Source organism: Cydia pomonella, chromosome 24, assembly GCF_033807575.1.
Source record: "Cydia pomonella isolate Wapato2018A chromosome 24, ilCydPomo1, whole genome shotgun sequence".
In the NCBI taxonomy this organism is placed as follows: domain Eukaryota; kingdom Metazoa; phylum Arthropoda; class Insecta; order Lepidoptera; family Tortricidae; genus Cydia; species Cydia pomonella.
In genome coordinates, this window is record NC_084726.1 from 11,160,050 (window position 1) to 11,364,683 (window position 204,634).

General features: G+C 37.1%; 10 protein-coding genes and 8 long non-coding RNA genes across 20 annotated transcripts; 11 read left to right on the top strand and 7 right to left on the bottom strand.

Moving 5' to 3' along the window:
• Positions 1–956: 956 nt before the first annotated feature.
• On the bottom strand, positions 957–10,637 carry LOC133530909 (uncharacterized). The gene is made up of 7 exons (XM_061868986.1): positions 10,546–10,637; positions 10,319–10,382; positions 7,848–7,880; positions 5,630–5,737; positions 4,328–4,645; positions 2,101–2,307; positions 957–1,232 (listed from the first exon to the last, which is right to left on the bottom strand). Exons 1-7 carry the CDS (start codon positions 10,576–10,578, stop codon positions 1,021–1,023), a joined length of 975 nt encoding a protein of 324 aa, XP_061724970.1. The 5' UTR covers positions 10,579–10,637; the 3' UTR covers positions 957–1,020.
• Positions 10,638–12,397: 1,760 nt separating this feature from the next.
• On the bottom strand, positions 12,398–20,818 carry LOC133531187 (uncharacterized). The gene is made up of 4 exons (XM_061869322.1): positions 20,773–20,818; positions 19,812–20,243; positions 17,853–18,050; positions 12,398–12,603 (listed from the first exon to the last, which is right to left on the bottom strand). The coding sequence occupies exons 1-4, from the start codon at positions 20,816–20,818 to the stop codon at positions 12,485–12,487; spliced, it is 795 nt and encodes a 264-aa protein (XP_061725306.1). The 3' UTR covers positions 12,398–12,484.
• A 5,409-nt stretch (positions 20,819–26,227) lies between these two features.
• On the top strand, positions 26,228–30,441 carry LOC133530915 (uncharacterized). The gene is made up of 3 exons (XM_061868993.1): positions 26,228–26,283; positions 27,409–27,510; positions 30,246–30,441. Exons 1-3 carry the CDS (start codon positions 26,230–26,232, stop codon positions 30,423–30,425), a joined length of 336 nt encoding a protein of 111 aa, XP_061724977.1. The 5' UTR covers positions 26,228–26,229; the 3' UTR covers positions 30,426–30,441.
• Positions 30,442–32,709: 2,268 nt separating this feature from the next.
• On the top strand, positions 32,710–38,178 carry LOC133530914 (uncharacterized). The gene is made up of 5 exons (XM_061868992.1): positions 32,710–32,850; positions 33,242–33,382; positions 35,099–35,179; positions 36,324–36,427; positions 38,099–38,178. Exons 1-4 carry the CDS (start codon positions 32,834–32,836, stop codon positions 36,421–36,423), a joined length of 339 nt encoding a protein of 112 aa, XP_061724976.1. The 5' UTR covers positions 32,710–32,833; the 3' UTR covers positions 36,424–36,427; positions 38,099–38,178.
• An 8,006-nt stretch (positions 38,179–46,184) lies between these two features.
• On the top strand, positions 46,185–50,702 carry LOC133530918 (uncharacterized). The gene is made up of 3 exons (XR_009801394.1): positions 46,185–46,234; positions 48,564–48,590; positions 50,648–50,702. It is a non-coding gene; the product is annotated as an uncharacterized LOC133530918 (long non-coding RNA).
• Positions 50,703–52,341: 1,639 nt separating this feature from the next.
• Positions 52,342–57,804, top strand: LOC133530920 (uncharacterized). Its single transcript, XR_009801396.1, has 3 exons — positions 52,342–52,374; positions 53,907–53,957; positions 56,399–57,804. It is a non-coding gene; the product is annotated as an uncharacterized LOC133530920 (long non-coding RNA).
• A 1,926-nt stretch (positions 57,805–59,730) lies between these two features.
• LOC133530917 (uncharacterized) lies at positions 59,731–67,594 on the top strand. Its single transcript, XR_009801393.1, has 7 exons — positions 59,731–59,821; positions 61,212–61,265; positions 62,399–62,431; positions 63,728–64,311; positions 65,605–65,652; positions 66,672–66,826; positions 67,373–67,594. It is a non-coding gene; the product is annotated as an uncharacterized LOC133530917 (long non-coding RNA).
• A 2,607-nt stretch (positions 67,595–70,201) lies between these two features.
• Positions 70,202–71,750, top strand: LOC133530910 (spherulin-2A-like). Its single transcript, XM_061868987.1, has 2 exons — positions 70,202–70,361; positions 70,807–71,750. Exon 2 carries the CDS (start codon positions 70,811–70,813, stop codon positions 71,705–71,707), a length of 897 nt encoding a protein of 298 aa, XP_061724971.1. The 5' UTR covers positions 70,202–70,361; positions 70,807–70,810; the 3' UTR covers positions 71,708–71,750.
• A 243-nt stretch (positions 71,751–71,993) lies between these two features.
• Positions 71,994–75,889, bottom strand: LOC133530926 (uncharacterized). The gene is made up of 6 exons (XR_009801401.1): positions 75,657–75,889; positions 74,291–74,365; positions 73,646–73,675; positions 73,517–73,549; positions 72,495–72,515; positions 71,994–72,061 (listed from the first exon to the last, which is right to left on the bottom strand). It is a non-coding gene; the product is annotated as an uncharacterized LOC133530926 (long non-coding RNA).
• Positions 75,890–78,590: 2,701 nt separating this feature from the next.
• Positions 78,591–84,368, bottom strand: LOC133530923 (uncharacterized). The gene is made up of 6 exons (XR_009801398.1): positions 83,870–84,368; positions 81,716–81,790; positions 80,954–80,983; positions 80,658–80,690; positions 79,157–79,178; positions 78,591–78,642 (listed from the first exon to the last, which is right to left on the bottom strand). It is a non-coding gene; the product is annotated as an uncharacterized LOC133530923 (long non-coding RNA).
• Positions 84,369–86,731: 2,363 nt separating this feature from the next.
• On the bottom strand, positions 86,732–94,035 carry LOC133530913 (uncharacterized). The gene is made up of 5 exons (XM_061868991.1): positions 93,754–94,035; positions 91,684–91,698; positions 90,591–90,665; positions 88,565–88,594; positions 86,732–86,931 (listed from the first exon to the last, which is right to left on the bottom strand). Exons 1-5 carry the CDS (start codon positions 93,841–93,843, stop codon positions 86,773–86,775), a joined length of 369 nt encoding a protein of 122 aa, XP_061724975.1. The 5' UTR covers positions 93,844–94,035; the 3' UTR covers positions 86,732–86,772.
• A 2,249-nt stretch (positions 94,036–96,284) lies between these two features.
• LOC133530929 (uncharacterized) lies at positions 96,285–97,353 on the top strand. The gene is made up of 3 exons (XR_009801406.1): positions 96,285–96,796; positions 97,107–97,133; positions 97,321–97,353. It is a non-coding gene; the product is annotated as an uncharacterized LOC133530929 (long non-coding RNA).
• Positions 97,354–99,851: 2,498 nt separating this feature from the next.
• On the top strand, positions 99,852–113,744 carry LOC133530928 (uncharacterized). 3 transcript variants are annotated; one of them, XR_009801405.1, is made up of 7 exons: positions 100,000–100,026; positions 100,838–102,429; positions 106,198–106,260; positions 106,906–106,923; positions 107,429–107,446; positions 107,902–107,925; positions 108,227–113,744. It is a non-coding gene; the product is annotated as an uncharacterized LOC133530928 (long non-coding RNA). The 3 variants fall into 3 exon arrangements; XR_009801404.1 differs by having other exon boundaries at positions 99,852–102,429; XR_009801403.1 differs by lacking the exons at positions 100,000–100,026; positions 100,838–102,429 and having other exon boundaries at positions 103,418–106,260.
• Positions 113,745–124,032: 10,288 nt separating this feature from the next.
• LOC133530911 (uncharacterized) lies at positions 124,033–185,225 on the top strand. The gene is made up of 21 exons (XM_061868988.1): positions 124,033–124,042; positions 125,239–125,256; positions 125,691–125,708; positions 126,494–126,526; positions 156,191–156,256; positions 157,045–157,068; positions 157,374–157,400; positions 159,088–159,114; positions 159,661–159,681; positions 160,891–160,923; positions 162,618–162,656; positions 164,990–165,019; positions 173,011–173,082; positions 173,602–173,637; positions 174,147–174,203; positions 174,954–174,989; positions 181,393–181,425; positions 183,022–183,042; positions 183,657–183,698; positions 184,033–184,124; positions 185,161–185,225. Exons 8-20 carry the CDS (start codon positions 159,109–159,111, stop codon positions 184,120–184,122), a joined length of 516 nt encoding a protein of 171 aa, XP_061724972.1. The 5' UTR covers positions 124,033–124,042; positions 125,239–125,256; positions 125,691–125,708; positions 126,494–126,526; positions 156,191–156,256; positions 157,045–157,068; positions 157,374–157,400; positions 159,088–159,108; the 3' UTR covers positions 184,123–184,124; positions 185,161–185,225.
• On the top strand, positions 131,546–133,404 carry LOC133530906 (uncharacterized). The gene has a single exon (XM_061868983.1). It carries the CDS (start codon positions 131,546–131,548, stop codon positions 133,115–133,117), a length of 1,572 nt encoding a protein of 523 aa, XP_061724967.1. The 3' UTR covers positions 133,118–133,404.
• LOC133530908 (uncharacterized) lies at positions 137,655–140,467 on the bottom strand. Its single transcript, XM_061868985.1, has one exon. It carries the CDS (start codon positions 140,465–140,467, stop codon positions 139,313–139,315), a length of 1,155 nt encoding a protein of 384 aa, XP_061724969.1. The 3' UTR covers positions 137,655–139,312.
• LOC133530912 (uncharacterized) lies at positions 167,203–168,739 on the bottom strand. Its single transcript, XM_061868989.1, has one exon. The coding sequence runs from the start codon at positions 168,139–168,141 to the stop codon at positions 167,761–167,763; it is 381 nt and encodes a 126-aa protein (XP_061724973.1). The 5' UTR covers positions 168,142–168,739; the 3' UTR covers positions 167,203–167,760.
• A 3,767-nt stretch (positions 185,226–188,992) lies between the features above and the next one.
• LOC133530934 (uncharacterized) lies at positions 188,993–197,797 on the top strand. The gene is made up of 2 exons (XR_009801411.1): positions 188,993–189,276; positions 196,865–197,797. It is a non-coding gene; the product is annotated as an uncharacterized LOC133530934 (long non-coding RNA).
• The last annotated feature ends 6,837 nt before the right edge of the window (positions 197,798–204,634 follow it).

A 204,634-nucleotide genomic window follows, 5' to 3' on the forward strand; every position in this document is an offset into this window, starting at 1 on the left:
ACATAAACATCTCTGTTATAATTTGGATCTGGAATTTGCTAAATTTCCAAATCTTTTTTGATCCAGCCACATTACTCTGTTCATGAAGGGTTTTTTAGTGCTTTAGACCCATCAAACTGTTCCATTCTTGTTTGTGTTTAAGCTAAGTATGGTCTTTGCTAACCGTTATAATGGTTCCCTGTAGAAGCCCCAAAAAAAATATTATAGGACATTATTACACAAATTGACCAAGTCCCACAGTAAGCTCAATAAGGCTTGTGTTGTGAGTACTTAGATAACGATATATGCGTATAATATATAAAAACTTAAGAGTCCATCAACGTGCTCACTAGCGCCACTGCTAAATAATTGTGATTATTTAAATTTAACGATAGTTATTTAAAAAAAGGGGGCCTCTGTATGTAGTATTTAAGTACCTTTTGAATACATCAGAATAGTTTTTACGTTGCTGGATTCGTCAATCTAGGCGTCCAAAGTTAAAACGGCCGTTTTTGTTTTGAGTTCATAGATCGACGAATCCAGCAACATAGAAACTAGTTTGATGTATTCAGAAGGTACTTAAATACAAAATACAGTACGTAGCGGCCCCCTTTTTTAAATATGTATCGTAAAATTAAAATAGTCACAATTATTTTCCAGTGGCGCTAGTGAGCACGTTGATGGGCTCTTAAATACATGGAAAACACCCATGACTCGGTAACAAATATTCGTGCCCATCACACAAATAAATGCCCTTACCAAAATGTGTCTGGTTTTTAATAAACAATTGCTCGTAGATCATTTTCATTGCCGATGAAGCCCTCGTGTCCATAACAGTTTCACTTTGATTTGCCCCTAAAATTCAGAGTTTGGTTACCATTGTATTCCAGTCCAAATCTCCCATTTTATTAGAAGAAAACCTCCTAACCGTATATTGTATACGTATAACTAGGGTAGTTAAAAATAAAACGACCGTAGACGGACACAAACCAATTTAATTGCAGATTGTGCGCACATATCTAGTCGATCGTATTTTATGCTTTAATGCTTTCCGTGGACACCATCAAACACTTCTTCTTCTTCCTCAATCATTGTTATCCCGTAACTTTCTATGATGTCACTAGGGACGGTAACGTCGTCGGTGTCCGCAGAGAAACAGTCCTTCGGGCAAGACATAACGCTCGGAAGGACGCAGGAGCAAGTACACTGTGAAGCTTGTACGGTTGTCCCTGGCTTACAGTCAGTCGCGTATTCTGTTAAGTAGAATAATATATTTATTAAGAGGCCGAAACATAAGTAGAGTCCAACGACACTAAATTTGCACGAGAAGTACGTCAAGATTCGGAAATGACTTTTACCAGGACATTCGGAACATCGTAAAAAGCGTAGCACATTTAAAAACAACGCAAGTTAGCATAACACGTACAAAAACAAAGTAAGTGACAAATCAAAGGGTTCTTGAAAAAGCGCAGCTGCCCACTCTTGCCGCTCGTCTCAAACAGAGACGCTTACGGTTGCTGGGGCATGTGCACCGGATGAAACCCTCTAGAATACCTCGACGTGTCTTGCTTGGTGCAGTTGCGTATGCTAAAAGGAACGTTGGAAGACCGATGCTGCGCTTTAAAGACTGTGTTAAGCAAAACATGTCAGCATTTGAAATCGACCACCGTGCCTGGGAAACCTTAGCTGAAGACTGTGATGCAAGCGTGTTGTGGAGAGGAGAAGGCTATGCGACCAAGCCTGGTTTATTACAGAAAGCAAACCGGGACTGGAACCTCAGGTGGCTTTCTCTGCCAAAAATGTGGGAGGTCGTGCCGCTCGCGCATCGGCCTCCACAGTTACCAAACCCGTTGTCTAAACAGCAATGCTTAAATCGGCTGCAATAGACGCAAAGGCCTGTGATGATGATGAAATTACGTACATTACTAGCGAAGCAAAATTAATAAAAACTTAAGCAAAGTAATGAGCGATTCAAATATCAAACCGCAATAAACTGTTGGGTAGGGATATAAATCAAGAGGTATATTTTTCTGAAGAATTTCTCAAAAATGTTATGACTAACTAGCGAAACTTTGTTTGACAGAATATTCTAAAAATTTCAAGTTAGAAATTGCAACTTACCGCGCAGGATCAGACTGACCGTGCTATCAGAGTTGTGCAACAATTTTTCATGATGTTCCCCAACATCTAAACCAGTGTCCGAGCACGAGATTCTGGAGCATAGTAAGATTCCTTCGCCGTTACACGTACATAACTGACAGGTTGGTTTGCCAATTTCATCCAACTTAAACGTAACTTGTTCGTTGCCTTCACAGCTTAGGGCCTGTTCTGAAAATGTCAAATAGAAATTAGGTAAAGATAAGATAAAAAGATAAAAAAAAAATATGTTTATTGCACAAGAAAGGACACAGAAAAAGTATACAGCGGTTGTTTTTAAGAGTTGGTGCATAACTAGATTGACAACAGAGTTTCCAGGAGTCCCCGCACTAGGCTAGGCCTGTATCGCGGGAGACCAGAAGTACATATAGGTATCTTAAGAATCCCCAGCATGTCGGTGCTCTATACAAACGTAGTTTTGTTTTAAATACCACGTCGGTGACACACAAGCACACTGTCCGCCTAATGGTAAGCAGTCACCGTAGCCTATGGACGCTTGCAACACCAGAGTTATAGTTACGCTTTCATTTTAAAACGACTTGCTAGATTGCTCTGAAACTTTGTACTTAAAATAGGATAAGGTATATCTAGTCCTGTAATTAGTTTATATAGCTTAAGGGTCGGTTGCACCAAACCGTCTGTCACCGTTAAAGCGTTCGCTAAATTTTATTGTATGGGATGTTTCATACCTCACTGCTGTCTGACGTTGATCAGGCCGCTAAATGTGGTTGGTGCAACTGGCCCTTAGATAGTTAAAAAAACCGGCCAAGTGCGAGTCGGACTCGCACAGGAAGGGTTCCGTACCATTATCTATAAAAACGGTCACCCATCCAAGTACTGACCCCGCCCGTCGTTGCTTAACTTCGGTGATTGGATGAGAACCTCGAGATTGGAAAGAAATATTTATTTTATTTTGTTTTTAGTATTTGTTGTTATAGCGGCAACAGAAATACATAATCTGTAGATATTTCTACTGGCTAACTATCAAAGTTCATGAGATACAGCCTGGTGACAGACGGACGGACGGACGGACTCCGGAGTCTCAGTAATAGGGTCCCGTTTGACCCTTTGGGTTCGGAACACTAAAAATACAGCGAATTTAAGATTTTCATACAAAACTTGTTTCGCTCTATTTCGTTTCTTTTATAAGATGGAGCAATATAAACTTATTTCAGTCCTAAACATACCTACCTCATGTCATTGTATGTGTAACGTTTCATTATAATCCAATACGTAGTTTCAAAATCAGAACGTAACTCCGTTTGTATGGGAAGGTGAAATTCAGCCGAGCTTGCCGGGGACTTAATTTATAAAAGTATATCGCATAACTATAATCGAATTGCCAAAAAGATTAACCACTACGGAACTTATGGGGGTTTTCAGAAAAAAATGTGCGCATTTTTCCTTAACCATCCTTAATTTTCCATACAAAATTTATTAGTCAGTTTTGTAATGGTCCATACAACACGAATGGTTTACTGCGTTACAAAACTGACAATTAAAAGTGGGACACTTTTTTTATTGCTTAAATCGATAGTGTTCGTAATTCTGAGAAGAAGTCATCCAAAATTTGGTGGCTTTAAAAAAAGTACAGGGTTCACATTTTTCTGAAAATGTTCTTATATGAAGGACAAAGAAAAGCAGAGGAAATGACGTCATGGGCAACTTACTTCGATTTATACTGCTATCTACGTTTTTCTAGTAATTATCTGGTGCTTATTTCTTGGATATTGTTCAAAAAGTATATTTAATATACAGTTAACATTCATATATAGTGTCAGACCAAGCTAACTCTGCGACATTTGCATGATAAACTGTGATAATATCTTTATTAAAGCCTAATTTCTATTAAAATATGTTTATGATGACACTTCTCTCTTAGTTCAGTTCAAGTTAGTGCAAAGTTAGTTTAGACGGACTCTAAAAGTTCTTTTTTACGACGTTAGCAAATAAATTAGAGTTTGCGTTAAAAGAACTATATAACTTTGCCTAAAATACATACAGTAAAAGTCTTATATATTATTAGCCCTATGAAATGCTAATAAGTGACATCACAATATAATCTTCTTCAATAATGTAAGTCAGTATATGTTTATGATAATATTCTTTTAGATATGATTAAATATCTTAAATTTCATAAAGTGAAATCTAACATTCCAATGGGCTATAGCTACTTTTAAAGTATAGTTACTTTTGCGTTTTTCATAATACGCATTGTTTCGTATTTTGTCATTTTCTATTGTGTCTTCTGGTTCCGTTGAAGGTTCTACTGTGGTTTCATACTCGGGTTCGGTAGGTCCCTCTGTGTTATAATACTCGGGTTCTGTAGGGGCCTCTGTGATATAATACTCGGGTTCTGTCACAGGTTCCCCTGTGTTATAATAATCGGGTTCTGTATCTGGTTCTTCTGTGTTATAATCAGCTGGTCCGTATGAAGTTTCGTCTGGATTATAATCTGGTTCTGTTCTATATTCCTCTGTGGTATAATAATCTGGTTCAGCTGTAAGATCTGTAATAATTTGTATTTGTGAATTTCTACCTTTATTTTAAAATTATTTTACAAAGATACAACAATATGAGTTGAACGTAAATTGTCTTAAATAATAAATATATATATACTTATATACTAACTTATTTAAATGTATTAAAACTACATAACAAAACACTAAGAATAAACTTACCTACCTATAAACAAAACCCAATCATAAAAAAAACACCCAGCAAGGCCATATCGTCAGGTGACAAGCAAAACTCACTAATTACCACCACAAGTCCATAGCCATAATGAACCATATTACTACTGCAATTAGATTTTATTCATTTTAGTTTAATTATTTTTTAGTTATTAGTGAGTTTCATTAAACATAATTTCTTAAGAAACCATAATTTTATATCCGCGACGCAGGCTTCGTCAGGTGAACATAAACTCATAATCAGGCTTCGTCACAAAACAATACAACGGTAAAATCTGCAACAGGCTTCGTCAACTTACTCTAAAAGTATACATAAAAAAAACGCTACAAATAAAAAGCACCTTCTAACTGCCTTCCAACAGGCAGTGTTCTCACCAGGCTGACCGCATTTCGCCGTTGAACTGCGATGCTAATTCTTTGGGCAAAATACTGACCAGCCCTTTGGTCATCCGTGGCATCCACCAAATGCGACGTTAAACCCTTATAAAAACGCCGGGCGCTGGGCCCCCATAACCCTAACGTTTCCACTCCAAAAGTTAACTTAGTGAAATTTGCTTGTCACCTGACGATATTAGAATTTATACCAAATGGCAATTTGTGTGTGGGAAAAGTGGGACATTTGCAATCACAAAGTAAGTAATGTTGTCATAAATGTCAAATTCCTATGAAAAAATTAGTGAGGGACTGCCCTCACTTTGTTCTGTTCAAGCCGATGAAAAGTTAGCATAGATTGACTGTAAGTTAGTTTGTTGATCAACTACGGGGAAGCAAAAGAGTAATTGTGGTTACAGAAATATTACCGTCTTGTGTGGAATAATCAGAATCGGCAGTATGGTCGTAATCTGGTTGCTCTGTGACAGCTTCATGAGGGCGACGTGTGGTGCTCCTCCGGAAGAATTCTTTAATCGCTGTTGAATTAATGTTGTAATTATCAGAAACGTCCACGAACTATGGTATATTAAGCTTAGTAATTTGGACCATTGGCAACGAGCCTGGTCGAAAAACCAACAGAACTGAGAGGTCATTACTATCACATTTTAACGTTAATAAACTATTCTATAAAGATCAGTTTGGATTTACACGGGGCAGGTCAACGACAGATGCAGGCACCACCTTAATCAAACACATATTTGAAGCATGGGAACAACAACTAGATGCAATAGGCGTGTTTTGCGATCTGTCGAAGGCCTTCGACTGTGTTGATCATGACACTCTTATTCGCAAGTTAAACCACTATGGCGTGAAGTGCAAGGCTCTTGATCTCATCTGGTCCTATCTTATAAACAGAATTCAGAAAGTAGACATAAATAAAACTAAGTCGTCGGGGTCTATTACTTCAATGGGCGTCCCCCAAGGATCTATTCTTGGCCCATTCTTGTTTCTCGTTTATATTAATGATTTGCCTTATATAGTTAATGAAAAGCATAAGTTGGTTCTCTTTGCTGATGACACATCTATTATATTTAAAGTAAAAAGGAAACAGAGTGATTTAAGTGAAATAAATGATGTATTGTCCTCTGTAGTTGATTGGTTTACTACTAATAATTTACTTCTCAATGCCAAGAAAACGAAATGTGTTAGATTTTCTTTACCTAATGTCCAGCACACGAGTGACGCACAGGTTGTTTTAAAAGACGAAATATTAGATTTTGAAGATGAAGCTGTTTTTCTAGGCTTATCCTTGGATTCAAAATTACAGTGGGGAACGCACATTTCTACACTGGCAAGTAGACTAAGTTCAGCAGCATACGCAGTTAAAAGGATCCGTCAACTTACAGATGTTGAGACAGCACGGCTGGTGTATTTTGGATATTTCCATAGCGTCATGTCTTACGGCATTTTATTATGGGGCAAAGCCGCTGACATTAATTCAATCTTTGTTTTACAGAAACGTGCTGTACGTAACATATATAATATAGGCACAAGAGTGTCTCTTAAAGAGAAATTTAAAGAAATCAATATTCTCACTGTTGCTTCCCAATATATTTACGAAAATATAATGTATGTAAGAAAAAATATTGAAATGTTTAAATTGAATAGTGACATACACAATTATAATACTAGAAATAAAAATAAATTGGTGATTCCAAGATTCCGTTTAAATAGAGTAAATAATATGTCGTTTATGGGGAACAGTGTGCGCTTTTATAATAAGTTACCATCTAACTTAACGAAATTGTCAATGAATAAATTCAAGTCAATTGTGAAACGACAGCTTTTACAAAAAGCTTATTATACTTTTAAGGAATTCTTAGAAGATAAGGATGCATTTATGTTAAAATAGAATATATATATAGTTATAAGATGACATGTGAAAGTGCTAGCTTAAGCCTATTTACAGAATAAACGTTTCGATTTTCGATTTTTTCGATTTCGGTCATAGGTATTTATATGTACTTCATTTGTTGCATGGGCACCAAGCGGAATTCCATTGCAGAACTGAGATATTGGTATTTCAATCAAAATGTCGTCACCCTTATTACCTAGACAATAGAGCCCAAATAAGTAAATGAATTGCTGCAGAGCAGAATTTCGCGCACCGCGCCGGCCGGATGAGTGGCGCGCAGCAAATAATATGACCGATCGAAGGAACCAGTGTATTTCGCACTTCTCGATGAAAACTTTATTATTTCAATTCAGCTGTGGAATTCAACTTGGTGTCCATAAAATGAAATATAGTAGTTAAAAATACTTATTAAATAAGATATCTCTCATCACTGTTGGTTTTTGGGCCATTTTGACGCATAGGCCTTTAAATGTGGAAAAAATTACTGTCTTGAGTGACAGCGGAGTCTTAGTAATAGGGTCCCGTTTTAATCTTTGGGCACGGAACCCTAAAAATTTTCAAAACTCTCTTGGTTCAAAACAAAAACCCACTGCATCTTAGTCATATTATTAAACCTACTATATTTAGGGACAATGTTCATACATTATGTAGGCAGACATTATTAGTGTATCTTCAAAGTAACCTATACATTAATTACTTAGTTAACAATAATATAAATAATCTGAATTTACGGTCATTGTCGTGTTTTGTATTATCCTCGAAATCTGAAATAAAAAGTAAAGAATTATTGACCACGCCGCGTAGCCAACTTGCTAATCGCTTACGCTCCGTAGCGATCGAAACGCAACTGTCACTGTCTCACTAATATGGAAGAGTGACAGAGACACAAAGCGTTTCGTTGTCGTAGTGATAGCGCTTGTCACCTTGGCTAGGTCGCTGTGTTTTTTTATAAATTTGAGCAATACTCGAAAAACAATCACAATAAAAAAAAAACAACGGGTTGCACTCCAGGAGTGCTGGCAGAAGTGAAACATGAATATTAACGTTGTGCGTTTGATATTTTGGAGAAATTGAGTAGCAGTTTTATAAAAAGAGATAATTTTCTATTATACCTACGTAAATAAATTTGAGTATTGGGACCGTGCGAAGTGCGTGGTGGGGGTAAGTAAAGCGATCCCAGCGCATAAGGTGGTAAAAATTTGAACTAACTGCGGATAGCGTCTTTAACATTTCGTACAATTATATGGCTCGAAATGAAACTTTGATTTACGATTACTCCTGAAATATTCATTTAAATTGTGTGGTGTAAGGGACCATTGTAATCTGTATGAAATGCTTAATATAACTAACGTATTTATTTTGATAATTGTTAATAATGTATCCATGTAAATAGCTTTGCAAATGCCACATATTACGTGATCTTTTTCTAGAAGTTAAGAATGGATGTAGTAAGTTATCCTTAAAAGATAGACATTTCACATCGTGGACTTTTTTGTAGACCTATGTATGAGAAACAACCCCACCATACATTGTGTTGTTATAGCTCAAACGGATTAGGCAGCGTTTTCGATTAAAGATCCTAGCCAGCGTGATTTTTTCCGACAACATCGTTATATTTCAAACAATTTACACAAAACCTTAACAAGTTATATACTTAAGCCTTCCTCAAGAATCACTCTATTGATAGATGAAAGTCGTATGAAAATCCGTTCAGTAGTTTTTAGTTTTGGAGTAGTTTTATAAGATGTAGTGAATTGACGTTTTCCCCTAGAATTGCGGACACTAGGTTGCGTGACAGTCGTGCACGCTCCCAATAGGAGATATTATGAAATGCGAATTTTAGTGTTAATATATAACATAGGTATACAGAGTTATTCATGAGACGTGAGCAGGACTACAGCCTACACAATCAGTAAAAGTTAATGAATCGTTCACCATCATATTAAGTAAAACAACCACGCTTCTTTTCTGTTATTTAACTTTTTGGTAAAGAAAATTTTGAGCATCTACAATCATGGATACCCAACAACACAAAGATACAGTACAACACAATTAACAAAGATTAAACCTCTTTAACCGTTATTACCGCTGATTATAAAGAAAATAAAATGTCACACTTGAATGAGATACGATTTTTTAAAAGTAACCAGGCTTCGATGACATTCAATTTGCACGTCACCATGATGTCACGACGACCGGTCTGGCCTAGTGGGTAGTGACCCTGCCTACGAAGCCGATGGTCCCGGGCTCAAATCCTGGTAAGGGCATTTATTCGTGTGATGAGCATGGATATTTGTTCCTGAGTCATGGGTGTTTTCTATGTATTTAAGTATTTATATATTATATATATCGTTGTCCAAGTACCCTCAACACAAGCCTTATTGAGCTTACTGTGGGACTTAGTCAAATTGTGTAATAATGTCCTATAATATTTATTTATTTATTTATTTATTCTTGACCGCATTTAGAGCCTAAAATGTCATACAAAGTTTTTTGAAATCGTTATCGTTTTTTTAAATAATTTTGAGTTTTTAATATTTAAGTTTTTATAACGAAACCGGGAAAAATTATGTGGTAGATATTTTTTCTTGGTTTCCTTCACTATGAAAAAATACACGTGAGATTTCTTTATATCGATATTTTCAGACGTGACCGTACTATACTTCCCTCAAGTGTCTAAGGTGGAACTTGCGAGTTCATTGTGATAATGACTCAAGTATTTTTATGTACAGTCATCAGCAAAACCATTTGCTTAGCACACCTACATACATGTTTGCATGTAGAAATGCTAAGCTAATAACTTTGCTAACTGTACATCTTTTACGCTGCGAGGTGTACTCACTAGTTGGCTATATTACAAAAAAACGGCCAAGTGCGAGTCGGACTCGCGCACGAAGGGTTCCGTACCATTATTTATAAAAACGGCAAAAAAAAAATGTTTTTTGTATGGGAGCCCCCTTAAATATTTATTTTATTTTGTTTTTATGTATTTGTTGTTATAGCGGCAACATAAATACATCATCTGAGAAGATTTTAACTGTCTAGCTATCACGGTTCATGAGATACAGCCTGGTGACAGACGGACGGCGGGACGGACAGCGAAGTCTCAGTAATAGGGTCCCGTTTGACCCTTTGGGTACGGAAACATATAAATAGTAATATGAAAAATTTACACACAGGAATAACCCGCGTTTTTACGAACCTTTCTTCCAAAACCAATCGTATTTGCCCGTTTTAAAAAAGGGCAAAGCGGCAATTAGTAATACCTGAAATAAAGTATATAATAATATTTGATATTCATCACTAGGTTTTCGGTGAAGGAAATTACCGTAAGTAAACCAGAAAAATTCAAAGGAGTATAAGAAGTCCCCAACTTTACTCGCATTGGGCAAGCGACCAGCGTGGGGATACCGCGTGCCCTCTACTTACATGGGAGAAAATTAAGATGATTACAGATTTCATCTTTACGGCTGGCCGTCAAAATGCGCACAATCCAGTTTATGACAACTCTGAAATCATTTGAGCGTATTAAATTGATTCCAATTCTATTATTTAGCCAGATAATTCGTTTTTAATGATGACGATACCTTAATGTCCATTTACGATTAATTTTAACAATCGTATACTTAAAGCTGGAACCCCACTGCATATGCACGGTCGAGCTACGCACGTGGGTACAAAAACGCTTCGTATCAAAGTGTAGCTCATGTTCTACATGTGACACATACACAGCAGCGCACGGGCACGCTTTGTACGAAATGACGTCCTGACACACGTTGGTGCGCGTGGCGTGCGAAGTCCCACTGCGACCCACGTTGTCCATGCTAAGGTTGAATTTGCCGTATTTTGGTGTGAGATCGGGGGAGATGAGAATCGTGCGTCCAATTTGACTTGGAAAAGAGCTCTAAGGGCCTACTTGCAGAATATACTATATGCAAGGTGTTCATTCTCACACGCTAGCACTTAAATGGTAGAACACACGGCCCGATTCGAAGAATGATTAAGACACATTTAAGATCTTGGAAAGATCGATAACTAAGCGAGATGTCAAAATTGACGTTTATTTCGATCCCGCTCCCGCTGTCCCAATAAGATCTATCTACGATATTTCTAACGTCAAAGTGATATTGGTTGCCCGAATCGAGCTGTTTCTGTCAGTTGTACGATATACAAACGATATCTAAATGAGAACTTATCTGTAGGGCTGAGATGGTCGGATCTTTATCATTTGTCACCGTGCCTGTCACGTTCTAACAAGTATGTAAGCGCGAAAGTGACGGACATAGTGACAAGTGATAAAAATGGAACCATGCTGCCACTGCAGAACTTATCGTTATCGTATGTCATTTTTCGAATCAGTGCTGTTTAAGAGGAATCTTCTTCCGCGGACGCTCCGGTTATGGAATGAGCTCTCTCTTTTCTCGAGGGCCTACAGCATGAGGGTCTTCATATTTAAAAGGAGTGAACAGGCTTTTAAAGGGTCGGCAACGCGCATGTAACAACCCTGTAGTTGCAGGTTTCCACAGGCTACGGTGTCTACTTACCCTAAGGCTAGCCGTATGCTTGTTTGCCACCGTCGTTGTATAAAAAATACACGTTAACACTATTCAATAAAACTCACTTTTGTGTAATTTGTGTAATAATGTCCTATAATATTTATTTATTTATTTTATAGGCTAGATGACAAGTTTCTATTAACCCTTTAACGGGCAAGACTGAAAAAAAACCTCAATTCAAACCTCATCGCCAATCTATAGTCCTAAAAAATTCTGTACAAGAAAAAAAAAAGATGACCTTTTTGAGACATATGATCTATAAAGGGTGTATCAGACGATCAGGTTCAATTTGAGAATCAAATGTCTGTAGTATGGGACTCATTGTATAAAAGCAAATGTCTGTATGAAAGCAATACAACGGTCAGAAATAATCGTTAATCTGATAATTGTACTCTAATTACAAAACGGCCCCTAACAAAACGGCAAGTGATCGTGACGTTGCAATGGCTTGAGAATCCGTCTTGAAATAAGGAAAATAAGAAAATTGCGTGTTTGGCGGTGAAATAATGCGTTTATGTCTATAGTTGCTATAAAATATGTTTTTATTGTATAATTCTTTTTTTTTTCATTTTTATCACTTAAAAATACTTAGATTTTGGAACTTAGCGGTCTTGTATTTTTTATTATTGCCATTCATTTTTATGAAGTATTTCGTACTTATCGTAGCTTTATTTGACTTTCATAAGCGCATTGTAATTATATGCCTACTTGAATAATGATCTATCTTTATCTTATCTTTATCTCTTTATTTAACTAGGTTTTTTCTATGGAATTCAACATGTGTCATCGTCCATGAGCGACCTGTTAACACACTAGCTGAGGGGTCGGCCGACCTGGCAGGCAACCGGGCAGGATAGGATATCCTGCTGGATGCACGTACAGTCGCAGGTGAGGCTGGCTTGAATCGTCTCTCCGCGGTCGCATCTGTATTCTGTAACAGACATTAACATATATTTTAATTAATATTTAACGACAGATTGTGATCAAGATCGAATTCGAGTCTACATCTTCAGCTTTGGCGATGCCATAATCTGTCTTTGATTGTTATTTTAAAAAAAAGTCAGGAAATAAATTGTTACGAGTACTTTACTGTTAAATAATGAGTGGATATATAGGTCATACTGAGCAACTTTTACTATTTGACCAACCCCAAAATCGCAAAAAAAATGACTGTTTTATACATTTTGACTGCCTGACCTTGACATTTTCTATGGGAGAGTAATTTTTTTTCGCGATTTCGGGTTTGGTCCCATAGTAAAAGTGGCTCAATATTACATATATATTCAGCCCGTTAATTATTGCAGGTGCCTAAATAAATACCCTGTATTGTACTTGATCCAACATCCATTTTCATTTATTTATTCTAAAAACTGATTAATGTAGTTTACGACAAATACTACCACGTACGAATACATAAACCATTTTATGTATTATCATTATTACTTGTAGGTAAAGAACACACAAGTATGTGCATGTGTGCGGGTTACTGAATACACAGTAACAATTAGTTGAGAGCATGTCCGCTTAGGGGCAGCACTAGTAGAGACATGCATGGGAAATTACCGAGAGCTACTTATTTATTACAGTAATAACATATACTAATCTATGGACTATTATGCTACTCGATTCCGGCAACAACCGTCCTTTTAATATTGCCTTAGACCGCACTCTTAGGGCGAGCATTAGGTATGTTCTTGGAGCAGTAGTTTATACTAGTGAAAATATTACGGATTTCGTAGAGAGAGATGGCAATGCCATCTACACAACTATAGAACAAATAAAACTATTTAGCAAAATTTAGTGTCAACGGCATTACATTGTAGATAGATAGATAGAATACTCTTTATTGGCACACCTCAGTAAAAATATACAAGAAAAATAAACAATTGATTAAATTTAGAGGCAGACAACAGCCGAGAGAGAGGCGGGTTAGAGGCAGGCAGGCAGGATTGTACTATGGAAGGTGGAGGTACATTGTACATACAGTGTACATTTACAGCGTGTATTTTTGATACGATCACATAATCAAGGGACAGTCAGTTTAGCCTGTAATTAACACACTTTCATAGGTTTTATAAAAAATGGACGACTTTTATTTAAATAAAATAATAATAATAATAATTTAGCCTATATACGTCCCACTGCTGGGCACAGGCCTCCTCTCATGCGCGAGAGGGCGAGGGGATTATTTAAATACTTAATTAAAAAAATAATTCAGCAAGCAATGTATCACTACTTTGTTTTAAATCAAAACGCTCATTAATGACACGACGTCACAACTGTCACAAGTGCTCATGATGTACTTTACCACAACGCATGACCCTCTGCTAATATCTCTAGTAATCAAAAAATAAGACACGTACTTCATTGTTACTCTTTGCTCTTATTGCTATTAGTGTCCAATTGTATGTTACTTTTCTTTGTCTCTTGTCAATTTTCTTTTTGTCTCTTGTTATTTTGACACTTGGAGAGACTTTACACCTCCAAATTTTATTAGTATTAGTACTCTGACATTATTTATTTAATCGTATGGCATGTTATACAGATACAGAGAAATCATAAGTCGACCTCCAAAGAATTAATCCACTTGATAGCTTCGTCGTTCAGTTTGATCAGGTCTTCCGGGGGGCCTCCAGTATATCGAGTAGATGGACATTCTTGGAAAATATGTCGGATACTCTGCTCCTCGGCACCACAGTGACAGGCGGGAGACTCCACCCACCCGCAACGATATTTATATAGGGCACAGCGACCGTGGCCGGTCCGCAATCTATTAAGGTTACACCATGTCCGCCTCGGCAGCTCGAACCCATCTATTTTCTTACCCGGAATAATCCCCGATCCAAACCTTCCATCCATTGCAGTACTCCAAAGTTGCATCCACTCCCGGTTAGCGTTGTAGTCTCCTTGTGAAAGAGTTGACGCAATACTGTAGGGAGGGTTCCTGGACTTCAGGCGACTATTTACAGGGTGCGTGAATTCACTGTGTATTGGTAGAATTGGGTTACCTCTAATTTTGCAAGTCTCTTTCATAAGCGCATCCTTTCTACGCAAATCAGGTGGCAGGATTCCACAAAGAACTGGGAGCCAGTGGCATGGGGTAGAACGCAGTGTGCCGGATATGAGTCGCATAGTTTTATTTAGCTCCGTATCGACTTTGTTGGTGTGAACGCTGCCCAGCCAGACTGGCGCGCAATACTCAGCTGAGGAATATACCAGCGATAAGGCAGATGTACGCAAAGTGTTAGCATTTGCTCCCCAGGATGTACCAGTTAATTTGTGAATGATGTTGTTGCGTGTTTGTAGTTTACGTCCCGTACAAGTGAGATGTTCTTTGAAGGTCAGAGAGCGGTCAAGGGTGACACCGAGGTATTTTGGAGTAGAATTGTGTCTCAGGGTCGAACCGTTGAGAGAAACTTTGAGCTCGCGGTTTGCCAATTTGTTGTGTAGGTGAAAACAGCATGTTTCGGTCTTACTTGTGCTAGGTGTGAGGCGCCATGCTTTGAAATACCTTGCTAGTGTAACCATGTCCTGCGTTAATGTCCGCTCTAGGTTGTTAAAGGTCTTATGCTGCGTGACTAGACAAATATCGTCGGCGTATATAAACGTACGAGCCAGGGTAGGAGGTAGGTCGTGGATGTACAGATTGAACAAGGTAGGGGCTAGTACAGAGCCCTGAGGCAACCCGTTGTTCAGTTTCTTCACGTTGCTGACCTTGGAACCCAGGTGAATGCGGAACCGTCGTTGAGAAAGCATGCTTGATATAAGTTGAACGATTTCTAAGTTGGGAACTGCCACTAAAAGTTTGTAAACCAGCCCCTCTCTCCATACTGTATCGTACGCTGCTGTTAGATCGATGAAAACTGCCCCAGATTTAAGTCCATTTTGGTATCCCGTCTCTATATGAGTGGTTAATGCTAGGACTTGATCTGTACAGTTGCGCCCGGACCTGAAACCCGCTTGCTCTACTGGAATAAAATTGTCTATAAGCGGCCCTATTCTTTTCAGCAGGACTCTTTCCAGAAGTTTATACACATTACTCAGTAGAGCTATGGGGCGATAGCTAGAGGGGTCATCGTCATTCTTTCCTGGTTTCAGTAATGCGATCACTTTGGATTCTGTGAATAACCTAGGCAGTTTGTTGGACTTTAGAATTTCGGAGAAAAATAAAGATAGCCACTTAATGGCATGTGAGCCAAGATTTATGAGGAATTCGTTGTAAATTTCATCGACCCCTGCTGCTTTTCCAGGCTGAAGACCTTTGATAGCTCGTTTGACTTCCTCCGCTGTGAAGGGCTTTGACAGGTCGGGGTCAGATTTATGTTCGGCCTTCAGCTGTTGCCACTTTTTCTTCACCTTTTTTGTCTCCAGCTTGTCTCCTTTTGCTCTGGACACAGAGACTAACCGGTTTGCTATCTGATCAGGGTGGATTGGAAGTACGGAACGCGACGATGACTGTTTACCAGAAAGCTTGTTTAACACCCTCCATGCTTTACGACTTGAACGCCTGAAGTCCATCGATTGGACAGTATTCCTCCATTTATTGGAGCGGTTTTCGTCCAAGGTGGCTAGAAGTTCAGTGCCGATCGAGCTATCACCCGTTTTTTGGTAGTCTTTATAGAGCTGTTCACTAAGTTCATTCCATCCAGGAACATACTCCTTTCTGAAACCCCTACACACGTGGGCCTTAGCAGAAGACAGAATCAATCCCACGAAACGTGTGTAGTTATGTGCTGTCGGAGGGATAAATCTGACACCTGCGTCCAATTTAGCTGCATAACTAGGCCAGTCTGCACGGTTGAAGTTCCAACGAGGGAGTGGCATTGATTTAGTGAGTGGAATCTTTAGCCCTACTTCCAGTATTATAGGCCTATGTTGGCTGTTGGGGAAGTCCCGAAGGACGAGCCTGTCTGTTGGAAGAGGTGTACCTGAGGAGTCCCTAGTAACAAAGGTCAAATCCGGGTTATAGTCTTTTTTCCAGCGAGCTGAATGGAAAGTGCCCCTGTCCTTGGCATTGAAAACTAAAAAGAGATTGCTTGATTCAGCCCATTGTGCCAGGTTCAGCCCATTTGTATCACTCATTGCGTATCGCCATGATGTGTGATGACTATTAAAGTCTCCAGTATAAATGCATGGGTGAGGGAAGGTCGGCATCCCATTACCGGCCCAGGTAGCAAGAGGGGGTTTGTAGATGTTAGCAATCCTGAGGTCCTCGAGCTGGATGACGATTATAAAGTTATTTTGCGAATCATTAGCGTATATGACGCTCAGCACTTTCAGGGCGGATCGAGCATAAGTGGCAATGCCATACTTACTGTGGTTCAGTGCTTTAATGAGCGTAAAACCTGGTATGAGTCCTCTGATTTGGATATCCTGATCGTCTTTTGTGTGAGTTTCTTGGAGGTTTATGATGTCAATCTTATGATCTACAGCCAGCTTAGACATATATTCACATTTGGCTTTACTTATACCTTCAATGTTTAACTGGCAGATTCGGACTAAAGGTCCGAGATCTCTGGTCTGGGGGTTCTTAAAATACTCATTCTCTGACTCTGACATTGGGGACCTTTTACATCTCCAGATTTAATGTGTTTTTAACCATAGAGACTATACATCTCTATTGTATTGTAGTAATAATTTATTTTAAGATTATTATAATGTAATGTTTACCCAGGTATTGGCTGTTGTATTTATAAATGTTGTTATGAATTTTTCATGTCACTATATGATGTTACTATAAATGTTGTATTGACTTGTAAAAGAGCCCTTGAGGCCTACTTGCAGAATAAATTTTTGAATTTTGAATATTTGTTTATGTCACATAGCATGTAAGTTGTGGTTGAATAAAGATTTTATCTATCTATCTATTTATCTATGTACGAAATACATTGCCTCTTGAAAAAAACACTAAACCTAAAAAAATCTTTCAGTATTGTTTTATAGCACTAAAACCTACGTCTATGTAGTTTAATTTTTAGGTTATATCTAAAATACACACATTAATATAATTATTTTATATTTTGATTTGTGTTTAGTGCAAGTCCATACATCCTTAGGCCCTCAGCAGACGGAGCGTAAGCATAAACGTCCCTAATCTTTCACTTCCTCAACAAAATATTGCAAAATGATACCTTGCAATATGATTTACTATTTACTAGTATAAAAAATAAACATACTCACCGCTAAAATGAATCGGAACGGCTAAAATATAATCGCTATAGGTAGCCGGGTCGAGCTCCTCGCCCAGGAACCCACGGTCCTTGCATTCAAACGGCGCGCACAGCATCATCGCCTTCTCGTAGATGCATGTGCACATCTCGCAGCCGAACTCATCTTCGATGCGCACGTATCTGGTATACACGCATTTTCTGACAAGCCCTGTGATAAGTTATGTTATTAGTTACATGAACCGCAGTCATGCAACAATATAATAATAATAATTCAGCCTATATACGTCCCACTGCTGGGCACAGGCCTCCTCTCATGTGCAAGAGGGCTCGGGCTATAGTCCCCACGCTAGCCCAATGCGGATTGGGGACTTCACATACACCTTTAAATTTCTTCGCAGATGTGTGCAGGTTTCCTCACGATGTTTTCCTTCACCGAAAAGCTAGTGGTAAATATCAAATGACATTTCGTACATAAGTTCCGAAAAACTCATTGGTACGAGTCAGGATTTGAACCCACGACCTCCGGATTGAAAGTCGGACGTCATATCCACTCGGCCACCACCGCTTCATGCAACAAGTTACTTTAAAAATATATTGATACACATTTTTATTGCTGATTATACTTTGTTTACTTTGTATGTCTATCACGTCATCGGGACCTTACTAGTGAGTCTAATATTAATAATAATTATAATGTGTTTGTGCTTTTCACCGCGGAGTATTTTGACTACCTTCCGACTGCATGGTCGATGGTGTAGGTTTTTTTATATAGATATTATTGCATTGTTACTGGATTACGCAAGTACGCCAAATTTCAGCTGAATCAGCGTTTTAAATCTAAGTAAGGTGGGTCAAAAAAGTAGCTGTACTTAATTTTTGTGTACTGAGAAATTTACTAATTTTCATTATTTATTTAAGTTTTATAGTAAAAAAAAGTATTATTTTGATGACTCGTAGTAAAAGTATTGTATACAATAGTGATATAATCAAGCTTTTCAATAAAATATTACTTTTAGGCGTATTTATCGTTTTGATTGATATTCGTAATTAAGATTCAATAGGTGTCATTCAACAATGATATTTCAGATATAAAAAAAATAAGACGACGCATTGTAAATTTTGGCGTCAGGTATCTTGATTTATCTCGGCAATTACAAAACTCATGAAAGTATTGGTCGGTGAAATGGTTATTCATGGCATCGACTTCATTTTTGTAGTTGCCGATACACGATTGGTAAACTTTTATAGCAGAGAAAGTTGTAGCAAAGCTGCCTCTTGTGAAACAAACATTTTCGTTTTATAGGCAAATGGGAACGGTTCAAGCCTCTATATTTTGTAGATTACTTTAAGCACACACTTCAATACTGTAGTTGTGATTTAAGATAAATTCTTGTTTTTTACTTTAAGCGGTAAAGCCCGTGTTGCCGCATACAACCTTGTATTATAAAATAAGCTAGCGCAAAACCATATTTTGGGAATCAAGCAAGCACCGCATTTATAGATTTTATTGTTTAACGATGCGTCACCTTAGCATGTAAATGTATGTATATTGAAGTTCGATTTTCAAAGATATTAACACGAAATTTATCTACCTAATTGTGATTAAAATTGCCGTTTTTCGAAAAAAATTCTCCCTCCATACAAAACAGTTTTAGTAAAAAACTATTCGCATTAGTTTAAAGTCTCTCACAATACTATAAATAAATTGTATTTGCATGAGTCGAGCTGGAGCAGCTAATGACTTTGGGACCAGCCCTCGTAGATATGCACTCATATGTTTCATCTAAGATATTGCACATTGCACATTATCATTGTTTATTGTATTATCATTATCAAGTATTTTGTTCATATAAAAAGATTAGACTTATGGCTTGAAGTCACAAGACAGTTAAACAGTTTAATTTTAATTTTATTCTCAGTATTCATCAATAATTAGCAATGTAGATTTATATTACTTGAGTCAATTTACCTTTACGCTTATTTCGTCGTAGCTCGCGCATTTTCGCTTCATCTACAACCTCATGCTTAGTTTCCTTTGGATTTCCCTTCTCGTCATCATGAGGAGTCACTGATTCAATTTCGTCATTGTTTTCATTTTCCTCTTCACCTTCCTCTTCATATTCTTCCTCGTTATCATTTTCATATTCTGAAGTGTTATTGCTTTCTACTGATGTGCTATTGTCAGTAACATTGTCTGTAGTCACTGCGGCATCAATTTCAGTTACATTAGGGTTATTTGTTACATTTTCTGGATTTGCAATGTATATTGTTTTATTTTTTTTGTCACCAATTTCAGTTAGATTAACGCTGTGAGTCATATTTTCTGGATTTCTGATGTGTATTGGTTTTTTATTGCTTTCGTCGGAAGCGTACATAGGTTCTTCTTCTTCTTCTGGAACACCTGGGAAGCGTTTGTATTAGAATACAGCGAATGTATTAAAATGTAGATAACATATAGAGACTGTTAGATCTGGTACTTTTTTAGTCTCAACCATCATTATTTCTACTAGTCAAGAAGTTAAAAATAACCGGCCAAGTGCGAGTCCGTTTTACTCGTGCACCGATGGTTCCGTACAAACTTTGAATTATCTTGTGTAACTATAAAGGTTTTTGATTAGAAGTACCTATGCTAAGTAAAGTTGTGTACAGCGCCATCTATCGGCAAATCTTCTAACTAATTTGGTGATGTAATGCACGTACGTTGATTTTTCGAGGATAATTATCTATCATATGAACCTATTCAAAACCTGTTCTTTAATTTGAAAAAATGCGTCTTTAATGTAATCACATTTAGAAAATTAACAACCTGCGTATTTACTCGCGGGTAGGTAAATATCGGGTATTTACCGGTAGTATTGTAAAACAAACTTTTTTTAAGAAACCTGTACATTTAAACATAATGTACGTATAATAAGTATACCATTACTTACTTCCAGCTAGTTTTCTTGGATAACCAAAAGCCGTGACTATAAGCATCACCTGCAACCGAATTATCTTTGTCAATATAAACGCCAGTTAAAAAATTAACGATTACTAAAAAATCCGTATGAATATATACTAAATAATAATTGGGTACTTGACACATGTTGAATATTGTATAGTTTGTTGTCCCAATTTCCTGATAGATGGCGCTGTTCCAGACGCATACTAGGTAATGCTAGTTTATCATAGAATCTTTGTAAGAAACCGTCACATTTCAAAATAATGATTGGTAACGTAGCAAGTAGCAACTTATTCAAACAACGTGGTCCTTCAAGCCGGACTACAAAATTTAGCTAAATGAATAGAAAAACAGCCATCCATTATAAGAAAAGTGGAATTAATAAGACAAATTAAGTTTAAAAAAAATACAAGGCTCCAGTCTCAAAAATAAATTCGATTCCTTACATTTTATTGAAAATAAATTGTATTATAACTATATATGTACATAAACGCAATATTCCAGGGTCAAAATAGCAAGTTTCTTTATATTCCATACATTTAGGACGGACTAATGTAATATGATGTCCCATTACAATATCATTTTGTTAGAGGCGTTTCAATCGTCGAGTGCGAGCATCAGACTTTAACTCTATTTTCTGACCTTTGTGTTGCTTAAATGCCATGAGTCCTATATAGACATTTGATCCTTAGGAAAATCAAGATCGATTGATATATTATTATTTACAAAAAAACTGTCAAGTAGCCAATTGGCCATTCCTTTCTATGCTTCTACGAAATAAATTAAAGGTATCGCCAGGAGACTTAAAGGGAATGATTTACACACACAGGTACACAGAGTACAAATCCAAAAACAGAATTGAACGAATGAAGGAGTGAATGTGACCTAAGCGCAAGTTATTAAGGTAAAAAAAATCATAAAGAAACTTTTTGCTCCATCTTGCAGTTGGCGGTTGAACCTTGCTATCGGTATAGGGAAAAAGAATATTAATTTCAAAAACTTCAAAAATAGGGTCTTTACATAACTTTGCTGCTGTGGATGTGACTTTAAAGGACCCCAGCAAGCTTGGTTCTCCATACAAACGTAGTTACGCTCTCAGTTTAAAACGACTAGCTAGCTTGTTCTGAAACTTTGGTCTTACATTAGAATCAGGTATGTCTAGTTGTATAATTAGTTTATGTAGCTTCAGATACCTCTTCTTCCTCGCGTTGTCCCGGCATTTAGCCACGGCTCATGGGAGCCTGGGGTCCGCTTGACAACTAATCCCAAGATTTGGCATAGGCACTAGTTTTTACGAAAGCGACTGCCATCTGACCTTCCAACCCAGAGGGTGAACTAGGCCTTTTTGGGATTAGTCCGGTTTCCTCACGATGTTTCCTCCACCAAAAAGCGACTGGTAAATATCAAATGATATTTCGTACATAAGTTCCGAAAAACTCATTGGTACGAACCGGGGTTTGAACCCGCGACCTCCGGATTGCGAGTCGCACGGTTTTACCGCTAGGCCACCAGCCCTTGCCTAGCGGTATGTAGCTGTGTGCCATGTAACTTCAGATACCATAGTTAAAAAATACAGCGAATTTAAGTTTTTCATACAAAACTTCACACTTTGGACAGAGAAGCATGGCGGTCTTTGGTATCGGAGGCCAAGATCCACTTCGGGTCGCTGCGCCACAGCAGTATGTAAGTATACAAAACTTGTTTTTGCTCTATTTTATTTGTTTTATAAACTGGTGCTATATAAACTAACTACATGACTAGATATACCTCATGTCATTGTAGGTGCAAAGTTTGGGAAGTGTATTGGAAGGTGAAATTCGGCCGAGCTTGAACTCTTAACTCTAGTCTCGATACCGATAGTACCGATACCTACTCCCCGGTTCGGTAGGGGCTCCCGCGGTTTTCATCGAATTTTGGGAAGTGTATGGGAAGGTGAAATTCGGCCGAGCTTGAACTCTTAACTCTAGTCTCAATACCGATAGTACCGATACCTACTCCCCGGTTCGGTAGGGGCTCCCGCAGTTTTCATCGAATTTTGGGAAGTGTATGGGAAGGTGAAATTCAGCCGAGCTTGAACTCTTAGCTTTAGTCTCGATACCGATAGTACCGATACCTACTCCCCGGTTCGGTAGGGGCTCCCGCGGTTTTCATCGAATTTTGGGAAGTGTATGGGAAGGTGAAATTCGGCCGAGCTTGAACTCTTAACTCTATTAGTCTCGATACCGATAGTACCGATATCTACTCCCCGGTTCGGTAGGGGCTCCCCGCGGTTTTCATCGAATTTTGACAAGTTTTGAGTCGTTAATACATTTGCACTGTAGAATATATATGTTTTTCAATCTTTTATCTTCATTCTGGTCTGCCGGATTTTGAAAGAAATAAAAACTTTTTTTAAACAATGTCTAATGAAACACTTTTTTCGTTACAGATTGCTGATCTACACATTTGGATTCGTCTTTGACGTCTCTAAAAACTGGTCAGAGATTTTAATTTTAAACTAATTAACACAAAAGTTATGGCCAGTAAACCAGATTTTTGGCCTATAATTGTTCAAGTTCAACTTTGAAGTAAATAAGCTATACTATATTGCTTACAGCCGTTGCTGTTAATATGATAAGCTAATATGAGAAGGTCATCGGCGTTCGGGACCCCCTTAAGCGATCGCAGCGCTTGCGGTGGAAATAATTAGCGCTAACAAAGGTAAGCGTCTTTAACATTTCGTGCAAATTATATGCACAAAATGGATTTTTTAATTCACGATAACTCCTATGATATTCAATTACATTGTATGGTGTGATGTACCATTATTATCTGTATAACTACCGACCAGAATATAACTAACGTATTTAATTTGATAACGATTAATACTGTATCCGTGTAAATAGCTCTGCAAATACCACATATTAAGTGATCTTTTTCTACATGTTAAAAATGGGTGTAGTAAATTTTCCTTAAAATATACACACACCATCGCGGACTTTTTTGTAGACCAATGAAAGAGAGACTACCCTACCATACATTGTATTGATATAGCTCAAACGGATTAGGCAGCGTTTTCCATCAAATCTCCTAGACAGCGTGATTTTTTCCGACATCGTTAGCAAACGTCCTCAAATTTCAACCAATTTACAAAAACCCTTACTAAATGATACACTTAAACTTTCCTCAAGAATCAATTTATCGATAAGTGAAAACCTTATGAAAATCTGTTCAGTAGTTTTTGAGTTTGTGGGACTATTTATAAGATGTAGTGATTTGACGTTTTCCGCTAGATTTGCGGATGCTAGGTGGCGTGACGGTCGTGCACGTAGCGAAAACCCTAGTGTGTATCGCCAGCTTAATGCCCAATCCCTATGCACTTGCTTTCATCCCTTTTGACAATTAATTAAGTATAAAGTAGACATGACAGTGACGAGGTTTTGGACAGTATCTACTTATACACTACTTCTATATTGCTTGATTGCTTGAAGATCGTGCTGTAAAGAGGCCATATTTGGGTCGACCGACTGAACGCCGTCCTGTGGGTCATCCCAAGTATCGGTGGGCGGATAGAGTGGAGTTAGATCTTCGTGAGCTCGGCGTCAGTGAAAACTGGCGTGAAGCGGCGCAGGACCGGGTAAAATGGCGTGCTCTTTTGTTGGCGGCCAAGAATCATATAGGGTCATTACGCCAAATAAGTATAGTAGTAGAACTGCTTGAACGAAAAACTTACGCAGAGTACAACAATATAATGGCAGGCTCTCATTTTCTCATTTGAAATGAGAAACAAATTCTTTGTGTTTTCATAGCAGGACGAATTGAGATGATGACTATGAGTGTCATAATTAACTTCAAAGATAAATTGGTTCAGGTACACAGTCTACACGTGGTGTAGGTTTTTATTTCTATAGGTATATACAAATCATTATTAATCCTCTACTTTAGGGTTCCGTAGCCAAAATGGCACTCGGAACGCTTATAGTTTGGCCTAGTGGGTAGTGGCCCTGCCTACGAAGCTAATGGTCCCGGGTTCAAATCAAAGGGCATGTATTTGTGTGATGAGCATGGATATTTGTTCTTGAGTCATGGGTGTTTTCTATGTATTTAAGTATTTATAAAAAAAAAATTATATATTATATATATCGTTGTCTAAGTACCCTCAACACAAGCCTTATTGACCTTACTGTGGGACTTAGTCAATTTGTGTAATAATGTCCTATAATATTTATTTATTTATTATTATTTATAGTTTATCTTGTCTGTCTGTCGGTATGGGTCAAAATTATTTTTAACGAAGAACTTTTCTGTAAACTCAATCTGTAATTTAGTTTATTCTCACGGTAAATGTAATCTACATCTAAAAAGAGTCGTGTTTTTTTTTAATTTATTGGTTAAAATACAGAAATACAAGCGTGACAAAGTAGTTTAAAACAAGACAACGAAAATAATTTCAACGCGTTAAAGTTATTTTATTCGGAAACCATAAGATACTCAGGGTATATGGGATGGGGGGATGGATATGTGGGACGTTATATGTAAACGTAATAAAGTACCTACAATTTAAATAAGTAAACAATCAATAAGCATGTGGAAGGATCCCTCGCCACGCCAGCCTCCACGACGTCATCCGAAGGTGGTCCTTGAGCCCGACGGTTTGGCCAGGGTCGATGGCAAGAGGCCTGACGGTTTGATGCTGGTGCCTTGGAGTATGGGTCGGCCACTTGTCTGGGACGCTACCTGCGTGGATACCCTGGCGCCGTCCCATATTCCAGGAACAAAAGTTGTCGCTGGAACGGCTGCATCCTCGGCCGAAAGCCTCAAACGTCGCAATTATGTCAGTTTAGGTAGTAGCTACATATTTGCGGCGTTTGGGGTAGAAACTCTGGAGCCGTGGGGGCCTAGCGCGCGTCGCCTCTATGAGGAGCTGTCAATTTTATCCTGGCTGCTGCTTGAGCTGGCTATTTTGCCAAGCGGATTAGCATTGCCATCCAGCGGGGCAATGCGGCCAGCCTTCTGGGCACCCTACCGAGTGACTTCGACTTAGGCCAATTTTTTTATTTATAAGTTCTTAATTTAAGTGTTTTATTATGTTTTACTTGTTTTTTGTTGTGCCAATAAAGCTTGGATATGTTCAAAATAAGGGTTGTTTTGAAGTTTTTGAACACGGTGGCAGACGCCGAGAGATGTATTTCGATTTATTTTGTAAGACTCATTACATGGCCATGTTAAATATTCAGTTCGAGTCTGGATTCTATACGTTCATTAAGCTGAAATTAAAGAAAATATAGGCGGTAGTTTCTTAAAAAAAAAACATGCCCTTTTATTTCTATGTAATTAAAATCAAATCTTGGTATTTGCTTGATTTATACTCTCATTCGTAAGCATCGCTTATCGCTATGCCTTAAATTGATTACTACACGCATTCTAGTATGTATAAGTCTCATGTTATAGTGTTTGGACTGCCATCATGTATAGATATACAGGATTACTGATGAGTTTGTTCGCTGTTAGTGTGTGTAAGGTAAACATTCTGTAGTCAATGTGGAAAACATCGGCATATGGAATAAATTGCCGGGAAAACCTACACAGAGCAAGAAGTAATCGTACACGAACGTCGCTCACACAGGCTAGAAAGACCTGATGGTCTTCCTGAAGGTGTGATCACCTTGTTCTCTAACGAGCTGGTGTAAGTGGAGTATGTGAACACGCAAGAGTTAAAAACGATGACGGAACTTATATACGGTCTTCCCATATAGACGGTCTTTTCCACATTGTCCATCCACAAAATTCTGGTTGCACTAGGTCGCAATCTAAATGCCACCTTAAAGACTACATTCTTATTTTGACTGCAGCATCATTGCAGTGTTGCAGTACATACAGCCTCGACACTCGGGCGATGTTGCTATCAGTTTAATTAATACATGCTGTCGCAAATGAAACGTTCATCCCCATCACTTGTTTTATGAAGATAATTTTTACGACCGGTCTGGCCTAGTGGGTATGACTCTGCCTAAGAAGCCGATATATGGTCCTGGGTTTGAATCCCGGTAACGAGATTATTTGTGTGATGAACCCAGATATTTGTACCTGAGTCATGGATGTTTTCTTTGTATTTAAGTATTGTATATCATATATATCGTTGTCTGAGTAGCCACAACACAAGCCTTCTTGAGCTTACTGCGGGACTTAGTCAATCTGTGTAAGAATGTCCTATAATATTAGTAATTATTATTATTTTATAAGCAGGCAGGCAGTTATGACAACTGATATGACCTGTATCCAGTAATCATAAAGATAGTTATCATGAACGAGTAGTAGATATAATATGCTTGTCTAATTCATTTTTAAACTGGTTTACATTTTGTGCTGAAACCACGTCTTTTGAGTATGTTCCAAGTGTTTGTTTTCTACTCGGTTGGTCAGAAAGTGTTTGTACTGTCACTGTGAGACCTATGCCTTTCTAGCTTTAAGAGATGACCTCTCAGACAGTTGTTGTTGCGTTTGAACATCTCTTGGAAATTGAAGTCATAGTGCCCTGATAGTATGTTGTAATATTATTTATTTATTAAATTTTTAATACGTACTTGTACAGCATTTTAACGAAAAAAAAACAGAGTTTTTAAATGTTTTGCTTGTTGCCTTCCAGATATACAGAGAGGTACCTACAAAAATTATTTCTCGGGACTATTATGATGATACTACTAAAGAAGTTTTGGCAAAACCGCTAGAAAACTTCGAGTCTGTTGAGGTACGGAAGTTAAGCATAAAGAATTTCGTACATTGAACCACCATTTTGTATCTCTATCGCTTGCGCATTAGTACATTACTATAGAGCCCGGGAAACGTAGGGTTGCAGGCCAAGTAGATATATACGGATAGAGATACGCGGCCGTCAACCCCGTTTCTCGCCGAGATATGTATAGTGCTTTTCTCAAACTTGCAATTAAAACAAAAAAAATGTAGTCAATTTGTTATGTGGCGACCTACTCGGCTCGCCACTCTACCAGCGGTGTACAACCTTACGCGCGTAAGTCCGCGCGCCTGCGCGATGCGCCACCGTCGTTGCTGAGCAACGAATATGCACAACAAATCACCGTACCAAGCTAACTTAAGCTAGTTGATGGTTGGATGCCAAGACGTTGTGTCACAATTTGACGTTAAAAACAAAGGAAGGTTGCTTTACAGTCCTAGGTGTGTAAGGCAGTATGAAATTCCTTTACATATCATCTTCACTTATCGCACCTGATATGTAGTATTTCGGACCTAATTTGAAGTAAGTCATGTCATCATTTCATAGCAAGTTTGAGAAAAGTTATATTACTGTCCGCTCAGTGTCATTCTCATTACCCGCTGGCATCACGGGCGGGACAGCAATACGGCTGTTTATTTAGTCACCTGCAATAATTTACGGGCTGAATATATAAGTCATACTGAGCAACTTTTACTATGGTACCAACCCTGAAATCGCTAAAAAAAAATTAGCTCTCCTATATAAAATGTCAAGTTCAGCCAAACAAAATGTATGAAACAGACAAATTTTTTTTCGCGATTTCGGGATTGGTCCAATAGTAAAAGTTGCTGAGTATGACCTATATATTCAGCCCGTCAATTATTTCAGGAGACTCAATAAACACGCTGTATAGGGACCGTGCGCGTTGGAGGGTCTGCCATCTTGTGGCCTGAATCAGAACCATAAACATGTACATTTACACGTCACGTGTTTTCTTGTGCATAATAGGTTCTGCCATCTTGTGGGCTACATCGGAACAATAAACATCACATTTACGCCTCGCGTCAAAAATCTGACGGCTCCTGTGCTGCCTCCTACAGTTCATGCACGCTCCCTATAACATCGCAAGTTTCATGTAATGTCATGTCATTTTAAAATGAGAGCGTACGTCAATTAAACTCCAAGATCGCAAACGAGGTAATGTAAACCCTAATTGAAAGTGTCTAGGTTACTTGAAAATTGCGGGTCACTTCTGAATGCGATTAGCTCAGGATCGGGGCAAGTGGCGTACTAGAAGAGAGGCCTATGTTCAGCAGTGGGCGATAAAAGGCTGATGATGAGGTTACATTGACAGCGCAGCGTTCGCCAGGATTTGCAATCGGGATCCAAAATGTATGAAATTATCCGGATCATGGAGCACGCTCGCACGGTTCGGTACGCTGTAGTCCTCTGGGGTGATAGCGTCGAGGCCGAGCAACTTTTTATTCATTAATGAGAGATGGACCCAAGAATGGAATGAGAACTTGCCTACCAACCTAGGGACAAACATCAACCCTACAGAAAAACCTACAGGTTTCTCACTACCCAGACGAAGTTGGTGCCAGTTAAATCGATTACGAACCGGTTGGGGTGGATGTCGAAAGTTCCTACACAGATGTGGCTCGAGAGAGTCGCCAGCATGCGATTCTGGAGCTGCGGTGCAGAGCATGGACCATATTATCCGCGAATGCCCACTGACCAAATACCAGGGCAACCCGGCAGTGGACTTGTTCACCCTAGACAACAATGTCACCCAATGGATCCAGCAATTGGGCGTACTGCTGTAATAAATATACCTACCTATATTTCATATGAATTAACGATTGTATTTTTTTGCCATACGAATAAATAAAATAAAACTTTTTATACTGCAGAAGAAGTGTATTCCAATTTTAGCGAATGTGCGTATACCAGACAGCTGCCGTCCGTACTTTGTCCGCTACAAACTATTAACACTGCCCTGCATATATATTGCAAGCTGCTCTTTTTGTTCGCGAAAACTCTCATTTATTTGAATCAAAACAGGATAAGGAAACAACTAGAGCACAGTACAGGAATAAATTGCAACGACCTCAAACCAAACTACAAATGTGTAGAAATAGTCCACATTGCAAATGTATCCTAATACTTAACTAATAAATTCCAGACGCGATTAAGCAAGTACTAAATTAGAAAAAATATTATTCGATAAATGCTATTATTCAGTTAATGACTTTTTTGATGATAATTTATAATTGCTATTTTATTTTTAATTTATTACTGTACTGACTATTTATTTATCAAATGCGTAATATTTGGAATTTAAATGACATGCAATTTCATATAATTGTAACATATTTAAATGTATTGATCATTTAAATTTTGTGGATTTGTATGTTCGGATGATGATCGTGATGAATAATTTTATTTTATAATGATTATTAGTATATTGTTGTCGTATGTCCTCACAGGGCGTCATGACTATACAATTAATAAATGAAATGAAATGAAATGAAAATGGATCCGAATCCACGAATCTTCCCATACAGTTCAGACGTTCCATACATTTCCCATACTTTCCATATATTTCGTACATACATTTCGTCGTGCAAAGGACTGCAAACCCTAGCCATCGTATATAACACTTATAGTCGTTCATGGCGCTGTGGGTAGGTACGACTAGTTACGCCGCTTTAAAATGCAAAAGTCCATTAACACATGATGTGTATTTACAGATGTCTTCAGAAAAATCATCTGAAAAATTAATTGATGCTTCATATTGGGATGATACTAATTCTGAAGAGGCTGATGAGTTAGTTCCAAGAGTGATGACTTTGCCATCCAAGAAGAGAATGTGTATTTTATCTCCGGGACGAGAGTATTGTGTGGAGCAGTTGCAACAAATAAATAATTAAACAAGAGTTTTTGGATTATACTGAGTTTTATTAGTATTTTTGGATTAAGGATAACTCACGCTACAACGTCCGGGCCCGGGCCGGGGCGTCCGATGTCGGATTTTTATGCGAATTTCACCTATTAAGACTGATTCTTGAGGAAGCTTTAAGTATATAATTTGTTAAGGTTTCGTGTAACCCGTGCAAAGCCAATACAGGGAAAAATCATCTCCATAAAATAAAATTATTGCAGTTTTTTTTCATCTGTACTGCCTCACATTGTACTCACATACATCACACTGCACACTTCGAGAGCAAGTGAATACTGGTTATTAACAATGTTAAACGGGCAAAATATTAGAAGAACCTAAATTGGCCGTAACTCAAATGCTATGCAAATTTATGATCGATGACTTTTGAGCTGGCCTACCGGCTACCTCCAGTGTTATAGTTTGTCCGTTTTTCTAAGATTAAGTACGCTATAGTAAATGTATGGTGAACTTGATCTTAAAAATCGGACAGGCCATACTGTGATGTGCCATTTATGGGACGCCCTGCAGAACAACGAAGTTATTTTTCTTTATTTGTAATGTAAACGCAATGAACAATTGAACATTTTGTGTCTAAGTTTGAGAGTGAGACTTTAAAACTACACTAGATGGCAACGTAGGATATTGCTAATAAACAATACCTAGATTATGAATAGGTGGCGATATCAAGCATGCGTCAAAAACTGTTCAGTAATTGCCTCTCGCTATTTTAATTAAAATTATCTCTCAGGTCATTCTTCAATTAAAGCAATATCACGCAGTTAATTTATTGATTGAGCAAGTTTGGACAGAATTAAAGGCCATAATTAAAGTCACTCCGAGTTCATGTTCGAGTTCCTAAGGTCGTCACCGATATAAATTTATGACAATGGACAGTCTGCTGGTAATGGTGCTGGCAGCTGTTATTGGTGTACAGGTAAGGATACTAAGATACATATTTCAAGTAAAATTACTCTCTCTCTCTCTCTCGCGTTTATTTCGGTTACGTCCTCGCTACTGTTTCTGAGCTCAAGGACAGTTTTTGAATTCATCTCCTCAAATTTGCTTGTAAAGAATCCCATGCGAGTAAAGACATGGTTTTCGGCATTTATGAGACCATTGTTACGTATGTCGTCCCTCGCAACGTTGAGATCATCTCCGTTCTGCCGCCGTGGGACTAGACGCGGACTGGCGTCACCCTTACGTCGTTACTTTACCACTTATTCGCATTAAACGCTACGCATCCAGCTTTATCATGCGAACGGCTAAGGAGTGGAATTCACTTCCTGCAAATCTATTCCCAGTTCACTATAACTTGAATCTTTTTAAATCGAGAGTGAATAGACATCTTTTAGGTAAGCATGTTCCATCCTAGACTGCATCGGCACTTTCCATCAGGCGAGATTGTGGTCAAATGCTTACCTATTCGTAATAAAAAAAATAGGATACACCAAATATCAAATATCAAACATTTATTCAGCAAATAGGCCACAGGGGCACTTTTACATGTCCATTTTTACAAACAATAAAAAAAAAAAACAATTAAAAATATGGAATCGATGAAATGATAAATACTTTATTAGAGATGTATACTGTCTCTAAATGTCAAATTATACAAAAAAACTATGATAAAAAAAAAAAAACCATAAAATACTAAAATTCTTTAGAGATGTATAAGTCTCTAAGTGTCAGAGATAAAATATAAAAAAAGATATTAAATTATCCTTAGAGATGTAGAGGGTCGCCAAGCTTATATAAATAATTAAAAGACAAAAAATTAAAACAGACAAGAACCGAATGAAGTGTCTCACCTATGAAAACGCTAAGATAAGAAAATAAGTTGGTTTTTATATTAAATAAGTAATAATGATTTATACATATTGAGTAGCAAACAGCAACTGCAGTTATTATAATCAATGAAATATTTTATAATAAGTATATTGGACAAAAATAATGATTGTTATTAAATCAATAATTGATGTAAACATTACGAGGAAAGTGAAAGTTTATAGATGGGTTTCTGAATTACAAATTCTCATTACAGTGTGCCGGTTTGTAAGTATTTATTTTTTTAGTTTGTAGGCCGGCAACGCACTTACAACCCCTCTGGTGTTGCAAGTGTCCATGGGCAGCGGTACCATCAGGTGATCCGTCTTCTCGTTTGCCTCCTCTATCATAAAAAAAAAGTTTTATAGTTAGACCTTTCTCAATAGTTCTATTGGCTTACTATTAATTTATATGCATTGCCTTAAAATGTACATTTCTTCGGTTCACAGCCATCAACAAGATAGCTTGACACGATCAGATTTTAATGCCCAGAGCAGGAGAATCTTGCAATATGGAAATAATTATATAGGCCACATACTCGGCGTCGGCCCCGTGTATGACGAGGACACAAACATGGAGTTGAAAAATTTGTAAGTTGACGACCGGTTTGGCCTAGTGGGTAGTGACTCTGCCTATGAAGCTGATGGTCCCGGGTTCAAATCCTGGTAAGGGCATTATTCGTGTGATGAGCATGAATATTTGTTCCTGCGTCATGGGTGTTTTCTATGTATTTAAGTATTTATAAATATTTATATATTATATATATCGTTGTCTAAGTACCCTCAACACAAGCTTTATTGAGGCTGAGATGACATTCACAATGCCCATACCTCTCTTGTGGACGTAGTTTAAGGACATACCCGGGTCCGGCTCCTTTATCATAAAAAAAAAGTTTTATAGTTAGACTTTTCTCAATAGTTCTATTGGCTTACTATTAATTTATATGCATTGCCTTAAAATGTACGTTTCTTCGGTTCACAGCCATCAACAAGATAGCTTGACACGATCAGATTTTAATGCCCAGAGCAGGAGAATCTTGCAATATGGAAATAATTATATAGGCCACATACTCGGCGTCGGCCCCGTGTATGACGAGGACACAAACATGGAGTTGAAAAATTTGTAAGTTGACGACCGGTTTGGCCTAGTGGGTAGTGACCCTGCCTATGAAGCTGATGGTCCCGGGTTCAAATCCTGGTAAGGGCATTATTCGTGTGATGAGCATGAATATTTGTTCCTGAGTCATGGGTGTTTTCTATGTATTTAAGTATTTATAAATATTTATATATTATATATATCGTTGTCTAAGTACCCTCAACACAAGCCTTATTGAGCTTATTGTGGGACTTAGTCAATTTGTGTAATAATGTCCTATAATATTTATTATTATTATTTATTTATTATTTATTATTTATTATTGTAAGTAATACTTTTAAACTCAATCATAAATTGCTGACTACACTGCATTGTAACGGCTATACGTACATTCTAATTATCATATCATATCATATCATATCATTTATCCCATTGAATCATGTTCATTTGTACATTTTGGTCTTAAAACTGCTATGAAACTCGGATATACTAAAACCCGTTTAAAATATTTTTTTTCGTAATTTACCCAACATAATACTTACAGTTAATTATTTTCTTATTAAATTTATTCAAAATGAATAAAATACTTAAGAAAATAATCAATATGAATCTTTTTTTCGTTTGAAAGAATACTTTTGATCTGGTGATGGAATCTTAGAGAAATCTAGGGAACTCTTTAAATATTGTAACTTTGAATTCGACTTGTTAAGATGAATAGTAAAATTGGTTCAGAGTTTTCAGAATAGGTAACATAAAATAGAAAATAGAAATAATTCCTTCAAATTTATTCCTTCATGTTGCCGCACAAGCAAATAATTAAAACGCAGATTACACTCCTCAAACGATACAACGTTTGTTCAAACCTTTTAAGAAGTTTGTTCAAACATTTTAGAACATTAAAAAGTGCTAAATAAACACAAGTGCTGCGATATACACGCATCAGCAACAAGAGCTGCTAGTGTATCAAATAAAATAATAAATAATAATTATTATTATTATAATGAAGTCGTCTCTTTTTCCTAAAAAATAAATAATAATATTCAATGTACACTGACATTAGTGTAATTTACGTTGCTTCTCACGCTTTAAACACTCGAAAGACCACCATACACAAAGAAATTATGCAAAGCAATTTGGCCCATATTGCCCCACATAGTAACCCACATATTGTTTTACGAGCCAAATTGTTAGTATCACATTTGTGTTCTCGTACGCAGATAATAGTTAAGTATTTGTTTTACAAGGGGGCAAAGTTGTTGTTTAACCGCTCGTGCTAATATTGAAACCCTCGCAACGCTCAAAATTCCACTTCTTGAACCACTCGCTACGCTCGTGGTTCAATTTTGGAATCTTTCGCTTGCTCGGGTATCAATATTAGCACGAGCGGTTAAACAAACTTTGCCTCTGAGTGAAACACAAAATTTTTCACCACACCAACACGAGGAAACTACTAACTATGAAATACCAAAAAATTCAAATGAAATCAAATCCAAATGAATGTAATAAAAATATAATCATTCAAAATCATTATTTAAAAGTCAATTCTACTAGCTAACATAAGGAAACAACTTAAAATTTGCACCTGATTACTTTGCCCCACATGTGGATAAAATGCAAATTTCTCATTCGTTTTTGAACAATCAAGAGGGCCTTTACCAGTTGGTGTGGTGAAAATATTATTTCATACATCTGCAGACCACGTATTGTTATTGAAGCTCCAGTTTGTTCGTTTATAATTTACAGACTTAAAAAAAGAGGAACTACCAGACGCCCTATCAAAACTACCCGCAAAACTACTACAACTACCACCAGCAAACGCCCCGAGTAAGTAATTGAACTTAATATAGACGTATATGTTGCGAATGCAACTTATTATTGAAAATGAAGACAGAGAAAATCCATTGAAATAATGTTCTTTTTTATTATTTTTTTCTTTTTATTTGGGACAAAAAACAGTAACACACAGATTTAAACACAGATACAAATTATAATAAAGTGTGAGACCAACAACATCGTCCACAGATTACTAGATTACCTACTGATAAATCTACAATATTTAGCGCTAGGTAACAATATAAATTAATAGTTTAAAAAACACTAGAAAAACACGCTTATTATGGTCAAAGTTCATTACAAGACTTTTCTAACAAATCAAAACACAGCTATGATACGATGTTCCATCATGAAGTTCCAGTTCATTTCTTCCGGCTCCATCATCAGATCAGTTCGACAGTACCATATTATTGTATTGTCATCAGAACTACATACAGCTGCCAATTTTCATGACACTACGATCCTTGGAAGATGGTTAAATTAGTTACCTTAGATTCCATTACATAGTTATATACAGGTCGACCTAATAAAAAGTGGCTGTGACATAATCGGACAGACAGACGGACATGACGAATCTATAAGGGTTCCGTTTTTTGCCATTTGGCTACGGAACCCTAAAAAGTGGCTGTGACATAATCGGACAGACAGACGGATATGACGAATCTATAAGGGTTCCGTTTTTTGCCATTTGGCTACGGAACCCTAAAAAGCTTGTTAATATTCCCAATACAGTAGCTAAACGCAGCCGTCGGGGTCCGCTAGTATTCGGATGCTCTTCAAATAACCAATAGGAGCGCTCCACATATTCTGTATCGCGGCCAATTAGAAGCACCTAAATTTAAACCACTTTTTGTACTGATCAAATATTGCAAGATCACTCTCTCATCATCTTCCATACTGTCAACAACCAACCACTTTCTACATTTAACCGTTTTGGCGACTAAACCCTTGTAACCAGTACATTGGAAAATTATAACACTTCACTAAGAATCCAACTTTTATTTGAGTCGTCGAGATCCTGACCTGCACGGCAGCTATACATATACGAACTAATTATATTTAATGCTCAATAGCTATAAACTCAATTTCGCGAATTTCATGTTACTATTTTATTCAAATTGTGAATGATTTACAGATTTCGAGTTTCGGTTGATGTTGACATAAATGTTTATCCAGAGTCTACAACTACTGAAAAAATCCAATCCGATTCCAATGAATATGGTTCGAGTAAATAAATTTGTAAGTATCTTCATGTTATTATAACGAAAAATATTTTTACAAATAAACTACCCTATGGACAGATGAATAGGACGTGTCGATTAGAGTATTTCTAACCCATGTACACAGTCTCATTTCAAAACACACAGTATTAACGGAGAAATTAATGATTTACGATTTTATACTTCGGAACAGCCTGTATGTAGATACACGGTAATCAAAGAGTCAGGTGACAGTCAAGATGTCATGTCACTAGTGTCTGTTTAATCTTATCGACTATGGAGTGTGGAATTAAGAGGAGTGTCATCTCTTATGGTAGAACTGTTGCGTGTCCAGCTGTCAGCCATAAATAATAGTTCTAAATCTCTCCAGAGTAGCGCTAGAGTAGCTAAGAACCTAGGCGCTATTGACTGAGTGAAGTGCGCTGTCTATGATTTGATTTTTTTGTTCAAGTATTCTAGGTATTGTAGGCACCTATTTCAGGTTTTTTGATGACACTTTTTGGTACATGGAGATTTATTTCCTTACCTCCACCTTCCGTATTACGCTCGTATCGACATTGTGAACGACTAACACAGTATGCTCCTATTTATTGATGATTTATTTGAAGAAATTTAACTTTGAATATATTTTTTTGTCAGTCAAATAATTTACCATATTAGAACATTCCCGAAAAGGAACTCTACTCGGGATCTCGGTCAATGTCCGAAGAGTAGAGACACGTTTTATATTACAGGACATTCTTACACTGATTGACTAAGTCTCACAGTAAGCTCAAGAATGCCTGTGTTGTGGGGACTCGGACAACGATGTATATAATATACAAATACATAAATACATGGAAAACATCCAAGACTCGGGAAGTAACGTGCTCAACACACAAAGAAATGCCCTTACCGGAATTCGAAGCCAGGACTATCGGCTTCATAATTCAAAACAACTTTGAAAACAGAGTTATAGTCGTTTGAATTGTAGCAGGCCCCGAACGGGTTATCCTTTGTCTATTGTTAAGTAAAACCGCACGTGCCACTACCTGCAAAAAAGGGTCGTACAATCTTATTGGCACCCAAGCGCGGGCTAGTCCAACGCTAGTCCAAATGGCAATTTCCATAGGAGTTGTAATTCAATAACCGGTCACTTTACCGAACATTTTTTTATGCAGCTAGTAGCACGTGAGGTTTAACTTATTAGACATAGATTTAGCCGTTCGGGACCAGCTACAAATCGAACGACTATAGGGACAGTGCGCGTTGGAGGGTCTGCCATCTTGTGGCCTGAATCGCAACCATAAACATGCACATATACACGTCACGTGTTTTCTTGTGCATAGTAGGTTCTGCCATCGTGTGTGCTACATCGGAACAAAAAACATCACATTTACGCCTCGCGCCAAAAATCTGACGGCTCCTGTGCTGCCTCCTACAGTTCATGCACGCTCCCTATACAATAGAACGTGCCAAGGTATAAACGTACAGTTGTGTCCTTCAGATCTGCCTGCTCCACCTTACTTAGCTACCTACTAATGTGATTCTCAAGGGTCGGCAACACTTAACTGGATCCCCCGATAATGCTTATGTCCATGGGCGACGGTAACCTCTTCCCATCAGGCGGCTCGTTTGCTGATTATCATTTACAAAAAATATACTTTGCATTGTAGGTATTATTGCTAGCCTATGCTCATTTATTTTTCAGTGACATATCGGTTGGGAAGCGAAGCAGAGGGCGTTCTCTACAAAGCGCCAACTGACATATCTATTAAACATGTTTCTGAATTTAAATACTGTTTTCCTTAAAATGTATTGAACAGAGTTAGCGCCTCAAATACTTAATAATCAAATACTCAATTGAGTTTTGTGCGATAATGGTTTGTTAATACTGGGCACACTGGGTGAATTCGGGGTCGTGACTCTAATCGGTAAAAGTAAATTTCCTAATGGGATTTAAAACAAAATCAGAATAAAATAAAATAATTAATCAAGTGCTCAAGGCTCGACCTAGTGTGAGGGCTATTGTTTCCTCCAAGAAGCGGTTGTACATACTTTAGTTAATTTTAATTTAATTACTAATGATTCATATCATGCCAATTTGGCATTTAATTTGGTAGGGGGGGGGGGGGGGTTCGGTTAGGTTAGGAATTCTATAGTAGTTGCATTTCTAGTTTTAGTTTATTTGGAAAATATGTAAATGTATTTGTAATGCTACCTGGTCAAATCTAAAAATAAAGATGAACGCAACTTAGTCAAAAATAGGTCCCATAGCTTTTATGTATATCGGCGACTTAAGAAATATGGGTCATAGTTTAGAATATGTTGTTTACCCCGTATATTTTTACACTGGACTTTATTGATGAGTTTATGGGCGTTGTTGTTGGGAGTCAAAGGCTGGTAGTGCTACTTGTAAAGTCCAGCTACCGCTTTACAAGAGCTGATAAAATCACCGTACACTGTCTTGTACTAACCGTACAATTTTAGTCGTGTTTAAAGCTCGTAATACCTTGATACTGGCAAAATAGTCCCACTGGACTGAAGCCATAATTTTAAAAGGATAATGATGATAAACTAACATAAAATAGTACTTTATGCGATTGCAACATAATAAAAGGCATTAAAATACGAGTGTGGGTTTATGAGACGAATGAAAGAAGTTTCATAAAAGGATCACACGAGTATTTTAATGCCTAATTATGTACAGTTACATAAATTGTTTAATTAATATAAGCTTCAACAAAACAAAGTATTTTATACCTACAATCTAATTAAAAGACAAACTACACATCAAATGGCGGTAATTCCAACTTGTTGTTTTTTTTATTCAGAGACTAACTAGTGTCGGGGGCTGACTGCCATATTGTTCAATATCAAGTAACACTTCATTTCGAATAAAATGTCACCTCGACAGATATTAGAATAGGGGGCAAATGAAATGTCTTTTTTTTTCTCAGAGATGTTCTAAATCTGAATAAAATTATGAAGTTACAGATACAGGTTTTTTAATATAGGCCGTTAGCTTATCGCTTCCTAAAATATTCTGAGTTTATAGAATATTTTAGGGGAGGTTATAATATGGATATAGATAAAAATAATTTAATTTGCATAATTGTACCAAAATGGTAATTAAAAAAAGTTCGTTAATTGTAATTCTTCACGTTGTACCCCATAATGAAAGAAATTTCATGAGCTTATTGCCAATTAATCCATGCTCATAATTAAAATTTAACCTCGAACATACGCATCAAAAAACGAATAAAACATACGCGTATAGAATTTGGCTGAAAAATAGGGTTAAATAGTAGCAACTTATTACTTTAGAAAATGCAACGTTTAAAGCATAGTTCACTTGTATCACCAACAGATATATCGGCACGGCTAAACCGCTCACAAATATCTGAACACGCCTTGACCATAAGTGAAGATGTTAAAATGCTTTAATTAGATATTTTCGAGCGCCTTGGCCACTCCGCTCCGCTATACAGCCACAACTCATAATTTATGATTTTTAAGATTATTGCAGATTCTGGTTTAGAATCGTTTGAATGACAACCTAAAGTGGCCGTATCTTTCCAAAAATCGTCTACTTCTTCCCTGCCATTATTATGACCACATCTACATTAATATTAATATTTGTATATATTTTCCAATCTTCAGGACCATGGGCCGGGCCTTTGGGAGGCGCGCGTTGGGCCGAAGTCGCAGAGGCGCACTTTACTATTGCCGATTTACGCGACAAAATATTTGTTTGCGAAATGCTCTTATTCGGTTGGCGGTTTTAGATTTCAAGAGCGAGTCGATTAGTTGAGTGTCGATTCGGTTAGTTTTCGTATTGCTGACATGGTAAAGTGCGCCGCTGCTGTACCACTGCACCGTCCGCGCGCCCCCCGCGCGTTCGGCTGCGTCCTATCTCCATCACGTCAGCGTGCATATGCTGACGTCGCCGGTTAATCTGTTGCAGCTAACCAGGTCAACGCGCCTGTTAAGGTGTGTGAATCATGGGCTCCCCTTTTGGAGAAACCTCCCGCACCGATGTGTAAGGAGGGATTCACGCTGGGTGGAAAGGAAGAGCAAGGTTGCCCCGTACTCTGTGTGACACTGCGGATCCGGTTAATTCTGGTCTGCGGATTGCGACACCGATTAAGGCGCTCTACGTATGTCGCCTGCATTACTTTGCCAGGTCCAACGAGGTGGTGGAGTACATCGTCCGGAAGACTGGCTACACGCTGAGGGTGCACTAGCTTCAGTCGCGTCACTATGTGCACCTCAGTTAATTTGTGGTGCGCGTGCAGCCGCTGCAGGATACTATCGCAAGCGCGGAGTTCTGGCCGAAGGGTGTTTCGGCGGTTCCAGGGCAACCTGCCGAATCCAACGCCGAGTCTGATGACGCAATGGAGCCACGCTATCACGTCATCTCTCAAATCCAATGTTTACTTGTATTTTGTTTTCATGTATGGTATTGTTTCTTTGTATTATATTTTATTTTGTAGTTTCGTGCCTTGGTTTTACTGTTTTAAATTTATATTTATTAATCCCTTAATATTTATCTAAGTATAAAAAATCAAGTTATATGCCTAAAATTCTTACATGGCTATATTAATTAATTTTCAAAACTAATAACATGCCTAAAATTGATTCCATGGCAATTATCAAATTTGGCATGATTATATATATACAGTCAGAATATGTTGCTGTGTTATTTGACCAAAATGTTGAGACGGCTGCTTATTTGCTTGGTTTTTGCCTGCGCTTTTGCCCAGGAGGGTAGAATTGTAAGTATTTTTACTTTCTAAGTACTTGTAGGGAACAAAAAGCGTAGTCACAAAAACTTAGCCGCGGCTCTATGAATGCCTCACGGTCCGGTCCGGTCCGGTCCGGGCTGGGGGGAATCTTCCGACATTTCAGTTTTCTATAGAATCACATGATCACCGATCACCTGTCATAGGAAACGAGGAGGAGCAAGGCTAATAACAAAGATACATTGATTGAGTAAGATGTGTAAAATCTATGACAATTTCGTGCTTCGAATTTGAAAGGTAAACGAGATGGCGCTGTATAGCTCCACATATTTTGCGGTAAATCTGATTGTCAAAAGTTGACGTTTGAGAATTCAGTGACAGAAAAACGAATGGCGCAGTACAGTGCCACTAAGGGGCAGGTTTTTTTCTTAGACTTTACCTCTCTATTACAATCAATTATATTTGCTGATTGCAATAATTTTTTTTTTTGTAGCCTATATTGTGTCCCACTGCTGGGCAAAGGCCTCCCCTGCTTTCCGCCACTCGTCACGGCTTTGTGCATGCTCCCGCCAGTCGCTACGAAATGAGTCCAGGTCGTCTCGCCATCTCGTTTTTGGCCTTCCTCTGCCTCGGGTGATCTGTGGTGCCCATTCGGTCGCTATTTTGGCCCATCTGTCCGGGTGCATCCTACAGATGTGCCCCGCCCAATCCCATTTGAGCTTGGCGGCCTTCACACCCACATCTGCGATACCTGTTTTTGGAGCGCAGCTCTGTGTTCCTTATCCGATCGATTCTACGGACTCCAAGTATGCTCCGCTCCATTGCTCGCTGGCAAATCTTGAGTCGGGACTTTTGAGCTTCTGTTAATGACCAAGTTTGGGCGCCGTAGGTTAAGATAGGCAGGATACACATGTCGAAAAGTTTGCGTTTTAGTGTTAGTGGAAGGTTGCCCTTCATTAACGCCTTCATGGACCAGAAGCTATACAAAATTAAAATAAAATATTTTTAAGGAGTGTCTTTTCAAACGGGCTTACCTATATTTCCATTTTATTAACTGTCAAAGCAGTTCTACCACTTAAACCAGAAAATTACGCATTTTTTTAATGAAGTTATAAAAAATCCCGGGTACGTCCTTAAACTACGTCCACAAGAGACGTATGGGCATTGTGAATGTCATCTCGCTTTGCGTGGTAGAGCACAGCACAGAGGATGTTATTCCAGATCAGAGCAGAGTCCAACTGGGGAAGTACCTCCACCTTACAGAAAACCGCAGCCAAATAAAATAACACTAGACCTTACTCATAGTGTTGTGTTCCTGCTGGTGAGTAAGGTTGCCAGAGCTCAACGAAGGCAGGGAGGGTTGTTAGGGTCGGCAACGCGCATGTAAATCCTCTGGAGTTGCAGGCGTACATAGGCTACGGAGACCATCAGGCGGGCCGTATTCTTGATTGCCACCGACGTAGTATAAAAAAAAGTCTCTTATTGCTCTCTAAAAAGTGGTCCAAATATCTAAGTTCCTGAATCTCTCAGAACAGCCGAAGGAACAAAGCAGGCCACCTCCTACATGGTAGTGTAACATGTAAAGAGAGATCCAGAAGCGGCTTGTACGGGCCCTCGTTTTTCCCATATTCTTATATGCTGCGGAGACCTGGACTATCCGAAAAACAGAGGAAAAGAAGATAGATGCCCTAGAAATGTGGTGCTGGAAGAAAATGCTGGGGATATTCTGGACCGATTTTCGGACTAATGTCCCCAGACTTAAAGAACTCCGTATCAAGCAGCACCTTTCGACTCTCGTAAGGATCCGCATACTGAGTTTTTTTGGTCACGTCTCGAGGCGAAACAACGACTCCATAGAGCGTCTAGTGATGCAGGGTAGAGCAAACGGAAAAAGGCGTAAAAGACCACCTATGCGATGGACTGTCCAAATCAAATCTGCCATGAAGGGACCCCTGACCCAGAATGACCCCCAACCGCGGAAAATGGTGAGAAATCGTACAGAAAGCAACATCTGCGCCTGATGTCAGCAGTTGACCACGACGCTCTGCAAAGAGTACAACGACAAAGAAGAAAAAAGTAGCAGAACATTAACCCACAGACAACCCGAAATATTAGGATCCGAACTTAGATATCTGAAGTTCAAATATCTAAGTTCGGATCAAAAGCACTAATGTCTTATATTACGAAATAGATACCGTAAATTTATGTTTCGTTCGAATTTCCGGTAAAAGTTTAAGGTGAAAAAAGTATTTAAAAGTGCCCCTGTGGTCTGTTTCCAAAAAAAAAGCCATTTTGAAAATACACTCCTGATGTTTAGTAGTAGTATATCTCGGATTCGCCTCGGCCGCCAATCACACGTGATCCTACCTGTCTACCTAGGGCCTACCGAGAATGACGTTCAACATGTTGTCTCTCTGTCGCACTTGTCGTACGTAAGAAATCAGAAATCAGAAATCATAGCATTTATTCGTGATAAACTATGACATACAAAAGTATTACAACATAACAAAAGGAAGAAACATAGAATAAATAAATAGTTTACCACGAAATGGTCCCGCCTCAGCATTAATGCTAACCCAAAAGTCAGCGCTGATCTTCCGGCGAGACCATTTGTGGGTCACGAACGCAGCTGTACGACACGGCATAAACATAAAACTGAACGCGGCTTTGCGGCGGCGAAAGGGCGGCGATCAACGCCATCTAGTCTGACGGCGAGACGTCATGATGAGAAAAGAGGCCATGTCGTACGCGTGCTGATAGATACAGATAACAACGATAACAAGACCATTTATTACTTACTTTTTTAGTCTATTACTTACTAGCATCAGTGCAAAACATGATCGAAAATAAACGTGTTTACATGGCAAGAAATTAAACAGACATTCAATTCAATCTTACAATATTAAAACTAAGGATACCACCTAGGTGATTAAGGTTTTATAACTACCATAACAATGTGTTAACTTCGCCAAAGTGAGAGTGTTTACCCATGAATGATAATAAAAAATAATCAAAATAAAGTAAAGTAAAGCTTGGCTCTTCGGTTACAAGTTGTGTACTTTAAGAAGATAAAATAACATAAATAACGTAAGTGTGACCACACGTTCAGGAATTATTAAATGAAACATTCATCTGGTTTATTTTATTTTTCCAGGGTCGAGACGTGTGCCACCGTATAGAAGAAGTATGAAATTTTCATATCTCAACTGAAATTAAGATACATTTTATTTGTACTGCATTAGGATAAGCCCTTCAAAACTACCAAATTAAGCATTAAAACTCCGACCAAAAATTAAAACCCAATAAAATTAATATGCCCCCTAATCTGGCGCTGATAGAGAATGCCTTAAGGCATGTAGTCTGCCATTTCTACAATTTTATATCGTACAATCAAGTTTAAATAAATATACAAGAAATATATATCGGCCCAAATAGTATATCCCCTCGTATGGCAAGACGCCTCGAAATGGACATCGGACGCTTTGCAACAACCGCGCTTGCCGCGGCCACCATTTTTAGGGTTCCGTAGCCAAATGGCAAAAAACGGAACCCTTATAGATTCGTCATGTCCGTCTGTCTGTCCGATTATGTCACCGCCACTTTTTAATATTGAAAACTTGCCGCCTCGTGGCTGCGCGCCGCACAGCCACAAATATACAGCACAAATATTTAAAATATTGCTTTGCCGCCCGAGGGGATATTACATTAGAGCATTAACTTTATGTATGCTCTAAGGATATTACTTATTAGATACCTCAGTAAAGTAATAAATAGGTATCTCAGATCAGTTCTTATCTGAGGCTTTATTATTAACTGGCTGAGATGTGTGTACAAATTTTCCGTTCGACGGATCTGGAAAGCGATAACTTCGGTTAATGCATCGGTCCGAAAGTTTACGCTTTCCGGCCGCAGGGCAGAAATAAATATTTGTCCCGATTTTGCATAAACTTTTTCTGTCCTATGTGCAGGATGACAATTGTTTAAAGCACACAATTATATTCAACGATTGTTTTAGTTTTTTGTACGAGTACAATCATATCCACTGTTTTGAGTTGTAATATAATTTACAGGAAATTAAGATTTGACTATTATCCAATTTTTTTTTTAGATGGCCGTGAGTATTTCGTTAAGCATATAAATAGTTTTAAATCAATATAACCGTTGACCCAAGAACCCCATACAATCAAACAGTTCCTAACGTCGGGGTCACCAATGTGGTAAACTTGCAATAGGATCTTGAATGTCAATAAATACACTGTAAATATGAACACAGATTTATTACAGACAGTACAGACACAGACATTTAGTACAGACGTACATCGCTCGGTGCGGGCAAAGCAATACTGACTGCACCTCACTTCATGTGTACACTACAATTCTAAAGGGTTGCCGTATCATATGAACCAATCGAATATCTTGACAAAAGTCCGGATTTCGCCCTAAAAATATCATTATTTCCTAGATTGCCTCGTTTAAAAAAATACGCCCTTTGAATACCTTATTTCCGAACCTTAAGCGTGCCACTAGCCCTTCAACTCGTCACAATACGTTGTACTCGTACCTATGAATGAATGAATTAATTAATTAAAATCTTTACTTCAGGCAACTAGTGGCCCATAGATAAATACATTTCCTGCTCCCTAAAGGTTATCTAGAATAGATTGCTTTTTAGCGATAAGACCGCCTGTTACCTCGTTCTATTTTCTTTTAACATCTTAGAATTTTTCATCGAGCATGCTCGTGTCACCGCCGGTACGAAGTCACACGAAGTTTTGTCTTATTTATCAGACTAAACGAGCTGGATATTGTACGAGTATGTCTTATATAATTATCAGACTACGGCGGTTAAAAGGTTAAAATTTATTTGTAGTTTTACATGTATGTTATATTGTTGGTGCAATAAAAAATATTTACTTACTTACTCTTCATATATTCATATTCCTTATTCATAAAATTACAAATTTTACATGTCAAAAGGTAATACAACATATAGTTAGATCGATGTCAGCAGTTAATAAGTGAAAGAGCCATAGATAGAATGTATAGTTGTATATCTATTTAATATGTTTTAGAAACACCCACCACAAATGCCGGGAAAAACTGTAAGTTTATTAAAGTACTAGCTATAGGTAGTTGTGGCTTCATTCGCGTGTGTCTTTTCTGAGTTCATTTTCATCCCTTCTTTATGGATTTTTAAAAATAATAATGTTAATTTTGAAGGCTTTTTCATAAACATTATATATTAGGTCAACAAGTCTCGATTTTGCCCGTATGTTGTAGTATTTTATGTTGCTTAACCTTCCACTTAGCCTTAAGGGACTTAACTGACAGACTGACTAACGTAAATCCCTAGTAGCTAAGGTTAAATAGTATTATCTACATTTTTAGGCATAATTCTCTAGTTTTTAATTAATTAACTGGTGGCTCAAGATACAGGCTATGCCTAATGTGGGGACGCCTGTTCAAACGGTTTATTATAAAAGTATCGCTGTATGCACGTAACCTCAACTTAGTGTACATTTCCCTACTGTTGAACCCATTTTTGTGTGTGCAATAATACATTATTTTTTCATTTTTTTTTCATATGAGCGATAAGTACTACGATTAGGGTTGCCATCCGTCCGGGTTTCCCCGGATTTGTCCTAGTTTAGAGAGCGTCCGGGGAGCGACCGGGGAGCGACCGGGGAGGACTTCATTTGTAGTCCGGGTTTAAAAATTTAAAGCACACACGCACAACCTGTTTAAAAAAACCGGTTGACATGTCCGGGTTCTGGACTCTAAAATCCGGGGTATTCACGCGTCTTGTCCTGGTTTACAAATTTTAGAGATGGCAACCCTAACTACGATCGAACTATAGAAGATGTAGTGCATAATTGTTTTTCATCGTATTTTCTAGGAAACTTTCGTATTTATCATGCTTTAGTCAACCTCACTTTTTGTACCGAGACTGACTGAATTAGCAAGACATGTATCAAGATCTGTATTGACGTCTTCGTAAAAATACGATGGAAAATAATTATGCACTACATCTGAACGAAGGCCCAGTTTCTTGTGTGGTTAAATTACCTTTGCATCATGTAAAAAAATACGTTGGATGTCGTTTAAAAGCACAAAAGGACCCGGACCCGGGTATGTCCTTAAACTACGTCCAAAAGAGAGGTATGGGCAATGTGAATGTCATCTCGCCTTGTGTGGTAGGGCACAGCACAGCAGATGTCATTCCAGATCTAGAGCAGAGCCCAACTGGGGAAGTACCTCCACCTTACAGAAAACCGCAGCCAAATAACACTTGACCCTACTCATAGTGTTGTGTTCCTGCCGGTGAGTAAGGTTGCCAGAGCTCAACGAGGGGGGTGGGGTTAGGGTCGGCAACGCGCATGTAACTCCTCTGGAGTTGCAGGTGTACATAGGCTACGGAGACTGCTTACCACCAGGCAGGCCGTATGCTTGTTTGCCACCGACGTAGTATAAAAAAAAAAAGGGAAGTGGGAGGTCGCGACGCATCGCAGCTCGTTTCGACGAGTCGCATCGAAGGTCGAGACACTCGAGACGCATTGATCGAACAGTTTCTAGCAAAACCATTACTACATGAAAACCTTCCTCCTGAGGCTGCGATGAGCAGAGACAAAAGGAAACGTAGGGGAATCGCATTAATTGTAAACCATCGATGCGCTCCTCGCTGACTTAGTGAGAAGACAGCCTAACCTTTTCTACACGGCCTCGTCAGTTAACTGTCAAAATACCAGTAGCAGTTTTTAATCCCCGAGACAAAAAAGTGGAAGTTCATATGGGGGGTTGTCGTTGAGATTCAAGATGGCGAAGACGTCTCGAGAATATTTTTTTGTGTTTTGCTCATTTATGTTGTTCAAAGTGTAGTATTGATAGCTTATTATGCAGTGAACTATCGTGGAAGTGTGCAGTTAATGAAAAACTAATCTTGAAACGCGTTTAACCATAATTTCATCAACACCCGGCAATCCATCGTGGCTTTTAGTAAAGTCCAGCTATCTCTTTACTAAAAGCAACTACCGAACAACGTCATGCTCTGCGAGCACACTTAAAACTTACAACGAAACTTGACATTGGCAAAATCATCATAGATTTGATGGAAGCCATATTTTAAAAGAAGAAGTTCATATGGCCGATGGCCAACATTTTGTTCTCTAGGGGGCTCTCTGCCCTCCCTTGGCGACGCTCATGCATACTGCTATACACGTATACACTCCGTGAAGATTCACGGGTGAGTGTGACTGGCCTTAAGTAGGTACGAGTATTAAGGCCTATTTATATACTGATTAGTGTTTTTGTGAGTTCATACTTGCAAAACTTGTTTATAGGTAGCCTCAATGTGAAGGCCAGCCACGTTTACCCGTTGCCATACTTCGCTATATTGATTTTAATATATTAAGTATCCTCATATCGGCTTCGCAGGAAGAAGAAGTCAAAGACACAGCAGAAGTATGTATTGAATTCAAATTTTGACGTATATCCTATAGAAAAGATGTAATTAGATATTTTTTACAGTTTCCTTAGCCTAGTGATCTTTAGTCCGGTTTGACATCGTGAAGAATTTATTTTGCAATTTATATTTGATGATTTTGTATCGGTATCGAAATTTGCATATAAATGGTTGATTGTCGTAATATAACTTCATATTAGCTTAAAATAATTTATATTTTAAGCTATTATTATGGAATAAATATATCTAAATCTAAACCAAGTCCGTAGTGAGTAGTGACCCTGCTTACGAAGCTCGAGGTCCCAGTTTCGAATACCGGCAAGGGCTATTCGAAACTGGGACCTCCTGGGCTATTCGGATATTTTGTTCTTTATTTATGTTATTTTAGGGTTCCGTACCCAAAGGGTAAAACAGGACCCTATTACTAAAACTCCGCTATCTCCCCGTCTGTCCGTCTGTCACCAGGCTGTATATCTCGTGAACCGTCATAGCTAGACAATTGAAATTTTAACAAATGATATATTTCTGTTGCCGCTATAACAACAAACACTTAAAAGTATGGAGCCCTCGGTGGGCGAGTACGACTCGCACTTTTTTAAATGTATTTATCAATTATTAACAAACGGGACTTAAGAGGCTGTCAACACCCAATGTCCTTGAAATTGATGTTACTTAAACAGTTTTTTAAGAAAGACTATTTGTTTTAGTCAAGTAAGAAAAATATATGTACATATCAATTATATTTCAAAGACCGTGGTCGTACTCGATACACGATTGAACGAAATCGGCTCGATAGAAAATAATTGCAGATTGGTCTTAAAATCAGTCGGCAACGCGCATGTAACTCCTCTGAAGTTTCACGCGTATATAGGCTACGGAGACTGCTTACCATCAGGCGGGCCGTATGCTTGTTTGCCACCAACGTAGTATTAAAAAAAAAAGTGTCATCAAAAACCTTTAAATAGGTGGCGCTACAATACCTAGAGTACTTGAACAAAAAAATCAAATCATAGACAGCACAATTCACTCCGTCAATAACGCCTAGGTTCTTAGCTACTCTAGCGCTACTCTGGAGAGATTTGGAACTATTATTTATAGCTGACAGCTGGACACTTTTGCAAGAGTTCTACCATAAGAGATGCCACTCCTCTTAATTCCACACTCCATAGTTCAAGTCAATAAACAAGATCAAGTGCGGGTAGTTCGTAAAACTCACGCGGCTAGAAGATGTCGATGTCAACTTTAGCCAGTCTTCTCCGAGACCACGGGGACAACGCCGTCCTCGAAACGTCGGAGGTAAATTTAAAACTTAATACGCGATTAAGTCCCGTTTGTGTTAGTTTATAATGTGTAAAAATCGTAAAAGTTTAAATCAGTGTATTTATCAATTTGTAAGAGTTACACAAACCGGCCACCTAAAAGCCGCACCCAATACAATCGAAGAGATGCTCTCATTAGAAAACTCTTCTCTTCTTCCTCGCATTGTCCCGGCATTTTTGCCACGGCCCATGGGAGCCTGGGGTCCGCTTGACAACTAATCCCAAGATTTGGCGTAGGCACTAGTTTTTACGAAAGCGACTGCCATCTGACCTTCTAACCCAGAGGGTAAACTAGGCCTTGTTGGGATTAGTCCGGTTTCCTCCAACGATGTTTTCCTTCACCGAAAAGCGACTGGTAAATATCAAATGATATTTCGTACATAAGTTCCGAAAAACTCATTGGTACGAGCCGGGGTTTGAACCCGCGACCTCCGGATTGCTCTCATTAGAAAACTACATTTCTAAATTAGAAGTTTCGTATGTAAAACTTACGCTCGCTGATTTTTGACAAAAAAAAGTGGCGGTGACATAATCGGACAGACAGACGGACATGACGAATCTATAAGGGTTCCGTTTTTTGCCATTTGGCTACGGAACCCTAAAAACATACCAATCCAGTAGAGTAGGATGTATTTAATGTTCTTTATACTGACTTAGATAGATTCCTATGTGTAGTAGATATAAATAGATTAACATATAACAAGTTAACTGTACTTATATAAATACTGTTTTTTTAGAAAGCCGCTGATCTCATGCATACGAAAGAGGTACCTTCTTAAAAATATTTTTCTGTCTATTGTGTTTGCTTTGGCCGTTTTTTTATTATTTTCTGAGTAGAAAATGGCTGGGATGGAGCAAGTGGCGGTTAGAATGTTTAGTAATGTATAAAATTATTTCATTTAACATTTAAAAAAACTGATTTCAGCTAGATGTAAGTGATTAAAAATGTAGTAATTAAACTTATTAATCAATAGGGATGTTGATTGTCAACTGTAGACACTATAGTTAGGCTCGGATGCAGTGTGCCATGCGCCTTATAGGTAAGATAAATGAGTAAGCTTATTATTAAACAAACAGAGATAATAAAAAAAAACAAATGGAGAAATAAATAAACTTATTTCTCTATGGTCGCCGTCATACAATCAAAGCTACGCTGTCCTTTTAGAACGACATTCTCTAATATTATTAAAATATCTGTATTGAATAAAAACTCAAAGTGGAGGTCAATAGAAATGGCAAATAATGTCAGCAAATATGACCACCAGCTTACCATCAGGCGGGCCGTATGCTTGTTTGCCACCGATGTGGTATAATGACATATTTTGTTACCATTTGACGTATAACCTAAAAGTTTTATGATAGTTGTTTTAATTTAAAATATTAATAATGAATACATATTTTAACTAGTAATTTATATAAATAAATAAAAAATAAAAAAGTGCAAGATTACGAAGAAATTAAGGTACATTTGTTTGTTTACATTTTTCTCAATTTCTATTGAAGTTAGTAGATATACTAGTAGTGCTTGCAGTAAGCATAAAAAGGTCAAATATGGCGTCGTCTGAACAAAAGATTTTCTTTGGCAGGATTAATGTTTTGATATAGATATCAAGATAAAGTTCCTAAAAATTTACATGAATAATCTTGGTGGTTCTTAAATTCTAAGGTTCTAAGGACCAATCCTGCCAAAGTATTTTTTCTTCACGACACGCCGTATTAAATGAGCTGCACCGACGACTATACGTTTTGATACAATGCGACTACGCTGGTTTGGTTTTTTAATCATCACTATTATTAAACTAGATAATTCATTTGTATTCGAATATTTTAAGTTATATTTTTATAAATATATAATTGACATGTTTCTTTTTATTTAGGTGGTAAGTAGACATTAAGTAAATAAAAAAGCTTTAAATTCATTTCTTATACAAAAAATCTGTCCTAGATAATATACAAAAGAGTTTGGTATTATTTTAGTTAAATATATAAAAGTAATTTGTATTTTCGTACTTTAATTTGAACTGAGTTCAAAACATCAACTGTCATAATGCAGGCCCACTTGCACCATTCCACAATCCGGGGTTAACCGGTTAAACTTGGAATAACCATGGTAACCATGGTTATTCCAAGTTAAACATGGTGTTACCAGTACAATTTAACAATGAGTTAACCGGTTAAACCTGGAGTTACCATGGTTACCAGTACATTTTAACACTGGGTTAACGGTTTAACCGCTTATCCCCGGTTTAGTGGAATGGTGCAAGTGGCGCTTAAACGAATTATACAGGGTATTTATTTAGTCACCTGCAACAATTTACGGGCTGAATATATAGGTCATACTGAGCAAAAGAGTAAATTATTGCAGGTGACTAAATAAACATCCTGTGTTATGCAACTACTGTACAATACTAATATGATTGTACTATTGTTACATTAGATTATAGACAATATCGTGGCAGATCATGTAAGTAGGAATAACTTTATCATATTTTTGCAACAACATAAATAACTTCCATGCTGCGTACAATAGTACTTAATACTTACAATACTACTTACTTATAATAAAAAGGCGTAACGAAAATTGTGGTGATCCATTTAAGGACATTCTGTATCGTGTTCTGAATAGGTTTTTTTTTTTTTGACTCGTAAATATTTTTTGCCTTTGTATGGAGGGTTAGCCGATTTAGAATCTTATACCATCCAATCTTAGTGACTAACAGTCTGACTAATAATAATAGTCCACAACTTCAATCAATAATGAAGTAACCTGAACCTGTCTGGCCTTATTATTATTAAAGTAAATTTACTGCCATCTTTCGACACATGATTATAACTTTTAGATAGATAGATAAAAACTTTATTCGTTTTCACAACACACATGGTAGTAGGTATAGACAGAAAGAAGACATGCAGCTTATAATTAAAATTAAGAGGGATGAATAGCTTTGCGATCCTAACGAAATAACGATACTTTTTCTATGAAATTCCATTTTGGGAGAAAAAGGGTTCTACTAAATAAATTTTAACAAATCACTTTGATATTAATGTCGATCAAGGTTTACAGGTTTCGCTTTATCGAAAAAAAAATTTGAAAAATATTTTATAATGGAAATACGTTTTCTTTTTTTGAGCGAACGATCACAAGGTATATTTCTTTCTTAAAAACTAGTTTACATTTCTTGAAACAAAAGAAAATAATGCAAATACAGAACCATGTGTCGTGGCAGAGAATAGACACTGGCTCAGCATGATGATGCGGCAAGCCACATCGCTGATATTCTACCAGGGCCTTACAGAAACAAAAAGACTGTACAACGCTCAGTTCTTATGAATCTAACTTGATAATGCCCATGTTGTGTGTGTACTGACGTTTGCATCGTTTCGAGCGATGGCGCCATAACCGTTGCCCTATGCTCTGTTAATTGGCACCATTTTTTGATATTTAACAAATTTAACTCATATCAGTGAAAGAATAAGGATCAAAGTCAAATGGCGTTCTAAAATTTATAATAATCTGTCGAAAGGTGGCATAAATAAATTTACTGTGGCTACAATTTTTTTTAACAATCCAACTATTTTTCAAATTCTCTTTGTTATTATTTATGGATGGTGGAATGGTGGAATAGACTCCATTGTTTTTAAGTTTTGTATGAAAAATATGCATTTTCTTGTGCGTTACCCTTTTTTACATAGGAATATATTGATGTGCTTAATAGGTGAAATTATAGTTAATTTTTTTATTGATCTTAAAAAAATATTTCACTTAATGAGATACAATAAATGAATTATGAATGATTACATACAGGCACTAATTTATTCTATATTAATTTGTTAGTGCAGTGTGCCCGTGAGCGACAATTTACAATTTAACAATTACAATTTTAATTTTATTACACTAAGGTTTAAAAGTTTTCATATCGTAAATCAAAATATGTTTCCTAAAAGTTAATTCTCTTAAAAGTGTTCAAACCGAAGATTGTATATTTTACTTTTCAGGGAGGGCAAGTTCAAATTATTATAAAATTATCTGGTTCTGCGCAAAATGGAGTAAGTGTGTTATTTATATTATATTTATTTGATATGACACTAAACATAATTTTAAAGCTGTATTGTGGTACCTTTTCTATATAAGGACCAGAAATATGTAGGCTTTACCGATCTAGAGACGTAGGATGTTAAGGTCAACATTTACAAGTCATAGCATAGCCTCGCTAATCCGGGTCCACGCTAATTCAGTAATCGCTTTAATCCGGACGGTCTCGGTCTCAAGAAAACCTTGATAGTCGCCAAATTTAGAAATTTATTTACAGACTAGAGTGCCTTTGAAATAAAGAGCGAAAATATAAAGCAAAAGTTAGGGCCACTTGCCCCAATCACTACGGGGTTAACCGGTTAAACCTGAAGTTTCTTATTTTTATTTTATTTAAATAAAATATAATGAAACAAACGGTCATACAAAAAATATTATTACACTTTCTTCTCTTAATCTAGACTTATAGTTTCCATGTTTGTTAAACATATCTTTATATAGAAGTACGAAAAGTGCCTATCTTCGTTTAGGTTCAGCTAAATAGTAAGAGGTTACACAGAATTTGAGAAATCAGATTTACAAAACACTCAGTGAAAAGCACAATGTAAAACACGTTCTACGTTTATAACAATTTTTGAATAAGTATGAAATATTGACAAACATGACATAATAATACTCATTATATACGCGTTAAGATTTATATGCTACTAGTCTAGAATATTGTTTTCAATGAAATGGTACAATTAAATATGTCTACATTTTTTACAATGTTATTATCATTATAGAAGGCACATGCTAGTTTAATAAACATATTTTTAGAATAGTTAGTTCTACTACATGGAATGGAGAATAAATGTTTGTATCTGGTGCGACATCGGCGCTCTTTATTACCTGGAACTCTTATACATATCTTTTAACAAGCTAGGGGCATCAATATAACCATTTATTATTTTAAATAATAAAACAGAATCAACGCAGTCTCTCCGACACTCTAGCGACTGCATTTTATGACGGTTTAAGGATTCCACATAATCTTTGTATTCAATACCACTAAGTTACCATATATATATACCAGTACAATTTGACACTGGGTTAAGAGGTTAACCAGTTAACCCCGGGTTAGTGACATGGTGCAAGTGGCCCTTAATTAATAGAAGTTTTTACTGCTGTTGATTTATATTCTTAGTTCCATCTAAATACATACTTAAATCATTCATTTATTTGGTACCTAACTATGGTAGATTGTTAACCAAGGGATGAAAGGCACTCATTTCTGTCTAGGTAGTTTGGCGCTGGAACGCAGTGAGAGCGCCAATAATCCGAGGTTGAAATAATGATTTTCGTCCGAGTTAAACACTTTACTTCTCATTTCGAATACTTACGAGGAAAGTAAAATATATGTGGTTTTTGAAAAACATGACTAAGTATAACTTTTTACTGTACTTTTAAATAACCATTTAGGTGAAATTATCGTTATTTAAAGAAAAAAACAAAAAAAAAACGTATTTGAAAAGTAAAATGCTCTAGTGCAGAAACGTATTTTTTACTGCTCATTTTTTAGAACAACAATGACCCTCTTTCGGTGCATGGGAAAATAAAAGATATTTTTATAACATTAAAAAATATGATATTCCGGAATCCCTTATAAACTATCAAGAGTTTTTCTGTCCAGATTAGCGAGGTTCCGTATTAGGTGTCGTGTCGCAACGCTTGCGACGTCTCTGTGCCGGGAACATGGCCCGATTCGAAGAATGAGATACGATAACGATAAGTTCTGGTTTAGATTAGTTCTCATTTAGATATCGTTTGTATGTCGTATAATTGACAGAAGCAGCTCGATTCGGGTATCCAATTTCACTTTGACGTTAGAAATATCGTAGATAGATCTTATTGGGATCACAGCGGAATCAAAATAAACGTCAATTTTGACATGTCGTTTAGTTATCGATCTTTTAAAGATCTTTCCAAGATCTTAAACGTGTCTTAATCATTCTTCGAATCGAGCCGACAGATGGGAATAGGCGCTTCATATACATCATTCCCACCCGTCCCCGCCTCTGTATGGCGGCGGTTACGTGGAGACGAATGAGAATAAAATAAGTTACCTACGTCAAAGAAACCCCGGTTCTTAACCTTAACTAATTTCAAAATTTCATACTTTTATAAGTGTGAATGTGCGTCCATGTTCGCTAGTACCATAGACAAAACTGCAAGTTCATATTAAACATAAAAAAGATCATTCTCAAAATCTGCTATCTAATAACCACGACCCATATAAAATGTATGAAAAAGGCGCAACCGCAGACCTATTCTTAGAGAATGACCCACAAAATAAAATGTAGTATGATATAATATAATGTGTTTATATCACTGTTTGGTTTCTGAATAAATAAAAAAAAAAAGCGATGGGTCTTCTTTAGTGCATGTATCTGAATAGTTTTTAATTCTTTTTCTACAGCCAACTACACTTGACGGACCAACAAGGGTATTATTTTGTTATTAATCTTATTATTATTTGCATTTGTATACATTGGAAGGCCGATAATTGCTCAAATAATTCTGCCAAAACATTAACTAATGATTTCTCATCATCATCTTCTTCCTCGCGTTGTCCCGGCATTTTGCCACGGCTCATGGGAGCCTGGGGTCCGCTTGGCAACTGATCCCGATAATTGGCGTAGGCACTAGTTTTTACGAAAGCCACTGCCATCTGACCTTTCAACCCAGAGGGTAAACTAGGCCTTATTGGGATTAGCCCGGTTTTCTTACAATGTTTTCCTTCACCGAAAAGCGACTGGTGATTATTAAGCTTAGAATAAATTTAAAAGTGGAAAAATTACTGCCTCTACGAACAATCCAGAGGCCATGATTTCGAGTCACACCCAAGGCAGTAATTTAGCCACTTAAAATTATCATAATTTTAGCCTCCAGTCGGCCTCTCTACAATCCAGAAGTGTTCCGCGATTTTTCGAATGTCATCCAGCCAACGAGCCAACGGACGCCAGGCGCTTCTTTCATCCGAAAGCGGCCACCAATCTGTCAACATTTTGGTCCACCGGCCATCACTCTGTCTGGCTACATGTTCCGCCCAATTCCATTTCATTGTGGTTTCTACTACAAAAAAATATAGCACTCATGGAGCCCGATTTTCGATAAATTCACGAACTGCCTGATCTTACCATCGGCCGGGCCGCTGGCATACATACTATCATAGTCTTCAAGTTCAAAAGTCCAGTTTTATACCTATAAAATTGTCATTCCCCGCAGAAATGCGGTACGACCATTCTGTTGCAATTACAATTTAAATAAATTAAAAAAAAAATCTTAATAACATAATAATTATAAATTTAGATGGAAATGGAGAAGTCGTGCGAAATTGCCTTTTCATACAAATGTAGTCCTCATTTTCCTCTCTGGATATTCACATTATTGAAAGTATTTTGACACAATTTGTTGTAACTATCAACCACAGCTATGCAACTACGTTTGTTTTTTAAGGTTCCGTAGTCAACTAGGAACCCTTATAGTTTCGCCATGTCCGTCTGTCTGTCTGTCCGAGGCTTTACGCCGTGGTCGTTAGAAAAAGCTGCTAGAAAGCTGAAATTTGACATGGATATATAAATCAATAAAGCCGACAAAGTCGTACAATAAAATATAAAAATTTAATTATTTAGGGTACCTCCCCTACACTTTAAGGGGGGGGGGGATTTTTCTTTTGCTTCAACCCTACGGTGTCTTTCAAAACCAATAGGGGTCTTCAACAAACATTTTTTGATAAAGTGAATATATTCGGTGATAAACGCTCCGAAAGAAAAAACTGTCCTCCTCCTCCGTCTAACTTTTAAACCATGGGTCAAAAAAATATGAAAAAAACCGTGGAAGTATAGGTAGCTTAAGAAAGACATTAAATGAAAACTATAGCGGACATGATCAGTTTCGCTGAGTTATCGCAAAAAGTTTCCCCCTCATAGTAAAAAGACGTACTTACATTCACAGTTCATCCCTTGGTTTACTATACTTTAAGCTCCAGTTTAGCTTATTTTTCAAACCTTTTAATTATTATAAGAGTTAGGAGTATTTAAAAAATTGTATACAATCGAAAAAAGTCAAACGTAGGGGCATAGCTATGGTTAATATACATCAGATTATTTCCATGATATCAAATCCAGAGAGGAAAATGGGGACTACGGTTGCATGGAGCAGCGGCCGTCCCCTTTCCTTTTAAACCTTTCCCGGCTAAGGTGTTTTGCCTAATCCGGTAAATGAATGTCAGATGCTTTAATGCCTTATTTATAACTTATTTTCAGCTGGTATGTAACAGTATACATATTTATACATATTATTTATTAAGAATAGCAAGAATCATAATTTATACCGTTACATTCTGTTCTTACTGTTTGAATCTTTATGCCTAGGCTAGGTCGATAATTGTTCAAATTATTCTTCTAAAAAGGTCAACTAAAGTAAATCCTACTGTAAACATAATATATGTTATTGTAATTACATTAAGGGTCCCCAGCAAGCCGGGTTCTCCATACAAACGTAGTTGTAATGTGCAAAGTTTCATTACAATCTAGCTAGCCGTTTTAAAATGAGAACGAAACTCCGTTTGTATTGGGATAGCGAAATTAGACCGAGCTTGCCAACTCAGCCCGCATAGCCAACATGTCAATCGTTAACGCTCATTGTCGCACTAATATGGCAGAATGATAGAGAGAGATGACTACGCCACGCTACGGAGCGATAAAGATTGGCATGTTGGCTACGCGGGCAGGTGTAACGACCTCTGTACATACGTTGTCAATTTTTTGCTGATCACCTACTTTGCTTACATGACAAATATATTTATATCCATCGTTGCTTACTTCAATTCTATGTTTTTCTGTAACACATTTCAGAGTGCTAAAAAGGTTGATATTGATTTTCTAATATTTTAATAAAATTTATTATTACAAAGAAAAGGCTATACAAAATTGCCTAGAATACAAGCATTGCATTACGATACAAGTGCGAAAAATAGGAAATTCGAAACGAGTGGCGATAAATTAAAACACGACCGAAGGGAGTGTTTTAAATCGACACGAGTTGCGAATTACCTATTCGCACATGTATCGTACAACGTTTTACAGTACATATGGCCCTTTAAATGTTCGACACAGTAACATAATATGCTACTTCTCGCACTAGTGCTATAAAGTAGCCCCATATGTACTGTAATAATATTTTTTTATTCGTAATGCTAGCATCTGCATACGACTTACTTTGTGTAGTTATTATTATAAGCGCCACTTGCACCATCCCACTAACACGGGTTAACCGGTTAAACCTGGAGTTACCAAGGTTACCAAAACAATTTGACACTGGGTTAAAGGTTTAACCGCTTAACCCCGGGTTAGTGGGATGGTGCAAGTGGTGCTTAATGGTCAACTACCTGTAAAAACTTGAAAATAAAGTTTTCTTATAGCTCTATTACTTTTCAAAAAGGAAAATAGTGTGTATCTTTAATACAACCGCAAAATGAAACGAGATGTAGGTTTTAGTAGAGTATGGAACGATTTCAGAAGACATTTTTAATGAAATATAAGCTTTAATTAAAAAAGCGTAGTCAATTTTTTTTCCGAGTAACGATATAATTTATATATCGATTTTTGTAAAAAAAAATAGTTTCTTACAGGTGCCATATTATAGCTTACCCTCCTCCAATTGAGGGGGGGGGGGGGGATTTAAATCTTCTCGTGCATTGGTGCACGGTTAGAGTCGGCGTAGTTTTATTTGACATTCATAAGCGCATTGTAATATGCCCAGTTACATTGAAAATAAACTATCTTTATCTTATCTTTATGAACACGTATGATTTTAGCTCACTCAAGTTGCCACCAAGGTACGTATTTTTAGTATAGAAATTTTCCTTATATTTAGGCATCTTTCAATCAAGATTCTGCTTGGATTCTTGATATTTGCGGTAGCAATACGGTCGGCAGTAATATCGCGCTGCAATACTGCTTCAGTAATGCTGGTATAGTCAGAACCTGAACGGTACCTTTAAATGAAAGTTTTAAAACACTTTTACCAGTCATTGCATTTTCAAAATTTTTGCGTATTGACAGATAAAAGTGTGACGTTATTTTTTGTTCTACGTCTCTTGCCTGCGAGCAACACCGGCAAGGGAGTCGGCATTCGCACTATTTCCCCTCTGCTGAAGCACATGCTCAACTGAGCATAGCGCGGTGCGTGTTCTGAGTCGTCCGTACACAAAAAGAGATCGAGGTGTGCAATATTTGTCTTTGACGTGTGTCATTTTCTATGTATTTGTGTCGTCATTACAGATTGGATTTTGTACGTAGTGAGTGAAGTGCGACTTCCCCAAAAAATGGCAGAACTATTTGTATGGCAAGATATCGTTTGGGCTCCCCTTCCGACATGTCGGAAGCCAGTGTTGCTGGAAGTCTCTTGCGATCCGTCTTACGTATTAAATTTTGAATAAAATAAATAAATAATAATAAATATTATAGGACATTGTTACACAAATTGACTAAGTCCCACAGTAAGCACAATAAGGCTTGTGTTGAGGGTACTTAGACAACGATATATATATAATATAAATATTTATAAATACTTAAATACATAGAAAACACCCATGACTCAGGAACAAATATCCATGCTCATCACACGAATAAATGCCCTTACCAGGATTTGAACCCGGGACCATCGGCATCGTAGGCAGGGTCACTACCCACTAGACCAGACCGGTCATCAAAACCTAACTTCTTAAAATAACCTAACTTCCACAAGGATGGTCCACAACATCAACACTTAATTAAGTACCAGTATTTCTTATTTATAGTATTTTCTGAGTGTTTTCGCTATATACAAAGCCATGTTTTGAATAGAAATCTTTGATTATTTAAATAAGATGAAAGAAGCGAACAACACATAATAATTATGTATAATGGACATAATGGTATAACATAACATAGGTATTACCCATGAATGGTCCCGACTCAGCATCAAGTTAGCCTGTCTGGGCTAGTAAGGCTACGTTTTGAAGATGCGTTGCAAGGGATGTGTTAATTAAGAAACACTTTTTTTCGTGCAGTGATTCTATTGATACTTAAAAACATTCTCGCAGATCTCTGGTCAATACGCAGCCTTACGCTGGTCTTTCTTGGGGCCAAGTAATTCTAATAATAGGCCACCTAAACCGAGATATTCGAGTTTTAGACAAGTTGGATGGTTTATGGTACCTAATTGACTTACTTTTTCATTTTCAGGGCACTGGGAAGAAGTTAAGCACATTTATCTATAAAAAGCTGTCCGAAAAATTGGTAAGTTATTAAACAAAGGAAAACATTATTAGTAACACATAATATTAGTGACTAATGACATTTAAAAAGAAAGTATATACCTACAGCTTAAATTTTACAAAGCTTGGAGTCTGTGGGAACTTTTGTTTTATACAATTTAATTTTTTTTTGTTTTTAGAACCTATGTTTTTTATAACATTCTAAATCTTGATGTCCTTATAAAGGATACATATGTTAAGTATTGGAACGGGTAGCACAGTCAAACGCAAGGCATCCATTTACGAACTAATATATTTACAAGAATAAAGGTGGAGCCACCGTTTGCATGCACTTACAACTACTCTTTTACATACAAATTGCATCAAATTTCAAACTATTATAGAATAAAAAAAGGTTCCATAATCAATTAGTAATATTGAGGTTATAATTAGTACGTATACTGTCTGATGTGACAGGTGACATACTTATCTTACTTAAATTAGCCTAGCCAGACAGTAACTTTAATACCTACGGCTCGTGTTGTGACTACTAGACTACGATATATTTAAATGATAAATAATAAGTAAATAAATAAATAGTACCGGATATTACTAAACTTCACAAATTGACTGACTCCCACAATAAGCTCAATAAATTAATGCCCTTACCAGGATTTGAACCTGGGACCATCGGCTTCATAGGCAGAGTACCCACTAAGCCAGACCGGTCGTCTAGGAACACATTTGTTCCTTAGTCATAACTAAGGAACAAATATTTGTGATGAACTGATGATCACACATAATTAAATGCCCATACCCCGTTTTACAACTGTGACAATAATTGACAAGTGAAACGTGACAAATATTGTCACCTGTCAATGACATGCCTGACCTGGAAATATGCAGAAAAATGTGTAAGGTGTCAGTTGTCATCGTGGTGAAACAGGCGCTAGAACTTGAACCGGGAGCACCTGCTTCGTAGGCAGAGTCACTACCAATTGGGCTAGCAGGCCGTTATTTATAGTCTAGCAAACACAATTTGTCAGTAAGAACAAAGAAAACTATTCATCCCTTTCTTTTGGGTGTTAGTACCAGTCTTCTCTCTGTATATGTTTGAAATGAGACAGTCCTGGACCAAACTTTTACTAACCACTGTACCACTATTATACCTTACAGGAGGGGGAAGATGTAGATCATGAAGCATTACAGGTATATTTCTACAACAAAACATTTTAATATCATTTGCAAACGCATCTGCTTAGTGAAAATCAGTTTAGTATGATGGGTTAGCACATTGTTACTGATGAATTCTCAATATAACTTGAGACTCCGGTGCCATTAAGTTATAACATTCTTACGGAAGATGTCGCTATACACCTTCCTAAGTGCCACTTGAATCATTCTACTAACCCAGGGTTAACCGGTTAAAACGCTAACCTAGTGTTAACGGAAGAACAGCGCTGGCTTTGCCAGCTACATGCTGAGTTGTGACCCTTTTATGGCATTTTGCGTATGTTATACACTGTATTGTATTTTTTTTTATACTACGTCGGTGGCTAACAAGCATACGGCCCGCCTGATGGTAAGCAGTCTCCGTAGCCTATGTACGCCTGCAACTCCAGGGGAGTTAAATGCGCGTTGCCGACCCTAAACCCGCCCCCCCTCGTTGAGCTCTGGCAACCTTACTCACCGGCAGGAACACAACACTATGAGTAGGGTCTAGTGTTATTTGGCTGCTGTTTTCTGTAAGGTGGAGGTACTTCTCCAGTTGGGCTCTGCTCTAGATCTGGAATGACATCCACTGGCTGTGCCCTACCACACAAAGCGAGATGACATTCACAATGCCCATACCTCTCTTTTGGACGCAGTTTAAGGACGTACCCACGTATAAATAAATGTATTTTCTTTTTTTCTTTTCTTTCAATTTGTACTGGTAACCATAATATTGTCTCCCTCAACCTTCATTCGGGATAGTGGCGACCCGATCAACGACGCCACCGTAAGTAAAGACTTTAAGCGAGCATGCCACCGTGTAAAATGAGCCCTTACTCATCAAAAACCGATATGGCCATAATAACAATGTTTTTATATCATGATTAGGTACAACTATAATCAAAATATTTGTATGTATAATAGTAAACATATGTGTAGTAGCCACATGTGAAGCAGTTAAATATTTCCTGAATATAAAACTTTTTGAAAATATTTTTACTTTCCTGCCAAACCAATGTAAGTGGCGTATAGCACAAACGTACCTAAAGGTTGTCTGGAAGAGATCGCTCTGCAGCGATAAGGCCGCCTGTTGTTTACCTCTATCTTCATGTTTTTTATGTGTTTCCATGTACATTATTTTCAGAGGTTGTGCAATAAAGAGGATTTGTATTGTATTGTATTGTAACGTATTCTCACCCAACGAAATAGTGAACGTTATTTTTAAATAGACGCCTACTCAATTATGTATATTTATTTTTATGTACCTACTCATAAAAATGACTATTTTTACAGCTGGTTTGTAAATTTAATTTATATCATGAAAATAATTCTCTAAAAAAAAGAAAAAAGAATGTAAATAAAAAAAAAACAAGATTTTATCTTTAAATAAGTACCTACCATATATACGATATACATAATGGATATATTCTGAAATATTACGATGCTGGCGATATTTCCTCGTTGTATCGCATCACTGATAGTTGTGCGAGGAAGCCGCCAGCTTTTTGGTCACCAGTTACGTCAACCAGACGTTTCGCAATTTCTTATACCTAGGTAGGTACGTTTCGGGTTATTAAAATAATATAGGTATATTATTTTACAGCACATATGGTGCTACTTTAACGCACTAGTGCAATAATCAGCACATTACGAAACTATGTCGAAAGTTTATAGGGCCATATGTACTGTAAAACATTGTACGATACATGTGCGAATAGGTAATTCGCAACTCGTGTCGATTTAATTCAATTTATTACTACTCGTTTCGAATTTACTATTTTTCGCACTTGTATCGTAATGTACTGTTTTTGTGATCAGGAATTAATTTAAGTTTTATCTAATTTATTATATTGTAGGTGGCATTAGTAACGGCGAATGTAAGTAATAATTTAAATTTAATTTTAAAAAGTGATAACTAAACATAGTCACAAATAACCTAGTTAAACAACTCGTCGCCCTTCCATATGGCCGATTTAGACGGCACGCGAACTCGCATGCAATTTTAGTTACATTGCGGACTATTGAGGTTACAACCAATTTGGGCGACCGATCAAATACCGCAATGTAATGACTCTCGCATGCGAGTTGTGGGCGAGTCCGACTCGTTATTGTCTGGCCTTTTTTTAATTGTTACTCTTATATTGAGCTCTTACTACTCTTGTAGAAGAGTTTTTAATCATCATCATCATTATCTCAGCCATAAGGCGTCCACTGCTGAACATAGGCCTCCCCTTTGGACCACCACATGTATCGGGTGGAAGCGAAGTTTTTAATCATTTGTATGTAATTAGTTTTTCGCTCTTAACTCTTATTTTAATTAAAAAATCGGTAAAAGTCAAACAAAGAGGTTGGGGAATATATAATTAATTGTGTAAAGAATATTTTCCATAATGTCAATATATAGCAAGGTAAATGGGAACCACGTTTTGAATGAGAACCGGCCGTCGACTGTCCTCTAGGCACAGTCTGAAGGGTGCCACTGATTAGCAGTTCGCCAGACGATATCGATCAGTTATTCGCAAAAGCTGACAATCGCGAATAACTGACAAGCCGGTATCGTCCGGCGAACTGGTAATCAGTGAGCCCCTTTAGGAGTCGCATACGCATTCGCATAACGCATCTTGCCTCAGTAAGAATTTTGTACGCATTGCTATTAATATTTAATTATTTTAATATAGGTATATATTGTTATATTTATATGTTTATTTAAATTGTAAATGTACTGTATGTACTGTCTGCTTAATGTATGTGTAATTTTCCTATTCCTCTAATTCATTCGTGCACTACCTGTTCTAAAAACTTACTGTTCTTTATATCCTGCTACCCTAAGGTTGTCTGGAAGAGATCGCTTACAGCGATAAGACCGCCTGTTGCTACCTTTCTTTACATTGTAAATCTGGTTTTAAATTTGTTTTCTTTGTGGTGCAATAAAGAATATTTACTTACTTACTTACTTATTACGGATGATTTATGTTAGAACGGCCCAGGTCCGGGCTGAGGCGTTCGACACTTCATTTTGTATTAGAAAGCATGACGTGATCACCGATCATCCATCATAGAAAAAGAAGTGTTGGACGCCTCGGCCCAGACCCAAACCGTTCTAGTGTGTCTTTTACTGTGGCCTCATAATACATTGGTTGATTTAAATAGGCCTATACTTGTATTTACAGGAAGTATCAAGGAGGGGAGTTGCAAAACTAGAGGCACGATCAAATAATGTAAGAATTGTTTTTTGCTTATAATATTCGTATTTTTGGATTTTATTGACGTCTTTTAATTATGGTTTAGGTAATTTTTAAAAAAATTGACTTGTTAAAACATGTTCTTTTTGATTTGCGATTTATATAAATAAATAAATATTTGGGGCCAATCTTACACAGATTGACCTAGCCCCGAACTAAGCAAAGCTTGTACTATGGGTACTAGGCGACGATATACATACGTATATACATAAATACATACTTATATACATAGAAAACATTCATGACTTAGTAACAAAATATCTGTGTTCATCACACAAATAAATGCCCTTACCGGGATTCGAACCCGGGAACACCAGCTTCAGTTTAGTTCAATTCAGTTCAAATATACTTTATTCATGTAGGCCTAGCAACAAGCACTTATGAATAGTAAGACAGTATTACACATTATCTTAAGCTAATTATCAGAACAATTTACTGATGTAAATATTATATACAGAGCCCCTAGTGTAAATATATTCGATTTCTAAACGTGACGTACGCGTTTGCGTTAAGTCTCATTTAGTATGGGATTTAGACACAGCGCGCGAAACTCAAAGGATGCCATAATCCCATACAAAATGAGACGACGCAAACGCGTACGTCACGTTACGCCATCGAATAAATTTACACTAGGGGTACAGATCAAATTTAATACTAAGAATTTCACAAAATATCGTCAAACATAAAAAAGCAATTGTATAAAATATACTACTCGTAGTTTAGAATGTCATAGACAGAGTTACTACCCACTAGGTCAGACCGGTTGAGGTGTTTTTTTATTGCGACAAACAAAATTTAATTCTGAAAACAATACGTTTTTTTAAATGTCAATTTATTATTTACTGACTTATATATCTATTTACTAAGTAAATAACATATTTTACTCTCCATAACATGCATACGAGTATCTTCAATTTGTAGGTATTTAGCGAAGTAATGTACTCGTAATTTATATTAATTGTAACCCGTTTTATATTATTATTTTATGTCAATAGCAACCAAAGGCACAATATAAGCCGCAGCGTCCGTCACAAGGATATCAGGAGGAGCTCTCCAACCACGAATACGGGAAACCGTCGTCGAAAAAGACGTTGTGCATCTTCACACCACCCAAGGAGTACTGCGTAGTTCAGATGAAGGACTCGTCCAGGTTGGTCATCACTTATTTTTTAGACTAATGATATTAATTAATAACAAATATTATTAAATAAATTTATAAGTACACTAAATTCTTGTAACTAACAATCTATGGATCTGAGGAATCTGTACCCCTAGGTAGTGTAAATAAATTCGATTTCGAAACGTGACGTACGCGTTTGCCTTTAGTCTCATTTTGTATGTGATTTAGAAAGAGCGCGCCAAGCGGGACGTTTTGGAAACTCAAAATCCTATACAAAATGAGACTTAACGCAAACGCGTTCGTCACGTTATGATGTCGATTAAATTTACACTAGGGGTACAGAACTTAAATAATTTAATTTGTTAATTTTTTTTAATCATATCTTAAAAAGAAAACTGAAGAATACTTATGTTTTTTCGTGGGTATATTTTATTTAACTCTAATTATTAATTTTAATTAGGTAACATGAAAAGTATATACCTATTATTCAGTGTACGCCCGCGGCGTAAACATGTAATTTTGCTATCTTGCGACACAATCTACTATTTCTCATTCTTCTCATTCTTCTCATTCCAGAACGGACCAGGAGGAACTTAACCCGCCTGATGACGGCGTTTCCGACGACGATAATGAACGTGTTTCCGACGACGCCGTTGCAGATGACTCTGATGATGATGATGGCAGTCCGAATTATATCAATGGGTAGACTAAAGGATGTTTCACGTCATCAGTAACATAATAGCACATATGTTTCTGCACAATAAACTCAATAATTCGGATTAAATCTTCTTATTAAAACTGGCTTCTTTTTAGGGTTCCGTAGTCCACTAGGAAACCCTTATAGTTCCTATATCTAAATCTAAATCTATTGGCAAACCCGGGAACGCGCCAGTGACCTATAAAAGGTTACCAACGAAAATTAAGGAATTGGACCTGTGGGACGTACCTGGTACGTCCTTAAACTACGTCCAAAAGAGAGGTATGGGCATTGTAAATTTCATCTCGCTTTGTGTGGTAGGCCACAGCCAGTGGATGTCATTTCAGATCTAGAGCAGAGCCCAACTGGGGAAGTACCTCCACCTTACAGAAAACCGCAGCCAAATAACACTAGACCCTACTCATAGTGTTGTGTTCCTGCCGGTGAGTAACGTTGCCAGAGCTCAACGAGAGGGGGGCGGGTTTAGGGTCGGCAACGCGCATGTAACTCCTCTGGAGCTGCAGGCGTACATAGGCTACGGAGACTGCTTACCATCAGGCGGGCCGTATGCTTGTTTGCCACCGACGTAGTATAAAAAAAGGGGCCCACTGATTACCAGTTCGCCGGACGATATCGGCCTGTCAGCTATTCGCGATTTTTCGCTTTTGCGAATACTTAATTGACAGGCTGATATCGTCCGGCGAACTGGTAATCAGTGGGCCCCTGCAGGTTTTCGAGTTAGTTTATTATACAGGTTATTTGTTAGGCACCTGCAATAATTAACAGGGTGAATATACAGGTCATACTGAGCAACTTTTACTACATGACCAACCCCAATTTCGCAAAAAAATTGGCTGTTTCATACATTTTGGCTCTCTGACCTTCACATTTTCTATGGGAGAGTACATTTTTTTTCGCGATTTTGGGGTTGGTCCCATAGTAAAAGTTGCTCAGTATGACCTATATATTCAGCCCGTAAATTATTGCAGGTGACTAAATAAACACCCGTATGATGTCCACAGGAAAGTAGCTTAACCTTATTTCATACTCAAATGTTTATGTGTTAGACTTTAGAATATTATCTTTCCAGTTTTGCCAGGTAGATAATATAAATAATGACTAAATAGCCAGTGAACTTCGTCCATTTTGAGTCAGCGAAATTGCAAACACGTGTCAAGATTTCGTATGTAAGTACGGTCAACCAATTTGATTCCTAGGCCACTATAGAACCATGTCATAATGACTTCTACGACAGTGCTTATTGAGTGATGCATGTCATGTATAGAGTAGTTAAAGTGACAAGGTTCTATAGTGGCCTAGGATTCAAATTGGTTGACTGTACCTACCTACGTTTAGATCATACGTAAGTATAAATTACATTATGCTGCAACGATTATAAATAAGACAAATTGTTCCAGTAAAAGCGATACTATGTTAAAATAATAATGTTAATGAACTGTTGCACAAAATTTATTTTAGATCTAAAAAGATATTGACATTATTGACATAATTATCTTTACAGTACATATGGTGCTACTTTACCGCACTAGTGCGAAAATTAGCATATTACGTTACTGTGTCGAACATTTAAAGGGCCATATGTACTGTAAAACGTTGTACGATACATGTGCGAATAGGTCATTCGCAACTCGTGTTGATTTAAAACACTCCCTTCGGTCGTGTTTTAATTTATCGCCACTCGTTTCGAATTTCTTATTTTTCGCACTTGTATCGTAATGTACTATTACAGTATATATGATGCTACTTTACCGCACTAGTGCGATTATTACACATTACGTAACGATGTCAAAAATTTAAAGAACTATAGGTATGTACTGTAAAACAACAACACAACACAATGGGTACAACTACCCACGTATGTGTGAATAGGTAATTCACAACTCTTGTCGATTTAAAACACTCACTTCGGTCGTGTTTTAATTTATTACCACTCGTTGCGAATTTCCAATTTTTCGCACAATTCTTTTTTAAATATATAGTTATCCCGATCGCACAGTGCTATTTACCAGCGGTATCATGGGCGGGACAGCAATGTAATCATGCAAGGGTGATAGAGATAGAAACAGGCGTCAATGTACGAAATTATTCGTGCTTAGATTCCTTTAGGCGTCTCCCTTTGTAAACCTATATCCAAAATATCCCTCATCCTACTTAACTCCTAACCCAATTGATGATTCACTAAGTCCCACAGTAAGCACAAGGCTTATGTTGCAGGTAAACAGACAACGATATATATAACATACAAATCCTTAAATACATACAAAACACCCTGACTCAGGCACAAATATCTGTGTTCATCACACAAATAAATGCCCTTACCGGGATTCAAACCCAGGACCATCGGCTAGGCCAAACCGGTCCTCAAATAAATATAAATCTATAAAATACAAGAAGGTGCCCAACTAACAAAAATACATATAGGTAAAAAAAATAAGTAAGTCACCTGTTGTATGTAGTTGTGACGTGTTTGAATAGACAATATATATTTAAAAGACGTCACAACTACATACAACAGGTGACTTACTTAAGTTTTTTAAATATACCTATTTATGAACGTATACTTGTAGCATTAAGTTTTTATAGAATTTAATCGCTATCAATCCACTGGATCAGCAACCTAAGACTTCTGTGAAATCACAGCAAATATTGTCAGCGTTACCGTTTTAGCTAAAAACATATAGCAGCAGTTTTATTTCAAGATGTTAAATTTGCTCTTTTCATATATATTGACAGTATAAATATTCCTGAGAAATTCAAATAATCATAGTTTAAGAAGTCATTTAGACATCATCAGTTGTGTCTTGACTTCTTATTTATCTTTTAAATTATTTTAGCAGCATTTAAAATGTAAGTATATTGATCTTCTTATTTTTTTATTTATTGCAGTTTAAGTCATTGACCTACTTTTCTTACATAATAATCAAGTTCCAAGCAAATAGTCACTTAAGCCATTAAGATTTGACTATAAAAACGCGACCCCTTTTCTATCAGAAGCAAACAGAAACTTGTATCTCTTTATTTATTAACTTGTACATTTCAGTATCTACTTTGCAAATATTTCTATAAGTTTAACATCTTTCTGTAAGAATCAATAAAGCATTTTATAAATTCCTAATAGAATTTTTGTCACAATTAAAATGATCATCAATGCCCAAATCATCAGTATTATAACTGCACATTGATTACCCGGTTAATGTATGTTACATCTAGAATAAAGTTTCTATTTTTTTTTGTTTAGTTTTTATTTAAATGCAAGCATTTCTTAACTAAGCAACCTTTTTTCTTTTTTCAGAGCCATGGCGTTCAGATTCCTCCTCCTAGTCCTCCCTACGCTGGTGCACGCCTGCATCAACGTGGAGGTGAGCGGCCAGTTCGAGAACGAGAACTCCGACATGAAGGTCCACTACTCCGGCATCCAGATGGACATCATCTCTGACCAGGAGCGCAGCAGCTTCAGTTTGGGAGACAACAACCTCAAGAATGCCGTCAACGCCTACTTTGGCAGACGCCCTGATGACGCCTTCCTTAAAAGCCCTACTCCATGGGGAGATCTGTACAGGACTTACAACTGGAACCAGGTTGCAAGGACCTTAGTACCGAAAAGCGGTAAGGTTCTGAAGATAACGTCCCAGCCTCTGATCGTCATGCAGCAAGTTTTTGAGAATAACAGCACGATGCCAGCTACTTTCAACGTTGGAATCTCACACACCGTTGAGAACCGTGTTTCGTCTCACTGGACCAAGAGTGGCGAGCTTTCTGTAGGACAGGAGATTAGCTATGGAATTGATATTAAGGTGGCCAATTTGGGTGGATCTACGACCTTCAGCTACACATCTGCTTGGGGTATTGGCGCTGAGAAATCTGAAGCTATGACCATCGGAGCTACATCTTCCATGGAAGTCTTACTCCAGCCAGGACAATCCGTGACCACTGAGCTCCACGCTACTAAAGGCACTATCCAAATCGAGATGGAATACCTGGCCAGCCTTTCTGGAGCTGTGGCTGTGAACTACGATGATGTGCACAGAGGTCACCATTACTGGGCGCTGCCGGTGCAGGCTGTGATGTCTCACGGAGGTCTGAAGAACGAGATTATGTCTCGGGAGATCATCGAGATCGGCTTCTACTCTCAGTCGAAGGTGGTGGTCCGCGACAGGAAGAACCATACCAAAATGATGGAAGTTGATTTTTGAACTAGGCACTGATTATATGTAATAAATTTTGTATGTATTTTTATATATTTTTTTTATTTGATTACCTTTGGAATGGAAAATACCCTAATAAACTCGTAAGTTATGGAAAGGTTTACTACATAAAACGCAAACATTTAGCAGGTACTTATTTCATGAGTGCACTCTTTATTAATGCAATTACTGCCATTAGGAGATCAATGTGGTACTAGTTCACAACTCTTAGGAAAATCTGGAATGTGTTAAAATTGTGGGATTATTAGGAAAATCTCAAAAAAAAACTATAACATCCATACCATCATTATTTACATTACGATAGTTTATTACATATAAAAAAAAATGGTTTATGGTGTGTACCTGGGTGAAAAAAAAAGAGTAAGTCCTTAAGTAACGTTTCATTTTATTCTTATGGTAAATAAAATAACACGTACTTATTATAATTACATATTAACTTTTTTTAATCACGTATTCTATGGTGACATTCATATAAAAACAAAGACTAAAAATAGTTTACATGTGCCTGAACTAGGATTCTCTGTATTTCAGGCGGGAATTATGTAGGTATAATATCAAAACTAGTTCTTGAAAATTTTATTGCACAGTGCACATACATTACAAATACCAATATCAAATATACAAAATTAAAACGTCTAAAAATATAATATATAATAGTACTATACTACTGGAGCACTACTCCACATAATATAATCGATTCATTAACATTATGTTACTTCAACTATAATCTATCATTACATATATAATTAAATAATGAGAAAAACGATACGCTTACCCAAATATTCGTGACTCGTTACTGCCAATATAAAATAGTACATTACGATACAAGTGCGAATTACCTATTCGCACATGTATCGTACAACGTTTTACAGTACATATGGCCCTTTAAATGTTCGGCACAGTGACGTAATAAGTATGCTAATTTTCGCAATAATAGTGTGGTAAAGTAACACCATATGTACTGTAAAATATATTATCGATCAACTTGTAATATCTGATTACGAGTACAAATCTTAATGGAGTAAAATGTGATGGCTGAGCTACTGCAATTGCAACATCATGTATCAAAAAGAGCTAATCGAAAAGTAAAAATGTGACCCTTTACATCTCGCTCGCACTTATTTTACGAGTACGAGCGAGATGCATAGAAAGTAAGTTACGTTCTCGATTGCATTTATGTAGCCAGTGTAGCCACACTAGAATATATTATGCTGAAGCGATCGACATCCAAATCAAAGTGATTTGTTAAGATTTAGTTAATGGAAACCGTTTTCTCCCGAAATGGAATTTCATAGAAAAAGTACCGTTATTTCGTTAGGATCGCAAAACTATTCTTCCCTATTGGATTAAACAATTGTTATAATAATTACATTATAAGTTTACTTATGTATAATAGCGTTATAGGATTATTGTAACGTTATACGTTACATTACACCACAGCCACAGCTACCGCCAACGTTACTCTCGCCAGTCCGAAGACATCAACTTCCTCAAGGCCCGGGCAGCCATCTGAGTACAGTCGGCCACAGTTTCCAACGCCCGCGCACCAACGGCACAACCCAGGCGAGAGTATAACCGAGGAGTAGATAGAATAACTTGTGTGAATTTATACAATTAAAACCGACATCGACACTTCTAGCAATTAGTTTTAGCGCATTCCGAATCGTTTAAGAGTTTAAATCAAATTTCTTTATTTGCACGTATCGAGACTACACATTATTTTATCTCTTTTTAGACCCTAACCGTAACAATATATGTATTATTATGTATACCTAAGAGGAAATGCCTGAGGCTTACCCCAACGCCATCTTCTTTTATTTTCTTTCCATCCTATAATTGCAATAAAAATTACACTTTTGTTAGACAATTAGAAAATTTACTAAATATTACTTACATATTGACACATATTATAAGTAGATATTTTACCATAACTATGCCCAAAACATTAGCTATGATCTGAAATGATACATTTAATCATTAGTTACCCTTCCGAGTCTATTATAAGTAACATATTGTGAATATTACAGAGTAATGTATGATTATTACTGAATAAATGATATGATATGATATACGATAGAGATAGGAAGGAGGCGGGTCAATGTAAGGAATTCATTGTGTTAAGCGTCGTTTCTTTAGACATTATGTCAGAGACGTCCATAGCTAATGCTTCATCATCATCATCATAATCAGCCCTATATCTACGACGTGACGACCGGTTTGGCCTAGTGGGTAGTGACCCTGCCCACGAAGCTGATGGTCCCGGGTTCAAATCCTGGTAAGGGCATTTATTCTTGTGATGAGCATGGATATTTGTTCCTGAGTCATGGCTGTTTTCTATGTATTTAAGTATTTATAAATATTTATATATTATATATATCGTTGTCTAAGTACCCTCAACTCAAGCCTTATTGAGCTTACTGTGGGACTTAGTCAATTTGTGTAATAATGTCCTATAATATTTATTTATTATTTATTATCTACTTCTGAGTATAGGCATCTCTTCTAGTACGTCACTTGCACTTAATTGTACCCAAGCAAATTCGTATAGAATACTTTTAAGAAGTAAGTCACCTCAGCTAGGGTAGCAATAGAATTGAAAAATGATAGTTTTTGTACAGCTCTGGGATTTGGAGGCCTTACGCTGGTCTGAAACAAGAATTGGATTCACAATAAAAAAGGGGCCCACTGATGACCAGTTCGCCGGACGATATCGGCCTGTCGGTTCGCGATTGTCAGCTTTTGGGAATAACAGATAGGCCGATATATCGTCCGGCGAACTGGTAATCAGTGGACCCCTTAGAGCAGCGATGCTTTTACTATCAGCAGTTAAGGCTGGTTGTAGTGGCGCGCTGACCGTCAGTGCAGAGCGATCCGCACCGACTATTTGTATGAAGTTTATGTCCGCGCAGATGATCGTTCGCGCGGACCCGTCAGCTTTACTCTTGGATGCTCCCTGAACTTAATACAGTATACTGTTCCGGTGAGTATAGCTCCGCACCGACGGTCAGCGCGATACTAAAACTAGCCTTGCTGGCCATACACACTAGGGTATGCCTGCGCAGTTTTGCCTGTACAGTTCAACTGCACAGGTAAAGCTGTATAGGAAACTGCACAGTCGAATGCCACACACGCTCCGTTTTACCTGTATCGCTAATATCAGTGCTCGTAGAGCATGAGTGCTCTTAGTAAAGTGATAGCTGGACTTTAAATATTTGATAGCCACGTTGGTTGATTAAATAATGGTTAAGCTGTCAATATACAGTTTAAACAACATTAATGAGCAAAAAACAAAGAAATATTCCCGAGGCGCGAATATTCTTAAGCGGAAGTTTTTATTTCTGATTGCATGATTATTTTTTTGCATACTTAATAGTCTGTTTAAGTTAGCAATACCTTATAATGTGACATCTGATCGTGAGTATAAGTAGGTACTATTGTACCATGCTTAGATTAATGCAAAAATATAATACGTATTTTTGATATTTTAACCAAAAACTTAACCTAGTCGTAGGTTTTAGTGCTAATATAAAGCAATACTGAAAGATTTTCTAAATTTAAGTAACTACCAGAGCATTTCTTATTTTATTTCGAGCGGCAATGTATTTCATACATCATGGTCACTTTTGACAGTTGTGACATCGCTCGCGTCATTAAATGCGACATTTTGAGTTAAAATAAAGTAGTGATACATTGCTTGCTGAATTATTTTATATGAAAAAATAAAAGCCGTCCATTTTTTCAAAACCTATGTGTGTTTATTACAACCTAAAGTATCTATCTATAACTATGTCAAAAATACATGTTGTGTGTATAAAATCTAAATCTGTTTATTGGCTTATTTTACGTTAGTATCCCCGACAAAAGCGTTTTATTCCGATTTTTATTGGTTTTACTTTTTTTTAATTAAAATCACCGTCTAAAGTGAAAATAGACTCACCACGGTACCCGCTCGGTCATCATACGCCTGTACTATTACAAACAGACAGAGCAAGAGTAGTACACGCATCACGGTCTGCGTTTGCGCATGTCCTATATAACGAAGATGCCGATATTTTGTCTAACAATCAATTTTCTCATTTCTAGTTTTAGCTACGGCAAATCCGATGCAGCATGCTTGATCAATTCGCCGTGGTGGATTCCTTTTAACTTTGCCAAGCCTGCAGTTACTACCAATGCTAGCCATTTTCTGAACCCCAGTCTAGATGGCCCGACAATCTGGTTAAAGTCACGGGAAACCGTTGAGGGCAGCGAATAACCGTTCGTTGTGGAGATCCTTAGGAACGGCCTTTGTTCAGCAGTGGACGTTTTTGGCTGAGATGACGATGAACCATTTAATTAGTGGCTTTACGTATGGTGCTACTTTATTACACTACTTTACTACCTATATATTATATCTTCTTCGGTTATTACACGTTTTTATAATTATAAAATAATTAAGGCTATCTATTTAGCCCTTCAAATGGCGTCAGCAAAAAGCAGTGAAAAGGCGTAGCGGATTCGCGCAAAAATTTGGCCCAAAATGGGTGGTCAGCGCGGATTTAGATAGTTTTACAATATCCACAATTTAAGCTTATCTTTGTATGAAAGTATATATTAAAAAACATGATCGTGGAATCAGCGTTAAATATGCTATTTAGATGTAACAATTAAATTATTTCATGCTTATGCATTTGGCCAGACCTGATCAAACCAGGAACAGTAAATGTTTTTCAGTTAAGAATTACTTACTAAGATAAAATTAATTTATGATTGGTAGTAATTGCTATTTAATTGTCAAAGTTAGAAACTTACTTTTAATATTAAATCATTAAAAATGAGCCTTACTATATATTCTTTTACAGCACAACCTCTTTAAAAGTAAGACTGAATTCAGACAGACACAAAATATATTACCGATCAACTTATGATATCTGATTACGAGTACAAATGGAGTGAAATGTAATACTTGGCTGAGATATTGCAATTGCATCATGTATAAAAAGAGCTAATAAAAATGTCTGGGGATGACAGATACAATGAAGATTGGCGTGATTTTCATACATGGCTAATTTAAGTTTCGGTCAGCGTTTTCTACAAACGGTAGTCATTTTGCTAGGCCCCAGGACTTTAGCTACACGAGTTTGTTCATTGTCACTTTGTCATGTTCTTTCAAAAGTGCCCACTTGCACTTTAGACTTCCGAACCCGACACCGCACGTGGCAAGGTCGCCATGTGGAGCGGAAAGTATGGCAATAAGTAAAAAACACGAGTACTGCGTAAATACTGTCATTTTTTTTATACTACGTCAGTGGCAAACAAGCATACGGCCCGCCTGATGGTAAGCAGTCTCCGTAGCCTATGTACGCCTGCAACTCCAGAGGAGTTACATGCGCGTTGCCGACCCTAAACCCGCCCCCCCTCGTTGAGCTCTGGCAACCTTACTCACCGGCAGGAACACAACACTATGAGTAGGGTCTAGTGTTATTTGGCTGCTGTTTTCTATAAGGTGGAGGTACTTCCCCAGTTGGGCTCTGCTCTAGATCTGGAATGACATCCACTGGCTGTGCCCTACCACACAAAGCGAGATGACATTCGCAATGCCCATACCTCTCTTAACATTTATTCAGAACACACAGCGTCTTTTTCCACTCCACCTATTAATTTCTAGTTGTATATTTATTCTGGCACACCTCGAATAGGAAATAAAAGGTATTAAATTATATCAACTTTGTTCATATAAAGTGCGTGGTTGCTCTTCCGACATCCCAACCCGACACCGCACGTGGCAAGGTCGCCATGTGGAGCGGGAAGTAGGGTAGCATGTAAACAACACGAGTACTGCCTAAATACTGATATTTATTCTGAAAATCGTTACTTATTTGTAATTACACTATTTAGAAACATGCACGAAATATAACTCCTCATACTATAATCAGACCTACCAACCAAGGGTCCATGGTTCTTAAACTACGCCCAAAAGAGAGGTATGGGCACTGTGAATGTCATCTCGATTTGTGTGGTAGGGCACCGCACAGCGGATGTCATTCCAGATCCAGAGCAGAGCCCAACTGGGGAAGTATTTCCACTTTACAAAAAACCGCAGCCAAATAACACTAGACCCTACTCATAGTGTTGTGTTTCTGCCGGTGATTAAGGTTGCCAGGACTCAACGAGGGCGCGGCGTGTTAGGGTCGGCAACGTGCATGTAAGACCGCTGGAGTTGCAGGCGAGCATAGACTACAGTGACTGCGTACCATCATACGGGCCGTGTGCTTATTTGCCACCGTCGCAGTATTATTGCCTGTTGTAAGAAAAACGATAAAGCTCGTATCAAAAATGACTTTTTTTTACTAAAAACTTATGTTTTATTCAAATCGATGAAAAGTTAGCTTAGACAGACTCTCTCTTAAAATCAACGCTCGGACTTAGGAGCTTTAAAAACTCCTTTCCTCATAGATAGAGTCCGACCAGGCTAAGTTGGCAGCGATTTTGATAGCCCAGCATAATATGCAAGTGTTAGGTAAATGTCATAATTTCATAGATGTTTGTCAAGGCTATGATAATCGCTGCCAAGCAGTGCCGATACGTACCTACGTACAAGTAGGTCAAAAGGGTTGGAAAATAATTATTACCTATTTCAGTTGTTCAAACAGACGGTCATGACGTTCGACATTCCTAAAATTCCTCATCCTTGCACGGAATTCGTGCGCGGACAGTACGTGCATTATATTTTTTACAGTACATTTGGTGCTGCTTTACCACACTAGTGCGATAATGAGCACATTACGTAACTGTGTTGAAAATTTAAAGGGTCTGTACTGTAAAACGTACGTAATACATAATACCTATTTTCCGCACTTGTATCGTAATACTGATATTTAATGAAACGATGTTTTAATTTGCACAGTTTATTTTTATCAGTGAACAAAGGGATTATGCAGTACCTGTTGAAAAAAGTTTTATTATTATTAACTAAATACTACACAGGTATGAAGAAAATATACTATGCTTCAAACTTAATTTAAAACTAAGTTCGCTTCTGCAGCTCAAGGAAGAGAGCTACACGGTTTATTTTAGGGTAAAGTATGTACATAAGTTTCGCTCAATAGATCTACCATTGAAAATAAATCAACCTCACCTACCTACATATAAATACATCATCATCGGCGGCATTATGGTTCCATTTTTATCACTTGTCACTATGCCCGTCACTTTCGCACTTACATACTTATTAGAACGGGACAGGTATGACAAATGATAAAGAGCCGACCATCTTAGCCCTAATGATCAACTAACGTCGAAAGACACGTGATATACGTATACTCATACATATACTTATTTCTCAGATGACAACGTAAACGTAAACAACAAAATAATTAAAATGATAAGCTTTGCTTTTTTGGAAATTGGTTAAAATTATAACTAAATTCACATAGCAAAAATTCAGGAAGCCCTTACCAGAGTGCTTGTCTGTTTATTACTGTAACAATTAAGTTTTTTTAGGTAAATTACTGTTGCCATAAATTATTCTTATTCGTGACTACGCTCAGCCCCGGTATCATGGTCTCGTTTTTATCACTTGTCATGTCACGCGTCGCTTTCGCGCTTACATACTTGTTAGAAGGTGACAAGCATGATGACAAATGATAAAAAGTTGACCATCTTAGCCCTCAGCATGGTTCCGTTTTTATCACTTGTCACTTAGCCCGTCACTTTCGTGCTTACATACTTGTTAGAACGTGACAGGCATGGTGACAAATGATAAAGAGCCGACCATCTTATGCCCATACTTCTGCTATACAGTGAAGCGGATGAAAAAATGCGTTATAAGTATCTGCCACCCTTGATTTTTTTTTATAGAAATTTATCTTCACTTTCATAAAAGTATCTACCAGTAATATCCGGCAGAAACCACGAAGCTTGGCTTGCATATAGCTTTTAGATTTATAAAAATAAATAGAGGTAGAAACACGCCGAGAAGTTATTGTTTCCCTTCCTGCCCCCACTTTTATATCACCATTTTTAGTTTTTATAAATTTTCACGAAAACTATGAAAGCTAGAATAAATAACCGGCCAAGAGCATGTCGGGCCACGCTCAGTGTAGGGTTCCGTAGTTACTCTTCCGTCACAATAAGCTAAACTGGAGCTTAAAGTATAGTAAATTCTTAACCAAGGGATGAAACGGTACCTTTCACCCGAGTTAAACAAATAGGCAAATTTGCATAATCAGTAGGTACCTAATTAAAGTAAGTCTTTTTACTATGAAGGGAAAACTTTTTGCGATAACTCAAAAACAGCTAAATTGATCATGTCCGCTATAGTTTTCATTTAATGTCTTTCTTAAGCTCTACTTCCACGATTTTTTTCATATTTTTTGGACCTATGGTTCAAAAGTTAGAGGGGGGGGGGACACATTTTTTTTTTCTTTCGGAGCGATTATCTCCGAATATATTCACTTTATCAAAAAATGTTTCTTGAAAACCCCTATTAGTTTTGAAAGACCTTTTCAACGATACCCCACACTCTAGGGTTGAAGCGAAAAAAAAAATTCACCCTCACTTTACGTGTAGGGGAGGTACCCTAAAAAAATTAAATTTTTAGATTTTATTGTACGACTTTGTCGGCTTTATTAATTTATATATCCATGCCAAATTTCAGCTTTCTAGCACTAACGACCACGGAGCAAAGCCTCGGACAGACAGACAGACAGACAGACAGACAGACAGACAGACAGACAGACAGACAGACAGACAGACGGACATGGCGAAACTATAAGGGTTCCGTTTTATGCCATTTGGCTACGGAACCCTAAAAAGTCTAGAGGAAGTATATTCTCTATAAAATTCTCTAGAATATTGTCTGTGCAAGTATATTGTTAAGACTTCTAGTTTTCTATTTATTCTTAATTTCTCCTTATACCTAGTAACAGATAGTTACATTAGGTTGAAGCATACTTACCCCCACTCCTTCTTCATGTATTTTCTTTCCGCTCTAGAATCACAAGATGCAAAAAATAAATATTACTTTAATTGTATTGATCATCCTCGCAGTTAATTGATTATTCGTATAGCCATAAGGTAGGGGGAGTGGTCAAGGTAACATGGCCGACCATTCGAGACAGCTCATTACGTTGCCGAACGCCAGACCGGCAACATCTCCAGCATCTCCTGCTGATCCTTTATTAACGTTTATTGGAATCTTTAAAGAGAGATAATTTCGCAATTTCAAAAATTACACTAATACATTGCAATTACCATTATGACGAGTAGAGCATTTTTTATGATCTGAAAATACATAATAATGTTTTAATTCATTTCAAAACTCTATCGATTTCAGCATCAACTGTGACGTGATGACGAATATTATGACGACATTGGTAGGACGTTTAGGCTGCAGGGCGTCACTAACAAATATACAAACATTGTAAAACGTTACTCTCCTTTTATTGCCAGTTAACAGAAGAATGAGTTGTCAAACAGTATTTAGATCGTGTCATTCACGAAGACGCGTGCCTTGACTCGAACTCTCATATAATTAAAGGTTAGATGTGACTAATCTGCGCGTCATCGTAGATGGTACGAACTATAGGTTAGAGAAAGCTCTTGGTACTGATTTTCTATACGAATACAGTCCGAAACAGGAATTCCCGGTCAACAACTCCCTTTAGTCGTGTTTTAATTTATCGCCACTCGTTTCGAATTTCCTATTTTTCGCACTTGTATCGTAATGTAGTATTAGTGCACACCTTAATTAAAGAAATAGCATGTAGAGCTAAACAACATATGTGGCATTATCTATGAAAAGGGACCTTATTGTCGATGGAGCTTACGCCGCACTGCGTTGCGCAGCGTTGTATTTGTATTGGAGCATCGTTTATAACGGCGGAAGCGACATCGACAATAAGGTCCCTTTTCATAGATAACGTCACATATATTGACCGACTATCACGCCAAATACCAGCCAGATAGATCTGGCAAACACATTAAACGTAAACCTAGCTATTAGGCGATACATACCGAGGCTAAGCTATAAAAAGCGCTGACCATGGATAACTTTTTTACCCTGTGATTTGTTGGTGGGTTTACGTCATCCTGAAATTTTACCATTACTTTAATAGCTAATAGATAAATATGTTTACGTGTAGGTTTACTTGTCGCCGATCCGTGGAGCAAGAGTTGGGTGCAGTGATCGGAACTATGGGAGTAAAACTTTAACAAAACTTATCAAGCGGACGTAAAAGAGTGCTTATAGCCTTAAACATATTCGAATATCTATGAATGTAAATATTTTTATGGCTGTAAGTACTATACTATTCCTATCCCTATGGACATGAATATTTTTAGGGCTGTATGCACTATTTTATGTCCGCTTAACAAGTTTACTCCCATAGTTCCGATCACTGGTTGGGTGTATTGGGGTGTGAGCTTACCCAAGCTCCCCAAGACCGGAGTCAGTGGAAGAAAATGGTTCGAGTCCTACACTCCAGCAGGGGGTAACAGGATGTAAAGAAGAACAGGTAAAAACGTAATTAAACAATTTCATCGAGTACCGGTATATAGCCGGGTCCAGACGGGTGTAACGTGTAAATGTAAGACTACGTGTAATATATCGTCAATGTGTGGACGGCACTACGAGCGCCTTGTGTTCGCATTCAGCTGGCCATACACACTAGGGTATGACTGCGCAGTTTTGCCTGTACAGTCCAACTGCGGGTAAATGTGGAGGTCCAAGAGGGAGGCCTATGTTCAGCAGCGGACGCCTTATGGCTGTGATGGTGATGACGATGTGTTCAACTGAACATGTAAAGCAGTCGAATGCCACATACGCTCATTTTTACCTGTGCAGTTTTGCAATATGACCAGCTTTAAAAACCGACAGCCGATCCGGGACGAGCGTTACATATAATACTCGTAGCGCTGTCCGCACGCAGAATTCCTGATACATTACACGATGGGTTACACGTTACACCCGTCTGGACCCAGCATATTCGAGTGATTCTGAAAATCACCAATAATTCTGTCATATATTTTTACTCATGTGTTTTTGGCTTTTTGTCTGTATTTTTGTAGTGTTGTATCTGTTGGTAAACCTTAAAGAAATAAATTAAATAAGTAAATAAAATATCAATATTGTAGGACGGGAGGTGAGGGCGAAGACGAAAAGCCGGCGTTTAGTTATATAAGCGCGTGTATTCCGAACTTAGAGAGATTTTACTATAGTACTAGTACTTACTTGCCTAGCAAGACCTAACTTGGTCGGCGCGAGCTAGACTAGTAAGTTGTACAACGGCACATACACTAAAATACTTCAACTGGGGTGAAGGTATACAGCGTGCTGTACCGAAGCTCCTACTTGCATTTCTCCAATAAACCTCGGCAACGCTCCGAGGGTCATGATTCTTCGTTGCACAGTCGTTAGCGAGATCTATCTCGATCTTAGCGCCATCTCTTGATTGCTGGCGTAAGTGGGGCCGACGATATGCATTTACTATAGCGCGGGCGAGACTACTAGCGGCATCTAGTAGCTTTGTGGCATATTCGTGTTACAATATTAATTTTTGCAACTACCAAACCTTCGGTTCACTTAATTTTGAATAGGTATAAAAAATACCATACATAGTTACCATATTATTCGTTACTTCATCATCATTATCGTCATCAATTATTGAATGCCAACCATGGTATTACAAGGTGTTCACATAAAATAATAACATTATGAAGTACAGCATGGACCCTGCTAGGGCGAGACAAATCTTAAAAATATAACTTAACCTAGATAAACAATAATACAATTTTCGATAGGTATTCAAAAATATCATATAAATAGTTCAGTCTAATATTGTAATTTATAATATTTTATCTATATTTAATTTGTATCGTGTAAATATATTTTTTGGGCGCAATAAATGTGTAAATGTGTACTTAAATTAATGTTCATGTCAAGTTTCATAGTTGAGGATGTCGTTTTAAAATGAGAGCGTAACTTTAAGAAAACGTCAATATCAGATCTAGATACGATATGGATCAAATGAGTGTCAAAATTTAACTTTTCTGCCTTCACAAATGTCACTTTTGACACTGAAATATCCGATCCATATCGTATGTAGACCTAATATTTGACGTATCTTAATGTTCGAATCAGGCCGTAGGTTCGTGTTAATTTTAACTCACCAAAGAACCAGTTGGACCAACGTGATACGCCTGAACGCCAATGGCGAGAAGGCAGAGAAGCAACCACACACGCATGGTGACCACAGTCAAACTGTCTACGCCATAAATGAAGGCGATAATCGATTTATACAGGTGGAAAGTCCTTTGAATCAATTAATTTTCCATTCCGATTCAATTTCAATTCATTTTTAGCGTTGCGTACCCAAAGGGTAAAACGGGACCCAATTAATAAGACTCCGCTGTCCGACCGTCTGTCTGTCAGTTGAAATTTTCACAGATGATGTATTTCTTTTGCCGCTATAACAACAAATATTAAAAAGTACGGAACCCTCGGTGAGAGAGGTTTTTAATCTTGGGCTATGCATGTTACAACTTTTTTTTGTATTTTTAAACTGAATTCCTATATGCAATCTAAGTATTTTGCGGTCATTATTGTAATGAAATGGCTGACGTAGCTTATGCTGACCCCGTTCCTTTTGCACACATGCTAAATTGTTGATATTATACTTAATATTTCGTATTTCGCCCGTATGTTTGTGTGGCAATAAATGGTTTCTTCTTCTCATTTTTATTCATAAGCCTAAACCTAGGCATAATATTATACCCCTTATTAACTGTACCTAGCTAGAGTCCGCCTAAACTTCCATTGCACCGGATTAGCAGCTACGTGGGAGCGCCAATAGTGTACTGAAATAACGAGACCTTTACTTCTTATTTCGAATACGAGGAAAGTAAAATACATGTGTATTAAAGCATGACTAAGTATAAACTTACTAAAGTTACTTCTTAAGGGTGCTTTCAATTATCAATTATGTAAAAATATCATTAATTTATGGAATGGGGAGTTAATTATCAGAATGGAAACTGTCCAACAAATCCATTTAAAACCATTTTTTTATTGCTTATAAAAAAAAGTAAGTACTTGGAATACTAAAAGGTGCAGGATCTTAAATGGGTGCAGTCTTTCAGTTTTCTTCTTCCTCGCGTTATCCCGGCATTTTTGCCACGGCCTATGGATGCTTGGGGTCCGCTAGACAACTAATCTAAAATAGTTTTTACTAAAGCGACTGACTGCCATCTGACCTTCCAACCCTAAGGGTAAACTAAGCCTTCTATGCCTTATTGGGATTAGTCCGGTTTCCTCACGATGTTCCTTCACCGAAAAGCGACTGGTAAATATCAAATGATATTTCGTACATAAGTTCCGAAAAACTCATTGGTACGAGCCAGGGCCGCGACCTCCGGATTGATATAGCCGCACGCTCCTACCACTAGGCCACCAGCGCTTCCGATGGGCGCAGTCTTTCAGTGGAAACATCATATTTTCATAAGAATTTTCTGCATATAAGCGGAGTGTCCTTCCTCATTCTCTCGCTTGTAAATTCGGTGTTTATCTTAGACGGACTTTACCTATCTACTCGACGGCTATCGTGATTCTAACAATTTCAGTAAAAAATTATACATAATAGGTACAATTCTTATATTATAATTTAATATGTTACGTACACCCGTGTTTTGAACCCGGGTACGTCCTTAAACTACGTCCAAAAGAGAGGTATGGGCATTGTGAGTGTCATCTCGCTTTGTGCGGTAGGGCACAGCCAGTGGATGTCATTCCAGATCTAGAGCAGAGCCCAACTGGGGAAGTACCTCCACCTTACAGAAAACAGCAGCCAAATAACACTAGATCCTACTCATAGTGTTGTGTTCCTACGGGTGAGTAAGGTTGCCAGAGCTCAACGAGGGGGGGCGGGTTTAGGGTCGGCAACACGCATGTAACTCCTCTGGAGTTACAGGCGTATATAGGCTACGGAGACTGCTTACCATCAGGCGGGCCGTATGCTTGTTTGCCACCGACGTAGTATAAAAAAAAAAAAAAAACACGGACGTCTATTCAGATAGTATTTAATTTGTAATGGATGAGATCTGTCAGTTGACAAAAGTGACGTTTCTGATATAAGGAACTGTTTCCAAATTGATATCAAGAAATTACTATATGAATAGACCTCCGTATAAGAGATATACAGGGTGATGACCCTGTATATTTATTTTTGCTCTAATTGTTATCACCACTATTGACGTCGAATAGTAATACAAAATTTCAAAATATGCATGTGGTAGAAACTTCATATCAGCCTTTTATCGCCCACTGCTGAGCATAGGCCTCTCTTCTAGTACGCCACTTATCCCGGTCCCGAGCCAATCTCATCCAGAAGTGACATCGTGAATTGAAAATGGTAGAAACTTATTTAGGTACAAGACATTTTTGAGCTATCCTATTGCAAAGCTTAATCCAAAAGCTTATTTTTTCGATTCGCTCTCGCCCACCATCCGTAGAATTCGTCCCGCTATCACTTTGAGGTTTTATTGAGAGGGACCTATTGGCTGCCGCAGATGTCCACCGAGGAGTAGGGTGTAGGTGCAGCGAGCTGCAAAATTGCGTGACCAGGACCATGATATGAAATTTTAAGACGTATGGGCACTGTTAATGACATCTATTCTCTCTTTGTGTGGTAGGGCATAGCACAGCGGATGTCGTTCCAGATCTAGAGCAGAGCCCAACTGGGGAAGTACCTCCACCTTACAGAAAACCACAATCAAATAACATATTGATGTATGTCGGTGCGTAAAGTTCAACGAGGATGCCGAGTATTAGGGTTGGCAACGTGCATGTAACACCTCTCCATAGCCCACGGTGACTGATTATCATCAGGTGGGCCGTATGCTTGTTTGCCACCTCCGTAATGTAAAAAAATTATGAATTCATTAATAAAGTATCCATGCAATCTGGTTGTACATAGATGCACCAAATCACTGACGCCTTCCATTTTGGTCAATCGGGCGGAAATAACACAATATCACTAAATCATTATATTGTTATAATATATCTACTTCTTTTTATTCTACTCATCTTCATCCGTGTTTTCATCAACTAATTCCACGTCTTCTTCCGTCTCTGCGTCCACTAATTCCCCGTCAACTTCGTTAATTCCTTCTTTTTTGGTCTTATCTTCATGGTTTTTGGGCTTCTCAGAATACCGATCCAATAAAGAGGTTGTGACCTGAATAAAACGGCGTCTTTCATCGGAAATCTTATTAAGCATTATTTAAGCGGGTTCAGCTGTCGTAAGCATGTACAATCTCTTCTGTCTTATTATCCACCCAAATTTAAATTTAATTTTATCTATAATAGTCTTTAATGCCTGCTGATGATATCTCACGTATATCACGGGTATCAGGTTTTGACGACCGGTCTGGTAGTCGTTATAATGACCCTGCCAATGAAGCCAACGGTCCTGAGTTCGAATCCCGTTAAGGGTATTTATTTGTGTGATGAGCACAGATATTTGTTCCTGAGTCATGGATGTTTTCTACGTATTTAAGTATTTGTATATTATATATATATCGTTGTCTGAGTACCCACAATACTAGCCTTCTTGAGCTAACTTTATTTATACTAAATTTATTTTGTACAATTAAGTGTATTTTGTTTTATCTCACGTTGTATGTTATTTTTATTTTGTATCTTTGGTAGTTGGGGCAATAAACATTTTTTATCTTTATCTTTAACTGTGACTTAAGAGTGTCCCTATAATATTTAATTATTTATTATATTTATACGAACGCAACTCCCCCTTTTAGCATGAAATATTTACTATTGATTAACAAATACAAAAAAAAAACTTAATCGACGAAATAATAATTATCGAAACTGCTCACAAGTCAGTTCAGAAATGCAACTAAACATAAGAAAACATTTTTGTACAAGCTGAGACTGATACGCTTAGCTCGAGCTTCACACTCGCTTAGTCAATCAAAAATATGAAATTCAAGTGCATATCAAAAAGTAATATCTGCATACACGTCCGGGGACCGAGCCTGGATAATCGCTCTTACTACCTATTTCTAAGCGGTTGTTTGCCAATTGGGCCACTATAGGATATACTTAAGTCGGTCAAATTAGGATACTTATTCTCGACCAATAATTTAAACAAAAGAGAGCCGTGACGGAAATTTTTTACACTATTTTTCGCATAGCCCCATCCACCAACTGTCGCGACGAACGCGAGCCTCAACAAAATAGCAGGTAAGTCTGTGCCTTAAACAGATTTAATTGTTTATACTGGTAACACTGACAGAACATAAAAAGGTTTGAACGAATCTTTGTCAGTAGGAGGTAGAAGAGACTTTTCCCCGATGGAACAATGTTCGTAGGGGTAATCAGTTGGACAGAATAAAAGGAAGACCTGCGGGTGTAAATCGGTGAGTGTTAGAAATATAGTTTCATCATTATTTGGATTAGAGAGATGAAGGGATAACTAAGAACGAAAATTAGAATAGAAGCAGCCAAGAATAAGTCAAATGGTTGTGAGTGGACAGGGTCGGGCTATAAGGGGAGTTGTGGAGGCCCGCGGCGGAGAAAGAATCTCCGCCAAACAATCAGAATAGAATATAGATGGTATTAGAATCTAGATTAGAATATAAATCTAGAAATCACTTCATCTCTTACTCTTTAGTACTATGTTGTATATGTTCAGATGTATCTTGTCATTATGTCTTGTTTTTACTCAGGCATGGTTTCATACTAGAGTAATAAAGAATATTTACTCTGGTTGGCAACCTTACATAGATATAGACGTCACGACACCAACCGTCCGATAAGGAACTTTGTTCCAAAAATATTGAGAAACTTACATCAACGACTGATAGAATAGCAGCAACATGCTGAAACACAAACACAAAAAGGGACAGGTAAGACGACTACTATAATAAATAATAAACAAATAAATATTATAGGACATTATTACACAAATTGACTAAGTCCCACAGTAAGCTCAATAAGGCTTGTGTTGAGGGTACTTAGACAACGACATATATAATATATAAATATTTATAAATACTTAAATACATAGAAAACACCCATGACTCAGGAACAAATATCCATGCTCATCACACGAATAAATGCCCTTACCAGGATTTGAACCCGGGACCATCAGCTTCGTAGGCAGGGTCACTACCCACTAGGCCAAAACGGTCGTCAAATACACTAATAGTTATTTGTTTTACAAGGGGGCAAAGTGGTAGTTTATCCGCTCATGCTAATATTGATACCCGAGCAAGCGAAAGATTCCATAAGAAGAGGAATTTTAAGCGTTGCGAGAGTTTCAAAGTACGAGAGTTAAACAAACTATGCCCCGGAGTAAAACAAAAATTTTTTCACCATACCAACCCGAGGATAATACTAACTATGAAATTAAAAAAAAATCAAATCCGAATGAACGTAATAAAAAATGTATTATTCAAAATCATCATTTAAAAGTCAATTCTATCAGCTAATAACAAGGAAACAACTCAAAATTTGCATCTGATTACTTTGCTGCACATGTGGATAAAATGCAACTTTTTCATTCGTTTTTGAACAATCAAGAGGGCCTTTACCAGTTGGTGTGGTGAAAAAACATAAACATGGACGATAACTCGATAAGTATTAGAGGCGCTAACCTAAATCTAAAGGTACCGTTTGGATACTGACTATACGATATTACTGCCGACTGGAATGCTGTCGCTAATATCAAAAAGTGGCTGTGACATAATCGGACAGACAGACGGACATGACGAATCTATAAGGGTTCCGTTTTTTTCCATTTGGCTACGGAACCCTAAAAAGGGCAGCAACAGCAATTTTGACATTTGTGACAGTAATATACAGTCGGCCATGAAGCAGAGGAATTAACAGCAATAAACTCTGGAGATATACATTTTTATTTATTTATTTGAAATTTGATTCAGGTAACAAGGCCCGGCCCATATTAGATATACCTCCATCTTACAGAAAACCGCAGCCAAATAAAACTAGACCCTACTGATAGTGTTGTGTTCCTGCCGGTGAGTAAGGTTGCCAGAGCTCAACGAGGGTCGGCGACGCGCTTGTAACAGTAACACCTCTGGAGTTGCAGGCGTCCATAGGGAGATATATACGGAGACTGCTTACTATCAGGCGAGCCGTATGTTTGTTTGCCACCGACGTGGTATAAAAAAATACAAAAACAAATTTTTAACAAGTAGCTTCGTCTGCGAGCGATAAATTTTTATTTTAAAGGAAAGAATGGACTTGAACCCGCAACTTCAAAATTAAAAAAAACATGTTAATGTGTTGCCCCGGAACCTCCGAAACATAACACCCTTCGGCCAGAAGTCGGCGCATTCGGTTCCCTGCAGCGGTCGCGGCACGCGGGACGCGATATTGTTCAGTAAACCAAGATAAGTCTGCAGCGATTTTGATAGTCCAGACCGTGCAAGTGTTATTTTAAATGGCAAACTTCTATGAAATGATGCATAATGTCATCATTTGTAACCCTTGCACAGTCTATCCTATCAAAATCATTGCAAAGTTCTTGGTCTAAGTCTACCAAAGAGAATTTTAAATAGAAGTGGATAGTCAAAGTAAAATTTGAAGTCACACTAAATTTACTGTCATCTTTCGACACATGATTAAAACTATTAGAACGCCAATTGACTTTGATCCTTATTCTTTCAGCGATATGTATTAAATATCAAAAAGTGGCGCCATCTACTAGAGCATAGGCCAAAGGTGGCGGCATCTGTTCGGGTGATGGCGCGATGTCAGTTAATGTACTGTGGCTACAAATTTTGCTTTGACAATCCACCTCTATTTCAAATTATCTTTGACTCTACCAACATTTTTGAAGCCTGTTCTTACCGTAACTATTTTCATAGCGCCCACAAGTGCAGTGCCGAGAAACAACTTCTTCTTTGGTTGCTTCTTCATGGTGTGCTATAAACACAACACTTAGGCTGGTCGTAGTGTTGCGCTGACCGACGGTGCGGAGCAATCCTCACCCGATCAATATTTATTAAGTTCAGAGAGCGTTTTAGAGTAAAGCTGACCGGTCCGCGAGGTTGGCGGTCCGCGCGGACATATACTTCATACAAATAGTCGGTGCGGATCGCCCCGCACTGACGGTCAGCGCGACACTACAACACAGCGGTGGCAGCAAGTGCATTTTTATCGCCTTTCACTATGCTTGTCACTTTCGCACTTAAAGCCCGACGAGATATATATGATTATTGTCAAGAGGGCGCTTTTATTCTCATAGGGTGACAGTCCAGTTTAGTATGAAAAATTTAGTTCCAATGAAATTCCGCAATATGGCGCGTGATCATATATTACTGGTCAGACTTTACTGGTACTTGTTAGAACGTGACAGGCATGGTGACAGGCAATAAATATGCGACCGTATATTTGAACATGACCTTGAACATGTGCGTGCATCTGACATCAAATCGTATCTGAATCATATCAATTAGTTGTCATTCTCGCAGGCATCTCGCTCGCACCAATACATGTACGGACAAGTCAAAGCGAAATAATTCAATACCGGTTTGATGTTAAGTGCACGTTCAAATTGGCTTGATAAATAACTTGATAATATTTAATAGTTTTTTGTTTTACAAGGGGGCAAAGTTGTTTGTTGTCTACATTTGACAATTCAGTTCGTTGAAATATCTCCTTCATGTAGGTATATTGGTAAATTTAAAACACATATTACTTATTCATAGTCTATTATGTATATTTCTGTGACATAGCTATTTCTTCATACACTGTTTTGGACAAGTAGCAGATGATACTTAGAATAAACCAATGCGAGTGAAATCTAAAAAAAAAACGTGAGCAATAAATGTTTTATACCTGGACACTGGCCTGAATGGGTTTAAAAAGTAACTTTGTAGTATAATATATTATGTTTAATCTGTGTATACACTTCTGTGACGAACAAAAATTGCGTACTTACATCTTTTAACTGCCTCTGAAATAAGAATGAGATAAGAATAATAAGATTAATAAGAATATTTCAACCAATTGCATTTTCAATAAACGTTTTATCTGATTTTGCTATATGATAAATAAATAAATATTATAGGACATTATTACACAAATTGACTAAGTCCCACAGTAAGCTCAATAAGGCTTGTTTTGAGGGTACTTAGACAACGATATATATAATATATAAATATTTATAAATACTTAAATACATAGAAAACATCCATTACTCAGGAACAAATATCCATGCTCATCATACGCTCATCATCATTCATCATGCTCATGATGGGGTAAAATACTTGGGATCAATGTCAAGTTCATCGGTACTAACCTCTGATTTGGCTCAAAATTTACCGTTGGGACATCACCAGTCATTCATCATTCTCCAGATATGTGCCTGCGTCTAAACTCTGTCGAACCATACTAAATGTATGAAAAGTTTGACGGAGTTGAGACTGACCGAAGTCATATAATTTGAGAATGATCCAGTATGGATGCGGATGGCGTTAACCAAGTGATGAAATAAATGTCATGTTTTATTGCCAAAGTTTTTATACTTGCCAACTATGGGTAAAATATACACGAAAAGCCTACATACAAGTTTGTTGAAGCCAGGGTACCTGACTTCTTTGCCATTATTAGAAACCGAATAGCGTCGTTCTGGACCAGGGTACGCATTTCTAATAATAGGCTAATCATGACAGTAAATGAGAACATTTACCAAAATGTGTTCTTTCTGCATTGGTTGTCCGCGCATCAGCAACCGAACCGTAAGTAGTTTTTAGTGTTTATTTATATTTTTTATATGTACTGTATTTTTTTAAACTGTATTTTATTTTTACTGTATTTCTGTATCTTTTTTTTTTAATTTGTATTTTAAAATTATGTAATGGGTCTATTGCCTGAATAAAGAAACATTCATTCATTAATTCATTAACATCGCGTAATTTTAACTGATTAACACTGTCATTCTCTCGAAGATTGAACTTATCAGTGCTTTGAAGTTTAAACAATTAGTAGTGGCAGACAGAACAATTAATTGAGTAACTCCTAAATAATTAGCTCCTAAGTAATAAGTAACTTAGGACCTGTTTCACAATGTCCAAGTAAAGTCCTGAATAAGCTACTTGCCACTTATCTGACGAATAAAGTATTCGTTGGCGTCTCACAATCTTCAAATAAGTGCTAAGTTTTGCAGGAAGTGTTATCTGGCAGTTAATTTTTTCGTTAATTAGCTAGATATCCAATACTTTACTCAGACTTTGTAAAAAAGACCGGTCTAAAATACATTTGAAAATGTTCGTGTGATTACTATTTAGATGTCGTAGTTCTATAGCAAAAAATGTTTATGAATGGAAGAAAAAACCCAGACGAAACTAAACAAAACATTAATAAATATACCTAAGTAAATACATATTGAATTTGTAGTTTATATAATAATATAGTTGTAGTACTGGACTATGATTATGTGATATAACACTTTAAACTCTCGCATTTTGTACACATATTTAATAACATTAAGGGGTCTACCGCGATTAAATATCATTGATTATTGATTGACACATGATTATTATTCAACGACTATGAGTTTGCGGCGCTCGCGGTTAAGACTTTGGGCCCCTGGTCAGCCCACATGAAAGAATTTATGAGGGCACTGTCGGCGCTGGTCGACACCACAGGGGACCCCAGGACTGACACGTACCTCTCTTAACGTATCACCCTTGCGATACAGAGAGGTAACGCTGCCAGTGTCATGGGGTCCATGCCCCGGGCCGATTTATTGGACGGGGTGTTCTCTTTGTGATTGGGTTTGTTATTTTGTAGGTAAGTATATTTTTATTTTTCCTTTGTTATTTTCTTTCCTTAATTTTAAGTTTAGTATTATTTATTTGTAGTAATTAACAGATGTGATTGTGTAGAAATCTTATGGTTATGTGGTTTTACGGTAAATAATTAACAAGTAAGCAAATAGCTTCTAAGCAAGTAACTCTTAAGTAAGTAACTAAGCAAGTGCCTAACCTGTAAGTAAGTAACTCCTTACCATCCTATGACCAGTTCTTTGTGCTTCATAATGCGCGTAAATACCAAAAGACAAACAAATTAGGAGCAAAACACGCATGACTGCCCGCATAAAACAAACTACCTATAGGTATCTGTTAAATTTATATACTACTTCGCAAAATTTACAGCTGACGTAATTTTTTCCCCTGTTATTTAAATTTATGTCTGGTATATGAAATCTTATTTGTCTTTTGGAATCAATTATAGCAAGTCAAGAATTATTATTCACTGTATTGTGTCTAATGATACAATCAGAGTTTAATTAAAAAGTTCGTTAAAGATAATTGTGATTGTCTCAGCCACAAACTCATAATTACAAACAGATAACAATTTCGATATAAATCGACGTCATTATTTTTAATTATAATAATACAACTATCTTTTCAATTCTTCAGTTTAATATAATGGCCAAAATAAACGAATCAATATTAGAAAACTAATACAATACGTTGAGACATACAAGATATCGATGTTTTTCAATCAATGCTTCAATTAAAATTCTATTTCATTTGAAATAGAGCTATCGTGAGCCTAAAATTGATTATTTCATGGTAAAATCCAATTAAGTCTGTTCATAGATACGAGTAAACAGAAGTGCGTTAAATACGATCATGTACACACTGTGGCTACTGTGTTTGTTGGCTACCGCAGGATGGGGCATCGAACATCCTTCCCTGGTAAGTTGTAATACTAGAAAATCCGGAAAGAGTTCAAGTACTGATTTGGATCAACTCTTAATAATATTAGTTGTAGTATTATGCAGGCATAATCCTGAAAACTTTGATTTTTTTTATGTTAGCATAGTCAGCAAACGAGCAGACGAGCCGCCTGATGGGAAGCGGTCATCGCCACCCATGGACACAAGAGTACCTCAAGAGAGTTCAAGAGTACCTATTCTGCATCAACTATCCCCTAGAATTTAAAACAAAAAGTTTTATCTAGCTTCAAAATAATACGACCCTTTTCTATTAAGCACTTCATGCTTCAGCTTTTTCGATTTCCCCGGCTCGTACCCATGAGTTTTTCTTACTTGGACTTATGTACGAAATATTATTTGATATTTACCAGTCGCTTTTCGGTGAAGGAAAACATCGTGAGGAAACAGGACTAATCCCAATAAGGCTTAGTTTACCCTCTGAGTTGGAAGGTCATATGGCAGTCGCTTTCGTAAAAACTAGAGCCTACGCCAATTCTAGGGATTAGTTGCCAAGCGGACCCCAGGCTCACATGAGCGGTGGCAAAAAATGCCGGGACAACGCGAGGATGAATTGAGATGTTTCAACTTTCTCGATCTCGGTTAGGAGAAAATAAGTGTCCCAATTTGGAAAATAGATTCAAATTATCTATAAATAATAATATCTTCAATTGAAGAGAAGAAATGAGTTTATTCAGTAAATAAGGAAATCAAATAAAATCTACAATTACAACAAAAAGTAACATACATTTGGAAAAAATACACACAAAACAATAATATATAAATAAACTACGAGTACAAGGCTAAATAAACTATCTTATTCTAAAAGACCTCCGCGAGCTGTACCGGGTGGGTGCAAAGGTGCCCATCACACATGCCACGTTACTGCGCTGGATAGCGATGGCCAATCTCTGCGCCAGGTACGAACCCGCGCGTGCATCAGAGATCTCCTCCCTAATCCTACGTCCCTTATAAATGCTATGGCGTCAGATCCCCAACACCCCGTTGCCTCGAAGGCGAGAGGCACAAAATAATAATTCTCTCTCGGCTCTCCGAAAATTTTTGCTCAAAAAAATATTATTAATGGTTGATATTTTTCGTTACAGTCTCACCGTGTGTACTTGCAATTGAAACAGGTATTTTATATATTATTAAAAAAGTATCGTATATAGGGACTTATATAGCTTCTGGTTTTTTTTATCCTAAGAATAATAACTAATCAAGTACATTTTTAAACATCATAAGTTTTTGTAAGAAAATAGTAAGTTAAAAAAATGCTAACCTTGATTTATTCTATATTTTTTTATAGCTAATAGTAAGTATTTTAGTGGAGTATATCTACATCTTTTTAACTTTATTGTTTTATAAATAAACCTCTTTTTTTAGGGTTCCGTAGCCAAATGGCAAAAAACGGAACCCTTATAGATTCGTCATGTCCGTCTGTCTGTCCGATTCTGTCACAGCCACTTTTTTCCGAAACTATAAAAGCTATACTGTTCAAACTTGGTAAGTAGATGTATTCTATGAACCGCATTATGATGTTTACACAAAAATAGAAAAAATACAATAAATTTTGGGGGTCCCCCATACTTAGTCCCCCATACTAACTGAAACTCAAAAAATCTTTTTTCATCAAACCCATACGTGTGGGGTATCTATGGATAGGTCTTTAAAAATGATATTGAGGTTTCTAATATCATTTTTTTCTAAACTGAATAGTTTGCGCGAGAGACACTTCCAAAGTGGTAAAAAGTGTGTCCCCCCCCCCCCCCCGTAACTTCTAAAATAACAGAATGAAAAATCTAAAAAAAAATATATGATATACATTGCCATGCAAACTTCCACCGAAAATTGGTTCGAACGAGATCTAGTAAGTAGTTTTTTTTTAATACGTCATAAAAATTAAAAAAAAAATTTTTTTTCATCAAACCCATACGTGTGGGGTATCTAGGGATAGGTCTTCAAAAATGATATTTAGGTTTCTAATATCATTTTTTTCTAAACTGAATAGTTTGCGCGAGAGACACTTCCAAAGTGAAAAAATGTGTGTCCCCCCCCCCCCTGTAACTTCTAAAATAACAGAATGAAAAATCTAAAAAAAATATATGATATACATTACCATGCAAACTTCCAACGAAAATTGGTTTGAACCAGATCTAGTAAGTAGTTTTTTTTAATACGTCATAAATGGTACGGAACCCTTCATGGGCGAGTCCGACTCGCACTTGGCCGCTTTTTTGTTATTCAAAAAGATACATAAATTGTGTTATTAAACCTAAAAATATGTTTCAAGGCTCGTCCGCGTCCGCTAGCCATAATGGGGCAAAATGTAAGTGACCTATGTCGTTGCTTATTTCCAAATAATTTTATTTTCTTTTTTAAAGAAAGAAACTTCTTTTTTTTCAAGAAATTATTTTATAAGTACCTTTATTATTACTGCATATGTTACATTACCATTTTAATGAATATAATAAGTTATTCTCTATTCCAACAAAAAAAATGAAGCAGTGATATAAACGTAAAAAAGTGCTAAAACGAGTAATAAGCATTATTAACTTTCCAAATAAAAATTAATTTTAATGCCTATACGAGTATTTAACATTTGATTTTAAATTATTTTAAATTCTGTATTTCTGCAGCTAGCTCACGTAAAAAAAGTTGCAGAGGTAAGTAAATATTAAGAACCTTTTTAAACAAAGATAATTGGGTATGTACTTATACATCACCTTATGTATAAACGTAGTTCTAACTTGAGTAGAAACCGTTAAAATAAATTGTAGAGTATCATTGTAAAATGATGTGTGTATTATGTCACTTATCAAGTCTTAAATAGGTATGTACTTTTTTTTACAGCTAGCCAAGAAACTTTTCCGTGGCCTAAAGGTAAAGGAAATCACATGTAGGCTTCGTAGTAGTATGTAGTATGTGTGTGTGTGTGTGTGTGTGTGTCGTAGTATGTAGGTTTCTGTCCAACGATAATTCTTGGGAATTTGATAGATTAGGTAATGAATATACATTATAAATGGAACTCTTCTTAAACGTTCCACAGATAAATATGACGACTACCATTATCGGTCCGAACCAATCAAATGAAAGACAACCGAAATTATTAATATTCGTAAGCCCTTATAGATAATATACGTATTAAACCTGAGTTAACCCGATTTTTTTATTATAAACTGATTGGTGATTGGCCATAGTCACACCTGATGGAAAGTGAAGACAGGGCCTAAGATGGAGCTCGCCGGTTCAGTAGTAGCCTATTCACGCTTGTTTTAAGAGACCGAGGTCATATTTATCAGGGAATACAGATGGCGGGAGCGCATTCCATTCTTTAGCCGACGTACCAAAAAAGAGGATGCAATCCGCTTCCTGCGAACAAATCTTTTACCACGAATGGGTGCATTCGCTCCCCGCCCCTGGATGACCAATGATGAAAAGGGGAAGGTGGGATCAGGTCGTGCAGTCCTGTGCGCACACCCCTGAATGTATCCGATAGAACACCGTAAATAGTGTATTCCAGTCTCTAATAAGATCTCATACAATCTCAAGGTCCATACAGAATACCTATTCTGATTTAACAATTTGTTCCGGTTTTGATCTTGTTTGATTACTTTTGATACAACGTTGAGAATAGCTCAGACAGATTGGTGCAGGCGAAATGAAGCGGAATACGTGCGTGAGAAGCGCACAAATCAGGAAGACGATCGTTATGGTCGTATCAAAATAGGCTTCAAACCATAATAAATCGTTAAATCTGATTGGGCCTCGGTGACGATCTCGAAAATACTATGTCACGCACACGAGTCACGGATGGTAGTTTCAGAGGTCCTAGCGCGATAACGAAATTTTGATATTCGTTTTTCTGGTACACTCCAGATTGTGTTTTGATGCGAGTCTTGCACGAGTTACTGAAGTCGGCGATTGCGCCCAAGCATTTTTGAAAAGCAGACATTTGATTTTAATTAAGCATAAATTTATTTATTACAGCTAGACGTAAGATATTTTTATATTGTTTCATAATATTGAGAAACTAGAGTTTATCGCTTTACCTAGGTCTATATATTAAACCGAAATAGTTAATAGTCCGTCTGCAACAGTTGATTCGAAAGATTCGCGTTCGCGTTAATAACTTAGAAATTTAAGTTTTTATTAATTTATAGTAAACTGAGTACAGTACCCCTAGTGTAAATATTTTCGACAGCGAAACGTGACGTACGCGTTTGCGTTAAGTGTCATTTTGTATGAGATTTTTGACTTTCCAAAACGTCCCGCTTGGCGCGCTGTTTAAAAACCCATACAAAATGAGACTTAACGCAAACGCGTACGTCACGTTTCGCTATCGACTAAATTTACACTAGGGGTACTGGTTACTATCTTAAACTAACCTCTGGCCCTACTAAAAAGGGAGACTCCTAACATGACTCTCTGCATGACACTAAATTTTATACATAATTTTAAGTTTCGACGTTTTTATTCGACGACCGATCTGGCCTAGTACGTAGTGACCCTGCCTATGAAGCCGATGGTCCCGGGTTCAAATCCTGATAAGGGCATTTATTCGTGATGAGCATGGATATTTGTTCCTGAGTCATGTATGTTTTCTATGTATTTAAGTATTTATAAATATGTATATATTATATATATCGTTGTCTAAGTACCCGCAACACTTCTTACTTAGTCAATTTGTGTAATAATGTCCTATAATAAAAAATAAATAAAAAAGTACCTATGTACATGTTTTATTACGTACGTCTTACATAAATTTAATTTAAAATTTCAGGTTGTAAGTTTTTAATAACATTAGTTACTTGTAATACATGTGGCCAAAAAACCATTAGTTCCAATGTATATATTTATTTTTGACTTAAAAAACTGAACAGTTTAGAATTAACCAATATATTCATGAAAGTATTATCTAGCGAAGACAAATTTAAACAAATGTATATACTTAATGGAACATGTTGATTAAATGGAAAAAAAAAAACGCTTTCTTATAACGGTGTTTATACACGGTGCTCAAGAGGAACCCGAAAGATTTTAGCCACGTACTTTTGAGGCCAAAAGAAGGAAAAATGTTATATGAGTTTCACAAAATTTCGCCAAAAAAATGGTTTTTTGTTTTCAAATTTAAACGTTACATACGTTTGTACATAAAAAGTGAATGTTATGGTAAAACTGGCACTGAAAATATTTTTTTAGATTTTTTTTGGTAAAACTAGATCTTGCAAAGGTTACATGTCACTTTTTGACATTCTATCAATAAGGATATTTAGACTACGCCCCATAATGGCATATCATCGTGATCAAAAAGGCGTTTTGCACTAAGTTACGATAAGAAGAAGTTTATATGACATTTTAGTCTCTAAATGTGATCAGTCAAAATCTTTTGGGTTCCTCGTAAGCACCGTGTATAGTTATGTACATAGTTATAGAGCGATTGCTCTATAACTATGTACATAACTAGTATTCTAGTGATTACTAGACATTCAGATGTGGCAGGACTGACTACTAATAAATGTTTCTTATTAGTACATAGACAAGTTGAAGGCAAAAATCGTAAGTATAAATGAAAGTTACCTAGATATATGACATTTTAGTCATATGTTTTTCCTTATAATTCCATACCGAGTGGGAACTGTTTATTTAAAAGATGTCCCTGTGCTTAAGTAAGTAAGTAAATATTCTTCATTGCACTAACAATTATACATTTTACATACATGTAAAACTACAAATAAATTTAATTTATAACTTAATTTGACATTCAATAATTAGCTGCTTATCAAGAACAGTGATACAAACCAAAATGGAACGCATCGACTTCAAATCTTACCAGTAAAATACACAAAGAGGAAAGAGGCCGATTCTCCATACAAACGTAGTCCCCATTTTCCATTCTGGATATTGATATTTTTGAAAATATTTTTACATAATTCGATGTACAGCTATGCCGCTACGTTTGAGTTTTTTCGAATTTTGTATTATTATAAAAATTAGGAACGAAAAACAAATTTCATGCAAATTTTTAAATGCGTCTAACTCAAACGGAGGGCATAGCTGTGCTTGAAATACAACAAATTGTGTCAAAATATTTTCAATAATGCTAACATCCAGAGAGGAAAATGAGGACTACGTTTGTATGCAAGGTGATTTCGCGCGGGTCCTCCACTTTCCTCTTAAATACGAAAGCATTTCAATTTGATTTGTGCCACTCTCGATATAACAAGGAATTACTTATGTTTATTTGGGATTTTTTGTTGCATTATGTTTATCATATTAATCAAAATTCACTTGATTCATAATAAATGCAGGCCTGAAATATTTTTGCTTGAAAGGTAATGCTTATGAAAACTTTCATATGTCATTTTAGAAAACCGTCAACGAAATGCCAACAAAACTTTACAGCTACAAAGAGGTAACAAATAAATAACAATAATATATCTTCCCGCGTTCTTACCGTTGTTATAAATGGTTACTTTAAGTTAAAAACTTCAAAATACATCCTTCTTATTTCCGTCCTTTCCACAATAAAAATAATAAATATGCAACATTATATTATGTCCCCCATATAAGCAATATAACAGTACAAATTTTGGCATCGCAGCAATATTATGTTATGGAAAGTGTTTCTCAAGAACATATGTATGTAGAAGAATAAGCTCTCATGCTCAAGCTAAATTATTACCTACGGCTTTTGCCCACTTTTACCAATACTATGACAAAATAGTGGGTGTATTTTTGAAATAAAATTTTTGCGTAATTTTTCTTTAGATTTTGAGCAAAATAACTATGGCATAAGACTAACCTTCAAAATATAATTTGAATTATACATGAGTAAATAACACGCATGTGACAACTAAAAATCGCACTTTGAAAATACACCCTAGCTGACATACACTTTATTCGGAATTAACATCGTTATAAGATAGTAATTTTCAAAGTGATTTATGACTTAAGAATGTGATCTCCCTAGAACGACCATTCCGAGGAATATATCTATGTAGCGGATGCAGCATCAAAAGTAGCAGATGAAACAACGCGCCAAAAGTAACCTACCCATCGAGATAATTCTAACAACCCGAAATACAATCAGGTTGCGTTGTTTTACCACAGAGTTCCTATAGCCACCTCCTGTCTCCATCATTATTATTTTCTCGATGGTGTCATAATATTGCACTGTCATTGAATTTATACATATGGATTAGAATGTTCAGCTTCATCGGAAACCGAAAAGTAGGTCAAGTTTAATGTTTTCACGGACTTCACACCAAAAATCAATAGGTAGGTTCGTTAGGTAGCTTCAAATGCTCGAAGGGTAAATCGCCCAGAAATAGGAGCCCCGCGGTTTAGTCTAGTTGTGAAGGAAATGTTTTACTAAGGAAAAATAAATTATCAAGTGGAGAAGTTAGGAAATAGACTAGTTCGGAAGTTTTGAAGTGGACATGATAAGAAAGAGACAGGTAATAAGTAGATAAGTTTGGAAAAATACAAATTAGAAAGTAGCCAAAGTCGACTAGAGTGGAATTTAACTTGCAAAATTCGACTCGCAGTACAAACATAGTTACATAAATACATTGCAATTCAAATAAAAAATTGAAATAAAAATGCTTGTTTTCAGACCGATCAGAGTTGCGAAGTAAATATATTTGATTCTTATACAGCGTGTCACGTAATAAACTTTAAATTTAAAATTATTCATAACAATTCACAAGGAAGGTTTCACTTAGTCCCATCGTTAAAAATAATCTCTAGATATATTTTTTTCCAAAAGAAATGAAAACTCTAATGTCAAAGATCTTTGAATAAGATGCGTTGGGCGACCGTGATAGATAAAACGTGGACGATTTGTCGTCGTCCAAGGTATTTTGGATTTTCGGAGTTTGCATAGTAAACGTTCAGTACATATTCACGTCTCAAGAGTATGATTGAAAAAATTTCACTTTTCAGGTTTGTGATTTTGTGGTACGTATGTAACAGAGCGAATGATCAAGCGGGGTGGCTGCGGGGTGCTAACCTAACCTGTGTAGGGGTCGCATTTTTAATATAACTTAACCTACTGTTCTGGTAGCAGTTCATTTTGTGTAGGGGTCACTGTTTTAATGTACCTAACCTAGCTTATTTTAATGACAAAACTTCCGTGACACACAGACATATTAAATATGGGGCACTCACAATTTTAGATGAAATAAACGTTATATTTTAATCATATAAGTTAACTATAGGAAATATGCTTTATACTTAAATAATGTTATGCTTAATGTTATTCGATATTCGAAAAAAAAAAACAATAATATCATTTGTAAGTTATATTATTGCGACTGACATTAGAACAAGAAAGTTTATAGCCATCGATACGAACCCATTTAGGATGTATTTTTTAAATTTACGTCATTTTTCTGGTCAATTATTCTGTTTAGATTTTGAAAAAGATATCTATGGCATACGAATAACCTTCAAAATAGAATTTGAATGATACATTAGGTACCTGTTTTAAGTAAATAGCTTAGAAGAAATAATTGGACCAGGAATATGACGCCCGTAGCAGGAAAGTGACGATCTTAGCAGAAAAATTACGTCGTCATTACTTTTTTTTGTTTTATAACTGGTGTTTATTTTCTATCAACAAATTGTAATAGTAGTTGAATGGTATAAAAGGCATCAGCTAAAAGATAATTATTTTTTTATCAATGAGAGTTTAAAATAATTTGGACCAGGCCGTCATATTGACGCCTATGGTAGGAAAATTACGTATTTATAAAATAGTCTATAATTTTATTCCAATGTAATTTTTGGAAGTAAATGCATTAAGGATGCACTTTAATAGCCAGTTTATACTTGTTTGAGCCATAATAATTGTTATTTTTACTATGGTTGTCTTTTTTATTTATTTATTAAGGATCACCAACAGCGGCAACAACGTTTTATAAGCGTTATAAACGTTTTATAATACATTTGCGTCCTATTCAATTGTAATTGCGCCACCAATTAAGGTCTTTGCACATTGTTACAACTCAACAGCCACTCGACTCAAAATTAAATATTGAAATAAAAGCCTTATCTTGTATGTCCTATAGTACAATGTTTAAAATTTAGGTAACTGTCGGGTGGTCTACGCGTCGTCCACTCGTCGTCCACTAAGGTGAACCAAAAGTGAGTTGAGTTGGTGTGGAATTGGTATAGTGTGCGAAGACCTTTATAGGTTAACACAGCATGCATTCAGAGTAAGCTACTTACTCTAAACACTATAATGAAATAAGAAAACGAATGTCATTTACTTGAAAGCTCAAAAAACTATATTTAACATTAAACAGTAAAAAAACTAACTTAAAGTCTAGAATATGGAATGTCAAGAGGCACTTCAATCGGGAATTGAAGTAAGTTTATTTTTAAAACTATACAGGCTGTCATGGTTTATGTCCAGCTGGTCATAATGTTTGCTAAGTATATTGTACAAGCGCGACCGATGAGTGAGAGACAAGTTAGGTGCGGCAGAAACGCATCCTGAATAGGAAGCAGGGGTAGCGTAGAGTGCGGGTTAGTATCTTAAGCGCGAACATATTTAACAGACAGTCTACTTGGTTGTTGTTTTTTTTGTGTAGGAACGTCATGTCGAGCATTTTCTTCTACATTTTAAGGATCTTATGGAAGCGCTTGAGTCTCTCTATGTAAGATGTTATTTTTGATAATCTATATCGATATACCAGGTGTTTGGTTAACCGTTTCTGCACGCGTTCGATTCTGTCAACATTGAGTTTGTAAGCAGGTGTCCAGATTACTACCATATTCGAGCTTACTTCTGACGAATGAGTAGTACAAGATTATCAAAGTCGAGTTTTTCTTAAATTCTTTTCGAGTTCTGAGGACAAAGCCCAGCGCTCTCGACGCCGCGTCTCAGACACCTCATGCACACGTTGGTTCATGATTTTATATGTTGTTCGTTGCTCGTTTCGTTTCCTGTGAAAATTAATGTGATAACATTTTGTAGGGTTTAAATGCATTCTATTGAGGGCACACTACTCTACCGAAGACGATTACGGTATAACAAAGGCGATTACGGATACGGTATACAATTTTTCAGCATTGGTGGAGTCTTTAAAGATGATCAGAGCTCCACGAGGGGAGGGAGGGTTCATAGGGTCGGCAACGCGCATGTAACTCCTCTGGAGTTGCAGGCGTGCATAGGCTACGGAGACTGCTTACCATCAGATGAGCCGTATGCTTGTTTGCCATCAACGTAGTATATAAAAAAAATCTCGTGAGTTTTAATTCGTCGGCAAACAAGTAAAGATTAGAAAATTTAAATATGGATGTTACATCGTTTATAAAAATGCTGAGAAACATTGGACCCAAATTCAAACCCAGAGGTACCCCAGAATGCGCTACAAAGTCGTAAGACTACGCGCCTTCAACAACCACAGTTGATGGCTTCCTCCAGGTAAGTCTGACACCAATTGTACTTGAGTGACATATTCTAAATCGATGCAGCTTGTCTAAAATTATACGGTCATTGACCTTGTGGAATGCCTTTGAGAAATCCGTGTACTCGACTTGGTATCCCTTGTCAACTGCTTCAGTAAGGTCCTCGACAAAATTGCATAGGTTTGTACTAGTTGACCTTTTTGGCATAAACCCTTGTTGCAATGGTGATATAAAGTTGTGAACATGGTTAAATATATAAGGGTACACTAACTGTTCGAAGACCTATGCAACTATGGACAGGATAGAGATAGGTCGGTAGTTAGAAACTAAATTACGCCTTAATTATTTTGCTGGATAATAAAACCAGAATAATGACGCCAGGATGTTGACGACGGTGAATGTTTTTTTTTATGACAACGGTTAAACCATTAACATATTGTAAGTGTTATATTTACACAAAAATAAGTATAATAGGAACTATGAGATAGTAAAAAATAATCTGTAATTAAGTCGTTCTGGGTGCTTAAAACTCAATCCAGGAAATAACGTTTAACGAGGACAAAAATATATCGCGTGAATGACACACCTCATAAGCAGCTTAAAACGTTATAGATCTTCTTTCATTAATTTTTCTGACTAAGCACAACTAACTTTGTCATAATGTCATGAAAGTAGCGTTAGTATCATTGGCTGATTAAATATTATCAGGTATTTGAGTGAAGACTTATCCAGACTATACGTGTGACAAATACATAATGGCCTACCAGCGTTCAAATAAAGTATTTGTTACACTTGCACTTAATAATGCAAAATTTTATGATAAATCTAATCATCTTTCCAATGATGTATAGAACTTTAATGTAAGTCATACAGATAAGAAGTTAAGCTACATGATTTGGAGAAAACCGCAAATCTGACACGTCTCACAGACTTAATGCACGCAGTAAGAGTAACTTTGGATATTTTTTTTGGCTTATGGTAATAATCACTGTGTTAATTTTACTTTGCTTCGCTGTTATTAAATGTGTTTTATGAAAAAAAAAAATAGTGTAAAGTATTTATGTTACCGGTTTAGTGATAACAGGCAAGTGACACCTAAAAATCGCACTTTGAAAATACACCCTTTAAACAGTTTTAATCTTTATCTACGTCCTAACAAGAATAATAAATGAACGAATGAATAATTGAGTTGCCATATCGAATATTACTTGAATCTTCACGACATGGCCTGGACTTGACTCGAAATCGGATCAGTCGTGGCAACAGCCAGTATGCATAATATTATTTAAATACATTATATCACATCAACAGGATTTTGGGCAAGGTTTAGTACAAACAGCGGAACACTGGGAAACTTATAAGAAAAAGCGATGGGTGCGTATGTACTATAGTCTAGACATAAAAATTTAAAATCGATCTCCTTCTTGATGCGACTGGTAAACCATAGTACTTTTTGGAAACCGGGTTTATTAACCTAAATTGATCCCGCTGAATCCCAATTTACCGGTTGCCCGATCGAGAACTTGACTGGAAGTGAGATATTCAAAATGGCGGCCAGTATTACCCTACATAGCGACCTTAATATATTCCTTGTAAGGAGACCCATATTTTTTGATATATTTTATTCTAATAATTATTGCAAGAAAACACGTATTTTCTGAAAGTTGGAGTACCTAATTGAAATGGTTCAAAATATATATCATTTTAAAGATAGAAAAAATCATCGTCTGCGTCGCACCCAAAATACGAAATCCCAGTAAATAATAAATTATCGTTACACCACAAAATGTACTCGAAGGGCTTTAAGTAGTCTTTGATTTTTTAATATATATTCTCATTTAATTATTTATTCATTTTTTTAATTATTCATATTTTAATCTAGACTATTAGGTTAAAATGGAGAATTGAAAACATCTCAAAATCTAAGGGGGTGTTAGTACTACTGAAAAACTTTTGTAAAATATGAAAATACCAAGAATGCTATATAATAATTGTAATATAACTTTCTACATTTTTCAGGCTACGCTGAACCCTTCCGTAAGACTTATTTTCATACCTTTATTTCTTTACAATGTGGGAATCTAATTATCTGTCAAGACGAGAAAAAGGGAAAAAGTCAGTGCCCATCATTTCTCGGCACGTTTCGTCGTATTTTCGAATTTCGGTTTGAATAATGCTAGAAAGCTGGATTTTTTTAGGATATAATGAAGTTAGCAGATTTATATAAATGCCCAAGTTTTTTTAAGCTACCTATTAGACTTAAAATTTTATAGATACCTTAATTTTCACTGTCCGAGTCATATAAAATCGGTGGCATAGAAAAGATAACCTACTTACTAGGAGGTTTTTATTTTATTTTATTTTATTTTATTTTTTATTTAAATAAAGTAGTCCTGCTCATACTGCTTCCTCCTCGTCTCGCGGTTTTCCGATTGGGTCAGAGCGGTGACGAGACTGTCGGCGAGAGGCTCTCGAAGAGTTTGTACATCCCGCATAACGGGGTGATAGATGCATTTTCATATTATTTTTTACTTATTTTTAGATAATGGACAAAGAAAGGGTAAGTACCAAAACTTGAATTTGTAACATGGTCCAAACGATTCCTGTTTATTGCAGAATTGAAAAACAAAATGAAATGTCTCACTGAAAAATTTGATAGGCACCTAAGAAAACTCTATTATTTAAAAAAATCAAAATGTAAACCTATTCAATGCCTAATACAGGGGGGGAGACACTTGAAATATAGTTGAAGTTAGGATGTAAAGACGGTAGCGACACAGACAGACAACCTACTTTTGCGTAAAGTTGACTTCCGATTATGCAAAATACATCCCACGCGCTACATGTTATTTAATATCACCTAACTAAATGCGCGAAATGCACGCGAGAATAATAAGTTGATAAGAAACTGACATCATTTTGATACCAAAAATTCGTTTAATTTGGCCTGACGAATCTCACGATGTCAAAATGTTACACTTTGTTGAAATAACAAGTTAATTTATAAATTTCCAGTTTGCAGAATGCTGTACTCAACTGGTATGTAGTGTGACCATTTTTAACCAGAGAGCCCGACGCCTACGTATACATTTCACAAAGTACATGTAATTAAAAATTATATATACAGTTAGCAATCACAATAAAAAAATCAACGATGATCAACTCTGATCAATGTGGGACTCGAACCCACATCTTTGGATCGCCGCCGGTCCAATCCAAAGACTTGTATTCATTGACATCTGTATATACAGTTTATAGATTGTAATGTGGTACGTTCCACAATAAAAAAGGAAAATAAATATTTACATTTACATGTAATTAGTAATTACTTTATTTTCAGGGCATCTGCGAAATGGTGTGTAATGCTTAATGTAATAATAAAATAAGCGGCCAAGTGCGAGTCGGACTCGCGGTATTACACAATTTTTAACAATGGTTTTTGACATGAAACGTGAGTAAAACACGTCTTTAAAAACCAGTATTTGAACCAGATGTGGCGGAAAGTGTTATGGCGCGGTGGCTTTATATGGTGTAAAATTATATCTTTGCACCTTCATATTAAAACATTTATGAATTCAAAATTTTGCTAAAATTGTTAAAAACGAACTATGACGTGATAATTTTCTTAGAATGCTGGCTAAGTAAGTATTCACTAATTCCACACAATGGATACTCTTCTGTGCATACCATGAACATTGCAAACAAGAACGAATCTATAATCGAATCTATGAACCCTCGTTCGTGGACGCGAATTGTCTTGTCTGCATAATTAACAACCATACGGATATAATAGCTTTATATCGATCTCCATCCATTAGATGCCTAGATAACTTTTTAAATAGTCTAAACAATGTATTATCATCCCTTTCGTTTTACAAAAAATGCATAGACATAAAACTCACCAATACAGATAGCCGCTCTTCTGAATATCTTCATTTTATGGCCTTGCATGGTCTGCTACCTGGTCATTTATATCCGACTAGATATGAAAACTCCATGGATCATATATTCTCTGATACACCAGCCACAACTATAGTTGTCGTATCGTACTTCTTGCTATCCTTGGTGCGATTATTAAAAGACACAAAAATTATCAAAATTCCCCATCGTGCACTCAATATATAAAAGTGGCAAACTTTAAGAATTATAGACCGATTTCCGTCCTAACTGCTCTGTTCTGTCTAAGATATTGGAGAGAATCATGAACACCGCTTTAGTTAACTTCTTGGAATGCTACAATCTCATAGCTGATAATCGCTTTGGTTTCCGGTTAGGAAGGTCAACTGAAGTTGCTGAGGTCACTACCTTCTTAACTCATCACCTAGACCAAAATCGCCGGTGTCTTGGCAGTTTTCTTGATCTTTCCAAGGCCTTCGATACAGATTCAGATTCAGATTCAGATGTTTTATTGATAAAGGGCAAATTTTACAAGTCAATAAATAAATGTACATATCTATGCTTAAATAATTTTACATGTCAGGTACCAGTTAATTATTATTACAAATTCATATTAATTACATTATCACATTTAAATTTATAATTAATTACTTGTTATTTGTTTGGGTTAGTGATGATTTTTATGATTCGAAAAAATCATCAGTGCTATAAAAGGCCATCCCTAGAAGATATGTTTTTAATTTGTTAAGGAAGATTGTATCACTTGGTGTTTTTTATATATCTGCCGGAAGAGCGTTATAGATTTTAACGCCAAACACAGCAAGCGACAGATACAGTCTCGGTTCCTATCCTTTTGCACAAATTGGAGCACCTGGGTGTCCGAGTTATCTCCTTGTATTGTATATGTTACACGATTATTTATCAGGCAGGACTTAATTATTAAAACTGAGCTCATGCGTAAGTAACAAAGAATCAATTAGCTAAGGCGTCTCCCGGGACAGCATTCTGGGCCCCATGCTCTTTCGGATATATGTGAACGAACTATGTAAGCTGTCGCTACCAAATTGAAAAATCATTGCATATGCCGATGACACGGCCTTACTATTTTATGGCTCCAACTGGGCCGATACGAAGATGCATGCAGAAAAAGGCCTAAAAACAATAATGCAGTGGCTTAAGAATAACCTTCTTACTCTTAGTTTAGATAAAACTAAAGCCATGCCTTTCGTCACTGTCCATTCATCTCAACCCACTCAACCACTTTCAATACAAAGCCACATGTGTCAGTCTCCTTCGTCGGACTATGTCCTTATCTTGCTTTGACCTCTAGTAAAAAGTATCTTGGAGTTGTTCTGGATCAAAGACTAGATTGGGGTACCCACATACACTCTGTGAGTGCTCGAGTCAGGAAACGGACATACATCTTTAAGCAACTTTGTCATTCAGCCGAATCCAAAATGCTTATGATGGTGTATAAATCGCTATGCCAAACTCTCCTCACGTACTGTTTACCACTCTGGGGAGCAGCCGGTAAGACAACTATGATAAGAATAGAATGTGCACAGAGAGTTGTGCTAAAAGTGGCAACTTCTAAACCATTTAGATTCCCCACCGCTGAATTATACGCCGAGTTTAGTATCCTCACAGGTAGAGAACTATACGTTATTCGTGCTATTCTTCGCCGACATCGTCACCTCCCTCTCTGTGCCAAAGTAATAAGCAAGCGAAGTAAGCAAACTTCTTGCCCGGTGATTCCCCAGCAAACATTATTTGCTAACCACCAATACATATCAATGAGTACCCGTGTTTATAATAACATAAATAAACAATTAAATATTTACCCCCTAAACTCCTATAACTGCAAAGCAAAACTAAGTGCCTTTTTACACACACTATTTATTTATTTAATCTTTATTGCACATAATAAAACATACTGTACAATAGGCGAACTTAATGCCGTAAGGCATTCTCTACCAGATATTCCAGATATTCACTATCATATCAGGAAACCGAAAACATCTTGTCATGTTTGAAATAACCATGCTATCCTCCTTACATATCATGTTTTTCATTTACATACCTCATTATCTACACCCACACACACAAACACACACAAACACACGCAGACACACACACACACACACACACACACACACACACACATGCACGCACACACACACACACACACACACACACACACACACACATGCACAATTGCAAATAACTGATACACACACACCACGAACATGCGCAAGCACTGACTTACACACATACTTACACATATACTATCTGTATTAGTTTGCACCATATGCGTTGGAACCAATATTATTGATATTTGTCGTCTGTTTCAGCAGGATATAGATTCAATAGTTAAATGATCACACGATAATGGCATTATATTAAATTCCGACAAAACAAAACTTCTCATCATACAGATATGTCTGGGAGTCAAAATAAATAGATACCGCATTCTCCTGGCAATAACATATAGACCATATCTATTTTCTACACATACAAAAACATCTAAAAGAAAAAACTCTATTGATATTGGTGCTGATATAGTATTTGTTTAGGCGCGTTCTACCATTTTGAAAACTAAAAACAAAACTAAATGGACAAAAGAATCATAATAAATCATAGAATCTGGTCACAACATTTCACAAGAATTGGTTGAGAATTGCGACTTAAGCATTTGGACCAAGTGAAAACGAAAACCTTCACTGTCACTTCGTTCAAAAATGGAACAAACTAGGAATCTAAATACAAGACGCCTATCTTAGCCCTCTGACATAAAGATTAAGATAATTAACAGTTAATTAATCCTATGTATTGTATGTTAACGGCACCAATCATGGGACATTTAAGAGAAAATTTGGAGTATTTTTGATATTTCACCGAAATTTCTGCCTCTAATAAGTTCGTTTCGTATCTTGTCTATTCTTGTAACGCCACCTGACCATCTAAGCATTTTCATTTCGGCCACATGTAACTTTTTGACGTGCGTTTCTTTGACGGGCCAGCATTCAGCCCCATACAGCATTGCTGGTCGTACTGCAGTTTTGTATACCTTGCCCTTTGTACGTATGGGCATTCGTGGATCACAAAGAACTCCGGTGAGTGTCCGCCATTTTTGCCATGCGACATTGATTCTATGGGAAACGTCTACTTCTACATTCGCGTCACTTGTTATAACCGAGCCTAGATATTTAAATTGGCTAGCTTTTGGTACTTGTTTTCCATCCGGGTAGTAGAGATTGCATCTGTTTGCCACATTGCTATAGTTGCATTCAAGATGTTCGGTTTTCGATCTACTTACTCGGAGACCCGCATTTTCTAAAGTAGTGACCCATTTGGTTAGAGTTGTTTGCAGGTCTTCGGCACATTTGGAAACAAGCGCAATGTCGTCGGCATATAGGAGGTTCCAAGGTAATTCCTGCTGAATGGGTTTTGTAATATAATCCATGACTATATTAAATAATTGGGGGCTTAGGGCTGATCCCTGGTGGACTCCCACTTCGACTGCGAAATCCTTGCTCAATCCGGCAGGGCTCTTGACTTTCGTGCGGATGTTGGAATACGTGTCCTGAACCGAGCGTATGTAGTCCTCTGGTATTAGATGTTCCCTCATTGATTGCCACACAAGTCTTCTCGGTACCCGATCGAACGCCTTTTCGAGGTCTTAGAATATAAAGTGCAAGTCCTCCTTATTTACGCGATGTTTTTTCGTCAGTATTCTCATAGTCTGTATTGCGTCTGTGGTCGATTTTGATGGGGTGAAGCCAAATTGGTTCGGTGTTATGACGCAGATGTCCAGAAGGCGTTTGTTTAGTATGCGCTCCCACAGTTTAAGAGTATGTGAGGTTAGTTTAATCCCCCTATAGTTGCAGCAGTGAGTTATCTCCCCTTTGTTCTTGTAAAATGGAACAAGGTAGCTTTGCCGCCAGGCCTCAGGAATAGATTTGCTTTCCAGTATTATGTTAAAAAGTTTAGTGAGCCACTCTACTGCCAATATCAAATATCAAATGTCAAACATTTATTCAGCAAATAGGCCACAGGGGCACTTTTACATGTCCATTTTTACAAACAATAAATTAAAAAAAAAAAAAAAACAATTACAAATATCGAATCTATGAAATAATAAATACTTTATTAGAGATGTATACTGTCTCTAAATGTCAAATTACACAAAAAAAAACTATGATAAAAAAATAAAACCATAAAATACTAAAATTCTTTAGAGATGTATAAGTCTCTAAGTGTCAGAGATAAAATATAAAAATATATATTAAATTATCCTTAGAGATGTAGAGGGTCGCCAAGGCTTGAATTCTTATATAAATAATTAAAAGACAAAAAAATTAAAACAGACAAGAACCGAATGAAGTGTCTCACGTTAATGTCACTCAAAAGTAAAGTTACATACTTTAACATAACCTGTACCCCGTGTAAGCTTAAACAGACCGGTCTCCACAAACAGCACCCGTTCACGAGTATGACGTGTATCTCAGCCATCGCCTCCCTCAACCTTCATTCGGGAAAGTGGCGACCCGATCAACGACGCCACCGTAAGTAAAGACTTTTAAGCGAGCATGACATGTTCAAGCTGCCGGGTTGTATTAATATAAATATAATAAAAAAAATTGTGAGATACAACATTTGTGCTTGTAAGTTACATTAAAGACGGCATAGCGCCACATAAACGCGACTACATATTATTCATAAGGAGTGCCTACCTATAAAACTAAATTATAAATTTAAATTGACTTAGAGATGTACAGGTCTCTAAGTGTCCAAATCATTAAAATAGGTATTAAAATAAAATGAAATTTAAAATAAAATAAAATTTAAAATAAAATAAAATCTTAGAGGTGTATAAGGTCTCTAAGTGTCCAAAACTAAAATAATACAATCAAACGAGAACATGATGTTCTCTTGTGTCAGTTCTACTGGACGCTAGTATGGTTATTTCACAGGAAGAAAACGAAAACACTATTACTGACATTTTTATCATACTATCAAGATCAAGCTACTGGCTTAAAGGCATCCTTATCATCTATGAAATCATTCACAGCATAATACGCCTTACTTAACAAAGAGCTCTTAACGTGTGACTTAAATTTGTTAAGAGGCAAATTCACTATATCAGTGGGAACTTTGTTATAAAAACGTGTACAGTTCCCGACGAAAGACGTACTAACCTTACGGAGGCGGTGGGCGGGCACAGCAAGTTTATGCTTGTTTCTAGTGTTATAGTTATGGATATCACTGTTAAGCTTGAATTCGTTAATGTTTTTCCGAACATACATAATATTCTCAAGTATGTATTGAGATGCAACGGTAAGAATGCTTGCATCTTTAAATTTCTCTCTTAGGGATACTCGAGCGCCCAGTCCATAGATGGAACGTACAGCTCGCTTTTGCAGTACAAATATTGTCTGAATGTCTGCCGCTTTTCCCCACAACAGAATTCCATACGACATAACACTATGGAAGTAACTAAAGTAAACCAGCCTGGCCGTCTCTACGTTTGTTAGCTGTCTGATTCTCCTCACTGCATAGGCTGCTGAACTAAGTTTGCCGGCTAAAGTGGCTATATGTGCATGCCATTGCAGTTTTGAGTCTAAAGTGACTCCCAGGAAAACAGTTCGATCTTCAAATTCCAGCGTATCACCTTTTATTTTAATCTTGCTGTTATTTACCTGCTTGACGTTAGGTAGCGTAAATTTGATGCATTTGGTTTTCTTTGCGTTCAAAAGCAAATTGTTTGCCGTAAACCAGTTTAATACGGTAGATAGCGCGTCATTAATGCTCTCGAATCTATTTTCCTTTCTGTTCACTTTAAATATAAGGGAAGTGTCATCTGCAAACAACACTATATCATGTCTTTCTTGCACAACTTTTGGTAGGTCATTGATGTATACCAAAAACAGGAAGGGGCCAAGAATTGAACCTTGCGGCACTCCGAGGGCTACCGGGGACCCAGCCGATTGAGTTCCATTAATAACTACTCGCTGAGTTCTATTCGAAAGGTACGATGAGACAAGGTCAAGGGCACTAGCTTTTATCCCATAGTGGCTTAATTTTCTCTTTAAATTTTCGTGATCAACGCAATCAAATGCCTTCGACAGATCACAGAAAATTCCAATGGTCCCAGAGTCTTCCAAAGATCGGTAGGAATTTCATCAGGACCTAGCGCTTTTCGATTTTTCATTTTACTAATGGCTTGCTTAACTTCGTGAATAGTAACCTCACCAGTTGGGCCTTGAACTGGTGGCAAGGGATTAAACTCCTGGCTTGGGAACTCCTCATTGAGTAGTTCGTTATAATACTCGAACCATCTGCCATTTATATCTTCATGAGAAGTAAGTAGTGTATTGTTCTTACTTTTAATGAACTTATTGCATTTGACGTCTAATGTATCTCTGTGTCTATTATTAGCTACCCTAAAGATATCTGCGTCCGTTTTGGCCTTCTCAAGATTCCTATAAAATACCTCTCGTGTTTCAGCCCTGGATTGTGCCACACATCTTTTGGCATCCTTCTTTGCTTCCTTGTACTTATCCCGGTCGTGTTCCAATCGCGAGCTTTTCCAGATTTTGAAAAGATCCTTCTTGTTCCTAAGGGTTTCTTTTACTCTATCATCCCACCATGAAGGGTCTTTGTTCGTACTTACGCCTCCTTTTGAAACTCCTAGTGTGGTTCTTGCCTCATTTGTGCAATGCGCTTGGAATTTAGACCACATCAAGTCAGCATTTTGGTACCACGCTTTCATGTCTTGCGCCAGGTAGTCACGCATTTTTCTGAGGAGGAGCTCACCTTTTGGGCCCGGTAGTTCTTTCCATTTTATTTTTGGAGTTCTACCCACTATCATTTTAATGGGCTTTGGCAACTTTAACACCGCTACTAGAAGCCTATGTTGTGCCGTTAATGACTCTCCCGGGATGACTTTACAATCTCTGAAACCACACTTCAATTTTTTGTCTGCAAGTATGTAATCTATCTGGGATGACTTTCCTCCACTGCTATAAGTAATGAGATGAGTATCTTTCTTTTGAAACGCGGTATTTATGATACCAAATTGTGCCTTGAAGCGAATCCCAAAATCTGTTCCCCTTCTTTATTTAACGTGCCATATCCGTAACCTCCGTGAAAATCATTATACGTACTATTGAAAGCACCTACATGACCATTGAGATCGCCCAGCAGAAGTTTGGTTTCTTTGTTGGGGATATTTATAATCACCTCGTCTAAGTCTTCCCAAAAAGCTTCTTTATCCAAATCTTTGCAACCCACTTGAGGTGCATAGGCGCATATGACATTTAGTATTGATTGATTATCCATAGCTAACTTAACTGCAATGATACGATCCGACTTTCTTTCAATGTGCACAATTCTATTTTTGAAGTGAGGGTCCAGGACTATGCCAACTCCATTTTTCCTATTATCTTGGCCATGGTAGACGAGTTGATACCCTAAGCCTATATCCCTGGATTTGGATCCCTTCCATCGTATTTCTTGTATACAGCAGATATTTATCTTTCTCCTCTTGAGGGTGTTTGCCAGTTCTTGAGTACGTCCGGTAAGAGATCCCAAATTCCATGTCCCAAGTCTAATGCTATTTAGGTGCGAATGTTGGTTCTTGTCAATGTCGTCGCTTGGGGGGGACGCCCTAGTATTGTTCGCCTTTGTCGCATTCGCGTCGCTTCCGGGGTACGCCCTAGTATTATTGCCCTTCAACTTTTTATTTGCTTTCATGATTTGGAGAGTGTTGTGTTGGCTGTATGAGTTTTACGGCCAGTTGCCACCTGACGCCAAGGTTGTAGCCGCCGTTGGCTATGCTCTTCCGCCGCCATCCCTTCTGAGCGCTCCAACCTAAACGCCCAGCACATCGCCAGCCCCTGCTTCGCGTATTCCAAAGAAGCCTGTCGACGGGGTTTGTTACGAAGTGTCCTTCTCCGCCCTTGTGGTCCGCGGGAGGTATTTAATTTCCCTCCTACCCTCCGGCTGGGGTTACCTGCTACAGATACGCCCAACCAGTGAGCATTCTCCTATCCGCCACCTGGGGACGCGGTCTCTAGGGAATGAGGCTACCCCGAGACTACCCTAAAAAAAAATACCCTAAACATCATTAGAAAGATTGGTAAAACAAACTACTTAAACATATTTGTCCCCCGCACGAACATTTGGTGCTAGTTTGCATAATACATAGCAACCATGATGTGTTGAAAATATATTTTACAGTACATATGGTGCTACTTTTCCGCACTAATGCGAGCCATATGTACTGTAAAACTTTGTACGATACACGTGCGAATAGGTAATTCGCAACTCGTGTCGATTTAAAAGACTCCCTTCGGTAAATAGCTATTTTGTAATATGTATGCTAGTTTTAAGGTATTATATTATATCTATAGACCACTTGTTGCCTGAAATAAAGTTTTTCATGAATTCATTCATTTGATACAAAGTCTTATTTTAAATATTTTTTGCAATTTTGAAGCTAAACAATTTTATTTTATTTTGTGAACTTTCAGTCAAATTGCTCATATGTAAGCTTCTTTATATTAATAAAAAAAAAGTTTAGTTAGAATATATATTTTTGGTTAACGGTCCGATTTGTACTTTAAGATACGTCAAATATTAGGTGTAAATACGATATGGATTGAATATGTCAGTGTTGTTGACGAATAAAATAATTTAATAATTCCAAAGAAAATGAATAAAGTATCTAGTAAGAATCGGTTGTCAGATGAAGTAGGAGGCTGATTTTTACTGGTAATCAATACCAAGTCCGAGCGCCATACTAATCTTGGATTGCTAGTGTGAACAAGTGACTTAAATTTACTTTTCATCACACTTGCTCGAAAAAAGATCTTATTTCATGCAGGTGTGCTGAAGGACAAAGGCCTATTTTGTTCCCGCGGGAGTTATGGATTGTGAAAAAAGCTATAACTCCCTAGGGAGTTATAGCTTGACCACCCTCGTATCCAAAATTTCACTTACCCCCCTCGTTGCACAATATATTATAATCGCGCCTACCCATCTTACTCCCGATAGCAGGTTGGCAGGCGCAGCCGCGGAAAATGCCGCGAGGCTCAAACGCTTAAAATGTGCCAACGTGGAATCAGCGTACGCTTTTGTTCTGATCATGGTGGAAAGCCGTATCCAAGGCCGTAGTGTTTGGAGGCAAAGAAGTTGGTTAGAGACTTGGGGCGGCGTCTACGTGACAGAGGGTGCGATCCCCGTTCAGGTTCCTACTTAGTCCAACAAATATCGCTTGCCATCCAGCGCAGCAATGCCGCAAGTATCTTTGCCACTTTTGGGCTGGGTGGGGGTCGGAATGAGGTTGATTGTATAAGTAGGGTAGTATTAGTAATGTGCTTATTTTTTAGAGTTAGTTTTAGTGTCTGTGTTTGATTTATTTCTGTCTTATGTGCATACGATTTTGTTTTAGACAGCTAAAGTAAGTCATGTTAAAACTGTTTTCTGCATTAAAGCGGCCTATCCACTGGGGCGGAACGGAGCGGATGCGTGTGGTTCATTCTCCACATCTACGCTCCGCTCCACCTCAATGTACACGTAGCTTCACGTATCATCACAAATGTGACCGAAACCGGCACAACGTCCCACTTTGTCGCTTGCGATAAGGACGAGATTTACTTATATCTTTATACGAATGATCTGTCAAGGCGTCCTTATGCCAAGCGAGAAAGTGGGACGTTTGGCCGGTTTCGGTCACAAATATACATAGTTTTTCCGAATGTCTACTCCAAATCTTAGGTTTTCTTTGTTGTGGGGTATTTAACAAAAAAACTAATAGGTCTGGTTTGACCAGCAGAGTTTTTGAAAACATGCTTTCTTAGATCATAATGCGGTTCCCAAGAAATATGAATAGCAATGTTAAGGTACGGCGATTAATGAACGGCCTAGGCTTCTAATTAGCGGGCTAATTTAACCAATTAGCTGCGACATATATAATTTCTAAAATTTCAGTGCGATCCTCGAATCTACAAAGAAAGAGTATGTACAATATTACTGTAATTGTACTTTTGTTTTGTAATTGTACTTTTGGTGTTGGGTTGTTATATTTATTTGCGTATTTATTTTTTTAACATTAATTGCATTAAAAATATGCAAGTAAGTATAACGGGTTAGCACTGATTGACTAGCACGTTATTTTTTCGCGGATTAGCAAAGTAATATTTTTTGTTTTAATTAGCATGGATTTCCGCAAAGTAACGCCTGTGTCTATTAATTACTTTAAGGATATGAGTTTTAAAAGTGACGTTTCCTCAACCAAAAACGTCACTTTTGACGCTGACAGATCCTATCCATGTCTAATCCAGATCCATATCCTATAATTAAAATTGGAATACGCCTGTTTTGTCAAGTTTCATATGCTCAAATGGGTAGCTAATTTTAGTTCAAAAGCAAGTTGTTTATAACACATGATGGCAAAGTATTATTTCTAGTGTTTTTGAGTCTCGAGAACGTTTAAAGTTTTAATTTATAAACTTGAAAAACATGTGATCTAGGTAAATTAAATACTTAATGTTGTTTATTTCGTGTTCTTGTACAGTCAGCATCAAAAATAGCGGATAAAACAAGGCGCAAAAAGTATCTGATATTCCGGATAACTTTTCCAAATATAGATAAATTTCTAAGATTCGCGCTCAAAAGTATATCTTTCACAGTCTTAGTTGTTCTATATTAAAGACATCACTTTTTGTAAAGCTGTTACAGAGTAGAGATACTTATGAAACGTTATTTGATCCGCTACTTTAGATGCTGACTGTACACTGTGTCTTTTACTCCTAGAAAATTCAAAGTAGGTAAACTGTAATTTGTAGTATATGTAAGTAGGCTGTATAAAAATATACAATTGGATATTTTTAAAATAGAATTCTTTATTTAAAAACGCTTAATTTAAACTAATTTTTAAAAACATATTATTATATTATTAAAACTTAAAATTTACACAAACAAACCGCTCCCCACCGTCCCGGGTGCAAAGACTGCAAAGGCGCCCATGATACTCGCAGCATTTCCACGCTGAATTACCATGGACAGCCTTTGCACTAGGAACGACTCGGAGCGGGGACCCTCCCCCTTTTTTAAAATATTTAATAGTATTATCGTAATGATGTATAAAAAATAAATGAATTAAAACAGTCATCTTTGAACCGCTTTTTTTAAACACGCCATTGACGAAGTTTTTCATTTTTTGTCTTATTTCGGATATTTGATGCAATCTGTTAAAGTAACGTGTAAAAATGTATATTCTGTCTTATTTCAGTCTTGTGAATATACAAGAAAGGTAAGCTAGAATATAATATGTATTTTTGTAGTCAACAGCAATATTCATATAAATAATTAATCAAAGAAACACATAAAAAATACTTTATAAAAATAACTCCGAAACTAAAAACGGAATTGATTTCGTTGAATGGACTCACTCAGAAAGCATTGATAAATGTCCTCCTTTTGCTCGGAGTAATGCTGAGCCGGCTGGAGCCGAGATGACCGAAAGGAGGAGTGCTTAGGGGTTCAAGGCGTTAGCCGCGAGCTAAAGATGCCGGTTCGAAACCGTTCTTTAGCTCGCGGCATTCATAAAAATAAAATAATTGGATTTGTTTCCAATAGTTTCTTACCCATAGGCGTTTAAGTATATATATGATATAGTTGCCTTATTATTTTTACAGTACATGGTGCACTAGTGCGAAAATTAGCATATTACGTTACTGTGTCGAACATTTAAAGGGCCATATGTACTGTAAAACGTTGTACGATACATATGCGAATAGGTAATTCGCAACTCATGTCGATTTAAAACACTCCCTTCGATCGTGTAAGTGTTATTTTGAACGTCAAACTTTTATGAAATCATAGGTTTAAAGAACTTTATTCTCATAAAGAATTATATAATTCACTTACATGAGAAAATTCACATGTTAAAACTAAGTCTAAGCATACAGTGTACACAAAAAACATGTTATTAAATTCATAGTGGGTAGAAATGCATTACAAATTAAATTATGATTTTTACTTAACATTTGCACAGGATGAGCTAACAAAATCGTTGCTAACTTAGCTTGGTCTGACATTAAAGGCCCGATTCGAATTTAAGATACGTCAACAATTTGCTAAAGATACGATATATGAAAGTGACGTTTTTTAAGAAACGTCACTTTTTCACAGACATCTGATCCATATTGTACCTATCTTTAGCAAATTTTTGACGTATCTTAAAGTTCGAATCGTGCCGTAAATTGTTTCTTGTATATTTTAGACGTGGGAATTTGACGCCTGCCAAGTTCGGGTAGGTTAAATGTATATATTTTTATTTTCAAAATACAACCTTCACCTAACATTAACATTTGAAGACAGGAAACCTCACTAAATTATAACATAAGTGACAATAAATGCTATTCCTATAGTATTCCTGACGTGAAACACTAATTTCATACAGATTTCCTTAAGACGGTTGGTGAGACTTCACATGTCCAAATTTTATATGAGTTTTTTCTCTGATATGTATTGGGGACTTTTTATGTAATCCAAATTTCACGTATTAACCATAAATACTATACTTAAGCAAATCTGTGTTATAATGTAGTAGTTGGTTTACATTTAAGATTATTGTAATGTTTACCCGGATGTATGTAGTGTTGGTTAAGTAAGACTCAAGTTCTTTGAGTCCTCTGCTTTAAGACTCGACTTAGTTTTTCAGACTCTCATAATTAAGATGAAACTCTAGTTCATTTCAACTTATTGGAGACTCGAGTTTTTTGTAAAGACTTGATTCCTTTTCGGAGAACTTGTATTTTTTTTACAAATAACTTCGAAATGCGTTGTCTTTATGTAAAATTAATGGATGTACATAACATAAATCATACAATAACGCCTATTTACTTTACTGTTGTTTAGGTAAAACCTATAAAATTTTTGACTGAGTCTTCATCCGGAGACTCGAGTTCTTTTGAGTTGCGCTTAAAAAGACTCAATAAAGGACTCGACTGGACTTAAATGACTCAGAAGTTTTTTAAGCTCTGAGTCTCGTAAATCAAGTCGAGTTCTTCAATTTAGACTCGATTTATGGCTTTGTAGATACATTTAATTTAATGCTTCTGTAAATTGCTTATTGACTTTTGAATGAGCCCGCCGTACTACTAGCAGAATATTTACAACTAGCATTTTGAAAATGTTTTTCATTCCGTACTACATGTCATATCTATAATAAGCTATACATGCAGTTCAAAATTTAAAAAAAAAAATGTATAACAGCTAATAATGTGTCTTCTTTCGTAGTAAGCAAAAACGAATTAGCAATAGTACATAGTGCAACAAGGGGGGGTACGTGAAATATTGCAAACGAGCGTCTATAGATTCACGATAGCCTTGCGGCGGCTGGATAAAACTTACGAATTAAAGACTCGTGTTTGCAATATTTTTACCCCATAGTTACGGTTGACGAAATATAAAGTGAGCCTATCTCTCGAACAAGTTTGAACAAGACCGGCTCACCTCATATTTCGTCAACTGTACACATAATTTACAAAGAAAAAACTATATTTTAAGGAATTTTCTTATATAAGAATAAGAATAAGAATAAGAATCATTTATTGCCACATACAAGTACATAGGAGAATAAGGTTACATAATAGTTAAAAAAAGATACATTAATAATTTAAACAGATCAACCGGTATTGTATTTATTGTATTGGGCAAAGGGTTCCAGTCTCAGCGTGTGCCGGGCCGACATGCCCGGCGCTGGTTTTCAGACCGGTCCCAGACTAAGGACGGTCGGACATAATACATCGAAATATATAATACTAATACTTTTGTGCTCATGAAAGAAAAAGATTGAAAGAAAAAAACATGGTAAATTTTACAACAATAGACTTAACACTGATTAAACTTTCACGGTTTTACACATTATTAAGTCCCGTTTCTATGAGCTATCAATAAACTTAGTCACTCTTAGTAACAACACTTGTACTTCTTAGTGTATTGCATTACAAAGATGGGTAACTATTAACTATAATTAATATAAAAAAGTAACAGATTAGGATTGCTCGCGATTATGCTTGTGTGTCTCTGTAAGTGTGTGTGAGTATGTGTATGTGAGTGGGTTGTGAACGCTTATGAGAGTCATCTTTAAGAGGGAGGGAATGCCTCATCGCTCTGCTTGGCCAAGAGGTGAGCCTGTACTAACCTTTTGTATTTAAACAACGACTTTGTATATAGCCGCCACATTGTATTTTTTTATCAAATTTAATATTTTTTAACCTTAACCAAAAAAAATACAAACGTCAGTATTTAAAAAAAGTTATTTATTCAATTCAATAATTTTAATTCAGAAAATAAATTCCATACATTAAAATACAATATAAATTAAGATAAAAATTAAAATTAAAATTAAATATGTTAGTAACAATGGGTAAATCCTTAAGAAACTATGTTAGTAATAAATTGGCCTAAAAAAAAAAAAATATTATTTCCCCGCTGTGGTATGGAGCTGCATCCATCGCCTAAGTATCGGGGAGTCCCACCTCTCGGCCAGCGTTTGTAGGATGGTGTTCGTGGAGCCGCGCACACGTTTCATCATCGATGCGGCCCGCTTCCTGATTACGGCATAGAAGCCATCAATTCGCCGCTCCGCAAACATCACGGAGGCGCTGCAGTGTCGCGGCAGCCCGAACAGCACCCTACACACCGCGACAGCCGCCGCAGCCATAGAGCGGTAGCGGCCCCTCATACCCCCCTGACGGGGGGTATCGACAGATCACTCAAGCAAGCAGCACCCTACACGCATCATTATACTGGACGCGCAAGGCACTGTATGTACGCTTCGTATGTCTGACCCATAGGCTACACGTGTAAAAGGATTGGCAGTACGCCCTGAAAAGGGTTACTTTGACTGCATCAGTACAACGCGCGAACCGCCGGGCCAGCATATTACAACGTACAGCCAGCGCCCTACGTTCCCTCTCTATATCAAGGTTGTCACTTAGGTCATCGGTGACCCAGTGCCCTAAATATTTATACCTTGAGTTGATTTTGAATAATTATTTTAGATGTAACTTACTCGGTTAGTTAGTGACAATTAAAACAGAGCCATAAATCTCGTGGGAGTAAAATGAACTTTAGCTCCCGTTGGACTTAAGTAGTGTGATGAAAATTATGGAATAATGTGACTGTCTGATTTTGAAAAACAAAAACATAAGGTTTGCTTTATTTTTAGAAAAACTGCAGGGAAGTAAGTATAATAATTATGTTTGATTTGGAGTGTTATGTATTCTTAATGAATTTCAGTGTGTAAAAAAATACACGAGACATGACTTTATATACAGAGGGAAGAATTGCGATCCTAACGAAATAACGATACTTTTTTTGTGAAATTTCCATTTTGGGAGAAAACGGTTTCCATTAACTCAATCTTCACAAATCACTTTGATTTTGATGTCGATCGCCCACTGAGGTTTCCGTACTTTTTCGTATTTGTTGTTATAGCGGCAACAAAAATACATCTTCTGTGACAATTTCAACTATCTATCACGGTTTATGAGATACAGCCTGGTGACAGATGGACAGACATACAGACGGACAGACTGCGCAGTCTTAGTAATAGGGTCCCGTTTTACCCTTTGGGTACGGAACCCTAAAAACCAGACAAGTGCGAGTCGGACTTCATTCTGTAAAAATTTAACTTATGATTTATTCATTCTCATTTTTTTAATTACAAATGTATACTTTTTAGATTTTTCCCTGTATTTGTGTAGTGTAAGACAATATTGCTTGCCAAATTTCATAATCCTAGGTCAACGGGAAGTACCTATTAATGATTCTCTTGAGAGTTAAGAGGCTGTCAATACCTAAAGCGCGCACACTGTCTATTTGTATCGGAGTAAATGAGATAGCACTGTCGCATGTTACTGGGCCTGGGCAAGGGAATAATAAGAAAAATATTTAAATAAAAAAAAGTGGATTATTAGTGTAATATTTTACTCAACAGCGGTTTAGATATAAATGTTTTGAAATTGTGATTTTAATTGCAGACCCATAAGTCAAAACAATAAAGACATAGAACCGTTTAATTGTGATTTTAAGACCAATCTTTGCAATTATTTTCTATCGAGCCGATTTCGTTCAATCATGTATCGAGTACAACCACGGTCTTTGAAATATAATTAATATATGAACATATATTTTTCTTACTTGACTAAAACAAATAGTCTTTCTTAAAAAACTGTTTAAGTAACATCAATTTCAAGGACATTGGGTGTTGACAGCCTCTTAAGAAAGATACGCTTTTGCGGCATAAACGGCCGTATCTTTATTATTATTTATTTTTTTATTATTATTATTCATTAAATATATACAGCAAACTTTTCACTATATCTAATTATACATTTGAATTATTTAAGTTAACTTAGAAGTTCGATTTATTCACAGCTTCGAGAGGCTGCTAGTGTAAGTATATGTGACCGCGGCCGGCAAAACATCCCACATTGATGCTTACCATAAAGACGCCTTGTCAGGTTATTCGTATAAAGATACAAGCAAATCTCGTCCTTATGGCAAGTATTTGTAGTGTAAGACGATATTGCTTGCCATATTTCATAATCCCAGGTCAACGGGAAGTATCTGTTAAAGAATTTCATAATCCCAGGTCAACGGGAAGTATCTGTTAAAGAATTTCATAATCCTAGGTCAACGGGAAGTATCTGTTAAAGAATTTCATAATCCTAGGTCAACGGGAAGTATCTGTTAAAGAATTTCATAATCCTAGGTCAACGGGAAGTATCTGTTAAAGATTATCTTGAGAGTTTAGAAAGGTAAACTTTTGCGGTAAAAACGGCCGTATCTTTATATACGTTAACTTATAAGTTTGATTTTTTTTACAGCTTGAAGGGAAAGAGCTTGTGAGTATGTGTGATCGCGACCGGCTAAACGTCCCACTTTGTCGCTTGCTATAGGGACGCGTTGTCAGGTTATTCTTATAAAGAGACAAGCAAATGTCATCGTTTAAACTTTTACACAGCCGGATCCCTTTGTTTGGCATAATTATTGAGTCATAATGTAATGAAAGTCATATTATCATTAGTCATAACTCTGAAACCGATAACTTTTCAGGAATTTCCTTAGGTTATTATATAGATAGGTTAGCGGCCCCATTTGAAGAATTAGTTACGATAACGATAAGTTCTGGTTTATAAGTTCTCATTTAGATATCGTTTATATGCCGTATAATTGACAGAAGCAGCTCGATTTGGGCTACCAATGTCACTTTAACGTTAGAAATATCGTAGATAGGTGTTATTGGGATCACAGTGGAATCAAAATAAACGTCAATTTTGTCATGTCGTTTAGTTATCGATCTTTTAAAGATCTTAAACGTGTCTTAATCATTCTTCGAATCGGGCGGTAGGTTAGGTTAGGTTTGTTTTATGGCAATCCTGAAAAGTTACGCGTTTCTGAGAAAAACCAAATTATGGCTAACGAAAATGCGGACAAACAATACATTATGGCTTAAAACTTTATGGGAAACAATAGAGACCTGTTTACAGCACTATCTTTTAGCACTTTTATTCCACCTTTTAACAAATGCTGAGTTAGCGCGACTAAATCACTTAAATTCAGCACTATGGTTATATAGAAATCATATAAATAGAAGTATTAAAATAGTAATTATGTATTTACTTTTCAGCCTGGGCTCATTCACGTGATATATCCCAATGAGGTACCAATCCTTATATTCAACTTTATTTTCTCATCCGGCAGAAAGCATGAAACTTGGCATCCACGTAACTTTATATTATATGTGTGTAAACTGTAATTGTTGGTAAGGGAGATTAGTCCATAACCGTGACACGGGGTAAAACCAAGACACGGCGGTATAGCTACTTAGATAATTTCTGATTGATGAACGCTTTGATCACTGCTGTCTACCATCTTGGTAAGTTTGACGCGCGTGTAAGGAAATTAAATAAGAAAAACGTTTTTAGCGGTGCCTGATATAATAATCCATGGAATTCATCACTATAACAATTTGTGTTTTTCTGCGATTATGTGTGTATTAAGGATCAACAAACATTACTTTGATTGTTATTGTATCACGATTTTAGGTTAGCAGATATTTTATTTTAGGTAATAGTACATTACTATAGAGGCCGGGAAACGTAGGGATGCAGGCCAAGTAGATATAGATGGACGGATAGAGATACGCAGCCGGCAACCCCGTTTCTCGCCGAGATTTGTATAGTGCTTTTCTCAAACTTGCAATTAAAACAAAAATGTAGTCAATTTGTTTTGTGGCTAACTACTCGGCTCGCCGCGGTGCCCTACGCGCGTAAGTCCGCGCGCCTGCGCGATGCGCCGTCGCCGTTGCTTAGCAACGAATATGCACAACAAATCACCGTACCGTACCTATATTTGTTGATGGTGGAATGCCAAGACGTTGTGTCACAATTTGACGTTAAAAAAACAAAAGAAGGTTGCTTTACAGTCCTAGGTGTGTAAGGCAGTATGAAATTCCTTTACATATCTTCCCTCATCGCACCTGATATGTAGTATTTCCGGACCTAATTTGACGTAAGTCATGTCATCATTTCATAGCAAGTTTGAGAAAATAATATTTTACATGTCACAAAGGTACATTTGAAATTAGGCTAGTTACTTGTTATGTGTGTGCGCGTGCCATATACTTGTGTGGTACATATGTGTAGTGCATCTAGCATTAAGAAAAACTTAACGGCAGTTCGAACCTAACTTCGGTCGCTCTCGCTCGCTCTCGCTCCGATTGTCGGGACCAATTATGTAATCATATTATTAAAAACTTGTAACCTTAAATCAAGTTTCACTGAAGATTTCACGTTTAAAACCCAAGAACTATAAGTGGCGCAGTCGTATAAAGGATAACTAGAGCTTTTCTACTTCAAAAGCCTAGTCACCGGACCTCCGGACCCGAAAATGCTGTTTGCCGTCGCCATACTGTGAGTCCTTTCCATTTTCCTGTGTATTTTTATACATTACAGAAATCCATAAAATCTGTATTTCTGTGTATCAAGTCGTTTGATTGTACAAGTTTTGTCTAGTTATTGCGAATTTGTAACATTTCTTTATGTTTGTTTTTGTAATTATTATAATGGCAGAAGGTAATGGTAATAATAATATTAACCAATTAAAGGTAGCTCTTAATGTTATACCAGAATACGATGGAAATCCAAATCAGTTGCACAGGTTTATAACTACGTGCGAAACCGTTTTGACCCAATATTATGACGTAGCGCAACCCAATAATTTCAATAATCAAATATTGCTGCATAGCATCCTTAATAAATTGAAAGGTAAAGCTGAAGAGGTCGTTACTATCAATGGTGTCAGATCATGGATTGAGATAAAACAGGTTTTATAAAAAATTTCGCTGACCAACGGGATGAAAACTGCCTTAATAGGGAGGGACTTAATTAATTTGCGTCAAGAGAACGAGACACCCCAGGAATTTTATAATCGTTGCATGCATTTACTCAGTACTATAATAAACTATGTGAATTTACACGAAATTGACGAAAACAAGAAAGCTTGCAAGCGAGAGTTCTTTGCATCTCAAACCTTGAAATCTTTCCTGACTGGTCTTAAGGACCCCCTGGGCGTAACCATCAGAACCATGCGTCCTACGGACATGCCGACAGCCTTGCAATTTATTAAAGAGGAACAAAATATACATTATCTCCAAAAAAGACAAGTGCCCCAAACTAATTTCCAAAAACCGTTAGATCTGAACAAGTTTGCTCCGCACAACTTACCCCCGAGACCGGCGCCCTTCGGTTATTTTAATAAACCGCTGTTTCCACAAAGACAAATGTCACCCTACCAAAATAACTACTACAGGCCTTTTTACCCCAATCCGTATAAAAATAACCAGTGGAACAGACCGCAATACCCGTACAAGCCGTCAAAACAATTTTCTGGATATCGATCCAACAATAAATTAGAAGCACCAAAACCCATGAGCGGAATTTCATATAGATCAGCCCAGGTACCTCTTAGGCCATACATACCGGCTGTAAATAACCCTCTAAATAATCATACCTGCCAGATTATGTATCAACAACAATGTCCGGCGCCCGAGGCACTTATTACTGACGCCGATTACGATAACGCGGCCGTCGCCGGTGGCCACCCTACTGAGAACGTGCAGTACGAGTGCAACAATATGTACACAGACTATTTAGCCCACCAGCAGTTCTATGATAACTGTGAGCCTACTTTTACTGGAAATGAAAACAACCAGGATTTTTACCCAGGATTCGGATACGAACAACAACCCATGACTTTAGAGATTAATGCTCACTTAAAAAAACGGCTACCCTATGTCGAAATTAAAGAACCTCCCCTGAAGCTACTCATCGATACCGGGGCTAATCAATCCTTTTTATCACCAGACGTTTTCGAAAAACATTTCAAGGACCACCCGCTAGTGTTTGAACCGTTTACTGTAAATTCAGAATGCACTGTTAATAACTATGCTGTGGAGATACCTTCGTTCCCCGAACTGAAGGAGAAAACCTTGTCCAAATATTACATCTACAAGTTTCATAATGTATTCGACGGATTAATTGGTTTCGAAATGTTGGAAATTTTACGAGCTAAGGTTGACCTGGAAAATAAATTACTTATTACACGAAATGCTGAAATACCAATAAAAATTTTGACATCCGGATCCAAACCCCTGTTTGAAGCCCTTATAAGATCAAACTCAACAAAGGATATAAAGGTCCCAGTTGACATCCGCCATGGCGATATCCACATCCCACGCACCGATGTAAACAATTGTTACATTCTCGAGACTGTAACCCGAGCAGAGGCAGGCTATGCCCACTTGCAGATAACAAATCCCACTAATAATGACATCATCGTGTTTTTGTCATCGCCTCTTAAGGCGCAGAAGTTAAATAATAATTATGAAACTTATAACTTAGAAACGACATGCGAGAAAAACGACAATGTCTTATCATTTCTTCGAACGGATCACCTTAACATGGAAGAAAAATGTAATCTTTTAAGCTTATGCGAAGCTTATAGTGATGTTTTTTATGCCGAAAACACACCACTTACGTTTACGAACCAGATTAAACACCGAATAAATACAACGGATGAAATTCCGATCTATACGCGTTCCTATAGATATCCCCAACCAAATACACAAAGCGGAAGTGGACAGGCAAATTTAATCAATGCTTGAACAAAACATAATACGACCCTCTACTAGCCCATGGTCATCTCCTATCTGGATTGTCCCAAAGAAACAAGACGCGACAGGTCAAACCAAGTGGAGATTAGTAGTCGACTATAGAAAACTAAATGAAAAAACAATCGGTGACAAGTACCCAATTCCCAATATCAATGATATTTTAGACAAATTAGGAAGATGCCAATATTTCACAACATTGGATCTTGCGTCCGGATTCCACCAAATAGAAATGCATCCCGACGACGTAGCCCAAACTACAAAATACTTTCGCCCTTACCTGTATGGTAGGAAATTCAATATAATTACTGACCACAAACCTTTGCAATACCTTATGAATGTAAAGGAACCAAATAGCCGATTAACAAGATGGCGCCTCCGTCTAGAAGAATACTATTATACAATCACCTATGCAAAAGGAAAACTAAACACGAACGCCGATGCGTTATCAAGAATAGAGTTGCAAAATAATGAGATAAATCCGAACACTAATGATTCTGATGAAGACCCAGAAGATATGCCATCGTCCATGGTTGTGAATCACTCAGGGAGCGAAAGCGAAAGTGACGAAGAAGACAACTTACCTTTAGCAACCTTGGCACGCCATATGGCTCTCCCCGGAAGTGATTCGTCGGACGAAGATGACCTACCTTTAGCAATGTTAAAAAATTAAGAACCAACTATTCAAACACCTGCACAGCCGCAAAGTACTGTGCACTCTCAGCTAGAAAATCCCGTACTAGAAATACCCATTACAAACAAACAAATAAATATTTTTAATAATCAGCTTTTCTTAAATTTTGTTTATCACTCCCCAACGAAACCAAAATTAATCAAAATTTTCCCAACCAAAAACAGAATTAGCTCAAATAAATAAAAACAACATCCAAGCCGATATAATTATGCTATTCAAGGAGTTTATAAAACCTCAAATTAAATATGGCATCTTTTTGCCCGACGAATTCATTCCGATTGTTACCTCAATACTACAAAGCACCTTCAAAAATTCAGCATATAATTTAACTTTCTGCAAAACCCGCGTCCAGGACGTAACTGATCGTGAAAAACAAATCGAAATCATACAACACATTCATGACGGTCCAACTAACCATCGAGGAATTCAGGAAACAGAACAAATAATTAAATTACAATACTATTGGCCAAATATTAATAACAGTGTAACTGAATTTATAAATAATTGTGAGATATGTCAAGCAACCAAATACGAGGAACACCGAGCCGTGTACGTGAAAAATCCCGCGGCTGCTCGTCAAAAGACGAAGCCCCGCTATTTAGGTCGTAAAATTAAGAAAAACTTAGATATAACAATTATAGACGATAAGGATATCAGTCATCATAAAAGGACGCTAAGAGTGCCATTAAAACAACAAAGATCATTGTTCCAGGACCCTCCTAATAGGAGTGACCCAAGGCCGTCAAGTGACCCTCACGGAGCTGGATAACAACCCTGGCATCCTGTCATTTAAACTAGGCACTGCTAAGATACAGATGACTGAACACGTGTTTTTACACTATTACGAATTAAGTAGTATTAAGGATAGTATTAATAGTATAGAGAGTTATATCGGTATCTACTTAGATTATCTAAAATCTGCGGACCCCCTTTATTTTAGAGATACTTCAGTAATGACCACTCAGATTTTCCTAAATGACCTCAACACAATTTATAGTAAATTCAATGCCTTGTACGCTGTTCACCCTAAACAAAAACGCGGTCTTATTAATGGGTTGGGCTCTATCATAAAGAGTATCACTGGCAATTTGGACCACAACGATGCACACCATTACAATCAAGCCATACAAACTTTACAGAAAAATCAAAATATCATTGGAAATAAATTGAATTCTGGGATAAGCATTAACAAACAAATGTTAGAATCATTCAATATCACTCTGTCCACTATAATTTCCAACGAAAATAAAATCCATACAACTTTGAACGAAATAATAACTGACGTTAATATGACCAATTATCACTTGTCCGATTACATAAAAATTAACTGTTTATGTAACATGATAAAAAGTAATTTACGGAATATTCTAGACTTTGTTACCATGCTCGAAAATGCAATTGCTTTCTCTAAATTAGGAATTACCCACCATAGTGTAATAAATTTCGAGAATATTATGTTCATGTCAAATGTCTTGACAAAGCTTTATCACAAACAAGAAATGCTTACCAATGAAAATACCGAGTTGCGAGATTATTATGATATTATTACTTGTGGCTCCTTTTATACAGATAATAGAATTGTTTTCGCTTTGAAGTTTCCTATAATGTACAAAAATACATACACCTACTACCACCTATTCCCCACTCCTACTCTTATCCCTCCTAAACCTTATATGGCTATGAACGGCGAAAAACACCAGTACATGGAGGAAGAATGTAAACAATTTCAAGAAACGTACTACTGCGAGGAAACGTCTTTTACTCTGACATCAAGGCCCGACGATTGCATCTACTCGTTGATACTAAAACACGAAATTTCTGCTAACTGCCAATATACTGCAATTACAATTGACTTCGAGCTACTGCAGAAACTGGATGACTACCATTATACAATGACCTGTCCACAACGTACTAAATCACAACTTTTATGCGACGACGAAGAAATTAGATTTATCCAAGGAACATACCTGATCGAAGTCCCAGAAGGCTGTAGTTTTACCACCGCAAGCTCATCTGTTAAAAACTACAGAAATAAAATTAAAGGACAGACTATCAAACTTATATCCTTCCAATTGTCCAATATAACGATCCTAAATAATGCACAACCGTTGAAACTGGAAAGGGTTCCATTAGAACAATTATATAAACTCCAAGCTCTATTAGAAAAGGAGGAACTTCAGCAGATACAACCATTTGATCCTAAAATTAATAGTAACCTGGTATTGACCGTACCCTTATACGTGCTGGTTATTGCAACCGCCGGAATACTGGTGTGGAAGAAACTAAAATCACGTCGACCAACCACGACCACGACTACTACAAGAGCCCAGGACGTCGAGTTGGCCCCAACTGTTCAGCCCTTCTTCACGGGAAGGTCTTCAGAGTGATAAGGGGGGTGTTATGTGTGTGCGCGTGCCATATATTTGTGTGGTACATATGTGTAGTGCATCTAGCATTAAGAAAAACTTAACGGCAGTTCGAACCTAACTTCGGTCGCTCTCGCTCGCTCTCGCTCCGATTGTCGGGACCAATTATGTAATCATATTATTAAAAACTTGTAACCTTAAATCAAGTTTCACTGAAGATTTCACGTTTAAAACCCAAGAACTATAAGTTACTCGTATATACAATTCTAGATAAAAGTACACAGGTCAAAGTTTATGGATCCTTAAATAATAATCGTGCAATAGTTGTTATTGTAGTGTATAGAACTATAGATGCTTTAAGTACTCGTATTCTAATGGTATATAATGGTTGATCATATTAATAAAGAGTAGTCTTAATTAGAATCTGATTGTTTCAATACGTCTCCCGACATCCGTCCCCATATGGCGACCCTGCCAGGAGGAAAAGATTTAAATTATATATTTCATAAAATCATCAACAGAATAACATGCTTGATCTAGAAGTAAACATTAAAATTTTTTAGCGAATATTATTCAATATTCTGTACATTTAATGACATTAGGAATTCTGTTGTATATTTTCGGCCCAATAACACTGAGAGACTTTCGGACCTTCGCGAGTCGTTGAGTAGGAGCGAGTCGTCTGGACAATATGCTGCTGTTTTCATAGCGGGTACATGTTTTTATGGCGTAAGGCCTGAGTGGACGCTCGAAGCGGAGCGTTCGGCGGGGCGTGCAGCGTGGCGTCGGGCTAGTGACGTGAGCAGCGTGCACTAAGGCCGCTCCTAATAGATATGAGCACCGATTAACATTCAGCCGGCGGTGCCGCGCTGGTAGAAATTGGTCGACGGCGGCAGCATTGCCTTGAAATCACTTTTTTTCATGGGAATAAATACGAACCAGCATTTTTCAACAATTTCAACAAACGAGCATTTTTGTCTAATTCCCATGGAATTTTATAATACCTGTGAATTTAATAAAAAATATAATAAACATTAATTTTCTTATAGGGTAACAATATTCATACAATTATAAAACGAACTATTGTGGTGTAGTGATCCAAAGAGGGTTTTGATCTCCAAAACGAGAGAACGCCACCTGTCCCGATTCTGTGCCACTGCCCGCCAGTTATCGGCTTTGAGTTGGCATTGGCACAGTTCCGCCTGTACACTATCAACACAACAATTATAAAAGTCATTGCAATTTAAAATTTACACACGGCATTTTTAAAGAGCTGGTGAAGCCCCTCGTGGAGCCGGCGGGTGACAAGAGGGCTGGCTCTTATCTCGCGCAACGCATTGGCATTGCCGTCCAGCGCGGCAATGCCGCCAGCCTTTTAGGCACCATGCCACAAGGCACCAAGCTAGAGCCAGTTTTTAATTTATAACTTTAGTCGTTGTTTTAGTTTTTATGTTTTCCCTTTTTTAGCTTTATGTAGTTTTTAATATATATATATATTTTAAGGTAGTATTATTTTTATATTCTTAATACAATTTTGGTCCTACGTTATTCATTGCATATACCAACGACATCATGTCGCTAGACCTTAAAAATAGTGAAGTTTTATGTTACGCCGATGACACAGCCATAGTGTTTCATGTTGACTCATGGCGGGACGCCTATTATGTGGCTACAGCAGGGTTACAACGACTATCCACTTGGCTAAACCAGAATCTTTTAACCCTTAATACTGACAAATCAAAATTTATCGGATTTCATAAAACAGCAGCATCATGTCCTCCACCTGCCTTTTCTTGTCTTAAAATTCACAGTCACATTTGCATAACACCGCCTACCTCTGCGTGCTCCTGTGACGTACGTACTTTAGATAATTGTCTTACTTTTTTGTATGATACTTTTAAAAAAATAGGAAATAAGTTTGTTCCGAGTAAAGAAATTAAATCCAATTCATATCCTGCCTGGTTTTCACTACCGCTAATTAAAGCTATCAAAGAAAAACATAAATATCTAAATAAATATAAAAAATACAATAATAAATCAGACTTAGTTTCGTTTAACATTCTAAGAGACAGTAAAGAGAATGGAGCGTGAATGTTATGATACCTACATAAATCGTGTAGAGAGCAATATAGCCAAAAACCCAAAGTAGTTTTGGTCATTTATTAAATCTCGGTCTAATTCTCGCGGTTTACCTAGTAGTTTAAAATATAACGGTAAATTATTTAACTCGGGTACGGATATATGTAACGCCTTCTCGGATTACTTCTCGACAAGCTTTTTAGCACCAAACAATAGTAATTTAATACCTACAAGTTCTAGCTTACCATCAGCACCAAGTGCGACCCTATCTAATATAGAAGTAAAACCTACCGAGCTCACTAATATCTTACTTAAACTCGACCCATCCAAGTCTGCCGGCCCCGATGACCTGCCTGCATTATTTTTAATTAATTGCGCTGAAAGTTTAATTACCCCTATTACGTTATTATTCAAGCGCTCCTTCTCCGAGTGTTATGTACCGTCTATTTGGAAATCTGCATGTATTACTCCAGTTCATAAAAAGGACCTAAAACAGATTAACTAATACTTAATTACCGCCCTATTTCTAAATTATGCATTCTATCAAAAATTCTTTAAAAAGTTGTCTATAATCAAGTTTACGCAGCCCTAAAAAATTGTTTTAGACAGAACCAGCACGGCTTCCTTCAGCGCCGATCCACAGTGTCCAACCTGGTTCTCTTAAATGAATATGTCACCGACGCAATGGACAAGGGTCATCAAGTAGACGTGATATATACTGATTACAGTAAATGTTTTGACAGAATTAATCATGCCACATTGCTATTAAAATTATATGAAATAGGTATTCATGGGGACTTGCTCAGGTGGTTTTCCTCTTACATAGATAACAGGTGTCAGGCTGTTGTCGTTAATAATTATATGTCAGGGTGGGTTAAAGTTTTCAGTGGCGTCCCTCAGGGGTCGCTGCTCGGGCCATTGCTGTTTAATATATTTATTAACGATATCAGTAAATGCTTCGTTCACTCTGAACTTCTCTGCTTCGCAGATGATATGAAGATTTTCAAAAATGTTAAATCGATTCAGGATTCATTACTTATTCAATCAGACCTCGTGCGTCTAGATGAATACTGCCGCACTAATAAATTAGATCTCAACCCATCCAAATGTATTTCAATTACATTCTCGCGCCAACGAAATATCGTCCCCTTTACTTATTCACTTAAGGGACCCTGAGCACGGCTAGTTCAGTGAGAGACTTGGGTGTGGTTCATGACTCCAAACTTTTGTTTGATAAACATATTGATGGCATAGTAAGCAACGCTTTGAGAGCTCTAGGATTCTTAATGCGAAACTCCGCCCACTTCACCCAAGCTAAGACTCTTAAAGTTTTATATTGTGCTTTAGTTAGAAGTAAACTTGAATATGCTTCCCAAATTTGGAATCCTTGTTATAATACGTACATTGACAGGATTGAACGCATTCAGAAAAAGTTTCTGAAATACTTAAGTTTTAAGCTTAAAAGTCCGTATCACTCTAATGACTACCTAAGCACTTGCATAAAACACCATCTAATTCCTTTACAAAAACGTCGCGAAATCGCTGATATAACTTATATACTTAATATCACCACTGGCAATATTGATTGTCCACAACTTCTTTCTAAACTTTCGTTCAATACGCCCACTCGGTCTAAAAGATTTTATCCCCCCCTTTCAGTTAAACGCACTTTATCTAATTATAGGCAAAATAGTTTCCTGTGTCGCGCAGCTCGTAACTTGAATAATTTGTCGAAGGATCTAGATATTGACGTTTTTAATTGCTCAATCCCTAGTGTAAGGCGCAATCTAGTCAATCAATGCTTCTAAATAACATGTTGCAGGTAGTGATATGCTATGGAGTGTGATCTGTAACTTTAATGTATTTGAGCCCGGTCCATGATGTTCATCTAAATGCGAATATAAGTTGTTTATCTTAGTGTAATTTCATAAGTTATAAGTGTTCTTGCTTATTGCTCATATCTATTTCTTGGTCTCTCTTTTTTTATTAATTGTAACCTTGATATATTTCATATTGTAATATCTTGTGTCACATGTGCTTTTGTATCTAGTGTGTATTTTGTTATTATATATACAGTTTCTATTTGCGAGTTCCTGTAATTGGCTCTGTACTACTATCTAAAAAGTTTAATGTATTTTTTATAGCTGTTGGAATTCCTTGTATAAAAAATATATATATATATATATATATATATATATATATATATATATATATATATGGTCTGTCGTCAGCCTAATCTACAAGACATGATACTAAAAAGAGTGTACAAAATTCCCAAGCCCCCTGTTAAAACTGCTTTTGCTATGAGATTCTCGGCTTATCTCTTTCCGCATTTATACAATAAATTAGTAAAAATCTGCGACATAAGGCACTGTAACTTAACTGAAGCAAAAAGGCATATCCAACCCCTACTAATTTCTTGGAACTATGATGAGTCAGAGGATATTTTGAAATGACTGTAGTAGACCACAATATTCAATTGCGTCTGCTCCCGAAAGATGAATAACTTGTACAGCTACATTTCTTTACTTTTGTTTTCTCTCACATTTCGTAGTTATACACACGCACATATTCATACATACATACTCACATACATACACACATACCCTCACATAAACACTTTCACTTACATACAACTTACTGAGACCTTTTTAACTGTTTTGGGCTTAGTTTGATAGTTAGTCATATAATAAAAAAATCTTATTTAATTTAGCTTTAACAATAATGTATTCTGATAAAATGAGAACCGCACCATTTCGATACTTCTCTCAGATTCCCACGTGACAGGCTGAGCCTAGTGTGGGGATCAATGTACTAATGGACTTGTAATGCCAAATTCTTGAAATAAATACATTATTCTATTCTATTCTATATGAAATTTACATTATTTAACTAATATTTAATGTTCTACCCCTTTTTATGATTAAGGGGGGTTAATGTACGTAGACTAATAACGAGTAAAATTTTGTGAAGTTTTAGTTAAATCAATGGATGTTCATGGTTCTACCATAGAAATTATTGAATTCGGGACACTACACCAAAATTAGACTTCCAGCGAATAATTTTTTTTAATAAAATATCAATAACTCCTAAGTATAATATTTTGTGATTTAGCTTAAGATTATAATTTGTGTAAGGTTTTCAGAAAAAAATACCATTCTGAAACAATTAGTCCACACTGTCATTATCAGCTGTGCCGCAAAAAAAAATTGTTTAGATAATCACCCATCATCATGATGATATTGGTTCAGCGGTTTAAGCGCGACGAGATAACAGAGAGACAGACAGAGATACATGTGTTTATAATATAGTAAGGATAGGATTTTTTTTTCTTGCATTAGAAAAGCTAATTTATCACAACTAATTAAAGTTTATACGGCATACGCTATCAGCTGTCAAATTTACAAAAAAAAATGCTAATTTGTTTCATGTTGTTTCATGTAACGCCTCCTATATGTTTGCATTTGTTTAACATGCACGCCGCACGCCCCGCCCGGCTGGACGCCTAACTTGAGTGTCCACTCAGGCCTTACTTTTACTTACACTAACTTACGCTAAATCAATTTGAGTAGTACCTAGTGTCCCGTTCTACGTTACGTTACCATAATACTCAGTAGCATTTTAAAATATTTAATTGTAACTCAATACTTTAAAGTGGTTGCATCCCCATATCCTTGCCCTTAGTCCATACAATCAGTTAAAATATGTAATTGTTTCTTCTAATAATGATTAATAGTTTAAAATGAATTATTTTTTAAATATATTTTTAATTTTATAGGACCCTTCCCAGGATGTACAGAAACAGTTTTTTTTTTTTTTATTGATATAAGATACAGCAGCAGATTTGCTAGCAGAATGAAAAAATAATAATGTATGGGTAATAATGTATGGGTTTGTCGTTATTTATGTATATATTATAAGAAATATAAGTATGTATATTTATGTATGTATGTATTATGTATATATGCTCTCCTGACCGTTTTCGGCCACGGCGACTGCTTCTACTCCTTTTTTGGCGTTCATGTGCTCTCGTGTGGCTGACGTAGCCGATCTTGTTGGCAAAGACCCGTGCGCACAACGGGCACGAGAGGACACCATCAATATAATTATAGCTGATCACCGCTGGTGGTCGGGCTTTCAGCTCATCCCTCTTGTCGTCCAGATTTGTTTGACGACGGGATTCAAAAATATCCGTAAACCGCGTTTCTTAAACAAAGATCTCCACCCAGGGCGGTTGGCGGCCTGCTTTTCCCACTGTAGGGGCTCAATGTCGCAGTTCTTCATATGGCGTTTAAGCACGTCCTTGTACCTGAGGAGTTGTCCGCCTTGCTTTCGCTTGCCTTCCTCCAACTCGGAATAAAAGACGCGCTTAGCCACTCGACCCTCCACCATTCTTGAAACGTGGCCGCTCCAACTGTCGTCGCATGAGGTAGACTTCGATTCCACCCACGGATTCGATTCCACGGCTCTCCGTAGGACTTCGGTGTTCCGCACTCGGTCGGACCAACTGATCTTTAGGATCTTACGGAGGCATTTAAGATCGAATCGGTCTAGTGTGCGGATGTGACGACGATATACGGTCCACGTTTCAGAGGAGTACAGTATGTTGGGCAACACTACCGCCATGTATATGGAGATCTTTGTAGCTAGCTTTAGGTCATGCGAGCGGATGACCTTGGCATCCAGCTTACCGAATACTGCAGCAGCAGCTCCGATCCTGCTGTTGATCTCCGCATCAAAGTCGCACGAAGATGTTACCGTGCTCCCCAGGTAACGGAACTTGGTTACCTGCTTCAACAAATCTTCGCCAAGTGTGACTGTCAGATTTTCCCGACCATGAATGTCCAGAGACATAACTTCTGTCTTCTTCACACTGACCTTTAGGCCAAACTTGCAGCAAGATTGATGAAAGTCAGTGACAAGCTGCTGAAGGTCACCTGGGGACTCCGAAAGAAAGCATAAGTCGTCCGCATACATGATCTCGGAGACCACAGCGTACGAGACTTTAGTGCGTGCCTTAAACCTAGCTAGGTGGAAGAGATTGCCGTCGGTGCGAAAGCGGATGCGAATTCCTCTCGGTGCATTTGGACTTTGCAAAACTTCACGGACAACTACTGCGAAGTATAGGGCGAAAAGTGTAGGTGCCAGCACGCACCCCTGCTTTACCCCACAGGTAACGGGGAAAAAGCTCGACTCATCGACACCTACAGCGACGCAGCATTCCATGTCATCATACAAGAGTCTCACGAGGCGTATGAATTTATCTGTGCATCCTAACTTTGCCAACATCATCCACAGGGCTTCACGGGGAACACTGTCAAATGCCTTCTCAAGTTCAACAAATCAGAGGTACAAATTTTGAACCTGTTCTCTGCTTTTCTCTTGCAGTTGACGCAATGAGAAGATGGCCTCACAGGTTCCCCGATCAGGTCGGAACCCGAACTATGTTTTAGGCAAAATCTCTTCAGAGAGCTTCATAAGGCGGTTAAGAGGGATTTTGGCAAAGACTTTTCGGGGAGCTGTTAAGAGTGAGATACCACGATAAGAGTTGCAGTCAGCACGGTCACCTTTGTTCTTGTAGAGGGCCTTAATTCGAGATATTTCAAAGGTTTTTGGGACACGTTCTTCCTCCCACATACGAACAAATAGCGACCATATAGACGCGTGCAACTCATCACATCCGTATTTCAGCAGCTCGCCTGGTATAAAGTCAATGCCAACCGAGCCCTGTATTGCCACCACCTCGCTTTGGTTTCCCGAGTAAGCCTTTTCAGCTCCAGATCACTTTGCTTTATATCTGCTATACTTCCCCCTTGTCGAGTGTCAGTCCTGTGTCGCCGCAGTAGACGTCTGTGTTTGCACAACAGTTATTTATTTACAAGTACCAATAGTTATTTATTTACAAGCTTTTATTTAACTTACCCTGTTAGTATGTAAGTTTTGCATAATTAGACGTAATATTTGACAAATAAAACATGCAAAAAATACGCGGCCTCTTCAAAGTGATTTTGATCCCCATTTATTTATTTTTCTTTTGCACATGTTTGACTCTTACATAAAACTAATCTGGGTCTTTTATCTTTCTTTATGTACATACGACATAACAACAACACAACTTGATTGAAACAAACGACACATAGTCCATATTTTATGTGTGTAATAATATATAATTTGACGACCGGTTTGGCCTAGTGGGTAGTGACCCTGCCTACGAAGCTGATGGTCCAAAATAGTCGATAAAACTTGTAAATTGGCTAAGTCTCTGTATTTTGTTGGATAATTAACAATCCATCAAAAATACAGATATTTTTTGCATGCTTGTTTAAGTAGAATATGGAGAACTTGTACATACTATATTTTTAACAACCCTATGTAACCCGTATTCCGCAAATAAAATTCATTCATTCATTCATATAACTCATGTGTATTGGACTGCCAAAATTGCATCCGTACACGTTTTACCAAACCTACTTGTTCGATGGCAGTGAAAAATAAGCGTGTTACCGAAAAGTACCCTAACTTTGAAGGGTATTAACTAAAGTACGAACTTGTCGGAGAAATATATGCTGGTGATAAATAAAGTTCTAATAAAGTAGGTTCATACAAATAAATGATTGTATCTATTTTATTAATGTTACATTGATTTTTACAATCCAGCCGCGTATTCGTGTCTAACGACAATCCTAAAATATACAAGTAGTAAATAAAGTCGCGATCTAAATTTTTATATAATTATATTACTTCTTGATCAGTACAAAACAAGCTTTCAAATCATGGGTAACTTTTTTTTAAAGCTTTGTATTACTTTTTATCAGTCAAAACCTTTGTGACAGAACGTATGACCTGACTAAGTACATATGTGAGTCGGGTGACAATGCAATATTATGGCACCATCGAGCTGATCTGATGATGGAGACAGGAAGTGACCATAGGAAATCTGTGATGAAACAACGCAACCTAATTTTGTTTGGGGTTTTTCAAAAAAAGATAAAGATAAAAAAATCAATTTATTCAAGTAGGATCTGTTGGATCTCTTTTGCATAGTCAAAGTTTACATTTTATCTTAAACATGCACAATAACAATAAAAAATGAATTAAAAGGAGTCAATAAAATAGAAGGCAATATCAAAAAAATCGTAAAATAAAAATGCATTGCCATTCCGAAATTAAATTACTTAATACTAAACTTAGAATTGTCTCGATGTGTATTAGTTACCTCAGTTGCCTGTGGTAAGAAAAGCATAGTCCGCGAGAAAGGCTTGTACCAAAAATGAAATTTTTGTCATAATATAAAAAAAACTAAAGGAAAAAAGAACACTTGGTTTAGACACGGTGCAATTGGCTCAGAAAACGGAGTTCTTAAAAGGCCGTAGCGATTTTTTGGATTACAATTTACGAGTACAATACGGTTGCCAAAAATTTAACTAGGCCTTGTCTTAAGGCTCTATGGACTTCAGCGATTCGAAATGTTCATCACACTTGCTTGTGAAAGGTGCTAATTACCTACATGTAGGCGATAAATTCTAAACTTCGACCTAGGGCTTTAATGTATTTTTTCATCACACTTCTTGCTAGGTAATGCGGTCCGTTAATCCTAAATTTCAACCTATAAGGCTGAAATGTTCTTCCGAAAGGAGGCAGATGTTTTCATTTTTAACCTTTTTTCTGACAAGTTTGATGAAAGACATTGTACGTGCCACAGGCGGTACAGGAATAACGAACTTGTGTTAATTAAGTCGTTCCTTCGGCTTCAGGCTCCAATTCACACTCGTTCGCAATTTTTTGTTTACAGACTATAATACCTAATGTAAGCGTTTTCTAAAATAAATATTGAAATCTATGGGATCAACAAATAAAGATTTGTGCTCATCGTATACATGAATCCTTATTTGTTCCTGAGTCATGGGTATTTTCTATGAATTTAAGGTTTTATTAATATTTATATATACCTATTGTATATATCGTTGTTTAAGACGGGAGGCCTGGGTGGACTCTCCTCGAAGCGGAGCGTTCGGCGGGGCGTGCAGCGTGGCGTCGGGCTCACAAGCGATGTGAGCAGCGTGCACTAAGGCCGCTCCTATACGTTTGCATTAAATAGTTTAACATGCACGCCGCACGCCCCGCCCGGCTGGACGCCCAACTCGAGCGTCCACTCAGGCCTTACACTAAATCAATTTGAGTAGTACCTAGTGTCCCATTCTACGTTACGTTACCATAATACTCAATAGAATATAAAAATATTTAATTGTAACCCAATAATTTAAAGGGGTTGCATCCGCATATCCTTGTGCTTAGTCTATACAATCCTAAACGCATAAGATTAGAACTAATTTTAGTTAAAATATGTAAAAAAAATAATTAAATAATAATAAACAGTTCATTTTTAATATATTTTTAATTTTAGATATCCGTATCTGAGGTACTCAACGACAGTTTTTATTTTATTATATTGATTTAAGATACAGAAGTACCAATAGTTATTTATTTACAACGGGTGGGTACTATTAGAAGCTTTTATTTAACTTGCCCTGTTAGTATGTAAGTTTGTTAGTTAGTGAAAAAAAAAGCATACCTTCAAATCCACAGCTTCAAATCCGGCTTCATCTTAAACTATGTATTTTAAAAAAAAGTAAAGAAATATTATTCTTTACGTCTATTGGAGCACCGTTTACTTACTCACGAAATATACGAGTTTATTCGTTTTCACGCTCAACAAAAACTTTAAAGTCGATTTACTCAAAACTATGTTTTTTGAGATAGCAGAGATACGTCTGACGCAGCAGACCCCTGAACACTGAACTAGCAGCATTCTTAGTGCCCGTAAGGCCCATCCTTACCCAGATACGAGTATGTGTCAACGATGCCCACATGTAAAATTCGACGCCGGCCGAATTAAGACACAAAGCTAAAATTATATTATTGGTTCTTTTCCAGATGTCCGAAAAGGTGCTATTAATTAATAATACATTACGATACAAGTGCGAAAAATAGGAAATTCGTAACGAGTGGCGATAAATTAAAACACGACCGAGGGGAATGTTTTAAATCGTCATGAGTTGCGAATTACCTATTCGCACATGTATCGTACAACGTTTTACAGTACATATGACCCTTTAAATGTTCGTCATAGTTGCATAATATGCTAATTTACGCACTAGTGCGGAAAATTAGTACCATATGTACTGTAATAGTACATTACGATACAAGTGCGAAAAATAGGAAATTCGAAACGAGTGGCGATAAATTAAAACACGACCGAAGGGAGTGTTTTAAATCGACACGAGTTGCGAATTACCTATTCGCACATGTATCGTACAACGTTTTACAGTACATATGGCCCTTTAAATGTTCGACACAGTAACGTAATATGCTACTTCTCGCACTAGTGCTATAAAGTAGCCCCATATGTACTGTAAATGGTTTTATAAAACGCTGTTTTCTATATTTTAATTGAGTAAATGGTGTAGGAAGTAAGTACGTGACCAACACTAAGCAATGTTATTTATTCAAACTTTATTGCACAAAATACAAAAAAATAATGTACAAATGGCGGACTTAATGCCTAATGGCATTCTCTACCAATCAATCATTGGACTAAACAGAAAAATGTAAAAATGGTGCAAGGAGAAAGAAAGATGATATTTATTAAAACTATATCGAAGACAACTGAAAAACTTGATACAATACATATAAAATACACAAATAAAAATACCAACATATATACAATAAAATTAACATACTACTACATATTTTACGCAATGTTATATATTTTCAGTTTTCAGAATGCTGTTTGGGAATTTTGGGATATGTATATTGTCATTTCATACTTAATATTATTATTTAATTTATCCAGTATTGCCGTAAAGTAATTTTAGCCTGACTTGATGTGTTTTAAACTAATTAGTAAGTCCTGTAATTAAACATCTTCGTCACATTTGTTATTACACGTAAGCGATGCGGTCCGTAAATCCTAAATTTCGACCTAGGGCTGTAATTGTGTTTTTCCCTTTATTTTCCTTGCAAAGCAATACATAGTTTGTGCCACGGATGGTACAGGAATTACGAACTTGTGTTCAATCACATTTGATCGTCAATTCTTGTTTGCTGGTAAATTCAGTGGGATATACACTTAAGTTAGTTACAAGTACTAAAGGTACGCAAAAAAAAAAATACAAAGTATACGCCAAAAAAAATTATATAAAAAAATAACATTTTTCAGAGGTTGGAATGCGAAATTATTTACCAAAACAGCGAACAGGTATATAATGTTTTGAATGCAAACTCTTCTTCCTTTTAGTTTTATCTTGGCTTTTTGCCGCGGCTCATCGGAGCCTGGGATCCACTTTGCAACCAATCCTAAGAACTGGCGTTGGTACTAGTTCACACGAAATCAACTACCAATCACTACCTAGAGGGGAAACTAAGCCTTTCTTGTTTCAAAAAAAACAACGGGTTGCACTCCGGTAGTGCCGGCAGAAGTGAAACCTTGAATATTAACGTTGTACATTTCTGATATTTTGGAATGGTTAGGAAATAATTTTGCACAAATTGATTTAATTATCAGTATACAAGTACTATCATTTATGTGGTAATATACAATATTCATTTATTGTGCTATCGTACACAAAATTTATATTACATTAAAAATTTAACTACTGGCTGTTCAATGACATTGTAACAGTTTTTCGATCAGGTCACATGTTCGTCTTACGAATTTTCAATCTGTCGAATCTGTCGGTCACGTGACCTGTCGCGAGTTTAACATTTTTTCCCCATCACAAAAAGTGCGCAGCGCCGCTAAAGAAGTTTTCACTTCAAAAACTCGTTATTACACGAGCCAAGATTCGAAGCTGTGACTTCCAGATTGAAATTCGCACGCCCTAAACGCTAGGCTACCACTCTTATGTTTTGTTTAAGTACAAAGAAAAACATATTTCATTTTGCATAACAACGGCTTGCGAATGGCGAATGGAGGCATCCATTCGCTTTTTGTGGACTTCACCTATGACGGGAAGAAGGCTGAAGGCCTATGACAGTATAGACAGGGGCACCTTGTACTCCATTCTTGCAAATTTCAACATCCCCAAAAAACTAGTAGCCATAATCACCACAGCAACAAGGGAAAGCAGGATGCGAGTTAAAGTTGGCGGCGAGCAGTCAGAGGAATTCACGGTGACTACCGGTCTAAAGCAAGGGGATGCTCTATCACCTGTGCTCTTCAACCTAGCTCTTGAACATGTTGTCCGAAAAGTACTAGAATTGGACATAGGGGTTGAGTTGAACGGCAAGCACAAGGTGGTAGGGTACGCCGACGATCTAGCTTTATTAGAGGAAAGCCGTGAACAAGTGGCGGAAGCAGCTAGTGTCCTGGAACGAGAGGCTTCTATGATAGATCTCAGGATCAACGAGTCGAAAACCGAATACCTCCACATGAAACGGTACAAAAACACACGCGTCAAGCGTGACAGTCTTCATGTTGGAGGCACCGTTTATCGTGGAGTTGACAAATTTCGGTACCTCGGATGCACGATTACCGACACAAACACCAGAGAGGAGGAGATCAATATACGCATCCAAAACGCCCTGCGATGCAGCGCAGCCCTCCATAAGGTGTTGGCGTCCAAGCTTCTCAGCAGAAATACTAAGTTACGGGTATAATAAATAAAATAAAATAAAAAAGCCTTTTATTTCCCGCTAAATTAGTACAATTTGTTTCTTACTTTATGATGGTTAGTAAATCATTTTTTGTTTTTTTTTTTTTTGCTTACATAATAGTTTTGGAATTGTTAGTTATTTTCTAAATAATTTGTAGATATGTAACAGGACTCTCAGGTGAAGGCCTCTTCCAAAGTTTGCCATTTTGATCGGTCTAGTGCGGTTTGATGCCAGTTTGGTCCCGCTATTTTTATGATGTCCTCGTCCCAGCGTGAGTGTGGTCTTCCACTGCGTCGCTTGCCTTGAGGCCCTTTCCATAATGTGACGATTTTAGTCCATCTGCGGTCTTTAAGTCGTGCCACATGTCCGGCCCATCGCCATTTCAATTTTTGAGCTTGGTTGAGAGCATCTATAGTTTTAATCGCTGTTCTTATCCTTGTGTGTCGTATCTTTTGATTTTTTTCAAGTTTAACATGCTACGTTCCATACCTCTTTGACATGTAGTTATTAGATTCTGGATTTTTTTGGTGAATTTCCACGTTTGACTTGCATATATTAAACATGGAATTATACATGTGTTCATAACTTTCCTTTTCAGCTTTATTGGCATTTTACTTTTAAACACTTCCTTACAACTCCAGTACTTATTCCATGTAATTTTGACTCTCCGCTCTACTTCTAGTTCATTGTTATTTCTGTTGAATCCAATTTGCTTCCCTAAATATATGTATTGATCCTCATATTGTAGTAACTCATTATCTAAAGTGATGTTTGATTTTTGTAATTTGACATGATTTTTGTTTTAGAAATGTTCATTTCAAGGCCTACTTGTCGACTAGCATTATGTAGAGTTTCAATCATGTACTGCAGATTCGGTGCTGATTCCGCCAGTAGTACTAAATCATCCGCAAATCTAAGGTGACTTAAGGTTTTTCCTTGTATCAGTAAGCCCTGTTTTTGCCAATCTAGATTGCCAATAATGCTTTCTAAAATAGCAATAAAAATTCTTGGGGACAAGGGATCGCCTTGCCTTACTCCTCTTTTTACTTGAAAGCTTGGACCAATCGTTTCTAGTTTAACTCGGCTCGTACTCTTAGTGTATATAGCTTTTAGAATATCTATGTATTTTGTCTCTACCTGTCTCTAAGTTACGGGTATATAAAACTATAATAAGACCAATCCTTATGTATAGCTGCGAAGCTTGGACACTAACACTGAAAGAAGAGAGTCAGCTCCTGGTAGCGGAAAGAAAGGTGTTACGGAAGATCCTGGGACCTATCAAAAGAGATGACGGCACCTGGAGGATCCGTAAGAATGCCGAAATCGAGGAGTTAGTGGCCGAACCCAATATCATCGGCGAAACGAAATGCCACAGACTTCGCTGGTTCGGCCATTTACTGAGGATGGGTGAGGATCGAGGTGTTAAGAGAGCTTATTTGGGACAACCGACTGGTCGCCGTCCAGTGGGTCGGCCCAGATACCGCTGGAGCGATAGTGTACAGGCGGATCTGTACCAACTCAAAGCCGATAACTGGCAGGAAGTGGCACAGGATCGGGACAGGTGGCGTTCTCTCGTTTTGGAGGCCAAGACCCTCTTTGGATCACTGCGCCACAATAGTTAGTTATAACAACGGCTTGCATATTTAAAGTTGTATTCGCTATCGCTAGGTGCCATTGTGTTCTGTATCTTCGCCCGTGCTACCTATGTATATTTGCCTAGTTTGGCATTAGTCGACATTAACAAAATGTTTCACTGGAAACAGTGCAAGCCTGACATAAAACTATTACAAAGTGTTTTTTTACGGTTGTCAACATTCTTCGAACGATCTGCGGCCAATTTCACATAATTGACGTTCAGTGAGGTTTTGTCGCGACACCGACCGACCACACTTTTTCTTAAGCCAGTGTTTTAACTTCAGTTTTAAACAGTTATCTGTATAACTGGTCTGTACCAGTACCCCTAGTGTAAATTTATTCGATGGCGTAACGTGACGTACGCGTTAGCGTTAAGTCTCATTCTGTATGGGATTTTGAGTTTCTAAAACGTTCCGCTTGGCGCGCTGGAAACGCGTACGTCACGTCACGAAATCGAATAAATTTACACTAGAGGCTCTGGTAATGTTGAAATTTTCAAATGATTACGAGTATATATTATAACTATTTCTTTTACATATGAAACTTATTTAATGGCCATCTGCGCTCTTTATCAGTTTGCGCTTTTATTACTTTGTACCACAATAAGTAGCCCTTCTTAAGCCACCTGCCCCTATTGCCCAGGTTACCCTGAACTGTAGGTTGTGCCAAAAGGCCTTAATGGCCATATTGCTAGGGTCCATAGATATGTTGCCTCACCGTGTCGGAATACCCTGGAGGTTCCCGGACCTAGTTCAAATCCTCAGATTCTCAGAAGCGATAGCGGTCCTTCTCAGATGGCGACTACGTCTACTCCTCAGGTTTGCCTGGAGAAACTGGATGACCTTAAAACCAAGGTGAATGTGTTAAAACACATACTAAAAGGATGGATGGATGAATGGATGGAGGAAGGGAAGGATGTCTGGTTGCGGGAAATTTATTCGACAGCATTGATGGCTGACGTAAAGTTCAATACTGTTGAAGATTGGTTTTCTTTGTTCTCGTTTTCTTTTTCTGCACTAAGGGTTTCCGAAAAAGGTGCGAAATCGTTGACATCAAAAGTGAAAGAAAACGTAGACTGTACAATGTTATCTTTGCCAGAAAGCACGCCGCGAAAGTCTTGGTCTTTGGCGCATAGTATTGAAAGTAAGGTGCATGATGGAGATCTAAGGGGTGCAGTTCGCCTTCTTTTGTTGAATTCATCACTAGCGCCTACCAATGATGAGACCTTGGCGTCACTCCGGGAGAAGCATCCAGCACCTTCTAGGCCACTTGTGTTCCCCCCTAAGTCAGATGTTTCTCCCATAACAGTAACGCCAGCAGACGTGTAGGAGGTAATAGGGGGCTTTTATAATGGATCGGCTTCTGGGCTAGGTGGTTTACGTCCGCAGCACCTGAAGGAGCTGACATCTTCTACGGCAGGTAGCAACGGTCCTCGACTACTGGAGTCATTGACGAGGCTATGTAACTTTTTGTTAAAGGGCTCACTTAACCCCATAATTTGCCCGTAGGTATCTGTATGGGGCTTCTCTCTGTGCCCTTTCGAAAAAGGATGCATGGTGGTATTAGGCCGATTGCTATAGGGTGCACAATACGCCATCTTACAGCCAAACTGCTGTTGGGCTTCTAGGGACCAAATGGCTTAGGCCAGTTCACATAGGTTTTGGGACAGCGCGAAGATGTGAGGCAGCGATTCATGCCACTCGAGCTTATGCCCTCGCTCATGAAGGTACAGACGCGGTTATTCTTAAAATAGACATTAAGAATGCATTCAACAGTGTTGAAAGAGATATAATTCTTGGCGAAGTAATGGACTAGGTGCCCTCGCTCTATCCGTTCGTCATGCTCGTCTATCCGCCCGCCTCTATGTCACAGGCATTCTACTCGGAAACTATGTCTTTTAATGTAATTTAGAACGTAGGCGTATTTTTTTTATTCACTACTTATTTTAGACGTTAAAATGTGTAACAAAATTTCTTAAAAGGGAAGTATAGAAGGGAAGTAGTACGTGATCGTCCATACAAAAAGAGAAAACGTTTTTCCACTTCTAAATGTTTTCCATTCTCCATGATTTATTACTATGTTATTGACGCAATGAAAAACTAGATTTATAGGTTTTCCTTTTTAAACTTTGCAATATTTTTTACCTATATATATATATATATATATATTATGCTTAGGAAGTGGAAAACGTTTTCTCCCGAAATGGAATTCCAAAAAAAAAATATTTTTCATTGTAAAGACGTACATACCTTACCTGTCCCGTGTCGTTTTGTATCGTATTGAGAGCGTTTTGCTAGTTACATTCTCTATGTATAAATGAGTATAAAGTATAACAATATATTTACACTCCCGGCCAAAAGTATAGAAACAAGCTTATATTTTAATAGAAAAGTGTGATTTTAAGCGATGTAATATATACTTCTCATTAGAAACAAAATGGTAAATATAGGGTAAAGGCACCAGTAGTCAGCCTTATAACGCATTTTTAAAGTTTGTACTCTCGACGTTTCTACAGGATTAGTCGGATAAATAAACGCATCACATGGTTAGATTAATTGTTTATTATAGTTTTAAAACAAAGTATGTCAAAAAATAACAATCCTCTTTATAATATCTATAATTAAGATTAAACAAAAAATGGCACTTTTCTCCAGTAGTCAGCCTCTAAAATCCAGTAAGCAGCCTTTGTGTACCCAGTACTCAGCCTTTATAAACTATTAATAATAATGAAATAAAAAACACTATTATTTGTATTAAAGTTAACGATATTATAATATTTATCATTCCTAAGTAGGAAGCTAGAGTATAGGTAGGTACCTATACTCTTATAAGTACAATTCTCATGCCACGAAATTTGTAGGCCATAGGTGCTTAAAATTATTCTTGCAAACTAATAAACATTGTATTTATCTTCTTATTGTTTATTAATGAATCTGTTTATTTAATAGAATTCATTATTTTTAAAATCGGTTTAAATGCTGGTGAAACCCGTGCAGGGGCCCGTTAGATATTGGAATATTTCTCAGTATGTATACACTTTTGAACCTTATTTAAATCTCAGTATGTATACACTTTTGAACCTTATTTAAATGAGTTAAGGCGCGGTGTATAGTAAAATGCGCTATTTTTAAATCGATATTTACAGGCTTGTACAAGGATTTCATCGATTATTTTCTAGTATGTATAACTTCAGTCTTTGAACTAGCCGTATGCTTGTCAGAAACACGATGGCTCATCTTTTTCTCGATAGATTTTTGCTTTGAAAATATGCTTAAAACTGTATTTATTTCGATATTTTAGAAGTACTATGATGAATATCAATATGAAATTTACTTCATTCAATAGCTTTTAAGTAACTCTAACATTTTGCTTGTCAGTTTATCGATGCGTTAAATTTTTCATTCATAATTATGAATTCAACATTTTGTCTACTAAACGTTACCCTGCGCGGCAATACCGTCAGTACGCCAGTACGCCCGTGACCACTGTCAGCGTTGGACCTGTGCTAGTTTAGCGGACGTTACATAAAATGGATAATCACACTATAAATACACAAATATGTTATACACACAATGTTTTCATCACTCTTACGAAGAAAAAACTAATTTTTAAGCTAATTGATTCTTAAATACGGTGACATTTCAGACATCCATCCGTCATATTATCTTTTTTGACAAGTTTTACACACGCACCTGTCCGGCATACAGCCACGATTAACCAAATGATGAAATGGTGCCTTGCACCCGAGTTAAACACTCTACTTTTCATTTTTAATACGAGGAAGGTAAAATACATGTACATTTTAAAAAACACTGCTAAGTATAAAATTCAGTAGTACTTATTTCGTGAGGGGTACCTACTTTTAATTATCAATTTAGGTAAAATAATATTTTAAATGGCTATTACAGTATAATCAAATTAAATACCTATTTTTAAACGTAAACAAATAAAATTAATCCGCTTGTTTAATTTATATAAGTCATTATATTGGAACAGATTCATTTTTAACACATACAGGATGCAGGAGATATACTGGATTTAAATAGTGCTTAGTGAAAGGTACCATTTCACGTTTTTGTGGAAGTGCTCAAATGGCTGTAATAGTTTATGTTATAAGTGTTGAATTTGTTTGGTATTTCTGGTTTATTAACTTTCATATGGTATACACTTAAACTTTATTTACAACATTTATCAACTATTTTATTTTTTAAGGTGAGCAGGAGTGATATTTACCCTTCAAATTCCATTCAAAATTTTGCAAGTACTCGGTTCGGAAGTTCGTATATATTTGTACCTCTCGCCAATATTAAATAATAAGCACTAAATACGCTATTCGATTAGAACAATTAAATTATTGTCTTCTTCTTCTTGGTCCCTCAATGCTGAGGATCGTGACATCATGTCCTTCTGTTGAAGTTGTCCTTGTTGTTGTTAAATTATTGTAATGTTTATGCATTTCGCCACATGCACCTAACTAATCAAACCTAACAACAGTGACAGTTTTCCAGTTTCCTTATTAAAAATGACTACCACCACAAAACAAAGTTATGATTGGAGGTAATTGTTAATTAATTTTCTACGTAGGGCTTAAAATTCAAAGGTTAAGTCATAAAAAGTGCCCGTGAGGAAACGGAATTTTTTTAACCACGTATTCCTGAGGTCATAAGAAGAATTTCATGTACAAGTTTAAGTCAATTCCGCAAAAAAAATTGTTTTTTTTTTTTACTTTTTGTATGTTTTTAAACATATTAAGATCATGTTCTTGAAAAATTTATGGATTAATATAAATTGGTACATTTTTTTTTCGTAAAAATTAGTCTATTCAAATGGTACCTTGTGACTTTGATATCTGTCAAGAAGGTAGTCTAGACTAGGTCCCAAAGTGGCGACTGGCAACATAGCCATCAAAAAGGCGTTATGCACTAAAACACAACGAAAAATATTTTTTTAAATTGGTATTAACTCTGTAACTAGGCGAATTAAAAAAGTTTATATGACATTTTTGCCTCTAAATACGATCCGGAATATACTGTTAAAATCTTTCCGTTTCCTCGAGGGTACCGTGTATTTACAAAATAACCTCTTTAAAAATCAAGACAGAACTCGACCTAGGCGTTCGATCCCGGATGAACGGTCCTTAGCAACCAAGCGTTAACAAGCGTGTGTATGTATGTTTTCCTTGTCTAACTTGCTAGCTACTTTTGGGCACTAGAAGAGCGTAAATATACTTCAAAGCCTTTAATTTTGCCACTAAATATGGCAACACCTCACTAACCACCCTCTGTTGGCCGACAGCTTTCTGGCTATCGCATCGACCCGTGAGTGGTGGGCCACCACTTGAAGGGATAAATAACATAGTTGACGATAAAATAATTTTGTTCATCGGAAAGTTTTGTATGTTAATTAACTTTACGGAACAGGTATTAACTGTACTTCTTTCCAAAGGAAAATAATACTCATTGAGACAATTCTAACAACCTCAAACGCAATTTGGTTGCGATATTTTGACACAGAGTTCCTATGGCCACCTCCTCTCTCATGCATCAGATCAGCTACCATAATATTTCATTGTCACCCTACTTACATATGTATGCAGATTTTCAACTTCATCTGAAACCTCAGTGGGTCAAATATACTTGTAATATTTGATTACAGACAGAGTAGACAGACAACGGACTGATTGTTTATTAGACATTAATTAAAGTCAGTCAATTATACTCATTACTATATAACTTCGAAGTAGTTTACTACGGTGGTTTACTACGTTAGATAGCAGAAGTTGTCGCAGAAAGCAAATCGGGACTGGAACCTCAGGTGGCATGAGCTTTTTCTGCCAAAAATGTGGGAGGTCGTGCCGCTCACGCATCGGCCTCCACAGTCACCAAACCCGCTGTCTAAACAGCAATGCTTAAATCGTCTGCAATAGACGCAAAGGCCTTTGATGATGAGTAGTAGTAGTATAAGTGCATTTTTGCCATTATAAACTTTAAATAATAAATAATAATAGCAGTTTTCTCGACTTTTGCATTTAAAATTTATAATCGTCTTCATTGTCGTCAATTCAAAAAATAATATAGAAATAGTCATTACAGTTAGAGTCATGGTTCTTTTTTGAGAAGATAGCATAATTTATCTACTTTTTGGAGCTACATATGCTTGTGCATACCTTATGCTTATGTTTTCAGTTATCTCAATACCAGCAAAAACATGCTACCTTTTACGTTCACTTCCACAAATTACTTAGCTATGCTAGTATTCTTCCTTTTTTCACTACTTGCCCGAAATTGACTTCTATTGCATTTTTAAGGTCAACTAAGTTTTGAATAGGTATCTATATATGATTTAAAGCAGACAGTTGTAACTTTTGTCTGAATTAGTAAGTAATATTATTTCGACACAAAACGATTTGGTATCATTTTACTAGGTTCTCAATTTGCCGCGGTATACTCTAGTATTATATATAATTATCAAATTTTTAATTTCATTAAGTTTAAATCATAATCAATATAAATTTCCGGAAAAGATCCCAGAACTAACAAACCAGAATACGGATGGCGTCAGAATAAGGACGTAGACTTGCTGCGAGCGCGGCGCGCGGGGCGCCCGCCTGCCTGCTTTACCACTTCGTCTGCTTCACCCCCTCAAAAACCTAAAATCTGTCTATAAGAGCGCCTTAAAGTTCATAATATTTGGCAGCGACGTACCAAGGAAGATAATGGCTGAGTACTGGATCCGTGAAACCCAGTGGTCAGCCGCATTAAAACGTTATTTCAAATGCGGCTGACTACTGGGTTTTACTTTAAATTGACTGAGACATGCCTAACTAAATTTGAAAATGTAAATGTAACGGTCCTAACGGTCGTATTGGATCGAAAATAAAAAAATAACTAATAACCCAAAGGTCAGCCGCGGGAGGCTGGGCACTGGATTTTTTGTAAAAAAGTGGTATCCAGTGGTCAACCTCCTCAATTTATAAGTTAATTATTTATATTTCTATTTAAATATAACGCAATTTAATAGATAAACTAACCAATAAACCCATCATTAACAAAAAACAGTAACTTTTTATATTAAAACAGATTTTTTCTCACGCGTTAAAAGAACACCACGTGCAGTAAAAAATATGGCGGACATGACACTCCAGCTCTCGTCAACAAACATCACCTTTATGAACGAGTATATTTCCTCTCCCCGATACCTCACCGCACCTGCCGCGTTACGTATTAACGAATAAGGAATCAGAGCTCCTATTTGACTACTCGCGATTTGTTTAATCGAATATCAGATATTTATGACCAATAAACGACTTAAAAGGCTGACTACTGGTCCCTGGCTGGCCACTGGTGCTGTTACCCTAATAGTGGAACATTTTAAAAGTAAATTACTCAAATTGTGGCTATGATATTTGCTTGTTCAACATTTTTCAAAGCAACTAAAAGAGTATAATTATGTCACTTTTTTTTTAATGTTATTGACAATATTTTAGGATGTTTTGATATTTAGCGAGTATTTTTAACCTTTTGTGATTGCTTAATGTAAATTTTAGGTTAGAATTATAAAAAGACAGAAACATGAGATATTAGAGAAAACAACCTTGTTTCCATACTTTTGGCCTTGGGTGTAGGTAATTAACTAATTACATACCTTAGGGAATAATACAGTACAGAACTCTCGGTGCGAAAGTCAAAGTCCGACCACGATGAATAAGTTTTTTCTTACTTTCAGAAATGTGCAAATATTACAAAGAACGAATTTACACCGAATTACTCCTACAAAGAAAATAGTTTTAAGGTATGGTGTCCTCATTTTGCCATTCATATTTATTCAGTTGAAAAACAAATAAATTTATCAAGTAAAGCTGAAGTGGCTTCACTAAGTATGTGCGGACTAGTCATCTGTGCTTTTTAAATCTATGATTAAAATGATATTGGAATCATATCAGTTACCTGTGATTTGCGCGGGCGTCTCGTCGCACTATTCGCAATAATACTTGTGTGTACAAGTCTTAGAGAAACGAACGCGTGAATTACAGCTAATGCCTCCTCTACACGATGGCTCAACCAGCGAGATGGCCGTGCGATGGTTATGGCTCCTCTACACGATGGCCCAGTGCCTTGTGAGATGGCTATGCGATAGTTGAGAGCACGCACTATGGAATTGGCCACGTGTAGATGTGTACGCGGCATCGCTGGCCTAGTAGGTTGCTTTGATGTGCGGACAAATACCGACACCGTGGCCATCCCATCGCCATCCCGCCGCGCCATAAGGGCTCCTCTAAACGATGGCCCAGAGTAGGCCAGTCCAAGGGACGCATTTAGGCGTTAGAGGGAGCAAGTGATATGGCTATCTCATTCCACCGCATAGCTGCGTCCCTTAGACTGAGGTTTTTGAGGAAAGTTTCTGAGGAAAATATTATAATCGTGAAAATTAAAATAACAATATTGTCTTCAACTGACATGATAAATAAGTAGCGTTTGGCACAAGCAACATACATATTATAGTTGTCATTTAAAAATTAAATCTAAGTATCCATTTTTTATTATACTAAAACATTTATAAATATTTTACTTACAATTTAGTTGCGCAACCTAAGAGACTATTGGGTAATTCGTCATCAGTTTATTATTTAATATTATTTTAGCTGGTGTGATGAAAAAATAAGATATTTCACTCGATATTTTGAAGTTTATTTCACCCAAGTGCCATGAAACCCTTTCAACGCTGAAAATTTCACTTTTTGAACCACTCGCTACACTCGTAGATCAATTTCGGAATATTTCGCTCCCTTGGGTTTCAATATTAGCACGAGGATTTAAACAAACAAATTGCCCTCCCTTTTAAAGTACCTATTACCTACATATATTATAATTAAGTCCGAAAGAGGTCTCAATGTTCTTTTTTTAAATAGGGTCTGGCCGACTTATGCTGCAAGGAGGTACGTCCCTAAACCACACCCAAAACCACAGGAAGATATTAAGCAGCGCCTCTCTCCTCTCCTAAATAAACTGCGATCTGCAATAATACGCACTACACAACACTGTTGACGACCGGTTTGGCCTAGTGGGTAGTGACCCTGCCTACGAAGCTGATGGTCCCGGGTTCAAATCCTGGTAAGGGCATTTATTCGTGTGATGAGCATGGATATTTGTTCCTGAGTCATGGATGTTTTCTATGTATTTAAGTACTCGTATTTATAAATATTTATATATTATATATATCGTTGTCTAAGTACCCTCAACACAAGCCTTATTGAGCTTACTGTGGGACTTAGTCAATTTGTGTAATAATGTCCTATAATATTTATTTATTTAACACATAATATACTAGCTGTGCCCGCGGCTCCGCCCGCGTGGATTTCGGTCTGTGTCAGTAAGCGGCTAATTCGCCCCTAATTTCTCTCCCTCTCCCCTGTAGCCAGAACTTGAAGTAAAGTTGACAGATGGATACGCTAGAGTTCAAATAAAAATAATATTTTAGAATTAGGTATCACTAAATAAAACTATTGAAAGAACCCTAGTTTAGGCTATTCAGCAGAATAGTGGAGCTGATAGTTAAAACATTAGTTCTCGTGGTGAATATTATATTGCAAGTGATTGACATCAGACAGCTGTACAAAAACATAACAAATTCAAACGGGTGTCATATATGTGTCGTAATAAGTTTACTATTGTGCCAGCATACAGATATGCAACCTCCAATAAAAACTACAATCCAAAATCAATAGCTTTTTTCGCCAGCTGTATATCGGATGATATAGTACCACTTTTGTATATTTACGTCCTTGGCCTATCCAAATAATGTCAATGGTAAATATGATGCAAATCGGTCCTCCAGTCAAGTCAGTCTAAGCATGAAAAGGTAAGAAATATACACATAGAAATCCATACATCAAAACTTTCGAATTTAGGTCTAATATTAGTTAGAAGTGATTAGAGGAAAAGAAAATAGATATCAAACACTTGAGGCCTAGTATTTACATTTTATTTACAGTTATGTTTATGTATGCTCAATTAAATATATACACATAGTTATATCTACAGTTACTTACAAATAAGTAGGTATGTAAGGTATGTTTACGTAATATTGACATATTACAATATTTCTTGGTACACTACATTGTGAGTCTCCCCGGATTTTATTTAAATATAAGAAAAATACTTTTTGTTATTTCAGTTTTTTTGCAAATTCAACCCCAAAGGGGTTCAAGTTTTATTTTGAGCTAAGAACTTGAAACCTTGTAAAAATGTATTTTATTAAAATAGAAGAAAACTTATTTCAGAGTTTTTGAAAGTGAGTGAGAAGTGCGACTGTATGCACGTTCCCCCCCGCAAAAAATGGCAGAATGATTTGTGCGGTAAGATACCGCTTGGGGTCCTCCCTTCCAACATGTCAAAAGCCGGTGTTGCTCGAAGACTCAGGCCTAGGCTACGTACGCACTAAGCGGCTAGCCGCGTGCGGACAGCCGCATGACGGTTAAGAATGTATGAAACCGCAACCATAAATACTGAACGCACTAAGCGGTCCGCCGCAACCGCACGCGGCTGGCCGCATAGTGCGTATGGGGCCTAAGAATACAAACGTTTACATCGTACTCGTTCACATATTCCTTTTTATGTTTTCAGGAATGCTATGACTTATACAACATGTGGGTAGGTACATACTTAGATTTATATGAGATTTATATATTTATACATATTATTTACTCTAAATAGTTGTGCGATAGGCAGACACTCATATCGGCACGTCAGTGCATATTGAGTGATCAGCACATTTAATATAGATCTTGCGCCTCCACTCGATAAGGGATTTCCTCTTCTGTCACGTAGTATAATAATTATATATAATGATAGAATAGAAAGTATTTGGGAGATTAAAGTGTACAAGCTGGGACACAATACATCTGTTAACCCGTACACTGTGTTAAGTGATTCAACCCCTCCACCCCGGCGCTCTGCCTATTACATGGCGACCGTGACAGGACTGAATTATCTAGATGCATTATCTATGACAAAATAACTCTGTTCCTTTATATTGCTTCATGGATTGATTAATTTTACCGTCGATTTTGTTTTTGGATTTATTTTTTTAAATGGCGGAGACAAACCATGTTAAACTCATAACAGTCATAATATACGCACCTAACTGATCCAATAGTATATATTAATGATAATTAATTGTTTTATTATTTATTTCAGGGCTGTCTAGTATTTCATAGGGTACCGTAGCACAAGCAATTTCAATCTTATGCCTGACGCGTAACGCCAGTAGCAGATTCTTCCAGCCCGTCCACTGGCCACGCCGTTTTTTGTAACCGGAGCGCACCACAGATGTGCGCGCCCAACGTCCGTTACAGCCCCGCGCAGGGGTGACGCCGAGCCACGAGCCAAGTCGTTCCACCCACGCCGTCGAGTAGTATAAATGGTCGCTGGACCCCGGACCAAGTCAGTTGACTACCGGGTCAGCTCCGAGCTATCACCTTGCTCTAGGGACAATAGTTACGTATGTTACGATCGTAACTTACGATCACACATTGTGTAAACCCTCTATGGTGTCAATTCAGATCGCAACTACTTAGACAACAGTGTTAAAGCTAACTTCTTACTTAGTACGGACTACACCGTCCCGACCACACGTTGCGTAAACCCTCTATGGTGGCAATCCGAGTCATACGCGGTACAGTTCATGAATAAGGAAAGCGTGAGCCCAGTGAGGAGTTTACCAACGGTGTTAAAGCTAACTTCTTACTTAGTACGGACTACACCGTCCCGACCACACGTTGCGTAAACCCTCTATGGTGGCAATCCGAGTCATATACGGTACAGTTAAAAAACGAAGATTCATAGTTCACGGCCGATTGGCGAAGCGTGGATGGCGCTGCTGGGACTGGATTAGTCCTGAGAATGATTCATTAGCCCCGATAACCTCATGATGGGGACATATTTAACGGATTTACACCAAAGCACTCCACATTTTATTACATAGAGTCCGTCTATCCTAATTTTTGCACAATTGCACATAAGTACTTTGCAGTTACATTCTGTCAGTATAAAGTTCACTTCCACATTCTATCACTGCAAAGTTCACTTTCACATTCTATCACTGCAAAGTTCACTTTCACATTCTGTCACTGCAAAGTTCACTTTCACATTCTGTCACTGCAAAGTTCACTTTCACATTCTGTCACTGCAAAGTTCACTTTCACATTCTGTCACTGCAAAGTCAATGGAGTGTTAGCTTCTGAGGACAGTCCTTTAGATCGTGTCATTCACGAAGACGCGTGCCTTGACTCGTTAATGCCCTGATATTAAAGATTAGTTTTGACAAATCTGAGCGTCATCGTGGATGACACGATCTATACTAGGACTATGAATTACTACTTTATCATGAGATTGAATTAACAATGAATATTTGTTTGTGCATTTTAGGACATGTATTGTGCTGGAAGTAACCATGAACAGGTTGGATACAGCGCTATTATGAAAATATCATTGATATTCAAAATATTTATTCTCTTAGTAAGTCTCAAGAAGGGGAATTTGAACAAATATTTTGATATTAAACTGATGTCATCTTATTATTAATATTATCGTACTTGTTCGTTTAAGTAATAATATTGTCTGTATAATATGTATAACAATTCTGAAAATATAGATACGGACAAAGGGCTAATAATATGTATACCCTAATATATGGGCCATAAGGTCGCGTATACATATTTTTGGCACTTCAATCGTGTCGATGTTTTCAGACGTGACTGTATTAGGGTTAGAGACAACGGGCCATAATAACAACAGGAGCATTTCATAAAATTGTCTACCGGTGTCCCGTACAAACGCGAATTTTCTGAAGATTTGCAGGTGCAAGAGTTTCCTTTTCTGTGACTAATGGTCAAAAACATGGACAGAAAAATAAGCACCAGCTTTAAACGCCGAAAAAAAATCGCAACTCAGTAAATAAAAAGCGTCCGTACTGTGCTGCCCGTAGAATGCTCCAATTATAAGTTTTTGGAAAAAAAATTTTGGTACAAGCTTTTATCGCTGACTGTACTTTTTTTCCACAGGCTACTAATACTTATCGAGACAATTCTAACAACCCCAAACACAATTTAGGTTGCGTTGTTTTATCACAGAGTTCCTATGGCTTCCTCCTGTCTCCATCATCAGATCAGCTTGACGGTACCATAATAATGCATTGTCACCGGACTTACATATGTATGCAAATTTTCAGCTTCACCGGGAAGTGGGTCAAATTTCACTTGCAGGATTTGTCCCATACATACAGGGCAAGTTAAATATAAAATCCAAAAAGCTTGTAAAAAGACGTCAAACAGTAAAGTTGAATTCGCCTCTAAGGCCCGGCGACCTCTATCGGCACAGTACAGCAAGGAATCCTTCGGCGTATTGCCGAGGCGTCCTCTGCTCAGGCATCCTGAGACATCCATGGGCATGCCAAGGTGTGCTTAGGGATGCCCAAACGTTATTAGTATGTCTGGCATGTCTAAAACACCTTGGTATGCCAGAGAACGCCTGAGGGATGCCAAGGCAAATCCAATCACACCTCGGCACGCATGAGGACGCTTTGGCAATATGCTGGAGGATCCCTTGCCGTGCCTTTCCGAAAGGAGGTACCAGGCCTAAAGCTTCTTCAAATGTAATCCATTTAACAGTAACATAATACTACACTAATAGGTACGAAAAGCCTAGACACCATAAGCATTGTCACTGAAAGTTGTGTGTTTTAATGCATTTGTCGGCAATAATGCATTATGTACTCGTAACTTTTAGAATGTTGTAATGCAATTTTGTACTCGCTTGGAATCACTTCCTTATCTTACGCTGAAATTCACCGACGACTGACGACCGATTTTGACGACCGGTTTGGCCTAGTGGGTAGTGACCTACGAAGCTGATGGTCCCGGGTTCAAATCCTGGTAAGGACATTTATTCGTGTGATGAGCATGGATATTTGTTCCTGAGTCATGGGTGTTTTCTATGTATTTAAGTATTTAGAAATATTTATATATTATATATATCGTTGTCTAAGTACCCTCAACACAAGCCTTATTGAGCTTACTGTGGGACTTAGTCAATTTGTGTAATAATGTCCTATAATATTTATTTATTTATTAATTCAACAAAATAATTTTTTTTAGATTTCCTTTACTACAAAGAAAGCGTACGGTGGATTTCGGGTAAGTAGCTTCACTGGAACGGATTCGTGTTTAGCAAGACTACAATAAGGGTCGATTTATATCAACAGACATCGAGCGTGCCGCGTGCCAGACATGTGCCGTGGCAGACAAAATAATATTCTTCTATACAGTGTCTAATAAGAGGCCGATTTAGTTTATGAAATTGTTAGAAACTATTAAAAATAACCAGAACTAGTTCCTATTAGCACGTCTTGTCATCTTTCGTTTTAATAATTTTTTATTTTTTTAAAAACAGACTCACTTAAGTAGTAATGACTTTTTTTTCTGATAGACGTTTAGATAAACGCGCGTAAAGCACTGATTTTGTCGATCTTATTTATGAATTTCGTAAAGTTTGAACTGCTAAAAATAGTCGTTTTGTATTACACATATCCTGTACTTCAACTTTAATAAACTACATTTTTGATATTATATTCATTTATTTTTTGAAGTAGTGTAAATGAAAGTTAGACGAAATCAATTTTCTCCAAAAATTACTTCAAAACAAGTGACAATGTCTTTGAAACTCGACTTAATTTCAACGTAATTTTGATACTTAAACAATCTACAACATTTGCTGAAACTGTTCTTATATGTACATCATTTTTTATAATTTACAACCATAAGTTTAAGATTATTTTTTTAAAAACTGTCCCTTCTCGTCACCGGGAACGCACGCGACCTCATTATTAAAAAGCAAGATGAGAAGACGTGCTAATAGAAACCAATACTTGTTATTTAGATATTACGTAACAAAAGGTGTACAATTTCAACGACCAAATCTTGATAGATTTTTATTTTACATTTTTGCTCTAAAATCGTTACCGCGGGCTCTTAACGTATTCAAATACAGATATCGTAACACAGCGCAGACGCCGATAGAAACTCTATAGTAAAAAAAAAACGGCCAAGAGCATGTTGGGCCATGCTCAGCGTATTAGGGTTTCGTAGTTACCATTCTGGATAAATGGGGGCTATTACTAAGTATTATGTACATTACAAGCATAAGGTAGCCCTTTGCAGCGTTTTGTACGTCTTTTTACTAAGAAGAGTTTTTTTTTTGCAGTAACTCAAAAAAGACTGGACCGATCATATTCGCTATGGTTTTAATTGAAAGTATTTATAAATTTTTAATTCACGATTTTTTTTGATAATTTTGGGATCCATGGTTCAAAATTTACAGGGGGGGACACATATTTTTTTCTTTCGAAGCGATTATTTCCGAAAATATTAACTTTATCAAAAAATGTTTTTTGGAGATCCTTATTCATTTTAAAACCTATCCAACGAGACGACCAAAAGAACCCACCCTATTGGGTCAAAGAAAAAAACGAATTTAAAAAATATATATATAGGAGAGGATTTTTTTTTAAATTTTTGCATCCATGCCAAATTGAAGCTTTCTAGCACTAACGATCACTGAACAAAGCCTCGGATAGACGGACAGACGGACAAGGCGAAACTATAAGGGTTTTAGGTGACTACGAAACCCTAAAAATGCAGAGCACGTGTCTGGCACGCTCAATGTCTGTAGATATGAAATGTTAATTTGGCAATGTTCGCCCTGACGAACATAGCTTTTGACCCTCTTTTTATATTTTTTTCCTGACCAGAATCATTAGGACTGTTCAGGGTCAGGGGGGCTTGAACTCACTACCTTGTCTTTTTGTGCCAAATCAAGGATTTAGTAATATCAAGTTAATGTTATCTTATTAATACTCTATCAACCCTTAGGCCTTGGTCGATCTCACCCGCTGTCCGCCGGTCGTGCCTCGTACCCGTGTGGCACGCCGGGTGAGAACCTGAGAACGACTGCTCCCGAACATTTAGGAACACACCATCCAGACGCCGTGGGCGGCGGGTGAGAATAGGGTTGCTATCCATCCGAGTTTCCCCGGATTTGTCCTAGTGTAGAGGGCGTCCGGAGAGCGTCCGGGGAGGACTTTATTTGTAGTCCGGGTTTAAAAATTTAAAGCCTTATACCGCCCGCGACACACGCACAACCTGTTTGAAAAAACCTGTTGACAAGTCCGGGTTCTGTGGACTCTAAAATCCGGGGTTTTCACGCGTCTTGTCCTGGTTTCCAAATTTTAGAGATGGCAACCCTAGGTGAGAATGACCAAGGCCGTAACAGTCACACGAACCCGCAGACAAAAAGCCACTCTAGTTTTAAATCTGTATGCTTAAATTACATGAAACTTGGCATGAACTTTGTCTTTGGTACAAGATTAGTTCTACTGTAGTTCGGCCTTTGGCCTGTCCACAGGACGTTTCTGTTAAATCATTGCGGCTGCGTCCCTGATACACTTTTTTGCATTTTTTTGCAATTACAGAATCCAGATGAGATTGTGAATCCGGATAAGGTAAACTGTACAATTAAATAGACGAACGATTTTTTGGAAGTGACTTTTTTTCATACGGCCTAAAAGGGTCCAAAAAAAAGGAAAGGCTTTAAGTCCGTTTATTTTATAAAGTTCACAGCAAAGAAGCATAGCTACATAGTTCAAAATATACATTTTTGTATTTGATTAAGTACTATTTTTAGAAATATGTAAATGTGTCTATAATGTCTATAATGGGATGGTATGGACAATTCCTGTAATACAAATATTTGCCATAAGTTTTTAAACGCTGATAACAATTTACCATAAACAAGAGCCAAAGAGCTGCTTAATTTTAATTTTTCATTGATATTTGTTAGTTTCAAAATTAATGACGCCATACATCCCATGACTGGAGCAAAAAACCATCGTTTTAATTGGTTAATAATATTGAAACCAATTACAGTAGCTTTCATTAAATACATAGAAAACATAGAGGACGAATTAATTAAAGCAGTAGAAATTGTACAGATGTCGGTGAAATATCAAAAATACTCCACATTTTCTCTTAAATGTTAATTTATCTGTCTTTTACAAATTCTCGGGACCATGGGGTCCCGGGCATTTGGAAGGCGTGCGTGGGGCCGAAGCCAACACGTAGAGGCCCCTTGTAATAAGACAATTTACTCTAAATGTAACGTGACACCAACCGACGATTATCCCTGTTCACACTATAGCAGTGCACCCAAGGACAAGCCCCGGTTAGTGTAGGACTATTGTAAAAAAAAAGGGTACCAAAATAAACTGGGCTATTTTGTTGAGTTGCAAGTGGACTGGTAACCGAGACTATGGAAAATACTATGGCACCTGCCCTGATCATATGTTTTTAAAAACACGACAAAATGGGCAGGTGGTGACTTGCCAACTCACAATATGGGTCCCCGAAAACGGCCGCTCGCACGGAGCGACAAGGGGACAACATTGCGTGAGCGGCTCAGGGTGTGGAGAGGTGTACGCCGCTTTCTACCCAGTGGCTGTAAGCAGCCACTGTGCCAACTCGCGTCTTATGCAAATTTCACTTCCACCCTGCGAGCGTATAGCTCTGACACCCCACTCTGGACGGCCGGTAAAGGCAAGCCAGAGGTGAGAATCCTGCGGCCCCTGCTCAGTATTCACTCCAGCCGGCCAATCAAGGCAAGCCGGAGAGAGGGACCTGGCCGACTCTCGGGGGTATGGGACCCAAGGGACGTCACTTCCCATTCAGCTCGCCACAAGCTGCCCTGGGGGCTTATTATTATTATTATTACGATATATTTACACAGCATTACAGTTCGCACCAAAGCGCTGGCAAATGTATACATGCAAAATAGTACATAATTATTGAACTACAATTAAGTCATGCAAATATTATAAATTAAAAATATGTCAAGTGGTTTAAAATATGCAATTATACAATTTCATGTCAAACAATACAATAAACAATAGAAAACAAATCATTCATCCATCATCTCACAGTATTTCAAACATTCACGACATACATTTACCCATCTGCTAGCAAACACATCGCAGTCAGGGGCTGATGACAAGAACGCGTTAATTGTCCTGAGGGCTCGAAGAATTGGAGAGTTTCTGCACGAAACTGTACGCGCAAGAGGAACGGCTAAAAGACTAGAGCACCGCGGCCTGAGCTGGTTCTTTGGCACGAACGGTACCGAAAGTCTTACAAGTCTTGACACCAAGTCGGGACAGTCACTTTTTCCCCTCAATATGCTACACATATGTGTCAAAAACTTGTAATTACGCCTTACTTCCAGAGAGTTGAAGCCAAGTGATCCAAGCAAGAACTTAGTAGGGTATAGATAGGGATAGTACCCATGCAGTTTTTTATACAGGCACCTTAAAAATGCTTTTTGTACTCTCTCCAGAAGCAGTGCATAAGTACTCTCATGAGGGTTCCAAACGACTGCCGCAGACTCGAGTTTGCTACGAACCAGTGATGTATACAGGAGCCTAATTACGCTTGGATTTCGGAAGTCACGTGAACTCCTGATAACAAATCCGAGCCTTTTAAAGCACTCAGCAGCTAACTTTTTTATATGGTCATGAAAAGTCAGGTGATCATCAAAGATAACTCCTAAGTCCTTGACTGTTACGACTCGAGAGATACTCTTGGACCTCATATTGGATATTTATGTAGGAAGTGGATTTTGCAAATAAACACCAACTTGATGTGAATTAACTATATTTTAGAAGAAATAATGTAACAGCACGTCTTTTACTTAATCGCTCCGAACAGATTCTCCAATGGCCGCCGGCCCGCCCCTTGGATTACAAAAGTCTTAAGTTATCATGCTATCTCTTTCATACTCATAGACATGGTCTTCATGCTATCTCATTCACTCACAATACGTCATTCATCCATTCCGTTTCACTCAATCCTACAGTCGGCCTTTCCTGAAATTCAGACTGGTCTCTCAGGCTGACATAAGTAACATAACAACTATATAACAACAAACATCACAGTGTAGCTTTTCTTATAACTAAACATCGTATAAACAGCTGATGACTGATATGTACTTGTACAGGTAGAACATGTATGCATGTAGGCGAGCATGGTTAACAATCGTACACAGATCAGCAATATATTAGATAACAATCATAACTTGAAACATCTTAAACATGAAACAATGTATGGGTACACAACCTGACATAAGGGGAGGGTAAGTGTGGTTCCCATGTAAACAACAACTAAAATAAATAAGAAGTGAGTTATTACTTGCCTTTCACTCCATATCTAAGCACGGCCATCTCTTCATATGGTCGCAGGAGGTGCTGGTATTTCTTGAACCTTCAGTGGAGTCATCGACCTTCTGTACTTGATACCGGTCTCGTCCTGTGACCTTCATGACCCGGTATGGACCTAGGTATTTAGGCTTCAGCTTCATCCCTGTACCAAACTGGGTACGTTTTATTGCGACTAGGTCGCCTTCCTTGTATTTTGTACTTTCCTTCCGTTTCCTGTTGAAAGTACGCCTATTTTCCTCTTGTACCTTTAGTATTTGTTCTTTAGCTTTCCTTCTATCTTCTTCTCTTGTCAGCATGAAGCTGTCTCTAGTTTCCTGTTCAAGCAGCTCATAGATTTCCATATCCTCTTTATGCTTCATTTTGGCACCTATAAGGAGCTCAAACGGTGATGTGTTTATACTGCGCTGGTAGGTACTGTTTATACATCTTTGCACCTGGCTGACATGCCGGTACCACTGTGTAGGGTTCTCTATGCATAGTTTGGTCAGAATAGAAGTCAGATCTTGTGAATTATCTCAACCTGACCGTTCGCTCTTGGCACGCCAGTGGTTATCTGAATATGTTCTATTCCTTCCTCGGTGCAGTATTCCTGAAACTCGTTGCTCGTGAATGCGGTACCTCTGTCCGTTATAATCCTTGCTGGATTTCCAAAACATTGTTGATGTATTCTCAACTTATCAATAGTCTCTCGGCTTGTTGTGCTTTTTACTGGAAATAACCACACAAACTTGGTGAAGGCATCTACTATGGTGAGTATGTGGTTATATAGTTTTTTAGTGTCCGTCATGGGTCCTATATGTAGTAACTCCGTAAAGCATTATCTTGTTCACTTCTTGATCTTTTATGCCTTCGACTATATATTTTATGGCCACATAGTCAGGCATTTTACCTCTTTACTCCTCCTCATCGTTTTCGATGACGGCGACCCTAACTAAATAAACATTATGGACGTTGTCTAGCAAGCCCTAATATGACTGGCCAGGCCGAACTTGCTCTTAAATACTCTATTGCACGCGTGACAATAAAGTTGGCCAGCTGCATTGGACGTGTACACGAAGGAGGGCTTAGGTCTCTCTTTCCGTAACTGGCGTTTTATGTCTAGGCTAGTGAGGCAGTTATCTTCAAAGGGTTTGACAGCATTATGGATGGTAGAACGCCAAGAAGACTTCCTTCCAGCAAGTTCCTCACGACGCTCAGGGTCGATGGCGCAAGCGCTCAGATGCCGTTTGAGCACGTCCTTGTAGCGCAAGTGGTGACCACCGTGCTTCCGCTTGTATTGTATTGTAATACGGGCGATTTTCCACAACTCGGCGACTGGCGCCTATTTTGCGTGACAGGGGGGGAGGGTTACTACTCTTGCCAGCCCAACTCCTCGAGAAATCCTATCAAACCTTTTATGTTGAGTAGGACTTCGGGATGTCTCTCGGGAATCTAAGATGTTTTGCCCTGTATGGGGCAACTCCGCTGCATTCCAGCACCACGTGAGAGGCTGTTTCTTCTGTCTTCATGCATCCTCGACTTTCTGTGACACCTGTTATAAAAAGGTGTTTGTTAAATAGTCCATGACCTGTTATGACACTGGTTACCATACTCAGTCGGACTCGGAGTTTCAATTTTAGTTTGATCCTTGTAAACTTTCGCTGATGCACTTTTAAATTTATAGTTCTTGAACGAAATTGATCTGTGTTTGTCGCTGCGAACTGTATGTTCTCTTTAATTCTTTCGAGTTCGAATATGTCTTGGGTAATACACGATATGTCGACTTCAGCATTAGGTACCGTCTGTAAGGTTTGGGACCATTTTGCGAAGCAAAGATGGCGGAAATGACAATACCAAATTGAACTATAAGCCTGTCTAAATTAAAAATTGGGTATGTAATACCGCAAATTACAAGAGCAATACAACCAGAGAAAGAAAAATCCGGAACGAACGGATCAAAATAATATATGTAACGGCGAATTTCGTTCGAGCAGGGTCAACTTACATAAATCCAGCAGCGCCTTTGGAGACCGCGTGGTGATTCAAATTCGAAAAATCCTCTGCTTTATGTCGATATGGCAGAAAAATTTTCAAATTTTAATCAATTTGAATTGAACGTAGGTATGCAGCTGTCGAGCTGCATACGTTCATAGATGGTGCAGTGGGTCAGGATTCCTGACTCAAGAATCACTTTCTTTCTGGTTTACACTCAACATTGCAGCGACGAACTAGAATTATGATTTATTTTAATCGGAGTGCGGCGAAGGCGTGCACCAAAGAGCATATAATCACTACGTTTTAAGAGACGGGACTTCCATACTAGCGAGTGGAATCCGTTTGTTTCGCAAATCATTACCAAAATGTACGACAAAGAACTGTCAAAGAACCATAGTACCAACATAAGCAATTTAAATAGTGTAGTACGCTACACGCTTGCGTTTCTTATCGATATCGATAAAATGGGGAGGGTTGAAATATAGACTCTTGTCTACAAATTTTGTACTCGAAATCAAGTTAGGATCGAGTCCACATTTAAGTTGTGTTATATAGTGGATAGTTCTATGAGTGGACTAATACGTGGTCGAGCTTAATGTGGACTCGATTTTTTTTTAGAACACCTTGTTGTTCTTCACCACTAGGAAGGATCAAAGTAGCACTTTTTTTCCCTACTAGGAGGGATCACTTTTTTCCTCTTTTTGCATACTGCTTAGGTTAAATTATTTAATTTAATTACCATTAATTAAATTTATTTATTTATTTGTACCATAATAATTTCCTCATAGGTGATGTGAAAAGCAGTATGTAAATTTATCACGTGGTAGCAAAAATATTTCCACCTTAGGGTGGTATTCCACCTATCCAATTTCTTGGTCCAATTGGACAAAGAAATTGCATAGGTGGAATACCACCCATAGGCGTTAACAATTGAATCCCTCACTACGCTAGGATTCTATTTTAGAATACCTCGTTACACTCAGATTGTAATTATAAAACCCTTCACTATTTTTTTTCTTATTTTTTTTTTATTAAAAGCACTATTTTCAAAATGATCTGCAGATACATGTTTCAATAAATGTAACTTTTCTATGGGAAGATGTGTCAAGTCTTCGTTCCCAACAAATTTAACCCACTGCCTGCATCTGAAAACATACAGCCTTGGTTATGTACAGTTTATATTCCAAGTGTTTGCTAATGAGATGATCAACTGATTATTTAGCGCTAATATGCATCTATAAATCAAATCAAATATGTTAAATAATGACCATTAATGCATAGATGATAGATAATTTTCCACTGAAAATCTTAGACGAATTAATTTTGTGTCATATTGCATGCAAGTTCTCAGGAAACTTCACATATTTTATTTAATTACTTACACTGATATACAAATAAACATACAATTATCGATAGTTTTAGTACATCCCTAGTTCACAACTAAAAATAATATAAAATATCAAATTTTCGATGTGTTTAAAGCCTGCTGCACCAAAATAAGGTCAAAAGTATCTAAAGCAATACGTACCGGTCTTTATCAAAGGGAAATTTCGCCATAAAATCCCTTTTTTGTGATTTTCTCGAGTGGCTCGCTTGCCACATATTTCACACTTAGTAAACCGTTTTCTCGGTGGCATTGTAACAAACTCGTTCTTTACTCTGATCACGGTTCACTATTTTCGATATTTTCACTAAATAATAAAGAAATTGCACGAAATACCCGAACAAAACATTGAAGCCTTCATAACAAACAAAACAATTAGGCTGACAGTTGACTTGATGTAAACTTGACAGAATAAATAGCACTGACGTTTTATTTTTCTTCGTTGGCAAAGATTTGCGAAACAAGTTCCATACAAAACTTATTTTGTTCCTAGTTGCGTCAGCCTGGCGTGCACTCGCGTACAATGGCAGACGAAGTTTTGTTTACTTCGCTAGATGGCGCGGTAGTCGGGCCGGGACAATGCTTTGGGATAATGTTAATTGTCATCTCAAAAGATGCCGCCACATACACGAGAAATATATTTTCTTTCTTAAATGTGTTGCTTTGTACGTAATAAAAAATACCTATTTAAATATATATATAAATTAATTAATACTAATCTGTTCCTCTACGGAACAAATGTTATTCCATAATGATCTGCGATGTTGATGCAGCGGTAACAATTGGGTACTTTATGTTCGCGATTTACAAACATAATTTGGTAATTTCTAAGTATGTTTTGAGAAAATATTTTACAGTAGCATAATATGGCATAAAAATACAGCCAAGCCAGTCAAAATCGGCGGACCAAAAGTCCGAAGAAAGATTTTAAGTTACCTAGTAGCCATTCGTCAAGTCAAATTCTACGTTAAGACGAAGGCGCATAGGTAACGAATATATAGGGTACAAATATATTTTAATTTATCTAAATTTCTGAAACTAAAACTGAGCCATTTTGTTTTATGATGTCCTCGGAAGAACGCATAAAAACTTGGTTCAAAGTTACCATTTTTTGTATTTTTAAACAAATTTTCAACAGTGGACCAATAATTTTCGAAAAAATATATTAAAACAAAAAATTTAAACTATGACAAAGACCAATTCTTTAGCACGCTGATAGACATTTCCATAGGCCAGTGCCTCACGGTTTGCAACCCCAGCCGTAGGTTTGTTATTTGGTTTAAGTATGATTATTAAGTTGATATCTTCTACTTATAAATAAATTATAGGAAAACATCGTGAGAAAATCAGACTAGTCCCAACAAGACCTAGTTTGATTGGGGTATGGCAGTCGCTTTCGTAAAAACTAGTGCCTACGCCAAATCTTGGGATTAGTAAAGTTGTCAAGCGGACCCCAGACTCCCATGAGCCGTGGCAAAATGCCGGGACAAGAAGAAGGGCTAGGAAGAAGAAGATCTACTATAAATAATGAATTAATTAAGTCTTACTAAAATTGACATTTTCCTCGTTGTATCGCAAGACTTATTTGTTGAGCGAGGAAGCTGCCGGCTCTGCATCTCACCGCATAATCCTTTTAGATAGTTCCTTAAACAGGTTAAGGGCGCTCGGACCCCACGGACCAAGGGTCTCGACGCCAAATCGTACGAAGTTGTATTCGGCGCCCAGACCCCTATATTTAGTTTTTTTTTTTTCGGCCGCCTCTGCCGCCGCACCAGCCTTAAGTGTCTTGGAGATGAGACGAGGCTAGGGTGTCAACACAAAATAAAGTATTGTGCTACCCTCACCTATATATATTTTTGGGATTTTTCAGACAACTGCTACACCGACTACTAGGACACCTGGCACTCGTCCTACTACAACGAAACGCTTTAAGTCATTATTTGTAAGTATACCCAGACACTACCACTTAGTCAATGCAAAAAGGCGCGAAATTTAAATTTTCTAGGAGAAGTCAACTCTTTGCGCCTACATTTTTGAATTTGCTTCCTTTTTATACTGACAAAGTGGGTACGCCAGAGTATAATTTCACTGCAATTTGTGTCTAGCTAGAATACGATAATTAGTTAGTCCGACGTGTTTCAATCCTATATGAAGAATACTCCATTAAATTGTTTAGTTATTTAAAAATGACGATGACTCGGGAGTCACGCCAGAACGGCTCGGGTCCGGGCCGCCGAGCTCGCTTACACACTTGACTATAGGTTTAATTCCAAGCACTACTCTCATTCCGTCTGGCCCCTAAGCGCGCCGCGATCGGCCCTAGGCCTCGGAGCTCAGCCTTCGGCCTCGCTTTTTGTCATATTTGGAAATTGGTTCATTTGGCCCGTCCACATGACGTTTCTTATAAACCATTGCGGCTGCGTCCTTGATACACCTTCCTGCATTTTTTATTTTATTTCAGGAATCAAATGAGTTTTTCAATCCAGATCTGAAGAAGGTAGGTACAATTTATTAAGTTTAACAAAAGATTAAGATAGCAGGAAGATTAGGCTATAAAGCCCGTTTATTTAATGATGCCCACATGAAAAATTATTTTCAAAAAAATATGTTTTTTTGGCTCCTTTATAACAGATTGGTATTGAAACAGCCACCGAAAGTTATGAAAGAGCCAGTCTGTAATTCTATAATATAGTAAGTGTAAATCTAACGTAACAATAATTGACATACGTTATAAACAAATTTTTTAATTATTATTTATAACAAAGAAATTTCCGAACATGTTTGGAAACAACATTACAGAGTAGCGTAATGTGGCTTAATACGAGTAATATAGCTAATATCAACTGAAATCATGAACACCATAGGCGTTGTCACTGTAAACATTTGTGTTTACAATTTGTATTGTTTTTAACATTTCTTATTTCTTCGCATAATGGATTGGTTAAGTGCGAGGCAATCCCGGCTTTGAATTGGCCTCAAATATATTCCAAAATTTTTTTTTTTCAGAAAACTACTGGTACTACTACCAGGACTTCAACAAAGACTTGGTACAAGCCATTACTGGTAAGTAAGCAGCTTCACAACGGATTTTTGGCAGCACCCTACGATACAATTTTATTGTAGTTGACTTCAATTGGTTGGATCTTTACATTATCTAGTTTAACCTTTAGTTCTATTCGTCTCTATTCTTCAAAGGTTTGCACTTTTCTCTTAATTATATAATATTATTTTGGCGACATTTGTGTGGAGTCTCCTAGTGCGAGGGTTGAAAGTTTCATCTCCGCATGTGGCGTTTTAGCACATTTTTGTAGCATAAAAGTCGAACCCCGAAGAGCCGGGCACCCCAGTCCAGCTAGTCCCGCTTTCGAGCGAGCCAATAGGAAGAATCTAAATCACAATCGTTAAATTCTATGCTCGGCTTTCCTATTGCTTAGCCTTCGGCCTTCCATGCAAGTACGCCAAGGTCAGACGCTCCGGGGGCCTCCGGGCCTTTCGGCCTATGTCGAGCTCACTTATCTCACCTTCGACCTGGCCCATAAGCGCGCCGCGATCGGCCCTAGGTGGAACTCGGCCTTCAGAAAAGTAGGCCGAGGATCATGATCAGAGGCCTAGGTACCTCGAAAGACTAATTTCGTTATCTGCATCTCTATCGCTCGAATGAAAAGAGTAATTATTACTAGAGCGGCATAAACGAATTTCGATTTTCGCGGTAGGCTTCATTGCTATTGAAGGTTGGTCTTCACCCTGTTCACAGAATGTTTCTCTTAAACTATTGCGGCTGCGTCCCTGATACATCTGCATTTATTTTTTCAGAATTCAGATGAGTTTATGAGTAAGGATCCGAAGAAGGTAGGTACAATGTATTTATTATAACTACATTTCTTTCAAATTATACCTGCGGAGTAAACGATTTTTTGGAACGTTATTGTTTTTATAAGGCCTAACATAGGGTAATAGGGTGCATGCAGAAAATTAGGCTTTACAGGCTTTCTATTTCTGCTCAAAGCAAAAACGCATGACAGCATGGTTCAAAGAAGCATGTTTCAAAATAGTCCAAAAACGAACAGAGCTGAGAGATACCTAATATGTTCATGTAATAGATATTTTATCTACCTGATTTTATTATATGAACAAGTTGCATTGCATTTTAAAACTGAAATATTTAAGTTTTCGAGTTGGATTGAAATATTAAAATTATCGCAACCATTCTTTGGAAAATCATGTCAATGTACAAAGTAACAAGGGAAAGTAAGACTTCCTACAACAAGAACAACTTTTAATAACGCTTTCTCTGTCAATCTCATAGAGAGTTCCATAAGAGTCATACGACCATCTCGTTTCGTCCTAGTATTTAATTTAAGGTGTTATTCAATTCAATAAGAAACTAAACAAATTCAAGTTTTGTGTTCAATGCTCATTAAATTAAACACATTTTCAATGAATTACAGTTCTTTAAGGTATGTGTATGTAAAATGTAGTAATGTAAAAAGTTGGATAATTTCTGTTTTCGATTTAAGTACAAACCTAATGTGGCCATTTCCGCACGAATTAATTGTTATGCATAAAACATGTACATGTTTGAGAAAATCTTATACAGTATTACAGTAAATATGGCGCTGCCTATGAAGAAAATTTAATGGGGCATATTTATACTAAAACGTTGTACGATACACGTGCGAATAGGTAATTCGCAACTCGTATCGATACAAAACACTCCTTTCTTGTCGTATATTAATTTATCGCCACTCGTTTTGAATTTCCTATTTTTCGCACTTGTATAATGTACTACACACATAATGTACTATTAACGTAGTTCAATGTAGCCCTGACACTTATTTTTATACTTTGAAATTAATATTTCTGTCTACTTTTTTTTTATACTACGTCGGTGGCAAACAAGCATACGGCCCGCCTGATGGTAAGCAGTCTCCGTAGCCTATGTACGCCTGCAACTCCATAGGAGTTACATGCGCGTTGCGGACCCTAACACCCCTCCCCCCTCGTTGAGCTACATTAAGCTATAGGTAATTATTAACATAATGCATTAAAACGTGTGAAACTAGTGCGAGAACTCACTTGGAATAACCATTACTTGTATTATAACTAAATAATAATTTAGTTATGTATTGTTAGGACCCTTTTAGTAAGACTACTCCTCGCACTATTATAAAGACTCTGCACAGGTCAATATTTGTAAGTAACTTCACTGCAGTTTGCGTTTAGCTAAAATACAATAATTATCCTACCCATTATCGACTATGGTGATGTGTGCTATCCTGACTTAAATGAAGAGCTACTTGACAAGTTGGACCGTCTTCTTAATAATTGTATCCGCTTTATCTTCTGTCTCCGGAAATATGATCATGTGTCCTCGTTTCGTTCCCAGTTGGGCTGGCTCCCTATTCGTCAACGGCGTAATATTCGTATGCTCTGCACTCTCTATTCCATTCTCAATGATCCACACTCCCCTGAATACCTTAAGTACTTCTTTCACTTTTATGGTGCTTCTCGTGACCGTCAATTTCGCTCTACTGGCAATCTCTCTCTTTCTATCCCCACTCATAGAACAAGCTTCATGTCTAACTCTTACGCCATTCAGGCAGCACGTCTCTGGAACGGTCTTCCCTCTAACATTAGAAAAGCTCCCAACAAGTTTGCTTTCAAAAAATCTTTGCGTGATTTATTTGCTGGCAGTTTAAAAATCAATTAAGTATCAGTCTCACGAATCGGTTATGTATATTATGTATATATATGTATATATATATATATTTATTTATTTATGTAATGTATGTATGTGTCTTTATGTATTTAAGTAGTTTATAATAAATTTATGTGTATTAGGACTCTAATTCTTTCAATAACAATTTCTTTTAGTTTTAAACGCGCCGCCTACAATCTTTTCTGCTTTGCCCTAAGGTTGACTGGTAGAGAATGCCTCATGGCATTAAGTTCGCCTTTTGTACATTAAGTTTGTCTTTTGTGCAATAAAGTTTTAAATAAATAAATAAATAAATAATTAGTAAGGTCGAGGTGTTTTAATCTTATATAAGGAATAAACTAACTAACTGTTTTGGCTCAGTGATCCAAAAAGTATCTTGGCCTCCGAAACGAGAGCGTGCCACCTGTCCCGTTCCTGCGCAACTTCCTGCCAGTTACTGGCGCGAAGCTGAAAAACGTTTTCCACTAACAAAATCTTAACAAATCACTTTTATTTTGATCTCGATATTCTCGGTTTATAAGTTTCGCTTTTTCGAAAAAAACATTTTTTTTTCTGAAAAATTTGAAAAAAAAAAAGGAAAACCAACTTAGTTTTTTATTGTGTCAATAACATACTAATCAAAATCATGGAGAATGGAAAATATTTAGAAGTGGAATTTTTTTTTGGAAAATAGACGATCACGAGATTTACTTCCCTCTTAAATAAAAGTCAGAATAGCATTCGAAAATAATGTATCTTTCTTATCCAATGGCACTGTCTCACTCTTACGGTTTCGTTCCGATCCAAGCATTCGTCAATCTCACATTTCACGTACTACATTTATATTTTTTATTATTTCAGAAGACAGGCGAAATTGTCCTTAGTGGGCCAGAGGTATTTACAATGCAAAAGCTGTTTTTATTGAATTCCGTTTACTTTTATTATGGCACATTTGCCGAAATCGCAAAAACTAATTTGGATGTCCCAAAGAAATATGGTGCATCACATTAGTCGGACGGAATGTATGAAACAGCCAAAAAACTTTTCTCGACGGCATTGGTCCCATAATAAAAGCTGTTCAGTATGACCTATAAAGTCACTATTCTGAGTATGGCTGGAGATTAAAATTTCACCAGTATATAAGAAAATTAAGTCTTGCATCTATTAAACACTATTATGAAGATTATAAATTAAACATTGTTTTTAAAAATTACAGCTCCTTAATTACTATATAGCTTAATTACTATATATTATTACACAATATAGCTAGCTTATTGTAAATACCGTCAAATGAGGTAACTGGGAACAGTTGGGGTAAGAATAGACAAAGCTCGGATATCTTTTATTGGACAAGCAGTAAATTTCTACAACAAAATTCCTGATCATCAATTTAAAATTTGCCAAAATATAAATTCAAGAATATTTTCAAATATAAATTAATTGAAAAATCGTACTATAAAGTGTCGGATTATTTGGAAGATAAAAATTGGATAATTGTATCAGTCAACTAATTAAAAATATAATAATTTAAGGAAAAAATGTGCAATAATTTATGTACGGTTGAGGAAATTGATTCTTTAGCAATCTACGGTTCAAATAATTTTTGTTGTACATACTTATGCTAAGAGCTGTCCAATGTAAAGTGAACCGTAAACTGCTAAAGAATCAATTTCCTCGACTGTACATACGTTTATCTTTGTATGCCTACATGGCGAAATAAAATTGAAATATTCCCCAATTATTTGAACGTGGTTGACGGGAGTGTACTTAAAATTAAAAAAAAGGAGTGTACTTTGTGCAATTTTTGAATCATGATGTAGGGGACAATTATACAACTAGGTAGATTAGAACATACTCATAAAAACGTTGTCTATACTTACCCCATCTGTCCCCAGTTACCTCATTTGACGGTAAATAAAATAAACGCCAATAGGTAACTTTTATTTCCAGATTCAAATCAGTGGCGACAAAATTACTTTTGAATATTTTAATAAGAAACTTAGACAGGTCAGTGTTATATGTGTAATTAATTAATTAATATTTGGGGACAATCTTACACGAATCGACCTAGCCCCAAAGCAAAGCTTGTACTATGGGTACTAGGCGACGATATACACACGTATATATAGATAAATACATACTTATATATGTACATAGAAAACACCCATAACTCAGGAACAAATATCTGTGTTCATCACACAAATAAATGCCCTTATCGGGATTCGAACCCAGAACCATCGGCTTCATAGGCAGGGTCACTACCGACTAGGCCAGACTGGTCGTCAAACATTGCATTACTGTTCGTTTACTTATATTTTAGTATTGTATGTAGTACTCGATTTATACGATTAAAATAAATTCGTATTGATAATATATATTACAGTACATATGGGGCTACTTTATAGCACTAGTGCGAGAAGTAGCATATTACGTTACTGTGTCGAACATTTAAAGGGCCATATGTACTGTAAAACGTTGTACGATACATGTGCGAATAGGTAATTCGCAACTCGTGTCGATTTAAAACACTCCCTTCGGTCGTGTTTTAATTTATCGCCACTCGTTTCGAATTTCCTATTTTTCGCACTTGTATCGTAATGTACTATTTTAGATTGCATCTAAAAAGACGGTATGTACCTATATATAGTTCAAAAAAACTACGACAAATAGTACACTATTGTCGAGGTTCGGAAGTAGCTAATAGGGAATATTACGCGAAACTTTGCGTAGGGGGCGCCACTACCACAATCCATCACAATCTGAGGGTCTAACCGCGAAACAAGAAAATTGAAATTTTGTTATCTAAGCTCTCTATCATTCTTGCATATTCGAGCGATGAAGAGGCATATAACTAAATTTCGTTTTTCACGTTTCTAGGTAGGCCCTTTGTAAACAAATCGTATTGATGCATCAATGTCATATTTTATTATCTGTAAAATACTTGTCAAAAAACAGTTTAAGGCACTATGTAGAAGTTACTCTATGGTTTATGAAACGTGCTAGTGCTGCACTCTGGCGGCAAAACATTTCAGTAATACTCCCTATTGCTGGCTGAGGATTCGTTTTAAGCAGACGACCTTGGGAGTCCGTTTTATTGAATCTGAAGCCAGCAAGTATTAGCGTTCGACCCAAGTCATATCTATTGCTTTTCTCAAAAATGATGCAAGAAGTAGAAATAACATGGAAATATTTTACAGAAGCAACGTTCTTACGTATATATTTTCACAGAAAGAAGTAAAAACTATGAAAAGATTTGCTATCCCGCCTTTTTGTTTTTTTTTTTTAATAAAAGAAAACCAGCGTTTTTTTCTGCTGAAATCATCATGCCAACCTATTTGAGACAGCGAAATAGTGGCGGTACCAACATTATAATACCTACATAATAAGTACTGATCATCTATTTGGCTGTTTAATGGACCTATGCCTTCATTTGATATGACCATTTCAACTGGAATTTGTATACAACATTGCAGTCGAAATCGAAACTGCAATGTTTTTAACTTTTTAATTTTAGCCTGACTATAAACAACGCACTTCGTGACTTATTTTTAAACGGCAAAGTCGATTTTGTCGTCCGTTTTTGAGAAAATATTCTTAATTCAACGCTAATGAAAGTTTCTAAAAAACCTTTTCTATACCTTTAAGGAAAAGTACATTGTGAAAACACACAAACAGTAACAGTATTTAATTATTACACACACATAAAACCAAGTTGACTTCATAACATTTAAAATATATATTTTTTTAGTTGGATAGATTGCAGAAAAAGTTTAAAAAGGAAGTGAGTACCTACTAATTATATAAGGTTGCTATAATTTTAATAACATTAATTTCATCAGTATACAATTATTATAACTGAAGTAAAATTTATTTTGTGCTTACTATTGTCAAAGAGAATTTGAAATAGAGGTGGATTGTCAAGGAAAATTTTGTAGCCACTGCTGTCTTTCGACACATGATTAAACCTTTTAGAACGCCATTTGACTTTGATCCATATTCTTTCACTAATATCTGTCGTTTAATATCAAAAAGTGGCGCCATCTTACCGGGCATCGGCTAAAGGTTGTGGCGCCATCACTCGAAACGATGCCGTCATACCTTTGGCCTTTTATCCCCGGGTAATTTCCAACTTCTACAGAATACAGAATGGGTGGGACATGAGATGGGCACTTGTTCCCCGCCTTAAATACCATTAAGTCACTCTTGAGCACATTGTACTAGCCTGTGACAGGCCGTAGGATTTGCACTTCTCAATCAGTCCACGTAAACCACGTCAGCATAGCTAATGCTATTCTTCTGGATGGAAAGATCCATCCTGTTACCCCCTGCTGGGGTATAGGGTTCGAACTGTTTTCTTCCACTGTCTCCAGCAGCTTGGGTAACCTCCTCCCACCCCATCCCCAATACACCCAACTCTTGCTCCACGGAACAGCGCCGGTGTATCAGTTTTCTGGGCATCTTCCAGGTCAGGTCAGGGCCACTTTGGATAGGTGGGTGTCAGACTACTGCTATTATTATACTACTATTATAAATAGGATTATTATATAATTTCAGATTTCTGAAAAGGAAAAGGACGAAGCTTTAAAGGTAAATTAAATATAATAATATGCTAATATCCCCGAAATATAAACTTGCAATTCGGTGAAGATTCTTTTCGTTGTCTTGTTTCTGACCACTCTGTCACGATTGTATTTGTGTCTTCTATCAAATAAATATAAAAGATGAGTGCTATTGCATGTATGTCTAACTAAATGGGACAACAAACAAGACAAAGAAAATCATTATGACCCAATTTGCAAAAGATTCCCTCCGTCCACTTTCTTCTTATCGTGCTTTCTTTCAAAAGTACTTGTTCCATCTTAGCGTTGTCCCGGTTTTTTGCCAAGGGCCAAGGCTGAAGGGAGCCTGGGTTCTACTTGGCGACTACGAGTAAGCTCAAAAATAGCACACTAGTACGGCTACCAGTTGGACACTGACATACTCGCGTGTATTTCTCTGCATATCGCTCGTTCTCGCATATTAGTAAGACTTGGATGTATAGATATCGTTTATTTGGTGTACAATGAAACTGAACCTATAATACATCTTATTCTATAACAATCTTACACCAAAATGGATGCCGTTCAGCATATGCCGATAACTACGATCCTTAGCCATGGCGCTGGTTTTCAGGGCAACCAGAGAGAAAAACAAGATAATAAAACATAGCTAATCTAGAATGTGAGAGAAGTTGGTAAAGTAAAGTATAGAAAGTAAGTTACGCAGACGTCAGCGAATATGTCAGCTTGACACTGCTAAGGTAGGGGTTACGGAAGGTGGGGATAAGAAACGAAATCTCCATGTACCAAAAAGTGTCATCAAAAAACTTTAAATAGGTGGCGCTACAATACCTAGAGTACTTGAACAAAAAAATCAAATCATAGACAGCGCAATTCACTCCGTCAACAACGCCTAGGTTCTTAGCTACTCTGGAGAGATTTGGAACTATTATAATATAGCTGACAGCTGGACACTTTTGCAACAGTTATACCATAAGAGATGCCACTCCTCTTAATTCCACACTTCATAGTAGGGGTGGTAAGGCTATAGTTTTTACGAAAACGACTGCGGGGTAATTGAAACTGGTCGGGTTATCTTGCGATGATTTCTTTTCAAAAAGAAAATATATATATTAAATGACAAATTGACGAATCGTAGGTAGATAAGTTCTGAATATAGAGAAATAAGTACGAGTAAGCATAGCACTCCATACATCAGTTTTCTTATCAAAAGGCTTATTATTTTCGTAGTCGACCTCTAGCGTCAGGTAGCGGATTAATCAGTACTGCTACTAAGCGACTACAGCTACAAATAATAAGCGTTTTGGTAAGAAAACTGATGTCTGGAGTCAGTACTCTATGTTGCTTATTTCTCTATGGTTCTGAAGAACTCATCGGTACGAGTCGGGGTTTAACCTGTGACCTCGGATCGAAGGTACCTAATAAGGTACTGCTAGGAAATCGATGCTTATAGTAATAAAGTATTTTATTTATTACAGATGGTTTGTACACAATGTCTATTTTATTAATACTGAAGAAAACTAAGCATGGTTATAAAGATAATGGATTTTTTACACATTTCACTGAGCTAAAAGTTTTTTATATATAATTTCTAAAAGAAAATTGTTTTATTAACCTTTTTTAGCTGGCTTATTTAGCGTCCAAGGTAAGTAATTATTAAAAAAAATTGACTTTTGTCGGTTTCGAAAAATTTGACCGAGAGGTCTAATCTGTATCCAGTGTAATCTAGAAATGACAGTTTTGACAGCATGCTGTCAAAAGAGACATTTCTCGGTTATCACTCCTACCACAGAGAAATAAGAAGTAAGCATAGAGTGCTCACTCCATACATCAGTTTTGGTACCAAAACGCTTATTATTTTCGCAGTCGACATCTAGCATCGAGTAGCGGAATTATCAGTACAGCGGTACTGATGACACCCGAGACATCTAGTGTCAAGTAGCTACTTGCCGAAAATTGTATGTCTCAACAATTTACTACTAATATTACAAGCAGAAGGTGTTGAAAATAGAGTTCCGGTTAATCCGTTTATAATATTCGGCGAAAATTGTTGAGCATTCGACTTTTCGTTTGTCGCAACATCTATTGTCAAATAGCAGTACTGATAATTCCGCTACTCGATGCTAGATGTCGACTACGAAAATAATAAGCGTTTTGGTAAGAACAATGATGTATGGAGTAAGCATTATATTATTATGCTTACTTCTTATTTCTCTATGCTCCTACTTAAGGACATTTTTTTTTTTACTTCTCCCTCAGGAAGCTGCCAAAGAAGGCAAATTCAAAGAATCTTCGAATAATGTAAGAATGCATATATCCCTCTTATATATCTGTAAATATTGGTATCCATTATTTGAGAATATATAGAATACTTTACCTACAATGTACAATACAATACGATTGCCATAGACTAATTGAATCCTTAATTTGTAAAACTGTTTTTCAACACACTTCAGTTCATGTACAAATTATTTATGCCTCAAAGTACCTACGAACGAGGTACGGTCAACTCCAATAGTACATTACGATACAAGTGCGAAAAATAGGAATTACGATACAAACCAGAAATTATTTGGATTGAAATATAGAAGCTGAAACAGAAAATGTTAATTTTGCTTTTATTTCCATGAAAAAGCCGTCACATGGTGGACACAAACGGTCCAAGAAGCTGTGCGTCTTCACTCCCGACAGAGAATACTGTGTCGCGCAGATGAAGGGACTCTGAACGTGAGTTCCACTTGTCTTCTCAATACAGTACAACCTCGATAGCATGTATAGTACAATAGCACGTATAGTATAGTACAATCTCAATGGAAACGACAAATTGTTTGCGTTAACAAGTTTTGGTCCTATAGGATATCCATTTAGAGAGGTTCTTTTCTTATAGATTTTTGTTCACGTTAGGGAAGGGAATAGGGAAGAATAGCTTTGCGATCCTAACGCAATAACGGTATTTTTTTTATGTAATTCCATTTAGAGAGAAAACGGTTTCCACTAACTAAATCTTAACTAATCATTTTGATTTCGATGTCGATCGCTCCAGTATAATATATTCTAGGTTTAAAGGCTTCGCTTAAAAAATTTTTTTGCAAATTTGAAAAGAAAGAAAATGCTATGAACCTAGTTAGGGTTCCGTACCCAAATGGCAAAAACGGAACCCTTATGGATTCGTCGTCTGTCTGTCTGTCCGTATGTCACAGCCACTTTTTTCCGAAACTATAAGAACTATACGGTTGAAACTTGGTAAGTAGATCTATTCTGTGAAACGCATTAAGATTTTCACACAAAAATAGAAAAAAAAACCATAAATTTTGGGGGTTCCCCTCCCCATACTTGGAACTGAAACTCAGTTTTGTTTTTTCATCAAATCCATACGTGTGGGGTATCTATGGATAGGTCTTCAAAAATGATATTGAGGTTTCTAATATCATTTTTGCTAAACTGAATAGTTTGCGCGAGAGACACTTCCAAAGTGATAAAATGTTCTATTAAAACTAACTTACACATAAAACATGCAATTTTCCTCCACGACAGTCCTCACCGAGATACACAGTCCAATTCAGTTTACTTATTCTAATTGATATGAATATCTATTTTGTATTGGCACAAACTATTGTATTCGTCAGGTAATTGGCAAGTAGCTTATTCAGGACTTTACTTGGCCATTGTGGAACAGCCCTTTACTATATTTCATGTATTACAACGTTACTTATTTTGGAAAATAAAAACGAAATCATTTTATTATTTACTGTTTTTTTTTCAGATTCCAATTGTTTATAATCTCGGCTATATTTCGGCGATATTAATAAATATTTGTTGGCAATACAATTGAGTTTTTTATTATTCGTATAAATTATTTTACCTTCAATGAAGAATAGTCGATTGTTAACCAAGGGATGAAATGATGTCTGTCACCCGAGTTAAACACTCTACTTTTCATTTACAATACGAGAAAAGTATAATGCATGCGTTTAAAAAATATACGACTAAGTATAAACTTTTATAATAAAAGTTCAAATCGACTATTCTATCTCTTTTACAGTACCCTCAAAAACACTATAATAGTATTTTCCTACTCCTCTACTGTTATCTGCCATTTATACATTCATTAACACGGATATAAGAACATACATAAAAGGTTTCAAGAAAAGTCTATAGGTATTTTCTATTCCTCATAACAGCACTTGTGTTTTAAAATCGCTAGAACGTTACTGCGATTAATGGCTACCAACCTAACAAAATCAAAACGAATGCAGTTTCAAACTAAGTGCATTGCTGCCAACTTACAAAATGTTCATTTGGTTGCATAGTAGAAACAATTACTTCATAAGTCAGAAACACGCATGTGACACCCGTAATATAGCAACACCATACAACAACAACATAGACTACGAAGACCGCTTAGCGTTGCTTGTTAGTCTCCATAGACTACTGTAGCCAAAATCGAGAAAAAACTGTCCAAAAATTTAATTTAGCAAAGAGCAAGTACCAGGGCCTCATGAGTTACGAGAAGGTGTCGCCGACCGGCCGGGCCGCGGCGGGCCGGGCTCGGAACAAGGTATGCTCGAATATCTTTAGCTATATAAAGGGTGTCCCGGAAGTAAAGAGACAACTTTCAAAGTCTTACTGGCTGAAAATTTTATTAAAACAAAAGTAAAGTTTTGGTGTCATTGCTTCTATGGTTTCATTGTCTGTCATTTCAAACGGGAATTTCGTTATTGCTTATTCGTTTTTTTAAATTTAAGCATCGGAATATGAAGCACTTGCTAATAGGGTTTTTCACAATTGGCTTTATTTTACGAAACTCATATTAAAAAAGATATATTCAAACACTTTCTTCAAGGAAGTGCTAGACAAACTAGTATATATAGAATAAAAAGACATTATGAAGAAACGGTTGAGATTAGTTTTAAGAAGGTTCTGGGAAGAAATAGGACAATCACGCTACCTCGAATCATTAACCGAGTTAAATCGATTTTTAATAAGACTCCGTTAACGTCCGTCAGAATGGCAGCGGATAAATTAAAAGTATCAAAGCTGTCTGTCGCCAGAATGAAAAAGGAACGATCTAGGTTTCAAAACAGATATGAACCAAATTACTTCCAGACATATAAAGGACCAAGAGAAACGTGCAAAGAGAGAGACGAAAAGTTTATAAAAGTTAACTGGAAAAAGTACTCGGCGTTTATTGACGTTTGTTGAACCAATGTCCCGGCGAACCCCAATGATGTTCATGAAGGCAATATTTCCATACAACTATTCATTAATTTCCATTCAGTCATATAGATGTGACATAGAACCAAAAAATTGTATCAAAAGCCAATTTTTTGACAAAACATTTTGTATGGCCAAAGGCGTGGCTGCAAAATCGTGAAAAGCTGTAAGGTGACGGGCCGCGAACAATTTAAGAAAAAAATATTTTTAAGATGTTGTGGGCGCAAAAGCGATATCAATCTAATAATTTAATTAATTTTCTTGCAACTTACAACCAAAATTATAACTTTTATCGTACCTGATATTACATTTTATGGAAATAAATTTGTCTCTTTACTTCTGGGACATCCCATTACTTTTGCTTTGTTTACCTAAATTAAGATTTATTTTTGTTGGTCGTAGGAAAAGTATGCAACGTTGTATAAGTGGGTCAAAAAATCCTCGTGGCGTATTCCTTTACAATTGTATTGTAACTCACGCCACTCGCCTTTTTTGACCCTTCTTATACAACTGTTGCATAAAATACTATTTTGAGGGTACTGTAAAAGAGATACGGTCTAACTGTCAAGGTGGGGAATGTAAACGCTCGAAGTAGATTTTTGATAATATTTATATTATATTTTATACGTTCAGCTAGATTACATAAATATCGACTAACTCAGATGCTTGCTACTTTCAGAATGAAATCGCCTGCAGATCTTTATTCCGTCAGCAGGGCGATAGTTCTGAATTCAAATAATCATTGCCAGTTATCTATCACGAGACTGTGAAGGTTTCCAACCTTCACATATTTCATTTTAATTTCATTTATTCGTTGCAACCATGGTAGTAATAAGATGATAATATGATGATAAGATGATGATATGATGTAAGATGTTCTTTAAATAGAGTACAATCATGGACCCTACTAGGGCGTAGCAACATTTTTATGTCTAAGTACTTATTTCTAAGGCACAGTTCTTATAAAATAAATCTGTAAACAATAATGACAAATAGAATAATAGGTTATTAAAATCAAATACTTACAGCATTACAATAATTAAAATCACGTATTATCCATATAAGTAGTGTTATTATTATATCACTCTAACATTTATCATGTTCCATTTTTATTAACTACATAATTATGGTTATTATTAAGTATTTATTTATTCGATTTATTCATAAATTCTTGTAGATTGTATGGACGTTCAGTTAGAAGGTAACTCTTAAGCTTATTTACAAAATTATTATATTTGGTTTCATTTTTTATATACTGAGGGATGTGGTTATAAATTCGAATGGACATTGAGTAAGGGCCTTTACTACTGAACATTTGGAGGTTGGCTGGAATTGCTTGCACAAGTTTATTCCGATTACGCAAGTTATGTAGTTGTGGCTTGGGGTTTTGGATTTTAAATAAGTCTTCGTATTTTCGCACAAATTTACAAGTTTCCAAGATGTATAAGGATGTGATGTGAGTATATATCTCGCCTCCTCGGGTGATAAGTGGCAAACATCATCACAAAACTACACCCTACCCTCGTATAACCTGGTAATGATAGTCATATAGTATGTAATAAGAAATTCTATTAACAATTTAGGTAAAAGTATCGTTATTTTTGGAGTGGGGAGTTAAATATCAAAATGGAATTTGTATCACAAATCCATTTTATATCAAGTTTTAATTGCTCATCGCAATATACGAATAAAACGTACTGGGCAAGTACAATGCTCTTGTGCAGAAACGTATCATTTTCTGCTGAGTTTTTAGAATATCAAAGACCCACTTTCAGAGTATGAGAAAAAGTGATTTTAGCGCCTTTCCATTTTAGGGCGACTGAAAATATAGAAAGCAAGTCCTCATCCACATATTTATCTATAGAATAGATATTTTTCTTGAACAAGCAAACAAACAGACATTTATTCAGGCCACAGGGGCACTTTTACATGTAAAATTTGTACAATCATAAACATAACAAAATACAATTACAAATATGGAATCAATTAAATATTAGATACCTTATTAGAGATGTATACAGTCCCTAAATGTCGAGTTACACAAAAAAATATAATAAAAAAATACAAACAACAAATATTAAAATTCTTCAAAGATGTAAGTCTCCAAGTGTCAGAGATGAAATATAATAAAATAAAAAAATAATTAAAATATTCTTGGAGCCGCGAACCACGTTTGACGTTGTTGCCTCGTACGAATTTACAAGTACGACATAGAGGCAATATGTCGAACGTGGACCGTCTATGAAAGCACACAAGATAAGGTTAGGGTCGGCAACGCGCATGTAACTCCTCTGGAGTTGCAGGCGTACATAGGCTACGGAGACTGCTTACCATCAGGCGGAACGTATGCTTGTTTGCCACCGACGTAGTATAAAAAGGTGCAGTACTCGTAGGTACAGCCAGCAGAGTTTTTGAAAAATTGTAACGCTTTTTTGGTGCGTTGTCCTATCCACAACTCTGGCTGTATTTTACGTGCTGCGTGTCCAATGAGTGTTTACAAAACCCATGCTGTAAAATATACATAAATATCTTTGTCTCTTTTTATTTTTTTTCCTCAAGGGATTCCCCGCTACTTTACTTATAATAACCTCAACCAGATTTCCTTGAGTTCTTATGGCCTGTTGCTTCGTTAAGACGAACGTGTGATATTTCCGATCAAATACAGGTAAGATTGTATTATTATTTTTTAGCCATAATAACATGTAATATGACTTGATAAAGTTTCAGTTATTTACTAAACGCCACTTGTATCATCCCACTAACCCGGGATTAACCGGTTAAGCCGTTAACCAAGTGTCAAATTTTACTGGTAACCATGGTAATTCCGGTTTTAACCGGTTAACCACGTGTCAACCATTGTTCAATGGTGCAAGTGGCGCTAAGTGGTATTGTCAGCCAACGCGGTTTGTTAAGGTAACATTCGGATGGCAACTGCAGCTGCATTACTGTTGCGTCCTTGGTGCGGACGCTCTGTATCTGTCATTTTCCTTGATATTCTTCTTTCTTATATCATTTGGTAATTTAAAACAATTACACCGTTACATAGTACAATAAATGCGCCAAACTGGAGTAACCAGTTTGTTCGCGCGCCGCGCTAAATGTTTACATCGTTAGTAGAAAAAAAGCAAAGCATTTATAATTTATATAAGTACATATGTATATATTAATATTAATATTGCTATTTTGTTACATGTCTGACATTTATCGTTAACTAATCTTTTTTAGGTAAGTACCTATCTTTCCAACATCTTGATTTTTAATTTTCTTTTAAAATACGGAAGGTGGAGGCAAGGAACGAAATCTTCATGTACCAAAAGTGTCATCAAAAAACTTTAAATAGGTGGCGCTACAATACCTAGAGTACTTGAACAAAAAAATCAAATCATAGACAGCGCAATTCACTCCGGCAATAACGCCTAGGTTCTTAGCTACTCTAGCGCTACGCTGGAGAGATTTGGAACTATTATTTATCGCTGACAGCTGGTCACTTTTGCAACAGTTCTACCATAAGAGATGTCACTCCTCTTAATTCCACACTCCATATTTTAAAAGTTGCTTTTGTACTCGTAATACTTTCAGTTACAAACAGAAATTGTATGTTTATTATAAATTCTTTCCCCATAATTATTATAACTTTGTGGTTCGAGATATTGTGGTCGCCTGTCAGCTTTTAATGACCTATTGTTTAGCCGTCTAGGTATTTTATGGTTGTTGCCATATTGATCCACCGCCATAAGATACCTAAACTTTTCTTGTACTGGGAGAACCCCACACTTTCCATATAGCTGATCGTAGCTGTCTTTACACTTATTCTTTTCTTTTTTACATACAAGCATATGTGACGATCCACGGTAAAAGGTACCTTATGGCGGTTGGCGCTTACGTTGCATAGCATGGCATTAGTATTGGAGCGTCGTAAATAACAGCGTAAGCGCCAACCGCCATAAGGTACCTTTTACCGTGGATCGTCACATATAAAATGAGGGATCGAACGTCATAATCGCGGCAGTAATGCGGCGGCGAATTTTATCAAGAAAATTGACAGTAAAAAGTAGTAGTAGTCGTCAATGTTGCCATCCGAATATCTCCATTAAAATAACCAATTTCACTATTTAGATCACCTAAAAGTTAAATAAATGAAACTACGAATATATCTCTTAGTCTTGTTTCGGCATTATGCCTCGGCTTACTCGGTAACCTAATTCCAAACATTGACTCATCACATGCACTTAGTTTTTAACTGCCTTCCGACCAAGATGGGAAAAACTCCTATTATGGCTAGTTCTGTTTTTCTCACAATGTTTTCCTTAACCGATTGGTAAATATATATAAATTATAAAACAACGTTGTTTAAATATGACGTAAAAACTAAGGATCGGACGCGTGACTACCAAATTAAAATGGAGCTGCAGCGGTATCATGGTCGCATTTTTATCACCTGTCATGCCATGCATCACTTTCGCACTTACATACTTGTTAGAACGTGACAGGTATGGTGACAAATGATAAAGAGCCCACCATATTAGCCCTGCTGGGCGGGACATGTTGCCAGGCAGAGTGATGGCAGGTGGGCCAAAAGTCGACATTCGGAAGATTGCGGGTCACTTCTGAGGTTCTAGTATAAATGTATTCGATAGCGAAACGTGGTAGTCTCATTTTGTATGGGATTTTAAGTTTCCAAAACGTCCCGCTTGGCGCGCTGTTTCTAAATCCCATACAAAATGATACTTAATGCAAACGCGTACCTACGTCACGTCACGCTATCGAAAAAATGTACACTAGGGGTTCTGGATGAGATTGGCTTAGGACCGGGATAAATGGCGTACTAGAAGATAGGCCTATAATCAACAGTGGGCGATAAAAGGCTAATATGATGATCATGATAAATAAATAAATAATAATAATAATAATAATAATAATAAAAGGCGTAGGGATGTGACGACCCCATCGCCCGCTGGTTTTACCAGTGCAATCAGTCAACGCAGGGCAGCTTGTGGCGAGCTGTTGGGGAGTAGCGACCTCACGTACCCGAGTGCTCCTGGGGAGTTCTGTTAGCCGCAAGGAGGGTGGGTGGGACAGGATTCTCTGCCTCTGGCTTGCCTTAGCCGGCCGGCCAAAGTGGAGTCGTTAGAGCTATAAGCTCCAGGGGTGGAAGTGAAAAATTGCATAAGACGCGAGTTGGCACAGTGGCTGCTCGCAGCCACTGGGTAGAAAGCGGCGTACACCTCTCGACACCCCTGAGCCCTCACACCGGTGTTGCCCTTGAGCCATCCTAGATGTCGCTTTTTGTGGGGGCCCATCTTGTGGGGGCGAGTCACCGTCTGCCGGAAATAAAATTGAATACCCTTTTATTAGGCAGGCGTCCGGTTTTTTATCCCATAGCCCAGTATTTAGTCCATCGCTTTCACTCAATAGCCCAGTTCATTTTAGATTCCATCAACCCTCAAATAGTCCTTACACCCTGGCGGGTGCTGCCTCTGCGTGCGTCCTATGACACGGGCAAGGGCAGCATCCGCTAGGTGTACTCCTTACATTTCATTAAAGTGTCAAAAGGGCCTCTACGTGTTGGCTTCGGCTCCGCGCACGCCTCCCAAAGGTCCGGAGCACCATTGTTCCGTGATTTGGCCCTCGCCTCTGCGCTTGCCTTCACCGGCCGGCCAGAGTGGAGTCGCAAGAGCGGGACCTATGCTCCAGGTTGGAAGTGTAAAATGTCATAACGCCGGCGGCCTGCTGAACGGATTACCGGGATCTGGCTGCCGCAGACTCACCTCTCGACAACCTCACAGCCGCTCCAAAGTGTTGCCCTATTGTCGCACTGTGCGTGCGGCCGTTGTGGGGCCCACTCAATGAGTTGGCGAGTCACCACCTGTCTTAAACAATTCCGAGACTGATTGTCACGGCAGGTGTCCGTTAGTCTCCTCCCATAGCCCATTATCCAGTCCATCCAACTTTCAAATCAATAGCCTTATGACCTTAGATCCCATCGCAGCACAAAAGTGCTGCACTGCAATAGTCTTTGCACCTGGCGGGGACCATCTCCGGATGTATCATGTTGTGCGCTCGGGGATGGTATCCGCCACGTGTATCCCTTGCTTTTAGATTAATTTGTCTTAAAGGGCCTCTGCGCTGTTGGCTTCGGCCCCACGCATGCCTCCCAAAGGTCCGGGACCCCATGGTCCCGAGATATGGTAAGACAGACAAATAATAATAATAATTCAGCCTATATACGTCCCACTGCTGGGCACAGGCCTCCTCTCATGTGCAAGAGGGCTCGGGCTATAGTCCCCACGCTAGCCCAATGCGGATTGGGGACTTCACATACACCTTTGAATTTCTTCGCAGATGTGTGCAGGTTTCCTCACGATGTTTTCCTTCACTGAAAAGCTAGTGGTAAATATCAAATGACATTTCGTACATAAGTTCCGAAAAACTCATTGGTACGAGCCAGGATTTGAACCCACGACCTCCGGATTGAAAGTCGGACGTCATATCCACTCGGCTACCACCGCTTCGCTTAAATAAATAATAATAATAAATAAATAAAATAAAGTAAGGCTCAATAAGGCTTGTGTTGTGGGTAATTAGACAACGATATATATAATATATAAATACTTAAATACATAGAAAACACCCATGACTCAGGAACAAATATTCATGCTCATCACACAAATAAATGCCCTTACCAGGATTTGAACCCGGGACCATCAGCTTCATAGGCAGGGTCACTACCCACTAGGGCCTAGTGACTAGGCCATACCGGTCGTCAAAATGATGATGATGATGATAAACTAACATATACCTACTAATACCAATAAATACCTACTTTTCCTGCAATAATTGTATAGCTATCAGTTATCCCTTAAACGGTTGGATTGAATTGTTAGTTTCCTGTATTTTCCTGTGACTGTAATATACTATTTATAACAGACACTGTTTTAATTAAAAATGTATATTTTATGCGGAAGATATTCATTTGATGATCTCACAAAAGCTGCAATGTTAACATTAGGTTAAGTTTATAATTATATTGTCAATAACTCTGATTATTGGTTGGTCGCTTATCTATCGTATTAGGTTAGGTTAGGTTAGGTTAGGTTAGATAGATTTAAGTTTTATTAATAAATTAAAAAAATTAAAAAAATTCTCATGCTATGAAAGAAAATTGTCGTTATAAAAAGTGTGAGAAAATGATGCTTTCCTGCACTAGATATTTTACTTTCCCAGTACGTTTTTATTCGTTTATATTACGATAAGCAGTTAAAATTTGATATTAAATGGATTTGTTGTACAATTTCCATTCTAATGTTAAAGTCCCCATTTCATAAATCACGATACCTTTACATAAATTGTTAATTTAAAGTAATTAGTGAGACTAGGCGTCTTTGACCAACTATATCCACTCACATGATTCCAGCAACTAAGGTTTCAACATTTCGCACCTCTAAAATGATCGTTGCAACTCGAGTTGCGAACGGAGTGTATGCGGTTTTTTATTTCTTATCTGTGAAGGGCTGCACAGATATGGTGTAAACATTTATTAAAATACAGAATACCAACGTGACAATATTTAAAAAATGTTTCAACCACATAGACATAACCACAGTATTTTTTATCTATGTTACTTTGCAAGTTGTTCGGGAAAGTGCGAGTGTTAAAAGTTGCTGCGTGTTTTAAAATGCCGTAAGTATTCAAATTTACATATTTCTGTTAGTATTATATATTAAATTACTCCGCGTTTATTGGTCTAATAGATTAAAACTATATTTTAGACCTACTTAATATTGATGACCATAAAATCTCACTTCAAACCAATAACTCTGTAGATTTTTGACGTGTTTCCTATTTTAATGCCCTAGATTTCTATGATTACCAAATATATCTTGAGTAACCTATAGTCATTAAATAGTTCGATTATTAAATTACATGAATAAACAATAAAATGCATTAAATCACTGTGTATTATCCAGGATTAGCGAAAAAACCATGTGACGGAAAATTGTAAGTACAAACACAGCAACTGTGGTTGCTTAAAGCATTTTTGCACATCGTAAGGCATGTGGTACACTAGACGTTGCATACGCGTTTTGGGGTGTTTGTTACTACTTACTTATAATTTCTATTTACTAATATTTCTTATATATATTACCCGGATCCTGGGGTAGCTTGCCGTTTTTCGTCTGGCAGTGAATTTGTTAAAAGTTCCTATTTCTGTTGAACATCTGCACCGCGCGACTGTTGTGCTCCGCCCTAAATAGGTAGCCATCTTTGTTTTTGACATGGCGCAGATCAGTTTGCCGGCCGCCGTGTTGTTTATTTACGTTTGTAATCAGTATAATTTCATGTGTTAATAGTTACTATTTGCTTATTGTGCTTAATTTGTTGTGAAGTGTATGTTATGGTGCATATATTATACGTGTTAGTGTAGTTATAAGTTAGTTCGGTTGTTGGTGATCGGCCGCTTTAAAAACACCAAAGTTTAGTAGGTATGTAAATACTCTTTTGTCATTTTAAGTTATAAAGCCACTATCATTGTCATAATTACATAAATTATGTATTTTATTTCAAGGTAATTAGTGTCTTAAACGGTTATTTACTATATTTTTGTACTTCAGTCTCTAAATTAGCCACAAAAAAATCACGAATATAGCACATAGTTACACGCCAGGTGGAGCAATTCGAAAGTTCCTTATCAGAATTTGAATCAGTTTTACTCTGCAATTTTATAGGTGAGCTATCAAGGTGTTTAGTATCAATTAAAAGCTTATTAAGCCTTCTTTAAATTGAATTTAAAAAAAAGATATGTTATCGATTTAGATTTTTTATTAAAAATAGTTTTCTACTATAACTCGGAAATTATTCCTTTGGGTAAACTTCGTGAATTTTTAATAATTATTTTTATTATAACAGCAAATAGCTAATGTAAGAAAATATTTTATTTGTTTCTTTACCATTATAAAACCGAAAGAATCATTCCAATTGCTTAAGCAGAAGCAAAGTTATCGATTTTTGAAGATATCACGACACTGTGCCATCGTATCTGCGAAATGGCAGAGCAATTCAGGGCACCTTTCGTTAAAATCGGAATCATGTGAGTGGCTAAGGGCGAGCAGTACGCTTGCACCTCCTGTACGAATCCCTTAAGGGATTACGATATGTGACAGTCATTCGAAGTAAAAGGTATCACATTGTCGCATGCCCTAAGGACGCTCTAACAAGTTATTCTTATGAAGATACAAGCATATTTCGTCCTTATGGTAAGCGACAAAGTGGTATATAGCGAGATAGATTGGCTGCCATCTATAGACAACTTTGGGTACACATCAATAGTTATTTTACAAGGCGACAAAGTTGTTGTTTGACCGCTCGTGCTAATATTGTTACGTGAGCAAGCGAAAGATTCGAAAATTGAACTACGGTCGTAGCGAGTAAAACACAGACATTTTCACCACACCAACGCTAGGAAAATACTAACTATGAAATACCAAAAAAATCATACCAAATCAAATCCAAATGAACATAATAAATAATGTATCATTCAAAATCATTATTTACAATTCTACCAACTAACATAAGGAAACAACTCAAAATTTGCATCTGATTACTTTGCCCGACATGTGGATAAAATGCAACATTCTCATTCGTTTTTGAACAATCAAGGCTGCTTTTACCAGTTAGTGTGGTGAAAATTATTTTTATCACAGTCATATCAAGAACATTTTATATATATATATTTTTTCAAAATAACGGAGTCATGAGGGTTGACCAGGGGTTGACGAGGTATTCAGTTGACAGAACCCCTAGATAATACTATTTTTGTATTAAATATTACCTGTTACCTAAACTTTGAAATTTTAGTTTCACAGCTAAGTTGACTGAGACGTTAATTCTGACGTATTTTTCCTTTACAACTCGTAAGCTGAGTTGATTTATCAATTTTATCATTTATCGTATTTGAATTACCAGTTTAATTACATTGTTATGCGCTTCTGAATGATGCAAAACAGACAATATTTTACCTAGCAGCCGTATAATAAAAAGTTATGTTATTGATGTATTATGTATAGTCAAAATCAAAAGTAGTGAAAAAAACTACTAAATCATACTTACTTTTTACTTAATCATATATACTATATCAATCTTACTTACTATTGCAAATTCTTGAAAACTTTTTTAATGCAAATTCTTAGAAAGTTTAATTACTCCATTCCAAGTGAAAAAGTTGTAATTTTCAATATATTTTTCCTTTTTTACAGTTGTCATCATGAAATATTTAATTCTTCTTCTACCATTGGTTTATGCCCGTATAAACCACGATGGCATCACAATCAGTATTGAACCTGGACCCACTGAAGCAAACACCACTATTAGATATGAAGGAAACGATTTAAAGATATTAACAGATAAAGATAAAACAGCTTTTAATCTCACTCAAGAGGCCATTGAAAAAGCTGTCCAAGTCTACTCTGGTGAAAAAGCAACTGATGTATTCATCAAAAGCCCAACACCATGGAATGATCTTTATAAAACTTATAAATGGAGAGAAGTGAAAAGAGAATTCAAAATTAAAGATATAAGACTGATAAATATTACGCACGAAGAACGTAATATGTCTATTAAAGACTTTAGAAACGATGGAAATGAGACTAAGGTTATAAAAGGAGAGGTGCGAGATGCGTACGATTCATTTATCTCTAGACATTATTGGAGTGGTAATATAAAAGTGAATGCCAGTCTTATATACAATCTGACACGACCTTATGATCCTCCGTTGCTTTACGCATATTCGTCAGATGTCGGACAATTTTTCCTTGAAAGCGGACTCAATTCAATAACTATTACTAAAACCAGAGCTAAGTTTACTTTAGAACCGAATCAAACAGCAAAATTCTATGTCAAAGCCAATCAAGTCACAGTCAGAGTTATGGTTGAATACGAAACCAATTTAATAGGAGACGTGGTTGTGAATTATGAGAATAAACATGAAGGTCATCATTTCTGGGCGTACGATATAAATGAAGTATTATCCGCGTCTAATATGACGAGCACTGTGCGAACTAACGAATATGTTGAGGTTTACTATTTACAAGATTTTAAAACACAAATTGTTGATGGTTCTACTGAAAATGACATTCAATTCACTAATGGTTTTGTTAATAAATAGTCATTGAAATATTGAATTACCTTTATCTTCGTTTTTTTTTAACTTTATTTATTTATTTGATTATTAGGATTACCAACAGAAGATACAATTCACATACTATATAACACATATAATTTACATACTAAAAGAGCATTTATAATTGATCCCCCACTTAAAGGCAATCACAGCATGCATTACTTAAGTTAAGATTGAGAATAAGAGTTTAATATAAATTTGAATAAGTACAAATGATACTAATTAAAAAAACACCTACTTAATACTAACAATAAAATTTCCACACAAAAGTAACTAAGTTAGCCGAGCTAGCTGAGGTTGTTAACAGGTAATAATTTTTTTTATTTATTTATTTAGAACACAAACAGTCACACATACAAATGGATTTGAAGTACAATGTAGAGTACTTAACATACTTAAGAATCATAGACCTGGAGGTTCATTATTAAGTACATAATGTTAACATACATACTAACAGCATAAAGAAAATGAAATCATGAGCCATACTTAAATTCTATTTACTAGTCTTCAGAGGAGAAAAAAAATACAATAAGTAGTAATACAGTAAGCAGGTTTGACATTACTGTCTGTTTCATTAATTATAGGATGTTTTTAATTACTTTATTGCACGACATGAAATTGTACAAATGGCGGACTAAATGCCTTAAAGTATTCTCTACCAATCAACCATTGGGTCAAACAAACTTGTAGTTAGTGCAGGATTGTAGACAACGAGAGGAAATATCAAACACAAATCAAGTTATTCTAAACAATATAACAATTTATACATTTACACATATAAGAATAATAGCAATATATACCTATATATACATAACATACATACATATATAAAAATAAATATATTATGCACGCCAAGATATCATATCCATTTTCCTACACATATGTACCTAATAAAATTGTATGATTACGATTATTGTACAAACAATAGCAAAAAGCTCAGCCTACGTAGCCAACATGTCAATCGTTAATGCTCCGTATCGTAGCGTATTAATCTCTCTATCACTCTTCTATATTAGTGCGACAGTGACATTTGCGTTTCGTTCGCTACGGAGCGTAGACGACTGGCATGTTAGCTATATACCCACTCCGAACAGGGAGCTTACCGCGAAAACCGAAATTCGCAAATTGCGGGGATCTTTCTCTTTTACTCTTACTAAGACGTAATTAGAGTGACAGAGAAAAATGCCCGCAATTGACGAACTTCGATTTTCCCGGTAGGAGCCCAGGTACTACGTGTATTTATATGATTCGACCTAAAAATACACTAATAAGGTAAAGTGTTAGAGGAAAACGAGAAACTTACATATTATAAAGGTATTATGTGTCATATAAACGACGATACGTATATTGTAATAGTACACATAAAAAGGGACCTTATGGCGTCAAAATTCAAAATTCAAAATTCAAAATTTTATTCTGCAAGTAGGCCTCAAGGGCTCTTTTACAAGTCAATACAACATTTACAGTAACATCATATAGTGACATGAAAAATACATAACAACATTTTATAAATACAACAGCCAATACCTGGGTAAACATTACATTATAATAATCTTAAAATAAATAATTACTACAATACAATAGAGATGTATAGTCTCTATGGTTAAAAACACATTAAATCTGGAGATGTAAAAGGTCCCCAATGTCAGAGTACTAATATTAATAAAATTTGGAGGTGTAAAGTCTCTCCAAGTGTCAAAATAAAATTTATACTAAATAAATAAACCGCGTCTGGACTGTTAAACTAGCAGTCTCATAAACTAATGCTACATTCTGTACATAACTAGTATGTACCAAGTCAAGTATAATATACAATATGACAGAGACGTATAGTCTCCACGGTTAATACATTAAGTTTGGAGATGTATAAGGTCCCCACGGTCTGAGAAAAATAATAATACACAATAATAAGATTTGGAGGTGTAAAGGTTCTCCAAATGTCAAAGAATAAAAAAAATAAAAAATTGTATGAAATACATATTTCACGTCAAGAGACTGTTAAGCTAACAATCTTAAAACTAGTTCTACAGAATACATAACTACTATGTATTTAATATGTCAATGTCATCATCAAAATAACTAAAACATAACTAAAACGCGTTCGGCGTTTACGCCATTATTAGCGGCGCGCCAATACTAATGCTGTACTACACGACGTAACCCCCGACCGCCATTAGGTCCCTTTTTATATGAACTGTGACATACGTCGTTTTAATATTAAACACAGTACCGCTTTTAAATAATAATTCAAATGTATTTCGAATAAGTGCGTCTTGCTTTTACACATTGAATTTGCGTAAGACGAAACGAGACGACGTAATGTAATTTTAATATTTCTGAAATAGAGTCCAGGGATATGCGATATGATACAGTGTACCGGAAAGTTATGTTCATTTTAAAGGATAAGCGGAACACGGAATGGTGAGTTCTTATTTATCCAATATTTAAATTAAAAAAAAATTTATTTACATAAATATATATTATATGACATTCTTGCACAGATTGACTAAACCCCACAGTAAGCTCAAGAAGGTTTGTGTTGTGGGTACTCAGACAACGATATATATAATATATAAATACTGGTGTTTTCTATGTGTTTATACATAGAAAACACCAAAGACTCAGGAACAAATATCTGTGCTCATCTTACAAACAAATGCCCTTACCGGGTCGAACTCAGGACCAACCGCTTCATAGGCAGGGTACCCACTAGGCCAAACCGGTCGTCTATACCAGGCTTAAATCTAAAATAGGCCCTTGAGACATTTTACCAAGGATGCTGGTGGCATTTCGTCGTTGTATCGCAATGCTGATACTTTGTGCGAGGAAGCCGCCAGCTCTTCGCTCACCAGTTACGTCAAACTGACGCATGGCGAGTTGTGTTTTTCTGAAAGTAGTATTTTGTAGAGTTTGCATTAAGAGTATTCTATCTATCTAAATACCTACTTAGAACACGTCAATAACCGAATAAAAATAATTGTGGTAAACACGAAATATAAACTTTAATTATATACGCCTAGGGTTTGCAATCCGGATCCGAAATGTATGAAATTATCTTTTTCATTCCCGGATCTTCCCATACACTTCAGATTCGTCGTGCAAACCCTATGCCTTTACCTAGGCTACTTGGCTAAAATTAAACATTCTGTTTCTTTTACAGGTTTCAATGACTCCGGTTTTTTTCCTATCCTTGCTGGCTTTAGCCTGCGATGGCTTGATCATCGATATTGACGTGGCTAAAGAAGAAATTGACGTCCGTCATTCCATATCTACAAACGTCATTACAGATGAAGAGAGAAAATCTTTTGGGATTGAAGACGCAGCGTTGAAAAGAGCCATTGAAATTTACACTAATGATAAAACAATACCAGACTGTGTATACGTCAAAAACGGAGAGAGCAATTTGTACACTAAAAACGACTGGTTGGAAGTAAAAAGAACTGTCACACCAAAATACTTCGATGTTAAGCCAGAGACATTGCAAACCCGTTCTATCGCTAGAATCAAATATGACAATAGAAACATATTGGATTGGCGATGTAATATCAGTCACGGATAAAATCAAACATATTATATACTGAAATGGAACTGAACTTATAAGTGCAGAAAATTGAGTTTTTAGGAAAAAATGAGTTTTAGCCGATATAACAAAACACGTGCTCATTATTTTTTGCTGCTTTCAAACATATACTCAAACCAGCCATTAACTAGCAAGTTGCTTGAGCATCACTTTCTATAGGAGTTAGAAGATTTAGTAACTTTTTAGTACTTTGAAGGCCAATTTCTCCTAACAGGTTGAGTTTGGGCAGCTAAAAAAAAATACGTGTCGGTTATTTTAGACTACTCTATAACATATATCAAATTGAATCAAATCGGAGTCGGACAGTTGGGTACCCTTCCTTGTGGCCCATCGGCCAGTGTGTAAAGAAGGTAGTGGTGTCGGATGGCTTGTGGCGCGGCAGGATGGCAACGGTAGTGGGCCCGCGATGGTGCGTACGCACGCGTGGCCCATTGCATAGGGCGTGCTCTCAACCATCCCATCTTGCTAGTCCAGCGCTAGGCCATCGTGTAGAGGAGCCATAACACCCATAACTTTCGCATGGCCATCTCGCTGGTCCAGCGCTGGGCCATCGTGTAGAGGAGCCATAATACCATGGTTGCAACGAATAAATGATTATAATTATGATTATGAATAAAGGATTTTATTATTTCGGTGTGTAATAAAAAAAAGATATGCTTTCTCATATTTAGTTTTGCTATTTTTTGTAGTTTGAATGAAATTAAATTCAAAACCTATTAATAGTTATATATGTTTAGTTAAGCTTTGTCTCGTTTTTATATCAATGAAATAAATATCTACAAAAACTTTTCATTGCGTTTTTGTTCACCAAAATTCTGGTCTCTAGAGATTTAATACAATCATTTTTTTTATTTTCTTTAAAAATATGAGCCGATTTTTTCATTTCTTTTAAAATACCATAATACTTCTTACAGAACTTTAAGGGTCCCCAGCAAGCTCGGTTCTCCATACAAACGTAGACTTGGTTCTCATTCTAAAACGACTAGCTAGCTTGTTCTGAAACTTTGTACTTACAATAGGATAAAAGATATCTAGTCTTGTATTTAGTTTATATAGCTTCCGATACCGTGGTAAAAAAATACAGTGAATTTAAATTCTTCATACAATTTATTTTTTGCGCTGTATTTCGTTTGTTTTATAATCTGGAGCTATATAAACTAATTAAAGACCATATACCTCATGTAGTAGTAGTAGTAGTACTTTATTGCACAAAACAAGTACATAACATAGAAATAATACAGTAAATGTGTACAAAGGCGAACTTATCTTCTTTAAGTATGTGAGAGAGATACATACGAAATGGTAGTCAAACTAAGATAATAATTATGTACATGACGGCAAGACTTTAAAGAACTTGCTAACCCTAGAAACAATTAAAAACTATATGATGCATTAGGTTAGGTGCAAAGGCATGTATAAAAAAAACTACATATCCATAAACATATTAATACCATCCTCATGTCAATATATGTGCAAAGTTTCATTACAATCCAACACGTAGTTTTAAAATAAGAATGGAACTCCGTTTCTATGGGAAGAACAAGCGGGCATCTCACTCGTTTTTTCCCAGAACGTGCAAGTTGTGGAATGAGCTATCTTCTGAGGTGTTTCCCTTGCGCTATGACATGGGGTTCTTCAAGAAGCAGGTTTTTAGGGTTCTCAAAGGTTGGCAACGCATAAGTGGCTCCTCCGATGTTGCTTATGTCCATGGGCGGCGATGACTGCTTCCCATCAGGCGATTCGTCTGCTCGTTTGCAGCCTATTACTAAAAAAAAAGGTGAAATTTGGCCGAATTTGCCCGTTGACTCTTAATAGGGTAGTGCGATATAATAATACATCTTCTAAAACCTAAATTAGAGGTTACATTCTGATTGTAAAGAAAGACCGCAGGACTAGGACCTCAGGACCAACTAGATGATCCGACCAAGTTAAGAAGGCTACCTCAGGCAAACTCCATCAAGCGGTGAGGGCTACGGGGGATGAGACCGATGGAACTGCAGAACCAAGTGATCACGATCCTCGGTAATGAGGGACCGACAAAGAAGTAGAAGTAACGAGAGGGTGTATATATACAGTCAGCAAAGTTATTAGCTTAATATCTGTGCATATAAATCATTTTTATTTTTAACCTTTTCGCCACCATTGACTTGATATAAATATGACTCGTAGAAAAAGTATTGTATACAATATAGTGATATAATCAAGATTTTCAATCTTGTACCTTACTTAGGCAACTCAGCAAGCTTCGTTGCCTAAACTCGGTACTCAACTGAAAAGCTCTCTATTATATCACGATTGTATAAAATACTATTATTTTTAATGGCGGTCATTCACTGGTTGTTACAAAATGTTATATAGCATCATGCGATAGGATAATAGACGAGACATAGACGCAACAACATGATAGTACTAACTAACTAATTAACTAACTAACTACTTTGGCTCAGCGATCCAAAAAGAATCTTGGCCTCCGAAACGAGAGAACGCCACCTGTCCCGATCCAGCGCGGTTTCCTGCCATGAATTGGCATTGATAGTACTGATAGTGATTTTTTATATTGTCCCGAAGTAAGAGGCCGGCGCAAATGTTATGCATTCTGCATTCCTCGAGAGCCCATAGGTACTTCTCTGGCAGTTTGAGAATAACATTTATTTATAATCGTTTTAAAAGAGAAAGGAGAAAAAACAAAACCCTGTTTAAGACTGTATCATGAAATAAAATTTAATAAAAGTGGTTTTTTGGCACTTGACGGAGAAGCAAAGTGAATTGCTAGAGTTTAATAACAGTTTTGAATGATTCATGGTTAGTTTCACTAGACTTAAATCGACCGCGGTCTACACAACTTTGACACCCACCCGCTATCTCCAGTTACCCGTGAACAAGATGCATGTAACAGGATACGGCAAAAGAAACATCATGTCCGAGGGAGCACAAATGTACAATAACTTCTAGGTAAGTTTGAAGTGAAAAATGTTTAAAACCAAGTTGAAGAAATATATCAGTGATAATGTATATTAAGTATCATCGACTAGCTGGATGTGATTGTAAACCACGTATGAAAATGTTTATAGTTTAAGCTTATTGTAAGTGAACGTCTATTCTTTATGAGTAATAAAACATCTTTAAACCCAAATATTGGGAGCTCAAAAACAATAAAAAAGGTAATCACGGTTTATATCCCGGTCGATTTAAGTCTAGTTAAGTGAGTTCAAATAAATACTTTAGAAATTAAGTTTAGTCGTCCACTATTTATACTTTATTTAAACT

What these genes read in the sequence shown, in the direction of transcription:
- LOC133530912 (XM_061868989.1), bottom strand. Translation starts at nt 168,141, where the DNA reads ATGAAGCATAAAGAGGATATGGAAATCTATGAGCTGCTTGAACAGGAA.
- LOC133530908 (XM_061868985.1), bottom strand. Translation starts at nt 140,467, where the DNA reads ATGATGTTGGCAAAGTTAGGATGCACAGATAAATTCATACGCCTCGTG.
- LOC133530915 (XM_061868993.1), top strand. Translation starts at nt 26,230, where the DNA reads ATGTATAGATATACAGGATTACTGATGAGTTTGTTCGCTGTTAGTGTG. An exon ending in TCGCTGTTAGTGTGTGTAAG is followed by an intron (nt 26,284 to 27,408) that starts GTAAACATTCTG and finishes GTTGCCTTCCAG; the next exon opens with ATATACAGAGAGGTACCTAC. An exon ending in AAAACTTCGAGTCTGTTGAG is followed by an intron (nt 27,511 to 30,245) that starts GTACGGAAGTTA and finishes GTGTATTTACAG; the next exon opens with ATGTCTTCAGAAAAATCATC.
- LOC133530913 (XM_061868991.1), bottom strand. Translation starts at nt 93,843, where the DNA reads ATGCGGGCAGTCATGCGTGTTTTGCTCCTAATTTGTTTGTCTTTTGGT. An exon ending in GCGCTATGAAAATAGTTACG is followed by an intron (nt 88,595 to 90,590) that starts GTAAGAACAGGC and finishes TTTGTGTTTCAG; the next exon opens with CATGTTGCTGCTATTCTATC. An exon ending in CTATTCTATCAGTCGTTGAT is followed by an intron (nt 86,932 to 88,564) that starts GTAAGTTTCTCA and finishes CGTTTTATTCAG; the next exon opens with GTCACAACCTCTTTATTGGA.
- LOC133530914 (XM_061868992.1), top strand. An exon ending in AACATGGAGTTGAAAAATTT is followed by an intron (nt 33,383 to 35,098) that starts GTAAGTTGACGA and finishes TATAATTTACAG; the next exon opens with ACTTAAAAAAAGAGGAACTA. An exon ending in ACCACCAGCAAACGCCCCGA is followed by an intron (nt 35,180 to 36,323) that starts GTAAGTAATTGA and finishes AATGATTTACAG; the next exon opens with ATTTCGAGTTTCGGTTGATG.
- LOC133530909 (XM_061868986.1), bottom strand. Translation starts at nt 10,578, where the DNA reads ATGAAATCTGTAATCATCTTAATTTTCTCCCAT. An exon ending in CGATTGGTTTTGGAAGAAAG is followed by an intron (nt 7,881 to 10,318) that starts GTTCGTAAAAAC and finishes TTTTTATTTCAG; the next exon opens with ATTTCGAGGATAATACAAAA. An exon ending in GTATTATGAAAAACGCAAAA is followed by an intron (nt 2,308 to 4,327) that starts GTAACTATACTT and finishes TGACATTTTCAG; the next exon opens with AACAGGCCCTAAGCTGTGAA.
- LOC133530906 (XM_061868983.1), top strand. Translation starts at nt 131,546, where the DNA reads ATGACTGAACACGTGTTTTTACACTATTACGAATTAAGTAGTATTAAG.
- LOC133530911 (XM_061868988.1), top strand. An exon ending in AAGCGTACGGTGGATTTCGG is followed by an intron (nt 162,657 to 164,989) that starts GTAAGTAGCTTC and finishes TTGCAATTACAG; the next exon opens with AATCCAGATGAGATTGTGAA. An exon ending in AGATTGTGAATCCGGATAAG is followed by an intron (nt 165,020 to 173,010) that starts GTAAACTGTACA and finishes GGGATTTTTCAG; the next exon opens with ACAACTGCTACACCGACTAC.
- LOC133530910 (XM_061868987.1), top strand. Translation starts at nt 70,811, where the DNA reads ATGGCGTTCAGATTCCTCCTCCTAGTCCTCCCTACGCTGGTGCACGCC.
- LOC133531187 (XM_061869322.1), bottom strand. Translation starts at nt 20,818, where the DNA reads ATGCTTATAGTCACGGCTTTTGGTTATCCAAGAAAACTAGCTGGAA. An exon ending in TCCAAGAAAACTAGCTGGAA is followed by an intron (nt 20,244 to 20,772) that starts GTAAGTAATGGT and finishes AACGCTTCCCAG; the next exon opens with GTGTTCCAGAAGAAGAAGAA. An exon ending in CGTTCCGATTCATTTTAGCG is followed by an intron (nt 12,604 to 17,852) that starts GTGAGTATGTTT and finishes TGTCTGTTACAG; the next exon opens with AATACAGATGCGACCGCGGA.